At 33.2% G+C, this 276,936-nt stretch overlaps 38 protein-coding genes and 1 pseudogene across 55 annotated transcripts; 18 read left to right on the forward strand and 21 right to left on the reverse strand.

The window, feature by feature from the left end:
• The first annotated feature begins 276 nt into the window (after positions 1–276).
• LOC108569606 (serine protease easter-like) lies at positions 277–1,082 on the forward strand. The gene is made up of 2 exons (XM_017931222.1): positions 277–598; positions 653–1,082. Exons 1-2 carry the CDS (start codon positions 400–402, stop codon positions 961–963), a joined length of 510 nt encoding a protein of 169 aa, XP_017786711.1. The 5' UTR covers positions 277–399; the 3' UTR covers positions 964–1,082.
• Positions 1,083–1,936: 854 nt separating this feature from the next.
• LOC108569635 (4-coumarate--CoA ligase 1-like) lies at positions 1,937–5,966 on the reverse strand. The gene is made up of 6 exons (XM_017931265.1): positions 5,794–5,966; positions 4,311–4,518; positions 3,921–4,239; positions 2,923–3,237; positions 2,513–2,867; positions 1,937–2,454 (listed from the first exon to the last, which is right to left on the reverse strand). The coding sequence occupies exons 1-6, from the start codon at positions 5,902–5,904 to the stop codon at positions 2,167–2,169; spliced, it is 1,596 nt and encodes a 531-aa protein (XP_017786754.1). The 5' UTR covers positions 5,905–5,966; the 3' UTR covers positions 1,937–2,166.
• Positions 5,967–9,472: 3,506 nt separating this feature from the next.
• On the reverse strand, positions 9,473–13,854 carry LOC108569634 (luciferin 4-monooxygenase-like). 2 transcript variants are annotated; one of them, XM_017931262.1, is made up of 6 exons: positions 13,716–13,854; positions 13,440–13,647; positions 12,229–13,217; positions 10,917–11,082; positions 10,683–10,853; positions 9,473–9,646 (listed from the first exon to the last, which is right to left on the reverse strand). In XM_017931262.1, the coding sequence occupies exons 1-5, from the start codon at positions 13,836–13,838 to the stop codon at positions 10,690–10,692; spliced, it is 1,650 nt and encodes a 549-aa protein (XP_017786751.1). In that variant the 5' UTR covers positions 13,839–13,854; the 3' UTR covers positions 9,473–9,646; positions 10,683–10,689. The 2 variants fall into 2 exon arrangements, with proteins under 2 accessions (XP_017786751.1, XP_017786753.1); XM_017931264.1 differs by lacking the exon at positions 9,473–9,646 and adding an exon at positions 9,962–10,169.
• Positions 13,855–19,640: 5,786 nt separating this feature from the next.
• Positions 19,641–29,685, reverse strand: LOC108569597 (luciferin 4-monooxygenase-like). Its single transcript, XM_017931210.1, has 11 exons — positions 29,608–29,685; positions 29,341–29,548; positions 28,986–29,280; positions 28,143–28,927; positions 27,951–28,074; positions 26,916–27,042; positions 25,541–25,748; positions 25,196–25,478; positions 24,475–25,144; positions 20,276–20,435; positions 19,641–20,217 (listed from the first exon to the last, which is right to left on the reverse strand). Exons 1-11 carry the CDS (start codon positions 29,683–29,685, stop codon positions 20,102–20,104), a joined length of 3,054 nt encoding a protein of 1,017 aa, XP_017786699.1. The 3' UTR covers positions 19,641–20,101.
• A 6,161-nt stretch (positions 29,686–35,846) lies between these two features.
• LOC108569610 (balbiani ring protein 3-like) lies at positions 35,847–50,500 on the reverse strand. The gene is made up of 13 exons (XM_017931227.1): positions 49,743–50,500; positions 43,220–43,311; positions 41,383–41,529; positions 41,075–41,290; positions 40,729–40,914; positions 39,866–40,006; positions 39,620–39,808; positions 39,352–39,561; positions 38,833–39,291; positions 36,990–38,774; positions 36,707–36,933; positions 36,403–36,648; positions 35,847–36,341 (listed from the first exon to the last, which is right to left on the reverse strand). The coding sequence occupies exons 2-13, from the start codon at positions 43,296–43,298 to the stop codon at positions 36,201–36,203; spliced, it is 4,026 nt and encodes a 1,341-aa protein (XP_017786716.1). The 5' UTR covers positions 43,299–43,311; positions 49,743–50,500; the 3' UTR covers positions 35,847–36,200.
• A 1,237-nt stretch (positions 50,501–51,737) lies between these two features.
• Positions 51,738–53,277, reverse strand: LOC108569612 (N-acetyltransferase 6). The gene is made up of 2 exons (XM_017931230.1): positions 53,201–53,277; positions 51,738–52,453 (listed from the first exon to the last, which is right to left on the reverse strand). The coding sequence occupies exons 1-2, from the start codon at positions 53,211–53,213 to the stop codon at positions 51,810–51,812; spliced, it is 657 nt and encodes a 218-aa protein (XP_017786719.1). The 5' UTR covers positions 53,214–53,277; the 3' UTR covers positions 51,738–51,809.
• LOC108569611 (mediator of RNA polymerase II transcription subunit 6) lies at positions 53,216–54,502 on the forward strand. Of its 2 annotated transcripts, none has more exons than XM_017931229.1 (3): positions 53,216–53,289; positions 53,668–54,055; positions 54,111–54,502. In XM_017931229.1, the coding sequence occupies exons 2-3, from the start codon at positions 53,684–53,686 to the stop codon at positions 54,462–54,464; spliced, it is 726 nt and encodes a 241-aa protein (XP_017786718.1). In that variant the 5' UTR covers positions 53,216–53,289; positions 53,668–53,683; the 3' UTR covers positions 54,465–54,502. The 2 variants fall into 2 exon arrangements, with proteins under 2 accessions (XP_017786718.1, XP_017786717.1); XM_017931228.1 differs by lacking the exon at positions 53,216–53,289 and adding an exon at positions 53,507–53,590 and having other exon boundaries at positions 54,111–54,501.
• A 170-nt stretch (positions 54,503–54,672) lies between these two features.
• On the reverse strand, positions 54,673–55,836 carry LOC108569598 (annotated as a pseudogene).
• A 271-nt stretch (positions 55,837–56,107) lies between these two features.
• Positions 56,108–57,287, forward strand: LOC108569613 (zinc finger protein ZFP69). Its single transcript, XM_017931231.1, has 4 exons — positions 56,108–56,555; positions 56,606–56,776; positions 56,839–57,093; positions 57,163–57,287. Exons 1-4 carry the CDS (start codon positions 56,132–56,134, stop codon positions 57,270–57,272), a joined length of 960 nt encoding a protein of 319 aa, XP_017786720.1. The 5' UTR covers positions 56,108–56,131; the 3' UTR covers positions 57,273–57,287.
• Positions 57,288–57,486: 199 nt separating this feature from the next.
• Positions 57,487–59,226, reverse strand: LOC108569615 (tigger transposable element-derived protein 1-like). Its single transcript, XM_017931233.1, has 2 exons — positions 59,049–59,226; positions 57,487–58,997 (listed from the first exon to the last, which is right to left on the reverse strand). Exon 2 carries the CDS (start codon positions 58,972–58,974, stop codon positions 57,661–57,663), a length of 1,314 nt encoding a protein of 437 aa, XP_017786722.1. The 5' UTR covers positions 58,975–58,997; positions 59,049–59,226; the 3' UTR covers positions 57,487–57,660.
• Positions 59,227–59,587: 361 nt separating this feature from the next.
• LOC108569616 (protein LTV1 homolog) lies at positions 59,588–61,344 on the reverse strand. Its single transcript, XM_017931234.1, has 4 exons — positions 61,227–61,344; positions 60,961–61,098; positions 60,332–60,892; positions 59,588–60,273 (listed from the first exon to the last, which is right to left on the reverse strand). The coding sequence occupies exons 1-4, from the start codon at positions 61,227–61,229 to the stop codon at positions 59,617–59,619; spliced, it is 1,359 nt and encodes a 452-aa protein (XP_017786723.1). The 5' UTR covers positions 61,230–61,344; the 3' UTR covers positions 59,588–59,616.
• An 804-nt stretch (positions 61,345–62,148) lies between these two features.
• Positions 62,149–65,055, reverse strand: LOC108569617 (protein CASC3-like). Its single transcript, XM_017931235.1, has 7 exons — positions 64,793–65,055; positions 64,577–64,624; positions 64,227–64,516; positions 63,957–64,163; positions 63,698–63,895; positions 62,765–63,647; positions 62,149–62,693 (listed from the first exon to the last, which is right to left on the reverse strand). Exons 1-7 carry the CDS (start codon positions 64,871–64,873, stop codon positions 62,415–62,417), a joined length of 1,986 nt encoding a protein of 661 aa, XP_017786724.1. The 5' UTR covers positions 64,874–65,055; the 3' UTR covers positions 62,149–62,414.
• A 727-nt stretch (positions 65,056–65,782) lies between these two features.
• On the forward strand, positions 65,783–66,528 carry LOC108569609 (ADP-ribosylation factor-like protein 6). The gene is made up of 2 exons (XM_017931226.1): positions 65,783–65,960; positions 66,117–66,528. Exons 1-2 carry the CDS (start codon positions 65,783–65,785, stop codon positions 66,509–66,511), a joined length of 573 nt encoding a protein of 190 aa, XP_017786715.1. The 3' UTR covers positions 66,512–66,528.
• A 459-nt stretch (positions 66,529–66,987) lies between these two features.
• On the forward strand, positions 66,988–69,048 carry LOC108569629 (dolichyl pyrophosphate Man9GlcNAc2 alpha-1,3-glucosyltransferase). The gene has a single exon (XM_017931253.1). The coding sequence runs from the start codon at positions 67,138–67,140 to the stop codon at positions 68,773–68,775; it is 1,638 nt and encodes a 545-aa protein (XP_017786742.1). The 5' UTR covers positions 66,988–67,137; the 3' UTR covers positions 68,776–69,048.
• A 463-nt stretch (positions 69,049–69,511) lies between these two features.
• LOC108569630 (mevalonate kinase) lies at positions 69,512–71,297 on the forward strand. Its single transcript, XM_017931254.1, has 4 exons — positions 69,512–69,614; positions 69,677–69,855; positions 70,142–70,888; positions 71,004–71,297. The coding sequence occupies exons 1-4, from the start codon at positions 69,590–69,592 to the stop codon at positions 71,259–71,261; spliced, it is 1,209 nt and encodes a 402-aa protein (XP_017786743.1). The 5' UTR covers positions 69,512–69,589; the 3' UTR covers positions 71,262–71,297.
• Positions 71,298–71,392: 95 nt separating this feature from the next.
• LOC108569633 (cytosolic 10-formyltetrahydrofolate dehydrogenase) lies at positions 71,393–76,907 on the reverse strand. The gene is made up of 9 exons (XM_017931261.1): positions 76,790–76,907; positions 74,482–74,644; positions 73,637–74,410; positions 73,397–73,577; positions 72,725–73,339; positions 72,472–72,665; positions 72,222–72,415; positions 71,792–72,162; positions 71,393–71,729 (listed from the first exon to the last, which is right to left on the reverse strand). Exons 1-9 carry the CDS (start codon positions 76,799–76,801, stop codon positions 71,474–71,476), a joined length of 2,760 nt encoding a protein of 919 aa, XP_017786750.1. The 5' UTR covers positions 76,802–76,907; the 3' UTR covers positions 71,393–71,473.
• A 3,055-nt stretch (positions 76,908–79,962) lies between these two features.
• On the forward strand, positions 79,963–85,566 carry LOC108569631 (uncharacterized protein ZC262.2). 6 transcript variants are annotated; one of them, XM_017931259.1, is made up of 5 exons: positions 79,963–80,139; positions 80,366–80,461; positions 81,853–82,429; positions 82,493–82,789; positions 82,849–83,233. In XM_017931259.1, exons 1-5 carry the CDS (start codon positions 80,071–80,073, stop codon positions 83,049–83,051), a joined length of 1,242 nt encoding a protein of 413 aa, XP_017786748.1. In that variant the 5' UTR covers positions 79,963–80,070; the 3' UTR covers positions 83,052–83,233. The 6 variants fall into 6 exon arrangements, with proteins under 6 accessions (XP_017786748.1, XP_017786749.1, XP_017786744.1 ...); XM_017931260.1 differs by having other exon boundaries at positions 81,877–82,429; XM_017931255.1 differs by lacking the exons at positions 81,853–82,429; positions 82,493–82,789; positions 82,849–83,233 and adding an exon at positions 84,053–85,559.
• A 708-nt stretch (positions 85,567–86,274) lies between these two features.
• Positions 86,275–86,998, forward strand: LOC108569607 (ribonuclease UK114). Its single transcript, XM_017931223.1, has 3 exons — positions 86,275–86,413; positions 86,512–86,741; positions 86,795–86,998. The coding sequence occupies exons 1-3, from the start codon at positions 86,349–86,351 to the stop codon at positions 86,917–86,919; spliced, it is 420 nt and encodes a 139-aa protein (XP_017786712.1). The 5' UTR covers positions 86,275–86,348; the 3' UTR covers positions 86,920–86,998.
• A 531-nt stretch (positions 86,999–87,529) lies between these two features.
• LOC108569604 (rho GTPase-activating protein gacF-like) lies at positions 87,530–91,107 on the reverse strand. 3 transcript variants are annotated; one of them, XM_017931218.1, is made up of 3 exons: positions 90,856–91,107; positions 90,643–90,683; positions 87,530–90,071 (listed from the first exon to the last, which is right to left on the reverse strand). In XM_017931218.1, the coding sequence occupies exons 2-3, from the start codon at positions 90,673–90,675 to the stop codon at positions 89,628–89,630; spliced, it is 477 nt and encodes a 158-aa protein (XP_017786707.1). In that variant the 5' UTR covers positions 90,676–90,683; positions 90,856–91,107; the 3' UTR covers positions 87,530–89,627. The 3 variants fall into 3 exon arrangements, with proteins under 3 accessions (XP_017786707.1, XP_017786705.1, XP_017786706.1); XM_017931216.1 differs by having other exon boundaries at positions 90,807–91,107; XM_017931217.1 differs by having other exon boundaries at positions 90,643–91,107.
• A 2,423-nt stretch (positions 91,108–93,530) lies between these two features.
• Positions 93,531–99,842, reverse strand: LOC108569621 (dynein light chain 1, cytoplasmic). 3 transcript variants are annotated; one of them, XM_017931240.1, is made up of 4 exons: positions 99,718–99,842; positions 99,416–99,493; positions 94,076–94,208; positions 93,531–94,013 (listed from the first exon to the last, which is right to left on the reverse strand). In XM_017931240.1, the coding sequence occupies exons 2-4, from the start codon at positions 99,469–99,471 to the stop codon at positions 93,852–93,854; spliced, it is 351 nt and encodes a 116-aa protein (XP_017786729.1). In that variant the 5' UTR covers positions 99,472–99,493; positions 99,718–99,842; the 3' UTR covers positions 93,531–93,851. The 3 variants fall into 3 exon arrangements, with proteins under 3 accessions (XP_017786729.1, XP_017786731.1, XP_017786730.1); XM_017931242.1 differs by lacking the exon at positions 99,416–99,493 and having other exon boundaries at positions 99,718–99,841; XM_017931241.1 differs by lacking the exons at positions 99,416–99,493; positions 99,718–99,842 and adding an exon at positions 95,799–95,910.
• Positions 99,843–100,679: 837 nt separating this feature from the next.
• LOC108569618 (LIM domain kinase 1) lies at positions 100,680–106,116 on the reverse strand. 2 transcript variants are annotated; one of them, XM_017931236.1, is made up of 10 exons: positions 105,839–106,116; positions 105,246–105,466; positions 105,051–105,181; positions 104,820–104,984; positions 104,012–104,113; positions 103,746–103,878; positions 103,281–103,681; positions 102,732–103,218; positions 102,448–102,678; positions 100,680–102,389 (listed from the first exon to the last, which is right to left on the reverse strand). In XM_017931236.1, the coding sequence occupies exons 1-10, from the start codon at positions 105,858–105,860 to the stop codon at positions 100,905–100,907; spliced, it is 3,378 nt and encodes a 1,125-aa protein (XP_017786725.1). In that variant the 5' UTR covers positions 105,861–106,116; the 3' UTR covers positions 100,680–100,904. The 2 variants fall into 2 exon arrangements, with proteins under 2 accessions (XP_017786725.1, XP_017786726.1); XM_017931237.1 differs by lacking the exon at positions 104,012–104,113.
• A 347-nt stretch (positions 106,117–106,463) lies between these two features.
• LOC108569619 (ATP-citrate synthase) lies at positions 106,464–114,440 on the forward strand. 2 transcript variants are annotated; one of them, XM_017931238.1, is made up of 11 exons: positions 106,464–106,860; positions 109,883–110,105; positions 110,164–110,703; positions 110,766–110,945; positions 111,107–111,376; positions 111,432–111,631; positions 112,091–112,141; positions 112,294–112,504; positions 112,566–112,832; positions 112,883–114,095; positions 114,157–114,440. In XM_017931238.1, exons 2-11 carry the CDS (start codon positions 109,901–109,903, stop codon positions 114,323–114,325), a joined length of 3,306 nt encoding a protein of 1,101 aa, XP_017786727.1. In that variant the 5' UTR covers positions 106,464–106,860; positions 109,883–109,900; the 3' UTR covers positions 114,326–114,440. The 2 variants fall into 2 exon arrangements, with proteins under 2 accessions (XP_017786727.1, XP_017786728.1); XM_017931239.1 differs by lacking the exon at positions 112,091–112,141.
• Positions 114,441–114,912: 472 nt separating this feature from the next.
• On the reverse strand, positions 114,913–117,465 carry LOC108569603 (uncharacterized protein KIAA1841 homolog). The gene is made up of 6 exons (XM_017931214.1): positions 117,185–117,465; positions 116,988–117,134; positions 116,833–116,932; positions 115,467–116,778; positions 115,206–115,410; positions 114,913–115,139 (listed from the first exon to the last, which is right to left on the reverse strand). The coding sequence occupies exons 1-6, from the start codon at positions 117,444–117,446 to the stop codon at positions 115,024–115,026; spliced, it is 2,142 nt and encodes a 713-aa protein (XP_017786703.1). The 5' UTR covers positions 117,447–117,465; the 3' UTR covers positions 114,913–115,023.
• A 1,127-nt stretch (positions 117,466–118,592) lies between these two features.
• On the reverse strand, positions 118,593–126,713 carry LOC108569639 (putative metabolite transport protein HI_1104). The gene is made up of 8 exons (XM_017931270.1): positions 126,441–126,713; positions 121,190–121,431; positions 119,971–120,234; positions 119,751–119,913; positions 119,496–119,694; positions 119,166–119,444; positions 118,900–119,097; positions 118,593–118,845 (listed from the first exon to the last, which is right to left on the reverse strand). Exons 2-8 carry the CDS (start codon positions 121,420–121,422, stop codon positions 118,670–118,672), a joined length of 1,512 nt encoding a protein of 503 aa, XP_017786759.1. The 5' UTR covers positions 121,423–121,431; positions 126,441–126,713; the 3' UTR covers positions 118,593–118,669.
• Positions 126,714–138,863: 12,150 nt separating this feature from the next.
• LOC108569628 (UNC93-like protein) lies at positions 138,864–158,929 on the forward strand. Its single transcript, XM_017931252.1, has 6 exons — positions 138,864–139,156; positions 155,291–155,613; positions 155,855–157,042; positions 157,099–157,228; positions 157,285–157,422; positions 157,482–158,929. Exons 2-6 carry the CDS (start codon positions 155,392–155,394, stop codon positions 157,706–157,708), a joined length of 1,905 nt encoding a protein of 634 aa, XP_017786741.1. The 5' UTR covers positions 138,864–139,156; positions 155,291–155,391; the 3' UTR covers positions 157,709–158,929.
• A 180-nt stretch (positions 158,930–159,109) lies between these two features.
• On the reverse strand, positions 159,110–164,095 carry LOC108569627 (condensin complex subunit 1). The gene is made up of 17 exons (XM_017931251.1): positions 163,878–164,095; positions 163,687–163,821; positions 163,457–163,635; positions 163,260–163,402; positions 162,916–163,207; positions 162,759–162,860; positions 162,372–162,704; positions 162,144–162,312; positions 161,947–162,088; positions 161,553–161,890; positions 161,398–161,497; positions 160,832–161,333; positions 160,477–160,773; positions 160,054–160,421; positions 159,732–159,998; positions 159,411–159,678; positions 159,110–159,349 (listed from the first exon to the last, which is right to left on the reverse strand). The coding sequence occupies exons 1-17, from the start codon at positions 163,993–163,995 to the stop codon at positions 159,173–159,175; spliced, it is 3,930 nt and encodes a 1,309-aa protein (XP_017786740.1). The 5' UTR covers positions 163,996–164,095; the 3' UTR covers positions 159,110–159,172.
• Positions 164,096–164,314: 219 nt separating this feature from the next.
• Positions 164,315–165,591, forward strand: LOC108569608 (replication factor C subunit 2). Its single transcript, XM_017931225.1, has 3 exons — positions 164,315–164,493; positions 164,550–164,661; positions 164,724–165,591. The coding sequence occupies exons 1-3, from the start codon at positions 164,420–164,422 to the stop codon at positions 165,561–165,563; spliced, it is 1,026 nt and encodes a 341-aa protein (XP_017786714.1). The 5' UTR covers positions 164,315–164,419; the 3' UTR covers positions 165,564–165,591.
• A 3,299-nt stretch (positions 165,592–168,890) lies between these two features.
• LOC108569637 (serine/threonine-protein kinase BRSK2) lies at positions 168,891–192,085 on the forward strand. Its single transcript, XM_017931268.1, has 14 exons — positions 168,891–169,177; positions 169,561–169,857; positions 186,807–186,901; positions 186,966–187,051; positions 187,123–187,263; positions 187,983–188,133; positions 188,196–188,411; positions 188,471–188,670; positions 188,829–189,047; positions 189,110–189,243; positions 189,305–189,828; positions 189,888–190,074; positions 191,453–191,616; positions 191,696–192,085. Exons 2-14 carry the CDS (start codon positions 169,764–169,766, stop codon positions 191,903–191,905), a joined length of 2,421 nt encoding a protein of 806 aa, XP_017786757.1. The 5' UTR covers positions 168,891–169,177; positions 169,561–169,763; the 3' UTR covers positions 191,906–192,085.
• A 4,375-nt stretch (positions 192,086–196,460) lies between these two features.
• LOC108569599 (low-density lipoprotein receptor-related protein 1B-like) lies at positions 196,461–197,662 on the forward strand. The gene is made up of 5 exons (XM_017931211.1): positions 196,461–196,740; positions 196,803–196,945; positions 197,001–197,298; positions 197,358–197,477; positions 197,541–197,662. Exons 1-5 carry the CDS (start codon positions 196,461–196,463, stop codon positions 197,660–197,662), a joined length of 963 nt encoding a protein of 320 aa, XP_017786700.1.
• Positions 197,663–197,812: 150 nt separating this feature from the next.
• On the reverse strand, positions 197,813–201,994 carry LOC108569638 (codanin-1). Its single transcript, XM_017931269.1, has 9 exons — positions 201,791–201,994; positions 201,633–201,724; positions 200,297–201,572; positions 199,959–200,238; positions 198,805–199,896; positions 198,575–198,741; positions 198,363–198,522; positions 198,050–198,300; positions 197,813–197,994 (listed from the first exon to the last, which is right to left on the reverse strand). The coding sequence occupies exons 1-9, from the start codon at positions 201,875–201,877 to the stop codon at positions 197,860–197,862; spliced, it is 3,540 nt and encodes a 1,179-aa protein (XP_017786758.1). The 5' UTR covers positions 201,878–201,994; the 3' UTR covers positions 197,813–197,859.
• Positions 201,995–204,139: 2,145 nt separating this feature from the next.
• Positions 204,140–221,963, forward strand: LOC108569605 (putative fatty acyl-CoA reductase CG5065). Of its 3 annotated transcripts, none has more exons than XM_017931220.1 (9): positions 204,140–204,362; positions 213,917–214,138; positions 218,784–219,032; positions 219,268–219,413; positions 219,483–219,592; positions 220,731–220,932; positions 220,984–221,226; positions 221,292–221,549; positions 221,618–221,960. In XM_017931220.1, exons 2-9 carry the CDS (start codon positions 213,917–213,919, stop codon positions 221,709–221,711), a joined length of 1,524 nt encoding a protein of 507 aa, XP_017786709.1. In that variant the 5' UTR covers positions 204,140–204,362; the 3' UTR covers positions 221,712–221,960. The 3 variants fall into 3 exon arrangements, with proteins under 3 accessions (XP_017786709.1, XP_017786710.1, XP_017786708.1); XM_017931221.1 differs by lacking the exon at positions 204,140–204,362 and adding an exon at positions 208,323–208,406 and having other exon boundaries at positions 221,618–221,963; XM_017931219.1 differs by lacking the exon at positions 204,140–204,362 and adding an exon at positions 212,060–212,132 and having other exon boundaries at positions 221,618–221,962.
• A 2,551-nt stretch (positions 221,964–224,514) lies between these two features.
• On the forward strand, positions 224,515–233,644 carry LOC108569636 (facilitated trehalose transporter Tret1-2 homolog). 2 transcript variants are annotated; one of them, XM_017931266.1, is made up of 5 exons: positions 224,521–224,619; positions 230,936–231,162; positions 231,288–231,494; positions 231,556–231,691; positions 232,326–233,644. In XM_017931266.1, exons 3-5 carry the CDS (start codon positions 231,366–231,368, stop codon positions 233,549–233,551), a joined length of 1,491 nt encoding a protein of 496 aa, XP_017786755.1. In that variant the 5' UTR covers positions 224,521–224,619; positions 230,936–231,162; positions 231,288–231,365; the 3' UTR covers positions 233,552–233,644. The 2 variants fall into 2 exon arrangements, with proteins under 2 accessions (XP_017786756.1, XP_017786755.1); XM_017931267.1 differs by lacking the exon at positions 230,936–231,162 and having other exon boundaries at positions 224,515–224,619.
• A 1,768-nt stretch (positions 233,645–235,412) lies between these two features.
• Positions 235,413–237,181, reverse strand: LOC108569623 (facilitated trehalose transporter Tret1-like). 2 transcript variants are annotated; one of them, XM_017931245.1, is made up of 3 exons: positions 236,943–237,181; positions 236,681–236,816; positions 235,413–236,623 (listed from the first exon to the last, which is right to left on the reverse strand). In XM_017931245.1, the coding sequence occupies exons 1-3, from the start codon at positions 237,021–237,023 to the stop codon at positions 235,431–235,433; spliced, it is 1,410 nt and encodes a 469-aa protein (XP_017786734.1). In that variant the 5' UTR covers positions 237,024–237,181; the 3' UTR covers positions 235,413–235,430. The 2 variants fall into 2 exon arrangements, with proteins under 2 accessions (XP_017786734.1, XP_017786735.1); XM_017931246.1 differs by lacking the exon at positions 236,943–237,181 and having other exon boundaries at positions 235,413–236,637; positions 236,681–236,742.
• Positions 237,182–237,458: 277 nt separating this feature from the next.
• LOC108569625 (elongator complex protein 5) lies at positions 237,459–238,675 on the forward strand. Its single transcript, XM_017931248.1, has 5 exons — positions 237,459–237,643; positions 237,696–238,019; positions 238,073–238,248; positions 238,307–238,488; positions 238,544–238,675. Exons 1-5 carry the CDS (start codon positions 237,589–237,591, stop codon positions 238,644–238,646), a joined length of 840 nt encoding a protein of 279 aa, XP_017786737.1. The 5' UTR covers positions 237,459–237,588; the 3' UTR covers positions 238,647–238,675.
• Positions 238,676–238,808: 133 nt separating this feature from the next.
• LOC108569622 (vacuolar protein sorting-associated protein 41 homolog) lies at positions 238,809–243,333 on the forward strand. Its single transcript, XM_017931244.1, has 12 exons — positions 238,809–238,962; positions 239,254–239,382; positions 239,438–239,720; positions 239,780–239,978; positions 240,030–240,509; positions 240,568–240,877; positions 240,941–241,119; positions 241,180–241,366; positions 241,433–241,619; positions 241,684–242,106; positions 242,177–242,323; positions 243,252–243,333. The coding sequence occupies exons 1-11, from the start codon at positions 238,942–238,944 to the stop codon at positions 242,314–242,316; spliced, it is 2,538 nt and encodes an 845-aa protein (XP_017786733.1). The 5' UTR covers positions 238,809–238,941; the 3' UTR covers positions 242,317–242,323; positions 243,252–243,333.
• On the reverse strand, positions 242,329–243,653 carry LOC108569601 (ciliogenesis-associated TTC17-interacting protein-like). Its single transcript, XM_017931212.1, has 4 exons — positions 243,230–243,653; positions 242,906–243,158; positions 242,570–242,854; positions 242,329–242,508 (listed from the first exon to the last, which is right to left on the reverse strand). Exons 1-4 carry the CDS (start codon positions 243,628–243,630, stop codon positions 242,329–242,331), a joined length of 1,119 nt encoding a protein of 372 aa, XP_017786701.1. The 5' UTR covers positions 243,631–243,653.
• Positions 243,654–244,354: 701 nt separating this feature from the next.
• LOC108569626 (proteasome subunit beta type-3) lies at positions 244,355–245,420 on the reverse strand. Its single transcript, XM_017931249.1, has 3 exons — positions 245,277–245,420; positions 244,888–245,093; positions 244,355–244,834 (listed from the first exon to the last, which is right to left on the reverse strand). The coding sequence occupies exons 1-3, from the start codon at positions 245,277–245,279 to the stop codon at positions 244,426–244,428; spliced, it is 618 nt and encodes a 205-aa protein (XP_017786738.1). The 5' UTR covers positions 245,280–245,420; the 3' UTR covers positions 244,355–244,425.
• A 1,160-nt stretch (positions 245,421–246,580) lies between these two features.
• LOC108569624 (prostatic acid phosphatase-like) lies at positions 246,581–254,341 on the forward strand. The gene is made up of 3 exons (XM_017931247.1): positions 246,581–247,056; positions 250,446–250,544; positions 253,218–254,341. Exons 1-3 carry the CDS (start codon positions 246,979–246,981, stop codon positions 254,289–254,291), a joined length of 1,251 nt encoding a protein of 416 aa, XP_017786736.1. The 5' UTR covers positions 246,581–246,978; the 3' UTR covers positions 254,292–254,341.
• A 2,073-nt stretch (positions 254,342–256,414) lies between these two features.
• Positions 256,415–258,677, reverse strand: LOC108569602 (polypeptide N-acetylgalactosaminyltransferase 1-like). Its single transcript, XM_017931213.1, has 4 exons — positions 257,971–258,677; positions 257,749–257,912; positions 257,416–257,694; positions 256,415–257,360 (listed from the first exon to the last, which is right to left on the reverse strand). Exons 1-4 carry the CDS (start codon positions 258,318–258,320, stop codon positions 256,438–256,440), a joined length of 1,716 nt encoding a protein of 571 aa, XP_017786702.1. The 5' UTR covers positions 258,321–258,677; the 3' UTR covers positions 256,415–256,437.
• Between the last annotated feature and the right edge of the window lie 18,259 nt (positions 258,678–276,936).

Consider the following 276,936-nt stretch of genomic DNA (forward strand, 5'->3'; position numbering starts at 1 on the left):
TAGGACTAATTGAAGTATATACAAATATAACCACACCAAAAGTTATTGTATAAAGGCCGAGCATCATTTATATAAAAAAATAATAATGTATTAAAATTTATTTTAATCAATTCAAATACACTATAGTGAATTCGGACTGATCGAAGCCGCACTATGCGAGGTATTTCTACAATTGTTTAGCAGTATCTGCAACTGATAAGAGATTTCTCATTAGTTTGTTTGAATGTCATATTTGTTTTAATTAACGAATTTGTGAAGTAGTCATAGCTAAGGTATATTTGACGATGATTGTATGTTTTCAGGAGAGGCGTTAGATTGGGAGAACATGACTTTTCGACGGAGCAGGATTGCGAAACGTCTTTGGACGGAGACACGGTGTGCTCACCACCATACCAGGACATGGGAATCGAAAAGGTGATTCCGCATCCGCTGTACAATAGAACAGCTCTTCAAAACGACATAGGTCTGCTCAGACTGGCAAGAGCCGCGAAAACAGATCAGGACAACATCAAACCGATATGTCTGCCGTACACGAAGGAGACGCGCGAGGTGAAAGTGGACAAATACTTGGTTACAGGCTGGGGCCAAACGGAGAAGAGTAAGCAACACCATCAACTCTCGAGTACAGGTCATTGAGTTTTAACATTTCCAGAAACCAGATCGACCGCTCTGCTCAAAGTATTTGTAGACGCCATGAATTATGAGGAATGCCAGGAGGTGTACAAGAACCTTACGATAACACGAAGGCAGATCTGCGCTGGTGGCAAAGCATCTCGCGATTCTTGCACGGGCGACAGCGGCGGACCGATCCAGACTGCTGGGTCCCTCGACTTTGATGCCAAGTACATACAGTACGGTGTCGTCAGTTTTGGGCCGAAGAACTGCGGTCAGAGCGGACTGCCCGGCGTATACACCAGCGTCGCTCACTATCTGCACTGGATCCTGGATAACATAACTAGCTAAAGAAGGATTCCACACTCATTTAGCCATTGTCTCTTTCTCCGAATCTCGTGTGATTTTGAGATTTTGGATGAGTCAACGACAGAATCCACCAGCCAATTAAAACTTTAAACAAAAACGAACTCAAAGTAATTTATTATCTCTCGCGTATTAACATATTCTATAAATATTTCTTATACTTTGTTTTATATATTATTATTTTTTATATATATATATATAAATATATAAAACATGGACACAATCTCTTACTAACAATTTAAGACTGATAACAAAACTATGACGAAAACTATATTTTTTTACCACATGAAATTGCGTTTTATTTTATTCCCGCTTGATCCTCTCTTTATCAGACACGAGCATGGATTTAAAATTACGCAAATTACACATATTACAAATTATGATCACGTTCATTGGGTTGCATATATAAACATATATCATCTATAATTTGAACTGTATCGGATTTCGATTCGATTCCCAAAAAGGAATAGAATACAAAATACATCGTGATGAAACGCTCTCTGTAGCAAGTTTGGATTTTCGTCTGCTGCAAGGTATCAAAAATGTCATTACTAAAAATGTACTATTTTCACGTTTTATTTAACTGCAAGTTACACTCAAACCAATTACATAATTCAATAAAAATCCTAAACTGAAAACCATCTCCTTTCGATGGGCTTGCTCAAAATTCTTGATAATTAATCTACTACTTAACAAGTTGTAAACAGTTCACATTCTCGCAATATATTAATGAAAAGTAACTAATCGAAAAAAATAAAAACATAATTAAATATTCAAGGGTATTTAAGGACAGGAAATAATAATACTATGCAAATTGAACAACAATTAAATAATGATTAAGAAGTAAACATACAAGATAAATCAAACAAATTCATAGTACAAGATTATTATAGGATTTTGATGAAAGATTTTATGAAGAAACAATAATAGTTTTAACTGGAAGGAAATAAAAAGTAGATTTAAACGGAATATATCTATTAAACTTTATGTAACTAAGATAATATAATAAACGTATATTTTCCAGAAATAAATATGTGTTAAAAGTAATAAACAAACAGTTTGTATATAAGAAATAAAGATTAACATTTAACATTCATTAATTAGGTTTCCCTTGCTTGACCAAGACAATTTAAATAATTGTATAGAATAAATATCATTACTTCTTTTTTTTTTCCTATAATAATTACACTACATTTCGCTATCCCAGATCTTCTTCAGCAGTTTACGATCGATTTTTCCAAGATTATTCTTTGGGATTTCGTCAACGAACTTGATGCCGCCGCGCAGATGCTTATAGTAGATCAGATGATCCTCCACCAAATTATGGATATCTTTCTCCGAGCATTTCGATCCATTCTTCAGCACGATGTACGCGAAAGGCAGCTCCTCTGAACGCTCATCGGGCACTCCGATCACAGCGCATTCCTCCACGTCCGGATTCAGCATGATCACGCTCTGGATCTCGCTCGGCGAAACCTACAAACAAAAAATTCATTTACGTATCAACAAAAACAGAATCTTGACGAGCTCTCACCTGGTAAGCTTTGTATTTGATGATATCTTTGATCCTGTCGATGAGGAATATGTAACCGTCCTTGTTGTAGTAGGCCACGTCTCCTGTCTTGAACCAACCGTCCTCATCGATGGCATCGCGAGTCGCTGTTTCATTACCATAGTAACCAACGGAGATGCTGTCGCCGCGGAAGCAGAGCTCTCCCGTCTGATCACATCCCAACATGTTTCCAGTTTCGAAATCTCTGATAATCGCCTCGTTATTCTCGACCACCTTTCCAATGCTCTCAAGATATTGGCCGTTACCTGAATTGATAGCAATTGCACCAGACGATTCCGTCAAACCGTACATCTGTCTGAACTGGCAATGCGGAAAACTATAACGAAACATAAACTGTAAAAAAAATTGTATATTGCATCACAGCAACTTACCGATCCAAGAACTTTTGTATGTTATCGATGTGGATGCCTGCGGAGCCGCAGTGGATGTTCGTCAAAGTGGTCAGGTCGTAGTTATTGGCAAGTGAACTGCGAGACATGTAGTTCAACAGCTGCGGAACCACGAGCATTTTGTTGACCTTGTACTTCTGGATGGTGCTGAAGAATAGGTCCGGTTCGAACCTTTTGCTCAGGACCACGGTTCCACCGTAAATCAATGCCGACGACATCGGTAATGTGTGGATTACGTGGTTTATTGGTAAAGTATAAAACATTACGTCGGATCTCTTTATGTCCATATAATTGGGTCTGCATAAACAACATTTACATATATCAGAAACAAATTTTATAAAAAGTCATCTTAACGTCTCTATTTTTCAGAATTGTCTTGATTCAACCATGTGGGAGGAATTGGGAAAGATTTATCAATATTTGCTAAATTAGTTTTTTCTCAATGTTTTTTTTTTAAATATAATTTAATGTGCTTAATGGTTTATGAAAGCTTATTAAGACGACTCAAAACTTCACTTTATTTGTTCAACAATTGAAGAGTAAGTGAAGACTATTAATATTATTGGCAACAATTTTAATTCTTAAGGATTTGAAGGTGGAATTGAGTAAATAACAGGAGTTTCGACCTTTATAACATTGACTATAAATTCTGGAATGTAAAATGAAAACTCAATGATAATTTTAGACATACATTCGATTCTTTACTTCATTTGTCCAACAATTGAAGAGTAAGTGAAGTCTATTAATATTATTGGCAACAATTTTAATTCTAAATGATTTCAAGGTAGAATTAAGTCTGTAAATTCTGGAATGTAAAATCGAAGTTAACAATGATAATTTTAGACACACATGAAGAAAATCTATTCAGTTCTCTCAGAACTTCATTAAAAAAAATACATATTTCTAAAAGAAATAACCTGTTATTGTTATACTTATGATATTTACAAAATCCTAACTAAGTAAATGAAGAAATTAATTACCCCGTCTGGAAGAGGCTCATCCTAAGATTGGTGTGGGTCAATTGCACGGCTTTAGGTAACCCGGTGGTGCCGGAGGAGCACAGCATCAGGGCAATGTGAGTGTCCGGATCAACCGGCTCCACCACGAAATTATCAACATCTTCGTCGCCCAACGTCAGAATCCTTTCGCTATCCAAAACATTATCCGTCGATGAACCGAAAAGAACAATAGTGTCCAAGCACGGACATCTCGATTTGACCTGTTGCACTTTGACCAAAGCTTTCAGCGACGTGAAAACCAATTTGGTTTTCGTTTGTTGCAAATACCTTTCGATTTCATCTGGGAATTGTAAAAAAAAAGGAAGATTAATTCTACTACATATAAGTAATGAGCTGTGATCATAATATTACACGCCGTGAATTCGATATTCAGCAAGTTGACGGTGTATCCGTTGTACAAACAGGCCAGGTACGGAACGAAATAGTCTATTCTCGTTGCACTTATGATAGTCACAATATCGTGTTTCATCAAGCCCAGGCGTCGCAGAGCCGAAGACATCTTAACAGATTTCCACAAAATCTCATTGAACGTTATTGAATCACCAGTTTCCGCTTCAATCTGCAAAATTACCAAATTTATAATTTATATAAAACAATTGAAAAGTATAAATCTAAGTTTATAATTTTCAATTCTATAAAAATATAAATTGCAAAATAAACAACAATTAACTCAATATTGTCATTGGCAGCAATTATGGAAATAAATTGCTTGTTAAATAAGTACAAAACTATGTTGGATTTATTCGAGCTATTCAATTAGTAATTGCTAAAACGAATCAGTTACCTCAAGTATTACTCAAGTATCAATTAAATTGCTAATTATCTACCATGAAATATAACAAACTGTCGGTAATGTGATTTACACTTACAAAGTTCAAAGTAAATAAACGTGTTTTTGTATTACATTCATTTTCGTTAATTTATATTCTAATAAATTATAATATCGAAAAGTTCCTTACACTCTTTGATTGTTGTTTTCAACTTTATCTTAAAGCACTCTTGAATCTATAGGTAAACTTCCGCAGTACCCTTAAATAATGATGATGTTTTTATTTTAATATAATATATATATTGTGATAAATTTACTAATAATATAGAAAAAATCTCTCAGTGCTCTTTGAGCTGGATCAAAGTTCAAATAAATATATTTTTGTAATTATTTACATATTTTCTCACAGCTTAAGATTAGTATACTTAATCTTAATTAGCATACGTTTTATTTGAAATTTAAGCAATAAAATATTCCATTTAAGTGTATTAAAATCTAAGATTAATTGAAGTAATTGTAACTTGATATTTATTTGCTAATATGTTTATGAAACAACACATATTTTCGTTTTCTAACAATTCATTTACCAAAAACTTTATTAATGCTTAACTATGAATGTTTACAAATAATAAATATATTTTGATTAATTTTTATAAAAAAAAAATGAAAAACGGAAGAACAGATGTTATTTTTTCATTTTAATAAATAAGTTTTTAGACGTACTTGATTATTATTTAAAAATGATAATAAACGGATCAAATCACTAAACTTTATAGAGTTTTAACTATTAAAATGAAACACTAATAATAAATAAATAAATCGATTAATTAAAATTTACATGTGCTTAATTATAGAAATATCCACAAGCAATTGATTCTAATAAAAGTAATAATTTACAATTTACATAAGCTTTTTTTATTTTGAAAATAATTGTCACAATTCAATTTATCTTCATAAAATGAGTTTTGACATTTTTTAAATTAAGACAGAAATATTTACTGATTGAGAGTGTAAAAAAAATGATGTAAGACTAAGATTATTGTAATAAATGGAATTAATTCTTACGAAACAAGCTTTGTCCTCAAATGATTTAATGCGATCGAAGTAGATCTGTCCCACGGAGGTGCGAGGAAATCCGCTCACGTCTTCAGGTCCTTTCAGAATTTTCGTCTCCATTTCTTTTCTTTTTTTCTTCGGTTGTCTTTAGTCCGCTTTTCGCACTGCAGAAGTACGCAGCAATCGCGATCCGTCTCTTATATACTTGTTAAAATATGTTATTTACGGTAAAACAAAAACAATACTAATTGAATTACAATAATGAATTATTGGAATTAATCGTCGAAATGCAGTGACTCTCTTCGTTGCGCACATTCGATTTTACAATGTAATATTCTATGGAAGCGCGCTGAACACGAATAAGCAATTACTTTTGCAGGTATACAAAACGCAAAGTTAACAACAAAATCAAGCGTGCATCGTTAATGACTATTATCAAATTGTCGTCGGTTCACGAGGTTATCCGCGTTTGGATTAAAAATAAATGTGTGATATCGCTGCACGCATCCCCGGGGTTACGGACACTTTAATGATTAACTTGTCCACTAAAATTCCAACGCTATATATCCTTAAACTAATCTGGTTTAATTGAAAATTATCATAATGTTTTGTTTTGACCCACAGATATGACCATCCAAATATTAACACAAATATTTTCGTGCAGCTAGTCATTAAATTGGACTTGATGCAACATAAATAGAACATAGTCGATAAGACTTCAATTGTTTCATATCAGTGTTTCTCAATGCATGGGTCGTGACCAGGGCCGCATTAACTCTGGGACATGTATTGCACCACCTTCTGAACATGCCTAGTGCGGTATTATTATAATTTTCAACATGTAGGAAAGAGTAAATTACCCTTTAATTTAGTTGGTATATCAAGGGATAAATTTTGACAGATGACACTCATCAAATGTTTAATGGATCATGAAATGACAGCTGTCATCTAGCGTCAAAATTATTGGGTGAAGTAAACACTCTGAGCGTTTTATCCCATACATCGTGCTTCTTCGTGAGACCAGTCTTATGCAAATGGTTCCAAACGGTTTTCTGGCTAATCTTCAGTTCCTGGGTAATAAGTGCTCGCATGCCGGTCCGACTCGACGATTTTCATGATTTTATCCATATTTTCGACAATTGGCCTACCAGAAATATCTCATCTTCGACGTCCATATTACCAAAACGGAAGCGTTGGAAGCAACGCTTTGCTGTTGCATTCGATACTGTATTGGGTCAATAAACAACACAATTTTGTTTGGTCGCCTACTCCGCTTTTCGCCTTGGTTATGTCGCCTTTAAGTCGCAGTATAGAAACAATCGAGTTGCAGTTCACTGAAAACAAAAAATGTTACGATAAAAGACATTTGATAGATTGAATCTTTGCATTTCTATTTAAGATAAAGTGCAAATGTCGAGTAATGAACTCTCATTTCTTCACTATTTTTTTTAAATTTACATTTCTTGGAAATCATTTGAATAAGAGCCTTACTGAAGACCAATGAATACAACAAAAAAAAACAATTGATTAAATGACAACGTACATGGTATTAAGTGCACACGAAGTTATTTATAACATATATTCTTTTGAAACATTAAAACAACAAATATTCGATACGTCATTAACTGCTAGTTAATATACAATATTATTTAATTTTCACCTAATTAGTTTATTGTTTCTTATCATCTGCGACAATTATTTCTGAATACGTAGTTTGTTCCATTAGTACTAATTAATGGACATTTACTTGAAACTTAAATTTCGCAAATTACAACTGTAATTTTCATGTAATTGTTTTTATTTTTAGTTTTTCCAATATGCCAGACTGTCTGAAACCGGATTAATCTAGAACTTTATAATAAAATAAACAAAAAATGGATGGAAGAAATTTAACCTTTAAAAAATGTGACATATTATATAAATCGAAATGTTAATAACGACATAACGATTTTTAATTACATTTTATTTACTATCCGAATTGAAATGTTCGAAAAATATTCTGTAATATATAGAATATATAAACATATGGGCAGTGACACAAAATTGGGTTGAAACTTTTGATGGGTTGCGAAATGACAGATGTCACAATGTGTCAAAGCGAGGAACTAGTGATAAATTGAATTTAGTTATAAAGAATGTCCAACGTTGAACTGAACATGAATGAATTCTTATTTTGAATATTATTGTTCTAAATTTATAATTGTCACTAATATTTATTTGTTATTATTAAAACCCACTCAATACGCAATTAGGGCCAAATTATTGGGTTGCCCGGAAAGTTCGTGCCAATTCAAAATGATTAGATACCACTTTGATCTATATAGGGTGGCCCAATTGAACTGCAACCAACTTAAAACTGCTATATCTTTTGAACCGTTGGCATTGTTGTGTCCATATTTCGCTTAATGATAGCTGATTTTATTATTTACAAGACTACGGAAGCATTTTCATCTCAGTTTTTTTTGGAAAAAAGTTATCAGTGATGGAAGTCAAACGTAATAGTCTGATAGCCCAATATTTGAGCGGAATACCAATTGTTAGAGCCCTCGAACACCTTAATATGAATAAATCTTTCGTCTCTTGAAACATAACACGTTATAAATAACAAAGCTAGTAGTGTTACAAAATATTATTTTGGTGGTCGGGAAAAAACTACATCTGTGGTAGAAGTGGTTTGGAAACTTAAGGCTCGAATTTTATGAAATCCGCGACAAATTGAAGACAAATGGCTACTCAGCTGAACATGTCGAAAATAACCATGTAACTGAAAATCGAACTCAAAGTGAAGTCTTACAAGTTCCAAAAAGGACAAGATCTCATCGATGTTCAAAAGAAAACTAGGCTCGATAGAACGAAGAAGCTGTTGCGCTTGCACGAACGCAGCCAATTGCAAAATATCGTCCAGTCTGATGAGAAAAATTTCCCAATTGAGAAATTCGTAAACAAACAAAATAATCGAATTTACTTAGAAGAGAGGTCAATCGGAAATTTAGATATTCGAATGGCCACAAGAAGTCAATTATTACCGTTTGTGGTAGTTTTGGAGGCTGCGACGGTCGAAAGTCGCTCTCCGTTGGTGTTTTTGGACCGTGGCGTCAAGGTTAATGCGAATGTCTACTACGAAAAAAATTTAGAAGGTGGAAGGTGGAAGAGTAGATATTTCAAGAAGATTTTGCAACATCACACAAAGCACACGAAAACCAACAATGGCTGAGAAACAACGTTCCATTCTTCATTTCGACCGCACAATTGCCCCCACGGTGACCAGATGAAAATCCGCTTCACTTCTTGGTATGGGTCATTTTACAATCCAATGTCAGCTCTAAAAAATACCAGAGTGTTAATGTGTTCAATAAAGCTCTTCTTCGTGAATGGAGGAAGATTCCGCAGGTTCACATTCGTGCAGCGTGTGACTCGCTTGTCGACCAACTCAAAGCTATAGTTTGCGCTCAATTTTGCGCAATTTTGTTTTCCAACAGTTTTTGCTTTTGGTTCAATAAAATCCAATTTCAAATAAAACAAAATACAGCGTTCTGAGAAGTTGCAGTTCAATTGGGCCACCCTGTACAGCTTTCTTCATTTTTACTGTTAAATTATCAATATGTGGAAAGAAACGTATAATTTTTTCATATTTATTTGAAAAGAAAAACTAAATTAAAAATAGATTATATTTATTTGTTCTTAAAACTAATTTACAATAGAAATTTGCGATAACCCGAAAATGTTGATGGGGAGGAAATACTGATGTAATCTGTTCTAATGCAATTCGATTGTTAGTATCGATTTAATGCTGAAAATCTCTTGATTCCAAAGTCTTAACTAAATGGTAGTGAAAATACCGAATGACTAATAAATAATCCACCAAAGTCTCATATATTTCTCAATACGAAATGCAAAAAAACAAAGATGGATTTCGTATTGAGAAATATATGTTATGGAAAACAAAATACAGCGTTCTGAAAAGTTGCAGTTCAATTGGGCCACCCTGTACAGCTTTCTTCATTTTTTACGCAACAAAAACATTCCATCTTCCCAGAATTTATCAAGTTTTTTCTCAAAAAATGTTTTTTTTTACAAAGACACGAAAGGAAAATTGAAAGGTCTGTTAAACTGTTAAATTAATATGTGGAAAGAAACGTATAATTTTTTTCATATTTATTTGAAAGGAAAAACTACATTAAAAATATATTATATTTATTTGTTCTTAAAACTAATTTACAATAGAAATTTGCGATAACCCGAAAATGTTGATGTGGAGGAAATACTGATGTAATCTGTTCTACTGCAAGTCGATTGTTAGTATCGATTTAATGCTGAAAATCTCTTGATTCCAAAGTCTTAACTAAATGGTAGTGAAAATACCGAATGACTAATAAATAATCCACCAAAGTCTCAATACGAAATCCAAAAAACAAAGATGGATTTCGTATTGAGAAATATATGTTATGGAAAATAAAATACTGCGTTCTGAAAAGTTGCAGTTCAATTGGGCCACCCTGTACAGCTTTCTTCAATTTTACGCAACATAAACATTCCATCTTCCCAGAATGTATCAAATTTTTTGTCAGAAAATGTTTTTCTTTTTACAAAGACAGGAAAGGAAAATTGAAAGGTCTGTTTAATTGTTAAATTATCAATATGTGGAAAGAAACGTATAATTTTTTTATATTTATTTGAAAAAAAAACTAAATTAAAAATAGATTATATTTATTTGTTCTTAAAACTAATTTACAATAGAAATTTGCGATAACCCGAAAATGTTGATGGGGAGGAAATACTGATGTAATCTGTTCTAATGCAATTCGATTGTTAGTATCGATTTAATGCTGAAAATCTTTTGATTCCAAAGTCTTAACTAAATGGTAGTGAAAATACCGAATGACTAATAAATAATCCACCAAAGTCTCATATATTTCTCAATACGAAATCCATCTTTGTTTTTTGTATTTCGTTTGCTTCGTGCCACAAGTTTTTCAGCTTCTTCCTGTCGATCTTGCCCATAGCGTTCTTCGGAATCTCATCCACGAAGTTTATGCCGCCTTTCGGTAATTTGTACGGGCTCAGAAATTCTACAAAAAACAAAACAAATTTAGTTACAATTGTTTCTTAATGTTGAAATCAATTGTTATTACTGGAAGAGAAGTCGAACAGTTCTTTCTCAGTCATCTGACTTTTGGGCATCTTTACAGCGAAAGCGGAAATCATCTCGCCTGCCCTTTCGTCGGGAATACCGACGACGCCGGCCTCCCGCACTTCCGGATTTAACAGCAGCACCGTTTCCACCTCAGTCGGTGATACCTGAAACATAACAATTAATTAATTACACAACTGTGTTTGTATTTTGTAGTTTATGATGTATTCAACATTTATTTTGAGCGACTCTAAACATTTCTTTAATTATTTGCGAGCAAACATAATGCATAATTAATTATGACCTCGAACTTTTGACGATTAAACAAAACAAAAATATTGATTACCTTGAAATGTAATAAATCTTAATAATTTATAAATACGCACGTCCTGTACGCTATAAAAACGTAATTAATTATGAATTACGTTTTCGCCGAAAGTTAAGCTGATAACAACTCAGACTATGTTAGATCAACTGTAAATTGTTCGAAAATGTATTTATTAGATAACATTTTCCCACCCGAGACGCAGATAAATGTTTATCAATTCTATAAATAAACATTATTTTATATCCGTCTGTTTTTAATGTGCCTGTTTTTTTCTTGATTGATGGTCTCTGATGGCCATTGACAATGTTTTTTTCACAAAGATTTCATTCAATATTTAACTACAAGTGAGACATTAATGATTTTATTTGTATTTTTGTAGATTTATGTTTCAATATATTTGATGTTATCAATTATAAAGAAATAATTGAAATTTTCTAATCTTTTGGGTTGGTTTTATATGACAAAAGGTGACAGCTGTTATTTCGTTAATGAGTCAAGAAATGACAGATGTGATTTTTCGTCAATGCGTCAATAAAATTATGTTATACACAATTTCATCGCAGTAGAATTACAAACAAAAATATTCTGTCGCGCTGCAACAGATACTTTGAGAACTGCTGTATAGATCATAAGATCTTTGCATCTAGCAAAGTAACTACAAAATAATATCATTAAATCTGACAGTTTTAGTTATGGAGTATAGTTATAAATCATTTCAAAATATTTCATTTTTGTCCTTGTTGTCAGTTTAATCGAAAAATCTTTCGCTGACGTAATAGTAATAATAACATCATTTAAATATATATGATATTATGAAGACCACACCTAAATGTGGATCGAAATCTATGAATTTTAACGTTATTTAGAAAATGATTTTTATCAAAAATTTATTTAGCATTTTTTGTGAGAGTTATTCACTGTATTGCTTTATTGATATTGTTATGTATATAAAAACTATAAATAAATGTGTAAATATTGAACTGACCTGATATCCTTTGAATTTGATGATGTCTTTTATTCTGTCTACAACAAAGAAGTATCCTTCCTGGTTGTAGTAACCAACGTCGCCGGTGTGGAAGAATTCGTCGTCATCGATTGCTTCTTTCGTAGCTTGTTCGTTATTGGCGTAACCCCTGGTCATGTTGGTACCCTTGAAGCAGAGCTCTCCCACTTGATCGGGGCCTAAAAGCTGTCCATCCACCCCTAAGACTTTAGCATCAACGCCGACTGTGAGTTTTCCAACACTATCCAAGTAATTGCTAGAGGCTGGATTCATTGTTAAAGCACCTGCAGATTCGGTTAAGCCGTACATTGATCGAACCCTGCAGCCCACGATGTTCTTTTCGAAAATCGACAGAAGATCTTGCGTGATCGGCGCCGAACAAGTGTAAATCAACTTTAATGATTGAAGATTGTATTTAGGGACGAGCGGACTCTTCACCATGAAGAGGACGAGCGCTGGTACTATGATCATCTTATTGGCGCGATACTTCTCGATGTTGGAGAGGAATTGTTCGGGCTTGAATTTCGGCAGCACGACGAGTTTAGAACCGTATATGAAGCACGCAAAGAATGGAACGACGTGTACTATATGGAAGCAGGGCAAGGTGTAGACCATCGTGTCCGAATCGCAGGCGTCCAGATATCCCGGACCCGATTTGAAGATGGTGATCCTCAGGTTCTCGTGAGTAAGAAGCACACCTTTCGGTAGACCCGATGTTCCGGAAGAGTACATCAAAAGTCCGGTTTGAGTGTGCGGATCCACCGGTTCCGTTTCGAACTTCTCCGCATCCCCATCCACCAGCTTGTAGATCATCTCCAGCGTCATCACGTTATCCTCGATGCTTCCATCCAGCAGCATCAACTTCTTCATCGAATCCCAATCCTTCTGCAGATTCATTATTTTCGAGACGCTCATTTTCGAGCAGAAAATCATTTTCACGTCCGATTTCATCATGTATTTCTTCAGTTCATCTGTCCATAACAATAACAGAATTATAATTTAATTATATTTTTTTAATTTATTTTGTAAATCAGCGGTTCTCAACCTATGGCTCAAATGCCAACGTCAAATTTTAATTTTATATACAATTGGAAAATAGGTTGAGAAACGCTGTTGTATAAACTAAAGTATATTAATTATGAAAATGTCATTAAATGAAACCTAGAACTTGTGAAATTTCATGAAAAACTTACATTCAGTGGATTCTGGATTAAGAAGAGTGACGATAATGCCGTTGTAGTAGCACGCAATGAGCGGTATGAAGTAGTTAACGCTATTCTCGCTGACTATGGCGACGGTATCGTTCTTCTTCAACCCCATGAGCTTCAGTCCTGTAGCCAGTTTAACAGTCTTCTCGAGAACATCGCCGAAGCTCAGCTCCACTCCCGTCACTCCATCTACCTAAAAATTCCCAAAAAAAAATACGTATAAAAATAAGCCGAAAAAACAAACACAAAATCTACACTCACCAGACATGTCTTATGCTGATCGTGTTTTCGCAGCGAATCCAAGATGATCTTCCCCAGGGATGCGTGAGGTAGATGACCCGGATCCTTCGGTCCTTTAACAATCAAATTAACATTCGTTTCCATGACGCTCAAGAGCCTACTGGCATTACACTGGTATCGGTGACCCAGGAGCGCTCCAATTTATGGCTCATCCTCCCACCTACCTTCCAATATTTTCAAAACGAACATGTTAACGCTCTTTAACCCTTGATTTATGTGTAATCCAACGTTCGCCAATATTAATAGCACTCCAAAGTGTATTTCATTGTTATACGGTTGTTGAAAAAAACACCAAAAAAAAAAAAGTATAAATATTCAAAAATTTTCCACTTTTCACATTAATGTACAATTAATTAACTCAAAGTTATTAAGCGTTGATAACGATTGAGAAGAAAAACAAAATATTGACAAGAGAAAAGTCCTTAATTTGTTGAATGTTTTCGAACAGAAGAGAAGTTTAAAATATCTATGGAAAACTTTGCGTTGTTTTTTTATATGATAACAAATTTATTGGATATCATCTTAATTATACAGAAAATAAACTAATTGATATTCGTGCAATATTTTTTTACGGAAAGTTTTCAAATACAAAAACATTTTTTAGTATGAATTGTTACAATGGATTTGCACAATGTACAAACGCATCATATTAAATAAAAACAATTGCTTTACTTTAAGGTCAGTCAGCTTTCTATGCTAATCTGTATTAACATTAATGTACTAAATATTTCGTTTGTATTGTTTTGCATTTTGATTTATTTAATTATAGAATATAAAACCTAATTGGCAATTAAAAGCAGTACATCGCACAGTACGGTTTTGCTATAATCTGGTTATAAAAAATAATTTTACTGTCAATTTTGTTTTTGTATCGTTTCAATGATTTGCTCGATTAGTCCGGTTTCAAACAGTCCGATTATTTTTTCAAGAACGTAAATATATTTTATGGATAAGAAGAAAACAGCTGATAACAGCCAGAATATGAAAATATCGTTACTGCTTAATTACCGAATGTCCGGATCAACGTAATCTCTGTTCGAATTAAAAATAAAATAAATAAAATGTATAAGTTAATAAACAATGTTTTATTACGTCTATAACCGCAGAAAAAGGATAAGTTGTTAGTGGGCGGTATTACATCTTCATTTATTTGTTTTTATCCAATTAGATATGATCAATCAATAGACAAGGCCTTATTGATCCTTGGATCACGACGGACAACAAGAAAACAATTGCGACACATTAATTGTATGTCACTAATCGTATAATTATCATTAATAGAAAATCAAGAGTTCATTAACCCACATTTCAAAACACAATCATTAAATTTATTTATTACTAGAAAAATCTTAATTACTGTTTAAATTTCTCATAGTTTCTTTTTTTTTTCAATAAAATTGTTGTTTTGTAATAAATATATGGATCAGGAATAAAATAATACAAATAAAATTATACAGAAATACATTCATAATTTTGTAATGAAATCTCTGAATTATGGATTTTATTTACATATTTTGATTCGAACTAGTTTTGGACTAAAGCGATCGACCGAAGTATTTCTACCTGAAATTTCACAAAAATTTGTTATAAATTTAATTTTCATGCAAATCTTCTCTGATCTTTTCTGATTTTTTTTTTTCAATTAAATCAATCACATTTATTGCCAATAAATAAAAGATTTATCGATTATAAAGGGTGTTCCAAAATTAACGCAAGATTTGAATTAAATAGAAACACACAGTTTTTAGTCTTCAGGTTGTGATTTTTTTATTGAATCATAAAATGCATAGGATAGGGTTATTTATGGAATAACATATCGGGCAAATGACCTCCACAGCTTTGCTGACACATACGCACTCTTTTATCGAAATTTTCCATGACCATTTTGCATAAATGTGGCTGTATTTCGTTGATGCAGCGTTTAATTTCCTCTTGTAATGCACGGGTGGTTGTGGGCTTATTGATATAGACCTTTGACTTCAAATAACCTCATAAAAAGAAATCTAATGGTGTTAAATCACAAGATCTAGGGGGTCAATTCTGATCACCGAAACGAGAGAGTACACGACTAGGAAATGTCTCTTGCAGTAATTGAATTGTTTCACGAGCTGTATGGCATGTGGCACCATCTTATTGAAACCACATGTCGTCTATATCAATATCATCCAACTGGGGCAGACAGAAGTATGTTATCATGTTGCGATATCGAGCACCAGTAATAGTCACTATTTGACCAGACTCATTTTCAAAAAAGTATGGTCCAATGATGCCTTCAACCCAAAATCCGCACCAAGCAGTGACACGCTGTGGATTCATTTGTTTTTCGACAAACACATGTGGGTTCTCCGAACCCCAAATGCGGCAATTTTGGCCATTAACAAAGCCATCATGGTGAAAATGTGCTTCATCGCTTATGAGATTTTGCACGAAAAATCAGCATACACTTGTTGATACTCAATAATCCATTCATCGCCTCATTTTTACTAACCCGAACCTCTCAGCTACCAAATTGTTTATTTTTTGGGGTTGCAAACACTTTAATGCACAAAGGGCGCAGAAAATTCAAATTTTTCATTAATTTTGGGACACCCAATAAAACAAATGAAACAGAAATAAATATTTTTCAATAATTTTAGAAGTAAATGCCATTTTAATTTTGATTTTATTCAATTAAATAGTTATTCAGTCAATAAAAACAAATGTATCACTAATAAATAAATGGTGAAGTAAGTCTCTAAATGTTTTTGATATTAATTTTCTGCTAATAGCTCGAATTTATCGCTAATAAAATTATATAGAAATTTATTAATGTAATTAAAATATTATTATAAACAAGTCTTAAGTCTTCATTTTATATTGCATTAAATTGTTTTTCAGTTGATTTAACAACTTTTGTGTTAAATATATGGGAATATAAAATAACATTATTTTTTACATATTGTCGTTAGTTATGTCGTTGTGAAGTCCTAGTGGGGTTTTTAAGGAATGCTGGAGGTGAAGTTGGAGTTTTTATGATAATGAACACTTTATTATGAATTAACAAATTCTATGTCTAGATTCCAGTATGCTAGCTTTGTTACTAGGATTTTTTTGGGTCTAACTAGGACTCGGGAGGAGTCTCCTCTAAGCCTAAGACTAACTTGGACTAGCGACTAGCTAGGATTAACGTTGTATTACATAAACATCCTATTATATAGTAGGGAATTAACATAGTGGGAGTATAATATTTGGTAAGGGAAGATAGTACTTTTCCGAATAATGTATTTTAACGAGTGTACTTAACTTTCATTCATTAAGTGATTAGACGGGTGTACATATTAGTAGTCTTTATATGGTGATTAACAATAGTTGTTATACATTGATTAGTTGGAATCTTCCTAAGTGAAGTTTGTATTAATTCATTAGGAAGTACAGTGGAACCTCGCATAACGAGCATTTCGCTTAACGAGCAAAATTAATTTTTGTGATTTTCTCGACAAATCCTATACATTACATCATCGACCACTCGTATGAAAGCTGAATATCTTGCCTTTCCAACAAGCCTACATACATCTTAGTGCTGTCATCGAGTCGCCTGACTGTAGAAATTGTAAAAAAAAACACATACTTAACGTCTTATACGTAACAGAAAAGGACGATTTTCTCAATTTTTTCCAGTGTTTTTGGTGAATTTCTCGACAACCCCTAAAGATAATTACATCATTGGCAACTCGTATGAAAGCTGAATATATATACATCTTTGTAGTGTCATCGAGTAGTGTCATATGCTGAAGAACATTTTTTTCTCGTTTTTTATTCAGTTTTTCGTGATTTTCTCGACAAATCCTTAAGATAATTACATCATCGACCACTTGTATGAAAGCTGAATATCGTGCCTTTCCAACAAGATGAGAAGAGAAGTCCCGGACTGTGCGCCTTCTACATCATTTTTAAAACTTGTGTACACATATTATGTGTATTTTTGAATATGTTTCACTATACGAGCAAAAATCCGGAAATTTTAGAACGGATTAAACTCGATAAGCAAGGATCCATTGTACATGAATAATTAAGGGAATATATAGTATAACCAATAACGGTTATACATAACAATATTTTTATTTTTTAGACCAAGTTTAGACCAACTTAAGAATTTTTACACAAAATTGCTCATTTTATATAATTAGATTATTTTTTAATTATTAACATAAAATTATCAGTAATCGATACTTTTGCCAGTAAATCAAACATTTTCAATGTTTTCGATTCAATTCAATTGTTTTTTTTAGATTAATAACACAAATTTAACGGTAATAAATAAATAAATATAAGCTGCAACATATCTGTAACCGTTCTCTGTAATGCCGAAAGAGCTAAGGCTTACAGGGGCATGCACCTTTAAATAATTAACATTGTAATATGTCTCAATCTCTTCTCTTCTCTACCCATTTTCTTGTGTCTTAATACCATGTATGGTTCTCTGTATTATCTCGTGTGTATTATTCTCTGTGTTGGCTCACACTCATTATTCTGTAAGAAGCCTTTGTATCCTGTGTATCGAGCATCTCCAAATTATTATTATTCGATTAATAACACGAATTTTTAACTCATATTTCTCAAAATCTCTTATTTTTCATTATTTATCTGCTAACATATCGAATTTATCGATAATAAACAGAAATATATTCATACAAAAAAAAAATCTCGATAAAAAATCTAAAAATTTCTCTCATTTTAATTCGACAAACATATTTTGTCTGCCAATAACTCGAATTTATTGCTAATAAATAAATTTTAAAGAAATATATTAATAATATTAAAATTTATTTAATTTAATACAATTAAATCGCAATATATTTTTTATAAGTTTTTTATACCAAAAAATTGAATATTACAAGAATTTATCACCAATACAGGAATACATGAATACAAATAAAATTCAATTTTTTTTTTCGATCATTCTGCTAGAGTTACGAAACAGAAGTAATCATGTCGCAATATGTATATTGCGTTTCTTTATTTAAGTACTATTTGATTCGTTTTCAATAAATTTTAATTAACGAAATATGTCATGGTTAAATAATAATTCAAGTTTGTATTCACTATATCAAGTATTGCGCTTAAAACAACTATAAAACTATTGATATTTTCGACATCGACCCAAAAAATAAGAACTTGTTTTTCTCCTAAACTCAATCATTAATCACAATTCAGATGAAAATGATATTCTTGAAGTATGTGTAGGACATTTACGAAGTAGAATGGACATTTTAAGGTCATTAAGATTGTTTGTTTAAAAAAAAGAAATATGTTTTTTAGTTCAATTTTATTTAAAATTTAATAAAAATGGGACAAAACAGCCTCACTTTTTTATGATATTTCAATCAGAGCAGAGCAACCACGATTCAGATGAAAATGATATTCTTGAAGTATGTGTACGACATTTACGAAGTGGAATGGAAATTTTAAGGACAGTAAGATTGTTTGTTTACAAAAAAAAAAATATGTTTTTTAAGTTCAATTTTATTTAAAATTAAAAAAAATGGGACAAAACAGGCTTTATGACATTTCAATCAGAGTTTTCACACCATCAGTAACTGATTTTTAGAAACTGAATCTTATATACAGCAATACCTAGCATAGTTCGGCCTCGATCAGTGCTGATACACTGCCGGACTACAGTGACTACTTAAAAAGAAAAATAACAATTTCAAACGTACTATGTTGGATTTTCATTCATTAAGTTAGTATACAATAATTAGATTATAGTAGATATGTGACGTAAAATTATGTAAATGTTTGTTATGTGACCTTCAGATTTAAATTTCTATGAATTTATAATTATAAAAGTTATAATAAAAATAAAAATATAATTAACTATAATTATTAAGTTTAATTATTGCAATCAATTGCATAGACGCAAGCACGCAAAAAATCAAGTTTACGATAAGAAAAAAATAAAGTGATCGCAAAACAATTCCCAGTCGTTTGCAAAGGAAAAATATAATAGTTCTTTGTTTTTATTCTATTCAAATTTATTGGTTGATAGGATATGCGTGATGCCTTATTTATCATTGACATTTCCGGCATTAAAGATTTGACTGTTTTTTTTGGAGCATTCAGTGATGATCGAAATTTTGAGTACGGAAATTATCTAGATCAACTGTTTATGCACCGCGCGATTGTTTATACTTGGCATTGCGAGCCAATCGGTTTAACATAAATTTAAAAAAAGAATGTACCGAATCGCTTTGACACAAGGTGACAGCTACTGTCACCCATTAATTCAACCTAATATTTGATCACTGTCTATTGGTAGAGAACCACTGATTTAGATTATTAGTATCTAAAATGTGTGTAAAATTGGATTATTTTTTGAAGATGTCTCTCAGAACTTTTCGATCGATCTTTCCCAAAGCGTTTTTCTGGATTTCCTTCACAAAGCGCATCCCTCCATGCAGATGCTTGTAATTGCTCAAATGATCTGTGACGAAAAAAATATAAATAAACGTTGGATATACATTGGGTTATTACTAATTTGCCTGCGACGAAGTCAATCAAATCCTGCTCGTCGATGTCCTTGTTCTTCACGACAAACGCAGCAGGAAGTTCTCCGCTTCTTTCATCCGGTATCCCGACCACGGCCGCCTCTTTTACGCACTCGTGTAGCAGCAGGACAGACTCGATCTCAGACGGTGAAACCTGCGAGAAACGGAAAATCAACATAATAATACTACGTCAGATGAAATATTATTCAGACTACAGCTGATGTAAGTAAACCTAATTAGATTAAAACTCGTAAACATTGATAATTACACAAAAAACTTCAGGAAAACAGTAAATCAATTTTATAATTAACTCATATGAAAATTTGTGATTATTTTATCTCTTAAATCCTAATAAATTTGGTTGTGACAACAATTGCAAATAAAGCAAAGTGCAAAATGTTGTTTTTATTTAGACATATTTAGAATTATTTGTCTACTTTGTGTGGAAAACATGATTTAGTCAGTTGTATTATTTTAGAAAACACGTAAAACCATTCTCTAAATAACGTAATAATTATATGGGATTACAATTGTTATCTAATACTGAAACAAATATAAATTAGGTATATCTCAAAAGTCTTTCTACTAAAGAAATTAATATTAAACAAAGATTTTATTGTTATTATTAATATAGTGTACTAACGAACTAGAGACGTCCATAGCGTCTCTTAGTCTCATTATTATATAAACATATACATCAGCATAATGGAACCTCTACCGTGATCCCAGTTCGATTCACTTTAATAAAGGGTGTCCCAAAATTAACGCAAGATTTGAATTAAATAGAAAACACAGTTTTTAGTCTTCAAGTTGTGATTTTTTTATTGAATCATAAAATATATAGGATAGGGTTATTTATGGATTAACACATCGGGCAAATGGCCTCCACAGTTTTGCTGGCGCATACGCATTCTCTTATCGAAATTTTCCATGACCATTTTGCATAAATGTGGCTGTATTTCGTTGATGCAGCGTTTAATTTCCTCCTGTAATGCACGGGTGGTTGTGGACTTGTTGACATAGACCTTTGACTTCAAATATTCCCATAAAAAGAAATTTAATGGTGTTAAATCACAAGATCTAGGGGGCCAATTCTGATCACCGAAACCAAAAAGTACACGACTAGGAAATGTCTCTCGCAGTAATTGAATTGTTTCACGGCATGTATGGCATGTGGCATCATCTTGTTGAAACCACATGTCGTCTATATCAATATCATCCAACTGAGGCAGAAAGAAGTGTGTTATCATGTCGCGATATCGAGCAACAGTAACAATCACTGCTTGACCAGCCTCATTTTCAAAAAAGTACGGTCCAATGATGCCTTCAACCCAAAATCCGCACCAAACAGTGACACGCTGTGGATGCATTTGTTTTTCGACAATCACATGTGGGTTCTTCGGACCCCAAATGCGGCAATTTTAGCGATTAACAAAGCCATCAAGGTGAAAATATGCTTTATCGCTTAGGATGAAAAATCAGCTCAATAATTGATGCTCAATAATCCATTCAATGCCCCATTTTTACTAATCCTAACCTCTCAGCTTTCAAATTGTTTATTTTTTGGGGTTGCCACCACTTTATTCAAAAATGGAAGCAAATTCAAATTTTGGGACACCCTTTATAAACAAAGGAGGCCAAGCGTAAACATTACCATCGATACTCCTATACCTTTACTCCGAATTCAAGTCCTTATTATAAACACTTAATGATCATTACACGTACAATCGTAATCGATCATCTTGTTTATATAAACAAATGCATAGGATTTTGTCCCGGTCTTATAATAAACAAGCCCACCAAAGCCGATTCCCATGAGAACGCTTAATCATCAATATATACCAGTGGTTTCCAAACTTGATGTTACTACGCCTCCCTCAAAAGTATGTAATCATTTGGCGCCTCCCCACACCCCTCCATTTCATAAAAGGAACGCGTAATACAGCAATATGGATAAGAGCACAGGAATGTATCTATACTTGCTGGATTCCCCAAACATTCAGCTTCCATATGCATCTTTTGGATCCATTTTATTTATTATTTTTTTTGAGTAAATCAATGAAATGTGAAAACGCTGCTTTTTCGAACGTTCTAATTTCAAGTTTTCAACTTTGAACGCGTATTACAGCAATATGGATAAGAGCACAGGAATGTATCTATACTTTAGCAGATATTTGTAAAATTGCTTACTACTACTAATATTCGCGCCTCCCCTTAGACTAGTCCACGCCTCCCCAGGGAGGCGCGCCTCACAGTTTGGAAAACGCTGATATATACAAACCCTACTCCCTATCACAACTCCCACCTCGTATAATAAGAATTAACTTTGTAACTAGAATAAGTATTTAGAATTAGCCTCAGTAAAACATTTAAAGACTGATAAAGTCTCAGTAAAACCTTAATAAGATAAACATAGTCTTATAATAATCTTAATATGATGAGCATAGTCTCAGATAAATCTTAAATCAACCAAGTATCGAATAAAGTTATGTAAAACCAAACAAATTTCATTAAATTCCCAACTATTGAAACTCCACAACGACCAGATCAGACATTATTCCACTGTGTCTAGAATTCCATCCATGGAACACGTCAATTTAATGAATACAATATTAATTTAATTAATATACATGCAGGTTTTCCTAGTTTGCAAACCTCGAATGCAAATATCACGTTAACTTATTGTTAACATAAAATAAAACACATTTATTTTATACGTTTCCTTAATTTAAATGTAAATGACTATTGAATAATTGAATATATGTATAATATTACATAAAAATAATTACATTGACCCTTTTGACGTACAAAGACCGAAACGTGTAGAGTTTATTTCCGTTTGTTCGCTTTCTTACGCGTTAATAATCATTACTATTAACTTTTAAATAAAATTTAATAAATGTAAAACTTTTTTTTTTTCATTTATCAAATTAGTCAGAAGTTATTGAAGATTTGTATTGTAAAAAGCCATATTTTGGAAACCATAAAAATATTAGAGTGGAATTCTTATCCTCTTTGCACCCTCAAACAAGTACCAAAATGATTTTCTGGATAATAGTAAAAGATACAAATAGATTCGCTGCTTAGAAAATAGTCTTCAGCATTTCTTCAGTTTTTTACTAATAAATAAAATTAATAGTATGAAATTAATATAACATTTTAATTACTATGATAATTGCAATAATATTTTTTGTATTTTTGGAAAAAATTCTATACTCGATTGAGCGAAGGAAAAAACGAAGTCATTAGCTCACCAAGTAGAATAAAATAATAATTAAATTGCATTTAATTTATGCGCATTCAAAGAATGTCTTTAATAAGAAATTTTAAAATTAAATTATAAATTTTCTCGACTATTGTATAGTTGCACGAGCGTGCATATATTTACATCATTTTCCCGACGAGATTTTTTATATTGCTTGAAAAATAACGTTTAAAAGTTTCCCAGTTTGTTTTTCATGTTTCATGTTTCTCATTTTATTATTAAACATTTCAATGCAACCAGTTTCAAGTAAATTAGTTTTAAAGAGAGTCATCAATGAAAATGGAAATACTTTTTAGTGTTTCTTTTTTATTTTCTCTCTATTACGTAAGTGCATTAACATCTCGACTAATATTATCTCCAACAACAAAGTTCAAAAGACTTCACTAACAATAATGTTTGATGCAAAATTTGGCTAGAAATTTTACTAGAAGATAAAAAATAGCAGTTTTCGAAAATGAGTTTAAAAGTGGAATGGAATATTTAGTAATGAAGGCAAAAGTACAAAAAAAAATACATTATCTTAAAACTGTTCACTGTACGATCTCTTGTTACTAAATCTTGAAATCTCTTTCATATATTATATAATAATAAACAAAATTAATTGGAAAATGTATTTTTTTTTAAATTATTCTAAAGATCTTTAGTGTATATTTATTCCAATTTTAAAGTTCAGAATTATTGCATTATTTACTCCAGATTTTTTTATAATTTGCATTGTATATATTTTGGATACACTGTTTTTATTTAATTTATTTTTTTATTTTGTAGCTAATATATTCATAAAGGAGGTGAAAAAACGAAATGTTAAAACAAAATAATTATTTCCCAAGAACAAAACGAATGTGATTTAAACATGATTTAATTGTAAATGAAATAATCAATTACAACGTTAACTAAATGCATGATACGTTGATGTATTACAACTCACCTGATAAGATTTATATTTAATGATGTCCTTGATGCGATCCACTATGTAGAAGAATCGATCTTGGTCGTAGTAGCCAACATCGCCGGTATGCAGAAAACCATCAGCATCAAAATTCTGTAGATCAGCTGCTTCATTCAAATAGTACCCCTTCGTGATGGATTCACCCTTGAAGCAGAGCTCACCAATAGCTCCCGGACCCAAGATTTTCCCGGATCCCATATCCACGACTTTCGCCTGATTATTGGCCATCAATCTACCAACCGAAGCGGTTTTTCCATCGAGCATATCGTTGAAGAGGATTGCGACCGACGTCTCCGTCGCTCCATAAATCTGGTGGAACACGCAGTCAGGAAACTTGCGCATGAACAGATCCACAGTGTTCTTATGAATTGGGGCCGATCCGCAGAAGACGTGCTTCAGCGAGGACAGATCGTATTTCTCGGTAAGAGGGGATTTAATCACGAAGTTAACCAAAAGCGGCACGAAGATCATCTTGGTCGGTTTTGTACGTTCTATAGTTGAGAGGAAGACTTCCGGTTTCAGTTTGGAGAGCAGAAGGACTCTAGCGCCATGCACCACAGCCGCGCACAACGGAAACAGGAAGATGACATTGAAGCACGGCAGATTGAAAAGCATCACGTCCGATACATTGGCGTTGAAATAATTTGCTCTAAAACCAACATCTCGAAATTAATCTCAACAGAAAACTTAATAAATTTACCCAGTCTGCACGGCGCACATCCTCAAATTCCGGTGCGTCAATTGGACACCTTTCGGTGGCCCAGTAGTCCCCGAAGAGAAATATATAACAGCAGTTTGATTATCATCCAAATCCTCCGGCTCGTAACCAATTACATCACAATCCGTTCTACGCTCAATCATTTCCTTGATATCATCCATACTCTTGATCTCCGGTATTTCCAGCTTCTTCATCTTGCTAAGCACCGATGCGGTGGTGAAAACCACCTTCGGTTTTGTCAGCTCTATGTATTTTGATAATTCATCTGAAAACCCATCAATCAATTATGCATCAATCTTGAAAGTATTCAAATTTTTGTTTGTTTACATTCGGTGTAGTCTGGATTCAAAGCCACGAAAATAAATCCGTTGTAGAGGCATGCCAACAACGGGATGCAAAGTTCAAAACAGCTATCGCTTATCATCATCATAACATCGTCCTTTTTTAATCCGTAATCACGGAGGGCTTTACCGAATTTCACAGATTTCTCTAAAACTTGATTGCAGCGTAACTCATCTTCTGTTTCCAAATTCTCCTGCAAAACAACATTCTTACTTTACAAGCTCAATTAATTTGCAATAACAACTCATCCAAAATAATACAGATAAGTCAACTAAATGCAATAATAAACAACATTGAAATAACTTCCAATTACAGCAATAAATTGATTATGTTTATTTTTTTTGTTAATCGACTTTTTTTTTAAATATAAATAATATTGCTATAAATTATTATTTTATTAAAAACAAAAGTAATGTGACTTGTCTCAAGGCATACTTGAACTTATAAAATTTAAAATTGTACACTTACTATGCTTTGAATATCTTCGAAACTATTTGTTGGCAAAAAAAAAAGAAAATTCGATTTGCAATTTGGTCGACTTCTTTTGAATGACTTCTGTTAATGTTACAATCATATAGTTTTAGCATTTATCAGCTTTAGATTTCTTAAAAACCAAATTAAGTGTATTTTTGTGAGATTTATTTGTATAGTTTCAATTTTAACATAGAGAACAAAAACGTTCATTTTCGTCATATTTTGAAGTATTATTTCCGAAAAGGAAAGAACGCAACACAAGCGTGGTGAAGTTCTGAAAGAAAAAACAGTGCCGGAATTGGTTTGAAAAATTTCGTTCCGGAGATTTTTTTCACTCAAATACTACGATTTGACTTAGCATGATCGGATTACTATTTCTTCAGAGCCTTACAAAATTCCTTGAATGGTAAAACTTTCAATGATGATAACGCAGTTCATTTTCTTGCTGATAAAGACCAGAGGTTCAATGAGCGTGAGACAATGAAGTTGAAGGATTCACGGCAAAAGGTCATTGATTATCATGTTTCATTTGTATAAGAAAATCGGCAATTACTTCGTTCCAAACAAATAATTTAACTAAAGATTAAAAAAAACAATAAACAAATTTGCTGGCTTGGTAGTTCCATTTTTTTTACACTTTACATTTTAATAAGCTTTTCTCCACTCATAATTTATATTACTTCTGAAAAACAAGTTCTAATTTCATAAAACGCATCATTTACCATTATTTTATCAAGACATATAAAGTATATTACTTTCGGTTTTTTAATTAATTTTATTTTTGAACAGCCTTAAGAACAAATCGTATTATGTTATGTTTATTGTATATATGTTTTTAGATATTCGAGGTTTTACAAAAAAGAAAATAGTTCACAAATGCACTTACAAAACATATTTTATCTCCGAATCGTTTGAGTCTATCCAAAATGATTTTACCCATGGACACGTTTCTTGGTATCCCGCTAACGTCTTCAGGTCCCATCAAAATCTCCATTTTAATTCTCAGATTGCAGCATTAACTGTTTCGATGGAGCACTGAAATCTCTGTTTGTTAGGGAAAACTGAGATTAATGAATACACTTTATCAACTATTTACATTTCGTTAGGATCAGTGAGTAAACACGAACGGGGGCAGCATCATCATTCGGTTCTCTAAACTACTACATTAATATTCAAATTTTACTATAAACTTTGCACATTAAGGATAACAAATACAAAACAATGTGCATATATAATTTTTATTAATATTTTCAATTTCACAACAAATATTTTTATTAAAATGATTTATTTACAAAACACTTTTGATTTATTTAAAATTAAATATTCAATAACAGCTGATAACTGCATAATTACATAATTTATATTAGTTTTAAGCCGTAAAAGCCATATTTACACCTATGTCAATGATTATGACATTTTCGTATATATTTCATTCTTACTCTTCACTTACTTTTCTTATCCTCTTCTACCACTGTCTTTTACTGTGGTTTAGACACTCTTCTTCAACTACTTAGTTCTTCATAACGAAGCTTATAACTGTCGTCGATCGTAACAATTTTATCTAATTATTATAAAAAAAAACATTTAAAACATTCTATAATAATTGATTAATAGTGTATATGTTATTCATTATTATAATGAAATAAAACATGCTTGTGATGTATTTTGTAATAAAAGTTGAGTTGAAGTAAAAATATAACTTTATTGGAACGTATATAATAGATACGTGTATAATAATGATAATAACAATTTTAGATTATATTACATTAGTGTAGTATGTATATGATACAAATAGAATAGAAAAATATAATATATCTAGTGAACAATTATAAAACTAATCGTTTTCGCGTATGATTGTAGATGGCATGATAAGATAGTTGTTAATCTCAAGTGCAATAGTTTTGATGATACGATGCATTACTACATCTTGTGCCTCAATGCAATAGCCTTCATCTCGTTCCTGAGTACTTTACCCTTGGCATCTCGCCGAATCTTATCGATGAATTTGATGCCACCGCTCAGTCTTTTCGCCGCTGACACTTGACCTTAAACCAAAACGAAATTTAAGTTATATATTGTATTCCTTATTTTTTTTTTCATATTAATTATTTACCGTCAATGTACATCTCGACCTCAGCTTCGATCATATCCACCTCATCCTTCTTCACGATGAACGCGAGCGGACGTTCCCCGTCCGTGTTGCACGGCATTCCCACGACAACAGCATCGCGAATCTTCGGATGCCTGAGGAGGATGGATTCCAGTTCCATCGGAGCGATCAGCTGATCCCTGAAGCGGATCAGCTCCATCAGACGATCAACGATGGCCACGTTGCCTTCCTGATCGCAGTAGGCCAAATCCCCGGTCAACAACCAACCGTCCTTGCAGAAAACCTCTCTGGTAGAGTTCTCATTATCAAAGTATTCCCTCATGGTGCCTTCGCTCTTCACGCAGAGCTCGCCGATCTTGTTCGGTCCCAAGGTCTGTCCGGTCGCCGCATCTCTGATCTTCAGCGAAACACCTTGTCGCGGCTTTCCCGCCGCCGTCAGCACTTTCGTGCACTCAGTCAGATGGTAAAAATTGAGGATCTGTCCCACCCTGAACTTATTTTGAAGCGCAACGTGCATTTCCTTGGAAAGACCTCTGCCTGTGTTCACGATCACCTTCAGTGAACTCAAATCAAAGTTATCTCCGTTGGTATTGATCAGAGTCGTCACCATCTTCGGCGTGACAATCAACGAGTTGCATCTGTACTGAGAAATGGCCCTCAAGTAAGTTTCCGGCTCAAACGTTTTCTGGCAAAGAAGAGTTTTTCCGTTGAACAGCATTCCCAAGCTGCTCAGCAAACCCATAGAAGAGCTGTAGGCCATCGCGTCCACTGTGCTCAAATCGCTTTCGCTAAATTAAAAATGAAAAATTTAGATTCGCACATTTAAACAATTCCCTGTAAACTAACCAAGATTCCAGATGACTTAAGATGTTGGCGTGCGTGAGGATGGAAGCCTTGGCGGGACCGGTGGTTCCCGAAGAGAAAAGGTATGCTGCGATTTGCTCCTGTCCGTTGAAACTCCTAGGTTTGTAATTAGAAATATCCATTTCTGCTACCAATTGATCTACAGTTTCCAGAAGGATGATTTTCTTGACGAAGGGAATGCGCGTGGCTAAATGCAAAGTTAACAGTTTCGGGTAGAACTCTTTCGCGCAGAACACGATCGTCGGTCGCACCAATCTCAACGAATGCACCAATTCAACTGAAACGAAAAATGTAAATTAACACATTACTCGCATATTCAAAACATCAATTAACGTACTTTGCGAGTATTGGCTGTTGATTGGTGTGGCGATAAATCCTTCGAAGAGACAGGCCAGGATTGGATTGAAGTAATCCACCCTGTTGTCGCTGCAAACTGCTACAACTTGGTTGATTTGGCAACCGTTACCACGCAACCACATAGCCAATTTAGCTGATGATTGCAGAACATCCCCGCACGACACGGATTTATTCGATCCAACATCCACCTATAAAACAAATAATTATAATTACAAAACATATAACAAAAAAAAATAAATACACTTACCACCGCTGAATTATTTTGGTTTCGACGAAGACTGTGGTACATCTCCGTACCTACGGTGGCTGTGCGAGCGTCGACCATGATTCCTAATTACACCTGTCTACAATCTCCGTAGTTTAGTTTCTACCTAGTGAGTGAGAAGATGTCCCTATTTATATTGGACGGTTATCTCAATTGTTCGAAGTGATCGTGGAGATTTTAAATCACGGGCAGCGCAGGTTTCCTGTCGAGATAAACGATCTACGTTTGGCGCACGTAAATCTGTGTCCTGTACACCATGCCTAGGTGTGACAGGACGTTTTTTTTTGTCGATCGGATATGATGCTGCAGATAGGCGGATTTTTTATAATTTGTGAATGAAATTCTATAATTAGACGAAACGATTGTTGCTAAACACGAAAAAAATTATCAAAAGTACGCACGAGATAATTAATTTTTATTTCATTCATTAGAGATTACGTATTCGTTGACATACGAGTATTTCAATAGATTGCATTTCTTTTATTCCTGTATTTCAAGAAATTTCAAAATCGATTTCGCAATTTAAATTAGATAATGATTGTTGATTTCATTGCTTCATCTGCAATGATTAGATAAAAAAAACACATTTTCATCAACATCAAATTATTTTCTGCTTTTATTTTATTTAAATTTTGATTAATAAGTATACTAATAGGTACAAGAACCTATTAACTTTCTGTTTTATTACTATTGCATGAAAAGGTATTAGTTTGCTTTTCATAATTGTTGCAATAAAGATTATTAGTATTAAGTTTCCTAAAAAGATTTAGTTTGATAGCTCTTTGGTTCCATTTAGCCCTAAATTTAAAAACTATAATTATTTTATTTATTTACTGTAAAAAAAAATGTTTAAGTCGTAAGTACTACAGATGGGTCAGAATGACCCACCTGACATTTCTACATCCAAAAGAAAGATTTTTTTTGTCTAAGCAAGAGCGATAATAAAACTTCAACGTTTTATGACATATGCAAACCAATTTGTTCTACTTGATCAAAAATACATGTGCAGACTGTTTTGAACAATAAAATCAGTTTTAAATGATGATACATTCATTAAATAATAATAATTAAACGGTGTTTGTTGTATAAATTAATAATTTGGTCTATTTCTATTTAATATTTAATAGATGGGTCATTTTGATCCATGGTAGTACTTGTGTTTTATTTATTTATCAGTAGTAGTTACGAGTTAAAACCGCATTAATTGAGGTAAAATGTGTTTATAGTAAGAATCAATCATTTGTTCTATATTTTTTTAAATATTTAATAAACGGGTCACTTTGACTTATAGATTTTTTTTTAATTGTCCGTAATAGTTGCGTGTTAATTTGACTTATTATTAATTTTTCTTTCAAAATAATTGATTATTAAAGTGATTTTGTATTTGTTCCTAATTATGTACGTAATAATCGTTTGTCACGATAAAAATTATAATGTTTATATTTTAGTATTCAGTATTCAATTATACTGATTGCTATTTTAGCACTCATCTGTTTCGAGTGCAATTGAAACCGAAAAATAATATATTCGGCGTAAACAACGAAACAAACAAATTAGAATAATTATCGGGAAAACGATAGTCGATTGTTACACACTCGAGTGACTGTAAATAGTATATAGAGTTTATCTGTTATCTACCTCACATTGATTCTAATTATAATTATTACAATAATCATTATTTCCCTCCAATCGCAGCTGTTGAAACTTTGAAACGGAAATATGCTGGACAGATAACTTATCAGAGATCTACTTGAAAAACTTAAAACTTTTTAATTGTATCCACGATTCGATCGTATAAACATTTAGTTTAGCACAATTTATATTAAAAAAAAAAACATATTCATTTCGTTTTAATAAATGATAATTTTCATTATGTTTATTTTAAATGTCAGATTAAAGTCCGTTCCATTCTACATTTCATCTTTTCACATGTTCACTTTTTTGATATATCCAATGTCAACAATAAATTGGCATTACTTTTGTAATCGTATTCACATTATCGACTTACAAGCAACTTCCATTTTAATTAGCCAAACAAATGGAAATTTACGCAGTAGTCATGACAACCTGCAGTATTATTTAAACAAAACTTGTAATAAGAAAACATTCTGTATGTAAAAAACTAAATAAACATGCAATTAAAACTATTTGCTATAACATATTATTTCCTATTTTAGAAAAATAACACAAATTCATTAGTACCTAAATTGTTTCACTATCACAATGTGTCAATGCACTTTTTGATATTTTCAGTAGTTTAAAATTGATATGAATTTACTAGAACTCGGACATGCAATGTGCAAGAGCCGAAACGCGATTATATTATTATAGAATTATAATACATTTATACTATAATTAACGTGTGAACTATTTTTAATTTTTCTACTGCTTTATTATATTTATTGTATCTCTGGTAATTAGGTCTAGTTTTTGTGAAGTTAAGTTTTAATTCAAATTAAAACAAAATTTATACAAAAAATCAATTGTCAAATTATTTAGGTTAATAAAAAAACAGTAAAAAAACTGTCAAATATTGACGTCTTGTTTATTTTAGACGTCCATTATATTTAGAATTTTGTTTTTAACAACTAAATGTAAATGTGAAGTCTTAGAAACAAAATCTATAACTGAAAGAGAATACATATATTAAATTTGACAGTCTATTTTCATACAAAACATACAGTAAAGTACAACACTTGAAAAAATAATTCTAGAAAACTGTAAATAAGAAAACAGTGAAAAAAAGTGTTATATAAGCCAAATTATTTGTAATTAGGTCTAGTTATAATAGTTTTTTTTTCGTTTTTCTCATTAAGTATTTATTATATTTCTTAAAGATCTTTAACATCAATATTTTACTTCAAATTAAAACAAAATTTATAAAAAAAATCAATTGTCAAATTATTTAGGTTAATAAGAAAACAGTAAAAAAACTGTCAAATTTTGACGTTTTTTTAATTTAATAAAACAAAATCTATAACTGAAAGAGAATACAAATTACAAAATGAAAAACTCTACTTTTTAGATTTACTTGATAATTTTTCTTTGATTGATCCTTCTTTGATTTTCGGGGATTTTGTGAAGGGAAACAAGACCAGAAAACAAGTGAACAAAAGAAGAGTCAGAATTGTATGTTCTATTTGGAATACTGGACATGAATTTCTAGTTCTTGGTTATGTCATATAAAAGAGACTATTTCCTATTCGTTATTAATTATAACAAATACTTCTCCATAGAAACCTTAACCTCTATCTATGTATTTACCAACTTAAATTGTTTACAAGTACTTTGTAATTTATATGCAGTTGGTAGTAATATAGTTTGATGACATCGGTGACAGGGAAATAACAGTTTTAAAGATTTTGAACAACTTTTGACATATTTTTTTTATTATATATTATATTTTTCACTCTAGTCAAAAGCTTAGAAATTTTCTATCGTGGCCGAAAATATATATAAATTTAAGTAAACTACATAAAATGGATACTTGATGTTTGAAGATAAATAATTAGTAACTAATAGGTAACCAAAGTCATGTTTTTACCCTTTTATTTCACTTGATGATGTTTTTTTTTTTAATTTTTTTTAGCAAACCTAGGATTCTCTCACGACAGACTAGATTTTTTTATTAAAGTAACAAGTTTTAATAAGATACACATCCTTGTCCATTTAGTATATACATTTGAGAAATGCGGTAATTTTTTATTATTGTTAGTAAATTGTATTAATCCTTACTCGATTTTAATGTGATTTGGGATGAAAAAATAACTTTTTTATTATCAAAATTGTATTTTTATACAAGACAATAATATGGTGAATGCGCCGGGACCCAAAATATTCATACATAGTTCAACAAATAAGCTGAATTTTATCAAATCACTTCATTATGTGAGTCTATAATTTCGTCTTTATTTTCCCATAATCATTCACTGAAAAACCATCATCTGATGCATTCAATAAACTTCTTCTTCATCGTCATTTTTGAAACCCTTTGATTGATCCATATGGATAACTTGATTTCTAATTTCTTAGATGTTATTTTCTTATTCTAGTAGAACTTTGGCCACATTTTGCGCCACTTAAACGATTCTTCTTTTCAAGTTCTATCATTGTTTTCAAACAATTACAAACTTTGTTATATCTAAACTTCGTTATCAGAGGGATGACTGGTTCCAATTAAAATAACAGAAAAAAAAACTACATATTTAAATCGGAAATCTTTAAATAATCTCCTCAAGAATCATATGTATCAAAGCGTAAAATTATATATTAAAAGCATCGCGACGACAATTTTAAGGCGCTACGTACCAAGTTTTATTTAATTTTTCGGTCACGCTTTAGTCGTGCGGATTGAAACGCGCACTAGATGGGAATCGGGGAATATCGCGGTAATTGCGTCCATTCCTTTTGTGCTCCTCCGTATACCGCAAAGATTGGAGACGCTTAGTTCCGCCAAAAAAAAAACTAAAGTTAGTTTTAGAAGAAAAAACATGTAAGCTTCTACGTTATTTCGAGACGATGTCTAGGATTGTCGCATAATGAATCGAGCAACCAGCGAGATCACAATGCACATTAAAATTCTGTTGTTATTCGTAAGTTCTACTGTGCTGGGTGAATGGGTAGAAATTCCGCAGTTTTCCAATAAGAAATCATACATTGGTAAGAAGTTTATATTATTGGTGTAATTGTTTTTATGGGTTTATTTGTTGTGATAGTTACGCCGCACGATCCGTACATTTACGAGAAATCATCGTTTTTTTCGTCGACGACGCAAAGCAGTTATGAGACGATTGTGGAACCGACGTTCAGGGAAGTTAAGAAGTCTATAACGAAGTTGCCGGATTCCTTCTTGAAACTTACAACTGAAGTATCGGCTAGTAGTAAAACCACATTGAAGCCACCTGTTACCAAAAGCAACAAGAATTCGAATAAACCGAAAAAGAACAATGGTAACAAAAATAGGAGAAACGATAAGGTATCAAATACAACGAAAGTTAATCAGGTTTTCGTCAACGAGAAAAAGTACGATGAAGAGATCGAGTATGAAGAGGATGAGTATGTTGAAGAAGAGGAGTATTACGATGACGATGAATATTACGATGATACGGAGTATGTAGAAGAGGAAGATGATGATGAAACGGATGGGACTATCAAGGGTGGAGCTGGAACGCAAAAGGGTGACTCGTCTGGATATTCATACGCCGCGTTTATTCCGTACTTGCAGAAAATCCAAAGCACGCTCATGAGGACGTCGCACAAGAAAGTCAAGAACAAGGTGTCATTTCTGACGGAGATTAAGGATCGTCTCCTCTACGCCATCAGTAATATCTTCGCATTCCATTTAATCAAATTTTGTAAATTAATAACATTTCAGAGCAAAAAATCGCTAGTATTTGGGCACCGGCGAAACGGACGAGAACCAAACGAAGCAATCGCGGTGACCTCAAATACGATGATCACGATCTTCAATTCCCTTCCAACGAAGGAGCGTTACTCACCATAGGTTTTCTTACATTCGCTGTGTTCCTCATCAAGTGCATATTAGTAAGTACAAATTTTACAATTATATCTGTCACTGTCAACTTTCGACATTTGACATTGACAAATGTCACTAACCAAATAATTTATTTACTTTCAAAACAATTTACAGAAACTAATTTATGCAATCAAAGGCAAGAACAAAGGCCATCACTATCCTAAAGGAATGGTGGTGATGTCAATGCCGGGTATGGACAGAAGAAGGCGCCGCAACGGCAGATCGCTCGCTGATCAAATCGACATACTTAAATCCATTGACGAATTTAAAATCTAAATAGTTTTATTTGGTGTTGCATATAAAAAAAATAAATCAATTATTCAAAAAACCTATATTGATTTATTACTGTTTTCATACATTTGTATGTCATTGATTTTCTCGGAAACTCTAATAGATGTAGCCAATGTAGCTAGTATTTACATTATTGTAGTTTCATCCATTTGACTGAAATTTGCGTTCAAAATTGAAGTAATGAAAAATGAACGCTGTTTTCACATTTTCTCGAAAAATATTATTGATAGAATGGATTCAAAAGATGCTTGTGAAAGTTGGATGTATATACAATAAATTGCGTCTGGAGCTTCTTAAGAGCTAAAACACTGCTTGAAATATATGTACTAAAAAATAAAAACAATTTCGTTCTAAGCTTAATTTATTTGTTTTACAAAATTTTCGTATTTACAATTTTCTTACATAATATATATATTTATAAAAAAAATATATCGTAATCTTGCGTGAATGATTCGAGTTCGAACAATCAAACAAAAATAATCATTCCAATCTACCGTCCCGTTTACGCTTTCGAAGTTCCACCAATTGGATGAAGTAAAGAGACGGTAGAAACGATTACAATAAATTAAAGCGTTCGTTGCCAAAAGATTAAAAAGCATACATGGTTTGCGCGAAGGAAATACTATATTAATAAAGAAATGTCCGCTCGATCTTTACTCCTTTGGCACCGCCAGAAAATTTACAAAATTTCAAAAATTAAAAGATATGTTAGTTTTCATAAATATATGTTTATATATAGCTGCGTCACTTATGTCGCCTTCACTTCCTGTTTGGTGGCCGGGTCCGGAAGCTTATCGTGCGGCAACTCGATGTAGATAGGACGATTCAGCGATAGGAATCGCTGATTGTCCTCGACGATCTTTGCCGTCGCATTGTTCAAATTCGCCATCTATAAATTAACGTTGTCAATAAAATATCATTAAAGTGAAATATAGAAAGAAAAAACATACTTTGCGCTTGTATAAAATGACGAGTAACGTTAAAACAGATATAACGAAAGCGGAAGCAGCCGCGATCACAATGAGCGCCGTATGGTAATGAGCTACCAACGAGACTGGCGATTGAGAAACGATTTCGCGGTGCTCCAAAGCTACCACCCTCTCAGCCACCAGCGGTTGCTCAAGGTTTCCCAATCTGTGTGTAAACCGGGACCTTGTTATATCCGCCGTCATACCTGGCAAACTTTGTTGCATAACCTGTAACATCAAAAGCCATATGTTAATCTATGAAATGTCAATAATAGATGGAGCTTACCATTTGCTCTAATCTATAAGCGACATCAACCTTGTTGCTTCCGATCAAAGAGAATTTGATGTATAAAACATCAGGAGTCACTTCGTACTCTAAACCGTCATTGGTGACGGTACCTTTCATGTTCTTTGTGATTTTGCTGATTTGATTGATGACTGGCACTGCGGTTACTTCGTCGTACTCTCCGCGGAAACCCAATGTGATTTCCACGCTTTCAACCGGTGTCGGTACTGTTGAAAGATGTAATTAATATGATTGAAGATTGTATGAAAAGTATTATATTTACAGCACAGATGTTCGCCGTGTTTGAAGGTGTTTGTGTTTGGAAGTTGATTTCCGGCTTCGTCTACGCACCAGCAAACGTCCTGTTCGCATTGGGCCGGAAGAAACTTTCCTTCCCGGTCGCATTGCTTACCCAGAGCTTCGCATCGCGATTTCAACGGAAGCTCCCAGCTAATACCTACTTCAGCTTCGTCCTCTTCGTCGTCGTCGGTTGCCTGCAAGTTACCCAGCTGCATCAGCAGTTCTTCAAGAACCAGATCTGCATCGGATCCGAGATCGGAGCGGTCTCGCGCTCTGTTCCGGGCCTGTCGGAAGTTGCATTCCGGTTGCGCCCCACGGGTTAACGTGCCCTTGAGCGGCTCACCTTGAGGGTTCACGCACCAACATACACCCACGTGATCTAAACACTGAACGTTCTCCCAATTACCGGTTTCCGGATCACACTTCGGCAGGAAAGTGGGTTTGTGGTAACGCTCTGCGGATCTCTGGTTCTTCTCTCTTAACCTCTCGCATTGACTCAGCACAGGACAGACCTGCCCGCAAACCTCTTCAGAGTGGAAATTGTTATGGTTACCTTGGCAACCGGAATACATAAAGTTTTCGCATTTGTTTGTGCGCGGATTGAAGCGGTATCTTGTGAGGTTCTTAGATTCTTCGCCCGAACAATTTCCGGTCTCTAAGGCTTCGAAGCAAACATCTCGGGGTTTTGGACAGCACACGGCGTATTCGCCGATGGGACTCAATTGGCACTTATGACTGGAGGGGCAGCCATCCTGGTCGGGGCCGCAAGATATTTGGTTTAAAGGTTCACCGTTCTGGCAAGGATTTTCCTTTTTGGGCAAACACATAGGAACTGCTGGGCATGGCCACGACACGCACTCAACGTTTACCAATCTACACATCTCTCCATCCTCTCTGCAAGAAATTTTAGAACACGGATCGGCGCATCTGCACGTTCTGCAATTATGCTCGTCCATTTCAAAGCCGTGTTCACAGTCCTCCTTGCATTTGTAAGTTGGACACGTACTTGCTTCCTCCAGTTGTTCGCAACTCAAAGCTTCGTTCCTTGATTTGCGCGTCTTGGATACCTCGAAACCTCTGAAATCGACGCACCAACATTCTTTATGATCGCATTGCTTCGTCTCGTATTCCCCATCTTCTTTGCACTGCGGTAGGTAAACCCTACCTGCAGGTATACCAGATTCCCTGGCTTGATGCTCCAACACTTGTTTCTTATGTTGACAGCCGGTTAACAGCATCGGCTCTATGCATTGAGTACCGCATCCGTTCGAACAGCACCGCATGGTACCATTGCACGCCATGTCTGAGTTACATTCGAAATCGCAGGACGTCGAAGCTGCCACCAGGTACGGACATTGACCCATTTTCTTCGGCAAACACGCAGGTACAGGTGGGCAATAATGGTCCTTGCAGCTGACTTCCACCAGCTGGCACTGCTGATCTTCGTTGCAAGAGATGCCGTTGCATGGATCGCGGCACTGGCATGTCGGACATCCGGTCTCTTCGTCCAACACGAAACCGTAATCGCAACCTAAGCGGCAAGTCAGATCTAAGCAGTCGGAAGTCTCCCAGATTTCTGTGCAATTCTTTCCAGCGTTTCTTGTTTTCGGAATTTCTGTTCCGAAATGATCCACGCACCAGCAATCTCCGTCACATTGTTCCGCCACAAAATTACCTTCGGAATCGCACTTGGGCTGCGGCAGAGCCATAGCCATTCCATCCCTGGTACCTTCCATATTTTCAGAGAAACTATGCAAATAGTCACACACTAAATAAAAAAAAGTATTTAGATATATTGTTGTGATATAATATAATTGACTACATACTAGTCTGAGGCCTATTCTCTTCAGCTATTTGATCTAATTCTGGCTTGACTTCTTCCGATTCTTTTTGACAGCACACAGCTTGCGTTGATCCTGCTACCGCTGTGCATTCATGACTGGATGGACAAAGGGTGCCATCGTCGGAGCGAAGAGCGCATGCAATTGGAGCTCCGCTGAGGTCATCTGTTAAAGGTGTTCCGCTAATGCAGGGATTTGTATATACCTGCTTGGGTCTGCACACCGGAAGCGAAGGGCACAGGAAATCCATGCAACTTGAATCTTTCACATTCACGCACTCCTCGTCTTCTGGACAAGCGTATCCTTCGCACGGATCATCGCATTTGCAGGTATGGCAACCATCGTCATCCAGCTTAAAGCCATACTCGCAAATGGCAGCGCATTCCAAATGCTCGCACTTGTTTCGCTTACCAGCAATGCTACGACCCTGCGTTTGGATGCGAGCTAAATACAAATGAATTTAAATAAACTAAATGATACATGTAGACATCACAAACAACGTACCTTCGACTAAAGTGCAATTGACGTTTTCAGCTGCACCCATCGATCCTTTGAGTTTTTTACCCATCCGATCCACGCACCAACAGACTAAGCCATTTCTGCTGCACTGCCTCGTCTCGAAGTGTCCATCAGAACCGCATTGCGGCACATATCCTCTACCAGCTCGTTCACTTACAGCCAAAATTTCAGATAAAGCTCTCTGGTGTAAACACTCTGTAGAAGAAAATAAATGTTTGTATACAAACAATAATAAATGATATCTGTAACATACCAGTGACATTTGATGGATGTGTGCAGGATGATCCGCACTGAGCGGTTTCGCAACACTTTTGAACGGAGGGACATTCAAGATCGTGAGTGCACATGGAACCACATTCGTAGACCTGTTCAGTTTTGGCTGGGCAACTTCCGGTTTTCTGGATTTGCAGCGAAGCCGGACAGCAGACACCATAATCGTTTCCTAAATCATAATTACCTTATTACTTTATAATTTCTAAAATAGACAATAGAAATATACCTGGTTGTACTAAGCACTGATACATTGGTGGACAGTTGGGCTTAGTTGGATCGTTTCCGCAAAGGAAAGGACGCACCGTGTCGCTAATCCTAAGTGGATCTCCCACTGGACAGATGTTGTCCAAACTGCGTCCTCTCTTACCTGTGTGAATCAATTAAAAAATAACATGAAATTAAGCCATATTTCGAATCAAAAAAAGGTATTAAATACATAATTTTAAAATTATTAAATTAATTTTCGATAAATCAATTTATTATCGATATTATAAATAATCGGTCTTCTCAGAAGACACCATCATCATTAAAAAAAAGTTTCTAAAAACTTTCTAGTGTTTTGTCGAGTCGTGTGCTCACTGTCTGTCTCTCTCTGCCTCTTTCGCTCTCTCCTTTACAACGTGTCCGTTGCTCTTTCACGTTTCCAGCTCTTCCTCTAGCAACCATAACATTTAAATCTAATTACATAGATCGTCCTTAAACTCTCGAAGAAGCAGAGAAGTGAAAGTGCGCGCCGGCCGTAATTAGTCAAAATGCCAGGCGTCTTCCTTTCCAACCATCATCTGACATATGTGAAAGAAAGAAGCAAAAAAAAGTTCACGGCCTCTCATTGTTCTGCAGAAAATAGATCGCATCGCTGATATGCAGTAAACAAGACGTTGCATAACCCTCTGACCTGAATGCGCAGACAGAATTCTGCCTCTAGGGATTTACCAATAGGACATAATAATGACAAACTTCAAAAAAAAATATCTGAAAAATTTTGACTTTGAAGAGATAATTTCATATTTGACATTAATGTCATATTTGTCATACAGTCATTTTTTATATAATTATTAAAAAAAAATTAATATAATTTTCATTACTTACAGGTGGGAATTGGGGGACATGGTGGATCTTTACACGAGAGCTCCTCCAGTTGGCAGGCCAATGCGTCGGGACACTTGACATCTTCGCACGGATCGCGACACTTGCAAAGAGGACATCCGTCCTTGGCCAGAGCGAACCCATGCGGACAGAACATCCTGCAGGTGTGGGCGGCGCAAGGCTTGGGTGCTGCGAAACACCGGGAAATTACATTTCGATCAGAAGAGGAAACTCATGAAATGCCGACGCGAATCTGACATTTAAATGTCACGACCTATCCCGGAATTCATTTGTTTGCGATGCCTCGCAATAGTGAAAATGTCATCCGTGTCAAAGGGGTCATCCGTACCTGTGCAATTGACGAGGGCTGCGGCCGGCGCCCTCGTGCCTGGCATCTCGAAACCGGCCTCGTCGACGCACCAACAGCTGCTGACGATCTCGTTGCTGCATTGGATGGGTTCGAAGGCACCATCCCTCGCACATCTGGGTATCCTCACGTTCTTTTTACCATCGACTCCCAGGGACTTGGCTCTTCTCGCGGCCGCCGTCCTCAAAGTCTGACATCCTGCACAGCAAGGATACATTTTAATTAGGAGAAATCTAGGCTATCGATTTGTTTATTTAACATGTCCAACGCTTTCTCCTCAATTCGCGTACCTGTGAACAATTGTTTGGTGCAGACGTTGCCGCAGCTGCTGTTACAGCATGCGCTATCAGGATTACAGTCTTCGTCGTCTTCGCAGAATTGGGCGTTGTAAGGACATTCTGATATCTTCGGACACTTCGCTTCAGTCGTAGATTTCTCTAACAAACAAAAAAAATATAATAAATTTTAATTACTTTCAAGTCCAACGTTAAACGTCAAAAATAATTTAAACTTTGCAACATTGTCATATTTGATCATTTAGTTGAACATGTCAAAGCTTCAAAATCTTTATGTACTCATAACAGTAGACCTATTATATAATTATATGTCATATATTCAATAACATTACCTCAATCAAAAGACACACGCAATTTGTTACTACGAAATCGATTCTTTCATAACACTCTTATGACTCAAAATAAATTGATTTCAACACAGTTCCTAAAAGTGGTTTATTTCAATGCGTACACACGACACCTTGACAAAGCAAATTAAACCCGAAAATTGGCGAGTTCCATAACAGAATTGGTTACGCAACGAAAGTTTCCCGATCGGACTGTTATGTAAATTTTCTGGAGTGGAACGCGAGTCTGATTGCGCAACGTTTTTCCATTCATTTGATTTCTTTAAATTTGCGTTTTTGTACGCTCGAAGATTTCATCATGTCGATGGTTTCGAATCGTTCGTTTCAGATTGCTTCCCTCGAAACTAATTAAACGCTTCTTGAACAGAGCAAAATCTAGATCAAACGTCTCAGAATTACCACATTCCTGAATCTGGGAAAATATCGATTTCCGTATGTTGCCACTGTTGAAATATGTTGAAAAACCTCGCATAGTCAGGATTATATTATCCCCGGACTGTTTGAAACCGGACTAAATACATACAAAACTGTATAAAGAGAGAAAAACTCATCACCGGACTATGTGAGAAAAACTTTATTTAGTTCAACATTTTAAGTGCAAATAACAATAAATTATCGATTAATTAACGCCTAGTTCGTTATATATATATATTATTTTTTTCTATCTGATTTTGCTGCCTCGCTGACCCCGATTAGTACTTAATGTAGACCGAGCGGCTACGGAATCTCGGCTTTCTTGTCGCGTTCCACATACGCGATTTACTACTATACCTTTTTAAATGCATGATTCCCATTCATATTCCGACATCTGAATATGCCGGACGGAAACGGAAACGACGGTGCGATTCGCGCGTTAATATCTATATATATATATATATATATATATATAAATCAATCCCACTGCCGAGATGATCGTTCCGTGTACGACCCTGTGCTTATTAGCGAAGAACAGTACGTACGTGACCATAAAAACAAATCATTGGCGAGAAGTAAATAAATAAGCGAATGCGGTTTGCAATTCGCGACACATGACATAATTTCTAATTGGAAATTCCCGAGTGACATTGGAGACGCACACAAAGAGCGCGCGATTGCCGCACACGAAAACAAAAGAAATCGAAATGCCGTGGAAAAGGAAATCGAATAGCCGTGGAATGTCACCAGAAACACCCCAATTTTTACTGCCGTTATGCGTTCCGAGCGATAAATGGGACGACAAACGTTTCTATGTCAGAGTAGAAAATTAATTGTTCAGGAATAATCGAGAGAGCGGTATAATTTGCATTATAAATTATGGATGCTTGTTGAGAGAGTTTTAACGCATATCTGTCGATTTTTCTTATTTAAATGAACACATTTTTGTTCATTTTGTTTTTTTCCACTGTTATTCGAAGAAACTGAATATACGAAAACAACAATTTATTATATAATTATATTAATAATCTTATAAACTAATGAGTGAGATTTTCGTATAATCTGTTTACCTTTCTTGGCAGATGTTGCAGAAACTAGAAGGAACAGGAACGTTCCGAGAACCGCAACCGCGGACCAACGTACAATCATGCTTTTGGATCACCTGAAACAAAACAAAAACATAAAGTTGAATACAGCGACATCTTCTATGGAAATTAATAAGTCAATATTATGCTTTACTACAGTGAGAATTAAATTATTTTTCAATTTACTTAATTAATATAACTAAAAGATTAAGTGTGCTTTGGACAAAAATATATTTAAAACAATTAAACAAATAAACAAAATTGAGATTTTTTTTTTATGTAAAAACCATAATGGACAACCCAATTGTAAGTCGATTTCTCTATTTAAATTTGGTCCCAGCCAACATCTTTAATATACATTTCATGATTTTTCATGTTATCATATTCGTTTATTAATAATTTCAAATACAAGACTGTTATATGAAACGTCAATCCATTAATAATAGTAATCAATTATGTTTATAATCAAATCGATTAGTTTTATTGAAAACTTGCTATGACTAACGCTATAAGCACTAATAATATCGGATTAAGAACATGTAATAATGCAATATTTATTTATGATAAGATATAATTATACGATTAATTTATCTCAACAAAAAAAATTACTGTAAATGAACGTAGAATTAAATAACATTGAGATTCTTTAACATTTTAATAGAACAAAAACAATTATAAATTATTCAAATTGATTATTTATTATAATTTCATATTAGTTTCATAATATCTAATTAATAAAAATAACATTAGTTTATAGATATTTCAATGACAATGTTGATTTGTAATCAATGTAAGCAATGAACATAAAAAAAATACAATACATTGCAAAACAGTATGACAGTAATATAATTGTATAGGTGCATACTAAATATTTGTGCTTATTAATAATAGATGGCTTTGCTTTATTTCAATTGTATTGTTATTTTCACTTATGTCAAATTGACAATTAAGTGACACTCGTTATGTTTTAGATAAAGAAAATATGTGTTCCGTTTGCATAGAATAATATCAAATTGGGCTGTGACCATTTATTTACGATGAACCAGGTAAAAGAAATATTCAAAAATCGAATTCATTGATACAATATCTAATCTAATTATTTTGATTGTTATTTGAAGTAAATTTTCTAAATTTAAAACAAAATTCAAACCTGTCTTTGATAACGCCATAATACGGATGCATTCTATTATTTGCTATTTAAACGCAGTTGACACAAAATTAAATTTAAATTTAAAAATTCTTCTTTATTATGTACAGTTAAAATCTTAGTTAATAATGGTGGTTATTAAAGGTTTCATTTACATCAGGTAACTTTCTTGGCTGTATGCCTTACAAGTTTCAATGTTCATGTGTATTTGTGTGGTTAGTATGTGAATTGTGTATTATTTTCAAGTTGACACAAAGTTACGAGTATCAATGAATATAAATCTAATAACTTATTGTATTTGACAGTTATTTGAAGTATATTTTATAATAGAAAAACAAAAGTCAAGCCTGTCTTTTATAACGTCAAAAAATTCTATTATTTGTTATCAAGTCGCAATTGACACTAATATTGAAGAATAAAAATCACAAATCAATAAAACAAAAGTGTTTGATTATAATATACACCAGTGATTCTCAAACTTTTTGGTCCGCTTTTGATCATGAAAAGTTTCTGCGACCCACACTTTGAGAATCACCGATATACACTATACACTAATTGCATTAATTTTGTATTTTAATAAGGTTAAAACCAAATAAATCCTTTTTTTGAGTTCATCATACCAGCGTTTTTTAACCTCGCATGACCCTACATATTTGTTTGTAATTATACTACCAACCAATTGTTTATAATATAAAAAAATCGACACTTTGGCGCAAGGTGACAGCTGTCATTTGGGACACATAAATATCCTACAATTAACAATATTCGAAACGTTCTTCATTTTTGTTTTAATTGCAACTGTTGCTTGATATGTATTGTATTGTATTGAGCTTAGCAGATTATCAAAGCATTTACGTAATACACAGTTTGACGCTCCAGTTAGCGAGGAGCAACCGACAGATGATCCATTCTTGTCTCTCCATTCAAATGCGATTTTGCAAATAAAACAAAAAGAAAGAAATGGCAAACGGATGTTCTTTGAGTTCTCGCCGAATGCGCGTCTGCTGTGACGGACTCTGTCTTTTGTTTCCAGTTTGCGTAAGATCTGGGTTGCATAACTCGGATATTTCTTTCCCATTTCAGTCGATATAAAATCACAACTATTCTACAAGTACAATATAATTTTTTAAAAAATAGTGCAATAAGTGTGTGTGTGTTTGCAATAAACTACAGTTGGTCCGGAACAAAGTGTTCCGCGTTATAGGCAGTAGCATTCATGGAACGGTTTCATGAGCTCCGCTATTTTACCATTCTCTCTATCTCTCTCACTCTTTAACTTTGAAAATTGGGCCGACATATGATGATGATGATAATGATGATCATAGTGTGCCTTTCCTATCCATGTTTCCATTGCTCATCCACATTAAATCTATAAACGCACATAAAAATTTCGTGTAACGAGGCTCTTTTACACACTCCAATTATTAACAGAGTTCAATAACACCGAAATTCCGTCTTTTTTTTAGTCCGACCCATTTTGCATTTCAATGCCGCTTAATTACACCTATCTCTCTGTTTATATGCATGTCCGGCTTCCTAAAAATTACAATAACAAAAAAAGAACAACTGAAGCACTACGAAATCACACGCGAAACAATGAAACCGTTCCTCGTTTTACTGCAATTGAATTAAGATAGTAATGTAGTGTATACGAAATGTAGAGACGACAACGGGATCATTTCATTGACGCACCTTGCCCATATCCGCACTACATAACTCAAAAAAATATATAATAATAATATATTGTAAATATGAAGAAGAAAAAAAACGTCCAGGAAACCGAAAAGTAGTTGGCCATGAAAGAACAAACTATAAAAACGAAAGGATCCGTTGCTCCTTTTCGTTTCGTTTGTCAAATGTTAACACGTTCACATCACCTATCAGACATTAAAACTGATAATTGCATATTTCATAATTGCTGTTATAACTGAATGATGCATGTTTCATTACATAAATTGTTATTATCATCAGTAATAACATATATTTTTACTATTAAAGCAATAGAATAATTACTTTTAATTTTTCTCAAAAAAAAATATTAAAGACATTTTTAAGTTCAAATAATAAAATTTTATTGGCTCATTTGAAGTGAAAGGACTATCGGCCATAGTGTTTTCGCAATTTTAAATAAATATTATTAAATTTCGATAAATTCCAGTCAATAGACGTAAAAGTAAATATTGTTTTATATGTCAAATTGACAATGACAAATCAATTTAAGCATTACTTGTTTGTTTATTTATGTAATACAATGTTAAAAATCACAAATCTTCCAATTAAAACCAAATAAATCCTATTTGACCTCAACCTAATTGTTTAGAATACAAAAATTTTGACGCTTTGACAGCTGTCATTTCCGCAGCTGTGTACTACAAAAAATAATGTCACTAAGTTTAAAGAATTATTTTTTATTGGCTCATTTTGTGAAAAGGCTCACAAATCGTAGTATTTTTAGAGTTTCAAATAAATATTATTAAATTTCAATAAATTCGAATCAGCAGACATAAAACTAAATATTCTTTATATGTCAAACTGACAATGACAATTCAATTTGAACATCACTTGATTTTTTGATTTATGTAATACAGTGGAACCTCGCTTAACGAGTTTAATCCTTTCCAAAATTTCCGGATTTTTACTCGTATAGTAATTACACATAATATGTGTACACAAGTTTTAAAAATGATATAGCATGCGCACAATCCGGGACTTCTCACTCGTGATGCGAAACGTCGCTCGTTAAGAATTATGCGATTTTCTCGTTAAGCGAGGTTCCACTGTAATACGAATGTTTGTTTAATCATAATTGCTATCAGAAAACACGGAATATGTGGGCCAAATCCATGTGTACAGTACTTATTTGCATATTATTATCAGAAAAAAACTGCAAATAACGGCTGACTACAGTCGTTTTGTTAGAACAAATCGTTCACACGCTCCGACTCGGATTTCCTCCGCGCTAAATTAATTAATTAAGCAATTACTTTAATTCGGATCACATGTGCTGCCCCCGTTAATCATTAAAGAAAAACGTTTGTCTTTTATTTCACTTTCCGGCGCAAAGCCAACGATAACTTGAAAGGGTTAATGGCCACATTCCCCTCCTAAAAAAAACACTCAAATAACCAAACAAATGACTAATTCAACCTTTCCTCAAACAATTAACTTGTCTCAGATTACCAAAGCAAAGAGAAGCTTAGGAAACAGTATAGAAAATTATTTAGAAATTTTTATCCCTTTTCACTTGTTAATATAATTTCCAAAATTCTAGGTCATCTTTTATTATATTTTTTTTTTCGCTGTTATATGTATATATTTTATTTTTTTTTATTAGTTTCTATTCGTTCTTGATTCATGATTCCAAATATGCCTTTAATAAATAGAAAGCTGACACCGATTCTCTCAGTCAACTAAAATTAAAAGCAAACATCGAAACGTCAAAAATGACAATCATCAATAGTACCTGTCTCCAAACTAATGACATTTCATTTTAAAAAAAACTGTAATTTAAATCGTTGCTACAGAAAACGCTTGTGTTGTGTTTGCCAATTCGAAATCCGAGTTCAAAAACCTCGAGAGGAATGAATCCAATCGACGGTAAATAATGAAGAGAATGAACAACAGAAGTTGGTAATATGTCTACATTTTTATTAAGTATTTAAAAAGCAGGAAGTTCGAGACAGCGGAATGTGTTTTTTTTTTTTGCTTAGTAGCAACCTTTACGTCTTAAAAGCAAACCAGATTTTGACAGATTATTAATCGTATAACGTGTTTATTTTCTCTTTCTTTTTTGTTTCTCTTCATTTGTTTATAAGCAGTTAACTGCTTTTTATTTTCGCTCTTATTTTAACTACTAAATAAAGTAAAAGTTTATTTTTTTATAGAAATAAAAAAACGATTATACACTTTGTTTTCAATGTTTTTACTTTTCTTAATCGTCTGGATTTTCATCATGTTACCTAAGTAATTGGTGTTAAAGTGAAGACATAAACAAGAGATTCATACTTCTTTTAACTAAAGTAAAAGTTTAATTTTCTTATATCAAAAACAAAACGATTTTTCGCTTCATTTCCGATCATTAAATTCTCATAAAATAATGTTATTTTGTCCTACTTGTCTATTTTTTGACTAGTCTTGACTGAAAATTAAGTCATCAAATAATTGGTGTTAATAACAAGCTAGAAACAAGAGATTTGTTCTTATTTTTTACTATTAAATAAAGAAAAAGTATAATTTTCTTACTAAAAAACAACGATTATTTGCCTCATTACCAATCATTACATTCACATTTAGTGTTATTTTGGCCTACTGGTCCTATTTACAAACGTCTCGATTTTCTTCGTGTTTCCATTGAAGTAATTTGGTGTTAATTTCAAGCAAGAAACAAGAGATTCGTGACGCTCGAAAAGAATGCGACTTTCTTTTTCGTTCCTAGCCGCGACTTGCGCATGATGACACCAGATGACACCCGGACGATCATCATCGCAGCAATGAAAAACATCGCACGATTGCAATTGTTTCGCGCGATTTCAGTTGCTCCTTTGTTACGTGCAGATCATCTCACTCTTTCTCCCCCCTCGAAGACATATGCTAATGTCACATTCGCATCACGACCAGCTTAGAAATTTTAACGACTTGTTGCTCCTTTTTTTTGCTTCCCCGCTCGTCACATTAAGCACATTAATTTGATTTCATACTATGTTTGCTGTCAACTTTTACTTTGTTTTCTCTGTTTCTCACTACTCTTTTACGCAACGAAATGCTTAAATCCATTCAAAAATATGGCAAAGAGAATTAATTTATTTCGTGTTCCTGTTTTTTTTTCATTATAACTTGTCTTCTCATATTTCACTTTTGAGAAAGTTTTGTTTGATTTAAATAAAATGTAAAATTTATTATTTTTTTCTCTTGTAGTTTTTAATTACATTTATCACCTTTTTATATTAGAAAGTGGCTTTTTAAGTTTATATTTATTTAGTTTTAAGTTCACATATATTTGAGTTTGAAAACAATTGAAAATGAAATTAAACTAAAATTTTTAATTTCACCAAAAAATTGAACAAATTCGTTATCAAAATAAATATATTTTTAGATGATTAAAACAGATTAAATTACTTGAAACACTCGAAAATAGATTTCTCATTAATTTCTATATTTATATGCAATATCTAAATATAAATAATAATGAACACTTAATAGATATATTGTAACGAAATCGAATTGTCCGATTAAATTTTAAGTAAATGCAAAAATTATCAATTGAATCTAAACTAAACATAAAAAACTCAAATCTGATTTCAATTCTTTTTTCAAATTTATTTTAGTTTTTAAATAATAATAGATAATAAATAAAAATCTCACCTTATATAATTGGAACCAAGAAAGTAATGAAAAATTTAATCCAAATTAGAATTTTGTCTTGACACTTTTTATAGTTTTCACTGTACTGTGTATACTTTATGGTCACTTTGAATGCAGATAAAAATATAATAATATTGTTATTGTTAAAAGTTTTGTTAATGCGGCTTTACGCGCGCGTGTTTATTTTGAATCTTGTAACGTCGCTTGTAGTGTGTTGTTGTCTGTCTGACGCGGACTGAACCAAGTGCACAAGTTTTGAGCGGTCTTCTTCTTGTCCTCTGCACGCGTGGGGGATACTCTCCTCGATGTCGACTAGTTCAGACCGTTTCCATAACAACACATATACACAGCCTAACTAAGTATAAAGCACACTGACCGACTTTCACATCATCGAAGCATGTAGTAGTAGTAGTACTTGGATGGCACGGCATTCTTCATTACTCATTGCTCCACCTCTTCACCGTTCCGTCCATCTGCTCCTCCACCACAGAATTCTTTCGCTGCGACCTCTCCACCACTTACTCATGTTTCCATCCGTGATCCACGAAAACTCTGAACCTCCGACACCAAAAACAGAAGATGAAAAAAAAAAGAACTTGACGTCAATAAGAGAACCGGACTCTCTTTTCGGATCTCCCTGCATCCGGCCCGAAATCCCACTAAACCGTGTTGGTCTCCGCAATTAACATTAACATTATTTCATAACTGACCCCGTTTAATACGGTGCCAGACAATCACCCAATTTGTTTCAAACTATCATTGAAAATATGCAAATAGTTAATATTAAACAATTGTGGATGAAGATCTCTTCTAAAAATAGCAGAGAAAGTTCTCTTTTTTGTACGTTCTTTGCTAGGGCGTGTGGCATTTCTTTTTGCTCGTCCTTTGTTTGGTTTCTAATTAATTGGTGGGCGTTGGGTGAGCCCATCATATTTCACGAAGACAAAGACGAAGACGCTTCTAATGAAGAAAATTAATTAAAATCCGCTAGGCAGAACGCGAATCGCGTGGGCCGCCCCCGCCCGATTGTTTTACGTAACAATTGAACTATGGCGCACATCGCATTTTCAATGCACGATAAATTAAACCCAGAGATGCATTCTCGAGTTTCATCTAAAGAGAATGCGCATATCTTAATAACAAACTTTTTTTTTTCATATATTGTTTGTAATTTATTAAATAATGATTAAACGAGAATTATATCCAATGTTGTTGATATGTCAAATACTTAACTTTATATAAATGTTATTTATTCAATCAATTACCATGGAAACTGTTTGGAGTATTAGATTTTCACAGCTTGCTGGTGCATTGGCGTTGCGCAACGCTTTTGTAAATCATTATTCGATTATCCGTAAACCCAATAATAGAAACAAACGAAGAATGACGGATTCGATTATCGTCCTTGATTCGCTTTGCAACGCACTGAGGTGAGTGAAAGGGGGGCTTAGAGGGAAACCATTGCGAAGCTTTGTTCCGACTAATCTTCTTCGCTCACGGACCTGACCAAATTCTGTCCGCGTTTCGACACCAAAATTCCGATTACACTTACGTTTCATTGGCCAACTATCTAGTATTATATCATGTTGCATACAATTTTAAAATCTAAAACATTTAGGAAAATCCTTTAGTAACACTCAATTACGAAATATTAACAATTATTCTTATATGAATAATACGTTGGAAATCTTATATTATATTTCTAGAATAAATGTAAAAAAATACGAAGTGATGAGTGGTAAAGTGACTCTTTTGTGCTGTTGTCAGGCCTACTTTAAATACAATGACATATTTCCATCGAATCCGAAATGAAACCACCCTCGAGCCACGAAACAATCGGAAATTCAAATGCGACCGTAAATCTCTCGCACATATCGGGGCATTATGGCTCGTAAATCCTTCAATCACAGTTCCAGGTTACATTCCCTAACTGTAAAAGCAATGAACGTTACAATTATAAATTGACAATAACAATAGTAAATTATACTTCTGCTTTATTTATTATATTTGTTTTGTACAACGGTTTATAAATTAAATGCGCTCTTCTTTAAATATGAAACGATCTGACTAGAACATCTTCTTCATGAATGTTTTGGTGGGAGTTGCTGTTTTGTTTTGCGTCGGATGCATCGGGGGCGGCGGTGGAGGAGGCGCCAGCGGCATATTAAACAAATTCGATGATCTGCTGCAATTGTTGCAGCATACGCTGCTGGTGCTGGCTTCCAGAAGATCTGTCCTCGATGGAACGAAAGAAGCGGTGGAACTCTTCGACTTGATGGGCTCGTTGAAGGCTTCGAAGCCGCCGTAGATCGTGACCGGGGGACAGCGTTCGTACCCCAGTTTCTCGTAAAAGCCTTCCTGCCCTTTCGTTGACAGAAAGATACCCTTCAATTGAAGTACAGTTTTGCAGAAATCCTCCACGGCCAACATGAGAATCCTTCCTAGACCTTTTCCTCTCAGTTTATTGTCGATGACCACCACTTCGGCGTAACAAGCCTCTGAAATCCTGGGTAATTTCGTGAGCTTGCAGTGTCCGACAACCAGATTATTCTCCTGCACTAAGGCCAGAGAAGTGGGAAGATTATCGCAGGATGACTCCAGGGTCTTCAGGCGATACGTCTCGCTCCTTGGCCACTCCTCGTTGATCATATCGCAACATTGTGATATAAGCTCTGGGCGTTTATGGATCGGAACCAGTTCCAAACCATTAGCTTAAATCAAAACAAATAAATATATATTGTTGATCATCTACGTTTGTCAATTATCAATAACGAAAAATTTAGATAGAAACTAATTTTTGCAGGTCAAGATTACCAAAGATTTTGTATTGTATAGTTAAATTAAATTTAAATTGAAGGAATTATTTTGGTTGATAACTATAAGATACACAAGAACTAATAACGATATCTAAGTAATCTATATCTAATCAGTATTATTTTATACTTTGCCAATTACATAGACATTCTATAGAATGCCGGAAGTATAAATTTCAGACACCAAAATATAGACAATTTGTAAGTTTGGTTGCATAATAAAACTTTTAACTAATTTTAAAATCATATCGAAAGAAACTAATTAATTATATTAGCATGGCCTTCTGTGTCGTGAACATCCAATGAAAAGTTCCTAAATTTGAATTTCGGGAATTAAAAAAATCAAACAAATCATCACAGTGATTAACTCCTATTGTGGATAGAATGGCATTAATCATTAAAAATATGAAGATAAGAAATACTTTTTCACAACAGCAAAAGATTGTTGTAATCTATATTTATATAAATTATGTAAATGCTGGCTGATCATTAAATGTTCCTTATTGAACAACTTGCTATAAGTTATCACTTTTTAAAATATGTCAATGGATATTTCTCATCTTTATTTAAATGTTTAAAATGAACATTTCCAAAATAATAATGAAACACTATAAAAGTCCCACTCTGTACCACCCTCACTCTCACCTGTCAGATCCATGACGTTTGTGGTTATGTTGGATCAGTTGTGATTGTTTACGATTTGGTGTAGCAGTAACAAACGGTAGAGCGAGCAGGTGAGTCTCCACTTTCATTGAATAATTCCTAATTGAATTCCTTGTTATTCCGATGTTAAAGCCGTGTTAATCTCACATGTGCGACTGGCGACTCTTCATAACAGTTGCGCTGCCTTTCGAAAAGTAACCTCAACCTGTGTTTAATTGGCGTCGCTAAATATAAACACACCGAGAGTTCTGCAGAGATCTACGTGGGCGGCTGTGGAAACAAACCCAGTAGAGACAGAAACGAAAGAATGTGCTGTTAAATGAGTTGAACAGAAACAGATACAGAGAAACAATTGCTTGCAATGGATAAGAGGTGATTGAATTATTGCCCTTGTTTGTTGTTTTCATTTGTGAGCATTGGAGCATTGATTGAGTTATATTGTATTGCAGCTATCCAGATTTCAGTATGATGCCCAATAGAATTGGATTGGCCAATTTCGCGGACAACCCTTTGAGCTTGTCATGGCACGACTCAGCTTGGATTCCCGTTCTGAGTATGGACAATGTCATGGATTACTTTTCAGAAAGATCCAATCCATTTTTCGATAGAACGTGTAATAATGAAATTGTCAAGATGCAAAGGTTAAGTCCTGACCAGCTCAATAATATGACAGGGTTGGAGTATGTGCTGTTGCATGTGCAGGCGCCCATTCTATATGTGATCAGGAAGCAGCACAGGCATAGTCCTACTCAAGCTACACCAATTGCTGATTATTACATAATTGCTGGTACTATTTACCAAGCCCCAGATGTGGCCAGCGTTTTAAATTCCCGCATGGTAACAATCGGATTGTATATGTAAAAACGACAATATCTAAGTTGCAATGTTTTAGTTATCATGCGTGCATCATCTGCAAGCCTCCTTCGATGAGGCTTCTAGCTTTTCGCGATACCATCCCAGCAAAGGGTATTCCTGGGATTTCAAATCGCAGAGAGGCGCTGATAAGGCGAAACCGAAAGAAGAGAAGCCGAGGGAAGAGACGAGCTCTCTGTTCCAAAGGCAGAGAGTCGACATGCTACTGGGAGATCTGATTAAGAAGTTCCCGTTGCCCACGCAACCGCTTCCCAAGGCCCCACAGACCGTGCCCACGAAGAATGAACCGGAAAACGGTGCCTCTGATGATAAGACGGAAATCAAACAGGAAAAGATCAAGCCACCACCTGAGAAGAAACCAAGGCTGAACTGATTATTTAATTGGTAATATAATACGTTTATTAGGATTAGATTTGTATGTAATAATATAACAATATTTTATATATATATATTTATAATGTGTTTTTATTTTATGTAATATTTAATGTTTGATTGTCAATATAATCAATTACATTCCTTTATTCAATTAGAGTATTCGTATAGTTCAAAAATACTGTAAGATACATTAAAATGTAATAGAATTAAACCTCTACTGCCATAGCTATGCCCATGCCTCCTCCAATGCAAAGCGCGCAGACACCACGTTTCAGCCCCATGCGTTTCAGGCTATAAAGCAATGTTACAAGAACCCTAGTTCCTGAAGCGCCAATTGGATGGCCGAGCGCAATAGCGCCTCCATTAACGTTCACCTTCTTTGGATCCAAATCCAACTCTCTGACAATCGCAATAGATTGGGAGGCGAAAGCTTCGTTGATTTCGTACAAATCAACATCGTCCTTTGTCCAGTTGACTTTCTGCAGTAACTTCTTAATCGTGGGGATAGGAGCCACACCCATAATCATCGGGTCGCATCCCATTTCGGCGAAACCGACAATACGAGCAAGCGGTACCAAATTCTTCGATTGCACTTGAAGACCGTCAGCCAGCAATACAGCGGCCGCCCCATCGTTGATCCCCGAAGCGTTACCAGCCGTCACCGTACCATTCTTCGCAAATGCTGGCCTCAACTTAGTCAAGCTCTCGATAGTGGTATTCGGCCTCGGGTACTCATCCACTTTAATCAGATCATCTCCCACTTGAACACCAACAATTTCATCAACAAACATGCCCTGTTCCACAGCCTTTGCAGTTTTCTGTTGAGAGTTCAGAGCATACTGGTCCTGCTCTTCCCTTGTAATCTTATACTTTGTTGCAACTTCTTCAGCAGTGATACCCATATGCACTTGATGCATTGCATCAGTTAAACCATCCTGCAGCATGGAATCCTTCATACTGCAATCCCCTATCTTTACACCACCCCTTACATAGATGGTATGTTCAGCCTGAGTCATGCTCTCCATGCCAGCGCAGAGAACCACAGATGAATTTCCAGCTTTGATCGAGTTGTAACCCAATGTCACTGCCTTTAAGCCAGAGCCGCAGAGCATGTTCAAGGTTGTTGCTGGGACATCAATTGAAACCCCAACATTTATGGCCGCTTTCCGGGCAGGGTTTTGTCCCTTACCTGCTGTAAGTACATTACCAATGTATACCTCATTGATCTCTTCAATTGGAATTCCTGAATTTTTGATGGCGCCTTCAAGCGCAGGTTTGGATAGATCGAAGATGCTGATGTTTGCGAATTGGCCCTTGAAGCTGCCGATAGGAGTACGGCAAGCGGAAACGATGTAAACTGAATCGCTCATCTTGTTAGTCTTAGTTTACTAGAAAGTAACTCACAATAATTACAAAACTTTGTGTCAACTGGGACCGTTATGTCCAGTTAGAGGTACACGTTGAATACGTAATCTATGTCATCAAAGTTGAATGAACGCAACAGCTGATTGAGCTTAATCTAATTCTTGATACTGAAGAATCATAACATATCTATTAACAGTGGATTACTATGACATACACCCCAACTATAATCAATGAACTTGCACATGGCATGCAATCAATGACAGGGAAACTATTACCTGACCCTATTTGTAACCTATAAAAATGGAAAAAAGTGGTGAATTCAATGCACATTATTTAAATCCAAACCGATACGAGGACGTAAAAGTGAAAATAGAAATTGATGATAATCTTTACACAATTCAACCAGAATCCAATGCGAATCCACAAGATAATGTTGAACATGATCACCATGAAACGAAATCGCGAATTTCAGAGAACGTACAATTTGATTATTTAGAAAACCAGATGAAAATTGATATCCAGAGACAGGAGAACAAAAACTATAGAGTTGATATAAGCGAGCAGATAGAAATAAAACGGGAAAACCTAAAAGATGTTCATGATTATATGGAAACCAAATGTATTGAAGATAATTATGATCTGGTTGAGATTAAGATGGACTTTGAGGAACAAACTGTACAGCAAGATGTAGTACCAAAGTTTTTAATTAATAATATCGAGTCAGGTATTCAATATTCTATAGATAATTCTATTTTTTTGTAATGGTCATTTCAGTTGAGAAAATTTTCAAATGTGAACTCTGTGGCAAATCATTCAAGACTCGTGTGTACTTGAATAAGCACAAAAAATCCACACACACTGAATGCAGAAATTACAAATGTTCCATCTGCAGTAGGGCCTTCAAGAAAAGGAGCCACTTGAAAAGGCACAACAAGATACACACAAGTGGCTTTGCATACTATTTGATAATTTATCAAAAAAAAATTATAATTTTGAACATATTTTAGATGATAATCCATATGCTTGTGATCTTTGTGAGAAAAGCTTTGGGACCTACTCCTGCTTAGTTAGACATAAACTGTGCCATACAGAGCATAGAAACTACAAATGTACTATGTGCAATGAAGCTTACAAATCCATTGCTTATTTGAATGCTCATATTAAGAGAGTTCATACTGAATCTAGAAACTTTAAATGTGACATATGCGAAGCCACTTTTAAGACAAATTCTGATTTAAATAATCATGGGCGAGTACATACTGGTTAGTTCTTAATTTAAAATAATCAAATATATTTTATTTGATCTAATTGAATGAATATGTATGTTGCAGATGAGCGACCATTTCCATGCGTGTTATGCAATAAGGGTTTCAAACGACATTCGTCGTTAAGTAAACACTTTCGTACCAGATTGCACAAGAAACACTTAAAGACAGTATAGATTAATAATTCTGATAAATAGAATTACAAAAACAATTATTCTTTTAGAAAATTTCTTTAAGTTTGCTTACATTTATAACAAAATGTTGATTTATTATAATCGTTGAGATTTTATTTATAATATAGGTATTTTCTTTATAAAATATATGTTTATTTCAACCTGTACATAAATATATACATCGTATACCATAAAATGAAATGAAAAATAACAGGATGGCTGGCTTTCTATTATATTTATACAGATTTATTTTCAATATTAGTGACGTCAAAAACATATTCTCCAATTTCACACTAACATTAAGATAAACACTGTTAAATTTTATCACATTGAAGGCATTTTAATTGCTGAAAAAATACAATTATATTTTACATTAACAATAGTTAAGTCTTTATTCGCTTATCCACTCTTTAAGTAGATCCTCATTTAAATGTTGTATATTTACTTTCTCGGCGTATTTAAGAGTTGAATTTAAAATGTTTTCAAATTCTTCCTCATTCGTATCGTCATCAGCATTTTCTTGGACGACGTCTGGCCAGATATCGAACCAAGCGCCATTCAATAAGTTGCTCGGCACCTTCTGCCATGCATCTCTAATATACTTGATGGCAACCACTAGAGAGTAATTCTTAAAGTAGCCGCTCGCCGAAGTAGTCAATTTTGTTTTCCACATTTTGGACAGCTTTCTGTAGACGATATAGTAATAATAGGATTTGAAAGTGGTGCAAATTGATCTATTTATTGGTGAGCAGTATGATGTTGATCTTGAAGGAATAAAAATTACTTTCACATTATCATCAAAAGAGAAGTACTTGAGTGAAAAATGAGGATTTGTGTTGATCAAGAGCAAAATTTTCCTATCCAAATTGTTCTCCTCGTAATAGCTATACACGTTTGGCACGAAATGGTTCTTAAACCAATCCTCGAACATTTGAGGTGTAAACTTTTTGTGCCTACTGTTCTTCCATGGCACACCCAGTTCTGATATATCAACATCCTTGAATGTGGGTCTTTCGTGTGGATAGAGAAGCATTGGATTCAATTTGAAATCCCCTGAGGCATTTGCTGCAAGCAGCACTCTAAGGGTACACATATTTTTATTCAGTTCTTTAATCTTCACAAAATTCGTTCCAGCAAAATCTCTTTTCCAATACAGTTCAGTCTCATTGGCTGTGAACACCTGCTGTGGTAGGAATTTTCCATCTTTTACAACTTTCTTGAGCATATAAGGAAATGAAATTCCACTTTCATCAAGTTCTGGTGTCTTTTGGAAATTTGTAAACATTTTTATTTTGTATTTCCATAACCATCCGTTGCTGGCATTAAATTTTTGTCCATTGGTGATTCCTTCCTTCTCAAGCAGCTCATTGTAAATTGATATAGCTTTCTTCCTAATTATAACATGCGTTAATCTCTTGTTCTCATGCATCTGCCGCTCAACCCATTGATCTAATATTTCCTCCATATCATACAATACTTTGCTTTTATTGTGCCTATTGACCATGGTTTCAGTTAAAGGTATACCTGATTCTGCACATTTCTTTATCTTCTTTGCATCTCTGCTGCATATGCTGCTCACTGTTGATGGTGCAAGTTGCATGTCAACAGCAATGTCCCTCTGTCTCTGGCCCATTTCATGTCTCTTAATAATTTCTAATTTAACTTCCAAGTTAAGACTTTGTTTAAATTTCTTGTGTGGTAACATTTTTCTTAATAGTATATATAAATCTAGAATAAATTAATTAATACACCAATATACACTGTCTAAGCAATATATACCTTCATCAGGATTTCTCCAAACTTCTTTGAAAATATTTTCTTATAATCACGTTTTTTCACGTTTCAAAAGTGTTTATTTCCTTTCTAACCAGTACCGATGTCACTGAAACCAACCAACTACCAACTGAAACACTGAAATAATACCAAAAGCAAAGAATCAACCGCAAAGGTCACCCTGCAACGCAACGAAGTGCAGTTTTCTACATATTGGTGCAATTGAAAACCATTGAGATACACGTGTGTCACAGATGACACCAGTGTTACCAAAAGTTCAAAATAAAATTATATAATTCAAAAATAGTGACTTTCTAATTAATTTCTTAATTAATATATTTTGTTTGAACCAGAAACATTACAAATTAATTTTAAAAAGATCAATAACCACTTAATATATGTAACTTGTACATTTGAAATTTAATTTAATGGTATAAATACAGAATTAAAGTTTATGTTTCATTTGATGCAATTCTCATGGATACAAATTAATGATATGTTCAAATTAAATTTAAACAAAATTTATTTATACAATTTATATTAGCTTAATGATCTATAAATACATTGTTGTTATTTAAAGTATTCGATTGCCTTGTACATTATTTTTATTATTAATATTAATTTTAACTTGACGCTTCGCCTCTTCCTTGAATGCTTCCGTATTTACCTTTTTCTCTATTCTGCGTTCTCTTCTATAATCTTTCAACAGTTTTTTGCGTTCCTTTCGCTCCTCTGCGTTCTCACCTTTAGGTCTAATTGATAATGTGGATAATGTCGAGATAATCGATTGTGCCGCAACCGATGTCGGTCCTCTACTGTTGAAACCCTCATTCTCTTGATTCAATTTAGACAGAGCTTTCGCTGTTAACTTGTTCGAATCGAGTACATCGATGGGAATACCAGTTCTTGGATTAATTCTGATCTTCCTTGGTTCGGATATCAATTTCGGGTGATTGTATATGTTGGAGTAAGTACTCAGGATACTTTCGCAATCCCATTTCTCTTTAGGTGGCATAACGATATCAACAAGTTCCAGATCGTCATCGTCTTCTTTATCCAGCGCCTCCAACGTTCTAGTCAAGACTTTTTCCTTATCCAGTTGTTCCTTGCGGTTTAGATTCTGGAACTCATCCGCATATTGCAGAAGAATATCATCGTTTTCTGGTACATATCCTTCGATTTCGTCACAGTCCAAAGCGCCAATTTCGTTCTCATCGTAACCAGCAAACATCTAAAACAACCAACAGTTATAAACGACCGTTTCGACGGAATCCAATAAATACTAATACCTTTTCAAACTTATTATCGAGCAGTGTCAGTTGCTCATTGCGTCTCATCACCGAACTGGTCATAGAGTATTCGGTGAATCTGGACTTTGTTTCTTCATCTTTAAAAGTAAACTGCGGTCCATCCATCGAACCAACCTCATCCATCTCCTCATCCGAGAAATTCGAACTGACTTCACCATCCTCATCATCGTAATATTCGCTGCCCGAACCGTCCGCGTTTGCAAGATCCATAAAGTCATCCTCCAATTCGTTATCTGGATCATCAAAATCAAAATCCTCGTCCATGGCAGCTACAATGTCTGGATCCAAGTCCAATCTCAGACCAGACTCTGGGGCTGCCTTATTCAATAAGCCTACATCCTCTTCAACAGTGGAAGCAAATACAGAACTGGGAAGATTTAACTTGGAGGTCTCTGGAGCTTTCGGTTTTTGGTTTTCAGGCTTTTCAATTTCAACCCATTCTGCTGTGCGATCAACTGTACGCAAATGTTGCAGATAATTGTAATCATCATCAAAGAACACTCCAAATTTTTGTTGTTCTTCTTTTCTTTTTTCAGGTTGCTAAAACACATTTTTTTATTAATTTTAATAAAGAAAAAATCAGATAGAAAAACAATAAGTTAACTTACTTTTGCTTTTGATTGATCATTAACAGGTAACAGCACTCGTTGTGGAGCATTCTCATCTGCTGTCAAGGGATCCTGCTGACTTCTGTGCACTAAATGGAAGGACACTGAGTTTTTCTTGTCAATAAACTTCTTTTTAGGCTATAAAACATTAAGCAAAACAGTATTACACATACAGTAAACAAACCAGAATGATGATGATATCAATAACTATCTAGTGTTTTCATTCGTAATTTATATTAATTGCATAATGTAGAGAATACACTTACCATTTTGGCTGTTTGGCTTAATAATATCTAGAAAAGAAAACTATAAAATTGTATAAAAATATTAGCACATGTGTCTCAACACTTCTGACAGGTCATAGAACTGAAGTTTGCCACAATTTTTCCCAACAAATAGGAAGTGAAGTACTCAGTAAGGCAACATAAATAATTTTACTTATGTTGGCAGCAATTCTTCATTATTAATATAATACAGTAAGACCTCGTTTAACGTTGTTTTGACATTTTAGCAAAATTTACTAATGGAGAACCATTACAAAATACTATAACTATTATAACTATAAAGAAATTTAGCCAATTGATATATATGTTTTCAATAAATATCATATTTAATATACGGATGAAATCAACAAAAGAACACCTCACAATCATGTTACACATACCATATATATTGATACATTAAATGGTTTCTTAAAAAAGTAGACAATAGAATTTATTTATGTAATATTCATTGATAATAAATTGGTACATGCATATATGTAGATGTTTATATATTGACACATATATAAATAGAAACGTTTCTTACATCGAAGATTACAATTTATCGTTTGTTTCGTTATGGCTGTAAAACACAGAATATATTGGCTATATATTTTTATTTTTTCGAATAGTAAATCCTTTAATAATTGATTTTTTTTATATATATATATATATATTATATATAATAACAACGTATATAGTTATAAATATCAAATCTTTTGTTTGCTTTATTTTAAATAAAAAATAATAAAATAATTAGACCTTAATTAAATATTCATAAATGAGCATCCAATATCTTTTGATAGTTCAAAATTAATTAAAAATAAAATAATTCAAAGTATAAAGAAACATAAGCGAGTCCACACTACCACATATATATATATATATAAATAAATATATATATAAAAGGAAAAAGAAACAAGCCTCCTACAAAACTTTAAAAAAAAATTATAACATAGTTTCATAATAAATAAATTTGTTTAGTATTTAATACAATCTGCCTGCGTGTATTCTGGATTAACTATATTTTACTTTCTGGTTATTATTCTTCTTTTTTTTTTCGTGTTGCTATCAAAATTCATTCCTATGATTCTCATTCTTCTTTCTGATATATATTTTTATGTATATACCATTCCGTACGGCGATAGAGCAGTGTATTTATTAGAAGGAGTAGTAAACAACGAACTGCGTGTATCATTGTTCCACGGCCACTGCGGCGGCCGCACCGGCATCCTCGTAATTGCTGTTGCCCGCGGGCACCACTTCCACCTTTGATTCAACGTCAGACGCATTCGGCGTCACCGCCTCCTGAGTCGCACGCCCTCTGCCTCGAGGTTCCAGAGGAGGCGGGGGGACAATGGGGATGGCCGCCTTTGGACGCTTCTGAGGAGCAGCCCTTTGCGTCACTTGCTGATCCTGCGCGGAATAATAAGTGATTCCACCTGGAGGTTGGAATATCTCAGTTGGTTGACTCTAAAATACATATTAATATTTAAACGTAAATAATTTGATCGAAAACTTGCTCATAAATTTAGTTCACTCACCACTGGATTGAAGGGTTGCTGATATCCTTGATATGGTGCCTGGTGTGGCGCGAATTGGGGTTGACCCTGAACGTAGTTAATGATCTGTGGGGTTTGTTGCGGGATGAATGGAGGCGGGGCGGCTTGCAAGAACGGGGGCGGAGCTTGAGCAAAAGGAGCGCCGAATTGAGGAGGCAGAGGCGTGGTCGTGACGGGGACTTGCGGTGGAAGTGTCGGTAGGGGCGGCGGAGGAATTGCGGGCATCTGGGCGGGGTTCGGATGCAACGGGGCGGGCGGATGTTGCAGCAGTGGCTGCTGTTGCGACTGCTGACCACCCGGTTGCTGCTGGTTTTGACCGTACTCGGCGTTCCCATAATATCCATGTTGCTGATTGAATGTTGGCGGATTCGCCGACTCTGGCAACGATCTTTGTCGAATGGAGCTGTACCTCTTCGATCCGCCCTTCGGTTCTCCTTGCATACGTGGCGGAATGCTGCCTTGCCTGTTACCACCGTGTTGCTTATTGCCACCCTTGGCGTACACCTGCTCTTGCACACTCAGTTTTCCCATTTCCTTTTCGATCTCATGAGTCGAACGTTTGTTGCCATAGTTCTGGCTATGCGGGGCTTCCTTGTCCCGTCCCATATCCTTCTGAGTTCTCGGCGTAAATTGACGGGACTTAGTGAAACCCTTATAATCGGAATCCTTGATATCTCTATTCGGTTTGATAACTCTTCCAGTACCTATTCTATTGTGATTTTTATTATTTTGTCTATCGTTCTGTGATGGATGATGGTGATGTGGCGGATGTTGATGACTCGAGTTATTCTTAGGAGTAAATTCTCTAGTTTTCTGCACCATCGGCTGTTGCGGTGCTGAAGTGTTCTGCTCACTTATCGAGGTCCTGAAAATGAAAGAAATTAAACAACGATCGCATACATATTGAATACAAACCTCTCATTTTGACTCTCAGAAGATTGACGTCCGCTATTCGTGGTATTCTCTTCAGCGTTTGCGTTCTCCTCGTCCTTTTGGTTTAATTGAGGACTCGTTTTAGATTTTCTAGCGGGTTTCTTCGTGTTGACCGGTGTAGCCGGCTTGCTGTACGCATCTTCGTCTTCCCAGTTGCGAGTATACTTGTTAGGACCTCGTCTGCACGCAAGCACGAACGTCGATAATTATATAAATAGTAAGTTACAGCAATTAAAGTTACCCATAACGCCTCCTCCTTCTAGCTCTTGGAGGTCCCTCTTCATTCCTGATATCATAACCATAGATGGAAATTAATTCAGACCTGCTCTTAGGCATCTGCTCATTGTCATTAAATTTATCATGGTTCCACTTCTCCTTCTTCTCAGTCCACATCTTCTTTTTCCCATCCTTGTCTACTTTCTCTTCACTCTCAACAGCTTCAGCTTCACTGAAATCCAAAAACAATAATAATCACAAACTAATCATTTCATGCATACTAGTTATAACTTACATATCATCATCTGCTGTTCTGTCATCATGCTCATAGAAAGTTCCTCTCTTAGGGATATATTGTGGGTTCTTCTTGTCCTCATCATCATCAACCTTCTTGGTTGGGGCACTCTCCTGTCCATCACCCTCTTCTCTTTCCAATATAATACTGCCAGCATCACTTCCACTATGATCTGAATGTGTCAACAATGTGTCTTCTTCATGTTCAACATCACTATCTGCACTATCATATTCTGATTGGTTTGTTGATGACTTCTTAATAGTCTCAGCCTCCACCACTTCCACACATTCCTACAAATCAATTATACATAAATAAATATTATTTTTTTGTAAATTGTAGAATACTCTTACTTGCACTGGTTCCTCCTCGAGAGCACCCATATTGTCTGCAACCTTCAGCTGGAATAAAAATCGTAATTGTTCTCAATGTGAAAATGAACTTTTGACCTGATTTTTTTTTTTCGTCGAAATCTAGGTAACAAGTACATAATTGGAAAGGTGTCCAGTATTGTAGGACACCAAACGAAATAGCAATGATCGGGTTAGAAGACGGACTCCAGCACTTACCCCATCGTCCTGTTCTGCTGGCGTCTCCACGGTCTCGGCCTTTGGTGGTGGCTCCGTCACTTCTTGCGAATTTCCATCCATGTCTTCTCGTTATTAATGAAAATTGTCGGCCAAACAGGCAAGTCCACTCGCACTGCAATGGAATGTTAACGTACGTTCCACTCGATGCACTCTGGTTTATTAATGAATTAAAAAGAGACAGCGGCGATATACGTCTGTTAATTTTTTTGATACGCTGTCATTAATATTGAGGTTATGTTGCTTTCGGAGAGCACTGATCTTGGACGCGATGGTTGGCTGACTTTCGCGCGGAATTTTTAAATTCCACAGCTCCACATATGCTACTACGACTACTGATCTGCTATTATAGTTTCCCCCGAACACTACATGATATATTTCGCAATCTAAATTCAAACTCAAAAAAAATAATACAATCAAGATCATAATTACATGTTAAAATTCAACTTAAGTCTCAATATTATCACACTTCTTTTTGGCTGTAGATTATACATTTAATAAGGTGTATCTTATATAATAAACATAATAAAATAGTGTATACATATTTCTCTTCAATTTGTATTTAAGCTTAAGAAAATAAGTGTTCTTATTATCAATAAGTCTACATCATTAAAATCAAATCTGTGGTTTATTATTCACTTCTGCTAAAGAAATAATCATTGTTTGATATCGTTAATTGCTTTTACATTATCAATATTATATAAATTTTACTATTATTTAGTCTTTATGCAATTTGCTAATTTATACAATTTTATATTTAAATATACTTTTATTGACTATATAAATTACATACAAATTCATATGTAAAGTTTAACTATGTTGAAATAAGAAACCAATTTACATTTAATTATTCCTTTATTGCAAATTTTAAATGAAATTATCTATGGAATTGAATAGTTGATGGCAAATATCGATTATTCCGTAACTACACGAGTTACAGACAAGCACCGCAAAGCAATACAAACATGTGAAATGGGTCTATTCCAGAAGCTCGCTCTATTCCTGGGAATTAGGAAAAAGGAGGTAAATGTTCTGGTCATCGGATTGAATAATAGTGGCAAATCGACTGTGATTAACCATTTCAAAAATGATGAGGATAAGGCCTCGGATATCGTACCCACGGTCGGATTCAGCATCGAAAGATTTCAAAGTAAGTAATGATTTTACATTTAACATTTCCATTTGTCAATGCTTATTAATAGTGATGCTGTGCAGTATTATTTTTTCAGTAATTTCTTCAAAATACGCTTCATGTTTTACAATAAATTACAATAAGATGAATGCATTAATAATATATGTTTTTCAGATCAAAATTTGGCGTTTACTGCCTTCGATATGTCCGGTCATGGTAAATACCGTGATCTTTGGGAACACTACTACAAAGACTGCCACGGAATCATCTTCGTCGTGGACAGCAGCGACAGATTGCGCTTGGTCGTGGTGAAAGATGAACTGGACATTCTGCTGCAGCATCCCGACGTGTGCAATCGAAAAATTCCGGTGCTCTTTTTCGCCAACAAGATGGACTGCAAGGATGCGCTCAGCAGTGTCAAGATTGCCGCAGGATTGGGCATGGACAAGATCATGGACAAACCCTGGCACATATCTGCGAGCAACGCGTTGACCGGCGAAGGACTGAACGAGGGTGTAGAATGGCTCACACAGCAGATTAGGGAGTACATTGTTAACAACAAATTCTGATCATCATCTTATTAATATCACCCATGAGTAATAATAGTATTACAATTAAGTTTTTGCTTTTTAATATTTGAATAAAGTTTTTACACTGAAGCATTTCAATTATGTTTTTATTATTAAACTTAAAAGAACTCTGTATTTATTCTAACCGAAGTTAAGAAAATCTGATTTAAAGTCGACGTTCTACAGAAACTTAAATACAAATTCAAATGATGGTTTTCAGCGCCATCGTATGGAGTTTTAATTATTTGTTGATTATAGTTTTCATGTACAGGTGGTGCTTCAGTGCAGCTATTGATGCGAGTTATTCTAACCAGAACTAACAGTAAAATTCGAATTCGTACGTGGATTTGTTGAAGGGAAAGCGTGAATTTAATTGCAATAATGCCGTTTGATGAGGAAGCTGTGAAGCAGAAACTTTCGAAGGAATTGCAAGCAGTACACGTGGTAAGCTCTTGTGATACTTTATTATTACCCCGCCCACTTGACTGTCAAACAGTCCAAAAACAATCCTCGATAACCTAAGAATATTGACAACCTGATTTGACCCTAACAAACGCGTTATCTGCAACTGTTTGCGTGGTCGTTGTTGTGGAATATGTGAATCAGTGTGAGCGTCCACGACCAAGATGTATTCATCGGAGATCGCGTGGGCGAGTTTCGGCGTTCTCATTTCCATATTGCTGAAAGTATGCATCAGCCTGCATCCGTATTCTGGACATGGCAAGCCCCCGATGTTTGGAGATTACGAGGCGCAGAGGCACTGGATGGAGATCACCTACAACCTACCAACGAGCATGTGGTACCACAATTCCACTGTGAACAACCTGAACTACTGGGGTCTGGACTATCCACCATTGACAGCCTACCACAGTTTCATCTGTGGATACATTGCACACCTGATAAATCCAAAGTTTGTGGAGCTGGGAAGGTCCCACGGATATGAAAGTGAGGAGCACAAGCTTTTCATGAGATACACTGTACTTGCTGCTGATGTACTGATATACATACCTGCAATCATATTCTACTATATTGTGAGCCAAAAGATCTACAATCATCATTGCAGGAAGAAAACTAAGAATGCTGGCAACAGTTTTGCACTGAAAAGCGCCATAGTCGTTAGTTTAATTTACCCAGGATTAATTTTAATTGATCATGGCCATTTCCAATATAACTGTGTCTCCCTGGGATTCCTGATTTTCTCTATTGGATTCTTGTTCATGGAGAGAGAAGTGCTGTGCACAATTTTCTTCTGCATGGCATTGAATTACAAGCAGATGGAATTGTACCACGCCTTTCCATTTTTCTTATATTTATTAAGCGTTTGCATTCCAAAACCTGGAGAGTCGCCGATCATTGGATTCTTGAATGTCGGTAAACTTGGGATCACCGTGATTGCAACATTCGGCATACTCTGGTTCCCATTCATCTTTGAAACTCGTCATTTCCTGCAAGTCCTGCACAGGTTGTTTCCTGTCTATCGCGGAGTCTTCGAGGATAAAGTAGCAAACTTTTGGTGCACGTTGAACGTCTTCAACAAGCTGAAGGATTACTGCTCGAATAAAATGCTGCGATACTGCACGTTCGCCACTTTGACTGCGATCCTGCCTTCGAGCACGGATCTGTTTTTGAGGCCGAATATCAAGAAGTTCGTGCCGGCCATAATCAACTCGTCGCTCTCGTTCTTCCTCTTCAGCTATCAGGTGCACGAGAAGAGCATACTGCTGACCGCTATACCGGTGCTGTTGTATTTACCGCAGAAGCCCATACCATGCTTCTGGTTCCTGTTCATAAGCAATTTCAGCATGTTTCCGTTGTATGTCAAGGATGGCTTGACCGTCGCGTACGTTGCGCTCACAGTTTTCTACACGGTGGCTTTCCTGTTCTGCCACGAACGTTGGGGCATCGACCTGAAGTCGGATAACACTTTCTACATGTTCTATAAGGAGGTCATGCATGTGATGACCGGGGCGCAAAGCAACAAGCGTAGCTACGGCGATATTCTCGGCATCACATACAGGCACTTTCTGGAGAACCGGAAGCTTCTCAAAAAATTGGCGCTCTACGTGCTACTCGCCATTTCCCTGCTCGGCTCCGTCATCCTCACGTGCATTTCTTTAACATTCCAACCGCCGAAAAGGTACCCGGATCTCTTCACCGTGGCCATCTGCATATACTCGTGCGCGCACTTTATCGGCTTCTTAATTTACTTCCACGTGGTGCAGTTAGGTATACCTCAGAGTTTCTGCAAAATTAAGCAGCACTAGTCAATTAGTTTAGAAGTATTGTACAGAGAGTTGTATATTTATTTTATTGGACATTAGAGATTGTGATATTAGCACGGTGAAGTGCAATCAAAGCGTTTCTCAGTCATGTTCAAATATCTTTTATTATTGTGTATGTAATAAATTTGATTCCCCCAAGAAAAAAAGTGATATTTCTTAATTTATACATGTATAACATTATTCCTTTCCGATTTGCATGCTTTCTGTATGTAGATTAATATATTTAACAATTGTATTGTGTAGATTATTTGGCAGTTAGTTGAAACATATCATCGTTTCCTATTCGTAAATGTGATTGGAATAAATTGTGAAATGTCTATTTTGTCGTATTATTATTACATTATCCCAAACCATGATTTAACCTGTGTTCTCTTTAATTGTACTACTTAATACATGCACGTAGAGTTCAAAGGTTCAAACTAATTTTAACCCGTTTCTTTTTTATTGTAAATAACTCTGTTCGCTCTCGCTTCGCAATCTTTGTACAGTATTTAAAGGTGCGTCTTTTATTTCGTTTAAGGTAACGCTGGCAGAAACCAGCGGTTGCAGTGATAAATACACGTGCATCGTAGTGTCCGATATATTCAAAGGAAAAGGTCCACTCGAAAGACACAGGTATAACCTATTTAAGAACCAATTGATAAATCTAAGTATGCTATAAACGCATTGTCTTCATTTATTTAGATTGGTCAATGGTGTGCTGAAAGAGGAAATCAAAGACCTGCACGCCTTTTCCCAGAAAACGTTCACCACGGAACAGTGGGAGAAACAAAAGAAGAACTACGAGTAATTCAAAATGCCGCAAAAATTTAACCACACAGGTAATTCTCGTTAAAAAAATATATTAAATAGCATTATTTCAACTTTGTTATTCTTGTTGTAGTCAAAGTTTCAGCACCTGGGAAGGTAATCTTGCATGGGGAACATTCCGTAGTTTATGGAAAGTTGGCTATCGCTGCCAGTCTGGGCCTTAGGACAACACTGAATCTTAACGAAACCAAGACGGATAATTTGCATTTGCACTTTGATAATTTAAAGCTGAAGCTTCATATTCCAATTAAGGTATGTAATTTATTAATTTTAAAATCTGTTCTATACTCGTATAAATTTGAGAAGTGTTCGTTAAAAAATCAGTGTTTATTATTTGGGTTGTAAAAAAGATCAACAAAATATTGAATCTTTCATAATTTGTGTCAATAAAAGTAGTGTTTGATATCATAAATCTTTTATAATTACACACATATATTTTATGACTCAAGTTGTTGACATTTGTTGTTTAAGTAGTTTCTACTAAGTTTTGATTGGTTAAAAGTAAATATTTAATTAATGTATTTAAATATAATTTCAGAAAATTAAAGCATTATTTGATGTAGAAGGAATACCTTTGGTATCCAGTTACAACTTTTCGAAACCAGAGTGCATCAATCAAGATGTATTACTGGAAAAGATAAATCTGCTATTGAAAGAACTTTTACCCCAAGAAGAGTCCAATGTTAAACTGGCAGTGTCAACGTTTCTCTTCCTTGTATGTGGAATGTTGATACCATCAAAAGTGAGTCTGCAGTCGATGGAAGTATCAATAAATTCCGATCTGCATCTTAACTCTGGTATGGGAAGTTCCGCTTCCTTCGGTGTCACGATTGTTGGTTCTCTCATGCAATACCTTAAACTTAAACTGAAAACTGCCAAAGAGCAATCAGACTCGTACGATTTTCTAAGATGCTGCGAAACTGGGACTTTCAGTGATGATGAGCTGCGATGTATTTCTATGTGGGCTTTTCACGCGGAGAAGATAATACACGGCAATCCATCGGGAATCGATAACTCGACGTGCACCTACGGATCAGTGGTAGAATTCCGTAAAGGCGAGGAGCCGAAGCCGCTGAGATTAGGAAAACAGCTCAAAGCTATGCTCATCGATACCAAAGTCCCGAAGAACACCAAAGCTTTGGTTCAGAAAGTGCTGGACACAAAACTGCGGTTCCCAACGATAATCGAAAATACTCTTGATTCTATGGAAGTTATATCCAACTTAGCAGTGAAGACTCTGAAGGCGATGGACGGGAAGAACGACAAACAATTTCATATTCTTGGGGTAATTATTTTGTAATAATATGTTGTATCCAACTTGATATAACTACTACTTAGTTGCTAACTATATTCCAAGATATATTTCTTCAGAAAATTAATTACTAATTACTGTATTTCAGGAATTGGCTGATATGAATCAAAACATGCTGAGGATATTGGGAGTGTCGCATGATAGTATCGATGAGATTTGCATGGTGTTAAGTAACTTCGGTTTACATGGAAAGTTGACGGGCGCTGGCGGTGGCGGTTTTGTGCTCGCAATTGTTCCGTACTCCATAGAAGCCGCGGTTATTCAAAAAGTACAAGATTTGTTGCAGGCCAAAAACTACGACTCTTGGATACTCGACTTAGGTGGTCCAGGTGTTATGATTCATTAGACTTGTGTTTGGTTAAATAAAATAAATTAATAAAAATAACCAATTCTTATAATTACAACAAACTTAAAATAATTACTTATTAAGTAATAAGGTAAGAGTAGTTGATATATTAATTAGATGATAGTGTAAAATTGAAAATAAGTAGTTTTATTAAGTAATCAGTTTTGTTGTATATGTATAAATAATTAAAATTAATATTTGAAGCTAATTCGTTAATATTCTATGGTAACGCATTTAGTCTTCAGATATTCATTCAGAGCCTCTTGGCCCAAGTCTTTGCCAAATCCGGATTGTTTGAAGCCTCCGAACGGAGCGGCGACGTCGGTTTTGTTGTACGTGTTTACGAAGACTGTGCCAGCTTCGATTTTCTCAGCGAAGCGCATAGCCTTGCTCAGGTCTTTGGTGAAAACGCCAGAAGCTAAGCCATATTCTGAGGCGTTGGCCCTCTTGATCACTCCATCAAAATCACTAATATAAGAAGGAAATATTAATTGTCGTCAAGAAATCAGTTTTCGTGTATATATTCTTACCCATTTTGGAATTTGCTGATGCACATGATAGGTCCGAAAGATTCCTCGATGGCGATGTACATGTGATCCTCGACGTTGCTGAAGACTGTGGGTTCGAAGAAGTATCCAGGCCTCTGCATCCTGCGACCACCCAACTCCAGCTTCGCCCCATCCTCAACACCCTTCTGCACGAATTCCAGAAGCTTCTGCAGATGGGCGAGATGGTTCTGAGGACCGTGACTCACGGACCTGTCCAGCGGGTCGCCGATCTTCATCTTTTTCGTTTCTTTGACGACGCGTTTGACGTACTTATCGTAGATGGAAGCCTCCACGAAAATGCGGCCAGCTGCGATACAATTTTCACCTTTATTGAAGAACACGCTTTGCATTCCCTGAAAGAAAAATTACAATGTAAATGTGATATAACGTAAAAAAGATATTTTAATTTTACCAATCGCACGGCCTTGTCGAAATCGCAATCGCTGAATATAACCAAAGGTGACTTGCCACCCAACTCCAGTGAAACTTTCTTCAAGTTGGAGGTGGCGCAAGAGTTCATGATGACTTTTCCGATTTCCGTGCTTCCAGTGAATCCAAGTTTCCTGACATCCGGATGATTGGAAATTGCGTTTCCAGTCAAAGATCCTTCAATCAATTATATATTGTAGTAAATATATTTATATAATTAAATTTATATTTACCGGTTCCGGGGACAACGTTGATGACACCTGGAGGAATTCCGGCGAGCGCCGCTAATTCAGCGAATTTCAGTGCGGTCAAAGGACTCACTTGGGCGGGCTTGATTACAACAGTGTTTCCTGCTGCCAAGCAGGCAGCCATTTTCCAGGAAAGCATCATCAAGGGATAATTCCATGGGGTGATCAAACCGCATACACTAAAATCGGAAGTTATTAGTAAATATTTGAAAGAGCACGTCGCAATCGAGTTTCCTACCCAATTGGTTCTTTCTTCGTAATTGTTAAGTTCTTGTTTGGTCTAGCATCGGAGATTGGAACTGTAGTTCCTTGTATCTTGTCGCACCATCCTGCGTAGTACCGCCACGTCTCGATGGACATGCCGACGTGAGTTTTCAGCGCCAAAGTGTAGACCGCTCCGGAATCAATAGATTCTAGCGTGGCCAACTCCTCCTTGTGTTCCTGCATCAAATCGGCGAGTCTGTAAAGGAGATTTCCGCGCTCCCTTGCACTGATTTTGCTCCATTCCCCGTCCTCGAATGCCCTCTTGGCAGCAGCAACGGCTTTGTTAACATCGTTCTTCGATCCAAACTGCACTTGGCAGATGACTTCTTCGTTGGCGGGATTCACGGTTGGGATCGACTTTCCACCCTCGGCATCAACGAATTCACCGTCGATGAACAATTGGCATGGGAACTTCAGATGACGTTTGTTGACTTCAAGTTCTATCGGTCTGTAAACGATCTGCTTGACCTCGTTAGCGCCCCTGTGTTTCAACACGACTGCAGAGCAGAACTCCATGAATTCCGGTGACATGAAAACAGTTTCGTTTTCCAAATCTATCTTTACGCAGTCTTTAACTTCCTCCACCAGTCTGAAACGCATCGCATTAATATCTAAGCAAATTTCAATTCGTTAATATTTAACTAACCTGACGACATCCATGGAACCGGCGCCGCACGCGAAGAAATCAGTTTCATCTTCGACTTCCAAATTGAGGATTGCGTTCCAGATTGTCCGGATATTCTCGACGAACACTAATTCTTCTGCAGTGTAGTCGATTTTTATTTGATCTGAAGGTTTGTTCATATCCGCAGCCAATTTTACTTTTTCTATAAAATAATTTTGATTTAATAATATGTGCATAGAATTATTGACTTGTCTTTCTTACTGTTAATTTTTATGCGCTTTACGTTGACCATGGATCCGTCGCTTCCTGTTAGAATGAGTCCTCCTTCATGGACCAAACCGTTTGGAGCATTTTCAATTTTGATTTCTTCGCCGTTCGGTTTGGCTTCTGTCCACATGGAGGAACCGAACAAAAGGATTTCTTGGTAATCTTCTCTTTCGGGTAAAAGCACCTTGCAACTCGCCCCTGGTACAGAATCCATTCCTCTGATAAAATTGTGCAGCTCTCTCCCGGTTTTCGTCCAGTCAATCTGTTGAAGATGCGGCTTGTTCAACATCGCTTCGTAAGTCGCGAATTCTTCGTTTTGCGTTATCCTCGGAGCGGTGCCATCTGCTACCATATCTACGGCTTTCGCAACGGCTTCAACGCCAACCGGATACAAGAATCTATTATAGATGGTATCCACGGTGTCATCCTCTTCGAGTGTGCACTTTTCTTGAAGGAGAATTGGGCCGGTATCAAGACCATCGTCGGCCCAGAAGAGTGAGAGACCGGCCTCGCGGTCGCCGGAGATGAGTGTCCAATTGATGGAACTCGCACCTCTGTGTCTCGGAAGAATGGACGGATGGTAGCAGATGCTGTGATAAGTGGGATGGTTGATTACTTCCATTGGGATGAATTGCGAGCAATAAGGGAGGACGTTAAGATCAGCTTTGACGGACATGTACATGTCAAGGATTTCCGGAAGCGGTTTTCCGGCCTTCCTCCATGACTTTATCTTGAAGACAGGGACATCGTTTTCTTTTGCAATTTTAGCTGAAAAAAAAAACAGAAATAAATTAAACTTTTACTATAGTTCAATCGATTTAAAATTGTATAATTATTACCTAATGGATCTTCTCTGTTTCCTTTATCCAAAACGGTGAATACACCGACGATGGTGTGTCCACGATCCTGGATGGTTTCAAAAACGTCGGCGGCAAATTGACTTTGACCAATCAAAGCAACCTTTAATGACTTTTCCGCCTCCATCTCGCAATGCTGCTGTTGCTAGAAACAAGTTAGAAAATTAAGCATCATTATACAGATATTTACTACTATAATATTGATACCAATATTGATTTCGCTTATTTAAATATTATATCTATGTTGGAAAACACTTACAATAATAGTAATTGCAAAAGAAACGACTAAAATACACTATGAGATGTAAAAGTTATTAAAACTCCTATCTCGAGACTGTTCACCAGCAAACTAAATTCTGGACCTGAAGGGCAATAAATCAAGAAGGGAGAGTCATAAAAAAAAGCTTTTTTATTGAAGTCCTACCAGAAATTGAATATTAACGTTGGCAGTAGTTTTAAATGCAGACATTTAAAAAATAAACAATAATTCGAAACTATTTAAATTCTATATACTAAAGAAAAGTAAGCAAGTTTTAACGGTTTCAACTGTTTGATTTTGGTTATATTTGTTGTTTCTCTATTGGTAACATTTACTACTTCTTAGTACTACAGGTAAAAATACCAAATAGAAGCGATTTCGCTAATCTGGACTTTATTTCGGATAATAGTTCACCAATTTCCTTGACAACTTAATAGAGTTGCCATGTAAATTGTCTATTATTTGCACATGCAATTGATTTGATGCACGTTGTTACGTTTGATTTCTATTTCCAGCATCATTTTGTGTTCAAATCTTTCTTGCATGGAAATGACCATTGACCCGTTATTAATATTATATCATTCCGCCGAAGCGTGTTTGGAAAGTTTATCAGTGTTTGGAAAAAGAAAATAACAACACTCGGTAATCTCGTAATTATAAATATAAACACGAATTTATTGATCGATTCAAATACACAAACAAACAAACATAATAAAAATTTTAATCATCTTTATACATAATTGTTTGTATTTAACACGTTGTTAATTCATTCATTATAAATCAATTTTTATTCCTTGAGAAAGTTAATCATATAGTTTGTTGTTGGTTCGTGTGTAAGCAATTATTGCGAAACTGCATTTATGGTAAAAACAATTATGGTAAAAAATAAGAATTGCAGTTATAGGCATTTCATGCGAACGCTATTTAGGACATGCCAAGTGCACATGAATGCGCATTGTGCGAGAGTGTAAATTCTCGTAGTATAGAAACTTGCAATTACAAAGAACGTTCCTTTCATTCTTAGATTCTAAATAAAGTAAACTTAACGTAGTCATTAGAAAATGCTTTGCATTTCATTAATTGCAATTACGAATATACGTATTTTTACAATTATTAAAATTCAATTTTTATATTAAAATATAAAAGAGCACAAACGAAGTAAATTGTAAGAAAATTGTGGTGTATAAATTTCTTTAAGAAATACTTATATTTTTTTCAAACTTTTAATGAATAAATTTTGTTTTCAAAACGTAAATTTCAAGGTCTGATGTCAAGTGGACGTCAAAAAGAAGAAAAAAGTATACTTGTAAAAGAAACTAATTGTAAGTGGAGGCTAGTTAATAACCTTATGTAACAACGTTATTGATGCATTTTTTTAAAACTATTATTTGAAAACATTTCCTTTCTAATGCCAATTATAATTCACACAGCAAGTTTAATAATATGTTACATAATTGTTGAATACTTTAATCATTACAATTACAAAAAAACGTCTGAACTTTTCATATTCATTTCATTGCATTAATAATTTCAGATAAAAAAATATATTGATTTTAGCTATATCTAAATTAATTTATGTTGTTTCGAGAATTATTCAAATGATAAATAATTTGCAAAAAATTATTGACTCTAATTTTGTCCAAAATTAGTAATTATTCGGGCTAAAAGTATCTTTATTAGGATTTGTTTCCAAACGATTATAAAAAGTGTAAAATTTAGGAAGAAAAACTTTGGTTTTTGGCTGAAATATGGGACAAAATTTGGAAATAAAAGTTTCTAAATAGGAAAGTTAACAAATTATAAAAATTCTAATATAGTTATTGCAAATAAAGCTCATAGCCTTATTTTCCATATACCAATAATCAAATCAAAGCAAAATTTTTTTAGTCATTTTACTGTAAAATAATTCATATCTTCTTCACTATACTTCAAATTAGTAATAATTGTAACATAATAATTAAATGTAATTTCTAATATTGTAATAATATTGATTTGAGTTCAATAATGGAAGATATCGAAGAATCGACTTACATTCTGTCCCATCCTAAGTAAGTGAGTGACTTTGCCTTGTAGAGTTCGTCTTAAGTATGTGTTAAACCGTGCACCATGAGATCGTAAAATTGAATTGACAAAATGCGCCTGCAACGTATTTATATTCACTCAGCTTTTATAACATTTGACTTTTCCCATTCTTTTAATCGCGCCGCGATTAAACGAATCCGAGATGCATGTGTGTATGTTATACAGTGTGAGCCAAGAGATAGCGACGACGTCTTCGAAAGCTTCTTCGCTGAAAAATCGCAGCACCGCAAGACATTCGAGTCGTCCGAAGACTTTTACCGCGATGCAAGTTTTTCTTAGAGCGTTTCCTCTCCATCCATGGAAACGTGTTCTGGCCGCAATTCGTTTACCTTTTTCGTTCAATTTTCCCCATTCGCAAGTTTTAATTGAACGGAACGAATGTATAATTGATTTGTAATTATCCACTGTGTACCGCAGCTACTACATATCTCGCGACCACTGACTTTAAGGTCAGTGGTATAATTTCTTGAACTGGAAATAACTGGATATCAGGAGTCCAATTATACACATTATTATTTTTTTTTGTTTTTGTATGATTATTATTATTATGCGGACCGATAACCCTCGGTGTTTTTGTTTACACAACCATGGGCGACGACCGGTGACTTTTTGTTTGTAGACCTTAGCGAATCCTCGACTACTCCAATCCATCAATTTTACCTTTCCGCATAAGGCATGCATCAAAATTAAAAAAAAAAAACAAGAAGAATTCTTCAATTTTTCAAAGAGATTCTGCAAATTTCCAATAATTAACAACATCAGTTCATTAACATAATTCCATTTTTTTGTGTAAGCTTCTGCGTCAATGATTATCAAGAAATAAACAGGAAAACATCTTTCATCATCCGTCCATTCCTATCTTACTTAGGGATTAGTTTCTCTCTTTATCTGATACAAGAGTAAAGTTACTCAAAATAATTACATTTGCAGCGCATAAAGAGATTTGTTTGCGTTTTTTTTTCTATTAAACTAGTGTACTGTTACATGATTTATTATTATCTAACATTTCATGGTTTTTAATAACGTAAACAACTGATATTCGTATTGTATTTAGAGCATTTCGTTTTTTTATACTGTAAATCAGCGTTTCTCGACCTATGGATTGCGTTACATTGACAGCTGTCCACAAAGTCAAAGCGAGGAACAAGTGAAAAACTGTTAGCAACCAAATATTATGACACCTGTCATCTTGTGTCAAAGTGAGGAATTGGTGAAATGCTCCCAATTGCTGTACAACTACAAAGAAATATGGTTGAAAAACGCTGCTGTAAACATTATTGTACTAGTGAAACTTGTTGCATATTAAGTCGTGCAAGGAAAGACATCCCGTTTGTGTTTCAAGCATAGAATTATGATACGTTTCGAGTAAACAAGATTATGAGGTTGCGCGATGAATGCAATAATTATTGTGTTTAAATTTAGATCGTTCTTTCTTCAGGATTTACGCTTGATGTATTCGAGTTCAACATATAATATAATATGAAATTACAGTACAGTTAGATGCGTATTTGGATATCTTGTACTATATTTACGTTCTTAAAGAACGTGCAATCAAAATTGGTTTCTTTATATATACAGTGCGCTTAACGAGTTTAATCCGTGTCAAAATTTCCGGATTTTTACTCGTGTAGTGAAAAATATTCAAAGATACACATAATATGTGTACAAGTTTTAAAAATGATGTAACAGGCGCGCAATCTGGGACTTCTCTTCTCTTCATCACGAGTCATTTTTCTTACAATTTATTTTGCTCGTTAAACGAAATGCTCGTTATGCGAGGTGCTCGTTAAGCGAGGTTCCACTGTATATATAAAGAAACCAATTTTGATTATTTTATTTACTAATTGAAACCTGTAATTTGATTAATTATCTAAACGTTATGGTGGAAGTACATAGCAACGGATATGGAAATAAAATGTGTTTTTGTTTATAAGTTGCATGCGAAGTCAATGGAATATGATGAAAGGTGTTGCGCAACGAAATGTTATCGTTGCAAAAAAAAAATCATTACAAAATAATAGGTTCTCTTCTCGTGATTTTTATGTTTGGTTCGTCGCGTGTTTCGAGCCTTATCCAATATCATCAGGTCATTTCGTTCACTTTCACGTGAATGTCACATACCCATACACACACAATGCAAACCACCCGAAGTGTCTTTCGAAAAACATCATTGATAACAGGAATCGAGTCGCTTGCGAAATTTCCCAAATTAAATATACAGAAAAACAAATGTATGTTGCTTGATTAGACAACATGTTTTTGATTGATTAGACATTTTAGTGATTTCCTTATATACTATACTGTGGTATCATCTATTTGGCTGAAATATGCATTTAAAAATAACGTAATGATACCTGATTCTAATTCGACTTCAAAATATAAGAAATGAAAAATTAACGCTGGTGTCTTTATATTTCAGTAATTTTATCAGAAACTATAATAAATATAAAGGATCCAAAAGATGCATATGAAAGTTGGATATTTCTGGAATGCAACGTGTATTCATATATTGCTGTAGTTTCAATCACATGTTTATAATTTGCAAATGAATTAATGAAAAATTAACGCTCGTGTGTCTCGTGTGTAATTTTCTCATAAATTTTAATAAATATAATAGATCCAAACCAAGCAAATGAAAGTGGAATATTTGAGGAATTGAACGCGTGTTATTTCTGTGGTTTCATCCATTTGCAAATGATGTTAAGTAAAATTAACGCTGGAAAAAATTTTAGTGATTTTCTCAGAAACTGTAACAGAAAGAATGGATCCAAAATATTTATATGAAAGTTGGATATTTGTGGAATGCAACGTGTATTCAAATATTGCTGTGGTTTTATCTATTTGTCTGTAATTTGCGTTCAAAAATTAAGTAATCAAAAATTAACGCTCAAAAAAGTTGAATTTGCGAATATGCTGCCACCTCTTGTTCAGTGTATTAAGTTCATAAAAAATACTCAAAATTTACGTACCAGATAATATTTATATTATAAATATTAAAAACTTTATTTAAAGTTTTATATTGTGTAAAGATATTATTTGTAAATATTTAAAACTTAAAAATATATTGGTTTATTTGAACTACTGCATAATATGATCTGCCACCATAGAGGTCGCTCGTTCATCATTATTTACAGTCTCGCTGGAAGTGTCAAATTCATTGCACCCTTTTTTTTTGTTAATGCTGTTATTTAAATAATAGAAAGATCGTGAATACGTAGCGAAAGGAGATCATGGATAAGTTGGCGAATTACGGAAGCGACGACGATTGCGAAGAGGAATCACCGAAAACCAACAATTCCGTAAGTTCATCAAACATCTTCTATTTCCTCCTCTCAACGCATCCACATTATATAATGGCGACTCGCTCCATATAATAGAATCAACAAACACTATTTATTTACACCCACATGTCAACTTATGATACAAATCGCGACAACAAAATAATTTCATGTTTATTGGTATTCCAAACACTTATTAATGCAAATGTTTGATGAATGCTATAGTATGATCATCGTAACTTGACAGGAAAATGAAGATAGAAATGTGGCTGCAGCATCCACCTCGATTGCACCAAAGACTGTGGACACGAACTATGATAATGTTGGAATGGAATTGAGTGAGGTATATTATCCCTTTTATCTCTCTTGCTTCTTAACTAGTTTATCTTTAGTCTTATTTTATGTTTTATATTTATTTTTTATTATTATTATTATTTATGGGAGACTTGTAGGTTTTCTTGTTATTTCATATATTTTTTGGTATGATTGTGGGGTTTCATAATATTTGATTGATTTACATCTTGTGACATTACTAGTGGTTTCATTAAGTACAAAAACATTTTGATGCTGGTGATAATTTTATGTGTGTGTTTGTGAATTGGGTAATTCTTCATACTTCATAATGATTACAGCAAATTTGCTTGTCACTACTTCAGCCAATGTCTTGTGTCTAGTACAAAGCATTACCAACATCGAAGGATCCTTTTGGAAGATGCCTAAAGTAAAGTACTTTTAAAGTAAGTCATTACATTTAATTTTCAATTTAAAAAAAAAACAAGTACTTTCCCATCTTATTTAACAAAGAAATAAAGAAAAAACACGTTTGTTTGTCACACTCTTAAAGGATACTTAATATTATTTGGAAATGTATAGGCATATATTGAAAATAACTGCAACATTACTATTTCTGTGAAACCTTTTCTATCATGTCAATTTAATTATTATGAAACCTGTTCAGTTACCTAAAAATGTATGTGCATATATAACTATTTATGGTTGGTTTTATTATTATTTATATTTATACATAATTTTCTTGTGTTTACCAACATTTTCGATTTTAATTTTTAAATCAGGTTAAGGTAATAAACACACACACATGTATAAACAATCATATTACTTTATTATTCATTTTTTTAATTAAAATTCTCGTTTTATTCGTATGATATTAACTCTATCTGTTAATATATGATAAAGAAATAATGAGGTGGTCTCACACACACGTCGTTTCATCCACGATGTTTTGGAGGTGCTTTTGGGATCACATCTGGTGAGTATTTGCACACACGAGGGAAACAGAGTTTTTAAACAATTGCAATTCACGATAAAAAGAACAAATGGATTATTTGAAAACTATTATATATATTAAAGAAAACAGTCTCAAAATTTTCCACTACTTTTAATTTCTATTTTATTTATTTTCAATTATGATTTTTGGGATCAAGATTTGACTGGTCAGTAACACAGACTTTATATGTAACAGTGGGTAAATACTGAATTGGTTATTATTTTATTTAATCTAGAGTAATTTTTAGTACTATAGAGGATAAGTAATTAACACATTTGTTCATGTTAAATTTTATATTTTTTTTTATCGTAGAATTCGCATATTATGAAATACCGAATTCTTCGATGTATATTTATTATTATTTTCATATATATATATTAAATTATTAATAATAACTAATACCTTTCGAATGTTAAATAGAAAATATCTGATGTGTATTTTGCATATAGGTAAGAGGCAACCTTTTTCTGCAGGAATCGGACGGATCTATGCGTAGTCGGCATCGCTCAAAGTCCTCAGAGAGACGTACCTCCAGAGATGCAGAAAGGGAGAGGAGGTTCAGGACGAGCCCGAAATACAGTCGGAGCACAAGAGAAACAGATCGTGGCGATGACGATCAGAGGAGGAGAAGAGACAGAGAAGATCGCAGGGATCGTGACGATCGTAGAGATAGGGAAGATCGCAGGGAACGTGAGGAGAGACGCGATAGAGATGATGATCGTCGTGACAGGGACAGGGAGGACGATCGACGTGACAGGGAAAGGGATGATGATCGTCGTGACAGGGACAAGGATGACGAAAGGAAGAATAGAGGTAAAGACAGAGAGGACGAACGGCGAGATACCAAGTATCGCAGGGATAAATACCGGGATGACAGGAGGTGGAGGAGATCCAACAGCCGCGAGAAGTACAGGAATAAATCGCCAACATCGAAACGATCACGTCGAAGCTCGAGCAGGGAAAAGAAGTATCCTGCTGCAAAGAGATTTGATAAAGCCGCCAAATTGGCGAGTCTCGAGAAAATGGGTCAGTTACTCGACTGCGTCGCTAATTGAAACACGGAGTATTAACTATTCACTAAAATTTTAGGCATCGATTTGAAAGTACCGGAAGAGGTGGTGGAAAAGATTGTGCCGCAACAACAACCTGCAACTGAACCCCATGTAATGTCTGAAAGTAAATTTTTCATCCCAGGAGTGACCGGACGGCTTCGCGAACAAATGGAGAAGAGGAAGCAATTGTGGCAGAAGAAACCAGCTGAGCCTGAAAGAAAATCATCACCAAATCCTGCTACATCTACAACCTTCAATAGTATTGCATCGTCGGGTTCGGGCTCAAAGACTGGCAAAGTTTGGGAGACAACGATTTTCGCCCAAGATCAAGATGGTAATTGCTTTATTAAGTCTAGTCTAGCGGATAATTGCACGTATCAATATATATTTTAGGGAAGCAAGCGAGCAAATTTAAACGTTTAATGGGAATTAGAGAGCCGGCTGGAGGAAACGGCAGCAATGGTGCGAAGCCAACAGACATGGTCAAGAAGCAGGAAGAGCTCTTCCATACCATGGAGCAGCAGTACGAAGTAGCCAGAACTGCGACGCACACGATGCGTGGTGTCGGATTGGGCTTCGGCAGTTATCAAAGATAATGAAAATAATTTAGTTTACGTAATATATTTATTTCAAATAATTTTAAACGCTTTCGACATTTGGCGACGCAATTGATATTCTCTATTCACAGAACCATAGATATTCGATTTCTGTGTATATCCAAAAATAATGGATACATTTACTGTAAATAAAATTTGTTTATGAGCAAATATGATCGTTCACTTCTTTCCGTCGTATTGATGAATACGCGAAATCCATCCCCCCTTTGAATTATACATGTTGTCAAAAAAGTTGAAAGTTTGACATTATTGATCAGCAGCGCCCTCGGTATACACAAAATGCAGTTGTTTTACAATCATCGATTGTTTTGGATAATAAATCGCAGCAACAACAAACACGGTTTGCTATAAATTTGTAATCTACGTTAGACAAAATGCCGAAGGAGTGCTCTCTGAAATCGCTCGCATGGTGGATAAAGGATTTTCCCGACTTCCAAATGGACGGCGACATCATATTCTGTGTTCCCTGCAAGAAGGCGGTGAGTCCCTGGCAACGGTTACACACGGTTTAATTTCTTAAGTTTTATGGCAGTCTCTATCTAACTGACGGCATTGTTTCATTCATTATCTGGATTTTGCTATTTCTCTATTATACAGGGCGGAAATCGAAAAAAAAAAAATATTTGCTTGTTTTTTTTTAATACTTTTATTTGCCTTTGTAGAATAGCATTCGTACGATTCATTCGGTTTATCAATGTAATTGTGTATTGTTACTTGATTGTACTTTTGTTATTACAATTCCCGCTAGTGAAGCGAGATAACTCGATACTATTCCTTCAAATTATTTATGTAACTACCACGCCACTGTTTACGATCAATACATATGTTAGTGGTTGTATCCAGAGGGCGCTTCTGAATTTATTTGAAATTTTCACATTTTATTATTATAGCTTGATGCTTATTTATTGTTGATAACATAAAAAAAGTGAGTAGTGTACAATGGCCTGCGAGATTATATGTAATTTTCAATATTGTTGCAGATTCCATGCAAAACAAAGAATCAAGTGATCTCGCACATTAATAACCACAAGAAGAATGAAAAACCCAAAGCAAAATTGAAAGCGAAGGAGGATCCACCGTTGTCGCCTACAACTTCCGCTACCAACGATTCGTTCAAGTACGATTTATGTAAATCGCTTCTAACCAGCAACATCCCCTTGCAGAATCTCGACAATTCCTCTTTCAAGCAATTCCTCGAAAAGTACTGCAAGAAATGCATACCTGAAGAGAGCATCATGCGGAAGGTGTATTTAGAGGATATCTATAGTAATGTCATGACCGAGATTAAGGAATCCGTTGGAACTAACTATTTCTACGTGATCATCGACGAAACCGCGGACAAGGCTGGGCGTTACATAGGGAGCATAAGCTTGGGCATCCTGAAGACTGACTGCAAGGGAAAGCAATACCTGATCACCATCAAGGAACTAAGCCAGTCGGACTACCTAACAGTTTCCAACTTCATAAGCACAACTCTGAGTAACTTCTTCCTACCCGAGAAGGTCCCGGCGGATAAGGTTCTACTGCTGGTATCCAACTCGAGCCGCCACATGGTGAAGGCCGGCCAGTATTTGAAGACAATGTACAAAAATCTCATCCACGTCACATGCATGCTGAACGGTCTGAATCAGGTGGCGGAGGAAATCAGCGAGCAAGTGCCGGCCCTGACTCGTTTCATTACGAACTTTGAAAACATATTTTACGAATCTCCCCTGAGGCTGGAGACGTTCAAAGAAAAGTTACCGCATTTATCGCAGCCGCCGCAAGTGGTAAAATGCAGATGGGATACTTGGATGGAGGCCGCTTTGTTTCACGCCAAGTACCATCAGGAGGTCACGGAAATAATTCACGAGTTCTCGGAAACTACTTCGTTAATCTCCGAGTGCAGACGTTTGCTGGAAAGGCCTCAGTTGAGAGAACAGACGACTTTCGTCGAAACCAATTACAAGTTCGTTCCGAAAGTAATGTCTATGCTGCAGGCGGGTATCGTTCCGCTCGAGTCTTCCATTAAATATCTGAAGATATTTGAGGAGTACGTGCGAAGAGTGAGAGGTGGCAAAGGGAGCATCATCATCGAGAAATTGGACGAGGTTTTTATCAACAACGTGGGTTTCCAGTCCTTAATTGCTATCAACGACATAAACAACGGTGAGACCAACCAAATATTCAATCTAGACTCGGAACTGGCCATGTACTTCAAGTACGCTCCAGTTACTTGCATGGATTTGAAGAGGCATTCGCAGGTCTACAACTCGCACATATCCAATCCAACCGGCTTCACCAATGAGAACTTTGATAAGGAGACCATCGTTAGATACTACTACAGTTCGAAATAGTAGGAACAAATACTCTACACTAAATGTTTATTGTAACATATGTACAAAACTGATATTAATCGTGCATATAGAATAGTCGCATCATACGAATTTAAGTACTGGATTTAAGACCTAAGATTGTTGTAAACTTCATATATTTAAAACGAATGTAAAACTAAATGTCTATTTTATACTTGTTTATGTAAATTATAATAAAATATATTTACTAGTTTCAATCAAACATGATTAAACAATTCATAATTTTATTTTTTAATATCTTTACCTTATATCCTTGACGAGCAATTAACACGTACAATAGCGAACAATTATATCCTATTTTGTGTTGCTTTTACGTCGCAAAAAATTAAATATTGTTGCGATCCAAAGTGGCCAAGTCCGTCACTGTCTTTGAATAGCATATATTTCAAGCGCCATCTAATGACCAAAAATATTAATAAAAAGTTTGAAAATTGTTTATCAATTAATAAATGTAATATTTCGCCTGATAGGATTAATAATACTTGAATTTGCTACAATTACAACAGGCTAACGTTAATAAAAATATTCAAATTTTATAATTTGCAAAGATTTTCTTTAACTTAGTTCTATACTAAAGTGTAGAATTGTTATTTCGTTTTATTTATATTAAAGATATCGTGTATTTTGCTAGAATATTCTTATATATTACAATTTACAAAATGTATTGTTTTTTTTTTTGATAAATTAGCTGTAGTGGTCAATTTAGTTGTCAAATATCTTATGCAATTTGGCGGTCGATCGCGTTTAATCATTTTGGGAAATGTAGTACACAATATTTGTTTAGGGGAGATAGCGCGAGTTCAAGGCTTTCGATTGAATCGCGTCTCGGATGAACTTTGTTACATAATATTCTATTGCGCTCCGAATTTCTACCAGCTTGCAGGACGTTTCGTTCGATCAGTTTCAATTCGCCATCCCGAAGATGTCTAAGGTAATCAGGAAGATCATCAGCACCGCCAAAGCCCCGAAACCGGTGGCGCCCTACAAGTAATGCACTGAATAATAATAACTCGATAGATATAATTTACTCGACATTTTCATTAACAAAAAGAAAAACAATGAAACAATAACAAAACTTGTTTCAGCCAAGCGGTTGTCGTGGACAGGATGGTCTACGTGTCCGGTGTATTGGGAATGGACAAAGATACCAACAAACTGGTCAAGGGAGGCGCCGCCGAAGAGGCTAAGCAAGGTTTGAAGAACTTGGGACACATCTTGGAGGCTGCAGGTTCATCCTACGCCAACGTCGTGAAGAGCACCATCTTCTTGAACGACATCAACGACTTCCCAGCCGTCAACGACGTCTACAAAGAATGTAAGTTCCAAATCGTTCGAAAGATTCGTTCGCTGATCTTCAGTTTTTTGCAGTCTTCACCAAGGATTTCCCAGCCAGGTCGACCTATCAAGTAGGAAAATTGCCGTTGGGCGCCACCGTCGAAATCGAGGTCATCGCTTGCACCGGAGAAGTTGAAACTGTCACGCCAAAATTGTAAAAAAATAGGCAACAAGGAATAATAGTCAATGTATATAATTATGGAATAATATAAAGATTTAGACGGTTGTTTGTAAATACTTTTTATTTAATTTCATTCAACATGTTAACATTATTACAAATATTTCAAATCCATTACAATAAGGTGCCCTAGTTATACAAGATATGTGCTACAAAAAAAAATATCGCACGTTTCCCATCATTATCCTGTCAAATTAGTCATTCCCTTAATGAGTAACTTTATTAATTCCTTGATATATAATTCTTGATATATATATAATTTATCTATAAATATATAGTGTAATATGTATAATTATCATATATATTGTGCTAAAAAGTTATTGTTTCCATTATTATTAGTTCAGATAGATATTCATATTTAAGATAGTTGAGCAAAAGTGTGTCACTATGAAAACCGTCGTAAAACGTACAAAACAAAAAAGAGAATATAAATCAAAATATCGTGTGTTCAACAAAAAAAAAACATAAGAAATTAAAAGATATTGAACATTCTCAAATAATAGTGGTTCAATTGTTTTAATCACATGCACAATGTGAGTAATAATTTAACTAACAGTGAATATCTTTTCGATTTCAATCGTGGTTGCAATCTATATAAAAAATAATAATAATAAATAAGTGAAAAATAGTGTATAAATTGGAATTAAAAACGAATCTAAACTCATTTGATAATACTGAGCTGTATGATTTTTAAAATTTTAAAATACGCGTACTTTTTTCTTCCTTAGTTTGTTTGTAAATTTACTTAGCTTAAAAATATTGTCGAAAAATTTCTCGCCCCTCTCTCATCATCACAAGTCCCTCTTCTATATGATAATTGTAAAATAAATCTTGAAATAACGTTGATATCAATTTTAGCAAGTAGTCCCATTTGCGAGTTGAAGTGCACTAAACGAAGACGTTGTCAGCTTCCGGAAGAAGAAATTTCATTTTTGTCTAACACATTTTACGTACTCGCTTCCATAACATATCTATATACACAAAATTATTTCCATCAAAAAATTCAGGTACAAATATCTAATACTCTCCTTCTCCTTATTCTTTTTTCTATCTTTTTTCATATATTATTCCAACAATTTAATTTCGTTTATTAAAAATATACACATCTGTCCTTCAGTTCGCGATCAAAAGAATTCCCATTGTTGTCCTACAAACGCATTTCCTTTATACAAAATATCAAATATAATTCAACCCTATCACTCTTTTGATATAACATTACTTAATAATGTCATTAGTCTTTTCATTTCGACACATTTTCACTTTAATTTCAATGTTTTTAAGTGTGTTAAATTAATCTTGGAAATTTAGCATCAATTCCATTATTTTCAAATTGTTTATATTCGTGAGAAAAAGTTGCTTATACAACTAAAGATTAAATAAAATCAATGATACATTATTTTTGAAGTCAGGACTTCAATTAGTTCACACTTATTCTCGAAGCGTAAGCTCAATTCCTCTTTAGTGTCTTCAAATTCCTTAAAGTAATTATCAGTCTTAAAGAAGAGTATTCAATGGAAATGCGTCGATGTTGTCCAACAATGGGAATATTTGATGAATTTAAAAAAAATAGTCTGTCCCGATATTTTCCATCACTTATTTTCTGCTCTCAGAATACAAAAATTATAAAATAATCATCAATGATAAATAAACCAGATAAATAAATTGTACATCCTTAAATGCTAAATATATTGCACTAATCGGCTTAGTCTCGTGTACAAATTGACTTTGATTCTAAGAACATGCAGAAAACGAGCCGATGGAGAGGTCATCACGATCGTGCCTTTATTATCATCGCCGTCCGGTCTCTCGCAAGTCCAAATATTCTTTAAGTTGATATACGAGTGTAGTAAGACTTAATATAGAAGTCGTAGTAGTTGATTAATAGGTTTCCGTTACCATTGAGGTGTGTTTAACACGTTAATTTAGTAGTCGCATGCATGCAATTGCTCTATTAATATCAATATTAGTCTTAGGTGCCTAAGAGTCTAAGAAATGCGTGACAAAGATATATATATGCATTCAAGTACTTGCACTAATCATCTCTTTTAAATATATTTATAATTTTTATATATATTTATATTGTGATCAACAATCAACATAGACGAAACGAGACGAAAACAATGGAAGAAATGATAAAAACAATAAACACCAATCACAGTGACAAATTCGAACATAGAGAAGAAAAACAAAAAAGGAAAAGGAAGCCTTCATTCCGCATGCATAAAACATTTAAATATCGTAACATTACATAAAAACAAATAAATAAAATTGTTAATTTTCTTTGGATTGATTCCACTTTGGTTCCCAATTTAGTTTCTCGTATTTGAAACAAACTCTCCTCTCCGATTCAATTAGAAAAAATATATGTTGACAATGGCGTAGAGCGCCGCGCATTTCGCAAAAATACAAACAAAAACAAAAACGGTTTACAAAAATCAAATGAAACAAGTCTTCGTACACACTTGATCGTTAAATAAAAATATGTAACTAACGAAAAAGTAACGAAACGAACGCTAAAATCGCAGTTGTCTTGTTTTTTGTTTTGCTTTGCAAAAAAGAACGACTGTCGTAAGTTATGTTTGATCTAAGCGCACTAATAATGAAAAAGAAATAGAATTCGACAACGAAGGCTCGATCCTTAGAGGTTTCAGTTGCCGTTGACTATTGGTAAAGCTTACTGGCACTTATCTAGTAGTCATCGTCATCATCATCTTCCCCGTCGCCGTCATCGTACTGACTCTCCAGCTCCACGTTCGAACTCGCATTGTACTTGTGGTGATGTTGTTGTTGTTGATGATGATGGTGGTGGTGGTGTTGCACGTCCATCAGCAGGTTGGGCACCTCCGTCGTTTGCCGCTTCTGCGTGGCGTTCGTCGTGATCAGCGTTTTCAGGGTATTGAATTTGCTCTGCATCATCCGGATTTGCACCTGCAGCGAGCTGCTCACCTGCTTTTGCAGATCCTGCACGTCGGACAACTCTTTCCGCAGATTCTGGTAGTTGTTCTTCACCTCGTTAACCGACTTCAACAGCGAGAACACCTCTATTTGGTTGCCCTCTTCTGCGAATATCTCCGACTCTATGTTTCCCACCTGCAAAGCTAAATTGTCCAATTTCTCGCCAGCCTTCTCCATCTAAAACAAAAATAACGCAATTATTCAAATTCATCGTTCGATCATCATCAATCAAATAAAGGATAAAGTATATTTACATCATTAACAATTAAAAATATTATATATTTTAAGACTTTTAAAACTCTTTTCATTTCATAACTTTATAAGTTAATACTACTTCTTTTTCATATTATTATTGACTTAGTTACCTAGCAACATAGTTAATTGTTTTATAAATTGTTGTTATTGAACTTCATATGTATTTTTATTAAAAACTCAAAAATTTAGTAAACATACATTTTATATACTTTGACAAAGAAATTACGATTGTTTTCCAGAATATTTAAATGAAATACGTCGTTTCAAAATCAATTAATTGTGTTGGTATTATAATATTTTAATGTCTTTTTCATTGTTTTTTTTTAAGAAATAAATCGATTTAGGGTGTTGGTTTAATAATCATATAACTTCAAAACAATTGAAGTGTGCAAAACAAAAATCATGTCCATTTTGAATTATTCAAATAACCAAAAAAATAATAATCAAATTAATGATGATACTTATCAAGGAAATGCAATTTTTTCAACAGTACCTGTTTTTCCAAATTTTCCACGGTCTCTTCCATTGTCGTCGCTGCGGGAACGCAAGAAAATTATTAAAAAAAAATTATTGCAAAAAAAAAAAACGGAAATCGATTGAGTTTGCACTTCCGGCGAGGAAGCGGATGGGCGGGGATAATTTCAGGAAGTTCGATACCTTTTTTTTCACCGGTATCCTTTATTAGATGTATAAATAAAGCACTCACTCGAATAAACAAAAAAAATCTATAACGGCGGCATCTGTCAGGAAAAGCGTACGTTTTAGGTTGGCATTCGTTGGCGGCAGCATCGATTGATTAGGAAAACGTCGGAGGCGGTGGTCGTCGCGACGCCCCCATGAATATTCCGGTGCGTAATCACCGGCGCTTCCGTGATCCCAATACGATTGAGTTGCACACGTATTTCCGCATTAATTCCTCCGTTCAACTGTTTAGATACGTGACTATACTTTCATAATGTTTTGTTTTAGTACATTAATTTTCAAACAAATAAATGAAACTTCATCAAATGCAAGAAATATTTTCAATATTAACTTAGAGCGGATATTGTAGTAAGCTATGTTACTTCACGGTGACAATCGCAAGCCCTACAACGGAAATCCCGAGTGTATCGAAATTCCGGCTGGCTCAAAATCCTGACTATATCGAAATCCCGACAGTGTCTTTTATTATTATAAATTTCTACAATAACATTTTTATGGTAGTCGAGATTTTGATATAGTCGGGATTATGGTTGTCGAGATCCTGATACAGTCGGGATTTCGGTCTTTCGGTTGTCGGGCTTGCGATATAGACCCGTTACTTCAATAGTGAAACAATTTTCTCATTTTCAAATCCTCACAGAATTAATTATAATAAAAAGAACATTAGTGGTAATGGAAAGGATATTAAAATATTCTCCTTTCAGGCAATAAAAGTTATCCTGCTATAAAACTTGAATTTTTTGCTACTACTTGCAGTAGAATTTCATTGAAATCTAGCAATCTTTACCCTGTCGTCAATAGCAACAGGACATCAAAGTTGATTTAAATTAACTCACGGAATATGGGTTGCCTAACGATAATACAATATTGATTATACAAACTCCTTCGATAGGAAACAACAAATATATTAATCATCAATACAGTTTTAAAAAAAACACTCGAGACTAATAGCTCTATCGTGATTGGTTAATATGCAAAGAGCAAAACGTTCGTGTATTTACGACGAACACGAAGTATACCGATCAAAACTTTTTTGAAGTAAGAAATAGATGTTTGTCCTTGGCAAATTTCGAATTGATTCGCTCCAAAAGGTACAGCTTCGATTAGCTAATAATAAACTGTTTAGTATACACTAAACAGAAACCAGGAGAGAGAGAGAAATTACTCAACTACAAGTTAATCTTATGAAATTCCACAAGATTTGGATGGATTGTGTGAGGATGGAGAAGATGCATTCAAATAAAATGTATCTGAAATGATTAACTATATATTTTATAAACATTAATATAGGAAAAAAAATAGTTTAGGATCTCTGCGGCTTCCTTCAGCGACATTCCAAAAAAAAATGAAAAACAATGAGTGTGTGTAAGTGTTGTATCCCAATCACGATTCCTTGTTAGGATGAAAATAACATCAATTTATTTTAATTAAATACTCGCATTAAAGACAACCTTATGGTATATCAAGAAATACATTTAAATACATTACGCAATGCACGTATAGAATATATAAAGATGTAATTAAGACAAGGTGAATTCCTATAATCTGCCACGTAAACAACAAATACAAACTTAGGACGTGAAAATTTGAAAAAAAAAGAGACAAAAATAAGTAAAAAAACGAAGAAACAAAAAAAGAGAGTACATCAAACTGGTGAACAAAGAAACAAAAACGAAACTTTAAAACAAAAAAATATCAAATATCGAACACTATGTAGAAACGTTTTACAAAATATATCCTATTATGTATATATATTGTGCTGTTTGTTATAAAGATAATTGATATTTTCCACATTTGTCACTATCAAATTAAATCCTTTCAAGTGCGCTATTTAAATAATAATAATATACACAAAATATATTTATATATATATATATATGTAAAGAAACACATTGCTACGATTTTTTTGGCAGTATTTCAGAACATTTATAGTATAATATATAATTTAAAAAGAAAAACAATAATTGAAAGAATTTAATTGAAAGGAGAAGAAACAAACATTTGTTAACGTCAATTTATAATATATATATATATAAAGAGAAAGGCAGTAGACATGCATCAAGTACTTATTCTTTCATATTTGTAAAAGTCGGGACTGCACACCAAGTGTATGAAAGTGTGTATATATATAATATATATATATATGTTATGGAACAGAAAGAATAATATTCTAAGAGAGCATTTAGTATATACTACATATACATAATATTAGGGTTTCGTCCATTGCTGGTGAATGAAGATGGGAGGCGGTTCGAGGGTTTGTCACATAAAAATATATATATGTATATAGAAGATAACATTAATACATTTAATTTGAGAGTTTCCATTTTTTTTTCTTCTTCATCAATTTCCAAATAAGAGAGAGGCTTCGAGAGACCTAGACCACCGCTACACATTTACCACCCAGTTTCATTTGGAGTGTATACAGATCTTTTACATAACTATGGAATATATTTATTAAACGAAAACAATAATAATTAATATACAGCCAGAATTGAAAAATTATAATTTTGATTTGCCATGTCCAAAATAAAAGAAGTCAATTTCTTTTCGATTATTATCCTGTTTTTCTTTTACGTGTACACATATGTGTATATCTATATATACGGAGCTATAGATACTTTATATAATAAATGATGATCTGAGAGAGAGAGAAAGAGAAAAAAAAAATAATAATAATAAACTGTAAAGCCCAAAAAATATCTGCATTTATATCAAACTCATATATTTTAAAATAAAAATATTATCTTTAGTAGTAGTAATAGTAGTAGTATCGAGCAAAATATTACAGATTAGAGAAGATTTGTTTTCTTGTTTTGTTTTAAGTATCTGCCTTAGTATTAGTGAAAAATTATATCTTTTCAAAAAAATTTCAAATCGAAAATTAAATTATAAAAAAAAAGTTTATGTACGGAATAAGTGTGTGTGTATTTTTTTGTTTAAGTGAATTTTTAATGTGTAGGTTTCATATATTTATAGTCATTTTTGCCCCCGATCTCTTTAGCCGCTCTTAAAAAGCAAAATTGCCACCTGTCCCAAATAGAAGTAGATAAAGTGGCGGGTCTCGTGTGTAACATATGAACCGAAGTTCCTGCCAACGATGCAATGCCACGTCGGGTTGTACTTTTTGTCAAATTCCTTCTTGATATATGCAGCTATATCCTGAAACAATAAACGAAACATTACAGACGGACCGTCGTTTCGGGTAAACTCAAACTAATTACCTTCTCTATGTTGTACTTCTCGATAGCTTGAGTCGCGCAATCGACAGCATCCTGTTGCATGTCTTCGCTCATATCGGCATTCTTGATAACGGCCTTGCGGTCAGACATCTTGGCTGTGTTTTTTGTTGCAGACCTGCAAAATTAAAGGTGAAATATTAGTCGCATCCAATAACTAGTTCATTAACTATTTTTTTAGTAACGAATTCAATACTTGGATATGATCTTCCGATAAGCGGAAAAGTCTTTGATTCGAACGGTCGCCCGAGCAATCAGTTCAGCCATCTAATGATCAAAACCAAACTGGGCAAAAGATTATTATGCATAGCTATGAGCCCAGAAGACCCCCACCAAACCCATCAAAAGAAGCTTTATCAATATACGTTATAAACACACACGCACATATCCAAAAACTGTCATGCAGACTGATAGTTCTGAAGCTCATTGCATTGATTCCTAATTAAACAACGTCGAAATCACGAAGCCTTTACGGCATTGCATATAACACACGAGGCCCACATTTCAGCACGTAATTGCGACTATCTCGTGCATACGGCAAGACCATAAACAAAATACCCCCATTTTTATATAAACCAACTGTTACCAGTAGTTACATACAATCAGATCAATAAATGAATAGTACTTCTTTCTTTCCATTCAACTAAAACTTCTATTATAATAAGACAATAATTGCCTTTTAACAATCAATTAAACCTAAGTATAAAGTGCAACACTTTAATTGAAGGTAATGAACACAATTATTACATTATACATACTTAATTCATGTTTTAACAAAATCATTTATTAAAATAAAAATAAGATTTTAATGTTAGATTATTTCTCATACCATACATAAAACTGTTATCAGTTCTAAAACAATCTCATTATCTTGCAGATATTTTATAATGTCTACAAAAGTTTTCTCACCTAAATATGTATCATCAAATTTTAAACATTTTCTATTAATAATCATTATATAATACTTTCATACAACAATAATATTGCATTTCATTGAAAATATTTGTAAACTTTTAAAAATCAAAGAAATGTCTTTCCTGTCAATTTCAAATTTAAATAAATTTTCTTAAATGTAAACAAAACTAATTTTTCTAAGCTAAACGAGGGTGAAGCAGCAAGTTTATTCTTGTTTCATATGGTAATAACTTAATAATTGCTTGCTGTTAGTATACCAGACTGCTTTTGATTAATAAGGAAAAAATGACATCTGCATAATCAATATTGATTTACTTGAAAATTACATGTGGAAAATATTTGACGATGCACACAAGAAGGTTCAAGCAGTTGAGGGAATGAAAAATTTCGAAAGACAATCATATCACTGATTTACAGATCTCAGTGTTTTATGTCGGAAAACAAAATGTGTATGTGATTGGTCTTGGGAACAAGGACAGTAGGTGTTTTACGGAACACTGAATTATTTAATCAATATTAGAATATGAATGATGTACTTGGTGAACTATTATGCAGCAGTGCACTAATTTTTTGGTGCATTGTTACATGAATGTCTGCAAATGTCTGTGCAAATATCGAAAATATAAAAAAAAAACAAAAAAAGGGTCCTGCTGTATTTCATATATTGAAATAGAAGGCCCTGTGCGTCCAGGAGAAGGTTCCCATTTTTTGGTTATGCGAGAATGTTTTGCAATGAGATTCCGGGGTGCTCTTGCATAAATGCGGTTAAATGGAAATGATTTTTCTTACTTACGTGTAATTTACAGTTTAAAAAAAGGTCCTTCAAAAAGGAGGGCGGATAGTTGAAGTTTCCAAAAAAACAAACCGATTTTTCACTACTAACTTTGACTTGTTACTGCTCGATGTTCAACTATTTGTCCTGTTCCTGCCTTACCGGATTTTAATCAAACGCCAAACCGAGTAGCCGCACTCCTATTGGTCGCTCGCCCAGAGGTTTCCGACAGAGGTTTCTGACAACAACAACGTCACGCGCGCTGTTCAAAATGCAAATACATTTAAATGATCACAAGAATATGATGAATTTGATCGCCAATTATGATTTATTGATGAGAACTGGATTTTCGTTAATATTTTAATGCGTTTTCGGGAAAACAGTTATTTGAAATGCGATTTGCCGGTCTGTGATTGGCTGCGCTTTCCATCCAGCTGCTTCCAGAAAAGGACGCTAACAGTGGCGTCACACATACTGGGTTCCAGATTTACGGCATTGCGGCGAATTGTTTTTGGTCCTGTTCTTTCTAAACTCTAAACTCTTTTTTTATTCTCTCTCTTTATCTCTCTCTCCCTTTCTGCCCGAAAACCCTGCCAGAATTGTAGAAAATTATCTTGCAGTCGTCTTGCAGATCGACCCACAGGTAAAATTTTAAAAATTCAAATCATATATCATCGAAATTTACATGCGACATTCCGTTCATCATTTCCTATCTTTATCATCACGTACAATGGTTATTTGCAAACTCCCCTTTATATGGACTTCATTCATTCATTCATTATTTAATCAATTCCAGAATTTATTAAATTGCATTTGTTTTTTTTCACAGACATAATTCAGATAACGCATAACACACTTTGATCGCAATATGAATAATCATTAAATCATGACTATTAATGACTATAAATAATTGACAATTATATTGATTTATTAAAAATTAAACATTTTTTTTGCAGACAGCTGATAAAAATTAATAGAAAGCTAATTAAATTTGTAAGGTTTTCTTCCAAATTGACCATCGACCATTTAACTTTCAACATATACATTTTTTTTTATAAAACGCATTACGTTTTATTTTGATTACGAGGTTATTTTTCCTCTAAATTATCTACCAAGTTTCATTGCATTAATCACAAAAGTAATATGTAAATAGACGAATTTTACTACTGTTTGTATTACATTTTGTTTTCGGTTACGTGCATACATAATTACATATTTCAGAAATTTATTAACATTGCCACAATTCTAAATTTAAACTCGTTTCCTTTGTAGATTTGCTTATTAATTTATTGATTACATTTTAATAATATTTAGGATACAGCAACATATAAATTTAGGGTTTTGAACGGAGAGCGAACACAGTCTCAACGCTCAGTTAACGTACATAATGCATACACAAATATCCGCAAGCTAAACGAATGTACGTTAAACGGCCTTTGAATTTCCATTTACGATTTTTTTGGTACACTCTATTCTCACGAACGTACATTGTTTTCATGTTTCTTTTGAAATTGTACTTTTTTTAATATATTTATATGTATGTTTATTGAATTATCTACAATTTTATTTACCCTTTAACTACTCGCGCCATGAAATTTATATGTACTACTCGCGCGGTGTATTTTATACACCACATGTATTATGACAAAAAGAAACTTTTCCATGTTAACTAATGCTTTTTTTTATTAGATTCATAACTATTTGTAATACATAATATAATAATTTCTGAATAATTTCTAATTTATGTTACATAAACACTGCAGAGTAAGAACAAACGTGCACAAAATAACTTATTTGTACCAGCATTTAGTAAACACTATGGGCATAGGTTACGTTAAGTGTCATAGATGGGAGAAAGATAATATAGATGTGGTAGCATCTTGCATATTTTATCTAGCATATTTTATAATATTGTTTTACATTTAACACCGGCGCGAGTAGTTAAAGGTTAAGTATTGTTATTTGTAATAACTAAAATTTATTGTAAGGAAAAAACGTCTCAAATTTGCTTTAATCATATAATTACACAATATGAATGCTATTATTTGTCGGGGTCGTTAATTGTCATGTACGTATCATCGGACAAGAGTTGTACGTTAAGTGAACGCTAACTGTATTTGAAGTATTAACAAAAGCTAAAGCCTACGCATACTACTACTACTTCCACTATTAGCAATAACTGTAATGGCATTGAATCTATTTACAATTTATAAATTGCATGTGTTAATGATTGAAACTCATTATTTATATACTCTTCATGTACGTGAAATGAACAAAACGATTAAATGTATGTCTATTAATATTAGAATCACTCGCAGTAGTTTTTCTTCTTCATAAATACAAATTAAAAAATTCCATTTGTAATATGAAGAGAATTTTATGATGTTAATTCATTATTTTTTTTTAAAGCCTCTTTCATTCCATTTACGTACCGTACCACCTACAGACCGCAGCCTACACATGTTATATTGATCGTATCCACAAAATTGAAAATAGCAGATTGCGCGAATTAATTTTCACAAATGCGTGGAAATACAATGAAATTTCATATATTGGGTGAAATTCAAATATTTTCTTTTAAATTCCTTCTATATTTTCGTAATTCGAGAATATTGTTGTTTATTTGAATTAAAATGTTGTAATTTAATTAATACAATATAACAATTAAATATAGAATCAAGCTTTAGGTTAATGTAAATGTAATATAACATAATTATTTTGTGGTAAGGGGATTCAAGGTGAAAGTGGGTGGTATGATGCAACAGAATTTCTGTGCCAGGCGCCATAGATGGAACTGGATGGAACCTTGAATGATTTTTCCGATTTTTGTTTCCATTGAGAAACGCGTGCGGATTCCAATGCGGGGAGTATTAAATCAATTAAAACTTTGTTTGTTTTTAATTAAATTATTTAAAAAAAAAATAACAATAACTTAAGTATTGAGTAAACACTTGGAACGTAAATTGAATCTATATGAAAATATTGAGTTTTTCTATGAATTATACTATGAAATCCAACAATTGAGTTACAGTTTTACACTGATGTTTGTATGTAATTCGTTCAATACTTTTGGTTAGTTTTGGGGTGATCTTTTATTAAGAGATTCAAATTTCGAGGACTCCTGCGACGTTGAAGACTATTTATAGTTGGCTTAAAAGTAAAATACGTAAGCGAAGGGCGCCTATCAATAATAGTATAAGGGCTTTCCGTTAGAATCAATAACGTATATACATAATAAACATTGTTTACATTCAGTAAGATAGAGCACTTTAGTAAGTATGGGAATGGTAAGTATATTGGATATGTTAATTGAACTTGGCACAGTGTCAGTGGTCTTTGAAGCATTTGTAGTTATGCGTCTTGGTATAGTTCCAACAATGCTGGACGTTCTCTCAATATTTATTCTACTGCAGAGGTCTAGTTCAACCGATGACTGATTAAGATCTGGACATTAATATTAAACTAATCCAAATACGCAATAGTAATAATAATAAGAAATATATTTTAATGCTACAAACAGTTTGATGTTTCATATAAAAGAATTGATTTGAAGACTGGATTTGCTTATACATGCAATGCTAGAAGTCGGTCTATCACGGTTCATGCGATATAGTAATAACATAAAATGTTTACTGTACCAATTGATTTTTAAATGTATGTTCTCAGAAAAGGTTGCTTTTATAGTATTGGTCATCCGCAAATATCTTTCGTAGGAGCTAAAAGCATAAAAATAAACACAATTTTGGATTTACACCCATTTACATTTTGTTCATCGAGTCGCATGCATGCAGGTGTTATCGTGTGTATCAATATTCATAAGTCCGCGTGCATTTGTCTGTGAAAATTGATATTTTTTTTTCTTTATTTGTATGCGAATACTTTGTGGTTCTTGTGGATGAGAGTGAGCATGCTGCGAATGCTACTTGCGAGATGGGATTACCTTGTCTGAAGATGTATCTAAGTGAAACGAACTAATAACGATTTAATCTGTTGGCCCCGTTCACGAAAACATGAGGGATGTATGTTATTTTCTTCAACCCTGTGCTCGACGACGCTCGAAGCACACGCTCGAAAAATCAATAATTGTTTCTTTAGCGACATCTACTGAATAATTACAGACCGTTTCAGGACAATGGAGAGCGCGGATGTAGGAAACATTCGGGATCGGCTGGAGGCGGAGGAGACTGGCAGCGCCGAGGTCGAGTTCTACGCGAGCACCTTGAAGCAGCTGGAGGACATGAACACGGATATAATGCAGATGCACATGGCCTCCCTCAAGCAGAGGATGACCTTGCTCCACGTGAAGATGAATCAGGTGGCTATGCTGGAACAGCTGAACTTCCTCGCGCAGAAAGTAGAGGATACTCTGAAATCCATAGATAACGTTGATTGATTTATCAAGCACAAGTTTTGTTAATAATAATAATAACCTATGTATTTATTTTTAATACTTAATAATTACTCCTGTTTGTTTTTCTTTTGTATATATATAAAATGAGAGAAAAAAAAAGCCAAATACAATATTCTTCCTTACACACTAAAATATCACAGAAATATTAGTAATTAAGTAAATCATATTTTTTTTTATATGTTCCTGTACGTATGTAAATATATAAAAACACATAAAGGGAAATTTGTATATATGCTAAAAACATCTTTGTACGAATTCAGCGAAATGAGAGAATCACATAGTAATAGTAAATTAGTAAATATTAACAATAAACTATTTAAAAAAATATACTTAATTACGGAATTTCTTATTATTTTTTTTTTACTACGCGAATCGGCGCTTCTCCACGTCGCTTCCATAAACAACAATAAATTGCAAACAACAAAGCGGCGTTAAACTTTAACAGCTGAGAAACACTCGACTTCACTTCAAATGTACTCATTTATATATATATCAAACAATTCTATTTAACTTAAAAATATACAGAGAAAAAAAAAACAATAATCATTTAATTGTGTCATTACTAACATAGTTGGAATATTTGCGTCCTGCACTTTTCTGTTCACGAATATTGTATTTACTTATGAAAAATAATTCATTCAATTATAATTTTTTTCCAATTTTAGAGCCCAATATAATACTAATTTCCAATCGTGTTGGAATGTAACAATACGCGTTTACAAAACGGTAAACTCGCTTGTATCCGAAGAGCTTTCCGCTTCTGGAATGGTTCTGTCCGACTTGGAAGCTCCCTTCAACGAGCCCCTACCGTACTTGTTCCTGTGGTCGAAATCGAACTTTCCGACCTCCTTCCTGTTGAACGTGTCCACGATGTTCCTCACCAACGACTGCTTCGGTCGATCGTCCATGCAGTACTGTTTCCTCTCGGGAATTGGTGTGAAGGCCCTCCGCTTCTCGCCTGCAATATACAGATTCTTCGGGGACTTCTTCAATCCGAACTCTTTAGAACTTTCAGTCTGTTTCTTTATGGCACCGCTGCTGAAAATCGAAGCTATACGATCGCTCAAAGGTTTCGAGATTTCCTTCTGTTCGCCGACGGCTTTCTTATCCGTCTCGCCGGCAGCCGTCGTCTCAATCTTGTTGGCGTCGTTCTGCTTGAATATATTCCTGCTGATGCTGAAGGGATTAGCAGGAGCTTTGGATTCGCTCTCTGGTAAAGTCGAGGACACGACGTCAGGGATTTTCAGGTAATTTTCTCGCGGATAAATCCTGGCTCCGTTCCGTTTCATGGTAATACTCTGTAGGCTGAGATTGGAAACTTTCGTTTCTTTCCCTGGTTTCGTTACCTCCAAAGTGCTCCGCTTACCGATAGATCTAATTTTATCTTTAACGCACGAATCCTCCACCAGTTTCTTCTCATTTTCCGACTTGATCAAACGATTTCTGGTAAAATTTTTAGGCACTCGACGCGATGGCACTCTCAGATTATCTTTCAGATTGTTCTCGATCGGCTCATTCTTTATAACGCCTAAATCTTTTATGCTGAGCTTCTTTTCTTTGCCCACGAAAGCGCTGTCATTGCGCAAAAAGTCGATGTTCTCGTAGTTTGGAAATTCCTTGCGTTTTTTCTCGTTGTAGAAATCCTCGCAGCTTTTAGTGCTGAATTCATCGTCGCAAAGGCAAATCTCCGATATCTTCAGGCTACAGTTTTCGCAGCTCTTACTCAGCTTACCTACGGAAACACAGATCTTCGGCTTGGATTTCTTCAGTGTTTCGGCGAGGGGCTTTATGTTATCGGAACTGCGACTCTTGGCAATATTTGGATCGAAAATTTTGTGCGTGATCAGTTTTCCTTCGGTGATCGGTTCGAGCGCGGGACTCCGGTGACCAGAAGGAATGCCTTCAGGAGTTGTGCTTCCGCTGGAGCTGGGACTCAATCCGCTGAAATGCTGTATGTCGAACTGCAAGTCCGAGGGCAACGGTTTCCCCACCAAAAGATGCATCGAAAGAGATTCCAGCCACACTTCGGTCACTTCAAATGGTGGCCTTTTATCTGGATTGAGATCTGTGCAAAGGCAAGCGATGCTGAAAAAAGTTTCCGGACAATTATTGCAGAACTTTTCTCTGAAGGCGTTCTGGTTCAATCCGAAATCGTTTGATCTCGGCATGAAATCGGGGTCAGCTTGAATGCGGCCGATGATCTGAAATTAATTGCATATAATTATTATTGTAGAAAGTATAGAAATTCCACTGAAATACCTCGCATAAAACAATTCCAAAGCTGAAGATGTCCACTTTCTCATCGTATTTGTTGCCCTTCATCATCTCCGGCGCCATCCAATACGGATTTCCTACAACTGTGTAGCGTTTCTTGCGCTCCTGTCGCTTGGGTCCCGTCCCGCATGAACCTTTCGGCGAACGTCGTACACTGTTGGTGGCTTGCGAAACGATCCTTGCCAATCCGAAATCCGCTACTATCACAGTCTTATCCTGAAACAAATCAGGTTTATATCCATTCCAAAGATGTTGATAGTTGGAAATACCTCTCTAACCAAGCAGTTGTGAGAATTCAGATCTCTGTGTATAATATTCATGGAATGCAAATAGGCCATACCAGCGGCAATGTCTTTAGCGAAGGATACTCGTTGTCTCCAAGGCAACTGTTGCGTAGAATCGTGCAATAGCTCGGTGAGAGTACCACCAGCTATGTACTCTGTGACCAAATGCAGCCTTCTCTCCTTGTAAAGAACACCTATGAACCGCAGCACATTGTTGTGGTGCAAGTTCCTGAGCACCGCCACTTCCTTGAGAAAATTCTTCTGCGCCTCCTCGTCCACTCTGTAGAGCTCCTTGAGCACCATCACTTCAGCAGTATCCTTGGTGGTCACCTTGAAGACTTGCCCGAAGAAACCCTGTCCAAGAAGCTCGCCCTTCACGAGGTCAGAAGCCCGGAACACTCGTTGTTGCGGTCTTGGTTCCAAGAAAGAATAAGCTCTCGACAGCTCCGTGAGTCTTTTCGTATTTGGCACTCTGTTCAACAAATACTTTTATATTTCTGTACGGCAAAACTACATGAATGCGATGGAACTTACTCATCTAAAAGGCGGCTCATCGAGGAGCTTCGTTCTTTATCCAAAAAAGGTTTGCTCTCTAAATTGTTCTTCCTTTTCAACTGCCTGGAACGGGTTCCACTCATGTAGCCCTCATCCCGTCGTTTGAACAACCTTTCAGCCTTTTCCGTCTTGTTTATTTTATTTAAAGAATTATTGCTAATCGTCACTACACTTGGAACAACTTCCTCGATCTTCTTCTGAGCATCGCTGAGTAATATGGAATCCGTTGAGGCAGTTTTCTCGAAGACACTCGGACTCTTCACGGTCGGAATGTTTGTATCACTGGAAGTGGTCGTCAGTGGGGTCGAGTTTATGCTGAGCGCGGAGAATTGGGGTTTCCTGCTGCGCGAAATCGCTTCTGGGTCATGCTCTATTGTCAACTAAAATTACACCAAAATGCAATTTAATATGCTGCAAGCTATTTTCCTATCGTCAAACACATACCTGAATCACAGTCTCTGAATATCTCAAGAGATTCTCAACACTCTCCAATGGTGTATCGTTCACAGGCGTACCATTTATTTCTAATATCCTATCTCCGATGTGCAACGACATCAGATCATTATTAACGTCCAACCTAATTGAATTTGTAGCTAATATTAACATTGTTATTGCATCAAAAGTATTTGAAAAAAATCTTGTCTTGTCGATAAATAAATATTTAATAGATAATAAGTATGATAGGTAATTAAATTTGGGAAAGCACATACCTATAAGATTTATAAGGTGTTAGATAGCAGCAGAAATTGCAAGCCGATGTTAGAAAAGTTAACGCCAGACCGATGAATTTCCCGTGGAGTCGCCACATCAGTCTTAAAAGTTATCCCAGCGAAGAAGAAGAAAAAATGGCAAGAAAGAAAAAAAAAATACATCACGATGTACGTTAGTTCTTAAGCTTGGTATATAGTAAAATATTGATTTTACATTCTAAAGTGTGGAAAAGAGTGAACGTTAAAATGACAAACAAAATTGAATGCATATATAAATAGTTATAAATATGATTTTTGTGTAAAAGAAACGTTATTTGCATTATTAGTGGGTTGTTTACGTTACTTTTATTGATTCCACTTGGTTAATAGACGGCGTCATCATAAATAATTAATATAAAACTACTGTAGCGATAGCAACTGTAAACTAACATCAAGACTACGTTTTACAAAACGTTTCCAATCTCACGAAATAATCATTTTATGTTTATTTATGATAAATACAACAAAAATCGTTTATTTATCACCAAATATGAAAAGAAAAAAGAAGATTGTATATGTACAATATATACAATACAGAAATGTACATTCATATGAAACAATGGAAGCTCATTATCAAACAATAAATCGTAACAGAAAATGAGTTATGATGATTAGAAAAGAAGCAGTTGCATTTTGAGTTGTTTTTAATTTGTTAAATGATAATTATTATTAATAAAATTAATAAAGAAATGTGTAAAGAATTTTTTAATATTCTAGTTCTGTTCCATACTTTAGGATGTTGTATTAATTTTGTATTGATAAAACTTACTGGGAAATGGTGAGATGATGAGCGGTGCCAATAGGATCGGCGGACAACTTGATTCCTTTTTGGCCGCTGGGCACCTCAACGAGCCTAATGGAATGCGGTTTCGTGATAAAAGGACATTTAGTGGTGCGCTGAAGAGGTTGCATCTGCTTTTTGTAGCATTGCCCGCTGGAAAGATGGAAATTAGGTATTCTCGATGCGTGGCCAGAAGAAGAAGCGAGACGATGATATTACCAATAAAGCTTGGAACGTTCAACCAGGGCATAGGAATCGCCGTCCCCGATGAAGATGCCGCAGAGGCCGCAGCAGAAGCATTCTGGATGGAACTTGTGTTCTCCAGCTACCATCACAGGACCAGTTATGATCTGATCAACAATAAAGAATAAATTGCGCGTTCCATCGCGTTATAAAGTTATGTTATTATCGTACTTCATTGCATTGCTGGCAAGACTCCCCGTATCTGGACCAGTAGTCGTTCTTACAGAACAAGAGGCCATCCTTCTCAAAGTACCAGTTGGACAGGGAGGCATCGCACGCTGTGCACCGGAAACAGTCCATGTGCCATTCCTGTCCCAGGGCGGAAACGAACTCGTCATCGAAGACGACGTTCATACAACCCGCGCACACAGACTCCGTTGGCTCGGGCTCATCTGCAAAACATCAACAAACAAACAACATAACAAAACTATTTGCTGGAATCGAATAGGATATCGGCGTTTTCTCGGAAACAAGTAATTTTCGCACCGAGGAACTCGATGCCGGAGACGGAATCCCTCTAAATAGAAGCGTAACTGTGTTATCGGCCAAATGAGTACCATACTTTCGCCCCGGAGGAAAGCTCTCCTTGACTGTGTTTGCATGCATTGTGTGTGTATATGCCTGTGGTGCGCCCACGCGACTCCGCTCAATTATCGATGATTATAGTGACAATGCATGTCAATGCACCGGATACGCAGAGACGATACAGTTCACCCGAAACTGTAAGATTCGATAAGGAGAATGCAACGGATAAAGGGTCTTACCATTCTCTAGAGACTCTTCCATCCTGCTTCATTCCTGCACAAGATTTGCTACTGACATCGCAGTGCGCCGCGCGCCAGTGACAGGCAGCAGGTTTCTCGCAGAAGACGCGCTCACAACACACAAGAACTACCTTTTCCAAGGCTGGCTTCTGTTTATCCTGTCTTATTTGTTTGTACATGTAAACAACCTTTACACCGCTTCTAATTCACGACTTTGCCATTTCACATAAACAGCCAACTAATTGAAATTTGAAGAATCCGCCAACAATCAAAATAATTCCATTACGATCAGCTAAAAATTAAAGCGATTTGTTCAATTACATTGCATGTTACATGTACTCAGTTTTTACCTTTTGCTAAGCTCCTAGCAACACCTATCCTTACCTATAAACGATAACAATGATTAATAAAAATAATATAACATATGTTGATATTATTAAAACTTTCTTTTTGACGCATTCAACTCAACAAAGCAGTGTTAATTACTCATCTTTAAGATGATATAATCGTTTAATTGCGTAAGCACATGAAAAATTTAAATGTGTTTTTGTAAATAAAACTATAAATGAGATAACTTTTACCAGTTAGGCAACTCAATTCGCAGAGTCTTAGCAGTGTTTGACAGGTCCGACGCCACTGGGTTGGAAAGCCGGTCTATTTCTATACCATTTTGTACCACGCGACACCAGCTCAGGCAACGGTGAGGGGATAATTCTGCTCTGGATTTCATAAACCCCGAACACGTCAAGAATTGCTGACAGAAGCGTATCCGACATCGGGCAATTGTCACGTTAGCAATAAGGTGTCCGCAGGTGACAGCCAGTAAATCTTTCTCTGGTCCTGTGGTGTATACACACGCAAACATACATACGCACATACATCGACATACACACACGACACATATAATATATGTTTGCAGTGGATATAATCGAGTGGACTGGTACAGATTCTCAAAAGGATATAGAGAAGCTTGTGTTCGTTTCGTTTTGGAGTTTTATTTTTTTTAACTCGCCTAAAACTAGGTAAGTACTCTTGTCCCACTGACGTCAAGTGCATTGCACCTCGTCCCATTGTGCAGGCAATTGTTACTAATTATCTTACAACAAGACAAGAATCGCAACCGTCGTAAATGTAATACAAACAACATAAGTTTCAGTATTGAATCAATCTTTCCTATTTACTTTTAAGTACAATCACAAAGAAAATATGTTTTGCACGAGTTGTTTATTTATGCAGTCCATATATTATTTTATGACATTGTTCCCATAGAAATGCGCTACATTACCGATCTCATTTATTTGCTGATCAAGTTATAAACTGCAATAAAAAAAAACTTAAAGTAGGTTATGAGTAATAAATGTTAATCGCTACTTATTAAGATAATTGTATTTTTTTTTCTTCATATAATTAAACACCGAAATGCACTATAGTAAATTAATTTCCGTTGTTTTTTTTCAAACTAGAAAGGAGTAAATTTTAAAGTGAATATTAAGTTGCTACTTGACGTTTGTGACATTAAAAAAATACTGCATTCCTGTAAAATCAATAAATTTTTTTAGTTAGTTATGAATTTTGACTAAAATTATTATTACGATTCAATCATGACAGTAAATGAACAATTGACTTATTGAATGACAGAAGCCGTTCAATAATTTCTATAATTATGCAACATTGTTTTGTTGATGTTTTTTCTTGAGCAACTCATATTTGAGACTAAACAACCATTCACGTTTCATCTACGTAATAGCGTATTATCTATTAATAAATAACTGATAGGACGCATATCTGTAAAGTGCACAATATTATAATTTGTAATACACACTTACGTTTTTGTTTCTAATACGATATTGTTTTTGTTTTTAATTACAATTATTGCCTACTTTGTTTTTGAGGTCTATTAAATGTAACAATTTCAAATACGTTTTTTTTATAAGATTGATGTATTTCCACTAAATGTTCGGGTAATTCACAATAGGATTTACCTGGATTTTAGGAATTACGCCTAAATCACCTGCACAAAACAGTGAATTTTAGGATTGATTTAAAAATCACGAGAAGAAACAGTTATAATAAACAGAACTTGCAATTTGCGTTACCCAATTATGACTTAATTTGCGTTTTCTTCAAAGCAATTATCTTGATTTTCTCGGTGATTGTTAATTTCCTTAATTGTTTTGTTTACGTGACGTTGATCACATTGCACCTGACAAGAAAAAGGTTAAACATTAACCCAGTAGTAAATTATCTACTTTTCTAATATTGGAATAGATTACGATAAAACTGCAGTTTATGTAATATTTGTACTAAATCAAGTACGTTTATGAGCAGGATGCGAATCGGGTCTGTTCGATCTTGAATATTTTTAAGTTGCTTGTGTAACTATAAATCCTATTATTAGAACAGGAAATTTTTAAATTCCGTGAATCCTTCATGGAAATCTAACAAAGCAGCTGTTTCTTTTCAAAAGGTACGGAGAAGAAAGATATTTGACTATGCCCATGGTATTCAATGGAAATTTTAATAACAAAAGCACTTTTTTTTTTCAAAGGTCAAACATAACATACATAGTAATATATTTTTTTTATTTTTATAATTCCTTATCTCAATACTATTTTGTAATGAAATCCAAGGCTGGATTTTCAAAGTCAATGGCGATGTGGGACCGCGAAAGTTGAAGTGCAGAGAGTAGAAAGTAACCGTTGTAGATATATATATATTTTGTCTGAAAGAATCGAAAAAGAAAAGCGAGAAGAAATTTCGTTTATGTGCACCGATTTCTAATTGTCTTCTTCAATGTAATGCTTTGCTTGTCTTTTGGAATATTTATTTTTAACTTATTAATTGACTTAGACTCTGTACTTGGTGTAATTAAGATGTTTGTCGGGGGAAGGAGAGACAGAGAGAAAGAAAGGATCATACGATCAAGGTGTGATTGGCAGGTAGCAAACGCGAGAGTTCTCTTCGGATGCTTTCTCTGTTCGTTCAAGCAAACCAGGTAGATTTTTTTTGTTGCACGCAATCTCGATTCCAGTTCAGATACACTTTGTTGATAATATTTTCTTTACTGCTTCTGAAATTATGTGTGTGTACATACGAAAACCTACGACAGTTTCGTCTTTTGAATCATCATAATTGTTCCGCTTTCTACCGGATGCAATAAACCTTAAATTCAAGAAGTTGTTTGTATTCCGTTATTATTTACTTTGTTTTTACGAAATTCTGTTAGCCAATATTTTATAGAAATCTCAACTGCAGTTATATTTCAGGAAATTGTAATATTTATTGAATAATCAATTTGTAGATATAATCTTAATCTGAATATCAATATTGATAAAATATTATAAATTATACAAAGATTTGATATTATCATTTTTTTTAAATGTTTGTATAGAATGCAATATTACTTAAAATATTTGATTTTTAAATTTAATATGTCTCGTAATTTAATACTGTTTGTATTGTAGTTTTTTTAATGCTGAAGATATTTAATTGTAAGATAATGGAACTATCTTGTTGGAAAATTAGCGTAATAAATATGTAAAGTTTGAGATGAGTGTAATTAACGTGTAATTGGTATAGTTAATTTTTAATTGGTCTGATTAGTTTCTATTAATACATTTTCATTTTGCAAAATGATTTGTTCTTAGCAATTATTTTATTCTCCATCTTTTTTTGTGATGTTTTGCATCAGGAAAACAATGCTTGCTGGGGTAATTAAAGTTCACTTTCTAATTGATTGGACAATGGGTCATGGCTATGCATTCCTCCAGTTGCGACTGGAAAGTCGTGGGTTCCCTTTTACGTTTACCTTGTTAGCTAAATGTGACATATATTGACAATATTAATGAGACAGCTTTGTTACACAATTATTGTGACAATGTGGAATAGGCAAATAGTTTGACCTGTTGATGACATCGCATGGCATATTTGAATTGAACGGTTCTTTTTTACACAATATATGCGCGTTCGGTGCAACCACTTTTGTCTGTCGTTTGCGATGCGGTGTTTCGGACTAAAGTGAACAGTGAATCTCTTTTATTTCAGCCAAGTAACGATTAAAGGATGTCGGCGAAGGCAATCCGCGAGGCTACCGGAAAGGACCTCATCAATAGGCTGCTTGGAAATGGCACGGCCGCCGCTCAGTGTCGTTTTGCCTCTGTGAATCCGGAAACGAAATTTTCTCACCTGATTGCCGAGAATCCCTGGTTGGAGACGAGCAAGTTGGTCGTGAAACCGGATCAACTGATCAAACGCAGAGGCAAATTAGGTATGATTATAGCTGATCTGTCGGTGCCGGTGTTATTCTAACGTTGTCCATAATTTAGGGTTGATCGCTGTGAACAAAGACATTGGCGAGGTGGAGCAATGGATTGCGGAACGTATGAACAAGGACCAGAAAATCGGTGCTGCTACAGGCAAATTGCGTAACTTCATCATCGAACCGTTCGTTGCGCATACGGCCGAGGAAGAGGTTTACGTCTGCATCTACTCGCATCGGCACGCGGATACCATTCTTTTTCATCACGAGGGTGGTGTAGACATTGGCGATGTTGATGCGAAAGCCCTTAAGTTCGATGTTCTTGTTGGCACGGAATGCACAGAGGAGCAAGTCACCGAGAAACTGCTCGGTTGTGTCAGTGACGAAGCTAAAAAAGCAATGATCGCGAAGTTCGTCGTAACGCTTTACAAAATGTACGTGGACATGTACTTTACTTACTTGGAAATCAATCCTCTGGTCGTTACCGCTGACAAAATTTACGTGCTTGATCTGGCCGCCAAACTGGACGCGACCGCCGATTTTCTCTGCAAACCCCATTGGGGTGAGATCGATTACCCACCACCATTTGGACGAGATGCATACCCAGGTATGTACATAAATCACATAACACTACCATTTTTTGGAATGTCATCTATTTCCCTATTGCAGAGGAAGCATACATCGCTGATTTGGACTCGAAATCTGGAGCTAGTCTTAAGTTGACTATTTTAAACAAATCAGGACGTGTTTGGACTATGGTCGCAGGTGGTGGCGCTTCCGTCATTTACAGCGATACCATTTGCGATCTAGGAGCATCTGGAGAATTGGCTAATTATGGAGAATATTCCGGTAGGTACAACTGTTATTATATGACTTTGCAATATCAATTTAATGTTTACGATTTTATTTTGAGTATGTATATTATGTGTTACAACAAATGTTATTATGATTACAAAGGGCTGTATTTCCGCCGAATATAAGACTATTTTTAAATAATATATGAATTTCAGGTGCGCCATCCGAACAGCAGACCTACGAGTACGCCAAAACGATTTTATCATTGATGACTCAGGAGAAACGTCCCGACGGAAAAGTACTGATTACTGGAGGTGGTATTGCCAATTTCACGAATGTGGCTGCAACCTTCCGCGGAATTATAACCGCCCTCAGAGAGTTCCAGCAGCGTCTGATCGACCACAAGATCTCCATCTTCGTGAGACGCGCTGGCCCCAATTATCAAGAGGGTTTGAGACGTATGCGCGAAGTTGGACAGACGTTAGGTAATCTGATTGTTTACCTACAATTTCCATTTCCATTCAATAACGTGTTTCGTAGGTATTCCTTTATACGTTTTTGGACCGGAAACGCACATGACCGCCATTTGTGGTATGGCTTTGGGGAAGAGGTCTATTCCATCAGAGAATTGCGTGAGCAGTGAAACTACCACGGCCAATTTTCTGTTGCCCAATGGAGAATCTACTTCAAGCGCCAATATGGCCGGAGATTGCCAGGAATCTTGTTTAATGCAGCAAGGAGTATGCTTTTTTTATTTTTTTTTAAATCAATCATTTCATTACACAAAGTTCCATTTTGTCTCCTTATAAAAGAAAGTCATGGTAATGGTGTTGTTGTGTTTGTCTAAATTGTGTGTGCAATATTAGGTGATTTGGTTCTTTAACAATTTTTCTGTGAGAATTTATAGTTATATCAACTATGAAAGAGACTCAGAAATTTTAAATTGACGCTCCGTCTATTATTATACTACTTTATTATTTTAACTTAACATAAATTGCTAATAATTAACAATAGCTTGCGCAATTACCTTATGATGGGTAACTCATTCGGTCAGCAATCTCTTAACAATTAACTTTCACTAACAATATACACATTTACAAACTTCCCTACCACACTCCCTCTAACAAGTGGCCATTAGAATTAAAATACTTGCTATTATTTTTTTTTTATTGTAAACACGAGCAAATGAATTGTTTAAGGACCAGAGACCAAACCCCATAGAAATATCCCTGCCAGATGTTGTGTCCAAGGTAAAAATACTAGTTACATTTAAAAAAAAATCTATTTATCTAGAATTTCATTTTCAAGGTATACTTTGTTCTTGTCGAATGTCGTACATGTTTTGTTGTGTTGTTCTTTGACGTAATCTTCTTGTTTTCTGTATTTACGTTTTTGTTCGTAGGTTGATGGCGTCGAGAAGGATGAGAAACCAATGTTTTCCATTAAGACAAAGGCCATCGTCTGGGGTATGCAGAACAGGGCCGTCCAGAGTATGCTCGATTTCGATTTCGTCTGCCGCAGGGCCGATCCCAGCGTAGTAGCAGTAATTTACCCATTCACGGGTGACCACAAGCAGAAATTCTATTGGGGCCACAAAGAGATTTTGATTCCTGGTACTTTTTAATTGTTTCAATTTTGGTTGCAGTTTGGTATAATGTTCTTTATCGCTTGCAGTTTATAAGAAAATGAACGACGCCATGACCAAGCACCCGGATGCCGATGTTTTAGTGAACTTCGCTTCGTTGCGATCAGCTTATCAAAGCACGGTAGAAACTCTGGAATATCCACAAATTAGGACGATCGCGATCATAGCTGAAGGTATTCCCGAAAATTTTACTAGGAAAATGATCAAGTTGGCCAACGAGAAGAACGTGAACATTATTGGTCCAGCGACTGTGGGCGGTGTGAAGCCAGGCTGCTTCAAAATTGGGAACACTGGCGGTATGTTAAACAAATAAAATATGTATTTGTTTACTATAATATAATTGTAGGTATGATGGACAACATCTTGCACTCTAAGCTCTACAGGCCTGGAAGTGTGGCTTACGTGTCACGCTCTGGAGGTATGTCCAACGAATTGAACAATATTGTATCCAAGGCGACGGATGGTGTTTACGAAGGAGTGGCCATTGGTGGAGACAGGTATCCGGGAACCACGTTCATGGATCACATTATGCGTTATCAAAATGACGAAAAGATCAAGATGATTATATTGTTGGGAGAGGTGGGTGGTGTCGAAGAATACGAGGTTTGCGAGGCCATCAAGAATAAAACAATTACGAAACCGCTGGTGGCCTGGTGCATTGGTACTTGCGCCGGAATGTTTACGTCCGAAGTTCAATTTGGTCATGCCGGCTCTTGCGCCAATACCAATAAGGAGACAGCGACAGCGAAGAACGAAGCCCTGAAGCAGTCGGGCGCTTACGTGCCAGAGTCGTTCGACTCTTTGGGTGATATCATTCAGAATGTCTATCAAAGTTTGGTGAACAAGGGGATAATAGTTCCTGCTCCGGAAGTGCCGCCGCCAACCGTGCCCATGGATTATAGCTGGGCCAGGGAGTTGGGATTGATCAGGAAACCGGCTAGTTTCATGACGTCCATCTGCGACGAGCGCGGCCAGGAGCTTCTGTACGCCGGCATGCCTATCTCAGATGTGCTCAACAAGAACGTAGGACTCGGAGGAGTCATCTCCTTGCTCTGGTTCCAACGTTGCTTACCTTCGTATGTATGCAAGTTCTTTGAGATGTGTCTGATGGTTACGGCCGACCACGGACCTGCCGTATCCGGTGCCCACAACACCATAGTATGCGCTCGTGCCGGTAAAGATTTGGTATCCAGTGTCGTGTCTGGTCTTCTTACCATCGGTGATCGCTTCGGAGGCGCATTGGATGGAGCCGCTCGGCAATTCAGCGAGGCCTACGATTCCGGTCTGCATCCTGCCGAATTCGTCAACCAAATGCGCAACAAAGGTCAATTGATCATGGGCATCGGTCATCGCGTCAAATCCATCAACAATCCAGATCAACGTGTAAAGATTGTGAAAGAGTTCGTTATGGAGTTCTTCCCTGCTACGCCTCTTCTGCATTACGCCCTGGAGGTGGAAAAAATTACGACAAGCAAGAAACCCAATCTCATCCTTAACGTTGACGGTGTCATTGCTTGCGCTTTCGTTGACATGTTGAATAACTGCGGCAGCTTTACAAGGTGAGAAAATTTTATTATTGAATAGCGTTTTGCAATTTAATTATTTTTGAAATATTTCCAGAGAGGAAGCCCAAGAGTATATTAGCATTGGTGCCATTAATTCGCTTTTCGTTTTGGGACGCTCCGTCGGTTTCATTGGACACTACATGGATCAAAAGAGATTGAAGCAGGGATTGTACCGTCATCCTTGGGACGACATTAGTTACGTGATGCCCGAGCTCAATAACTGATGATATTTTACTGGCTATATTTTTTAAACCATTCCCTCTTAAATGTTACGATTTTTTGTACTAAGATCACGGATTTCATACGGCGAGTGCATTTAAAAGTGTTACAGAAAAAAAATATAAATTATATAAATATTCAGACAGCTAATTTATTGTATTTTAATTTTAAATTAGGAAACTTTTACTATTGTTTGTTTGTTTGTTTTTATTTTCTTTTAATTATTTCTTCATTTATTATTATTATTTTATTTCTTGAGCTTCGAGTAATTGCGAGGAAAATATACGGATGTAAATTGTTCTTATAATAAGTTGTAGAAATAATCCACAAATATATAAATATATTAGATATCAATTTATTTTATTTCATCTAATTGTCACAAAGCTGCGAAAGTAGTTAACAGTGTATGCGAAAATATTCGTATCGTGTATTTTCGTATAGAATAAAGCAATTTCCTAAATATGTTTTTTTTAATACACCATCTAATAATTAAATATTGGAATATAATTCTAAATTATTATATTGTTAATGATTACATAAATGATTTATCATGAAACTTAAAGTAGAAATTATTCTATTTGAAGTTTGGTTATTTATAGATATTATATTAAATGAAGGTGCATTTGAGTCTACAAAGCTGGAGTGCGATTGTGCTCTAGAAACAATACATACGGCACGCGAAATTTTATGGTAAGACAATGTTTCAAAGTACTTTGCTGCTTTTCATTTTGACCTTTCCAGTGTAGATGTTCTTGTTCTTGCTGTTGGAAACGGCATTCTTCTCGCGCCAGTCCGCCTCCAACCGCACCCAGATTCCACCTACAAGGAAAGTTTTGTTTTTCGTTAACTCCTTATTCTAGTATGGGTAGGTCACTAAGTAAATACCGGCGTGATTGTATTGTCTGGTGTATAACTTGTTGCAATGCTTGATCGGGGAATCCGATGAGATTGTGCGCTCGTTGAGCAGATTGGTCATCTTCTTGAAAGCGGTTTCCTCGTTGCTTCTCTGCAAATCCTGATTGGAGCGCGCCGATAAACTCATCTGCCACAGTTTCCCGTTCATTTTCTTTTTATTCCGCTTTTTAGTTACCTAGAGCAAAAATCACGCGCAGTTGATTTTACATTCTGCAAACTTCAAACTACCACCTTCTTCTTTTTGGTCGAGGCATACGACGATTCGCTGTGGCGGCTCGACGAGGAGGTGAAAGTGCTGTCGCTGTCATCCGTTTCCGAATGGGTCGAGTATTCGTCGTCGTCACTTTCGCCGTGGTTCTCGCAAATGGATCCGAGAAGGCCCAGCTTCTGACGGGGCGGTACGATTTCGAGACCGTCCCACCAAAGCACCTCCTTGCTGTCCAATTTCCCATCGTCCGGTTCGTTGGTATCTCTTGCCACCAATCTTGTCAGCCTATCAGGAAAGACCAAACGAGGAGCTTCCTCGCATATTAGAGCACGATAATTGTCCAACAATCCTGCAATGGATGCATCCTTAATATCCTTGGTGCAAATCGTGTGATCCCTGCAGTGACAGCCGGTCCTGTCATCCAACAACTGAAACCTGTAGGTTCTTTCGCCACAACAAGGATACCTTCCAACTGGCAAAGGGGGTTTTTGCGTGTCCATGGTGAAGAACTGCGGATGGTCGGGGTGATATCTGCACCAGCCCTCTTGTCTTACCGGAAAATACTTCTTACAAGAGAGACAGTAGAGGAAATGGGCGCAGCCCCACAACCGCCAATATACTTTCCGCCAAGTTTTTAAACTTTTATAAAGGCTTACAATAAAATCATTTATATTCCATTGGGGATCGCGTTCGTGTCTACTGGTTATGGAACCGTCGTACTCCAAGCGCATGTAACTAGGGATGCATGGGATCTCCGGTGAGTAAGGCGGAGAAACCAGTTGCTGGCAATGTTTGCATTTGTAAATATAAGCCAACGAACAGTAGTGACCACGCACAGACTCCGTCTCAACCTCGCAAAGTGATTGAATCAATTTACAGAAGAGACGCGATTGTATTTTGTCTTTGCGATCCTTGATATTCTCCACCTCTATATTAGTGTACATAGCGGCCAGTCTAGTCAATATCGAGTCGTTCAGGCACGATAGGTTCGTGCCCGTTTTCAGTATCTCATTCATATTTCGATGGCAGTAGAACAAGCATTCTTCGAGCAGCGATTCCATTTGCAGAAACGACGCAGATACCAAGATGGGAATGGCTGCGCTGGCTTCCAACTGGGGTTTATCTCCGTCCGTCGTCTTTGATTTTGTCATCCACGTCATCAGCCAGTCGAAGATTGCTATATCGCAATGCACCGAAATGTCCATGTCGTCGAGCTTCTGATCTTTGGTAACGTCAGCGAAATAACCCATCTGCTCCACGAGCAATTTCTGATTACAGATGAAATCTTTCTTCGTACCCTTCAATTCATCGTACACGTGTATCTCCACCTCTGATCTAAAATAACATCATCTTAACATTTAGTTTCATTCCTTTACGTAGAATAATTACAATGTCTTTGTTATTTTATTTACTAATGCAGCGGAGCTCGACTTCCTTCGACTTAACGCGCTCTCGCTGCTGGACTGTTGTACGTTAAAACTTGATTTCTCTAAAAACAACCTCAGCTTGTATTCTATTAATCTATTTATATCAAAGAAGTTTACCTTTAACTGGTTGCCTCTTTGAAATACTACTGGAACTACCTGATGGGACAATGTATGGTAAAACTGAATCCAGCAAACCTTCCTGTAAGATTTCATTCAATTTCATCTCAAGTGGCTCTTCCAGATGCGTATTACTTTTGGCCATCTCTAAAATCCTCGAATTAATTAAATTAATCTTAATTTAATATTCATCTTACCAGGATTCGCGTCTTGCTGATGTTCAGCAGTTACGTCTTTCTTCGGTTTGGTGTTTGCGAACTTGCTGTTCTTCAATTTCAACCAATCGACCACGTCGGTCATTCCTTCCTGAATGAGTATGCCTTCCAAGTTGTCGTTTACCTGGTACGCCGTCTTCAGGAAGTCCAGAAACTCCTTGACCGTAATCTCGGAGTTTTCCTTGCTCTTCGGTTTATCAACGTTGACTGTAATGGTGGTCTTTTCGACATCGCAAAGCTCCATCCTCGCCACTGGGCAGGCTCCAAACGTTTATTGATTAAACTTCTCTCGCATTAATTTATTGATGAAAATCAGAATACAAACATAGCGCATACTAGAAAATTTCTGACGTCTCGTCAAAAATGAGATGCGAAACGTGCCAAAATTGATAAATTGATGAGATTAACTTCAAAATTTAGAAAATTCAAATGTTTCATACAAAATTTATATTGTGTATATATGTTTGCCTATATATTTAGTCTGTTTAGCTAAAACTTTCAATTACAAAAGATCCTGAATTTTAATTGATAGAGTGCATTTACTAACATTTATTTATATAGTCTCGATCATATTTACTGACATGATTTGAATAATTAATTTAAATTTATTTATATTATTATTATTATGTACATTGCTTTTCTATTGTAAACGAATTATATATTTTTTTTAACGAAATATATATAAATTATAGTGAAACTATATTCAAGTGTTTTTATTTATAGTAGGGTTACTTAGATATTCTAAAGCAGCTGTCATCTTATAGGAACTATTTAAAAACTTAGATTGTTGTATAACTACAGACAAATACGTAATAGGCTGAAAAACGCTGTTCTAAAAAAAAACATAAAGAATTGTATATAATAAATATATGTTGAGATTTGCTTAATTTATTATCCTTTTGCTCAGTTTATCTACAGAAAATGAAAAATATTGTAGCGTTTATTTTTTTTTGTAATTTGTTCACAATTTAATAATTTGCCTCTCTTCATTTGTTTCAAAACCTAAAATTGACGTTTTCACGAAAGATGACAGCTGTCATTTCGCGACACATTCAAAATTTAACACAATCTACAAGTTGAGAAACTATTGCAGGATGTTATATATTGGAAATGAGTTAAAAAATGATATTTTATCCTTTGCATAAAATAAAATAATAATTATTGTACATATTTTATTTTATTCAATACAATATTACATTCGATTGGGAATGCGTTACATAATTACATAAGTAACAAAAACTTAATTCAAATATTATATACAAAGACAGTACACAGAGAGAGACAGAGAGAAAGAGTAAACCGAAAAGTAAATAACAGAGGAAAAATTTAAATCTTATAAAGATCGAGCGTACCGTTTAATCAAATTAAATCTTTGGGGCAGTCCGAAAGATTTTCACTTTACTGAATCGTTTCTCAAAATAATGCGAAAAAAATAATAAATAAATTAGAACATATAAATGTGGATAATCAAAGTTTGCTATTCTCTGTGCCTATCCTCGGTATGTGCACGCCGTTGGTTATGGTCGGAAGAGCGGTTTCATCGACAGTAGTGCAGATGTTATTGTCGTGACCGAAGTCTTTCGGATTGTCCGCCTGCTTGGGTCCGTCCATCAAGAAGACCGTCAGCAGGAACATGATGGAACCTGCAAGATTATTGTTAGATTTTTGTTGGTGGTAGAAGTTATTGGTGAGCTCACTGATTCCGTAGAAACCTGCGTAAAAGATGTAGATGCTCTCCCTGTAACCGATAGCCTTGGACACGGGTTCAACGAGGATGGGAAGATTTCCTCCGATGTTGTTCATGACGAAGAGGAAGATACCTACTGTTGTCGATCTAACTTGCAGAGGCACGATTTCTACTAAGATGGCGAAGAGAATTCCGAACCACATTTCAGCTATGGAAAATATTACAATTACAATTCAAGTGTGCCTTGAGACAAAATCTAATCTATTGGTTAATTACCGAAGAAGTAGGAAATTCCCAAGGTTATCATGGCCCACACGGGAGAAAAGTAGACGCTGCCGAAAGCACCGGGAGTGGAGATCAGTTGACTCACGGCTAACACGATCACCCTGGATCTGACTCCCATCTTTGCTACAAACTTATCAGACACGATACCACCAGCCACGACACCGATACTTCCGATACCGATGGTCACGGCGAACAACCACCATCCAAGATCGTAATCCGGGAAGTACTGCTGGTAATACAGATCGCAGTTGTACGCAAAGCACATACCACCTGCAAATACATACTGTTAATACATTTCATCTAAAGATTTAATAGACTTACCGCAATGTCTTATGGAAGCAGCCAAACATAACATGATGATCCTAGGCTCCAAGATCACGGACCAAATAGAAGCCTTCTTGCCGTTACCTGTGGTCTCCTCACCGATGGATTGCCTCGCCGGTTCTTTCAATGTTAATCCCGTCAAAATCGCGATAACCAAAGCGATAACCCCGGCTCCATAATAAGTGATTCTCCATCCCTACACAAAAACAAAATGTTATAGAACCCGCACATAAACCAAACACTAGATCTAACCATATCCCAGATGTTCAAAGTCGGAATGTATCTTCCCACAGGAAAGGCGATTCCGTAGCCGCCGTAGATTCCCCAATTGAAAATGGACATAACCAAAGCACGCTTCTCTTCAGGGAAGATGTCCGAAAGGATACCGGTCGCCAAAGGATTGCAGCCGGATTCGCTACAAAAAATTAATGAATATTAAATTTAATTTAATTAAAATTTCTTTATTCATTACCCAGCAGCCATGATCATCCTCAATATAACCAAATGCCAGTACTCCTGTACCGATCCGGTGACGATCATCGCGATGGAAAAAACTACGGTGCAGATCGTCAACATCTTCACCCTGTTGTACTTGTCGGCGAGGAATCCCATGATGACACCGACAACCGTGAAAACTGCAATGAAACTTGGGCCGGCTAAGATCTGGTAATCCAATCCGAGCCCGTTGTAGTTCCACTCGCAGTATCCCGTCCCATTGATGTTGTACGACAAACATCTAAATCACATTCATTTACAAATCTTTCAAAATCAACGAAAAAATATTAATATTATTATTACAAATTTATTAATATATTTCTATTGTGCGCAAACGAAACCATTGCATTGCGAGTAAAAGCGAATTGTAACAATGCAGTTTAAATACCACGGGCCGCCGGGAATCTGGTTCTTTTGTAATCCGCGTCCTTCTCGGACCACATATTATGTGATAAATTGTGCTCGCCGTAACAACAAACAAACAAACAAAAAAAAAAAAAATAGTATTTGGATCAAGGAAATGCAGTTACAAATGTATCCGGCAAATAGAAACAAGCGCAATTTCATTTAACATCAATTAAATGTCAACACAAATAAGTAGGCTGCTTTGTAATAATAAAAAAAGAAAAAGTTGTTTACTTTAAACGTCAAAATCGGTGTCATCTATTAAGCGGCTTGTTTGTTGCGTTTTAAAAAATGTAAATAACTTAAATTATTGGTGAGTATTATTCATTAATCTTTTAAACTAAATACTTATTTATTATATCCGTGTGTTATTAGTAATAATTCATTTTTGTATGTTATTGGTAATAATTGGTTGCTAAACATGTTTTATTTTTGAATATTGATTTCAATAACATTCAAAATATTATTGTCGTTTTTAATTCAATTCTGAATCGTGTCCATTCCAGATTCAATAAATTATATTGATTTATTGATTATTGATTTAAGGTTTTTATCAATGTAACTACTTCATATTCAATTTTTGTATGAATCATGAAAAGATATAGTTTAAATTACAATAGTGCGGTTTTGGTCAGATAGGTTTGAAATAAAATGTGGTTTAAAGTCCTTGATTAGTCCGTTTTAGATTATTGTGCGAGTTATTTCTGTACTAGTATAATATATTTATTAATGAATAGACTAAATAGAAAGTTTTTTTTTTAAATGAAAACTAGAATTTAGATTTTACTTACGTGTCAGAATTATTGGCACTTCCACATTGGACGGGTAGTTGATTTAGGTGGTACTCTGTAGTGTTCAATTGGCAAGTGATATCTCCGTAATGCAAATCGATGGCAATCCTCTTTGAAGTCACGCCAATCAAATAATGTCCTAATTCACCCAAAACGTAGCCAATTGATACCACAAACAATACGTACGGCTGATACAAGAAGGACAGCTTCTCCAGAAACGCAGGTGCAACCATTTTGAAGCTCTGTAACATATGACAAATAAAAAGCATTATTATTTGACGTTAGTTGGTTGTGAAATTGATAGATTGTGATCAAAACGTCAAGCTTTGAATAAGAAGACAAAATAGAAACATTATGATATGACGTTTGTTGACGGTACTTTTGTTAAATTTTGTTACATTTTGGATCACTTGACAAAAATTGAAATTACTATATGACATTTGTTAGCAATAGAATTGATAGATTCACATTTTGAAGCATCGAATCACATGACAAAAACAAGCATTATTGTATGACATTTATTGACAATTATGACAAATTGGATATTGAAAACAATATAATACAAAATAAAACAAAAGTAGTTATACATTTTGTATAAGCATAATTATTTCGTTAAAAAAATCGTTCGTAATATTAATTATTAATATATTATTATTATTAAATTACTTTTATGTATTCTCGATATTACGTAATTTAATATATAAATTAAAATAAATATTGCAAGGGAAAACGTAATTAGAACGCTTTGTTGTAAAATATATAACATGTTGTCTTTTGTAATTTAAAAGCAATGCATCAAGTGGCTTCTTTTAGAACGCGAAATTACTTTTGCTCCGCTTCAGCGGTAAACATCTCCCGGCGCATGCACAATTTTCATTTTCATCCAATTTACTTTCAATAAAGAATAACTTGCAGTAAAACCTTTCATGATTTATCAAGTATGATGTAACAAAATTATATATTTTAAAGTTACTATTATAATTCACAAACCCAAAATATGATAAGTATTTAATGATATTAATAAAGTCACTTTTTTTGATTTCAAGTCAGAATTTTGTTACTGTAATTGTAAATTAGGAATACAATAATTATTAGGTACTAATAACTAATTGTAGTTAATACATCTGACACACATTTAAATCTTATATTTTGTTTAGTTTAAACTTTTTGCTGCGTGATCCAACATATGTGTTTCTAGTTGTGCTGCGTTACAATTATTTATATTGTTAACGTATAGAATCAAAAAAAGAAAAGTACTAATTCCTCGTTTTGACACAAGGTGACATCTGTCATTTAAGTGTGTCACTTTGCGACCCATTAAAAACATAATGAGACCCATGATTGAGAAACGCTGGTCTATTGTATAACCTAAATCTGTCATGAGCAAACTTTTTTAGAAGTAATTTTTTTTCGCAAAAAAAAGATGGTATATGAATGCCGGATAGAACATCTAGACAGGCCGTCGTAGTTTGCCCATCACTGGCCTAGATCATAAAGATACAAATTTCAGTTTTATATCATTAAAAAAGGCACAATTAGTTTAAATAATTCGTATGTAAATGATATATTTATTTAGTAATAGTCATAATGTCATATCTATTTATACCTATAAATTTATTACAATCTCTTAACAATGATATGATATCACGAATAATTGAAAAATAATTATTAACCAATTGTTCAGAGTAAATTATTTCCACGAAATATGAACAATTACAGTTTGAGAGACGCAAAAAGCGATGTTGCCATTGTTCTTAGATCATATTTGCGATCGTGCCGAACATGCAAAATCACCATAAATGTACATGAATATTAATAATAATTATCATTAATATAATGAATATAATTTTACAAAAAAAAAATAAAAATATTTTCGCAACGCAGTTCCCCTTTAATAATGCTGCCTGCTCATATGATAATTATACTTTCTCTCGAAGAATATAAAATAGCGACGAGTGACCTTCCATTCTAAGCAAGATCATGGGGGCAGACGAAGGTAATATTTAGAGTTGCGAACCGTGAATACCACGAGATGAATGACCAAAGAATGTTATTTTTGGTGATGCATTTCTTGCACGGAATTCTACTACCTGGAAAGTTGAGAGACGTTCAAATAAAAAATAGGGAACCCGAGACTTTGATTAACAGAAGAAGAACAAAAAAGAAAACAGTAGAAGCGGTTATCCAACTACATTAGCAAATTAATTAGCAACTTCTTCAGAAACAAGAGAAGTATTTGGATCGAATTACTTTTATTTATATATACCGAAGACATTTTTTTTGTTTCGTAAGTTATTCAAGTGTTTTTCTCACTCTCTCTCTAGATCGGTTGCGTTATGTTAATTAAATTTTTGTGTATTTCTTATATTGTTTTCGATCACGGGATTTATTTTGCATTAACGTGGTTAAAGAAATGAGAAGAAACAAGTGGGCAGTGTAATTTTTATGACATCAGCAACTTCCGTCAGCTGCTAACGTCTGCAAAGAATGTTAGATTACAAATACAAATTAATTACAGCAAACGTTTCCGCACTGTTTGAAACCGGACTAATCGAGGACTTTAAAGCCGCTTAATAATATACCGCACAAAAAGAGACTTTATTGTATACGGGAACAAAAGAAAAAGATCAATACGTACTGGTCGAAACCGGATTATGATGTATTTTATTTCGAGGACATAATGAATAATTATTTATTGAAAAATGGAAAACCGTCAACTTGTCTATTTTTTTTTAAATTGATATTCACTAGAATGTTGTCCGGAAAGTATGGAAATGTGTTATTAATTTTCAATGTTAATTGTTGATTTATTGTTTCGCGCATATTTAAATAAATGAAAGGAAATTATACGTGCTGATGCCTAATGAGAACAATAATTAAACTGTAATTAGCTGCACACAAGTAAATTATATACGAACACACGCATTGTTATAAATTCATTATCAAGAGAATCTGCGTCGAATTGCATTCGATTAACATTTGATTGAGGATGATGTAAATATGGATGAGAATAATAACACTAAGATTTAAAAAGAAAAAAAAGGTCAGCTCTTTATTATTTGCTCAGACATTCTTGAACTTGAACTTAGTTTTTTGTTTTTTTTTTGTTGGGGAAACGATTTTGCTGTAATGCTTAGTTGACCTTCGAATCATCAATGACAGACACTTATTAATATAATTTAATGTATTTTACCATAAAGTTTGCTTAATTAATTCTCAATAGATTATTATTTTAAATAGAAATTATCTGAACAATTATACAAAATATGGAAAAATATTGTATCCCCTTAGACTGTTTGAAACCGAACTAATCGAGACTTTTAAAACCGCATACAAATAAAGAAACTTAACTTTAGGTATACAAAAAATGTATACTAAATACTCAATTAAATTTAATTGTTTTGAAATTTTCAAACCGGGCTATGCGAGTTATTACAGTGTAACAAATTAGTAAATTCTGCAGCCCTTATGGACTAGGTTATAACACTATGATTTTGTAAAGTATCAAATAATTTAATATCTCCTAATGTAAAAGTAAATGACCTTTCTTTAATAATGAAAATCACTTTCAATGTTTCGGTCAACGATTCATTAAATCCGAACAAAGTCAAGGTTTGTAAAATTAATTGTAATTTATGAATGACAAATTCTCAATGACAACAAATTTCAATTTATTGTAATCAATATCATTACTAGTATTTCCAAAACGAATAAATTAAAGAAGTTTAAAATTACATAGTAAATGAAAAAAAAATATATTAAATAGAACACGACAACTTTATGTAATGTTATGTAAAAAGAGTATCGACAATTAAAAACGATTATTGCCGATTGCGCAAGAAGCGAAGCATCCTTGGATCACTAATCTTTGGAGCGACAATTAAACATATAAAAATAACAATAATGATCATAGAAGAAGCTTGGAGCGACAATAACGTTGGAACGAAAATTTAAACACGTTTCTGCATAAAAGAAGAAAAATATAATAATAAATAAACGGTAAAATTTCAATCCGGAAATTTTCACCCTGAGGGTATTTCCACGAAATTTGCTGAATACACGCCGAGATGAATCCATTTACATTTCGCATCACACGCTCAAATAAATCTTTCCGAACACACACACACACATGTACGTGTATGCTCACCTCTTGCATCATTACTGAATATTCATGCATTCGCAAATTCAATTTATAGTCGACAATCTTATTGGTGAAACGAGAACTGCATTATTATTATTCAACGTATACGATTTGAATCTGTTTATCCGTCCAAATGCAACTTAAACTTTTGAATTAATCAATTGTGAATTTAGCAAATAGAAATTATTTCAGTTACAGCAATATTTTGAACGCAATCAAAAATTTAGTTTCTGCAAAAATAAGAGACATGTCTCTTTGTTTTGATCTTTGATTCAAATAGTGCGTAACCGCACTATGCAAGGTGTTCTTGTATTTGTACTTGATTTATTTCTATATACTTATATTACGGCAGATTGTAAATACAAATATACTGATGTGATTTAACAAACTAATAGGCCAATTCGATTATTTTTCTATTATATTAACAATTTGCAATTTAACAGATGGTCGTGTAGTTTTACAGCGATTATTATTTAATGATTGTTTAAAAAATAGGTATGATTTTATTGATGAAAAGAAATATTTTTAAATTTACTTCTTAATTGATTATATAAAAAAATAATGTAATTTATTTTTAAATTATTGTTAATAATTAAGAAAAATAATCAATATTGAGTTTTTTTTAAATTATAATTTAATGTAAATTATGAATTAATGTTTTGGAGATGAAAATTTAAATTAATTGTAAAATTTCTTTCCTTTCGTCAGGTTTTCACAAAATCAATGAATGTAATCAAATGAATTAAAATTTTCTCAATAATATCCGGTGAATGTAAATTCCGGATATTGACTTTGTATAATATTAATTATATTTGCTATAATGTTTTAAATAATTTAAAAAAAATGTCAAAAATATGGAAATTATTGGAATATAATTACTTTTCTTCGTCTTGGTATATAATCAAAGAATTGACAGTTTAGGGTAGTAAATTTTAAATTATTTGTATTTTTTTTATTTCGTTTTGAATTTGTATAAAATTGATTATATTTGGTGTAATTATTTAAATAATTTTAAAATGTTTCCATAATATGGAAATAATTGACTTTAGAAATTGAAAATTAAAAAAAAACTTCAATAATATAGAATAAGGTAAAAAAATGATTACTTGCCTTCCGTTTGGTATTTCTAAACTGGAAAGTTAAAAAATATCCAAAAAGATGATTATCCAAACAAAAATTATTATAAAAATTACAAAAATTATATCGCCGAACGTACACACAGTAAGCACTTTTTTCAAACTGATAATTTCTGTTAACTTTCTGGTTAAATTTCTGGTATTAAATTGATATGCTCATAGTTGATGGTATATTCGGAGTACCAAACCTAAACCGCAACCCGGTCCATACTGAAGATCATGGCGTGGTCCACCGCAAGATATAGTCCTCGTGGTGGCGGGACCAAAGGTGGTAGTAGGTAGTAGTAGTAGTAGCAAGGTGCAGTGGAGGAAAACAAAACGGAGCAGCTCGAGGAGCCCAAGGACGCGGCTGCTACGGAATGGGTATATACCCATGACCGTTCGCGTACCAGAGAGATATCCTGTCTGCGTCTATCATATTGTAGTGGTTTAGTACTTCTTGGAGGCCACGGGAACATGTCGACGAACGTCGACATCATCATCATGAACATATATTAATAATAATCACGTTTTGTATCTTTGCACCAACGTCGGAAGACCTCGAGGAATTTTAGCTCATTAAACACGAAATTACTCGAGTCAAGAAAACTTTTAATGAAAAACCGAAATATATCAAATCAAAGAAATATTTCATTTTCAACAGAAATATTTATCATAGAATATAAAAGTCTATAATTTTGCAAAGAACATACATACTATTTTTGTAACAACTTTCTTTTGGTTCTTGGGATTAAAATATACGTTAATTCATTATATAAATGCCTAATTACAACGTCCTAAATAACCAAATATCTTAACCGGTGTATCTCAAACTATGGTTCACGTTAAATATTTAATAAGTCGAAAAATGACAGATGTCACCTTTCTGTCAAAAGTGACAGCTGACAAAGCGTAAAAAAAGGTTGTATCCGCAGTACAATCACAAATAAGAAATGTTGTGTGAATAAAAGGTTGAGAAATACTGATCTAAATTAGTATAGTTTAACTTAATATATAAACTTAGGTTTATAGTGGATATCTTTACGGTTAGTCTCTCTGTTGGTACGTTTGTCTCCTGTTAATCATTTTCGGTATTGTCTAATTATGATCGATTTTTTTATTTATGTACTAGATAAAAGATATTTAATGAAGAATACAGACGTTACATATTACAAATAATATTAAATTTGTTTATAATTACAAAACAAATATTTCTTATTTAATTGAAGAAAATGATCGAAATTTTATAATTATTTACTTGGTGAAAATATTATCGACGTTCTTCAAAATTGTAATGTGGTTTTCTTTTATTTATTTACTATTTTTTTTTTCTTTGATGACCTCCATCTCGTAACATTTATGAAGCACATGACTCAGAGTTAATAAATAACGATTTCTTCACAATTTATGTTTAGTGTCGTTAATTGCTTCTATTTAATTAAACGAAACGAATAATAACAGAAACAATATTCATTGATGTTATTGATTCAAGTGAAACATTTTCAATTAGCTTTTTATACTTTTTATACTTTTTGTTTATTCTGTTAAATCCAATCCATTTTTTTAGAAATAAAAAATAGTTTTTTGAGTCTAATTTAGAGCAGTTTCTAGTACTTCTTTACTTCTGACAATATTCACGTTATAGTTTAGTTATCATAAAGTATTTGATATTTCTTTATGAAATTTATTAGTCTATTTTGTTTTCTTTTTTATTCACTACTGTTCTATAATGTAAATGATCGGGCAATTGACAAGATTTAATTGGAGATCGCCCATTGGCGATTATTCTTTACTTATTGGTTATTTGTTGATCCAGTGCCTTGTATCGCTTCAGTCGCTGTGTTATTAGGCTATTTTTCAGAAGATTGACAGCTACTACGTTTGGATGTCTGTCTAGTCTATTTTGGTATCAGCTACTGTTTTTCATAATTGTTTCCATTTGAAGGTTCTCATGAATTCTCCTGTTCGTAATATACCATGGAACACCAATGATCTTTCTTAGACTTGAATCTTTGTATGGTCGCAATATTAGATATGCTGCTGTCTACCCACAGCTGTATTCCGTATATCCAGATTAGTATATTAAGTATAAAATAATAGTAGCTACTAGATTTTCTCATTTCTATCTTCATAATATCATTGCAATGTTAATAAGGATGTGTAATTTTGATTGTTAATTGATCGACATTACCCGCGGTGCTTATTAGTGGCTGCTTACTTGCAATTAAAAATGAATCAGTTGGCGTGGTAAAATTTTAATCCATTAAGTAGTTAAATTGCGCACGTGCCACCGTAACTATTCCATGTTCTTTCCACGCATTATGTAACTTTATGAATAGTTCGTATTAATCTTTAAATGTCAGATGCATAATTCCATTGAAAAAATAATAATATGCCAAGATCTTAACGATCACCATCAGTTTACGAATAAAATGATGAAATTAAATCATTTTATATCGAGAATTACAAATTTTCATTTTATTTTATTTACTTTCTATGAGTGTTTCAATAAACGTTATTAATAAATAAAATCATAAAATATAAATTGGAAACAAATCCAGTCCAAGAGCTATATACTCAACTCGTTAGCAGATTTATTACTTAATTGAAAGTGACAGTCCAATAGTGACAGTCTAAAAATGACAGTCTAATAGTGACAATCTAACAATGACAGTCTAATAGTGACAATCTAACAATGACAGTCTAATAGTGACAATCTAACAATGGCAGTCTAATAGTGACAATTTAACAATGACGGTGTAATAGTGACAATCTAACAATGACAGTCTAATAGTGACAATCTAACAATGATAGTCTAATAGTGACAATTTAACAATGATGGTGTAATAGTGACAATCTAACAATGACAGTCTAATAGTGACAATATAACAATGCGGTGGCAATCGCAAGCCCAACAACCGAAATCCAGTCTATTGAAATCCCTACGTTCGAAATCCCGACTGTATCGAAATCCCGACGTTCGAAATCCCGACTAAGTCAAAATCCCTTCTATCATAATCCCGACTATATCGAAATCCCAACAGTGTTTTTTATTATTATAAATTTCTACAATAACAATTTTATGGTAGTCGGGATTTCGATATTGTCGAGATTTTGATTGTCGGGATTATGGTAGTCGGGATTTTGACATAGTCGGGATTTCAAGCGTCGGGACTTTAATACAGTCGGGATTTTGAACGTCGGGATTTCGATACAGTCGGGATTTCAAACGGGATTTCAATAGACGGTCTTTCGGTTGTCGGGCTTGCGATATAGACCCCTAACAATGACAGTCTAATAGTGACAATCTAACAATGACAGCCTAATAGTGACAATGTAACAATGACATTCTGATAGTGACAATCTAACAATGACAGTCTAATAGTGACAATCTAACAATGACAGCCTAATAGTGACATTTTAACAATGACAGTCTAAAAGTGACAATCTAACAATGACAGTCTAATAGTAACAATTTAATAATGACAGTTTAACAGTGATAGTATAGCAATGAGAGGTTAGAAGTGACAGTCTTTCAGGTACAGTCTTATTTTTGTTTACTTTTTACAACGTTTCAATGATTACTAAATATATGTAAAGAAATTCATAGTTTTAGTCAAAATTAAAGGTAATATAGATTTGCAACATTACATCCCAAAAAATATATACCGGTAATATACCGGACTGTTTGAAACCGGCCTAATACGTGAAAATACGTGCAAAAATAAATCCTTACAAAAAGAGACTTGAATTTTCTAGAATTTATTTTGATTTTGCTCAATTTAAAATCTAGTTTGTTTTGAAATTTTCAATCCGGATTATAGTGAATTCGAACTAATCGAAACCATTCTATGCGAGGTGTTGCTGTATATATTAAAAATAATAATTAATTATACTCTAAAGTTTTCTGGTTTAAAAAATTGCATGCAAATAATTGAAATTGATGCATGTTCTTGATGATTTATTATGACGCAACTCGACGTTAATCCTTTTAAAGCTTTAATTGGCGTAAAATGCTAAAAATACTTTTAATTCCGCAATTATTTGTTTTCCACGAGTATGTTTTCATTGAAAAAATAAAAAAATTAATAATAATGTAAAACACGGCAGCGAAATTTTGATGAATACTTGTATTTATTTATGCGGTAGGTCAAGTCGTGTAACACAAAACACACAAAACAGAAACACTGACGTTTATTATATCTTACTTTGCAGGTAAAACTTCTCCGCTTGTTTCATCTTTTCGTTTTCGCCGTGCAGACAAAGGTCAGCAGCAATGGGCGTTCGCCGATTGTTCAGTTTACATCACGTTTATTATTAAAATACCGCAAAATCTCGAATATAATACGCACAATTTATAGTCAGTTTAGCACGAGAAATATAAAACGAAGGTGCGAAAAATATTGAATAGATTAGGAATGTGACGGTATAAATGACTATGGATTTGACTCTATAGATAAACTTCCAGATACAGGTGATAGTGACTAAGAGTCATTAATATTTGTATTTTTTATTAAAAGTATAAGTTTTGTTAACATAACAGATATTTTAAAATATCTACAATAAAAATGGAATTTTCAATAATGAACTGCGAAGACCAAGTTTTATTGATGAACATGATTTCATTAGATTTTAATTGATGTCACTAGTATTGAGTGATTATGTCAATTTGACAGTGACGTCACTTCTACAGTGACAGTCAATGACAGTCCAACAGTGACAGTTTGTTGTATACTAGTGAGTGTGGTATTCAGCAAAACAGCAGCATTTCCATGTTTCTCTCACGCAAATGAGATAGAACGTATTCATATCCGAATACAGATTGTATCACGTCTCAAAGATCTGGCGGCAGTGATGAGACCGCCGATTGAATCCTGAAGGGCTTGACCTACATGCACCGAAATTGACAACGGGATTGAAAATACCCTTTGCCCCGATAAGCCTTCGCACGCAACGGCACTAATTGAATTTCAAAGCACGACCACAAACAACAACTACAAAAAACAAACAAAAATACAAGATCAAGCAGATACACTCACGCAAATTATTTAAAAGAAAAAAATAAATAATAAGAAATCCCGTGTCAATTCATCTTCCTTGCAGACAGGCAAAAAAACGAAGCTTCCTTCGAAACATTTAGTGATTAAAATATAACCTTCGAAAACTTTCTTCCATTAACTATTGCGAAAGCCTTCTTTGATCATCAATTAATTAAGTGGAAAACTCTTCCCCCGTTTCCTTCCCAGCGGAGATTTATTGCCTCTCCTGCTCTTCTTATTACCAGCTGCGCGGAAAATCCCAATACAACATAAACGGATCAAAGCTCTTCATCATGCGCTCTTCATTGCTTACTCTAATATTAGACATCGGGGACATGTGTACAAGATATATGAATTGATTAAATTTCCGATTTCTTTAAAAAGCAACATATCAAATTTCACTCTCAATCAATTAATTAAATTGCGTGAGAATCTGGCGACGCATTTTCTTTTCCAGCTGTGATTTATTACTCTTAAGACTATTACGAACAGATTCGCAACTGTTAAGTTTAATTACATCTCCAAAATATTTTCACTTGTACAGTGTGACAGTAACACTCCGAATATGATAGTCTGGAAATGTCAGTCTGACAGTGACAGTTTAAGTGTGACAATTTGACAGTGACAGTTTGTTGAACAGCATTCAAATATACAAAAGGATTTTTTTTGTATGGGAACGCTGTACTTTCCAGGATTTTTCAGTCGTTAAATAAAAGAATTTCAATAACAAATTGTGTGCGTTTCGCATTCTCCTTCGATCATTTACATTGCATTCCGGCAACATTTCTGAATAATTCTCTTGCCGTTCGCTCGTTTATATATTATTTCAATAATGCTTATTACTTGCTCAACGTGTATTAAGCAATAACAAATAGGAATGCAGATACGTTGGTTAGAATATCTTTCGGAGAAATTTGAACAATTATCGAAACTATTATCCAATTTTATTGCATCGCGGTTGTAATTGTTGTTCGGTTACATAGGTGCTAGGAAAATCCGGTTTATTTATATTTGGTAATAGATAAAATAACAACAATTATTTTTTTTTAATATTTGTAAGATATTGAATTAGTAAAGGATATTTAAATTTAATTTGAGAAGAAACAAAAATTTGAATATATACATTTATACTTCGATTGACGAGTTTTGATCATTATTTTCCTGATGCAACCAATGGGTCAAGGAGTAATAGTAACATTTTAAAAGATGACTTCAAAAATGTATTAAATGCTGAAGATGAAGAGTTTTCAGTAGAAAATTTCTAACGAAAAACATGTTTCCAAAGAAAGATTTCAAAAACTGCTTGAAACACATTGAAAACGTAAAAAAAATCAATGCAAATAATGTTGACTTAAGCAGAAGTGTTATTGTCAAACGATCAGTATTGTTTACAATAAATACGTCTAGACAACTGACAAATACAGTTTTTTTTAATTTTATTATAGCTTTTCTTATTATAATGTGACAGTCAACAAATGTCAGTCTGACAGTTTAATAGTGACAGTTCAACAGTAACAGTCTATTGTATAGCATTTCAGGATTTTTCAGTCAATAAATAAAAATAATTAAAATGTGATGTTACTTTTGTTTATTCAATAAATATATAAAATCTAAGATTCATTTAACGAAGTAATTTCTTGAAACGCACCTTATTCGTTAATCGAGGTATGACTGTAAACTTATTGAATATGAAATTACATCTTAGGTATTGAACAAATAAATGAAGTTAAATATGAATTGTTAAACTAAACTTTTACGCTGATAATTGTATAATCTGCGTATAACCTAACCTAAATCATAAATAAAGTTAATTCAAGTATCTTTTTTTTTTCAATTTTCATTCGCCTTTGTCAGAATAAAACTATCCTTCTGCATTAATGCGCTAAACGATAATTCTTGCGAATCGCTGCACATTGAAGAGAATTAACGTATTTTTTTCCGCGGAAGCGGAACACGAATTGACACAAAAAAGTAATAGTTTGCTATGGATCAATTTTCAAAGTAGTACGTTTATAAATAAATACACGCATTTAGAATTATAATAAATCCTCGCAATTGGTTTTCGCACTTTTTGAAATTGGATAAAATGAGTATTTTAGAATAAAATTTAGTTTGTTTCAAACTACAATGAATTCCAACTGATGAAAGCCACATTAAGATAGGTATGTTCATAATAGCTGAACACCCTTGGAAAAATAAAGAGGTTTTCCTTAAGTACTTTTAATTGAAGAATAACAACCGTGGAATGTTAATGGGAAACACTTAAGTATGAATAAAATCGAACAAAAAAACGAGTAGTTGCTTATTCAAATCAGTAAACTGTACTAGTAAATATGACAATTTATGTAAACTAAAATGCTAATTTTATATTGAATAAAGTAATTTTGCATTTTTCCAAATAATAACAGTTATGCATAAACAGATGTAAAATGAATACGTACAGTAATGCGGATAATCGATTCCGCCAATATCCCACACTGTTTGAAACCGAACTAAAAGAGGTATTTAAAACCGCACATAAAGAGATTTTATAGTATAAATAAGTATTCAGATTTTTCAAATTTAGTTTGTTTTGAATTTTTCAAACCGTGAATCCGCATTATGTGACGTATTGATTACTTTATTAATAAAATGAAACGTAACAAAGATAAATAAACCATTTTTTTCAATAATCATAGATGTAACTAAATAAGTTAGATCTCATAGCAGGTGATGCAAGAAAAAATGGTAATATTAAATATTGGTTATTTCACTTCGAGTGTCAAGTAACTAGTAATCAACAATGAGTAATCATGAATTATATAGGATACATCGGATATGTAACGAGATCTCTTGAATTAAACGTTCGTTCAAGGATTTCGTTGTCTTCGAAACTACGAAAAAAAAAACAACAACTTACGTATTAAATACGTTTCCTGTTTTTGTTGCAAATAAACATAATCGAAATAAACACTCCTTCGACTAAAGCTTATAATATAATTATGCAACTCAACTCATATTTTATTACTTATAATTAGTTATTAAGATCAATTTACTGACATTATTTAAATTAAGTAACATTATTTAAATTTTATAAGCGTTTCACAACTACGATTTTAATGCTGTTTTTTTTTATTCTTTTTCTACGCTTGCCTTGTTACAAGAACAACAATGAACCAAAACGAAAATCGCAATAAAGTTAAACGCAAGGATCTGTCACATTGAAGCGATCTCAATGTCGCAAGGAGGCACGCGATTTTTCATTAGTTTGCACGGCAATTGCCGTGTTTAGTTCTACAATTTTCTGGTCACCAAGTCGCGCAGCAATGATTGCAGAAATGTGCGTGATCGGGACTCGGGCCAACTACGTTTGCGTAACGTCTTAATCACGCAAGATGTGCAGATCTATGTGTGCTTCTTTTTTTTTCTTTTCTTTTTTTACGAATCGAATCTACATAAATGCAAGGTCTCTCGCTTTGGCTAATTTTTCTGCACTTACCTATCCATTTTTTTTATTTCTTTCATCCATGGACATTGGTTTTGTGCCGTAACGATTTCTTCCACTGTGCAAATCCATTTAATTATCGAAGACAGGAAAAGCAAATAGAATCTACCTACTACATAGTAAATATGTGCTTTTAAAAGCATAAAAAGTGCAAACTTTAGAGCATCGTGTCGAGTACATAATATTTCCTACGATTTTTGTTGTCTTTCTTAATTAATTGTTACAACGATTTCTTCAACTTCGCAAATCCAGTTAGATTTTTATAATTACCGAAAGTGGCAAGATCAAATATAAGCAACCTACAATTATTTACTATCTGTTTTTAATGAAAAGAAAACAAAGTTTAGAACATGTTCAATATTTTGTATTATTTACTGTTTAATAGTTTTTTTTACCATTTACATAACATTTTCTAGTTTTTTTTTAATTTTCTTAATTATTTACTAACACGATTTCACTAAGCAAATCCAATTAGATCTACTACTATTTACTACGTGTTTATAATGAACATAATGCAAACTTTAGAACACGTTACATATTTTGTTCTCTGTACTTTTAAAGAGTTTTTTTTACTAATTACATAACATTTCTCAGTTATTTTTTTATTTTCATTATTATTTGTTGTGACGATTTCTTTCACTATCCAAATCCAGTTAGATTTTTTTAATTATCAAATAGTGGGAAGATCAAATACATACTCAATCTACTACTATTTCCTAAGTATTTATAAGGAGATTAATGTAAACTTTAGAACATATTACATATGTTATTCTCTTCACTTTATACAGTTTTTTTTACTGATTACATAACATTTCCCAGTTTTTTTTTAGATTTTCAAATTATTTGCTGCAACGATTTCTTCTTTCACTATTCAAATCCAGTTAGATTTTTTAATTACCAAAAGTGGGAAGATAAAATACATGCAACCTACTACTATTTAATACGTGTTTATAACCATAAAAATAGTAAACTTTAGAACACGTTTCATGTTTTATTTTCTACATATATATATTTTTTTAATAGTTTTAATACTGGTTGCGTGATATTTCCTAGATTTCTTTTATGACATTCTTAATTAATTGCGTGCATATGATAATTATCTTAAACAGATTTTTGTAATCTCAAGGTCATCAAGTTTTTGTACAATTTTACAATCGAAAATAATTTAGTTTTTGTGGTTTTCTTACTGAGTTTGTATAAATATTTCAAAAGCTATTTAATTCACTAAATTGAACTGAACTTAGTTGTGGAAACAATTTTGAATGGTGTACAAGAGTTCTTTCAATGAAATAAAACGCCCTAATTTTCGTGGACATTTTTCTATTGGTTTAGATTTGGAAACAAAAATGTACGAGTCACCTTGCGTCAAAACTGGTGAAATACTCTTAGCATTCATCAAATATGTTATTGAGAAACACTGATTTTCAGAATACGCAATTTATTGAACATACATTAAAATGTTCTTGTACCTTTACCAAATAATCAGATTTATGTTTTACGACAGAGTTAGAATCAAACAAAATATGCTTGTAAAATAAAACTTCATGGATTGTAAACTTTACTGTGTTCATAAAAATAAGGCAATCGTTTTTTGATAATAGTAGTAAACGTATATGTCAAAATTCATCCTTCAGATCTGTGTAAAAGTGTAGAATTAAGATTAATCTCTACACGTTACATTTTCTTTTGTAAACCGCAAAAAATCGAGTAGCATACGAAATGTCATTTGGTGTTTCTCTTTTAATATATATTTTTGTTATTACTTGTAGTATTGTTTATAAATGCGAAAAGTTTGACCGAAAAGTATTACTCAGTGAGTCAGCTTCTTTTAACTACATAAACTTACAGTTTAGTTCTGGTATATATAATCAAACGTAGATTGTTATAGGTTATAAAAAAACAACATGGCTGTTTCTCGTTAAATACTGTCAATTAGAAACAATTTCTATATATGTAAAGTGTTTCATTGCCTAGGTTACAACAAACGCTCGATAACGATGAAATTAAACTAACAGAAAGAGTTGTATCCACTTCAATTTCTTTAACTAAATAATATTCTAGATTTTGTTTCATAAAACTCATTTATTTCAATTATATTTATTTAATTAAACATATTATAAAAATGTTATTTCAAATAAATACATATTGTTATGTAACAGATATAATGCCAATATAACATTTAACGCCTTAGATTTTTTTAATTCAAAAGCGAAACATCCTTTTCAGAGGTTAACAATAACACTTCTTCCAAAATGAGGATCATTTAAGCAACTTTTAAAATCTTTAGTTATTAACATTTTTTTTGGCAGGAGCTTTTTTAATTTAATTTTTCAAATTGACTGAAAAACCATAATCTTCTGCATTCAATACATTTCCATCATCCTCTTCATCGTCCATTAATTGAGCCATTTGAATTTCCAAATTCTTAGCGACATCTTTCTAAGAACTAATAATGTTATAATGTTTACCAGCGTTTCTAATAGACTTGATCTAAAAAGTTTTCAAATGTCATTTCTTCTTTCTACATCAATTAAATTGTGAAGTTGTTATGTCGTATATGTTCGTCATGGTCTCTTATGACGAATATATTTGCATCATGAATAGTAAAATACCCTAGCGACAAAAGTACGTGGCCACTAGGGAAACATCAAACCGCTTATGTGGTTAACTCTTTGAGGAGCGGTAGTACACGCAATGCACCACCTTTTGAACATGCCTGGTATTGTTACAATTTTCTAGAAAATGTCCACGAAAGAGGAATTATCCTTTTATTTCGTTGGTATGTCAAAGGATGAATCTTGATACCATGCTATTTTGATTGATTCAATTGACGTAGTTGTCTAGAAATTTGTTGGATCTAGAAATTTAGCCTCTCAAAGAGTTAAGCTGAAGATAAAAAGCTTCAAATGATGTTATTACTCCATGAACCATCGGTTGTATTGATTATCAATTGAAATTGCGGACTTTGTTATAGCGAGGCTTCGTTATTAAAGGTATGACATACGAATACAATATAAGTTATGCGTCTAAGCAATGATTTTCATAGTTTTTCCATACTTTCTGACAAATTAGTTTTAACACTTATAGCTAAATGTTTTACTCGTTTACGAACAATTTTTTCATATAACTTCAGAACTTAATCTCACAATTATTATCTATTTTTTGTACAATTTTACAGATTTAAAACTTTAATAGTTATTATTTTTACAGTGTAATTAATTGAAAATTCTAAAGTAAACTTTAGTCGCCTTAAATAAACGTTAGTGGAATAATTATCTAGAAATATCGATAATTAAATATGAAATTACAAAAAAAAAATAGTTTAAACTTTCAAGAAAGCTACAATCCAAAGAAAATTTGCAGAAAATCTAATAGAAAGTCAAGTGCTTTTAAAAAGTTTAATATTCTGAATATAAATCTAGTAAAGTAATATTACATTTTTTTACATAAAACAACAAATGTTAAGTTAATATGATAATTCTGATATGTATACTTTCTCTATTGGAAAAGTAATGGAAAATTTAAAGAAATTTATCCTTAAATTGTCTCATTTCGTTGATTAGTATCAACTTTAATGTTTATTACACTTTTGCATGTACTGCACAGAATTAAGTAAGTTGATTCGACTGATGAGGAAATAAGAGATCTCTATGATCGCAGGTAGACGATCTTCATCTGTTTTAGTTATGTTATCTGTTGTCTTGTATGTTATTTTTGCGTCGATTAAATTCACGGGGTGGCGTCGCGTGGCCTCCCGAGCGTCTATCGATTGGCGTCGCAGCCGTCTCCGACTACGTAACCACCTCCACCACCGCCGCCGCCGGTGTAAAACCCTAGTTTCCAACCCTGCGCGCGCCTCCCCTGACCATGAACTATTTCAGCGGGGATTTTTTTTCAGGGTTGAGAATGAGAATGTGCGAGTCGTCCCCAGCGATCGGGCGCGAGGATAATGTGTTTAGGTGCGAACCGCCACCGCCGCCACCACTCGAACGCGACGATGACAACAACATCCTTCCGCAATAATCGCCTCCATCTCGGGCAGAAACAGATCGCGTGAGATCAAATGGTGCAAGAAACGGACAAACGCGGTGAAATTCCCAGATCCCTTCTTCTTCTCCTCCTCCTAGGTCCATGTGACTGAAGTCCACGGAAATCTTCGAGAAGACAACAAATGGAAACCGCTCCGAGGTAAATACCACCCAAACATCGATTTTATACAACTTTTATTTTCTGCTGCTTCCCATTTAACACTCCACATAATTTATATGTCATCGCGTAATATCGCAATATCCAGTTAAAGTTATAAAACTACAATTATTATCGACCACAATTGATTGATTGATTGATTTTTAAACCGATCTTGGCATTTCATTTGCAGCTTGTACAGACGCTCTTTGTTATTCTATTACGCTCGTTATTAGAATAATTGAGAGAACGTAAAAACTAATTGCAAATAACTCGATTTACGATTCGGTTTTCTTTTTTCAATTCTGCATTTGCTGTCAAGATAAACTGAAATTAATCGCACATACCTGACGATGAATAATTTATATTTTTTTTTATGTAAAACATTTTTTTTTCTCCTCTCTTCTTAAAACGCAATTACGTTTTCTCGTGGGTGAAACGAGGACGTCAATTTCATATAAACATGCACGTCTGCTCCGACGTACAAAAAATCAATGTGGGCTCTGCAACAGCTGATTTCCCTTCATCACCATCGAATCTAATTAATCACCTCGATTTGTGCATTTCCACGTACAAATTCACTGAATGCCAACAAACTATTAACATCAAATTTCTGATTTATGTGATTAAATTGTTTCGTGAATTCATCCATATTGAAGTAATTTGTAAACGTAATAATTCACTTGTACAATTATAAAAACAAAAACGTAAATGTTGATATTATTTGATAAAAAAAAAACATAGAGAAAACGTGTTACCAACACGATATGCTCCGAACTGATGAAATTCATGATTTATGTGATTATAATGTTTCTTGAATTCATCTATATTGATATAATTTGTAAACGTAATAAATTACTAGTACAAATATAAATACAAGAAACGTCAAATGAATTAAATTTTCAAAATTACCAAATATTTAGAAATATGAATATGTTGGTATTATGTGATTAAAACATAGAGGAAACATGTTACCAACACAATATCCTCCGAATTTAATTTAACTCATTTTTTCATAAAAATTCAATAAATTGTAACAACATTGAATCAAATTCATGATTTATGTGATTATTATGCTTCTTGAATTTATCCATATTGATGTAATTAGTAAATGTAATAAATCACTAGTGCAATTATAAAATCAAGAAACGTGAAATGTATTTATTTTTCAAAATTACCAAATATCTAGGAATAAATAAAATGTTGGTACTATGTGATTAAAACATAGAGAAAAACGGGTAACCAACACAATATCCTCCGAATTTAATTTAACGCATTTATTTTTTTATAAAAATTCAATAAGTTGTAACAACCTTGAATCAAATTCATTATTTATGAGATTATAAAGTTTCTTGAATTCATCCATATTGATGTAATTAGTAAATGTAATAAATCACTGGTGCAATTATAAAATCAAGATACGTGAAAAGTATTTATTTATAAAAAATTACCAAATATCTAGGAATACAAAAAATGTTGGTATTATGTTTAAAATATAGAGGAAAATGTGTTACCAACACGATATCCTCCCAATTTAATTTAATACATTTCTTTAGACAAATTCACTAAATTTTAACAACCTTGAATCAAATTCATGATTTATGTGATTACAATGTTTATTTCATCCATATTGATGTAATTTGTAAACGTAATAAATCACTAGTGCAAATATAAAAAGAAGAAACGTGAAATGAATTTAATTTTCAAAATTACCAAATACATAGAAATATGAATATGTTGGTATTATGTGATTAAAACATAGAGGAAACATGTTACCAACACAATATCCTCCGTATTTAATTTAACACATTAATTTTTATACAAATTCAAGAAATTGTAACAACTTCGAATCAAATTCATGATTTATGTGATTATAAAGTTTCTTGAATTCATCCATATTCATATAATTTGTAAATGTAATAAATCACTAGTGCAATTATAAAATCAAGAAACGTGAAATGTATTTATTTGTCAAAATTACCAAACATCTAGAAATAAAAAAATGTTGGTACTATGTGAATAAAACATAGAGAAAATGGATTATCAACACAATATCCTTCCAATTTAATTCAACGCATTTCTTTAGACAAATTCACTAAATTCTATCAACCTTGAATCAAATTTATGATTTATGTGATTATAAAGTTTCTTGAATTCATCCATATTGATGTAATTAGTAAATGTAATAAATCACTTGTTCAATTATAAAAACAAGAAACATGAAATGTATTAATTTTAAAAATTACCAAATAACTAGGAATAAAAAAGGTTGGTATTATGTGATTAAAACATAGAGAAAAACGTGTTACTAGCACGATATCCACCGAATTTAATTCAACGCATTTCTTTTGACAAATTCACTAAATTCTATCAACCTTGAATCAAATTTATGATTTATGTGATTATAAAGTTTCTTGAATTCATCCATATTGATGTAATTTGTAAATGTAATAAATCACTTGTTAAATTATAAAAACAAGAAACGTGAAATGTATTTATTTTTTAAAATTACCGAATATCTATACAAAAAATTGGTATTATGTGATTAAAACATAGAGGAAACATGTTACCAACACAATATCCTCCGAATTTAATTTAACGCATTTTTTTTATACAAATTCAATAAGTTGTAACAACCTTGAATCAAATTCATGATTTTTGTGATTATAAAGTTTCTTGAATTCATCCATATTTATGTAATTTGTAATCACTTGATCAATTATAAAAACAAGAAACGTGAAATGTATTTATTTGTCAAAATTAACATCTAGAAACAAAAAAATGTTGGTACTATGTGATTAAAACATAGAGAAAACGGGTTATCAACACAATATCCTTCCAATTTAATTTAACGCATTTCTATATACAAATTCACTAAATTCTAACAACCTTAAATCAAATTCATGATTTATGTGAATATAAAGTTTCTTAAATTCATCCATATTGATGCAATTTGTAAACGTAATAAATCACTAGTGATTTACCAAATATCTAGAAATTAAAAAAATGTTGGTATAATGTGATCAAAACATAGAGAAAACGTGTTACCAAAACAATATCGTTCCAATTTAATTTAACTCATTTCTTTATACAAATTCACTAAATTGGTGTTGGTGTTTTTGGTATTTATTATGTAATATCAAAGAAAATTATAAAAAAAAGTATTATCCAAGGAGCTATAAATGTTAAAAAAATCATGAAGTAAAATGTGTTTCCAACACGCAATGCTCATGTCTGTGGTTAATCATGAAAGTTATAATTACGGAATTTACCGTGAATAAATTACAAAACAATAATTTATAACACAAATAATTACTTTTAATTAAATGTTGTTGATGCACAGTAAAAGTGACTCAATTTATTCATTTAAAAAAAATAAAACCATATTATTATTATTAAATTTATTTCGTTTCTTATGGCTTCACATTAATCTAAATTTTATTAAACTTTTTACAGTTTTAGTAGTTCTTAAGACTATAAAAGAGAACAAATAAATGAAGATCTATTACATTAATAATCTCCAAAAATGTATTAATAAATGTATATTGTAAAAATTTAGTTAATACGTAGGTTTTTCCCAATGAAATGTCAAGTGAAAAATATGTCTTCTTTTTAATTGGTGTATTCAGATTAACTCCAAACAACAAATAGTTGACTTTTTTAATAAAATTGAATACGGTTATTCAATTTCATTGACTGGAGAAATATGCAATAAAACTAGATTCGTCACGTTTACTTATGTAATAGCATTAGAATATGCACGTATCCATGGTTACTCAAAATAATAAACAACTCTAAGTTAACGTACGCAGTAACTTTTCGACTTACGAACATTCAATAGTTTGGTTTGAAACCCGCACTGTGCGAAGTAATATTACAAAAATAAACCGCACACAGAGAATTGAACCGGACTAAAGTGAATCCATACATTCAAGTGTCTTTTTGTGCGGATTATTTAAAGTATTCGATTAGTCCGGTTTCAAACAGTGAGTTTGTTTAAGTTCACAAAAATGACAATCAAAATGCATTTCAAATCATTTCTAAAACAAATTAGTGAACGAAATTTATTTAATAATTTACAAATTAATTAAATATTCATATCTAATTAATTATGAATAAACAAACATAACTCTAGAACATTTAATTGTGAGATAAAGTAGAACAAAACCAACACCAATTAAAGCTTAATAATCTAGGAGCGCAAACAAACTCATGAATACCCAGTGCATATTCATTATTTAAAGTATGCTTTGTTTTAGTATAAATATGAACTATATTTACTAATTTATTAATTATAGTAATTTATAACAATTTTATCAACTACCAATGAATGTTTATAGTTTAATCGTAATAAGTTATTTCATGTAAAAAGTAGTTACATTTTTAACTTAACCTGTATGATTCATAGAAGTTCACAAAGAAATTTGTATTAAACTAAATTGAAACAGTCGAAAGCAGCGTTTCTCAACATTATTGCAAGCGCGATTCAACATATTTATTTGTAATTGTATTGCGACCTAATTGTTTATAACATAATTGTTTTTTGACGCAGAGTGACAGCTGTCATTTCGTCTCACAGTTTGAGAACCGCAAATCTAAAACGTTCCGTTTAAAGATGAACTATTAAATTAATTTGTTAATTATAGTAATTTATAACAATTTTATCTACTACTAATGAATGCTCATAGTTTAATCATAATAAATTATTTCATGTACAAACTAGTTACATTTTAACTTAACCTGTATGATTCATAGAAGATCACAAAGAAATTTGTATTAAACTAAATTGAAACAGGTTAAAGCAGTGTTTCTCTACATTTTTCTAATTGTATTGCTACCTAATTCTTTATAACATATTTTTTTCAGTATGACTGCTGTCATTTCGTCTTATAGTTTGAGAACTGCTGATCTAAAACGATTCGTTTAAAGATGAACTGTTAAATTAATTTGTTAATTATAGTAATTTATAACAACTTTATCTACTAGTAATGAATGTTCATGGTTTATTCATAATAAGTTATTTCATATAGAAATTAGTTACATTTTTAACTTAACCTGTATGATTCATAGAAGATCACAAATAAATTTGTATTAAACTAAATTGAAACAGTTTAAAGCATCGTTTCCCAACATTATTGCAAGCACGATCCAACATATTTGTTTCTAATTGTACTGCGACCTAATTGTTTACAACATAATTTTTTGACGCAGGGTGACAGCTGTCATTTTGTCTCTTAATTTGAGAACCGCTAATCTAAAACGATTCGTTTAAAGATGAACTATTAAATTAATTTGTTAATTATAGTAATTTATAATAAAATTTTCTACTACCAATGAATGTTCATAGTTTAATCGTAATAAATTATTTCATGTACAAAGTAGTTACATTTTAACTTAACCTGTATGATGATTCATAGAAGATCACAAAGAAATTTGTATTAAACTAAATTGAAACAATCTAGAGCAGTGTTTCACAACATTTTTGCAAGCGCGATCCAACATATTTGTTTGTAATTGTACTGCGACCTAATTGTTTACAACATAATTTTTTGACGCAGGGTGACAGCTGTCATTTTGTCTCTTAATTTGAGAACCGCTAATCTAAAACGATTCGTTTAAAGATGAACTATTAAATTAATTTGTTAATTATAGTAATTTATAATAAAATTTTCTACTACCAATGAATGTTCATAGTTTAATCATTATAAGTTATTTCATGTAGAAAGTAGTTACATTTTGAACTTAACCTGTATCATTCATAAAAGTTCACAAAAAAATGTGTATTAAACTAAATTGAAACAGGTTAAAGCAGTGTTTCTCAACATTTTTGTAATTGTATTGCTACCTAATTCTTTATAACATATTTTTTTCAGAGTGACAGCTGTCATTTCGTCTTATAGTTTGAGAACCGCTAATCTAAAACGATTAGTTTAAAGATGAACTATTAAATCAATTTGTTAATTATAGTAATTTATAACAATTTTATCTACTACCAATGAATGCTCATAGTTTAATCGTAATAAATTATTTCATGTACAAAGTAGTTACATTTTAACTTAACCTGTATGATGATTCATAGAAGATCACAAAGAAATTTGTATTAAACTAAATTGAAACAATCTAGAGCAGCGTTTCTCAACATTTTTGCAAGCGCGATCCAACATATTTGTTTGTAATTGTACTGCGACCTAATTGTTTACAACATAATTGTTTTTTGACGCAGAGTGAGAGCTGTCAGTTCGTCTCACAGTTTGAGAACCGCTGATCTAAACCGTTTCGTTTAAAGATGAACTATTAAGTTAATTTTTTAATTATAGTAATGTATCACTCTATTATCAAATATCTATTAATTCTCATAGTTTAATTCCAATAGTAGATACACTTTTAACTTTAACTTAAATATTTTCACAAATGATTCATTAATTATTAAACTGAATTGAAACAGTCTAAAGCAGCATTTCTTGTTGCTATGCGACTTTAAATATAATAGTACTGCGACCAAATTGTATATAATAAAAAAATGACGGTTTGGTGCAATGTGACAGCTGTCATTTCACATTACCCACAGGTTAAGAACCTCAGCTCTAAAGTATTTGTTTCACTTATATATTAATTATTTAATCAATTTGTTAATTATACTTTGTAATTATAGAATTTTTAACATGACTTTAAAATATTTGCACAAATATTTCAACAATGAAATATTTCTTCATATATTAACTATATAACAATTTGCACATATTATAGATTGTTGTTCTGTGTACTTCCCACCGTGAATCATCATTGTCACTGACATTGATAATCTTATGAGCAAAGTGAAAGAGAGAAATAGCCGAGAGACTTTGGAAACATGTGATTGACCTACGAAACCGAGAATGCGAAAATACCCGCTCATTAAAGAATTAACAATACGTTTAAAACAAAACAAACAAATATTTAATGATGATATCAAAAATTTAATAATAAATTCTACCACGGTTTAAATACCGATCAAATAACCTCATTAAAGTTGTTTTTTTTTTTGCAACCTCTTCACGGTCAAAAAAATAATTCAGAGTCTTCGTGTTACGGTTTTGCCCGCGATTCAACATATTGTATGTAAATACAAGAATTAGTGCCTTCTGCATTTCACAAGCAGAAGGAAAGTAAGAAGTATGGTAATACGATTAGAATTGCGTTAACAATAACAACAAATAAATTAATAAATAAATATGAATTCAACCTTCGCAGTTCGTTTCCTGCTTCTATGCTTACCAAAAATGTATACAAAAACAAAAATTAAAATAAATGGAACAAAAATACGTTTATTTATTGATCGGTTTTTTAGTAAATTGATTTGTTTCTTTTTTGTTTCAACAAAATATGTTAAGTATTTTCGTAGTAGATTCTTTAGATCGAAGCCAATGCGAAGTGATGCAAAAAAAACAACATGTGATTAATTCAATTGGAGAGGAAATTTTTCTAAACTCAGGTTTTGTTTCGAGAATGCGTCGTTACAGAGTGCGGTTTTTATATAATTAATCTAAAGAAAAAGAAAAGTAAAAAATGATTATATTAAACAAAATAAATAAAGAAGTGAAATAAGATTGGTAGGGATTTCCGAATCTTCTGGAATTTGCTACCACTACCAAGAATCGAACCGGAGGCAAACCGCATACATATGTATATTTCTTCGGTGTAATTTTACATCGTTCTTTTCGACGGCGATAAAATTACTGTCTTAAATTACTTCTGCAGTTTATGTTTGCTCTTGTCGTTTCACGTACGCGTTTTCCTAAAGGGGAAATCCCCGAGTTTCAGCCCAAAGGTCACGATGATCCAGTTTGGATTTTATTTTGTGGGGTTCTAAAGGCCTACTTTGATCAATACACGCAATGATCTTAACATCTTTGCACTTAACATGAAAACAAATCTTTGTGCAATTAAAATAATCAACATTATTGATGAATGTTTTAATTTACCAATTATAGTACAATTCATTCAACATTTACTTCAGAATTTGAAAACACCTCTAATAGTACGGGTTTTGTCAACTGTTTGAAACCGGACTAAACGAGAAACTAGGTAAAATAGAAATGAATCGAGCAAAAAGAGACTAGATTGTATGAAGGAAAAAAAAAACAACAAAAACTTATGTATTAAAAAAAGTGTTGTTTGTTCAGACATTTGAAAACCGGACTGATTGAAGCCGCACTGTGCGTGGTTGTACTTTTTAATTAATTATTAACAGTTCTTCGCTCAATTATTTCTCATTGAAAATAATTAATAGACTATTGAAAGAGTTGATGAAAAATCAATATTCCCAATTAATTTACAGTCGTAAATTACTTCGTCAAGCGAAACTTCGCTTTTAATTATTTAATGAATATAATTATTTGTTATTCGCGCAAATTGATATTATGTTTATTTTGTTCGCTCACCCAACAAATTCAAATTTGTAACTTAACATTTATCTTCGATTGGCAAACATTGAGTATCTTTTATTAGTTCGATATACAAAGATAAATCGAATGTAATCCCTTAAGAGATTAGGAACAACCCGACAACCTGTTCGTAGACGCTCACTCACGTGCGTTCAGAAATACAAGAGGAAAATCATCAATCCTGGATTCAGCGCGCGCCCCAGTTGCAATCAAACATGGAAAGTAGTCGAGCGACGGAAAAGGAATCGATAACCGCTCCTCATTTTCTCTGTGTGCTCAAAAGAAAGGAGAAAAGAAAAACCGTAAGATGTTCACGAAAAGAAAACTCGACGATAAAATAAATTCAATATAAACAGAGAACCGAAAATATTTACAAAAAAAAAATATATATATATACTACCAGAACCGGTGCAGACAGACGTTTGCTGAATGTTACGCTGAAGATATAATAATGAAAGAAAAAAATTCAAAATAAAAGGTCAACAACGGCGAAACCACTTTTATTGATTGCAATTATAAAATCAAATATTTATATGACTGAAAGCTCGACGCATCATTTTTTTGATGTTGTTGCGCAAATTCAATCAATTGAAAGCTTTGATAGTTCTTGTTAATATTAAAATTGATTGAAAGGGATGCCTTAAAATATGGCAAAATGTACCAGTAGATTTTGAAAATGACGATGAAGATCATGTTAGAAATGTATTGAATGCAGATTTTCTATGGACGTTTTAGAAAACTTTTTTTTGCAACGAAGATTAAGAAAATTATGATGAAATTAATGAACATCTTGTTGAAAAAATGTTAACAACCTAAAATTTAAAAACGTGCTTAAGTAACTTTGAAAAAGTGTGATTTGATTAATGTTACTTCTGATAATGAAATTAGCTGTTTCAATCAATTTAAAGAATGTGGATATGCCAAATTGATTGAAAAGAGATGACTCAAAATGTGGTAAAATTTGTACCAGAAGAATAAAATAGATTTTGAAAATGTCGATGAAGATGATATTAGAAATGTATTGAATGCAGAAGATGATTGTTATTAAGACGACTTAGAAAACTTTTGCAGCGAAGATTAAGATGAAATTAATGAAGTTCCTGATGAAAAAAGGTTAACACCGGCGATTTTACGCAGAAACTATCTAATATTATTTGAATGCAGAAGATGATGGTTTTTCACTGGACGATTTAGAAAACTTTGTTTTGCAGCAAAGATTAAGAAAATTTAGATGAAATTAATAAAATTCTTGATGAAAAAATGTTAACTATCGAAAATAACTTTGAAAACTTATAATTTGATTAATGTTACCTCTGATAATGAAGTTTAAATATAACGTAGTACGTAATTTCAAGCAAATGATAACATTGATAGTTCTTGTTAATAAGTCAAATTTATTGAAAGGAGATGACTCAAAATGCGATAAAAGTTCTACTAAAAGAATAAAGTAGATTTTGTAAATGTCGATAAAGATGATATTAGAAATGAATTGAATGCAGAATATAATTGTTATTAAGACACCGGCAATTTTACGCAGAAACTATCTAATATTATTGGAATGCAGAAGATGATGGTTTTTGACTGGACGATTTAGAAAACTTTATTTTGCAGCGAAGATAAAGAAAATTGAGATGAAATTGATGAAGTTCTTGCCGAAACAATGTTAACAATCGAAGATTTAAAAAGTTGAGTAATAACTTTGAAAACATATGATTTTATTAATGTTGCCTTTGATAACGAAACTTCGATTTGAAGCAAGTGAAAACATTGATAGTTCTTGTGAATATGTCAAATTGATTGAAAGGATATGTCTCAAAAGGTGGTAAAATTTGTACCAGAGGAATAAAGTAGATTTTAAAACTGCCGATGAAACTTTATTTTGCAACGAAGGTAAAGAAAATTTAGATGAAATTAAAAGTTCCTGCCGAAAAAACGTTAACAACCGATGAACATTACTTTGAAAACGTATCGTTTGATTAATGTTACCTCTGATAGCGAAGCTCCGATATAACAAAGTCCGAAATTTCAAACAATTGATAACATTGATAGTTCTTATGAATATGTCAAATTGATTGAAAGGAGACGGCTCAAAATATGGCAAAATTTGTATCAGAAGAATAAAATAGAGTTTGAAACTGTCGATGAAGACGATGTTAAAAATGTCTTGAATACAAAAGATAGTTTTTCAGTAGACGTTGTTGAAAACATTCTTTTGAAGCGAAGATAAAGAAAATGAAATCAACGTAGTTCCCGTTGAAAAATGTTATTTTTTCTCAGAAACTATGCAATATCACCGGATATTATTTCGAAATTGAATATGAAAGGTTTCGTTTTTTTGTTCTTGTTTCCAGTTGAATTCATAGAGGAATCATGAATAGGATGAGGCAGAAATAAAATGGTACGATGTATCACCAAAAACTTTTTATTTCCCAAATGTAGATATAAAAAAAAGTTCTTTTTCTTTGTAAGTTTTATAAAATTATATCATCGAAATGGTCAATACATATTTGGAAACATTATTATACCTTTTCTTTATTTCTGCTACACCCTGTATAATACGCACTAACCTTTTATCTTTCCATGTGATAAGAAGACCCATTGTTCTTATCACGTGGAAAAAGTCATTTCCTCTCTCTGAATATTCTTTGAATTTGCAAAAAAATGGCAAACACGACTTAACTCGTGACCAATCAACAGTGTGTCAACAACGAAATATTAATAAAATGCGATTAAATAACTGTGCAAACGTTTAATTTGTTTAGTGTTAAATTGAACGTAAGTTGACAGTTTATTTATTAAAAATTTAATATTTGAAAAGAAAAATGCATGTTCTCTAAGAAGTAACAAAGTAATTTCGTGGAACGCATTCAATTCGTCAATCGAGGTATGACTGTATTAAAAAAGAAATAATGATTTACTTCTTTTCATTAAATATAAAAATTGAAAAAAAAATACAGATATATTTATTTAAGTATTAGTTTAACTTCATTAAATACTAATTTTGTCTGTGGTTACTAGTAATTATTGTTTGTTTTCACTAATTTTCAATTCGAATGTTGTTTGCTTTGTTAATTAATAAACAGCTGTGAGTTAACAATTGAATATAAATAAAAAAAACATATTAATCATCATATTAATTAATTATGAAATAACTAATCAATGAATCGCTGCTACTAATTACGTTGTTATTGAGAAAAGAGAGAAGGTCAAATTATAAAATATATGTACATTTCAAACGCCGCAAAAAAAGATTATTTACTTATTGAATACTCAAACAATGGTGCTATGAAAATTACTGCGTTAAACAAATTAATTGTAAGATAGATTCGGTTTCCTTGTGAAGATAATTGAAAACAATACCTGTAAATAGATAAATGTATTATTAGTCGTAACTTCCCTTATATTTTTCATTTTTTATTATCGTCAAAAGTCGTTAAATTTGGTCATTTCGAGGACCATATTTAGGTTTATGGAAGCACTGATACTAAAAATGTTATTGTATTAATAAAACATGAACTAATTATTGTTGTAAATATATGTACTTTATCAATAGATTATTCTCTGCTTGAATCTCCGTTAAAATTGTAAAAAAAGGTCGGAAAAAACTTATTTTTTTATGATTATAACTATGTAACTTCTTCAATAAATCACACAAAAAAAGATGGAATTTCTGCTTCTCCTTCGAACGCGCAATAAATGGCTACGTCTTACCTCACAAGTACCATCTATGGGTCAAAATGACCCGATTATTAAAAGTAAAAAAAAGAAATTATTAATTTTTTACAACAGACATAGATTAATTCTTATTATTCCATGCATTTAACATCATTTAAAACTGTGAAATTTTTTTCATTAAGTTATTATTTCGTACAATTTAAATATGCAATTTTATATCAGGAGATTAGTATCATTTAATTATAATTTATACGAATGGAATTATTGATAGCCATGTTGATTTATAATTGAAAGTCGTGATATACTAATAATAAATAAGTAAGTTACTATTCGAAGGCGAAGAAATATGTAACTATATTTCTAAGAAACGAAAGTATTTTAACGATAAATATTACAAAATGAATGATTGAAAATCTACATTTTCAATACAAATTTCTTTATCTTATTATTAATTAATAGTTATTGGCACATTTAGGACCAAAAGGCTATCAGTATTTATCTTATTCCCCTTTGTTTATATTAAACTGATGTATATGTTTATATAATAATGCGACTAAGAGACGCCGTAGATGTCTCTAGTTTGTTAATACACTAGATTAATAATAACAATTATAATAATAATGGTTGGACACAACAACTTGTTCTGTTCTTTTAAAGAGAAATAGAGCTTTTTTTTTTATGTATAACAACCTCACTCAATAAGTTCGTAGGATGACAAATACATGGTGCCTCCTCTATTGAAAGAAAGATTTTTGGATTTTTAAGAAGTACCAACCTTCAGACGACGCCTATCAAAATTTCATGGTAATCTGACGTTTAGTTCACAAGTTACAGCGATTTTAGTGACGCTACTTTTGGAATTTTCAAAACAATGGAAAAATCTGAATTTTATGTGTTGATAAAACATTACTTTTTGATGTGAAAAAAAACAGTTCTGCGTCGAGACAAATGGTAGACAAGTGGTTTGCTGACGAAGTCGTACAGACACGCAAATTCGGTAATTGTTGCAGAAAACATAAAAAAAAGTCCACAAAATGATTTTGGCCGATCGTAAATTGATGTTGCGTGAGATAGTTGACACTATGAAGATATCATTTTACATGAACATTTGATCATGAGAAAGCTTTATTCGAAATGGGTACCTCGCTCAAGCTTAAAGTGGTCCAAAAACAACGAGTTGATGATTCCAAGCGCTTTTTTGGAGCTGTTCAAGCAAAATAAAAAGGATTTTTTCATGCGGTATCTAACAATGGATGGAACCTGGATCCACCACTACACTCAACAATCAAATCGGTCGTTAGCTGAGTAGACAGCAAAGGATGAAAGCCGTATTTTGAGCCCAAAGATAAATCGTTCTACAAGAAAGGTATCGAAATGTTAGAGAAGCTTTGGTCATGTTCATGAATAAAGTCGAATATTGCCCAAAAGTTGTTGTTTTATTGGTCATCTTATTGAGTAAGATGCTATAAAGAATTATGACGAATAGTACTCCTCAAATATTCCGGACTATTTGAGTTCGGGCTAATTGAAGAACTAAATAAAATTGAAAAAAAACGCACAAATTGATAATAAAAGAAAAAACATTCCTGGTAGAAATACTTTGGTCAGTAGACTTTTGGTGGTAATATGATTAATGAAGTGAAAAAAAGTGAAATTAGATTATTGTTTTTCATTTGTATAAATTTCGAAGTAATATTTGTTTGTAAGGTATAATATTTATATAGATAAATTATTAGTTTATGAGGAGTTGTTATTGAAAGTAAATTAAGTCGTTAGATTGAATATTATAAAGGATTTTGGTGTTAAAAGTGTTTTATATTTTAAGCCTGTTTGAATTCTAGACCTTTTACCTGTTACCTGTCTTCGATAAATATATATATATATATAAAAGTCTTTACAACCTATGTCAAGGACAGCGGTCTTTGTCCTTGTACCAAATTTCAGGGTTAAACATTGTGCGGTTTCCTTTTTCTTGTTCTCTTATTTGCTTTTGTCAAAGCGAAAAGCGTTTCGGCTCGAAGCGAACTGGATCAAAATGGAGAACGTTTTTCGATCAGTTTTCGGGCCGATCGAAAGTACACGTATTGAGGTTAAAGGTGTCGTTAATATTGTTGGCATGTAAGGTGAGGTGGGTGGACACCTCGATCCGGAATTAACCTTCCCGCGAGATCCGTTTGTCTCTTACTTTTATCCGTTTCCTCTTTGTATTTTATTTTTTTTCTTGAACTCTCCGGCGTACTCCTATTGTAAATCTCCGGGCAGTCCAAGGTAGCTCTGCTCTAATTCCTTCCAAAGCCTCAACAAAACCACTTCCTTTTCCTTCTTTTCTTTGTTCTGTTTTTTTTTTCTCTTCATATCTCCGACGTTTACTTTCTCGCGAAAAGCAACAAACAGGCGGCTCGGGAGATTCAACAATTGCAGAAGCAATCCGGATTGGATAAACCGGAGCGGAGGTTCGTCATTCATTAAACAATTAACAGACTGTAATTGTTGTTGGGAGACACGCCCGATGTGACTGCTTCTGCAAGGTCGCACACTTAGTCGGCGATTTAATTATACAACCTAAACGTGGTGATTTTTCTTGTAATTATTATTGAAATCGATTTTATTTCCTATCGTATTCCGAACGCGTGCAACTTTCGTTGCGTAAGGGGGACGAATGGGACGAACTTCCAGGCAACTCCTGATCAGCTATGCGACACGAGGACTGCGAAATGCGGATCTAGTATTCACGTGCAGACTTAATCAACATTTTTGTGATTTTATTAGAAACTGAAATCGATAGAATTGATTTAAAAGTTGGATATTTGGGAAATGTAACGAGCAATTAAACATTGCTGTAAAAAATGAAGAAAGTGTTTCACATTTTATTCATTTTCTAGGAAACCATAGATAGAATCGATCCAAAAGATGCTTATGAAATCTGCTGTAGTTTACTTTGGCTGTAAAATTTGAAAAAATAAAAAATTGACCCTCTAAAAAGCAGTGATTTTCTCTAAGATGAAACCAAAAGATGGCATTGATATTATATCACCTATAATATCTATATACTAAGTAAGTGAATATTGATTGAATGCCCGAAGGTGTGATCGGCCTCCAAGCTAGACACATGTGAGAAAACATATGGAAATTGCTGAAGTTATTCTCTTATTCATAAGAAGATAATTAAATGGAGGTTACCGTATTTGTGGATGAATTATATGGAATCTAAGAGTGTTGCGCAAGTTTCCCTGTATTTAAATGTAATCAAATATAGCGTGGGTCGTTTCTCGCGCTGCGTAATAAATATCAATAATTCAACGCGTTCAAATGGACTCTAAAAGCTTTTAAGGATACGCAAGAAGAAAAACCTATGGTCCTATACTCGCGAGACTCGATACATTATGCAGAGGAAATGAATTGAAGTCCGACAACATTTCATTGCCAAATATCTTTCCACGCGCACAGACGACCGAAATTCCTCCACGCTCCTGATATTATTATTATTTCCATCTAGTAGTTATTAAGCCGGACGGACACCTCCAATTTAAATCTGCAGTGTTCGACGGAGCGAAAGAAACAAAACAAAACAACGCTGGTAATTGTTTCTTGAAGCGCGAACCGCTTCCGGAAAAAAAAATGGTTCAATGCCAGTCGTTCAATTGTCGCACGTTACCAGTGGTGATCAGGTGTAAACAAACCGACGGGCGAGTAAAAGTTGTTTACAGCGAATCGATTTGCATTTTCTCGAATTCCCTGTTTAATTAATTATTTACTCGTGGCGACCACGAAATTGAGTTAACGAAAGTCAATGTCAACGGTCGGATTGAATGGACCGGATTGTACATTGATAGTTTGTAAATAATCTTTGTGATGGAGTAAATGATCCGTCGAGCGCTTGCATTGATAATCTCGCCATCAATCATACCGTTATTGCATAATATTGCTCGTCTTTTGTAGGGAGGAAATGGATGACGTAAATTTATCAAACGATAATACTTTCTTTCATCGCCCGTTCAACTGATGTTATATTAATATTGCTTCCTTCTGTTTGTTCCAGATGCGCAGTTGATCGGTTCGGGGAGATTTCAGGCAGATCCTCTGCGATGATGTGATATTTAGAAAGAAAGAAAGCAGCAAACAGACAAAAGAAACAATTAGATGTTATCGAAGATGGGCAGTCTGCCTAATTTACACGAGCTGGGAAAGGCGGAGGCGGCTATAGATCACGTTAAGATTGGGCCGGCCGTGAGCAATCCGCATCAGCACAGCACTCTCACGCAGGACGAGAGGAATAAAATCCTGCACAGGCACAGCACCCACTGCAAAGCGAAATACAAAGAGAGGACCTCGAAGATTATCTATGACGACTTTATGCTTGAGGTTTTGATTGATTTCTTTGATTTAGATTTATTCATGAAATTTTACATTCTCTTCAAACAATCTGGAATTCGAAACTTAATTTATAATCTAATCAGTACTATTTGGCTACCAACTAAGCCGTCATATTAATACTTAGCTTCATGATAGTATGATTGTATCAAAATCGGGTCTATTTTAACGGATTTTGGCAATCAACTTTGTTAATGCACCATATTTATTTGTTGTGATTCTGTTGTTACAGCAAATGGCAACATATTCGCCAATCTGCAATAGATCAACGCGTAATTTAACGCACACCATAAGACGAAGAGATTCCATGAACAGTTCGATTGGGGCGAACAGCGTGAGGAGATTGATCGGCGTGGTGAGGAACACCAACAGCCGTCTGGGTCCTGTCTACAGTCGCAAAGTGCTCATCCGCAACGTGATCTTGATCTGCGTGAGCCACGTACTGATCACGGCGACCTTCCTGCCTTTCCTCGCGCTCCAGGGTAGCGTTTCGGTATGGACGCAGCCGATTCCGAACTCGGCCATACCGGTAACCATCAACCTGGGTTCTATTCTGCTGACCATCATGCACGTCGCAGCTGCTGTCTCCAGCATCTTAGCCCCATCGCTCATCCAAAAATGGACCACGAACGTCATCTTCGTGGTGGCTTATTCGATGTTGAGCCTATTCCACGCAGCGCACTTCCATCCTCTCCCCTACATCATCATTCCCGTCTACCTGTTGTACGGCCTCTGCCTGGGTCCTCTGTCCGTCGCCAGGGTCAGCTTTCTAATGACAATCTCAACCAAGTTGAACTACATGTACGGGGAGGAAGACGAGGAGACGAAGATCATACGGAGGACGTGCATCATTAGAAGAGTGGCGCGCGGTTTTCAGGCCGCTCACGATTTCGGATTGATATTCGGTTCAATCCTTACCGCCGCCCTCATCACAATCACCATCAATTTGAATACGCAAACCATGCAGCTGCAAATAGCGACTAATACGACGTCTAACAGCACCGATTGTTCGGACCAGTCCACTTGCGATGCGAATACCACCTCCATGAACTTCTACGAGTACAACTCTTTCCTGGATGACATCTTCGACGTGGATGAGATGGGGGATCGGCTGTGCGGAGCGCAGGCTTGTCCGTCTAGTTATCAGCTACGCGGAGAGTTTAAAGTACTGCCCGAAGTCACCACCGTCGCCTTGGTTGGTCTCTACGTGGGCATCTGCCTGGTGTCCATAGTCATCGTCGTGTTCTTTGTGGATAAGATTAAGTTGTACGTGTATCAGGACCCTCTAGAGAGGAGTCCCGGGTTTGCAGCCTTCCGTGGAGTCAAAGAATCCTTCAAGGATTCAAGACTGCAGATGGCCGCGCCTCTGGCCTTCTTCATAGGACTGGAACAAGCTTTCATGTACGCCGATTTCAGCAAGGTACTTAACCATTTATATACGCTATTACCTATTACACTATAATATTTGTTTCTTAGTCATACGTGGTGTGCACATTGGGAATTCATCGACTGAACCTGGTTTTCCTGTGCATGGGACTGCTTCAATCCATAGCCGCGTGCACGCTGAGTATGCTCCTCAGAAGCATCCGCCGATATTATGTTATAGGTACGAAGAAACGCAATTCCTAAAGACTTGACTAAAAGTAATACTCAATTTTTCAGCCGTCGGATTTACTTTTCACGCTTGCCTGATGATGGTGCAAATGCTATGGAAACCAATCGGCGACGATCCCGCCTTGTTCTACGTCATTTCCGCTGCCTGGGGCGTCTGCAACGCCGTTTGGGAGATGATGAACTTCAGTTAGCGTTTTAATTGCATCTTATCACTAAAATCTGAAATTATTTTTTACTATTTGCAGCTCTGCTGACTGGTCTGTTTCCCGATAACTGGGAGCCCGCCTTCGCCAACAGTTTCTTCTTCAGATTCCTCGGTCTCGGTATAGCCTTCGGCAGTCACGGATTGATCTGCAATTGGTTGAAGCTGTACTTCCTCGGAAGCGCGATGCTGGTGGCCGTCGTACCGTTCGCCTGGCTGGAAATGCGTCTGGAGAATATGCGACGCGTGAAGAACGTCAGCCGTTTATGACCGGCCCTCAGAGTTTGGTGATACGCCCTTCTTCATCTTCCGTGGAAAAGAAAACTGCCCAACTAAATTGGAATTGCATATTACATCTTCCGTTTGCGGAAAACGAAAAAAAAAATATTAACTGACTACAGACAACAAAACGAAATATTTAACGCCCACCTATTTCTATTCAAAGAACAAATTTGAAACGCCGAAGTTTTTGCAAGTAAAACATATCAACGTTATCTACATTATGTAATATGCAATTATTGTATGTAACTATTTGGATAGGCGAGTTTCATCGCAGTCTCGTGCATTCACCTCCTGTTGCGACGATGGAACCGGCAGCAATTTCGCTCAAAAACCGAACGATTTCGTGATACGAAATACATTTTTAACACTCATCATGATATTGGTTAGTCGCAATAATTGTCTATTGAAGATGCTCAATTTTTTTTCTAAAACCAAAGAGCAAATAACTAGTTGATTGTTGAATTATTATTAGTTAGAAGTTAAGCAACTTTTCTTTTATAATATTTCGTGGAACGCTTGCATCTCTCGATGATTATAATTAGGCAAAAAAAAGATATAACTGCTCATTTTCGTTGAACCTCCCGTCATTCAGTACAATATAAGAGACCATTGCTGAATAATAAAAAAAAAAATGTTGTGATTTTATATGAAAAAGAAAAAAGAAGAGATGTAGTCTGTAGACCACATATTGCCTTATGGATTGGTGAAGAGATGCAAGTTGATGACGAAAGAAAGCAATCGTAAATGTTTAATAATCGACCTTTTATTTTCGTTATATATTGTTTTGATCAATTGGTGAACTTTTAAATGTTTAGAAGGTAATAAGTACTCACGAGAGAATAATCTGCGTGCCAAAGAAAACAAAAAGCATATATTTGTTGATACCTGTACATAAAAAAAAACAGTTGCTCTGATCTTTAATGTCGTTTCAAAACGCTGGTGTTTCTATAACGCCCCGGCAATTTTATGATATACGAATCAAACGGTTTTCTACAAAGAAACGACATTAATCTGCTTCATCAACTTTAAATTAAATGAGAGAGGACATTCCTTCGTTATCTTTGTCAATTGTGTATATGTAAATAAGTATTATGGTATAAAAAGCGCAACTCAGAGAACATACATTATTATTATTATAATATATATACAAGAAAATATGAGAGAAAAAGAAAACAAACAACTATTAGCTAGACTGTGATTTTGTAAATAAAATTTTATGAAAATGAAGAGTTACAGAGTATGTTTTAATGAGTAATTAAAGAAATGCTGAAGCTATTACAACAACACAAAAAGGAAACATACGTTTTTAATCGATGTTTCAGTTCGCAATGTAGTTTGGTATTGTTTTGGAATATGGACATGAGAAATATATTTTTCAGTTGCTGTAAATTGAGATTGTAAAAAAATATTTATTTGTTATGGTAAGCATGTAACATATATGGTTCATATAAATCAGTCGGAAGAATCAGAGTCGGATTCCACTTTGGACCGTTTCTTCACTTGTTTCTTCTTGGCCAGCGACTTATTTTTGGATTTTCTAGTAACTTTCTTTGGAACATCCGGCATTTTGGCTCCTTCAGTCAACTCGAACATTCCCTTTATTTTACCCTCCAGCTCCGTCACGCGATCCTGCGTTAAATGTATTATAAACAATTTAACCCCAAAAGAAAGGAAGTTTAGAATGAAATACCTTGATTTCCTGTTTGACGACTCCCTTTGTGCAGTTTGCCAATATCTGCTTCAAATAAAGGTACACATCGTTGACGAGCACGAAATTCTTATACAATTCGAAATTCTCGGAGAGTTTCTTCAGACTTCTCTCGTTGTAATTAATTAAGGTGAGACAGAACGTGATGTTCTTCGCCACGTTTTCATCCTCGGATAAACGGTATTTGGCGCAGAACCTATCGACCAAGCTTTCCATTTGCTTGTTATTATCGATCAATCCAAACAGGAACCTGCACAATTCGTTAATTAAATTTCGTTGAGGTAATCTAAACCGGTAACTCACTTTAGAATCGTTTTTAGCTGTTCTTCATCTTTGACCTTGTCGCAGAGGTGCGTGAAGATATCGGGAAGTACGGTGTATAAATTGTTGGCTTTATGCGAGAGTTGCACGAAGAAGTTGGAGGCCATCTGCCGCATATCATCTTCCTCATCAACAATACTTATAGCCATTTCAGATATGTGTCCTTGGGCTCTGATCATATCTCTCAATATAAGATTCGATAAAATAAAGAACGCCGATTTCCGGATTTCAACACTCTTATCTTCTAATCTGTAATATATCAATTAAATTAAATACGTATTAAGAGTTGAAGCTCAGAGTTTACCTTAAAAATAATCGCGGTGTGTAGGGTTCAACAATATTTGGATATTTTTCTAGTAAATCGGAACAGTGCACCAGAATGCTGATTTTCACGTCTTCGAATGAGGTTTTCTCAAGTATTGTGAAGATCAGCTGTATGTGCTTGGAACAGAAATCGCTGGAAACAAGCATCAGCCTGAGAAGTGCAGATATCGCAGAACATTGAACATGTTCCTCATTGAAAGTATTAGGATTTTCACATTGATATACAATGTGACGGGACAATTTTCCTAAAGTACTGGAACTCGAGACTGTACGATTCTCTAGTAAATCAGATATATAGTCGGCATCCGCATCACAAGCTTGCGCTCCCTCCAAAATACTATCATCAGTCTAAAATCACATTCATTATAGACTAAACTGTTAAATTTTATATTAATTAACTAACTGCAGTTGCATCTGTACTGCACGACGACTGACTGGCCGAGAGTGAAACGTTGTTCCGCTTTCTCAAAGATTTATTATTATTCTTCTTCTTGTCGCGGCGGATAAATTGACGTCGTTTAAGCTCCTTGTAAATATCTTCATCCATAAAATTTAAAAACCTGATAGCTATTTCTCCAACAAGCACATTCATTCTAATAAGCAGAAATGCCTCCAAAGAAGACTCCTCAGTAGCATCGCCTATCTTGACCAAAGCGGTTTTTAAAATATCCTCAATAACGACCAACGGAGTTGAGCACAACTGCAATACCAAACGCACAATTATATTTTCGCATCTGAGATTATTAATATAAACTTACTCGGAATATTAACTCAACCGCAGCTGAAAGAAATCCATTGAAGAATTTAACTCTCTTATCGAAATTAGTGACGACCATGTCCCTTAGGGACTTCCACATCTCATCGTTTGCGTATATTCTATTTGGTGGATTCGGATCAGATATGTTGCGAACATCCATAGAGGAAACGCATAACATGTGGCACGCGTGTGTGGCTAATAGTATATCGTCTTGGCCACGCTCGCCGAAACCTATCGTACCAACCAATTTGATATTCCTGGTAACAATGGTTTTGCGACCTTTCGCTGCCATAGTCAATATGGTCAGGGCGGCTCGCGATTTATCTTTGCAAACATCTTGTTTCTTCAAGGTCACGTACTGCCACAGCATGTCTATAACAGAATTATCCAGTGTCCCTTTCTCCACCCACTCTGCTATAATTGAATTCAGATCCTGCAGATTATCCATCGAAATCGTTCGCAATAAATCGATCAATCGCTCCACGATTGTCGTCGTGTGATCTCTAACAAAAAAAAAACAATAGCAACATAAAACAAACTAAAGTTCAACTTTCATATTCAACTCACTCCATGTTTTCAGCGCTGGTAGTGAGGTAGATAGTTTTCATTGCGTTTAAAATAATATCTTTTCTGTCATGATCGCATGATCGGATTGCCTTTAGAATTTCTAAAATAAACCTATCAAGTATTAAATATAATTATAACATAAATTTTCTCCAAACCTAAGACTCCTATTAGAGCGTTGTCGAGTTTAAAGTTGTAAGCAGCAATGAAAAAGTTCACTGCTTCCGTCATATCGCTTATGTTGACTGAATACAAAAGATCGATCATCGGTTTCATAGCTTGATCCAAGAGCTCCAGAAACGAAACCGAGGTTTGCAAGAAATCAACTGTCGTGGAGAGCGCCTCCAAACGTTCCAAGTGTTCTTCAGTCGGTACAGCGTTTTTATTCTGCGTATTACTGTTTATGACTTCATTAATGTGATCTGGTATTTTCAGGAACATACTCTTCAGCAGCATCAAATAGAAACCAGCAACATCATCATTAGACATATTCTCCCTATACGTATAATATTAAAGAATCAAGATAGAACATAATTGTAATATATAACTTACTTGATATTCTGAAAGTTATCGGAATTCGCAGCAACCTTTTCGAAAATCTTAAATGCGTCTTCGTATTTACCTTCCATAATATAAAAACGGACTATAGAAGAATCAACATTTTCATCGATTTCCATAGATTTTTCATTGGAAGCTGCAATTAAATCAAATATTACATGGATCAATTAATAGCTACACAAATCACTAACATTTATTAATGTTGGATTCGACGACTGCTTTAATTTCGTTTTCCTTCTCGAGCCACTCCTGCTCCAGTTCCGTCAATTTGTTCAGTTTTAGATCATCCAATTCTGATTTCAATTTGTCCAGAAGTCCTTTCTTCTCCGCCAATTCCTCGCGCAATTTTCCTAATTCCAACTAAACACAAGCAACGTTAGCGTAAATTGGATTTTGTTAATTCTGTGTAATAACAATACTTTGGCTCCGAATAAGTTGTATTCCAGGAAGGTGGTGACGCAATTTGCTGCGACCTTCCTCACGTTCGCCGCTTTATCCCTCAAATGGAAGATCGCCTTCTCCAGGATAACATTTTGCATCTTAACGGGAACAGCGTTCTCCTTCTGAAGACGACACCAATGTTGGAAAACTTTAGATCGTACGCTTGCTGCAACATCAGCTATATGTTCCTCAAGAATCTCTAAAAGCTCATCCCTTGATTCCTTCTCCTCCTCGTTCAGATCGTTACGGGTAAGTGCTGCGAGGATCACCTCTACCATGACACTAAGCACCGAATTTCGTAAATGATACGACTGGAATTATATAATAGTTAAAAGTATTACCCAAACAAATATATTACAACTTACATCGTGAGCCAAATACTTATTCAAATACATCACTTCTGGTATCATCAAATCTGGCATTTGCACAGCCATTTGTGTAAGCACCATAGAACAAAACCTAGTGCCCTAAAAAAGAGATGAATTAGTTAAGCCAAAAATAAACACATATGAATCATTATACCTGAGAATCAGCAAACTTTTCATCCACCTGCCATTCTGTAATTTCCCTAACCAAATCCCTAATCAACATTTTGCAATTGTGGTTTTGAATAAGGTGTTGGACTCCCTCTGATATGCAGATTGTTAGATGTTCATAAGTCTTGACTAATTGGACAAGACGAATTACGAACGCCATGCCATGTCCTTCATGGACAACCAAGTACCCAAGGAAATTAAATATCTCTTGCCGTGTCTCCTTTTCTCCTTTAATTGTGGGAGCTTCCAGAAAACCATAACAAACATCTGTCAGCAACCTGTGAAAAGCATTGATCAAACATGATCCAATAAGTAATAAATAAACATTACTTGATAAAAGTGTCATCTACGCTGGGGGAGTTAAAAAAGAATCTCAGATCTTGTTGAATCAATTGATGCAACACTATGACCACAGACTTTCTTTCAATACTGTGCATGAATGCATCAGGATTCTTCTTTTTCTTTCCTTTGCTCTAAATTATAACAACAATTAACACAAACATCATTAATCAAATTGGTTTCCTCACCTTTCGATTAACAGATTGTACGAAATTCATTTCATTTTTATGATCAATCACTTGCACAATACTTGTATACAAGTACATCAACATTTTGATTATTGTATTGTACTTCATTTTCATCTCCTCATTCACACTATCTTTATCCTCTAGCAAAAATATCAATGATTTGATCAAATCCTGGGTGGCTAAAAACAATCATCAATAGTATACATATTAACACATAATAATATAATTACCTTTATGCAAATGCTCGTAGGCTGTAAACAGCATTTCCATTGGCAGTTGATCAGCTTGATGCAAAATCGAGAAATAAATATCGAAATTATCAGATATATATGTTGGGCCCTCATCTTTATAACAACCCTTCGCAACTGAAGTAAAATTTTGTTAGAATATTTGCACACAATTGATAAAGAAGAGAGTTTACCATTCAATGTTGTTGTAATTTCTCGTGGATTTATTATAGTTTTAACAAAATACTGGTCATCACTCTCTGATAACAACTCATTACGATTTTGAGGAATAACGAAATTTATATGGGACATGGTAACACTTAATAGTTAACAAGGCACAAGAACAAAACGAATGGAGGGGAAAAAAACGTTAACAAGTGTAAGTCAGTGCTGCAAGGGAGATTCAAACAGATTCAAACCACAAACGAATAGGTTTTGTTTATTATAACATACCAACATAAGAAAATAATTAAAGAAGATATTGATTTTGTTAATTTATCATTGAAATACTTTAGTTTTATTAATATGATATGTTTATAGATGATGAAATAATAATTATGTTGTCTTTTATAATTGAATTTGAAATGATTTTCAAATAACTATAAAGTTGAATTCACAATAGGCAACATGATGGTATAAAAATATTTGCCGTTGTTTCCCGCGTAATCCGGTCAAAAAAACTGTCATTAAATACAGCCTACATTTTGGTTTTTAATAACATTAACAGCTATTAATAATGGATATGGATGTGGATGAACCAAGTTCTTCTAATGTAGACACTATTAAAGACAAACTGTCTACTTTACCATGGTAAATATAATGACATAACCTTATATTAAAAGAAAGTTATTAATAATTTAATTTAGGATTGAGAAGTACAGACCTCAGAAGTTTGAAGAAATTGTTGGAAATGAGGATACTATTACTCGATTGTCTATATTCGCACAACAAGGAAATGTTCCCAATATCATTATTGCTGTAAGTTTTTTTTTTTCAATTGTATGGTTTGTCTTTTCAATAATGTATTTGATCATTTTTAGGGCCCACCTGGTGTTGGTAAAACTACAACCATCCTTTGTCTCTCGAAAATTCTCTTGGGCCCTGCTTTCAAGGATGCTGTGCTGGAATTGAATGCTTCTAATGACAGAGGAATAGACACTGTCCGGAATAAAGTTAAAATGTTTGCTCAGCAGAAAGTGACTTTACCACCTGGGAAACATAAGATTATTATATTGGATGAGGTGGACAGTATGACGGAGGGTGCTCAGCAGGCGCTCCGTAGAACAATGGAAATTTACAGTAACACCACACGTTTTGCTTTAGCCTGTAATTATTCCGAGAAAGTTATCGAAGCAATTCAATCGCGTTGCGCCATTCTCAGATATTCTCGATTGAGCGACGCGCAGATCTTAGCGAGAACTCTTCAGATATGCGAAAAGGAGAACGTGTCTTATGTCGAAGACGGTCTCGAAGCTATCGTGTTCACCGCTCAGGGAGACATGAGGCAAGCGCTGAATAACTTGCAGTCCACGCACAACGGTTTTGGGCTGGTGAATTCTACGAACGTTTTCAAAGTTTGCGATGAACCGCATCCGAAGTTGATTAAGGATATGCTGAACAGTTGCGTTCAAGGTGATATTAAGACTGCTTTTAAGACGATTTCGCATCTGTGGGATTTGGGGTATGCCGGTGAGGATATTATAAAGAACATTTTCAAAGTCTGCAAGAACATCGAACTGGATGAACCGCTCAAGTTGGCTTTTATCAAGGAAATTGGAATTACGCATCAGAGAATCGTCGATGGTTTGACGACGTTACTACAGATGGCCGGTTTACTTGCTAGATTGTGTTCCGCCGCTAAACAGCTGAAGAATAAATAGCATTATCATTTTTACCTTTAAAAAACTACTTGTTTATTATTAATATATTTTTTTTACAAAAACTAATATCAACAATTTTATTATTACATTTATTTACCTGATCCTTTTAATAATTAAAAACTAAGTAACGAGAATACATTGTCGTTTTATGCAGTGATGTGTACGTTCGTGTGATCATCGAGTACGTTGTGCGAACTAAGTGACATGTGTGTACCAAAAAATAAAGGGTCTACATCACAAGCCAAAGGCCGTCTATTGAAATACCGACGTTCGAAATCCCGGCTACCATAAAAATGTTATTGTAGAAATTTATAATTATAAAAGACACTGTCTGGATTTCGATACAGTCGGGATTTTGACAGTCGGGATAACGAACGTCGGGATTTCGAATATCGGGATTTCGGTTGTCGGTCTTGCGATTGCCACTGAAAAATAAATGTATGCTTTTATATGACAAATTAACTATCCGAGTAAGTTTGCTTAACGTACAGCAAAATTAGCAAATATAACTTGATTGTATACACGGTTATTTCCATCTACAAGTTCGGGAAATTATCTGATACAGCCATATCACAATTCAACACATAAGACAATTCTGCTCTGTAAATTCATACCATCAATACTAAAAAAATCTTCAGTTTACGAACAATATAGTACATAGAGTAATGCACTAATTGCATAAATTATTTAATACTTGACCCGTTTAACAAGGGACTGCGAACTCTTAGTCCAAGTAGCGTGTTGCGGGTAGACGTTTTAATATATTATTTACACGTACTAATACAATATTACTTTGTTGAGCACGAACAAACAAATAGTCAAACCTTTTGTACGGTGTACGTTACAATGGAATACTAAATTGGCTGATAACAATAATAATGAATTCCGTAATGCACTGTTAATGGCGAAGTAAACTGAGGAAACGAAGCGGTTATCATATTGAATTTGCATCGATTCGAAATAAGTGCACTATATAGTTTATAAGATGGAGAAGTGCTTGTAAGAGTACTTGAATTGCCGGAAGCGAGGATGTATTATTAGGAGCGTCGCGAAAACGTAGGAAACTAAATTATTAAACTCGTTACAAAAGCTGCGCCACCTTCAATATTTAATAAAGCAAATATTGCGCAACCTTCTTCAGAGCACTTAACGAAGGTAAATGAAACTGTGATTACGATATAAGCAATTAATATTTTATGCAATTTTATTTGACAAAAATCGAAAAATAAGTAAATTATGCAGCAGCGTTTCTCAACATATTCTTTTTTCGTAGTTGTACTGCGACCCAATTCTTTATTACATACATTTTTGACATAAGGTGACAGCTGTCATTTTTAATATTAACGGGACCTTTAGGTTAAGAAACACTACTATATATCATTTCCGGTGACAATCGCAAACACGACAACCAAAATCCCGTCTATCGAACGATTTCGAAATCCCGACGTTCGAAATCCCGAGTGTATCGAAATCCCGATGTTCGAAATCTCTATATCGACAATCAAAATCCCGACTTTATCGAAATCCCGACAATCTAAAACTTAATAAGATTATTAATTGTTGTTATTTATTTTTAATAACATAAACTAATTTTATTATAGAATATTTCTTATTCTAAACTTTTATAATGAATAAGTCAACGAAAAAAAATACAATAATAACTAATATTATTTATTGTTATTAAGAATAAATAACAACAATTAATAATCGGGCAAAAGAGCCATCGACCTAAGTCTTAAAAGTATTTTTTCAGTATCCATCGTACCTATTAAAATATAGTAGAATAATATAAAAATGTTATTGTAGAAATTATAATAATAAAAGACACTGTCGGGATTTCGATTGTCGGGATTATGGTAGTTAGGATTTAGATATATTCGGGATTTCGATACTGTCGGGATTTTGATTGTCGGGATTATGGTAGTCGGGATTTCGATACACTCGGGATTTCGAACGTCGGGCTTTCAATAGACGGTCTTTCGGTTGTCGGGCTTGCGATATAGACCAATCATTTTATATTTGTTTATAATAATATAATGAATTATAAAAACAATACTAATATGTACAATATTGGACACAAATTATAAATACAATGTTCTCTTGGGACTTTTCTACAACTTTGTAATTCAAAATTCAATTTGTTTTCTTGAGGATAATAATAATACTAATGTTTATTACATCAGTAGTACAAAAAAAACATACAGAAATAAAAAGAACAAAATAAATATATATAATTTCAAAAAAAAGTCAACTGATACAAAGGGCTATTGACCTTAGGTCTTTCTGCTCTTGAAGATAATATTATATCAAACTTTTTTTGATTTACCCTTATTTCCATAATTTTTCTAAAATGTTATTACAAATAATTTAGTTAAATATTTTATAATTTGATACAAAGATTATGATTTTTTTCAAAACATATTTATAAAAATATTTAAAAAAATATATATATAAACAATTATATATTTCATTATATTTACCACAATGAAATAATTAATTTTGAAACTACATAAATGCAACAATAATCGCATGAACAATATGAACGTAATCATTGGAAATTGTTGGCATGAATAGAATTATTCGAGTTGAATGAATTTCGATCCATTCATTCGGTTCCCATTAAAATAATGCGGCGCAAATGTAGCAAACATCTCAAATACTTAATAAAATTACAATTTGCCTCGGTTTCTAGTCCGTAATCTAACCACATTACTTCTTGCAATGAATCGAGGTTGAGCAAAATTATATTGAATAATATAAATTTTAGAAATTTTACGCTTCAATCTAGTATACAAATACTTGTAATGTAAATCAGCGCTTCTCAACCTTTTTGACACGCGGCCCAACATATTTATTTGTATTTATAATTTAATTTGCTTTGACACATGATGACAGCTGTCATTTTGTAAAAATTGACTTGACTCAAACTTGGGCCACGAACCATATGTGAAGAAACGCTGATGTAGCATGTTTTTTTTTATTATTTTGAAACGGTCTAAAATAAAGGTCATAATATTAAAATACTTGATACAATTAGACTCGATTTCCTGGCTTTTAAGTAACCGTTAATTAAGTATAAATTGATTATCTTCGAGGTAAATCTGATTAAATTGGAAATTGCTGGTATAAATAAGCTATTCATTTTTACTATTTAATATTATGTATGTACAGAGTGTGATCATTTTGCGCTACCGAATCTGGAAGGTGTGCGTAAGAGTTAAGAGAGAGAGGGAGATGAAAGGATGGGGTTTGGAGGGTTGGATTTCTGGGGGATTTTCGTTTTGCGTCGCTGGTGCCCACAGTGATATTGATTTTTACCACCCTTAATAACACTCACACTCGCTCACGTACGTGCACACACGTATACACGCGCGCATGTAGACATGCAGAGACCTCTCACCGTAAGGGTGACATCAGGACTATTATTGCGGGTGCAAATAAATATGATATAATCATAGTAAAATTCTTGCTGGTGCTGAAGAACTTTGTGCTCGCCGATATTGCAACAGTGCGGATTAGTAAAAGAAAGAAAAAGAAACAAAGAAGGAGAGAGAATAGGGTGGATAAGTGGGACTTGGAGATCCGGGCTAATCACAATGCAGTAAACACGAACGGTGCGTACAACAGAACAGGAAAAATAACGAGATTGAGAAAGAAAGGAGAAATTAGGAAATATTTCGATATAAAATTACGCGAATTTCAATTGATTCAAATAACTTTAACTTTTGCTTCAATTCTTGATTCATCTGACGCGAACTGGACGTAAGATGACTGTGATCAATTTCTGATGCAGCGTACGAACGGCTGCACTTTTATTATTAAATAATTGATGCATTTATTTGTTGTGACCGAATCGATTTCTTCGCGTTTCGCCGGCACCGCTTGTTACCTTAGTTTGTCTTTTTCAATTCACGTCACGCAGCAAATGTAGTATTCAATTTGTTTAAGCTAAAGAAAAACGCAAGTATGTGTGAAAACAAACGGTATTCTTTTGCAGGATTCGTCGAGAGAAGCAGAAGCAGCGTCCACCTGAAGGTTTCCTAAGGAATCCTCCAACTAGGGTCAACACAGGGCGGCGGGAGCGAGCGCGAATCGGAGAAGATGTACGCGTTTTTAATAAATAGTGTGCAGCGGAATTTAAACGAGAAGGTGAAAAGTTTTTGACATGTGAGTGGATTCCTCTGAGAGTTCGCCGCAGACATGCAGAACAAAGACGGCACGAACTCCTCATCCGAGGTCCACCAATATGTTGGTCCTTACCGACTGGAAAAGACCCTCGGCAAGGGACAAACAGGTACACATTTCTAAAAAAAAACCACATCTCTTTCACAGCACTTTTTTTTTCACGTTTTTTTTTTGTTTGTTTTATTATTTACTCATCTCAGTCCTCTCCCCATCACTCCACTCCCTCGCTAACCTTTCATTTTCGGTCCAGGATTACGTCCTAACATAGATCTTGAAGAGCTTGTTTTCTTTGCTTTCCACTCTATCCACATTCTCCCAGACTTCAAATCCTTTTTTTTTTAATTCTTTTAGCAAATAAAAACATATTTTTTTATTATTATTTTATTTATTTTGATTTCATTCCAAACTATTCGATTCGCACACCTTTTTCTATTTATTTAGTTTTTTAAAATGACGTTATTATACTTAGTTTGTTCTGCCCAAAAACTAGTTTTTTTTCTTAATCACTACAAAAATATTTAATGACCACGTAAGATTGACTCTCCGGTAATTTTAATTTGGTATCGATCTGTGAACTTTGGGGACGAAAGAAGACGACGATACGTTAAAAATAGGGAAAGATAAATAGCGTCTGGCGGCGACCTTATATTTTCCCAAGATCGTTTCTCAATTCAATAATGTAGAGGAATCGAACATGTTCGATAATCTGACGAAACAACCAATGCAATTATTTTACACTACGTCCATATAGATTATAAGAAAAATACAACATTTATAAAGCTTTAAGTTTTAGTTATTTTTCTCATAAAGAAATTTAAAAATAAATCTATCGAAAATGTTCAATGATTCATTAATAAAAATGATGCACTTATAAATGAAACATTGAAAAAGAATACAAATTAATTAGTAAACATAAATATAAGAAAAAAAAGTTACATTTTTAATGCAAACTAATTAGCTTTATGTATATTTTATAGCTATGAAAAAGTATAAAAATATACATGAACAAGTAGAAAAAACAAACGAAAATGCTGCTGACGTCATTATTGGCTAACAAATAATTACAATTAGATTTTGTTTTCAATAATGAATGAAAGATACGATTGATATCAAATAAAAATTAAAATCAATATACACTTTGAATAGTGTATCTTGTATATTGCAATAAAAGTAAAAATATTTACAGAAATACAGTCATAGTTCCGGCTTCTATCAGTCCGGATTTGATGTGCAAAATAAGATTAAATTCAATATATTTTTAATGATTTTGTAATACTTTTTCCAAGTATTGTAATTATTATTTGTTTGGTAAACAAAATGTAAATGTATAATCTTCGTCCGGGGGATTTTCATTGATAATTGATTAACGATTCGAGTTAAATGGACTCAAATAAAACCAATAAAAGTGGATTAGTTCTGGGTGTTTGAATTTCGGTGATTATAATTAAACAAAGCTCGTCGGAGCAATAAGCTCGAGGTATTAAGAATCATTTATGGGAGAGGACTAAAATGTGGTAATTAGTGAACAGGAAATTGCTGATTACATTATACCCAGATCCTTGTTTTATAAAGAAAATATTTAGTTCATATTTTCTACTAATTACTCATAAAAGTCGTAGATATTTGGTGTAGATTACTTATTGAAAAATTGAGTCATCAAAATTTCCGATTTCATCAATATTCTACAGTTTCAAACCTGTCGATTATAAATGAATAGCATAAAAAGTCACTTGAGTATATAAACACAAAATTTATGTATAAAAAATATTTCTTTTTCTGTGTTTTAAATTTTCTAAATCGGTTGTAAATTCGCACTGTTCGAGGTGTTGCTGCAACAATCATTGAATTCAGTCTTCTCACATTTATTTTTGAATAGCAGAAGAAAATTGACTATTTTAATTGACGCGGATCATTTTTTTTTATATAAATAACTAAAGAAACATTTATATATTAATAAGTGAAGGAAATGTTTAATTAGTTTCATATATTTTTTATGAAAGTCGTATGTATTCAAATATGCGAATACGAGAAACTAAAATTAATTAAAATTTGATAAAATTGTAGTAAGCATGATGATGAATTCCTTCATCTTTCATTTAAAAAAAATATCAAAAGAAAAACTAGATAAGCATTTATAATTTGAAGAGATCTCTGGATCAATACGTATGCTTACTCGTGTTAGTAATTTAAACGGGCATAAAGACATTAACCTTTTGAGTCATGGTCAAATTCCGAGTTACGATCGTTTGGGAATTTTTTTTAATGAAAGCCGTATACGGATCCCAGTTGGTTTAGAAAACAAAACGACAAAAAAAACAATGAACGACACGACCTCGTGTTATCTGTTTTACTGTACCAATGTTTACCTGTTTCACCAGTTTACTGCCGGTGTCAGTAGACTTCCGCTCTGTTTGCATCCGCCCATGGAAAAATAAACACGCTTTGGGACAATTTTATGCCCGCATGATCAAGAATTATTTCTGCCATCATACGCACATCCCTTTCTTCGAAATGAGTTTTTCATCAATTGTGTAATACTTTTTTTTGTCTTAATCCACTATTCTTGGAATTCTCAATATTACCACTATTATTATTGAGAATTTGCAGTTATTTGTAAACAATGTTTGGAGAAATATGACTGTATATTGACTTATATTGCGATATACCATAATTTTACTGGCGTTACGTAAGGTGACAGCTGTCATTTTGCTATACATTCCATTATTGTATTCTATCTCTTTCTCTTTTTAGAGATCAAGTAGAGTAAATGACAGTTTCAAAAAATATTATCATCTCTTTTCTAATGAAATCATCTTTCTGTAAATTAGTACTATTTTAATATAAAAATTTCTAATGAAAACTAAAAATATCTTTACAACGGTTATGTTTCATGATTCAAATATTTTGTCGTAAGGTGACAGTTGTCATTTGACAGATATCAATTCCAATATAGGATTTACACGTTTATTAGTTGAAACTACCTCTTTTTAGAGATCAAGTAAAGTAAATAACAGTTTCAAAAAATATTATCATCTTTTTTTTCTAATTAAACCATCTTTCGGTAAATTAGTTCCATTTCAATATAAAAACTTCTAATCAAAAATATATTTACATCGGTTATGTTTCATGATTCAAATATTTTGACGTAAGGTGACAGCTGTCATTTCGTTATCAATTCCAATATTGGATTTTCACGTTTCTTAGTTGAAACTATCTCTTTTTAGAGATCAAGTAGAGTAAATGACAGTTTCAAAAATATGTTCATCTTTTGTGTAATGAAAGCATCTTTCAGTAAATTAATTCTATTTCAATATAAAAACTTCTAATCAAAATCAAAAATATATTTACATGATTCAAATATTTTGACGTAAGGTGACAGATGTCATTTCACTATCAATTCCAATATTGGATTTACACGTTTCTTAGTCTTCTTAAATCTTCTAATCAATATTGAAAACTGCTTAAAATATTAATTACATTACTTTTTTTTGAAAATATTTATAAGAATTAATTTAGTGTAGTGTCATAGATCGTGTCTTCTTTGCCTAAAATTACCAACCCAAATACTGCCGGATCGAACCTGACCGGAGCCAATACAAAAATGAATAACGTGTCACGACAAAACGATAAAACTGGAAACCGAACAATTCGTTAAACGATAGCATCAATAAAAAATAAATCATTTATATCTATTCATCATCGTTTCTGTATAATTATAACTTTGTTTTACAACAGTTTTGCTATACTTTTATTAAAAAATAATAAATTACAGCTATTATTTAAAGAAAATTGATATTATCGAGAAATTCAATCTTTCACATAAATTTATAAACATAATATAGAAAATTATTATAATAAGTTTTTTATTAAAGAATGATTTTATTTAACTTTATTTTAAATGATAATATAGTTTTCTTAACAACTTAATTAATTTTCAAACTTATTTTTTTATTAAGAAATCAATGAAAGTTACAGAGGAAACAAAAATGATAATTATTTTACGTTTTTGCATATGCATATTAATTAAGACGGTTTCGTGCTATTTAAAACCGTGTTATTCGATACACACGTATGTACTTAACTGTACAAGATTTTGCCTAATGGCGAAAATATTTTCTATTAAAATTAGAGAATAATCATCATACCATGTTAAACAAGGGCTGTAGCAATCTTTTATTTGATGATTATATGAAACACAAGTGTTGTATTATTCAAAAGTTGCCTATACACATCATACATTTTGCATATACCTGGCTCCTCCACCAATATTGTTAACTCTTCATTCTTATTTCATTTACATTGAATTTTATAATTTCAAATAAATATGTATATAACTTTATAGCATATTTAGTTTAAATTTATCAGAGGAAAGCTGTTTTATATGAATAGTATAATATTTTGGTGGAGGAGCCAGGTACAAAGAGAACTTATTATGTAAAACCATAATCTGTATTCAACAATTTCTTATTCATAATTATGCATTTCGTTGCTATTTATGAAATGCACATATTATATATGAATTACGTATGCAGTTAGTTGGATTTAGACAATCTAAACTATTTTCGTGTGCAAAATATTTCTATTTTTCTTTATAATTTAACTCTTTTATAAGCAAATTTGTAGAGAAAATTAATTTTGCTTGGATAGAATATAAGGAAAGTTCACGTTTTAAATGAAAATTTTGATGCAAATAAAGATAATTGAGTTATATGAATTAGTTGGAAATATTAAATTAGTGATTTGGGTGATTATCATTTAAAAATATAAAAAAAACTATAAATTAAATAAATTGTAAATATTAATAATGTTTGTTTTTTCCAATTTGAATTTGAAATATCTCGCATAGTGCAGCTTCGATCAGTCCGGATTCACTATAGTTCTACAAATAAGCGGTTATTCTCTTAATAGTCAAGTCTCTTGATTATGCACACTATAAGAGGTTTTGTAAATATTATAAATATATATTAAATAAGAATGAACAATTTTGGTGGAGGAGCCTGGCACAAGTTACATGTGTGATTATGTGATGGTTGTAACTATGACTACTGAGTCAAAATAATAACAATTACAAATAAGATTGTGTAGGAGATATATCGATGAACTTTTGATGGAATATAATTTGAAAGGTTATTGGATGATTTGTACGGCTTTATGCGTTTTCAATTCGGATCCGTTTGCACTATTGACGCGACGGACTGCTTCGATTCATTCGAAAATTATTGTTTCCGCATAAGTGGACGCAAACAAACACATATTATATTAGATATATATATATATATGAAAGAGAAGAGGGCGGCTGTGTTGCGTGAAGAATGGGAGCAAGCGAGATGAGAGGATGGGGTTCATATTATATATATATAGAGAGAGAGAGAGAGAGAAATATATGGAGTGTGTATAAACGGGGGAGGCGGATTTAATCAATTAGGATATGTGCGAGCGGAGGCAACCCACTTCGGCAACTGGGTCAAAACCACTATTCTTATTTTCGGGGTTGGTACCGTTACTTCTGCAACAACGAGTCAACCGCTGCAACTACAAATACTGCACGTTATTAGCAGGTATTGTCGTGAGGTTGCGCGGTTTGGAGTAGCGAGAAATTGGATGCACAGTTGCGTTGAGGGATATATGACAGTGACTTTGGTTGTAGATGGGGGCCAAAGATAAAACCAATTCCGAACAGCAATCGAAAGCGGGAGTGTTTTGGATTCTCTCCTCTCCTCGTGCAGCAGAGATAAATTGAAACGTTGCATCGACATGTATGGCCTGGGGGAGGTGGACGGCGAAGCCAAAATGCAAACTGTCTCTTTCTCTCTATCTATCTCTGTAGCATATAACACTATCGCTCTTTGAATCTGCTACAACCATTGTCGTTCTCTCCCTCTCACCGACTGATCCCTCTTGACAATGGCTCTTGGCTGGAATGTCACGGCCTGAACGATCCGGATGTGTCGTCAAACATGTTCAACGCCACCGCAATGCTAATCTACTGACATATAATATGAAACCGCTCGTCGACCAAAAATCCGCAAACTGTACATTCCATTCTGAACACGCTTCAACTGTACATATTAATTTCTAATTTCGACGAATTCACCGCTCACATCATAATACATCATAATTCCATTGCGGCGCGGATATAGATGATGAAATGTTCGCTCTCTGACGAACAGCCGCAGCCAACTGAAAGTTATATTGTTTCAATTTCAACATAACTTTGAAAATAATCCGCATGCCACACCTGATTCATTTATCTTTCAAACGAGAATATTTCGCACGATTATTAAATTTCATTTAATTGAAATGAATTCCATTTGTTACTATGTCCTTTATTAATGTACGAATTTACAATTTTTGTACACATGTATCTTCTCTTTTTACTCAAAATACAAAAGAACGTACATTTTGCTTTTGAACATCTATTTCAATCTGTTTTATTGATGAAATGTACGTTCTGACGAACAGTTAACTCATTTAAGTTTGAAACGCGAATACGTATTTCTAATTCTTTTAGTACATATGCATCTCCTCTTTTTACTCATAATTCAAAAGAACGTACATTTTGCTGTTGAACATCCATGGCAATCTGTTTTAGTGACGAAATGTATGTTCTAACGAACGTTTAAAACGCAAATACGTATTTATGATTTTTTAGTACATATGTATCTCCTCTTTTTACTCACAATTCAAAAGAACGTACATTTTACAGTTGAACGTCAATTGTAATACGATTAACTGACGAAATGTACGCTTTAACGAACAGCTATAGTCAACTGAAAGTGGTATTATCCCAATTTCAACACAATTTTGAAAATAATTCGCATGTCATTAATAACATCAGCACATGCTTCATCTATCTTTCAAACGTGAATATTTTGCAGGATTATTAAATTTCATTTAATTGAAATGAAATCCATCTGTTACTATGTCCTTTATTAATGTACGAATTTACAATTTTTGTACACATGTATCTACTCTTTTTACTCAAAATACAAAAGAACGTACACTTTGCTTTTGAACATCCATTGCAATCTGTTTTACTGAGGAAATGTACGTTCTGACAAACAGCTAACTCATTTATCTTTGAAACGCGAATACGTATTTCTAATTCTTTTAGTACATAAGTATCTCCTCTTTTTACTTACAATTTAAAAAAAGGAACATTTTTCTATTGAACATCTACTGCAATCTGTTTAACTGATGAAATGTACGTTCTGACGAACAGCTAACTCATTTATCTTTGAAACGCGAATACGTATTTCTAATTCTTTTAGTACATAAGTATCTCCTATTTTTACTCACAATTCAAAAAAACGTACATTTTGCTGTTGAACATCCATTGCAATCTGTTTAACTAATGAAATGTACGTTTTGACGAACAGTTAACTCATTTAAGTTTGAAACTCGAATACGTATTTCTAATTCTTTTAGTACATAAGTATCTCCTCTTTTTACTCACAATTCAAAAGAACGTACATTTTACAATTGTAATACGATTAACTAACGAAATGTACGCTTTAACAAACAGCAATAGTCAACTGAAAGTGGTATTATCCCAATTTCAACACAATTTTAAAAATAACTCGCATGCCATTAATCACATCAGCACATGATTCATCTATCTTTCAAACGCGAATATTTTGCAGGATTATTAATTTACATTTAATTGAAAAGAAGACCATTTGCGAATTCTACACAAAATGCGAATATTTCGCACGATTATTAAATTTCGCATAATTGAAATAAAGTGTATTTTTTTTATATGCATACTCTACGTTATTTGAAATAGAATTTCCATATAAATTCATACACTTACGATGTTTGTCTACATATGTACCTCCACATTATACACAAAAGAAACGTAGACTTTACTCCCAAACATCGGCACCATATCCTAGAAATTCACGCACTCAGCATTTCAAACGGATTACATGTTTCTATATTATAATTTATTTCCTTATAGAAAAACATAGTAACATAGTGAGAGATTTTCACTTTTAACACTAATTTCGCTCAATTTACAAACTGTTACACAATGTTTTTTTATTTACAAATTTTTATTTGCCCAAGAAATCTCGACAATTCTCATAATTTAGAGAAATTGATATCACAATTCAATTTACAAACGTTTACAAAATATTCTTATTTCTCACGAAATCTTCTAAATTTTCATACAATTTATATAAAAAAAAACTGTTACAATTATTATATAGCAATGAAATTCCACTTTTGAAAACGTAATTAATTTTTGCAAAAGCGACTGTTGAAATAACATTTCAACATCCAAAGTTGTATTAGACAATATATTTCTCTTCTTTGTAACAATATTTTAGGCAATTTTGTGTAGATGTACGCTTTCTTCTAGACATATAACATCATTATGTATCTTTTAATTATTTCAAATAAAAGTCCATTAACATTGTATTCATCAGCATCAAACTAACAAATAATTCAGTTAATATTTCTTTTGCAAATTTCATTTTTTAACACCAGTATTTATTTAGAAATAACGTTGTTAAAATCAAGTAAATTATTGTAATATTATAGAAAGAAAAAGATGTTTTTTTTTAAATTAATTCCAAACTTATTTTTATTGTTAAATTGAAGACAAAATTGGATAAAGACAAATATTTCACAGGTAGAAAGATTAAAGTGAGGAAATATTTAATGTTTAAATTAATATTTAGATTTATAGCTATTTAATATACAGGATACATATTAAAATAGGCAGAACATCTCAGTTGCCGCTGTTGTAGGATGAACATAGTATATGACTATTGATTATAAAGGTCAACGGACATAGCCACCACACTCCACAGTCTGTGAGAATCTCAATGTAATACGTTTATCTACTAAAATATTAAACGTTAAGCCAATATTGAATAATAATAGTAAAATAGACAGAATGACTTAGATCGATAACCGGCATAAAGCACAATTTGCGACCAATACTAATTTGCAAATTTAAAAAAAAGTAGAATATTAGTAATAATACAAGCACTGGAAATGTGTAGATTTTGTTATTGATATCATTTCAGAAAAATTGATCATATTATCATAGTTTTAGGGAATGCAATCATAAAAGTGTGTTCAATTTTGGGAAGGAAATATTAAAATGGTCGAATGGTCCCGAGAGTCCAATACGTGTGTGCAAGCAATATAAGAATCAAGTGTGCGTCGGATAAGATCAAAGTGGTGTCGTGGGAATACGGAAACTGGCCTGCATCAAATTACCCAATTTGTTGTTGTTCGAATTTACGAAACGCTTTTGCATCTTCATTCATTCATTGAGAGTAAAATTGAAATTGATTCAATATTGACAATTATTACTGTATTTAATGAAAATATGTACAGCGTAATGCGGCTAATCTGTTCTGATGTTTAAAACCGGACTAGTAGAGGAACTAATTACTTAGTAAAAAATAAACAGCACTAAAAGAGACTTCACTGTATACAAGAAGAAAACTATCATTTATATATGTTACGGTAAAAGAACATAATCGGTAAATGTAAGTTCAACTTACATTTACCCACCATTTCCGGGAAATGTATACACTTACCCAATCATGTCGGTAAATGTTCATAAAGGTAAATATAATATTTAATTTATGTCACGCCAAAATTAACACATAACCTAGCTTGATTTACAACAACTGTATCTCGCTTGATGTAAACATTTACCGGTAAAAGTAGATATGTGACGCTGCTGTCAGATTTATACTTGCATTTACCTACAAGAACGGTAAAGGTATATATTTACCGATTGTGTACTTTTACCGTGACATATATAAATAAATAATTGTGTTTCCATTTTCAAATCGTACTATAATTAATACGCACTAATCGAAGCCGCACTTGTTATGCTATGTATTTTTGTCCATATGTATGCAAGAATTGTGTTTATTCGAGGAAATATACAACATAATTTATAAATTGCAATAATGAAACAGTATTTATTGTATTGGAAACGCGTTTCTAGAGGAATTTTTAGTCATGTGAACTCTTCAGTATAAATTTGTGTGTGACAACATAACTAGCGGTTAGTATTAGTGGTTTATGCTTCGATTGGCAATTTAGCAAACGAAGAGACATCAAGCACAGACGGTAATCTTAATTCAAGTAAAACCACACCATCAGATATGCAAATCGCTGTTTGAGTATAGCGTAGATAACCTAGATGTTAGTCTATATTTAGAAAGCATATTTTGTGTTAACTTTAGGTATAAAAGCAACTTCATATCATAAATGTAAAAATATGAGACAATTTAATTTTCAAATACATTTCAATTATTTCAACAAGAATATTGTAATGCTACATAACTAAAGATTACTTATAAGTTTGTATACATTAGAAATGTTAAAACATAAAGAAAACAAATATAATTAATGAAATCATAAACAGTATAACAAAAACTCAATCTACTTTTTTTTACTATAAACTAAACTTTAATTAAGCAAATATTATTTTTGCTCTTTATACATAAATATTATATAGAACAAATCCATGTTTGTGTGGTTAATGTTTTAAAGTCCTCGATTAGTCCGGTTTCATACAATTCGTGCTATTGGCGGTACCGATTGCCCGGACTATGCTAGGTATACAGCAGTATAACACAATTTTACTGAACAAAGAATATGAAATTAAAATATAAATAAAAAATAAACTTTACAATATTTGTATAAATTTGAAATGTTGAAGCACAGAGAAAACAAATTAATTTCATGTATACATACAAACAAACAAACAAACTAAACAAACAAAAAGATTGCTACTTTCTTTGCAAATATAGCGGAATATTGCAGATTGTCAGAAACGTTTCTGCTTCTCTTTTTTTTTTCTGTCTCAAAGCCTTCCGCAAATCCAATTACAACAAAAGTCTATTAAGCTTTAGCAAGAAAATAAAGTTTTCCTCCTAGATGAGGGCCCCACGAGTCCAATTGTATGTGGAGAGAAAAAAACTTTAGAGTGTAGCGGTCGTAATGATTTTACACAATTCCAATTCAGAGTCATTTCTTACTAAATCTGTGTTTTTTCTATATATCATTAGCTGTGAGTGTTTTCTAATATGATTATTTCATTCTTTCATTAAAATTTATACATGCTTAATATATTAGTCTTTACAGTAATGCCTCGCATAGTGCGGCTTCGATTAGTCTTGTTTCAATATTTCAAAACAAACTGAATTTCAATTGAGCAAAATAAATTCTAAGAAAGTTTTTCGCTATTAATTCCTCAATTAGTCTGACTTCAAACAGTCCGGAATGTACAACCCGTACTTTGCGAGGTATTGCAATATGTAATTTCTTATATAATTTTTTATTTCTTAAAGATCAGTTATTGCGGAATTTAAAGTCTATAGTGAATCGATAAAATACTTCGGACGTTTTCATGCTCAATTTTGTGAGAAATGAAAAAAAACCGATATTACATTTTGTAGACACATATTTTTGTCAATGAATCATAATCAAATTAAAGTAAATTGAATGTGCTTATAATATATTATGATTGATCGATTTAATTACTATGTGCACAGGCTTTTACATATAAAATAATTGTCTATATATTCTGTTAAAAGCAGATTATAATTATGACGCTATTCAAATTGCAAACATTAAATGGATGGATTCAATTTTCATTTCATTGAATCAAACGCATTAAAACATTGATATAATTTATAGAAAAAAAAAATGATTAAAAAAAAATCATTGGTGATGCTTTGTTCTTCATAGATAAATAATATTGTTATCAATAACATAATTGTGAACAATATAGACAATTCTTCAGATTTCCTTTTTTTCTGCAGATAATTGTCTTTATAACAATTCAAACTGTTTTTGCATACCTTTTGTACTGTAGAACTTCATAGTCTTTATAATAATTAAGATTGGTTTTCGATAACTTTTTTTTTGTAGATTTTTCAAGTCTTTATAATTATTCAAATTGTTTTGGTATATCTCTTTTCTTATGTAGACAATTGTGTTTATTGCCTTTTTCTGCAGATAATTGTCTTTATAACAATTCGGACTGTTTGTGTATACCCTTTTTATTATTTAGAACTTCATAGTCTTCATAATAATTAAGATTGGTTTTCGACAACTTCTTTTCTTTTGTAGATTTTCCAAGTCTTTATAATTATTCAGATTTTTTCTGTATATCTCTTTTCTTCTGTAGACAATTGTGTTTATTAACTTTTTCTGCAGATAATTGTCTTTATAACAATTCGGACTGTTTTTGTATACCTTTTTTCTGTAGAACTTCATAGTCTTCATAATAATTAAGATTGGTTTTCAATAATTTTTTATTTTTAAATTTTCCAAGTCTTTATAATTATTCAGATTGTTTTTGTATATATCTTTTCTTCTGTAGACAATTGTGTTTATTACGTTTTTCTGCAAATAATTGTCTTTACAACAATTCGGACTCTTTTTGCATACCTTTTGTTCTGTAGAACTTCATAGTCTTCATAATAATTAAGATTGTTTTTTTTTTAATTTTCCAAGTTTTTACAATTATTCAGATTGTTTCTGTATATCTCTTTTCTTCTATAGACAATTGTATTTATTATCTTGTTCTGCAGATAATTGTCTTCATAATTATCCTTTTTACTTCGCTTGAATAGCTCCAAACAACGCTCTGAATCATCAACTCGTTGTTGTTTTTGGTCTACTTTTAGCTTGAACGCGGTAACCATTTCGAACAAAGCCTTCTTATGATCAAATGTTCATGCAAAATGGTGAATATACTGTCTACTGATATCTTCAGGGTGTCAAGTATCTCAGGCAACATCAATTTACGATTGGCCAAAACCATTTTGTAGACTACTTTTATGTTTTCAACAATTGCCGAATTCGAACGCTCTCACCAGCATTTGTGTCTGTACGACCTCGTTTAAAATCAGCAAACCACTTCTCTACTATTTATCTCGACGGACAAGAGTCCCCATAACACTTATCAAAACATTGCTTTGCTTCAACGGTATTTTTTCAAGTCAAAAAGCAATGTTTTATCAACACACGAAATTCAGATTTTTCCATTGTTCTGAAAATTACAAAGGTAGCGTCACTAAAACCATTGTAACTTGTGAACTAAAAGTCAGATTGCCATGAAATTTTGACAGGTGTCGTCTGAAGGTTGGTACTTCCTAAAATTGATAGATTGTCGAAGGCTCCATCTATATGTCATCCTACGAACTTATTGAGTGAGGTTTTAATTGCCTATATAATCATTCATTTCTAGATATTTTCAGTAGATAATTAGTTGAAATATAAAAAAAATATTTGTAAATAAAGGGTAGAAAACAAAAAAAAAATAAATATGTATTGCCAATAAAATAAATGCAGTTATTGCGGAAGACCGAACTGTTTATCAAATCACGATGTTCACGTTTGCGGCGCAGGAAATTGCATAAGACAGACATAGATTGAACAACCTGCTTCAGGTTAAGCTTTTACCGCTAGAAATCAAATTACAGGTTCGAAATTGCTTTACGGAAACTAAACGTAACCTTATATAAACTAAGTAATATAATATAATCACAACAAGTTTAATTTATAATCAAAATTATACTGTTTATTTTTAAATTTAAATTAATCAATCGATTTGATGTAATGAATTGTATGGCACAGCAGTGTATATTAATTTGAACTGTAAAGCGACTAATGTAATTGATTGCCCAACAATGACCATAAAGAACCGTATAGAAATACAATGCTTGTAAGTGGCTTTTCATTATGAAGTGCGAGCGTTAAAATCCAAAATTAATGGTTCGCGTTTCCATCCGAAAGGCCGTCCATCATATAGACTTTGTTTTTGTCCTTTCCCAAAAAAAAATGTATAAATCGACTCTGTATATAAATATAGAGTTGCATATAGCTCAATTACGTGCAAATGCCTTTCGAAGTGCATCAAATATTGATTGCAAAAACATTAAAATAAAATATTGTAAATTAATACAATTCTACCTCGTTTTGTCCGGATTCACTATATATAATCATCAAAACAAACTAAATTTTAATTAAACAAAATAAATTCTAAAAACAATTTTGTTCATACTAAATGATCGTGTTTTTGTTACTCTTCCTTTGTGTTTTTTAAATCCTCGATTAGTCCGGTTTCAATCAGTCCGAAATAAGTGAGGTATATATACATAAAGAAAAATAAACTTTTCTTTTTTATTCAATACAAAAAAATCATTAATCCTCGAGAAGTTTAAATGCGAGCAGATCATTAGTGCCGCTTGTTTCTTCCAGTTTCTGATTTATTTGATCTGATGAATGCGGATCTTCAGTCTGAATATCACATCTAACTTATTCTCCCCCTTCCGCATTCGTACTACAGTGAATCAATGAACCGAGGAAATATCACATTCCTTTCTTCTCTCCCCACGCGCATTACATTACTTTACTTATTACAAAACCACATGAATTATAATCCATGACAATGCAATTCGTTCAAGTTCGTATATCGAGTAATTGATGTTTACTACTTCTCTCTATTGAATATCTAGAATAGTGATTTTATATGTATAAGGCAAAATTGTTTAATTGAAGCAATACCTCGCTTAGTGCGGCTTCGATCAGTACGGATTTACTATAATCCGGTTTCAAAATTTCAAAACAAATAATTTTTAACAAATTGCTAAAAGTCTCTTTTTGGTGCGGTTTTTTCTTTTCTTTGTATTTAATGTCTCGATTAGTCCAGTTTCAAAGAGTGCGACATATTGTCGTAATTATAACACTAAATAATATTGTCATAATTTAAGTGTAACTCGAATGTTTATATCTGTAGGTTCAAGTGTGCCATGACATTAATAAAAAAAATAGTAAAAATACTACTTTAACCCGAAAGTACTGCGGATAGGTCAAAGTGATCCATTTGTTTTCATTCGCATTCCATTGTAAATTAATTGTGGATCTTCTAGATTTTCTAGTGCTTATTTTATTGCAGAATGTATTTCGGGTCAAAGTGACCCGTCTATAACAAATACTTTCTCGATATATCATGAATATTAGCTATGTTTGTTGTAAAAAAATAATAATTTGTTCTATTTTTAATAACAGGGTCATTTTGACCCATACTTGGTACTTGTGATTTATTTATTTGTCCGTAGTAGTTACAGGTTAAAAGAACGGACAAAACTTTTAAAAATCTCGTAGTGAGTTTGGTAAAAAAACCATCTAATAAAGATAAATACTTACTCTAATTGAAATCTATTCCAAGGTTAATCTTGTTAATTACTTACGTTCATTTTAACTCGCCCGATTGGCTTCCCCTGATTCACTTTCAGTTTCGCAATCTGCAAAATAAATAACAAATATATATATATGTAGTTTCGTAACAGAATTGTATTTTGAAATGTAGCTACTGTACGTGTATGGAAATTGATCGAAAACTGTGATTAAATAATACAGTGTTTATCGGCGGGTAAAATCAATCTTTCGTAATCTTTGAAACAGTGTTTCGTGTTTCAAAACCAAAGCACGAAAGAAAAATTTAAATATAAATTATAACAGTGACATCTATTGTTTATTACACAACTAAAGAAACTTCATCTGCATAAATATATTTGACATTCTTTCAGTTTGACAGATCCAAAAAAAAAATGACATTTATACCAATTTTTATTTAGTCAATTTTGACAATAAACTATTTCTAAATATAATCGTTCAATTCAAAGCACAAAAGAAACAAAAATAATGACACTTATTGTTTATTATCCAACTATCAAATTTACTCTGCATAAATTTGTTGACATATGTCATTTTTTTGACAATCAAGAAAACCTTTTCCTGAGATCAATTGTTTATTATCCAACTATCAAATCCCACTGCATACATTTTTTTATATTTGACATTTATGAATATGTTTTAATAAAGCGAACCCAAACTTCTGTTCATTGATCTTCAATAGTCAAATAATAGAATATCTTGCATCAAACTCTTGAATTAATTACAATAGTTAATTGCAGTCCCTTAGGAGGTTCCTTGTAACCAAATGCTAATGTTTACAAATGGTTCAAGTTATTATTTGCTATTGTACTTCAATCTCCCCAGGCGCTGCAAATCCCCAGTGCCAATATTTAATCACCAACAGCTTAATGAATCGACTTCTCGTTGAGAAGATGTAACGCCGTAAAAGATAAATAAAACCTGTTAATTATCTAATGCCGTTCGTGAAAAGTTAACACGTCTGGCTTAACAAGTAATCCAAACATTAGCTGCAACAACAACAATAAAAAAAACAAGTTTATTGTTTGGATGTAACGATCGGAAGCTTTCAGACAAGTTTAATTCATCTTGTGAACCTGGTACGAATGAGGAAAAGTAATGCTCTCTTTCGCTAGGCGATAAAAATGATCTTAAATAAAATGTTAAAACTTTCATCTTCACGTATTAAATAGTCTGTGGTCAGACGTAAATAATAAACGAGATATAAGTGATTTAATGATTAGTTCAAACTGCTATGAACTTAATTCAATTCAGTGTAGAACTAATTTCAAACGAAATTAAATAATGTCTGCTCTTAATTAAACATAAACTTAAGTGTTTTGTCAAAATCTATAGTCAAAACAGTTTATAAATGTATTATAAATATATAAAATAAGCTAGATATCAAAATTCTGATTAGGATATTCTATTACTTATATCATTATGAATAACATTACAAAATTTTATCAAAATCGCTTGACAGGTTAATAAGATATGATGTTTTTTCTCTTAAAATAATCTTTTTATTTACCTGGCGCATCCACAATTTATGCAATTATGTAATTTATGTAATTATAATACAATTAGGTGTAAAAATTGAATGAATTTATTTTAAAATATATTAAATATTCATTAAATAAATGTATATATTATAATAATTGTATTATGTTTATATAAATAATTTAAAAGGAAATTATAACTTATAAAATGGACATTGACAATAGCGATTGACAGCTGTCAAAAATGTCGATGAATGTAGTAAGTAGGAAACTTGATGTGTATCATTTAATGAAATATCCGTACGCGATTTGGTTAATCGATGGAAATGTAATGATTTTCTATTTTTTTTTGTAGGATTGGTGAAACTCGGGGTGCATTGCGTTACCGGCAAAAAGGTAGCAATAAAGATAATCAACAGGGAGAAACTGAGCGAAAGCGTTTTGATGAAGGTAACACAAAAATAATCGTTTCGAAGATCTCTAAATTAATGCTCTACTATCGTTGTTGCAATAGGTGGAACGGGAAATAGCAATTATGAAATTGATCGACCATCCGCACGTCCTGGGGCTCTCGGACGTATACGAGAACAAGAAATACCTGTAAGTTCCTTAACTCCAATTTAGATTAGACTGCATGTGCACTACATACTACGTCGCTTATCTATTTGCAGCTATCTCGTTTTGGAGCACGTGTCCGGCGGGGAGCTGTTCGATTACCTAGTGAAGAAAGGAAGACTGACACCAAAAGAAGCCCGAAGATTTTTTAGACAAATAATATCCGCCTTGGATTTCTGCCATAGCCATTCCATTTGGTAATTATTGAACTTATTTCATATTTCATCGTTTCGCTTCGTCATTTCTGTTGAACAAACTTCTGTTGGATGTAGTTAAAGATATCATTTTTTTTTTCTTCTTGGAACGATGAAAATGCGATTACTATCACCATTTAGAGCGCTCGTTCAAGTTCACGTTAATGATGATATTTGCGGACGTCCGAAATAACGTGTTTGTAACTGATTACGGCACCATTAGTGTCCACTTTCGGTTTAGACGTTGACATTCAAGGACTCCAAACATATATGAGAGATGATGTAACTAATGTTTACCTAAGAGGAAAAATAATAGAAGATATACTTATTTAAGCAAACATTGCAGAATATTATTCTACTTATAAACTATATGAACTTGTTTACACACGTATTTAAAAAAATTAAATTAAAAAATAAATGTTTAAAATACGTTTTTGCATACTTTTCAATTTACACGGTTTTACATTACAATTTCGATTTACACGTTTTTCTCAGGAACCTTACCGTGTAAATCGGGGGTTTGTTTGAAATAAATATTGTAAGATGTTGATAGTATCTTAAGTATTAAAAATTTAAATGAATTAATTTAATTAAATTTATTGATGTAATGTAAATTTTGTTGGATGTGGGAAGTATGTTATCTTTGTATATAATTTATGCTATAATTAGTTTTGTATATGATATAATAAGATGTATATGTTAATTAAAATTTGCATTTGTAGCCATAGAGATTTGAAACCGGAGAATCTGCTGCTAGACGAAAAGAACAACATCAAGATTGCGGACTTCGGGATGGCTTCGCTGCAGCCTCAGGGTTCGATGTTGGAAACGAGCTGCGGATCCCCTCACTATGCCTGTCCAGAAGTTATCCGAGTAAATATTTGCATTGCGCGGAGCGTGGAAAGAGTGCTAATACGTGTGGGTTTTCATTTCAGGGCGAGAAGTACGACGGAAGGAGGGCGGACGTCTGGTCGTGCGGCGTAATCCTTTACGCACTTCTTGTAGGCGCCCTACCATTCGACGACGACAACCTCAGACAACTGTTGGAGAAGGTGAAGCGCGGAGTATTCCACATCCCGCACTTCGTTCCGCCCGACTGCCAGAGTCTCCTTCGCGGAATGATCGAAGTTAATCCGGAGAAGCGGCTCACTGTACGTTGAAATAATGCAATTGAATTGATTATTATCTATAATTATTATTTATTTTGCAGTTGTCGGAAATTAATAAGCACGCGTGGGTTACGGCTGGTGGAAAGGGTGAATTGGAATTGGAGCTGCCAATGATGGAGGTGGTCCAAACCCATGTGCTGCCATCAATTGAGTCCGTGGATCCCGATGTGCTGCAGGCCATCTGCAGCCTGGGATGTTTCAAGGAACGGGAGAAGCTCATACAACACCTCCTAAGCCCTAAGTACGCTCATTACCATTACGTATTATCAACGTTAGATGAGAAATCGTAATCCTCAATCTGAAGCATTGATGGCTGACGTAATCCCTTACCTTTTCACCGCACGGTTTCCTTTTGAGCGGCAGTAATGAGTGCTACTATTTCGTTTATTTTTTTTTCAGCCACAATACGGAGAAGGTCATCTACTTTTTATTGCTGGAGAGGAAGCGAAGAAGACCAGCTTACGAAGATGAGGACTCGATGTTGAGGATTAGGGTGACGGAAGCGGCGGATCCGCCGAGGAAACGCATCGACACGTGTCGCGTGAACGGGCAAAATACTCTGCAGTTCGGCCAAATCAGCGAGGGATCTCCGCTGACACCTAGGAGATCGCATTACAAGTAATGAGGATATGAGTACTGATGCTTCTTTTCTCTGATATTTAACAATTTCCTTGTTCTAGAAGACACCACGCCAGAAGAAGTCCATCGACAGGCAGCACCCATAGTAGTTTAAGCATCCATTCCCCGACGAGATCATCCTCGGGGGCTTCGAGCCCGGTCCATTTCAACAGCACATCGTCAACGAATTCTCATAGTAAGTGACCTTGCAGGTTAAGCTCCAAGAGTTTTGGTTAATTTACTCACTGAACCAATAGGAATCTCGTCGCCCGTGAATCAGAGATCTTCATCGCATCATACCGGCGGTGGTCATCGGACATCGACGCACGTCACCTCCAACACCCACGTCACCGTGACGCCACCGCCGCCTTCGACTCCCACCCACCATCGGGCCAACAGCAGCGGCGGCAACAGCGGTCCATATCTACTCTCCGCCCTTACATCACCAGAGAACGACACCACCAATCTGGTCACCGGTCCGACGATCCTTACCCCGATGACCCCTCCCGGTTCGCCGCACTCCAGCAACACCGGCCACCATTGGCGCTCCCGCCTCACGACAATCAAGAACAGTTTCCTTGGTTCGCCCCGTTTCCATCGGCGAAAACTGCAGACCTCCTCCGAGGAGGTTCACCTCACCCCGGAATCCTCGCCCGAACTCACTAAGAAGTCCTGGTTCGGCAGTCTGATGACCACCGAAAAGGACGAAACCTTCACGATACTGGTGAAGGGAAAACCACTTGCCACAGTCAAAGCAGATTTAATCCACGCTTTCCTTTCGGTAATTAGTTGCATTTTAATGCAAACAATCTCATTCATTACCTTACATTCAACTTCCAGATAGCAGAGTTGAGCCATTCCGTCTCGAGTCCGATGAGTTTTCGCGTGGAATACAAGCGCGGAACTACCGGTCCCGCCATGTTCCAAAGGCACGTGCGCTTCCAAGTGGATATCTCCACAATTACCAAGCAAACCGGAGACAATGCCAAGGAATTCCTATTCGCAATCACGTTCACGTTGCTGTCAGGTAAGAACTTAGTTTGCATGCTGATAAAACTTTTTCGAGCTAATCTTATTCGTAATACACCAAAAAATTTATAGTATTAAACAACAACACCAAAAAAAAAACGAACCTAATTGTCGTGATATTTTCTTTTCCGTCATCCCGGAGCGACTCGAAGTTTTAATTAGAACGTTAAATTAATTCAGGCGCGAACTCGAATATATAACCGACATCGGTTAGCTCGCTAAGCTAAAGGGAAACTTCATAATTCGTTTAGTTTGCGTTGCATGGCAAAAATCGAATTATCGTTCCGACATCAAGCATGTCAAAACAAACAAAAAAAATAGTGCTGCAATTAACTCTGACGGATTACAAACTTTGGATTTGAGGTTTTCGTCACTCAAATTGGATGACAGTTTAAAATAATTAATATATTATAATAATATCATTATAACATTAATTATTTTTCTACTATAAATTATCTTTTGCATTCACTATTATTGATAATTGAGAAACATTTTTTTGTAAAATTCAAAATTGAAATCAAAACAATGTTGAAATCTAATATACATTTGATGTTTATACATAATATTATAAACATATTTTACTAATTTAGAAAATTTAAAACTTACCACAAAATAAGACCATACGAGAAGATCGTTAGGTGATGATTCTAGCAGAAATCTTTAATAGACAGCTTATTTGTTTCTCTGTCATTTTTTTCCAAAGCCTGCACGATAATTGTTCACAAGAGTTTACTTTGTATAAAATATTAAAATTCAATATTTTCAATAATAATTTATTAATAACATATTAACATATTTGATGACCCTTATATCGCATTGTTAAGAGATAACGCTGATTTATAAGATAACAAATACAGATTATACTTGTAGAGTATTTAATTTAAACATAACAATTAAGTAGAACTTCTTTAGTGCATTGCTTTTGCCTTTATCATCAAATTCTGGAATTACTTTAGCAGCTAGTAAGATATTTAATTGGTACAATAAGAGGTTAAAGTTAAAAAAATAGAGGATTATAATTTCTGCTATAAAATAAAAAGATTTCAGGAGCTTAATTTTATGAAAACGTAACATAAAACTGAAAAAGTTATTTGATTCTTTATCCACAAAAATTAAATTTTTCAAACAAGTTATAAATTAATTTAATCATTGATTTACTAACTACTTTATCATTCAATAATTAATCTATAATAATAAAAAAATGTTTTATGTTTTCCAAATTTGAAAATGATTTTTTTCTCTCATTTCTTGAAAATTTCGGGCTTTACGTTGCAGGACAAGTTTGGGAAACCCTGCTTTAATAGATTTATTTATTTTTTTTCAAGCTGCTGAATTGATGATTTAGATTTAGTTGTATTTAGGTGTGTTTGTTGCAGGTAACATCCGAAGGTTCCGAAGGGTGTGCGAGCACATCCAAGCTCAAGTGTGTACGCGCAGACCGCCGCCTAGTCCGAGGGCCCAAAGGAAGTTCACGACGGAAATCAGCGAGAGCTCCAGCTGCGGCTCCGACTCCAGCGAGCTGTACCTGAACAGCCGACAGGTAGACGACCGGCAGCTCCAGGTACGACGCCCTTCGAGGATGCGCTAAAGGGGGCTCCCTTCCCTGTTCTCTGTTGCAGCTGGAGGGCAGCGACCTGGAGAGCGAGTGCTCGATCTTCGACGTGAGAACGGCGGCACGGGAGGCAGGCAGAAGGGCCTCCACCAACAACAACACCGAGACCATTGAGCAGCTTCCGTCCACCCCAAAAGCTGTGCGCTCCAGCTCAGAGAACACCGATTCCTGCGAGAAGACCTGCATCACCACAATGTCCGGCAGCTCGATCGCATAATCACAAACAATCATAAGATGTACAACATAAGACGATGATACGTTCTGCGATTTTGATGATCGTTGCTGTATCATCAAATTTGTGCTCTCTTTTTTTATACAAAAAGGAATCGTTTCGAGCTGGCGCGCAACAAATTCATTGCAATTGTAACGAACGGCGCCCGTGCCAATTACCTTTTTGGGAAGAGCGTAAAATGTGTTCCTCACTTACCGAAAAACGCAAGAAAACAAAAGATTCTTTTCTCGAAGACGAAAAGAAAAAAACGAAAAAAAAAAAAAAATTGGACGACGATGATGGAGTTAGTTAAATGTAATATTTTTAGGGCAATGGAAACTAAACGTAAATGCAAATATTAAGAAGAAAAAAAAAAGTAACGTTAAGAATCACAGGAGACGCGCGAAATAAAAATATCTTGCTTTACTTTGTAAATAATAATCTATACATAATAATATATGATACAAATATATATATAAATATAAATCTATAAATATAATTTTAAGGATATAGTGCAATTTACCGTTTACTTAACACATTTAACTTCAAAGTGAACGACAGAAAGAGAAAAAAAAAAGTAAAACTAAGACATTTATTGATTAACTAATTGAATATTGATGGCTTTTGTGATTTAAAAATTGACATAAATTGAAATGCGACGCAAGTGTGTGTTTGTTGGTGTGTGTGTTTTCCTTTCGATCTCTAGCTATCTCTCTTTCTCTATCCCTTCTAAAAAACAAAAACAAGAAAATGTATGTAAAAGAAAACAAATTTAAAACAAAACAAACAAACTTTCCACTATGATTTCTCGCAAAGAATCTGTACGAGACTAAAATTAAGGAAATTAATAATTGCCGGCCATATACTAATGTAACAAGAAATAATTGAAATAAAAAAAGAACACTGAAACAAAGACAACAATATTGATAGTTCGTGTGTAAGGATCGCGTATAGGTTGTAATATATGTTTAAGAAAGAATTATTTATTTACAATTTAATTATTTTCTTTTTCTTCTTTTGCATCAACTTTTTGCATGGATTTATTATTATTACTATTACAATTACTTTCGTTCCGGTACCATTGTTTCCGGGTACATTTACTAACTCGTTGTTACTTTTAATACTATTTTCGTTGTTCAAATATATATATTATTATAAATGATAACTATTAAAGGCAAACCTGATCAAACGATGCTTAAACTTTACAAACGGATCACGAAACGAACAAGAGAAAATCTTTGCATGGATCGAACATAATTGATTTAACTTAGTTTTTGTTCACAGAAATACACATATATTCTTTGAAATAAAGGGCCTATCAATTATAGTTTGAAATGTATTTCAAGACGATTAGTTTAATAATTATTGAAATTCTTCTAGTTTTGTTGCTTCATCATGAAAATAATTTTAAAATGTTGTATCATAAATTTGCATTTACTTGATTGTAATTTATTATATAACTGAACATATGAGTAATCATCAATTATGAAAGTAATAAAAAAATCAACTTTATTGTATCAATAAAGACGTATTTGTTATTTACAATTGAAACGTTAATCGTTTCGGTGAATCCATCAAAGGTTTTTTTTTGTGTGTCGCAGTGATCGAACGTGTAATTATTTCTATTTTTATTGGTTTTGTTGTTCAACTTACGAAGAAGAAAGGTGTGTGTGTGTGTATTCCTTCCTTCGATGAGAGACGTAAAAAAACACGAAATTTTTCCGTTTTCTCTTTTATATAAACATCATCTCATAATAATAATAATATTAATTGAATAGTTATTAAACAAACATTTTTGTATACATAATAAACACATTATTAATTATTTAACTGTTACTCGTTTCTTTACATACACACAATAATTCCCGAAAATTGCGTATCACAAAAATGAAACGGTCTGAGCGAAATCTTTAATGTAAATTGTATAACACGCGCATAGTTTTTTATTGAGTTAAAGCTTCGTTTTCTTATTTGATTTTTTTTTTGCTGAAAATATAGTATGAAATCGTTCATATGTTATCGTTGTTGTTGTTGTTGTGTGTGTGCAATATTAAGGCAAGTTGTAATTTCACTAACTGACGACACGATGTGTTCTCTTTTATTTGTAAATAAGTTTAATCGAAGTGTAATTAATTAGTTAAAACAATTAAAGGTAAGAATGCAAACTTATGTTTGGTTGTTATTTTTCAGCTCGATTGTACTGTTGTTCGTGTTTGAGTTATTTATTAGTTGTTGCACTTTGTAAATCGTGGAAGATTTTTGGCTTTGCTTTCATCGATTCTTTTTCTTTCTTCCTTTTATATACAATTATATAGATATATACAAATTATTATTATTATTACTACTACGTGTATCTTTGTAAGTTGCTTGTATATATAATATTGTGATAAAGTATTAATAAATATGGAAACACCGATTTACACAACATAAATCTGCATTTATTTCTAATAAACTTTGAAAATTTATTCATATTTTATACATTCCATCATTTTCGTCATACTTTCATTAACTTAGCTACGATCTTGACATATTTTCGAACAAGTCAAAGATTTTGTTTAAGTTTTTGAAATTTAATTATGTTTGAATACTTTACGGAAAATTTATATTTTTAGCACCAAATATTAAAAGTTGAAAGCTTGCTTAATATTAATGTTTATTTTTTATTGAAATCCATCGAGTCGTTTCAAAGTTAGAAGTTTTTATTTGAAACTATGAAATAATAATTTGTATCTTCTACACAAGTGATTCCCAAAGTGAGTGCTGCTGCATTGATCCAGGGGGACGGTAGAAACATTGATACATACAGTGGAACCTCGCTTAACGAGTTTAATCCTTTCCAAAATTTCCGGATTTCTACTCCAAACATATCCAAAAATACACGTAATATGTGTACACAAGTTTTAAAAATGATGTAGCAAGCGCACAATCCGGGACTTCTCTTCTCATCAATTGTACGAAATGCTCGTTAAGCGAGGTTCCACTGTATATCTTTCTGTTTAATTGCTATTGAAATTTAAAAAATCTGGTGAGCGCTAAGTAATATTTTTTCTGGAAAGGGGGCAGTAGGCTAAATAAGTTTGGGAACCACTGTTCTAAACTTCTGATTTCGATCAAATTTTATACATTTTCTATGAATAAATCTAGTAATTAAATATATTAATCAAAATTTTGATAACACTCTTGATTCAGAAGATAATTTTGAAAAATTACCGAATTTCAACCACTAATAACTTTTTTGAGAGTGATTAAAAATGATGATTCTTTACGTGAAATTATTGTGGGCATAAGTGTACTTATTATGATTTTTTTCTTTTTTTTTATTGTTTTAGTCCTTCTGAACTATATGCTTGTGAAATGATGAAAAAAAAGAACGTTATGAGGAAAAATAAAGCGTTGTTTCTTCTTCATAAAACAATTCGTATGATATAAAGTTTAGATCATACGAATGAAAATCTTTAACCGTTTAGAATTCTTCATCAAATACTTCATCAAATTTTGTACGGTTATTAAGAATAAATCAAGTAATTGAATAGTTTAAGCAGAATTTTGATATTACTCTTGGTTTAAAAGATAATTTTGAAAATTACCGAAATTCAACACCTGATATCGTTTGTTGTGGTTATTTTCAACTGTTTTTCTTTATGCGAAGTTACGAAGAAAGTGCTCTTAATATGAATCTTTCGATATCCATTGAGTTGTTCCTATAATTATAAAACTGCATTTGAAACGATGAAATATAAACGCTTTGGGCAATAATAAAGGCGTTTGTAAAAGAACAATATATCTTGGCTCAAGTTCTGCATTATTACTTATACTAATCCAAATAATGAAATAGCGTAGTAATTATTTTCAATTGTTTCGATTGTTTCTATTTGGTTTCCTCCAAAGTTATGATATTTTTAAGCAATGAATTTTGGGTATTTTGTTTCTTAATATTTCCTTTTTTCGATGATATTTTGATGAATTTCGATGAAATTTTATACGATTACATAGAAATGTCTATAAAATATAATGGTGTAATCAAAAATGTTGTTATTACCACTGCTTATTTTTAAGTAAATACAAAATGCGTATATGTAATTTTAAATTTGGTTGTTTGATCAATTTAATTCAAGTTATTGATGTAACATGTACACTCTCAATTATTAAAATCCGGTTATTAACTTTTACTCGTCTACTTACACGTATAATTACTTGTACAAGTAGTTGTAAGTGAAAGAATATGTGCGAATTCTCGAGAAATTAGTTACAAATTTAAAAATGCAGTAATTTGTGTCTGCTGCAAAAAAATGAAGAAGCTCAGGCAGGTTCCAGTTGACTTATTCAAATGCTAAATAGCACCTGCTCGGCAGAAGGTCAGTATTGTTAACATTTCGTGCTCTGGTAGGTGGAACGAGAGGGTTGGCGAAATGCCGAGGGGACAGAGAGGGCGACAGGTGTCAGCTGTCGTCGCCGGCGCCTTCTTCGCACCCTCCTGGAACCGTCTGTGTTTGTATCCAAGTGCCCGACCGGCCGGCGTCGCGTGCCGCTTAACCTACCCTAAGAGCAGAGAGACACCGCGATGATACCGAACACATCCAACGTAGAGCTGACCAAGGTCCACTACTACGAGAGCTTCCGTCGTTGCAGGAACTTGGAACTCGCCACCATCTCCCGCGAGGTCTTCGACAATCAAACCAACTCCATCATCAAACGCAGCATCTTCGGACACCGGTGGGTACTCCAAATCAACGAAGTAGACGCAACCAAAGATTCGAAATGGAAGAGGTACTGCCTGTACGTGTTCGTCTTCATCTGCGTCCTTCTTGCCATCGTATTCGGTGTTTACATCACAATCACAGGTACGAAAAGAAAGAGAAACTGCACAACAAAAAATCCCTTCAACAACTATTTGCATCCACAGAATTCCTGCAAAGGGAAAGACCGAAAATAACGAAGATCTTGAAAATACCAGTGGCCGAAGAAGAGATGAGCGTAGAAGATATTTTAAAGACTTTGAAACGTGAGCCACAAACGACCAAGAAAGAAAACATAATAGAGAAAAGAGTTCGTAATTTATACATTTTGCACTTAATTATAATTAATTTTCTTAAAATTTCAGGCGATTTGTAATTGCGAGGAGAACGAGATCTGCATGAAAGTGCACGAAGCTCAACCACCGCTCTGTCTGAAGATCGCCGATTTCAACGATCCCAGTGGATGCGGTGGACTGTGCATGGTCAATACGCAATTCTGCAAGATTCTGGATAGACACTACCTCGTCTACGAGTGCACCAACAACACGAATACATTGATCTGCAGAGATGGACACTTCAGTTGCGGAGACCTTTGCGTGTCCGAAACCAAACGGTGCGACGGTTTCTTTCATTGCAAAGACAACAGCGACGAATTGAATTGCGGTAACTACAGAAACTTTTCGACTCACATTATTCATATTTCGACTTACGACGATTTCTAGATTGCAATTTACAAACGCACTTTCACTGCGGCAATAACACTTCGTGCATACCCAAGGGGAATAAGTGCGACCGAAAAGTGGATTGCTGGGACGGTTTCGACGAATTCCACTGTCCGAACGGTAAAAGCTCTCAAATTAGTTTCTCTCACTTTGCTTACTTTAACTTACTCATTGTTCTAGCAGAATGCTCGGAAGATGAGGTTCCCTGTCTTCGCAGCGACCAGTGCATATTGAAAACGAAAATCTGCGACGGAAGCCAAGACTGCGAAGATGGATCGGACGAACCGCAAGGGTGTCTTTCATAATGTATAACGAAAGAAAGAAAAAACGAATAAATGCAAATATTTTCAATATTATATATAATTCTTTAAACATATAATAAAAATATGTTGTTCTATATCACAATGAAAAAAAAAATTAATTAAAAATGAGATAATAAAACTTAAAAATGGGTATTTTACATAAAACGACTCAGTCTTAAAAAAAAATAATAATAAAACGTTTAAAAAGATTCCAGATCAGAGCAGAAATCTGAGACGAAGTTCAGGAGGTACGTGAATTTGGCATTGCATTCGGGCAATTTTGAGCATTCGGCAGCGATGTCTCGCACGGAGCTTGACAAACATTTCAGCGAAACCTGAAAGAAAGACTTAGATAACTAAAAGAAATTAATGTATTGAATGTATCCTTACATCGTTCCAGTTCTGCTTGTAGATTGCCAAGTACTGCGTCTCGAAATCACTGCTACAAAGTAGTTTGGTCTTCAGTAAAGTAACGATAAAGGAGACTAGTTTTTCCCAACTCTTGGTCCTTCCTCCTAACATAGACACATTCCTTGGGCAGATTAAGTTCTTGAAGAGATCTTCATTGCTGTTTTTAGATTTCCAAAAGTCGATGTACAATTGCATAACGGTGTTCGTACAGAGATCCGGTAATTTTGCAACTAAATAATAATACATAATATTATTAATTATTAGATTTAAATGGAATATATCGAATACTTACTTAAAATAATGAAGAAATCTAGCAGCATCTTATTTATCATAGAAACTATGGAAATATTCACGTCTTCACGCTGATCCAAACATTGGTTGCATTGATCAATCATGAGAGTGACATCTTCTGTATTAACAGGTGAACCTTCCAAGACATCGATGCACAAATTCTGCAAATAATTAGTTAATTAAAGATATTAAAGAAATTATAAAAAAACTTACTCTTAGTATTTCGACAATTTTAACGGCACTCGGAACCTCCTCGTTATGCACCAAATTATTCCCAGCTGATAACAATTCGCTGCACTTATTTCGATGGCACTCTTCCAGCGCTCCTTCTCTTTTCACGAATTTAGTCAAATACGCGTCGAAATCTTTGCTGAAAACACCTGAAAAAAATAATAAAAATTAAGAATCTTAATAAATAAGTAAAGTAATTGCTTGAAAATTACCAGCATTCAAATGAGCTATTACCCACTGCTGCACTCGATTACGGCACATCCTAATGGCGATTGAAGAACTCACGCTTTTGGTTTGCTTCAATTCCTCGTCGGCCAACAACAGACACACGCTATTCTTTACTTTAGCCTCGATTTGCTTATTGATTTCTTCGTTGCAAGTGAACAACAGATCCTTCAACTTGCTCTGTAGCAATACGTCGCATTTGACTTTTGTCTCGGCCAAAAACTCTTTCGACTCAAATTGTCCATTCTCAGGTCTCGTATTGATTAGCAACTCCTTTAACTCTTCCATCGCGATCTCCTTGTACTTGGGAATTATTACATTGCAGACAGTCTTAACGCAAGCAGAGGCGACGCGCTCGCTAACAAACTCCACTGTTTTCCTCATCGACACCGGCTGCGTGTTCAAGAATGCCTCTTCCAATTGTAATTTAATCTTCTTCTGGCTAACTTGCGCCGGCGATTCCATGGCCGTCACTGGCGTTATATGTTTCACAGTTATTGTTGATTTGCCAGTGCTTGTGTTCTGCAATAATCGTTTAAATTCGCACAAATACGGACAGCAAATGTACAGGGCATCATTGCAAACTACATCGGTTGAATCCAATCCAGCTTGAACTTTCTGTAAAAGGTTTTTCTCGTTTCGCGTACACCAAACGTAGTAGAACTCGCTGGGAAAGTGATTCAGTTCGAACAACCATCCGAGGCAAAGACGGACGAGAAGACCGCTAGGGTTGCTTGGATCCGCGTTATAGAAGATCTCAAATAGCGTATCGAAAAGTTTAACGAAATAGTTGAGACGCAAAGTGGCAGCGGGCAGCATAGATATGTACTTCGTAATCCAAGGAATAGTCAAAATCAGATTTCCGCTGCTTACGGAATCCGCAAGGATCTGTTCCAAATGGAAATGCGGCCGGTACCAATTCCTCATTTCGATATCCGTGCTGATAACTTTATCCTCCTTCGCACCGCTTGCTGTAGAATAAGGCAAGGTTTCGAGGAAACCAAGAAATTTCGCCAATGTTCGTAGAGAGCGCAAGCAAGATACGTAAGAGGTTTTAATTTCCAAATCAACCTGAGATTCTAAAAATCGTAATATTTAGATATCAAACATAACCAGTAATATATATAAATATGAATAATACCTGTTTCTTGTAATCCGTTGCAAGGAAAGTTGCTGTTGGATAATGTAATTACTTCATTCGTCATGGTGTCCTTAAGATGAATATTAAAATTGTGCAAGGAAGCGGTCAATATGAAATCCCTGTAAAACTCTTCGCAATCGAGAAACGCTGGAGGTGAATTAATACCGTTAATTGGTGAAGCTTTCTTCACTAAACGGTTCGTCAATCTATTCAACTTTTCGCTATCGATGTTCGGAATAGTCGACAAAAAAGATAATTGATCTTCGGGTATATTTTCTATCTGCAATGGAAATATGCTTAAATTCCTAATAAATAATAGTAGTTTTGTAAATACTAACGTTGATTTTGCTACAAGCTCCGATTAACTGCGACTTGAAGAGTCTAGAGAAATGCCTGAAATTTGCCTCATCCGAGTGTAAACTGAATAGACTCTTAATTTTTCCACCAAGAGCCATCCCGAAGTTCCAACCTTCAGACAGATGATGCGTTTCCCAGATCCTCAACAACTCGTAAAACAAGTCCCGCTGCTTCCTGAACGCGTGAAAAGAGACTTCGGATGGAAAATTCTGCCTGTTATCCGTCTCAGTTATAAAACACACATTCTGAGTAGCCTCCGCCAATGGTAAACTAATTTCAATCTTGCCCTCGTTGATATCCACTAAAGCCTTGTTCATTTCCGGTGAAATACATTTAAGCCTATCATTATTTATAAGCAGTTTAACAGTCTGCTTGTCCAGCATACCCAGGATATTCACCTGTCGCTCCAATACTTTAATTGCAAAGTAAATTGTATTATGTATGCAACTAAACAAATCATTGTAAGAAACGTAATCGCAATCGCCGTCACGCAACTGCGGTATTTCAGACTCAAATTGTTTGTTTAAAATTAGGGAGAGCACGAAATACAATTCGCTTGTCAAGTTTAAAACTAGATTGTTGTTCAGGCAATAAACGTACATCTCGACTAGCACGTCCAATTGCTTTCGGCAGGTGGCGAGATTTAAATCAGGCAAAACCTCCTTTTTAGCTATTTTCTTCGTCAGGATCACCTTCGGTTCATCAATGACGATCTTCATTCTTTCCACAGCCAGCACACTCCTCTGGTCTTCAGCGTTTTCCGCCGCAATCTCTGGAAACGACTCTTCGGAGAAATTGAAGCTGTTCTCGGTTTTGCCGAAAGAATTGTTGAATTTCAAATTGGTCGGGTTTATTCTGCGATGCCGCCTTCCCTCCTGCGGCTCCGTATTCTCATTTTTCGAACCCTTCTTCTTAGAACTGCTACCGCGTTTCGTTATGAAATCACCCAAGCACAGACTTCTATCTGTTAACGTTATTTTCTTTTGACTCTTTGGAGTAATATTGCAGTTAAGCCGCATATAAATGGGAGACACTGGACTCATACAGGTATTCTCGTTAGTAAATGTACTGTCATTCAAGAGACTCTTGTTTCTGTTTCTTGGTGTGCTACACTTCGGAGATAAATCATTTCTATCATCATGCTGCTCACTGAAGAGAGCAGACCTTCTCTTTGGCTTTTGACTTTCCGGTGTCTCTAATTTCCTTATGGCTTTAGGTGTGTAAATCTTTTTTGGAGTTTCTACTGCATTATTAATACTAAAATACAAAGAAAATTACTATTTATAGTCATTAATTAACAAATATATCTCTACTCACTTTTGAGCATTTTCATGTATCGTATTGAGGAAAAAAGATATGAATTCCCCAATTGAGCAATCAAAGTCGGGGCAATTGGAAGTCTCATCTTTCTACAAATGAATGTATATATAGGTTATGTAAAATCACTGGAGAGAAAATAAACTATTTTTACTTACCTCAAGTAAATTATTCTTAAGCCAGCTGAACAACAGCTGCAGGTCTGTTTCACCGTTTATCACGTTATTTAACAATACTTTTGCCATCGTCGTAAGTCATGGAACGTCCTACTTTTCGTCCGTGCTTTAAATGTTTTAATGTTTAAACTATTTTTTTTCTTTTATTTTGGTTACCAGCTGTTATTGGTGACAACCAGTGACAACTGGTGACAACACGCATAACCAAGAACCGAAAAGCGCGCTTCGATATTACCAACGCGCAAGAACTAAAAAAAGAGATTGGTACAATTTTCAAATATTTAAACTCAATAGTTTGTTTAACAGTGACTGTGTTATATCCACAAAAAAGTCACATTAAAACTCTAAATTACAACTAGCTATCTATAAAATTGGTGTTAATTGTCTTAAGCGTCTATAAAATGGTGTTAATTGCATGATAATTAACATTTAATGTCTTTAGACAATCCATGTACTAAATAATCAATGCTCTTGATTTCAATTTGTCTTGCACCTTAACAAGTATTTAATAAAATCCACTTAATTATTAGAAATGACAATTGCGTATAAACTTTGATTCAATCTGATTTCTACTATTTATTTATGAAACAAGGCCCTTTTACATTGGAGAAACAGTTTGCAAAATACGATTTAAGGATTTGATTTTGTTAAATTTGTCAATACAAATATTATTGCAATGTAAATATTGTTGCATAATTCTTATTTATTTTTTTATTTCTCTTATGTTAACATGTTCAATATTTGTTCTTCATTTTTCATCCTAGGCCTGCTTTCTATTAAAAAAAATTCTTGCATCGCAAATGTTATTGCACAATTATAAAAAAATAAAACATTTTTAATTTGTTCAATTTGTCCATTAATATTTGTGCAATTTTTTTTCTAAGTCTGCTTTTCAATTCATTAAATACTTAAATAAAGAATACATTGCAAATATTGTTGCATAATTTATAACAAAAAAATATTTTTCAAAAACTTTCAGACCATGTCTCTTGTTATTTGTCCAACATAACGTGCAAATGTTGTTCTTCAATTTTTCTTTCTAGGAATGATACTGAAGAAAACAAATGAATCATATCCTTTGAGGAGGATATGTGTTACATGCTCGTTGCATTGAATAAATATTACAATTATTTATTTACGTTGCTTAAATAGTGAAGGTCCAGACAAATATTTGCCATCGACGTATTGATTTTCGTTTCCATTTGTTTTTTTATTCGGACGTCAAAGCTATCATGATATAATGTTGCAATTATATGAAAGGAAGTTGTTTAATTGCGTATTTGTAATTAGATAAATTAAAATAAAAATTCTCAATAAACAATGTAAAGAAATAGCAATTCCTCGTATAGTAATAGATTTTGTTGAATATTTTGGACTGTTTGAAACTGGACTAATCGAGTAACTAAATGCATACAAAAATAAACCGCACAAAAACAGATTTGACAGTATAAAGAAAAAAAAACGATCATTTTTGTATAATTTTTGTTTTTCTCAATTAATCAAGGACAATTTCGCTCTCTGAAAAAAAAAAATCCGAGCGATTGAAGTTCCGCCACTGATCCGGACTGATAGAAACCGCACTATGCGAGGTACTTCTGTTATATAAACACTCGACTGACGCTTTAATGAAGAAGAAAAAAAATTTTGTGAAACAGATTAGAAATATGCATTTTTCAGTGTGTAAATTGCAATGTCAAACGGTTAAATACACAAGAAATGATGGATTTTAAAGGTTAATGCGTTTGTTTATTTTTTCAATTTTTAATGTTAACATTTCTATTTCTATCGTTGCTTTTTGGATATACTGTTAAGTGTTTCAATGTTATTCATTCATTAATGATATTTGCAGTCTTAAAATTCAATGAATTGAATTTATTGGTTTGGTCAAGAAGTTTTGGCAAAAAAAAAACAATTGAGGATGTAACAAAATCGGACGAGTATATTAATTTTTATATGTTAAGTAATTCATCTGATATTTATTCAAGCAATTGTAATGCGATTGCTAATGATGTTTGCAAATTACGAGGAGGAAAATTGGGATGAGAATACGATGGAAATGGCCCTGATTTCCAACAGCAACAAAAAAAAAATAAAGAAATAAAAAAACACAATGGTTAAATCTGAAAATTTTTCTTTTCGCCTCGGAATCGGCTTCCAGGCGACACGCTCAAGAATGCGTGATTGCGTAGACGAATCATTTTGACGCGTCTTCGGTACGCGACCGGCGTTCCCAATGAAGCTTTCCGGCCCCACCAACAACCGCGACCCACCGCTCCACCACGTCTTCCCTTCCAAGCACCTCTTCTTCTAATGCCACTGCTGCCTTTTTTCTTCCACCCACACAGGTGATTCGATTGTATAAAAGTTTACCACTGCGGAGCAATTTCGATTCGTGCTCATATCGCTGTTACTAGTTGTGTCAAATTGTCGTTTACGTGTGATGCAGATTCTTACGTTTATGTGAGACAACGAAGAATATTCAAATTCAACATCTTCTTCCACTCAAAAACATTCCTTTCGCATTCTGTTTTATTTGGGATTTTCTTAATATTCGGTAAGTTTTTCTAACATTTACATACATTTAAATAATATCAACAATTTACAATTAAAAAAAAACCTTAATTTACTTTATGTCTTTACTAAAAACAGATTTCTATAATTGATGTAATAATCATAAATAAAACAATTTAAAAATACAGTGGAACCTCGCTTAACGAGTTTAATCTGTTCCAAAATTTCCGGATTTTTACTTGTATAGTGAAATACACATAATATAATACATAATAATATAATACTTCTCTTCTCAACGTCCCTCGTTATGCGAAACGTCGCTCGTTAAGCGAGTCATTTTTCTTACAATTCTCAGTTTTGCCGAAAGAATTGTTGAATTTCAAATTGGTCGGATTTATTCTACTTAATGTCTTTACTAAATACAGATTTCTATAATTGATGTTATAATCATAAATAAAACAATTTAAAAATACAGTGGAACCTCGCTTAACGAGTTTAATCTGTTCCAAAATTTCCGGATTTTTACTCGTATAGTGAAATACACATAATATAATACATAATAATATAATACTTCTCTTCTCAACGTCACTCGTTATGCGAAACGTCGCTCGTTAAACGAGTCATTTTTCTTACAATTCATTTTCCTTGTTAAGCGAAATGCTCGTTATGCGAGGTGCTCATTAAGCGAGGTTCCACTGTATAGGTAAATTAGAAAAAAAAACTTTGGTTCTAAATGGGATAATACAAATTGTAATATAAATAATAAAAAAAAAGTTATTTTTTTAAAATTTTGATGTTATAAAAATGCAATTAAATTAAATTTAGTTAAGAAAATATAGATTTATATCAGTAATTAAAGCATTGTTAAATACAATAAATAACAATTTTAATAACTATTTTGTTATATAGAAAAGGACCTTCGAAAATTCGTGTATCCGCAAAATAAAAGATATTTATATAACATAGGTGTAAATAAAATGCATACCCGAAACTAATGTAAAAACATATTGACTCTAACGAAAAAAAAAAGAAAAAGTTAAGTAGTCTTAAAACAATAAACAATTTCGCATACATCTTTGATTTTTCTGTACAAAAAAAAAACGATTGTTTTTGTTTTTAAAAACTGATGCAATTTATTTGTTATTCATCATAACCAGTTTATACATGTAATTTTAACATAATTATAATTTTTCAATGATTGATTTTAAATTATACCATAGGTACGTATAATTATGCAATTTTGTCGCATGATCTAAGTGCAGTTTCTTGTTTTGATACCAAGTGACAGCTGTCATTTTACTAACCAGAACGGGATGCGTAGGTTGAGTAAAGTTGAGTGAAGTGAGTGGAGGTTTAAAAGAAGAAGAAGAAGGTTGAGAAACGCTGTTATATAATATGTAACCTATATAATAAATATGTATATTTACAATTAGAATAAGTTTACTAATTGAAAAGGTTGTTGAATATTTTTAATAAGATTTAAAAAATATGCAGTTTCATACTTGAAATTATAATTTCATTAAATTTAAAAGCTTACTGAATAGTAATGCAATACATTAATAAAAATGTGACCTGCTAACCTAAATTGTTGTAGGTATAAAGGTATTGTCACAACGTATTATTTACTAACTGCTAGCAAATACAATTTTATTCTTTAGTTATAATTAAATTGATTTGCATTCGATTTATGAATATTGCATTGCAGTAAGTGTTCAAATGCAGATTTCCTTTTTGGAATCGTATCATCGCTGTGTTTATTGCGCAACGGATATCAGCATATGCAACTAATTTGCTCCGAAGGAATATTAATTTGAGCGAAATAAAAAAAAAAAGCGGAGCACATGTAGACACAGCGTATTGCGATTCCGCACAAAAATCTATTGCGCAACGAAACGATCGCATAATAACAATCGATGTGTGTTGACATTCGTGTGCTCATTGCCTCTGACATACATATTTCCGTCGGCAATGTGTCAACAAAAAATTGACGTTTCAATTGTATTGTAAAAATAGGGTTAAATTATTGTCGTCAGTTTGACGTTTCAATTGTATTTATTTACATGTAATTTGTAAAATAGAGTGATATTTCCAGAAGAAATCAATATTTTTTGGTCGCCACGGTTAAAAAAAAGAAGTTGTTTTAATTGGTCAAATTTAGAAAAAAAATATATATTTCTGATCGTGAGTGTGTCAACAGTTTTGATGTTTGTGTATTTACTTGTAATTTGTAAAATAGGGTGAAATTTATATGAATGGGGTGAAATAAATATGAATTTTCAAATGTATTTATTTGTAATTTATAAAGTAGGGTGAAATTTATATAAAATATGCATTTTCTGGTTGGAATAAATTTGACGTTTGGATATTTATTTGTAATTTGATAAATTAGAGAAAAAATACATTTTCTGGTTGCTGTCATGAAGTTTGAGTTTTTAATTGCATTTGCAATTGGTTAAATAGAGTTATTTTTTTAGAAATGTATCAAATACTTTGAAGAAATATCTTTCAATTCTGTACTAGTCACATTTTCCTTTCATGTCAAATAAATAAGGGCGAATGGTTAAGTCGCCCTAACCACGATTCCGTGGGTGCCGGTTCAAATCCTGGTCAAGCCAAGCCCTTTGTGAGCCCTCTCGGCGCTTACATATGGACCTTCAGCCACGTCGATGGACAATGATAGTGTTAAGGATAGCAGCAGATTCACAGTCAAAGGAAATAGTGGAATCGCCAACCAAATAACAGAATATAATGGTAAAAACTTCCATTGGGAAGTTTACCAAAAAAACAAATGTCATTATATTTAATTAATATATGCATGAACAAGATTGTAAATTAAATATACTATGACATAATAAAAAAAATTCAAATAAATTGTATTGTCAATTTACATCACTTAAAACGCGATAAAGTAATTAAAATACAAAAAAAATAGATTCGCATTAACAATTGATATTTCCAATTTAATTACATTGAAGTAATTAGAATACAATATTATTTACTTATAAAAACATGCAAAATTAATTTAAAATATTCTTAAAAATTTCAACGTTTTATAAAATAATTTATAACAAAACATTTTAAGTAGTTTTTTTTAGAAATTATTTTCATATTAATTAAAAAGTTCTTTTCTTGCATCAGTCTATATTTTTTTCTAAGTTTCGGTTAAGTTTTGTGTTGTTTTTCATGAAATCTGGATATACGAAGACACGAGTTTCTTAAAATTCCATTGTTTACTTGCTTGGGCTTCTAGTTCACTTTTGAACATTCATAATAATCGATTTTATTAACGGTATAATCATTTAACAGTTCCGTTCGGACTTGAAAAGTAGGCTGTTGTATGGAATGTCATATCAAATATTTTCGGAAATTTCGAACTCTAGATTTTTGACAGTTTTTTTTTCATGTTTCTTATATACGTAGCACATTATAAAAATTGGATTTGAATCTAAATAAATCTAGTTGTTTCATTAGTAAGAATTTCAAAGAATGATAATATAAAAGGGCCAAAACATTCTCCAAAATGAAATATACAAAAAAATATTTACAGATCCGAATATGATAATTTTAAATTTGATCAATAACTACAAACAACTACAGTGGAAAGTTACACATTCATAAATCTCATTAATCTTATGTATAATTTCATTATGTGATTTACTTATGTATCTCATTTATTCAATTTTTTTAGCATATTTAGGAATTTCATTATGGGCCGTTTGTGGCCCGCGGTCCATAGTTTGATGATCTACACAAAACGGTCTATACTTTCGTAGATTATAAGTACAGACTTTAGCAGATAGCTTTTTTAATTGAAAACAACAACAAAATTGTAATTATTATATTGAAATTGTATAACTTTAACAAATTATACTTATATCGCAAAAAAAAGATATTTTTATGCGTGGGCGTGTATCGTCATTGTATAATCAGTAAGCTGCGAGTAATATGAATATTGTTGCGCGTGTAATTCGTTAATTCGTTTGCGCCTCTAATAAGGTGTGTTTACCAGAACCGTTTGTTTACGTCTTGTGCTCTTGGATTTTGCAACACTTGTTTTCGTGCAACCGAAGCAATCAATTTCAACAAGGTAATCACTTGAATATTTTTTTTTCCAAATTTATTCATCAATTTAATAGCTTCAGTTTCGGAATATTTGGATTATTATACTATGATTTAAACAAAGAATTTACAAATTCTTTAATTTTTGTAAGATGATGGATTTTAAGTTCCATTTAATCAATTAAGAACTCTTTTTTTATATAAATTCATTAAACTAAAAAAAAAATCTTTATTTTATCACCACACCTTTTCACAAAAGAGGTTAACAGTTGTACACGCAATTATTTTTTCCGGTAAAACGTCACAAAGTTTTGACTCTATGTAATTACTTATTAATACTTGAAATTTTAATAATAAATACGATTTGTTGTATATGAATTTGTTCATATAAATGTTATATAAATTTGCTCATAGTAAATACGTTTTTTTTTTTACTTGTCACCAATGTAAATGACGTTGCTGTCATTTATCAAACAAATCAGTGGCAAAAAATCCATATTCATATATTTAATTGATAGTAATTAAAGTTTATTGCAAATTTATATTGGCAATAAATTTGATGTATTTTACACATTTATGTAAATTTACTCAGATTCAATTGTTTTTTTTATTGGTTTATAAATAATTAATAATTTTTATTTGTTTGAAAAATAATTGACTTTACTGTCATCTGTCTTAAAAAATTATATATGCATTATAATTATTTTAAGATTTAAACACATACAAAAAATACCGGTGGCAATCGCAAGCCCGACAACCGAAACACCGTCAATCAAATTCCCGACGTTCGAAATCCCGACAACCATAATCCCGACTGTATCGAAATTCCGACAACCATAATCCCGACTGTATCAAAATCCCGACTATATTAAAATCCCAACAACCATAAAGTCGGGATTAGCGTAGTGACTTTTAAATTGTTATTAATAATAAATAATAACAATTATTAATCTAATTGTATTTGAGATTATTTCATAATGTTAAGGTTTATTATGAATAATTCAACAAAATCAAATAAATTAATAATAATTTATTGTTATTAATAATAAAAGTGTAGCACAATGTGACTACGCTCCGGAATAATTTAAAAATGTTATTGTAGAAATTTTCAATGCAGTGTGGATTATGGTTGTCGGGATTTTAATATAGTCGGGATTTCGGTTGTCGGGCTTGCGATATAGACCCAAAAAATACACATTTCTAAAAAGTCGCTAACCTCAAATTAACTTTGTCTGTGTTTCAATAATTAATAATCGTTATTTGACTTAAAAAAAAGTGACGTTTCTGTCATCTATCAAAAATAATACATCTACAATCGAAATTAAATATGTGCCATAAATATTGCAAAAAAATAAAATAATTGTTATTAAAATGTAATGCAAAAAATACGAAATACGAAAAAGTCACTAACTTTACATTGATTAATAATTTGTTTCCCAAAAAGAAAGTGACGTCTCTGTCATCTGTCAAAAATAATACATATATAATCGAAATTGAATAAGTGCCATAAATATTTCAAAAAATTAAATAATCCTTAATAATAATAATAATTTATTGGCCAAACATTAATACATAAGAAGAAGCAAAAAAAAAATACAATTTATACATAAATAAATTTTAACATATAATAAAAAAAAAATATATTAATAGGCTGGCCAAAGGGAGAAAAGTCACTAAAATATAATCGAAATTAAATATGTGTAATAAACATACAAAAAAATAATAAATTGTCCTTATTAAAATGTAATACAAAAATTCACAAAATACTCATTTCTGTAAAGACGCTAACTTTATATTGACTTTGTCTGTGTTTGAATAATTCATAATCGTTATTTGTCTCCAAAAAAAATCACGTCGCTGTCATCTGTCAAAAATAAACAAAAATATTATTATAAATTATAACTATTGAAAATAATCAAAATTAAAATTTATTGCGATTAAATATTAAATCTTTTTTATTTTTTGTATCAATAATAAATGATTGTTGTTTGTCTCGAAAAGAAATGAAATTTCTGTTATGTGTCAGAAAAATAAACCAGAACAATAATTCAGTAATATGTATTTAAATTTTCGGCATTATTATTGAGAGAAATTACAACGTGAGTAAAAAAAACATTCGATTAATTATGTGAATAAAAACAAATTGAGACATAAAATATCATAATTAAATTACTAATAACATAATTAAATTAAAGTATTTTTCAAAGAAACAATAAATTGCAATGTTTTTGATGATAGCACGTATTCATAGGATAGGTTTGTCACTGAAAAAACTGACGTTGCTGTCATCTGTCAATAAAAAACAAGAACATTATTGGTGTGAGAATTATAATTAATAAAAACGTGTACTTAGAAAACATTCAATTAATTAAGTGAATAACAAATAACAAATTAAGACATTTATTTTTTTGAATATAAAATACCATAATTAAAATACGTATAATAATTTATTGCATACACAATTTACTGAGGTCAATCAATAATAATAATTTAAAAAAAAAAACAACAATAATAGCAATGTTTTCGATGCTACTATTCATTATAGGTCATTGAAAAAGCTGTCGTTGCTGTCATCTGTCAAAAAAAAATTGACTAAGGTCAATCAAAAATAATAATTGAAAAACAAACAACAATAAAAATGTTATTGTTGCTAGCACGTATTCATAAAGGTAGGACATGTTTGATTGTGTGGTGAAATGGGTCAAACTTGAAAATTTAGTAAATAATTTTGATCATAAAAATAGAAATACTTATATAGGTTACATGATTGTAACAAAAATAATAAATTTAAAAAAATATTTATTGATTTTATACTAATAAAATAAATAAATTCATCTTTTTGTATGCAAGTACTTGATCAAATTTCATAAAATAATAAATTTACTAATTAATTAATTAACACTCAATTAATTGCGTACAGCTGGAAACAATGAATAACAAATTCAATAGAAAATCTGAGAAAAACCTGTGGGGAAACATCTGTCAATAATATTCCATTAATTAAGGCATGACCCACCCACCCAATAATAGTTTTGAAACCACTGATTTTGACTCAGTATAACCTTAAATATCTTACGTCAATTACAAAGCTTAAACGCCAATAATTTTCTTATATTCTGACATAATTTATGAATAATATATTGCGAAACACATTTCTCATATAAACTGTTTAAAAATTATTCAAAAAGGTATAAGAAAAGTTTAAGTTTGTAATTGACGTAAGATATTTGACTTTTCTTTCAGTCCATAGGCGTCCACGAATTTTTTTCTAGCATCAGGCAAACCGATTTGCGCCGTCATTAACGTGTTAAATGTTTAATTACGAATTAAATACAAATTTTATTAAACAATATTCACTTACATCGTATAATAAAATACTTGCATTTCAGTCGACGATCATGTAAAACGTAATATATTTATAAACACATTTAGAATAAATACAGTAGATATTTTTATGAGTATCTAAACTGAGTTTTAAATTTAAACAAATGTCAGTTTGGAAATTGTTATCCGACGGTTAAACCATTTTCGGACGAGCGCGTGCATTAGAATCCTCCCCCCCCCCGCCGCTCGTCCGCAAACCGCACGATCGATTCCGTATTCAAATCGCATTGGCAGTTTTACGAAAAAAGAACGCTCATTGATTCACGCGAAGGACTTTCGCAATGCTAATTGTTACATAAACGTATAAAGAGTGTATGTGTATATGATGTATGTGTGTTTGACGAGCGTTAAAAGTCCGGCTTGGAAAACGGTTGGTCAATTTTGCTGAAAGTGCACACTGCGCGCCTTCTCGATTATTACGACAGTTTTTGTTTGGTGTGTTATAAATAGTCGCTGTATTTCGGTCATACAATATAATTTATGAACGTTTACAACCATCATAACACTGTTTTCTTTTTCAGTTACTGCAAGTAAACAATTACAATTATTACTATGATTTCGCATTAAACACACAACTTCTTGATGTTCTGTCAAAACGAAACCTCTTTTTTAATTACACTTTTATAACAATGTTTTCTTTAAGACGTATTTGAAATGATAAAGAAATGAATTGAATTTTCAATTTAATATAAGTAATACAATTGTATGCAATATTTTTGATTAAAATCTCTAGAGTATTTCGATGTTAGAGTTACTTTTATTCATACATGTTTCTTCCAAATCAGTATTTTTTTACTAAATACATGCCAATATATTTTACATAATCCTCTTGACGTTAAATTTTGTGAAATAGATAATAAATTATATAGAAATTCTATATTTTAAGACATAAAAAAATATTTACTTTTATATTTTTTTTTCCTTAAATATCTTTAATACATAGTTTTGTTATGAGGTTGCGGTATACAATGAATATGAAATTAATCAAAACATTTATAAACTACTTTGCAAGTTAAACGTTCTTTTAACCACATGTTATATAACTTATTATTAATTATAAGATAATATTTTATGATAAACAAAACCAAATTATTGCATACATATCATGATAGTGGTGACAACGGGTACCTCGGTTACTTGATAATAAATACCACTACCAAAAAAAGAATTTACTTGTCCTCTGCCAACGTTAATGAAATAAATGGTAGTGACAGTTATTAACATTCATAATATATATAAAAAAATATATGTGAATACATGCATTCTTTGAAGTTTTATAAAACAATGTAAATAACTTGAATACAAGTTTAAGAAACTCTATTAATTAATATATGATGTTTTTCTAAAGTATAAGAAGAATAATGAATAAGCTAATTCTAAAAACTTAAATGTTTACGAAATTGTACTTATTAATACAGTTAAAGTCGGGGGTTACGAACTAGTTCCATTCCAAAGGGTTGTTCGTAAGTTGATTTTGTTGGTAAGTCGGGGCAATTTTATAAATTTAAAAATATACTTATCTTACCACACTTTATCATGGTTTTTACTTTTATATATGTTAAATTACGTATTACTGACTGCATAAATTTCAATAAATAGATTAAAATAAACATAATACTTACTTACAAATACTTTTCAATGTAGACATCACAATTACCTTGCAACAAGTTTTAGAATTCTGTTCGTAAGTCGGGAATTCGTAAGACGGACGATGAGATGGTTTGTATTCACTTTTCTGTGAAACAACTCTACTAGTTAAAATGTTAATTTTTCTTACAACAATTCTATATTAAATACAAATTAAATTCAATCTAAAACCTAATTAGAAAATAAATCAAATATAGGAATTTCTTGAAAAAGTTTAATTTATTGTACTTCATAATTATGTAATTGAAAAATTGATTTTATTTTACAATTATAATTATATAATTTACTAAATTTTCACTAAGCTGGCGGTTCTTAACTGTTCTTTTTTGGTAATATAATTTCATATTTCATTTAAACCAATTTCCTTTATACTTAGAAAATAGAAAATGTACTGATTGATATGATGATATTTGTATGCAAGCAGAATTAGAAAATTTATTTAATGAAACTTTGCAGATTGATTTATTGTATTGTGTAACTAATGTTGTTTTTGTGTTGTTGTTACAGATGATGGAGCAGGTGAATAATGAAGTGTACGAAAGTCTTTCGACGTTGCAAAAGTTCTACGAAGGGAAGAATATATTTCTGACTGGAGGTACAGGATTCTTGGGCAAAGTGTTGACCGAGAAGCTGCTGAGAAGCACCGGCGTATCCACTATTTACATGTTGGTCAGAGAGAAGAAAGGAAAAGGTGTTCATGCCAGGATCGATGAACTCTTAGACGAAATCGTAAGTTCCATTTCCATTTCATTAATTTATGACATTTTATTACATACAAATACACAATAACTGTTCATAATTTTTTACATTTGAATAAATTTAAGTCTTAATTTCATAAATTATTATTAAATTCTTTCATAAAAAATCAATATTTAATTAAAAACGAGTAATTTTGGTTAGACTTTGTTTAATTTATTAGCATTGAGTCAAAAACCAGGGGATTTTTGTTTGTTGAAAAGAGATCGTCATCAAAATACTTACAAAATGTAAAGAAACTGCATCTGACATTGACATTATATTTAAAAATAAATCAAGTAAGTAAACATATCCGTGAGGCTATGGTCGCCTGTATCACTAAAATCTGATACGAAATGTCATTGGTTCGATTCCCAAAAACCAACAAAAATTGTGGTGGCTGTTAAACCCGAAAGGTGTAGAAAGAGATTTATGTCAATAAATAAATTGATATTATTAATTGATATTATTACAAAAAAGTAAATACATTTTTTTTTTAAATTATTGTTGAACTAAATATATTAATTAATTTAGATTTTCCATTTAGTATTTTTATAGAAATTTCGCTTTTAATTATGATTCTATTAAATTTATAATGAAATATTGATTCAACCTTGAATCTGAAACAGTTCTAAAAATGGTACATTTATAATTTTGGTCACAATTGCTTACTAATTTATAACATACATGTAAATATGGTGATCGTTTTGGAGATGTCTTCTGTCAACCAGATATGTCAACGCAATTTAAATACAAATTGCCTTGTTTTTTTTTATACTTTCAAATTTGGTTGCACATAATCATTTTTATCATGCATGCGATGTTCTCTTTGTTTCGTTTTGTTTTTATGAAACGCTATGATAATTTCAAGTTGCCAAATTCAATCTTAATATCCCCCGACTTATGAACTAGTTTGGTTCAAAAGGATTGTTCGTAAGTTGAATTTGTTCGTAAGTCGGGGGAATTTTAAAAATTTCAAAATATACTTATCTTAGCACACTTTATCATGGTTTTGACTTTTATATATGTTAAATTCCGTATTACAGACTGCATAAATTTGAAAAATTAAAATACTTTTCAATGTAGACATCACAATTATTTAATAAAAAAAACGACAAAATAAACAAATGCAACAAAACATCTTCCAAAAATATTATATTTTATTAAAGAAGTTATCAATTTTTGTTTAGACAGTTAATGTTTTTATCACTGTATATCTCCTTGTAACAAGTTAGAGCTTATAGATTTTTGTTCGTAAGTCTGGGAGTTCGTAAGTCGGAGCATACTTGTATAGATAAATAGGAAATCACAAGATTGTTATGCTTTCAAATTTGAATAAAAATCTAGATGTCACTGCGAATTTAAAAATAAAAAAGGTTTTATTTTCTATTATTTTAGTTCTACTTTCAAGAGAAACATTGAATTTGAAAAATACTTTGAATTTAAACAACGTTATTAAAAAATCTATCAAATATCTTTAGCAATAAATTTCACTTTGAATTATAACAAAATTTATGAAAGTTATGACGTTTTAAGTTGTCAAATTTTTTAGATGTCATGAATTTAGGTTAATAATCAATTCCAACAAGAAAAAAAAATGTTTATGAGAAAAAATATCATTATCAAAAAGTTTAATTATCTAACATTAAGTATTTTCTGACATATATTTAAGAGTTAATATTGATTAAAAAATGAATAGAATAAACAAATAATTACAGTTGACTTCAGTCATCTTTGATCAGTAAACAAAAGTATATTGTTTAATTATAAACCATTTGCATATGCATGTGCAAACCGGAAATGCGTCACCATGTCAATATATAGTCGATGCAAATGTTTCGAAAAAATTTAGGCGGCAAATAAAGAAAATATAAACAGAGGGGGAAAATTGCGTCGCGTTCATGTAATGTTTTCGTGTATTTCCACATCATCGGCTTCGAAATCTCGCGGCGCGTTTCGATTCTTCCGAAGGAGGAAAGTTGCGTCTTCGTCGGCCAATTGGCATGTGCAGCACGTTTGGTCGAGTCGAGTCGATTTGAGCGAGCGAGCGCACTTTGTATTTAAATACGTTTAACAGTGGTATGACATTGTTGGTCAATATGTCCATAAATGCGGACGGCCGCGTACATATTTAATGTACCGTTCGAATTTACACGAATTTCGGCCAATAAATGACACGAAGAAATCGGCCACTTCCTTCAACAGGAAGGAAGGCGCACAACGTAACGTGATTTACGAGTGAAGAAACGACGGGGGAAAAATTCCAATTGTGGATTTAATGGAACCGTGAATATTAATATTCCATTAACTTTGTTCAAACAAAAACATAAAGAAACAAAATAGGCAATTGGTATATTTGGGTACACAGGATGTGTAACTCAAATTGCTTGTAATTAGGTCTAGTTTTTTTTAGTTTAAATTACGTTTTCTTAAGGAAATTCATCAAAAACAATTTATTGTAAATTAATACAAAAATTATAAAAAAAATCAACTAACAAATTATTTATTGATGTAAAAATTACTGGTAATAAGGTCTAGTTTTTGTGAAGTTAAGTATACTTCTGAAAGAAACTCATCTAAATTATAATTAAAACAAAATTTACAAATAAATTCTAAATTATTTAGTTTATTTTATATATAACTTGGTAATCAAGAAAACAGTGAAAATAGTATTTAATAATAATAATAGATTTTTTTTCATGTTACATATTTACTATATTTCTTAAAGATCTTTCATAACAACGTTTTACTTCAAATTAAAACAAAAAATTATAAAAAAAAAAATCAATTGTCAAATTATTTAGGTTAATAAGAAAACAATAAAAAAACTGTCAAATGTTGACGTCTTGTTTATTTTAAACGTCCATTTGTATTTACTATTTTGTTTTTAACAACTAAATGTAAATGTGAAGTCTTAGAAACAAAATCTATAACTGAAAACATTCAGTAAAGTACAACAATTGAAAAGATAATTCTAGAAATCTGTAAATAAGAAAAAAGTGAAAAAAAAGTGTTATATAAGCCAAATTGTCTGGTTATAATAGTATTTTTATTTTGTTTTTCTTGTTAAATTTATTAAAAAAATCAATTGTCGAATTATTTAGGTTAACAGTAAAAAAAACTGTCAAATGTTGACGTCTTTTTTTATTTTATAAAACAAAATCTATAACTGAAAGAGAATACAAATATCAAATTTGACAGTCTATTTTTATACAAAACATTCAGTAATTAAATGTTCGTTTGAAAGCAATAACTAAAGTGAAAACTAACATATTTTTAGCAAATATTTAGTAAAGCTGAAATCTTAGAAAGGAAATTGTAGAAAACTGTATTTTTAAATATTCATATAAAATATTACATAACTAAAGACAACACCAAAATTATACTTGATAATCTATTTTTAACAAACATTCAGTAAAGTTGAAAACTCTACTTTTTAGATTCATTATTATATGTTTGTATGAAAGTGATAAAGAGAAAACCAATATTACACTTGATAATATATTTTTAAAGAATATTAAGTAAAGTTATAATCATAGAAATAAAATTGTAGAAAACTGTAATTTTGTGATTAATTAATTATATTAGAAGTGAAAACAAAGAAAGAAACTTGAAAATGTCTATTTTTAAAGAAGATTGAGTAAATTTAAAACAAATATTCAATAAAGTAGAAATCTTACAAACTAAATTGTAGAAACTGTACATTTTAGATTAATTATTATGAATGTTTATGTGCAAACTTAAAGGAAAAAACATATTACTATTAAATTATTGAATCATTTCAAGTTATTATGCAATTAACTGCCTCATTAAAACAACATAATTCTTTATAGCTTCATGACTATAATACAGTTAATTATCAAGAAGTGTTAAAAATTCGAAATAATTACTTTTCAATTAAAAAAAAACGATGTTTTTATTTTTATATGTACTTGAGTATTTTAATGAACTTTTTGTTAATAAATTGATAACATATGAAATATATATGAAAGGGAAAACCATTACACTTGATAATATATTTTTAAAGAATATTAAGTAAAGTTATAATCATAGAAATAAAATTCTAGAAAACTGTAATTTTGTGATTAATTAATTATATTAGAAGTGAAAACAAAGAAAGAAACTTGAAAATGTGTATTTTTAAATAAGATTGAGTAAATTTAAAACAAATATTCAATAAAGTTGAAATCTTACAAACTAAATTGTAGAAACTGTACATTTTGGATTAATTATTATAAATGTTTATGTGCAAACTTAAAGGAAAAAACATATTACTATTAAATTATTGTGTCATTTCAAGTTATTATGCAATTAACTGCCTCATTAAAACAACATAATTCTTTATAGCTTCATAACTATAATATAGTTAATTATCAAGAAGCGTTAAACATTCGAAATAATTAATTTTCAATTAAAAAAAACGATGTTTTTATTTTTATATGAACTTGAGTATTTTAATGAAATTTTTGTTAATAAACTTATTACATTAAGTGTCTTCTTTTTAAATTATAGAATTATGATAGGAAATTATTGATTTAATAGATAAAATGAAATAACTTTCATAAAATTAATTAAATATACATAAATTCTAGAAGATAAATTACATTACATTACATTTCTTTCTGTTTCTTTCTTTCAGATATTTGACAAAGTTAAACTGTCAAATCAAAAGTATAAGCATAAAGTCATAGGTATTAGCGGCGACTGTTCATTGGCCGGACTTGGTATAAGTCTGAACGACAGGAATATGTTGGAAAGAAACGTGGACATCGTCTTCCACGCTGCCGCCACAGTTCGCTTCGACGAAGACCTGGACTTGGCTTATGCGATCAACGTGAACGGTACGAAACATGTGATAAATTTGTGCAGGAATATGGAAAACCTCAAGGTACAAATAATTACAAATACTAAGAACAAATAGATTTGCGTTTAATTTGTGCAAATTGCTGTCGTCACGCACCTCAAATGAGTATGATTCTTCGGTCTTTGCATAATAATAGAACGCAAATTTATTAATTGTTTGTGAAGGCGACAATCGTAAATAAAGATGTAATAGTTTTGTTTGCGGTTTCGCGCTTTTATTACGCTGGATGTTTAATGATATTTTGAAATTTTACCTTAAGGCCTTCGTGCATGTTTCCACTGCGTATGCAAATTGTCATCTGGCGGAGATTGAGGAGAAATTCTACGAATATCCGGTGAATTATGAGGATGTTGAGGCGATGCTGGATAAGATGAGCAAGGAGGAGATCAAGGAGAGCACGTCAAAGTTAGTGCGAAAGCGATTGATGATATTTGGAGACGCGCACAAATAACACCTACTATATTTTCTGTTAAGAATTTTAGGAAATTGGCCAAACACGTACGCCTTCACGAAAGCCCTGGCCGAAGCCATGATCCAGGACAAAACCAACGGTATGCCCATCGGCGTCTTCAGGCCAGCGATCGGTGAGTGTTTCAGAGCAGTGCTTCTTAATCTTTCAATAGTCGTGGCCACCTTAAAATCCTAAAATATGTACGTAAAATTTTAAAATATTTTCGCAGCCTACTATATAATACGATGTGCCAAATTAATGAGACTTTTGTTTTTGAATACACTTCACTCTTGTTTGTTTCTTTTTGTAGCAAACTTAAATCCTTTGTCAATTCAAGCAAGGTCTAGTTATCGTGGGATGGTGATAAATTTGTATTATAAGGATAATCCACAATTTTCTGCTATCAAGTTCATCAATTGGAAAATATTTTTCAAATTTTTTCAATTACTTTTTGGATATTCTATATCATATCCAAAAAGTAATTAAATAATTTGTATGCTCTTTATCAAATTTACAATTATCTGTAATCATTTGAGAACAATTTGGAAAAAAATCGATTTTATTCTTCGAATCCATTTACGAAGTTTCACTTTCATCACCTCTATTTTATCCAGTTTTCTATATGTTTTGTTGATTTCCTTGCATACTTAAATTTAGTTGATTTTTTTTATTATTTTGAAATATTTGATGGCAATGCAATGAACAAGAAATGCTTTGTCAAGAATTGAATTTATATTTGCTATAGTGTAGAAATTGTTAACCAAGACTTATAAAAAATATTTTGATTTGTAAAGATATAAAAAAACTTAAAAATCTAATATGTAAAATCTTCTAAGAAATGATACCACATCTACATTATCTTTCCCCAATCAAAGACACTTAACGTAACCTATGCCCTAAGTGTTTACTAAACGCTGGTACAGCATTGTGTTGACTACGACACAAAGTAGTTGTTTTCTGGAGGTTCGTTCTTAGATTGTTATCTGTGTATAAGAAACAGAATCATATCCACTTTTTTTTGGACAAACGATGGCACAGGCTCAGAAATATTTCGTGCTTTCATGAGCTACAATAGATTTCTATAAAAAAACATTACTTAACATGAAAACTTTTTTTCTTGTTGTAATACAATCATTTATGCACTCCGTCTGGCAGTAATACATGTGGTGTATAAAATACACCGCGCGAGTAGTACATAGAAATGTCAGTGCGCGAGTAGTTAAAGTTTTTATGTAATCGTGCAAAAATTATTTAATTAATTTGATTTATAGTTGTCTCGACGTACAAAGAACCTTTCCCTTCATGGATCGACAACCTTTACGGACCTACAGGTGCTTGTGCGGCTGTAGCTTCTGGTCTCCTGAAGAGCATGCAGTGCAAGGACAGCGGTATAGCAAACGTGGTACCTGTTGATACCTGCGTCGCAGCTCTACTAGCTTCCGCTTGGGACGTATCCTGTCAAACTAAGGAGAGGTGAGATCTACAGATTGCGTTGGTTTCAATAATTACATATTTATGGTTTAGAATCAAAGAGAACATTCCCATTTACAATTACGTTTCGACAACGGAAAACCCGATAACTTGGTTGGAGTACAACACGTTCAACACGTTCTACGGACACGATTATCCTTTCTTGAAGTCCATCTGGTGCATTAGCTTCAGCACGACGATCAGCGAACACGTGAACGTTGCCAACAGGATCGTTTACCACTTCATCCCTGCCTGCTTCTTGGATGCACTACTTCTAATCAGTGGGCAACGACCAAAGTACGTTCAACTTCTTCGTAAACTCCCTATGAAAATGTAATTGTAAAACTGATTTTTTTTTTCAGATTCATAAAAATGTACCAGAAGGTACACAAGTACACGGCCGTCATCGAGTACTTCTGCACGCGAGATTGGACGTTCACCAACGACAACGTGCAGCAGCTTCACGAGAAAATGGATTCGAAGGATAAACGGATCTTTCCGATGAGCATGAGGGACGTCCATTGGCGAGACTACTTCAAAACATACGTGCTCGGTATTCGACAGTACGTGATGAAGGAGTCCGAAGAATCGTTACCCGAAAGCAGAACCAGAATGTACAGGTAAATTAAACTCGTTTATTTTGATCTAATTCAATTAAAATAAATCTAAAAACAAATAACAATTTCAGATTGGAGCTCCTCAATAAGACGATAAAATTCGTGATTTACTACATCATTGCCAGTGTCGCGTGGAGCTTAATAGCTAGTGTATTTTCGAGATAAACCGAGCATCCAATGAGCAAGCTTTGCTTAGGAACAAATTGACACTATGTAGTAGATAGAAGGAATATTAAGATTTAGGTGTGTAGGTTGCGTTGCGTTGGAAACGCGGTGTTGTTGATTTTATTTTACAATGTACCAAATATTATTATTTTTGATTACTCCTTTTTTTTTATTATAGATATATAAATATATTTTGTATTTTATATTTTATATGTACACCAGTACCGAAATTCGATAAAGCTCTGTTTATTTTTGTATTTGAATAGATATAGATATGTATTCTTCACGTGTTTATTGTTGATATTGTTATTTGAAGACGGAATTACTTTTGTCGTCTGTTGTCTTAACTATGTATTACATTTGTTTGTTGTATAATAAATATATTTCTTCTTTTTTGTTATTGAAAATTTATAGATTTAATGTTGACTTCATTTAAAGATTTAACTGAATCTGATGAAAACTATCATTCATATTAGATAGATTATTGTTTTCTGTTTAATATACATATTTTATGAATTGATTAACATGAGTCGTTATCAAGTAATTAAATAAAACATGCAGACATGAAAAAAACATGAAATATATCATCAATACTTATTATTATATAACAATAATTACATCAAAAGATGCGCAAGAAGATCATTTCTTGTGTAATCATATATTATAAAATGGTTAACAGTTTTAAAGAATAATATTGAACTTAGAAACTGTTATTATTGTCTAGAACTTTGAAAGTTTGTTGTAAGAAAATAGGAAATAGTATAAGTTTAACAGTAAGCTTATATAAATGGTCATAATTTTTTCTGTAATTCGCGTATTGAATTATTTAATTAACATGCGTTATTATCGAGTAATTGAATGAAACATACAGACATGAAGAAAATAAAGTTATATCTATTGAAAATAATTAGACAAAATTACTTCTCAAATTTGAAAGCTGGAAGCTTGCTTAACTAGCAAAATGAATTGTAAACAAAATAACTCGCTTAACGAGCGACGTTTCGCATAACGAGTGACGATAAGAAAAGAAGTCCTGGATTGCGCGCCTGCTACATCATTTTTAAAACTTGAATTTGTACACATTTTATGTGTATTTTTGAATATTTTTAACTATACGAGTAAAAATCCGGAAATTTTGGAACGCATTAAACTCGTTAAGCGTGGTTCCACTGTATATTAAATACTACTAGTATATCAGTAAGCTTATTTGAATGTTATCTTTAGTATGAAAATTCAATGATTGATTATAATTAGCATGCATCATTATCGACCACTTGAAGAAAATATAAAGAGAGAGAGAATTAAGAAATTCTATATCTCTGTATTGATTAATATTAAGTATTAGATGCGAAACAGAAAAGTGAATATAAAAAAAGATTTACAATTTTCGAATAATATAACTTCAAAAACTAGTATTTTCGATCAATTTTACAATAATTTGAAAAAATTACTTATCACATTTGAAAATTAAATAGAGAAGTTATAATTTGTGCTGTAACTAACATATTCAATAATCTAATGAAAGATTTCACAATTAAATAAAATGAAAAGAAATAAAAAAAAATAGTACTTAAGCATATTAGAAGATTAATTTGGATGAAATTATATTATATATACAGTGGAACCTCGCTTAACGAACATAATTGGTTCCAAAATTTCCGTATTTTTACACAATTTTCCCCATATAAACTAATGTAATATTTATCTATATTACATTCGTTTCATTTTGCGAGCCTTTTTCTTACAATTTCATTTCTTACAATTTCATTTCTTACAATTTACAATTCCTCGTTAAGCGAGGTTCCACTGTATATAGAAAATGTTATTAATTTATTTTCAACGCAAAAAAATATGAGAAAATGTTCAATTTTGAAATAATAATTTATAAAGAAAAAATGATCGTTTCATGTCAGACCAGTGGAAATTACTGCAATAAAGATATATTTAAATTTTAACAATTTTTTCTTCAAAGAAATATAAAATGGAAATCAATTATTATACTACAAATTAGAAGTTTTCCTTGTTTAATTTGATATAATAATGAAAATGTATGTCTGAAAAAGTAATCAATGTTTTATTTATAGTTAACTATAGACTTAAATGACAATTTCCAAAAAAACAGAGTTTCTTTACACAATATAAAAAAATCTTTATGTAAAGCATATTTCAATCAAAAGCGTCAATGGATTTCTACTCTTTTTTTTAATATTTTCTTAGACGCTTATATCATAATATATGAAATAAAATTACATATATCCCACGACTTACGTACTCCTGGACTTACGAACAAAATTCCAAAAGCTCTAACATGTTACAAGGAGATATATAGTGATAAAAAAACATTAACTGTCCAAACAAAAATTAATAATTTCTTAAATAAAATATAATATTTTTGGAAACGATCTGTTGCATTCGTTTCTTTTGTCGTTTTTTATTAAATAATTGTGATGTCTACATTGAAAAGTATTTGTAAGTAAAAACTATGATAAAGTGTGATAAGAAAAGTATATTTTAAAATTTTTAAAATTCCACCGACTTACGAATAAATTCGACTTACGAACAACCCTTTGGAACAGAACTAGTTCGTAAGTCGGGGGATACTTGTATTTCTAAAAATTTCACAAATCAAGATATCTGTGCTATATGGTTTTGTGTATTTGTTTACATCTACATTATTTACATGCATTTCACAGAAACTTTATTAATATATAAAAAAAATCACGTAAAAAGCGCGAGATCATCTTGATATCAACTCACTTTCAATATTCATTTATACAAATCATTCGCACCACAGCGACGTACTTGATGCGAGTACAGCTGCATGCATACACCACCGCTTCGTTATTTAGATGGAATACATCAGACTATGCGCCAGCACGCTCCTCCATCCATCCCGACCACCATTTAGGTAAGTCTTTCCCAAGACTTTCGTTACTTAACTCATTCATTCACCAGCGCACATTCACACACACACACAAAACATATATAATCAGTTATCAAACATGCATGCTTTCCATTCGTTTAATATGCTAAACACTAATAATACGCAAAAAAAAAGTAGTAATCCAGTTCAAATACGTGATGGCACTGCACTCGAAAGAACACATTACAAAATTGAAATATTCAATAATATACGAATTGCACAAAGAATTTCCGTAAAAACAAGCAGTAATTCTGTAAACAAGCAAATCTGTAAACAAGTAGTAATTCGCGAAACAAACATGCAGCTCGAATTCGATTAAAAACAACAATATTGCATTTATAACCAATTACAAATTATTTTTAATTAATTTATAATTGTTATTAATTGTTTCATGATATCGTAATGTTACTAGTCCAAGGTGATCATGATTTTGTAATTATTGGTTCACTTTTGTTTTGTTTATAGTACTCGACATATCCAAAACTGACAATTATATAAATAGTATTTTTATTGAAATAATGCAATGATTCAGTTTCTTTGTTGTTCGTTTCATCTGTTGGTAATATATGAATTGATCACATGTGAGTATTAATTGGTTTCAACTCGATGTTGCACAACACTTATTATTTACACGACGCAACAGAAGTGCAATAACAACAGAGTAATCACGTATATTGGAACGGAATGCATGAATTGCAACCGTTGATATTTCAATAAATAACATATCGTTTCAATAATATCTGTTTGATCTACTTGATCTAAAAGTAATAATATAGAAATGCCTCGAATAGTGCGGGTAATCGGTTCTGCACTATATAAAAACCGCACAAATTGAAGAATACAAAACAAATAGAGATTGTATGATCATTTATGTATGAAAAATGAAACCGCACTATGCGAGGTATTGTTGTAAAATTAATTAATTTATGTTATCCTAACGTTAGATTTATATAAATGTTGATATCCTACATATCTCAATCAATTATTCATGTTAATTTGTTAATAATGAAGATTTAGAAAATAACTTGAAGTCTGAAGTCTAAAGTCTGAATTCTATTCCAATTTACGTTGAACGAAAATATTTGCTGTTAATTCATTTTTTTTATTAATTAATAAAAGTATTAATACCACAAGATTTACCAAACCGATTTTAAATATTGATTATTAATGTGTGCAAGTGCATAAAAAATTATCGTATATGTGAAGTGGGGTTGCTGGATCTTCACTTCATTAATTATTATTATAGTGTCCTTTTTTAACTTACTTTACCACATTCATAAGGCTAGATTTCGATGTCAGATGATAGATTGCTTTAAAAATAATAATAAAAAAAATACTAAATCTAAAAAGTCTATCGACTGACGTCTTATTTCTTGAAAAAATCAATTATTTTCAACTAAAATTTAAATTTAACCAATTCTTGTATCTTTTTGGCGATAATACGCCACCATAACTTACCATAATTGAATAATTGAAGTTATAAACTGTTTAAAAATTATTCAAAAATGTAAAAGAAAAGTTTAAGTTTGTAATTGACGTAAGATATTTGACTTTTCACCCTTTTCATATCATAATTGAATAGTTGAGGTTAGGTGACATAATTGAAAAGTCAAAAAGCCGGACTGTCAAAAATGCAAACACAAAACTTTTCAATAAGTACCAAATTAAGCATAAAGAAAACTAAAAATTTAACACTTTGATCCAATTAAGACGATAAGGACGTCGCAAATCGGTTTGCCTGCTGCGAGAAAATTTTTCATGGACGCCCATGGATTGGGTGAAAAGTCAAGAACCTTACGTCAATTTCAAACTTTATTTTGTAAAGTATTCATCAATTATGTCACAATACCAATTATTATTTTATATTGCTTCAAGAATTATTAAAATATGTATAAGAAATGTATTGGCGCTTAAGCTTTGTAATTGACGTAAGATATTTAAGGTTATACTCAGTCAAACTCAGTGGCGTGCATAGCGACAAAACTATTGTTCATATTTTATGACCCACCATGCCGTCGTCAACGTCTTAAAAAAGAAACGCACAACGCATTAATAACATTTTAATTCTTTAATAATTTTTATATAAGTTTCTATAGACGTAAAATCTATAAATTAATTGTGAATTTTGTTGAAGAATTGCCAACGTTGTTTTTATGACACGTGTGATCTAGGGGAAAAACAAAACTTAACGAACTGTCAAATGAAATTTTCAATATTTATTTTTTGCATTAACAAAGAAATGTGATAATTAATTAATAAACAAATCAATTTTACATAAAATTATGTACATTATTTTGCACATAATATTTGCCAAGCACCTAATTTGTAACGTGAATCAAAAAAACTAATAATAATATATCTATTAACAAAAAAAAATTGACAAAATCGCGACATATCAACAAAGTTGTTATGATTAATTTTATTAGCATGTATCACAAAATGAGACGTATAAGGTATGTTCGAAATATTTCTTTGTATTTGTTGAAACAATACGTTTTTTTTATAAGCGTCAATATTTAATCATAAATGTGCATGATGTTAGTGCAAGTACAATTAATTTTTGAACAAATATCGCTATTTATAACGACGAATGAAAGCTGTTGTACTCCTTTAACCTTAGAAAATGTTTACGTTCAGTTAGATTTTGCAAGGATATTGCAGTACAAAGGGTACTTGTAACTTTCTATAAACAAAACACCACAGCTGTTTCATAATGTACATTTTGTTGTTTTCACATAAGCGTTCAATAATACAATTGTTAATAGATTAGTTCAATTATTATTTCATGCATTTATTTATTTAGTATAAATAAATATTTACAGATTATCACGAAATGTATTATTATTATAAAGTTATTAAAAAAAATCTGTCAGTTTTATTTCTTACATTTTGTTTCTGTGTTCACTATTTGAGATAAGCCTTCAATGATGCATTCAAGAATGATAGTAGACATAAAGACTTGCAGATTTACAAAAAAAATAGTTAGTATAAAATGTACTTGGAATTCTATAAAAAAAAACAATGTTAATCTGTCACATTCACTCTTACTGTTCAATCAAGTATATTTTGTTACTGACTATTTGTCATAAGCCTTCTATGATTATGATGACACATTTCATTAAATATATTTAATAGGTTAAAATGTATCAATTATTACAGTTTTTTTACACAATAGCAAAAAAAATCATATTTTATAAACCGGCTGTTGTAAATCATTTTACATAATTCGATAATCAGTAATGATTTTAACTGATAAATAGAAACTACCTTCGCCGAAATTCCTTTTCAATAGATAAATAAATCTATATTTGATTAGATTAAGGAAACCATCTCAATCGTTTCCATTATTTATAAAAAAAAAACTACATCCATACATCAACTAGCTATAAAAATAAATAGATTAATAAATTGAAAACAATACGAATTACAATAAGCACTTAGAAAGTAGATAATTACAGTATGAAATAAAGTTTTTTTTAAATATTCACATAAATATTGTTATCCAATATATTGAGATTTCAATATCCTTTAATAAATAATATTAAAGTGAGTTAACTTCAAATCATGTTGTTTTCTTTTATTCAAAGCATGAACTTTGGATCAAATATGTATTTTTCTTGGTTTGATTTCTCCATTTTCATTCGTTGTTGACAGTAAACATCTGAATTGTTCGTTTAGTTCTCTGTATGAAGCTGACAATTTTATTGCCATGCTTCTGTTATTTAAGCAACTCGATCATTTTTTGGATACGTAATAATATTTTTATTTAAATAGAATGAAATGTCAACATTGTTTTCATGACACGTGTGATCTGGGGGAAAAACAAAACTTAACTTCAAAACAACTTTTTTTTTATATATTTCAAGTATAGACGATGACTTAAGTGCAATAAGCACATAAGTAAAATCGTATAGAATATTTAAAAATCTGTACTCGAATACAGGTATCCCCCGACCTATGAACTAGATCCGTTCCAAAGTGTAAGTCGAAAGTAAGTAAGTCGTAAGTCAAATTTATTTGTAAGTCGGGAGAATTTAAAAAAAAACTTTATCTTTGTTTTTACTTTTACGTTAAATTACGTATTACTGACAGCATAAAATTAAATAAAATAGATTAATAAGCAAAATACTTACTTACAAATACTTTTCAATGTATACATCACAATTATTTAATAAAAAACGACAAATAAAACAAATGCAACAAAACAGATAGTACATCTTCCAAAAATATTATATTTTATTAAAGAAATTATCAATTTTAGTGTGCTTTTAGAATTTTGTTCTTAAGTCCTAGAGTTCGTAAGTCGGGAGTTTGTAAGTCGGGGGAAACATGTATATATAAATACTGATATTGAGCAAAAAGAAAAATTAAGATCATATTTTGATCTAAAACAAAGATTTTAAACTCATGAGATTCATAGAAAGTGAAATTTAAAAAAGAAAACTTTCGGAAATCTTAAAAACAAATATAGATGACGTATGTAAGAAAACTTATGTAAATTTAATACTTAATTCTGTGTACATTTAAATATGAATATTGAACAAAAAAAATAAGTAAAAATAAATTTAATTTAAGCACACAACAAACTGATAAGTAAACAGAACTAAACTATTAGCAAGGAAATCGGCGTAAGACAGATTCTTGCGAAACGGTGAATGTTTATGTGTGTAATTGACGTAACCTTAGCGATATCCATTTGATAAGTAAGTGACCGACTCATGTTGCTCTACCACTGTCTGCAATATATATGAAATTTGCAATAACATTACAAACGAAATGAAATTTATTATTTTAAACTATTAATTTTAATACTTATCTACAGACTTTTAAGAATATTTGTGTATAAAATGTGCATGGTTTGTGTTCACTATTTGACCTAAGCCTTCGATGAATATAATGATATATTTTTTTAATATAAACAAAGATGAATGAATCCATTGAAACTATTAATTTCAATATCAATTAGTTATATACTTTGAAAATTGCAAGAATGCGTTTGTATAAAATGTATTTGCTATACTATAAAACAAAATGTTAAACTGTCACAATTTCAACAAAATTAACTGTCAGTTTCACTATTACTATTTTGTTTCTTACATTTTGTTTTAGTGTTCTGTATTTGACGTAAGCCTTCGATGATTACGATGATATTTTTTTATGAATTTCTCAATAATCCAAATCCAATTAATTGGTAATATGGGATTTCCACAGCTCATTTCAAGTATATTAATTTTCATATTAATTTACTATTTTTGTACTCACAATTTTGTACTTAATATTTCTTTTACACTAATTTTACTTACTTTTTCATAGCACGCTTTAAATATACATGCAAAAACAAAGAGCGTTTCTCAACCCTCTTGTCACGCTACGCAAAGTATATGTTTATAGATGTACACCGACCCAATTGCTAAGAATATTCCAAAACTACTACGTCTTAATATAAGGTGACAGCTGTCAATTTAACATTTAAGAAACGATTGACACAGCAGAAGTTTAATTTTTTAAATATATACATCATTTACAGTTTAAATATTAATTTTAATATCATTTTTCTTTATATTCGCAATTTTAAAGTAGTTTTCCTTCAGCTTCTACTTATTATTAAGAAATATTCAGTAGAAATTTAACAATTGATTTTTTGCAGCTCGTAGGAAATACAGCGAAAACTCGCTTAACGAGCAAAATGAATTGTAAGAAAACTGACTCGCTTAACGAGCGACGATGAGAAGAGAAGTCCCGAATTGAGTGCCTGCTACATCATTTTTAGAACTTGTGTACACACATTATGTGTATTTTTGAATATGTTTCACTATACGAGTAAAAATTAAACTCGTTAAGCGAGGTTCCACTGTATTTCAATCTCGTATTATTTCAATCTTATTTATTTGAAAATTCGAACTAAGCCTTTTAATCTTAATTTAAAGTAATCTAACTTTTTCCACATTTTTGGTTTAATGCTTTAATTAATAATTATCGATAATATGTAGCTAAATACCCTAAGAAATACCCTAAAATTGCAATAATTATACTCATACTCCTACACTATATTAATATTTAGATTATTCCAAAACTTATATACATTTTTCGGTTTGTTAAAAATTATGCAAATATTGTTATTGTTATAATTTATTTATTTATTTACAAATTTGTATTGTCGCCAATAAGTTATTGTGTATTTGGTGTTTGTGAGAAAACTGCTTTCTGGCGTTATCGTACGAAATGCAAGGTAATGCCATATAATTGTGATTAGTATGAAACGATTGAATCGCAATCGGAATAAAAATAAATAATATCGCAGCGTCACTACCGAATGATGAGTGGTGCTCAATATTTGGTTTATACCAGATCAGATCGAGCGAATCCGAATCCGCGGAGACATTCGTTCGTAATTACATCAGTTCATCGTCACATGTGATCCTGTTTTGTTCTGTTCCGCTCTGATCATCATCAACAATCGCTTGCTACATACAAGAACTATAGTTCGTGCAAATATTAACAGTGCAAATATTCAACATATCTGGCCAGGTGATTATAATCCTTATTAAAGCAAATTAGTGAAATTGCGAAATTATCATTTTTTTTTTGTATTTCAAATTTTAAGAAAATGTGTGAGAGGTCAAGGTTTTCAATATGACTTGATTAATTTTCAGAGGAACCATGGTCAAGTGAGGATCAATTCTAGAATCTGTGATAATTATTGAAGGAGGATAACAAAAAAATTGTTAATTATGTTGAACGACAAGAAAATTCAAATTGTTCCATCGAATCCCTCCTTGAACGTCGATAAGAGCAAGGAGGCTTTCGGCAGTCTCCTCGATGATATTCAAGAGACAACCTTTAAACCACTCTACAGACAGGTGAGTTTGCGATGAAAAATTTAACAGATTTCTTGAATGTTTCATTAAATTTACTTTCTAGACTATAGGTTCTTTGGGTCCGATACTGCTGACGATATGCGGTGGCATGGTTTCCGGTTACTCCGCAATTCTACTTCCGCAATTGGAGTATAAGGATAGTCCTATTAAAGCTACCAAAAATGAGGAATCTTGGATTGGTGTGTATAAATTAGTTATAAAATTATTACAAATATAGGAAAACTTTATTGTTCAATTATCGCTAAAACAGCGACTTTTGTACTAGTCTTAACAATTTCTCGCTTTGACACAAAGTGACATGTGTCATTAAAAAAATAATGCAAACCTTAGATTCACTTTCATGTGATAATTAAGTTTGTCTTGATATCTTCTGTTTAGATGTAGTACACATTCAAGTTCTTGCTTTATTTTTATATATATTAAATTTATAGCCATCAAAGTAATTCTGAGATACCTCAAGGTTTTCTTGCATGATGCATCGAATGTCAACAACAACCTGTTTTTTTTATTGTTTTCTCCGTGTTAAAAGATGTATGTAGTAGTAAGTTTCTTATGAAATACTGATTTAATGGAAGAAACAATAAGCATTGCTATTAATTAGTTTGAAAAATCTATAATTAAAATTAGTTTGCTTTAAGAATTATTAAATTTAAGTCGCAAAATGACAGCTGTCACCATATTATTAAATACTTATTTTTTTTTATATTTAATTCAAAGTTCTAAGGTTAAATCAAAACATACAGTTAATATTTATTGGTCTTATTATAAGATAACGGCTTAAGTATTGTTCATTTTATTAATTTAAAATTTTAGCATCATTGGCTCCTTTACCAATGGCAGCCGGATGCATCTTCGGGGGTTGGATGATGGACAGATTTGGTCGAAAGAAATCGAACATACTCGGAACGATATTCCTGACGATTGGCTGGGTCTTCATCTACCAAGCAACTTCGGTGGAATACATAATGGTGGGTCGTCTCATCACCGGCTTCTTCATCGGCACAACTGGTCCATCCTCGACAATTTACATAGGCGAGATCTGCGAACCCAGATATCGCGGTATATTCCTAGCAACTATAGCTCTCGGCGTCGCCTTGGGCCTCTTCATAGCGCACATCCTGGGCACATTCCTCGCCTGGCAAGTGACCGCTCTGATAATGGCAGCCTGCCCAATCGCAGCGTTCATCTTCATCATCATCTCACCAGAATCGCACATCTGGTACGCCAATCGAAACGACTACAAACGCGCCATGGAAGCTTTCTTCTGGTTGCGCGGCAACAATGAGGCGTCCCGCCACGAGCTCTCCATCATCTTCGAATCCAGAACGAAGGATACGAAGAAGCGATCCTGGAAGGAGCTGCTCGCAGAGTGCTCGAAACCGCAATTCTACAAACCTTTAATGATCCTCTCCGTGTTTTTCACCACGGTCCAGTTCGCCGGTCAAAACGCAGTCGTCTTCTACTCCGTGACTATCATGCAGAAGACGGTGACCACCTTGGACAAGTACGCTGCAATGTTGATTGTCGATTTTATCAGAGTGTGCATCTCGATATGCGCCTGTGTACTCACCAAGAAGTTCAAAGTGCGTCCGCTGACCATCGTAAGCGGCATCGGCACCTTCACCTCCCTCTTCGGACTGGCGCTCTTCGTCTATTTATCCGAACTTTACCCAGAGAACAAGACATTCTCAGTTATGCCTTTGGTGATGCTGATCTCATACATAGTCTGCATCAGCACTGGAATAGTACCACTACCATGGGCGTTGTGCGGAGAACTGTTCGCTCAAGCCACCAAGGGAATCGGAGGTGGCATAAGTACAACCATCAACTTCCTCACCTTCTTCGCTGTGGTGAAGACTAGCCCGGATATGTTCGACACTTTAGGCACGGCCGGTACTTTCGGCACTTACGGCGTCTTTGCCTTCACCGGCACAGTCATCCTATACTTCGTGCTACCAGAAACTAAGAACAAAACCCTCAAAGAGATCGAGGCACACTTCACCAAAGTGAAGAAACCCATTCTCAATAAACCTACGTAAATATCGATTCAAGCGCAACCTGTGAACACAAATAATATACAACTGTATATATATATTTTTTTTTGTATATTTATTTATATTGTAATATAATAAACACCAAATATTTAACATTATTATTTTATTTCCCAATTTCAAAATTATATTAAACATCTCAACTTATTAATCGTAACACAAGATTGGATCGCATTAAACTTTTAACGAGTCTTGAAATGACAGCTGTCACCTTGTGTCAAAGCGTAGAACTTGTGAAATACTCTTAGGAATTAGACTAAAAGGTTGAGACACGCTGGTCTAGATATTTTTACAAGCGTCCTGTATATATTGTACAAAACTTACGCAAATATTTAGATTATTGTTATATAATATATAAAAACTGGAAGAAGTCGGTCATGATTAATTTTTTTACAAAAATTTTATGTTATCTATATCTATTATAAAATAAACTACTAAATAAATCATAAAATGTTTTTTTAACTAACTGGAATATATTTATTAGGATAATATTTAAAAATTAATTTAATTATAATAAATTTGTATATTAAACTTTTGGAGATGTCCGATTACATGGATTGGAGAGGAATGTTCGTAGAATAGAAACAATTACTTCCACATTGGCGGTATTAACAAGTATGTTTATTTCGTCGAAGTTTCGTCTCGCGCGGATGGAATTTGGACACCGTGGATATTCTTATATTTCTGTCGTTGCGGAGTCTGAAGAGGGTTTTAGTAGTAAGTGTGAGTTTTTAAACTAGCTTCCAGCTACTAACTCGTAGCTTGGGTTGCCCTTCCAAGACTCACTCTCAGATTAACTTTATATTATATAAACATCCTAACTAACTTTTCCTAATAATTAAGTCATTAGGCAGATGTACATATTAGAGGTCATTATTGATTGGAACTTTGAGTTTGTGCACAACCTGTTGACTAACAATAGTGATTAGTTATGGGATCTTCCTAAGTGGTGTTTGTTCTAAGTCTTAATGACTTACATACATAAACATGTATACAATAATAAGAGCTAACATAATATAAACAATAACGATTATTCATAACAGAAGAATACAAATAAAAAATTAAAAAAATTGTATTCGGAGGTTCGAGTTTATATATCCACATATTTTGTTGATCCCGCAATCATCATCACTTTAGCACAGAGTCACGTTTTCAGAGATTTGTCCATATCGGTGTCCGTACTTCACGTTGAACATCTCCTTGACTTTGCGCTTCCAGACGTCGCTGTTCCTCTGGATGTCCCTGGTGTTATCAGCCACCTGAACGACTGGTTGCCCGTAGTTCGGGGGATTGGCCTAGGATCGAGAGCATCGGAGCGATGTCAATCATATCTTTGACGACGTCGTCGGGGATGTTGCCTACCCATTTGGAGAGGGCCTTCAGGTTGACAGGTTTGATAACCAGTAAATTATTTAGTAAACAAACAGAAAACAATAACAATTATTTTTTACCTGTCGTATAAATGCAAATGAACAAACAAATCGATAAAATATAAAAAGAAACAATACAATCGCTAATTGTACTAAGATAATGAATAATAGTGCAAACGATTCAATAGTACAATAATATATTTATACGAACTCTACAAAAATAAACTTGAAATTATTATTTCTTTGTATCAAAAAGGAGCTATTAATAAAAGATGAAACATAATTATAAAACATTTATTCAATTTTAGTTAAATTCGCTAATTTTTAAGTGTACATTAAGTATGGACATATTGTTTCTTAATGTCTTAGTTTTCTGTTTCCATTTTCTAGTTTTTGTCGCAAAAGCAACAGCACATAAATAAAAAAAAAAACTAAATAATTATTATACTAAAGAAAAATTATTTAAATTTAGTAGAATTGGCTAGGAAATATTTACATCAAGTATTTGAATTGAAATATTTCTCGATGTCGTTGAGCGTCCTACCCTTCGTCTCTGGTAAAACGAAAAACGCTATGGTTGTACCAATCAGTGAAAAACTTCCATAGGTGGCAAACGTCCAAATACTACCCAAATGTTCGAACATATCGAGACTCGTCTTTACCACGACGAAGAACGACAAGAAATTGACGCAAGCTCCGACAGCTCCACCGATGCCCTTTGTTTCCGCCGGAAATAGCTCTCCGCAGAGTGCCCATGGCAACGAAGTCAATCCGAAGCTAACGAATACGATGTACATCAACAATGCGAACAACGGCAAAGAAACGATGACAATATTTTCGGGATAAATGTTAGCCGCATGTATGCAAATCGATAAAATGAAGAGAGACAGTGCGCTTCCGAATCCCGAAATCATAATTAGTGGTCTCACTTTGTACTTTTGTATAAACCCACTGGCAATCAGCGAGATAATCACCCTGATCACATCTACAATTAACATCGCGGCGTATTTATCTAAAGACTTTACGGTTTCCTGCATTATGCTGACCGAGTAAAATATAACAGCGTTGTTACCGGAGAACTGAACGGTCATGAAGAGCAAGTTCAAGATCATCAGCGGTTTATAGAATGTTGGTTTTAGATAATCCTTGTAGGAGTCTCTAAAACTTCTCTTGATGCATTTGCTTTGCGTGTCGAGGATCGCTTCAAGTTCTTCTTCCGATTGTGAACCGCGGAACCAATGGAACGCCTTTTTGGCATTAACGATATCATTTTTATTCAAGTACCAGACGTGCGATTCGGGTATGAAGGGCATCAGTATTATGCAAATTATGGGACAAATGGTAACCAGAAGTGAAGTGGTGTTCCACGACCAGAAAGTGCCGAATAAATGTGGAAGAAATAAACCAAATGCGATGCCAGATCCGAAGCAGGAAAGAAACAATCCTCTGTATTTAGGCGAGGTCACCTCGGCCATGTAGCAAGAAGCCACCGGACTGGTACCGCCAATGCAGAAGCCAGTAATGGCGCGTCCAATGAGAAGGTAAACCACCGAAGTCGAAAAATAGATGATGATCCAGCCTAGGATGAGCACAACCGAGTTCAAAATTAGGCTGATCTTCCTGCCAAATCTGTCCATTTCCCAGCCAACCAGCGAGCATCCGAGCGCCATTGGCAAAGGCGCCATGCTCGCTAAAAATACACACCTTCAAAAAAATGTATATTGAAACAAACGTATCTAAAATATACCGATCCAAGATTGCTCATTTTTGTTGATTTGTATGGGACTCGTGGGGCTGTCCAATTGAGGAAGAAGTATCGCCGAATATCCGCACACGATTCCGTTAGAGATGATGATCAGGATCGGTCCAATGGATGCTAAGAGCTGCGAAATGGTAGACGATTAAACGGGAATTCGATTGTGCAATCAGCATAATCTAATCGAGCGTGCGAAATATCAATGTTGCGTGCGTAGAGGTCACAGCCTTTACACACGAGGTCCGATACTCACTTGCCGGAAAAATGGATTGAATTCCTCTGGCTTCTCTTCCAGAAAGCTTTCCATATGACCACCATTCCTCTTCGCACTCATCACTTTTCATCAATATTATAAATATAATACACAAAAATATAAACAGTGATCAGTAACTAATCAGTGCGTACGATACAAAACCGATCCACTCATAAACTTACGCTTATAGTAAAAGAACTATCAGCGTTTATTCAATGAGTGCGATTGATCCATATCAATACACAACAATGAATTTAATAGCAATTATATAACAATTACAAAAATCAATTAATTAGATTTATTAAACATATTCTACAGATAATTTGAAAATTATTTGATTCATGTTAGGCCCCAAAAGTAAATTTGATTTAAACATAGCACACTATGCAACTACAAATACTTGAATCATGTCATAAGTAAACAGTAAATTTATAAGCCTTTTTTTAATAACTTCATTTTTTTTTTAATTAATTTATTTAAACAACTTAATCTACATCAATAAACTAAAATAAATATTTAATTTTTGATAATTCTTATATCAATAACAAAATTCCCCCCCGCACTATCAAAATAATAACAAGTAATTGAAGAAACATATGTAAAACCTAACCACAATTTTGCCATAACAAAATTGAAATACTTTGAAATGTTGCCCACTTATTTGAAGAATAAACCTCCCCCTAAATGTGTTCTCATACAAGGTATGTAATTAATACAATAATGAAATACATGTAAACATTCCCTTCTTCCTAGATTCTGTTAAAGTGAAAGGAAATAATTTCCTGAAACACATAATAAACAATCACAAGAAATTCAATGGAGTAGTGAAGCAGCTTTACTTAGAATTTGAATATAACCGTAGCTTGAATGATGATGGCTTATTGAAGAATGTGGAGAAACATGATTTTATACAGGAATGTGAAAATCAAAGAACAGCAGATGATCAAATTAAAGAAATCTTGTCATTAATAAATCAAGAGAGCTGTATTGTGATAATAGATTCTATGGCTCACATGATCATCAATTTTGGTAAAGACAAAACTTACAGTCTGGTCCATAAACTTAAACAGAGCAACAGTAAGAAAGTGTTAATAATTGAGTAAATCATTTTTTAAACATTTAAATTGCAGAGGTTGTTCAAGTAGTCAGCATATTGCACATGGATATGTTCAATGAGAATGATGGTATCTTCAAATACTTCAATCATCTGTCAACATTGTCCATGAAACTCTCACCAATGTTCATGTCTGAATGGCCTAGGGTTAACTACACTTATAAAAAAGTTGCTGGGAAAATCATAGAAGAAGTAAGTGATGGGATTATTTAACAAAGAAAAAAAAATATTTATGTAGATTTTTTTTTAGAATGAACAATTCAGTTTTGTGAATGGTGAATTGGTGACAAAGGCTATTGAGAAATTAGATCCCAAAACGTTGGTGCAAACAGCGCCTGCTGTAATTCCTGAAGCATTAACTACATTCAAGATTAGTTTAAATGAGAGTGATAAGAAGTTGAGAGACAACTTTACCCTGCCTTATCTACCAAAGTATATGGTGTATCAAGAAATTTATTATTGCTTATAAATTATTGTTTTTTTTTAGGGACGAAACTGTGAAACAAGAAGGTGGAGGCTTGATCCATTATGAATTTGATGATATTGATGACTGGGATGAGGAAGATCCTGATGATGATCTGGACATTTAATTGTAATAAAAATATATAATTATAATTTATAAATATCCTATTAATATACTTATTTGTCTTGCAAATAAAAATTGTGAATCATTAAATTGTCATTGCAAGACTTGGGTAGGCATTTCTTCTAGCATACGGAATGTTTCCTAATGTTTGTAGCTTACTTCATGTTAGAGAGTAGACAATAACACTTGCACTTGCCTGTCATAAATGTGATATCTATTGTCAGTGTCGTTTATTGTTGATAATTGGAAGGAATAATAATGATTTTTTCATGATACCTTACAAATATTAAGAGTGCACAATGTCAGAGCCAAGCTTCACTGTAAGTAATTAATTAAAATCTTCAAAGAATTATCCGTTTTTGTATTCAAGGTTATATAGTATATGTCTACTTAAAAATTATTGAATTTATTTGTATTGTAAGATGATATTCTACGTGTTTGTTTCAATATGATAAATATCGTTGTTGATTGTGGCATTAACACAATATCTATATTTGGTTGAAAATATTATTAATTTGACCCTTGAAAGAAGATAATGAATAGCTATCTTGTTGTTGTGCTGTCTATTTAAAATCATATACACTTTGATCATTTTGCTGAACATGTTTCAGGATTGTGCCAGTGATACAGAGAGCATTGAAGAGGAGATTGAACCAAAGCTGAAGTATGTTAGGCTAATAAATGATTTGAAAAATATCTTGTCCAAAGATGCAGCTAGTTGTATAGCAGTTCACACCAAAGTATGATATTGAAATTGCAATTAGATAATGTTAATTATTAATAATTGTTTTATAGTTTATATGTTTGGGGTCGCATTGGGGCGCAGTGCATGTGCTGGACCATGATGGGAATTTAATCAAGAATGTTCAGTTGAAGCCACATGCAGTGGCAGTGAATCAAATATCAATTGATGTTAAAGGGGATTACATAGCTACCTGCTCCGATGATGGCAAAGTCTTTGTGCAGGGCCTCTATTCCAAAGACAACAACCACAATTTGAATATAGGTAGACTGATGAAAACCGTGGCTTTAGACCCAAATTACTTTAAACCTTCATCTGGCCGTCGGTTCATAACAGGTAATAAATACATTCACGTCTTTAGTTTCTCATTGTAATTGATTGGTTATTGATTTGAGGCGATGATAAGCTTACGCTTTACGAGAAGACTTTCTTGAGTCGTTTGCGATCCACCGTTCTGTGCGAGAGCGAAGGATTCGTGAGGAGCCTTTGCTGGGGAGAGAATTTCATCGCTTGGTCAAGCGATATAGGCGTTAGAGTGTATGATATCAATGCTAGATGTTCTCTGGGTTTGATTAAATGGGAAGAACATCCTGGGTATGATTAGTAGTTTTATAGATTTGCAAATGTATAATCGATGTATTGTAGAATTTCTTTGGAGAATTTTCGTTGTAACCTGAGATGGGCAGACAGTCGGACCCTGCTCATCGGATGGGTGGATACTGTTAGAGTTTGCGTCATCCGCAAGCGAAGCACAATGGAATTGGCTAACAGCGATTTACCAGAATACTTGGTAGATCCAGTATCCACCTTCCAGACAGAGTTTTATATAAGCGGTATAGCTCCGTTGGACCATCAGTTAGTCTTGTTGGGCTTCCCCAAGGAACTCGACGAAGACAATAAATCGTTGAGACCTCAGCTGTACATAGTAGAATATCGTGATAATGACTACACCGATGTGTGCACAGATTACCTGTCTCTGCGTGGTTATAAAGAGTACACGGTTAACGACTACAACCTGGACGTGCTAATAGAAGAGAATAGATTCTTCATTGTGGCTCCCAAAGATATAGTTATAGCAAGTCCTTACGATTTAGATGATAGAATCCACTGGCTTATCCAACATAGGTGAGTTCAGTATGTAAAATACTGATGATATTTAATACAATTAATTTAATTTATTCAGTAAATACGAAGAAGCGTTGACAGCTATAACGAACGCAAACACCAGGGAAAATAAAAAGTATACCATCGAAAACGTCGGCATAGCGTACTTAGATTACTTGTTAAGTAGGAAGCTCTATGATACCGCCGGTAAGCTTTGCTTCAAGATTTTTGGAAAGAACAAAGGGATGTGGGAGGAGGAAATATTCAAATTCGCAACCGTTCATCAACTCCGGTCAGTCAGTCCCTACATTCCACAAAGTCTCGATTGCAAACTAGACAAGCATATATACGAAATGGTTTTGTATGAATACTTGAAGATGGATTCACATGTAAATGAAAAATATAAAACATTTTTTCATAAGGAAAATCAATATATTTTTTTTTATTTTCAGGGATTCCTTAAATTAGTCAAAGAATGGAATCATCAATTATATAATACTAGTGCAATGATTAACGCTGTTTTGGAGCATCTATTGATATGTGAAATCGATAAAAACTTATATCTGGAAGCGTTGGCTTGTCTCTACAGCTACGAAAGACAATACGATAAAAGTTTATCCATGTATCTTACGTAAGTAAAAAGATATACAACAATTACTATATTACGATTTAATTATTTGTTTATTTTTAGCTTAGAGAATAAGGACGTATTTAACTTGATCCAAAAACATAATCTGTACAATATCGTGGATAACATGATCGTCGAGTTAATGAATTTGGATCAGGGCAAAGCGATCGCTTTATTCCTAGAGAAAAACAGAATTCCGAGCGAAGTTGTCGTCGCGAAATTGGCCGACCATGCGATGCTTTTATACAAAGTGAGTAATAATAGTTCAAACAATAGTTTGTATAAAAAAAAAATGATTAATGCGTCTCATTTTCAGTATTTAGATGAATTCGATAAAACGGATTCGAAGAACCAATACCACGGGCAGTTAGTGAAACTGTATTCCATCTTCGATAGAGACAAGCTGTTACCTCTTTTAAAACGCTCCAAGCATTATCCCATACAGGAAGCTCTAGATATATGCGTGAAAGCGAAATACTATCCCGAAATGGTGTTCTTATTAGGTTAATAATATTCTCTACGATTTTTTTGATGTATTGTTCTAAACGTGTACTTAATCGTTTTCAGCTAGAATCGGCGATACGAAGGAGGCGTTAGAGTTGATAATCAATGAACTGAAAGACATGCAGTACGCTATTACGTTCTGCCAGCAGCAGAATGATCCGGATTTGTGGAACGATTTGATCAACCATTCACTTGACAAGCCAGAATTCATTACATTCCTGCTGCAAAGTCTAGGCACCTACATGGATCCGACGGTGCTCATAAAGAAAATACAACCAAATAAAGAGATTCCCGGACTGAAGAACTCTTTAGTGAAAATGCTCTGCACGTATAACTTGCAGGTGTCATTTCAAGAAGGTTGCAAAAAAATTCTCGTCTCCGACTACTTCAATCTGCACAACAAACTGGTCAGAACTCAGCAGCGAGGCGTGAACGTGTCCGATCAAATGTTTTGCGGCGCATGTCATAGGAAGATTTTACAAACCGGTACATTCAATTTATAACAATTATTTTTAGTTCGACTTAAACATGTATATTGGGATGATTTTAATTGCAGACCATTCGAGACGTGATAGCATAATAGTCTTCAATTGCAAGCACTCCTTCCATGAGCGATGTCTTCCGGACGATTTGGAAGTTACGAATTGCGGCATATGCCACGAAACACCCACCAACTATCACATTTTCAGCGATTAAGCTACACGTAAGTTATCTTATGTAATCGTTGCGCGGCAGATTCGCCTCGTCGAATATTCCGAAGTAGTTCAGCGTGAATTCGAGTATGTTGTTTGGTCTGAGCATCAGAATCTCGTTCACGTAATCAGATATGATCTCCTGCAATTCCGGATGATCGATCATGTACGATTTATTTTTCATCAAGCAGATATTCTGAAAGGAGAGAGACAAATAAAATACGTTTTTGTTTTGTCGATGCTTTAGCGAATATTACTTGTTGATCCAAGTACGCGGATAGCATCTGCATATCTTCTAACCAATAATCTTTAAGCAAAAGTTCTTGATTGCCGGGCGGTTTTTCGTTGGTCAATCTCGCGTGCGGATTCACGTGCATCACGTAATCGCAATCTTCCCATTCCTGTTTAATTAATTGACCTTGCAGGGTAAGTACGGATACGCAGACGTGTTCCAAGCCGCACTCTTCGATGATAGTCCGTTTCACTCTATAAACATCCAAGCGACAATCATTGACCATCGCGCTTTCTGCTCCGAAACAATCCTAAAAGGAATCAATTATTTAGATTATAATTAATATTACATTGGTATATACATAGATGTTTCTACATAAATCGCCGTTAATATACGCGCATGCTAATTCGAAGCGACCAAAGTATTTGGTGAATGCTAAATACCGCAACAGGATTATGTTGGCCCCTTCTGAAATGTAATTCTTAGCTTTGCGCAGGCTGTACAGTTTCCTTTCGTCCAATGTTTCCATGCTACTCGTATGCTTCACATAATACCATTTCTTCTTCAACCCCATATATAAGGATTTCTCGTTATAATTAACATCATTTACGAATCTGCAAACATAAATATGTGTTAACTTTTTTTTGCTGTTCTTAATAATAATAATTAAACGGTCGTGACTGACTCCCTTCTCAATTCTTCTACAGTGTGCATGTTCCGATCCACCCAGGAAGTAATGTTGGAACCGGCGTTGACGCCGTCCACATCGAATTGAGATGCAACGTGGACAAGCAGCTTGTTGTACGTGATGCCATCAGCGATACCACCGTTGGCGCCGCCCGTTTCGTCCTCCTCTGAGAGACGGGGTCTCTCCAACATGCTACCACCGACCATATGGTCGGCCTCACCATCCGCGTCGAGTATTCGCATCAGTTTCAATTCGAAGTCCTCCATCCTCCTCTCCAACGGTTGCTCCCCTCTGACCATTTCAACGTTAACGCAAATACCTCCTACGGCAGTGGGCGCACCGTTCTGCTCTAATCTGCTAATGATCAAATTCTCGCGAAACGTCAACGCCTCATACATTGCATCATCTACAATTTATTATCATATAATATATATGTAACCATTTATTTATTAGGCTTTTCCAACAACAAAAATAATGAGAAAACAAGCTCGCTCAAATATTTTGATCGCTTACGATATTTTAGGTAGCTATTTATTCTAGCAATTAATGGAAGCGTGTTGATGACTGTGTTTTTTAATATTACTACAGATACAATATATTTTTATCAATCATTTATCTTTATCTTCTTCAAACTACCTAAGTAACCAACCAACCTACCCATTTCATAATCGAGGATTGTCCTCAGCAGATTCATCAAGTCGTATTGATTGTGGGATCTGCATTTCTCGTGGTAAGTCGCCTTCAGATCGATGTTGTGCTCCATCTTCTCAACTATCTCTTCCAAAATCACACGAGACTCGTACACACGGCATTCCCATTTGAAGTCCTCGGTATTTTCCAAAGCCTTCGTCACAAGCTCTTCGGTGATCTCGTAAATCACCGGTTCTATATCCATTTCCTCCATTTTCCCCACGATTAATTTAAACTTCTCCAAAATAATTATCTATATATTTTGTTGTATATTTATATAAAAAAAAAGACTTCTTTCAAATGCGATCTATTATTTCGATCAGTCAAAATCTGTTGCTTAGAAATAATTTTATAAATAAAAAAGAACGACTTTATTATGAAATATCTATTTATTCTTGTGACAACGGGTGGACAAAATAAATATAATTAAAGTTTTTTTTTTTACTTTAAAGACCTTATAATTTATAATTAGCAATATAAAAAAAAATACATATGAAAGCACCTTAATCCATACGGGTTTTCAGCTCCCTCACTGTGACCTTATCCTTCTCGATGATATAAACAGTTGCACCCCAACCGGAAATTGCGTCCCTGTCGAAGGCGTTAATCAGAGCCTGCGAGATGGTCTCGAAGAGCTCGTCGGGCTTGAGCTTCGGAACCCAAAGCGCTTCGCACATACCGTAAAGCTGCGCCGAGGCTGTGCCCCCGACGACAAAGTCCTCGGGCTCGTTCGGACAACCGATCAGATCCATGTTGCACACGTAAGGCTCAAAAGTTTTCGGCTCCAATCCAGCGATAATGGGCTCCACAAAGAATGGACCAAAGCGCTTCTCGTAAAGCATATTTGAGACCATCGAACTGAAGACTTTGGGGCTCATTTTGCGATTCTCTTTCAACTCGTAAAGATTTTTCCTAAGAACAACAACATTGATTAAATCAGTTTACAATAGATTTGTTAATAATACCTGAATCTCAATTTCTCCATAACTGTCTGGGTGTCAGTCGCAAGTCCAGGCAGACCAACAAACAGATGTGGGCCCATATCAAAAACTTTCTTAAAGTCCAGGGAAATTGTTTGGGCTTGGATGCCGAATCTCTTGTCTGTAGCAATAGCCACACATTGGTCCCCCTTCATCGCCACCATGGCTCCACCATTGTACGATAAAATAGACTGAAAACAAAACGTTCATATTAGAAGATTATTGTTGCTACACGATAAATCAATTATTGGATTCATTAGGCTCAAACACAATAAATACCGCTTTGTCATGAACATAACCTATAACGAAATAGTCTTTTTGCAAAAATTATAGCTTAATATAAAATCGCTATACACTTCTTGCATAAATCTTACCATTGCTTAAGTTTGTTTCGTACTGCTAGAACTATATTGTATTTTTCCAATAGGTCTTAAGAGCCGTGTTCAACAAAAAATACAACTCATACACAAACTTGACACAAACTTTCAAGATCTGACAGTTGGGTAGATGGTAAAGCAGATACCTTCGATTAGTATAGTATAGGCAGCCCAAAATACATCTTTTGCTTTATTTTCTTAATATTAATTAATTTATGAACACAATCAATTAGAATTTCTCAATTAATATTAATTAATACTACCTTAAACATGAATTAGATTCAATAACACTGCTTCTCCAAATCAATCCTATCAATATTCTCACCATGTAATTTACTTTTAAATTCTTAATTTACTTATTCAAATCGTGTAATAAATATTTTATTATAATTACATTGTTCACTTCTACCTTTATCCAAATATAGTAATTTCCTTTCCAAGAATTTCTTTATGAATGTACAAATTCGTAAAGATAAACAATGTGCTTTATAATTAATTTTACTATTTTCTTAATATTAACTTCATACATACTTTTAACTGTATACTAGATAATAAATTTTAAATAAATATGCTTAGTTCATATATATTCTTCAGCTAAATTAACTTTATTTTATTTATAGAATTGTCTAATTTCTTCACGATATTTAATTGTAACTATTAAATAATTATAATTAATAAATTTATATGAATTAAATACATGTTTTGTTTGTATTCATGATACAAATTTAGGTATATTTTGCATAATGATTAAGTTTTTTATTAATAAAAAAGAGATTTATATCGATTTTATTTATTGATATAAATCTCTCCGGCCCTATTTCTACCCCTTTCGGGTTTAACAGTCACCACAATTTTTTGTTGATTTTTCGGAATTGAACCAACGACCTTTCGTATCAGATTTTCGTGATACAGGCGACCATAGCCACAATGAATTAAGTTCAAGGTGGAAATCCTTATATTACTTAATGAAATTGTAGAAAGTAAATAATTAATTCAAGAAAGTTTTTACTGATAAACAAGAAGCGCATTATTTCAACATGAACTTTGATGCTGTTAGATACAAATATATTTGTGATGTAAATTATGTAAGTTATTTTTTCGAGTATGCTATGTAATGTCAATGTCTTTGAAAACATAAAAAAAAGTAGTAATTGAAACTGAAAGTGATCAAGTATTTTTGGTTGTGAGATGCGCACGTTTTGGATACACTGGATGAGAGTGATCCTGCGCGTAACGAGTGTACTTCCTTCGTGGGGGTAACAAATTTCGCCGCCGCTTTCTCCCACCAAGTGGCGAGCGGCTCGGCCGACTTGGATTCGCACCATAAAACCATGGTTTGGTGATAAACTGCATACAGTATGCGTGTGTGAGTGCGACGGTAGATATAGTTCAAGGATACGTAAACATAAACATATGTTCAGGTTGAAGGCGTGAGAACCGGTGCGAACGCAAGGGGGCGGATTTACTAAAATTTCTGTTTCGACCCATTCCGAGTCTGGAATGTGCGATGTATTATTCTCCTGTTCCCTCGCCGCTGTCCTAGCGCACACCACTCTCACTTTCCATCATCACTCAGGTACAAACAAGTAGTTTCGTTCACCTTTGATTTCTTCCTGACCAAAACAAAGGTGGAAGAGAGAAAAAAAACGTAAACAAAAAGAAGATTCTCTACTTCTTGGTGAAATAGAAAGAAACGACAATGAATCCACTCCATCTGGCGATTCTTCTGCTTGCGCCCCTCTTCGCAGCCAGCGATGAATTGGATGCTGTTATAGTGGTGAGTTACAGTTTAGGTTCAATTAGGCAGTTTCCTGTCATGATTGAATTTTGCAATCTTGGATCCGTCGCTGACCACTAAAATTTGCAAATAGATAGAAGTCATTGTACCTGTTTTTGTTTTGTTCGCGGTTTACGCGATATATATGAACGTTCTTATGAAAGAATGTAAATTAAATGTTGACCTTCACAAATATATAAAGTATTGTGTGTAATTTGGAATTAACATTTAAATACGTTACTAAACAAGAATTTGTTAAATATTCTTTTTAAAACTAATTAATTGATTCAATTGATTGTAAAGATAGGCAATGATTTTAATTATTAATAACATTTTACAGAACTGTGTTAGAAGAATGAATGAAGAAGTTATCTATAGACATATGTTTACTGATAGTGTTTAAAGTTGTCACAGCCCTTAAAATAATCATATATTCCTAAAAGATTTAGTTTTCTTAAATTTGCTAAAATATCTGATGAATTAATGTTATGAAAATATAGTTAAGTCTAAATACTTCTACACTGACATTGAATTCTTAATAATATCATTAATTATTGATTAACTGTATATTAGTTTAAATATTGAGTAAAAGATTCATTATATAAAGAATTGAAATAATAATTTGTAGTTTGTTATAATGTTCAAGTCAATATTCGATTTCTATAAAAACAAAATGTTTTTCTTTACTACGAAGTTAAATTACATGCACATATTAACAACAAAAAATGTTCACTATGCTGACTACGCAAGAATGCAACCATAATTAGCTCGACATAACTAAATATGTTTTTGTTTTGTTTCCAATTCTATAGATAAAATCGAATTATCATATCCACCAGAGATTCACCTTCCTTCATTCTTTTCATTCTTTGTTATAGCTTAATCTTTGTTTTCTGTACGCTATAAAGTATTCATAATTTGGACATTTTATAATCGGTTTATTTTGTAGTCCTAAGTCCATTTTCCAATGTTTTCTTGTTGTCTGTTGTATCAAGTTTATAAGTTAATGTTAGCTATCATAAACAATAATTTGCTGTTAAGTATATGATCACTTTGAAGACATACATTTTCACATTTAGTTCAACAATGATAAATATTATTTTGAAATTGGTCCACTTCATTATTGATAATGTCCGAAAGTTGATTTTGATTCTACATTGAATGAAACTAGAGGATTTCGTTAAATAATGCTAATGGAGAAACAATAAATTTAACAATTAATTTTAGCTGTTATAAACTTTTATATTGTGTTAATACTATATTAAAATGCTAACTATTTTTTAAAAATTCGTTTAAGTCATTTCTAATTGTTTCAGTAAATTTAGTAGAAAAAAAAAGAAGTAATACGTGTTAGGTGATTAATATACAAAAGCTAATAAAAGTGACAATTAGTTAAAAATGTATATATTATATTTGATAGACAAATGAAGTAACCATTTCGGGCTTATCGTTAAAGTGTTTACTTGAAGTCGGTTTTTATCATATTTACGTTTTTCCCCAAAGACATAATTGTGCATTTACTTATCTATTTCCATTGTGGAAAGCAATTTGGTACGTTGGTAACGTAAATAGTTCAATTTGAAAGGAACTACCGATGATAACATGGCTTATTTTCTGCTTTTATCAAATTTTTGGCAGCGAGTTTAATTCAATATTTGAGGATTGCCGCCGGGTCGTGTTTGCTTGGAGTTTGATAGCCAACATTTGCCTTTCTACGCTTTATCAATAAACAAGCAAATTTCATTTATTCCGATATATTTAATATGTTGTTGATGACTTTTCATCCTTTTTGTTCCACATAATTGCGTATAAATAAGATCATCTTATCTTATCTCAAATAATAATAATATTAATACACGTATTCTATGTGTCTTTTATACCGCTTCGGCATTGTCTAACGGCGGAAATCGAGATAGAAATTGGCAAAATAATATTTTGTTTGAAATGCAATACGAAGTGCATTTTCCACAGATACTGTGATTTCCGTTCGATGCAACCTTGAAAGCAGGTTGCTATGATGAAATAATTTTCGATTCTCTACTGTTTCAATCATATTTTGATAAATTCAATTTATATTTATGCAAACTTTGTTAATATGTGTTTAGATATGTAACTCTTTTTTTAATTACATTTATTTTATGACGTTCCGCCTCGTATAATCACTTATTGCTTGCACACAATTGCGGAATTTACTAAAAATTGAGTAATTTATTAGAACATATACTAGATACTAAAAGATCTGCGTTTCTCAACCTTTTTAATTCTTTTGTTATAGTTCTAACAATTGGGTGAGTACTAACAGTTATTCACTTTGATACATGGTGACACATTAAACATAGGTAGAGAAACGCTGCTTTAGTGACAAAAGATTGAATGCCGAGACCGGAAATTCTATTTGAAATATCACTTTTGTGTCTATGTTCTTTGTTTATGTATACAATAGAAATGTAAGTGAAGAAAAATTTATTGTGTACATAAAATTGGATATACAAAGGGCTTTTGTCCCAATAAATATTGAATTTGGAATTAATCGTTGTTTGATAGTTTTATTTGATAAAAATTTAATTCATTTTGTTTCAATTTAAACACGTTTGTTCGTATAAGAATTCAACTCTTAATCATAGATAATCTTAAGCGAACTGTATTCAATACCAGTTACGAAAATGTATTGATTGTTTTTTCCATTACTTTTAGTTTGTTTTTAACGGAATTGCATTCAAAGTTTGTACAATTTATTTATTTTTTTTGGAACCGCAGCACATCTGCTCACCGTGCAACAAAAGAGTTTTCATTTGTACACGCTTTTCATCCGGGGACCATTCAACTCTGAACGAGTTCTACTCCGCAAAATCCTAAATCCCAAAACCCTTTCCTTCTTTCAGCAGCTGACAGCCAGCTTGACATAAATTGCAATCGTGGTTTTTGTCTCAACGCTTTTCATTTATCACGCTTGTCTGCCCCGCATCCTCGATTCTAGTTATTTTTTAAATTTATAATAGTGGTCTCTGCAAAAGGGGTTCCCAAACTTTATTTTTCGACCGTTGACCCCTTTGTAAATGTTATCATTATTGCCTCTATATTTCTGCCACCTAGTGCAATAGATTTTTTTGATTCGTATTCGTATCCGATCTTTGTAATACTCCGATAAAACTATCATTAAGTTATAAAAATTGACTGACACTTTCAATCTGACAGATGCCATTTATTTGGTAAACTTAAAAGGTACTATTCTTAAAGAGTATGTCACCAGGTCACGGTTTGGCACAATGTGACTAAATTTCACCGACATATTGAGAAACGCTGATGTAGATATCATCTTTTATCATATTTTTTTTGTCCACTTTGAATATTTGATAACAAAAATTTAACTGTTTCTCTCGTTTTTTTAGCTGTACAGACATGGAGACCGAACACCAGTGGATCCGTACCCCACAGATCCATACAGAAATACATCGTATTGGCCGGTTGGGTTTGGACAATTGACAAACGTAAGTTTTTTGTTTCTCCAAAATGTTCTTATTTTTATTATTGATAATACTTTAATTAATATAAAAAAAACTTGAAATTAACGAAAAGATTTATAAAATAGGCAAAATTAGTTTGATTTTTTTATTAATTTTTGTAGATGATTCTGTGAAATTTGTTTGTTGCTTGGTAGTTGGCTTCGTACGTTTAATTATTGTTATTTTTAGCGGAGAAATAACTGCATGGACGATTGAATATTATTTGAAAATAATTAAAAGTAAGCAAATAAACGATAAAACTACTGGAAATTTGAATTGCGTCGTTAGTGGTTTTCCTTTTTGCTAAAGCGATAGATATATACGTGCTATTCCTATTTATTAGTTCTTTTGAATTAAATCAAATGTGTAGTTCTTGAAAAATGACTTTTTGGGTTGTAAAATATTTATTTTTTTTATAGTCGTAAAATGAAGTCTGACGGAATACAGATTATTTTACCCCGTAACTCAATTTAGTAACAAGCGATTGCTTCTCTTATCGATATCTAGCAGCTGCTGCTCGGTGGTTTCCACTCCAATCGATCTCTTGTAGAACCTTCAGATCGACTTTAATCAGTTCAAGGTTTCCAGTTAACTTACCGACTGTGGTTGTGATGAAACATTTCGGTTCAACCGTTTCAATACTATTCACGACATTTTCAGTGTCAACCTGTATTTTTAAAGCAAGAACGATCATTTCTATTTCTTCTACAATGTAATTAATTTATTTAAATTTTTCACCAAGTTATGAATTATTAATGAAAGAAAAAAATATAAAATATTTTGTTTTTATATCTTAATGCTATACAATTCATGTTTCAAATATTTCTTATTAAACTTTTATGTTGCAAAGTTATGTAAATCAAAAAAAAAAGTTTATTAACTTTTGTGTCTTAATCACATTTCCTATGCAAGTTAAGCAATGTCGTCTGCTTTATAACAAAGAAAATTCAAGGTTTTTGTTTTTTGACTTATCAATCATATTTTCGTAGTTTATATGAATACATCAATTTTTGACTTGAATGAAGTTCACAATAAGTTTGTTGCATCTTGTATGAGCATTTCTGTCATTTTGCGACCCCTTTAACATTTAAACATGAGAAAGCTCACTGCTTAAATAAATTACCATTTCTTTAGTAATGATTAATTATGTAATGTTTTCAAACATTATTAATTTAAGTGTAGAAGTTTAAGGATAATGGATGATGAAGAAGAAATGGATGTATTAAAACATAATGGTGTTAAAAATGAATGTTTTATATTTCTTTTTCAATGAAAATTGGAAAAGTGTAGTATTTCAAACGGTAAAATGCATTGGAAATTAGACGAGGATATGATTCATTGAACTTCCCTAAAATATACATAAATCATACAACCAAATTTGTTACCAGTTTCGTATCGACATTGAATAATAATGGCATAGAATAACGTAATTAATTATTTATAATGTGTAATCAATATTTCAATCGATTTTTAAGCAAAATATCGAATGCAACGTAGAATAATAGCTCGCACAGTGTGTGTTCAATCAGTCCAGATCCACTGTACTGTACAGTCTTATTTTTTTGTGTGGTTTATTTTTATGGATGTACAGTGAAACCTCGTTTAACGAGCGAAATAAATTGTAAGAAAAATGGAACGCATATTACATTAGTTTATATGGGGAAATTGTTTCACTATATGAGTAAAAATCTGGAAATTTTGGAACGAGCATAATTCGTTAAGCGAGGTTCCACATTATTTAGTTTCTCGATTATTTTGGTTTGAAATGTTAGGAGAACCTATTACCAGAACAATGCGAGGTATTGCTGTACATATCATTTAAAAATATCTCTCTCTCTCAGGATAACCCGCGACGAAGGTGTATTTTTATCGGATTTGTCCGTTTCAAAAACTGTATTTTTATTACCTCGGCTCACGTTTCGTGCATTGCGCGAACTCTAAAAATAGCACGCAATCTATGATGTTATCACTTTATTCAAGTGGAATATATATATATAAATATTCTTCGTGGATAAACAAGCTTTTGTTATGATTGATTTTTTATCGGCAAATTTGTTGACGATTACATAATACATAATTACATAATAGTTAACTGCTTCGTTTATCTCAGCGATTCATGGACTTCTTCGTTGCGCGTGACGCTTCTCTTTAAACGAGAATAACAGAATATCAAAGTGTGAGAGTTACGTTAATTTGATTCAGGTTTACTCATGTATTTTTTTTTTTACAATTTCGTATATTTTCTGCAAATCTGATTTAATTTTGTTAATTGTGTTTTATGATTTAGCTTTATTTTTACTTGTTATTGTTTGATTTTCATTCGATGCTAATATTGCAGTTTGTGCTATTATTAGTGCTTTTCGTCATTGGAATTTCCGTAATTCATGAACCATGGAGCGAGGAATTACGACATCCTAAAAATGAATTATTTGCACTTTGTGCTGTTAGTCAAGTAGTTATAACATTTGATAATATTGATAAATTGTATTGTCTAAATATTAAGTGCGAAGGTTTCAATTTAACTTTTGAGTCACGTTCAAAGATATAGATTAAGTGTAATTTAGATAACTGAATGAGAAGTGGAGGGTGTTCTTTCTCTAAATAATTAATTAATCATCACCCGTTGTATAACAAGTATTAATTGTTGTTTTGTTTTAGATTGGGAAGCAGCAGCACTTTGAACTTGGCAAATGGCTGAGGAATCGATACGGAGACTTCTTGCCGGACAAGTACTCCGAGGAAGACATCTACGTGCGATCTACAGACGTGGACCGCACTCTGATGTCGGCGTATTCTAATCTGGCCGGACTCTATGAGCCGCGCGGAGGACAGATTTGGAATGCTAATATCGATTGGCAGCCGATCCCCGTCCACACGAAGCCCGAGAAGGAGGACCCGGTGCTTGCAATGAAGAAGCACTGCCCCAGGTACAACCAGCTTATGTCCCAGCTGTTTCTCAGCAAGGAATTCCAGAACATCGCCAACAAATACAAAGAGTTGTACGAGTACCTCACGCAGATGACGGGAAAGACGGTCAACGATATAGCTCAGACCGAGTACATTTTCAATACTCTGTTCATCGAAGAGCTGTACAACTACACCCTACCTGAATGGACGAATAAGGTGTATCCGACGGGCATGCAAGAACTCGCACAACTGAGCTTCGCCGTGCCCTGTTACACGAGGGAACTGACTAGATTGAAGACAGGTCTTCTCATCAATGAGTTCATCGAGCACATGCACGAGGCCATATCCGAAAACGCAGATAATGAGAAGAAAAGAAAAAAAGTTTGGATGTACTCCGCCCATGACACGACCGTCGCCAACGTGTTGAGCGCCTTGCGACTGTTCGAACATCACTGTCCGCCATACGCCAGCACCGTCATCTTAGAGCTGAAGCACAATGAAAACGGCCTCCGCTACGTGAACGTTCTGTACAAGAACTCGACGGAGGCAAGGCAGATGCGGTTACCAGAATGCGAAGAGAATTGTCCCCTCAACAATTTCGTCGCTCTTCTCCGCGATGTGACCATAACACCTGACGAGTGGGAGGAGGATTGCGAGCTGGATAGGATCGACCCAGCCACCATGTCCATGATGAAGCAGATGATCGTCATCGGCAGCACGTCCATAGCTCTTTTACTCACGTTCTGTATTCTCATATACATCCTCTGCGGCACAACAAAGAAATCGCAGCAAACCTATTTCAGATTACCTGACAGCGAAATATAACTATCAAATCAAATATTTAGAGATGCAAGAAGAAAATATTTAAAAGTTTAATAATATTTGTTGTTAAGAATATATATAAAAATATATGTATACATATGTACGATTATATTTAAATAACCAGATGTAATTATCATATTTTTATATAAATGTTAATAGATTTGTACGAAGCGAGTTGGCCTGTCGGTGTTTAAACAAAAAAAAATCAATGTAATTCTAAATGAAAGTGTGAGAATCATCCGAAACCAATTGGATTTTATTTGGTTTTTGGATGAAGTATATATAAATTTATATATGTGTGTGTCCTATTCCTCCATAGAATGAATTTAAGTTTAGTTTACTTTTGTTGTATTCTAGTTCTCGAGCTCCCTTCCTCATAAATTGCTCAATTTATTATTACTATATTAGTTTATTTAAATTAAGTACGACCATACACTATGTTTAATACGTAATTTGTTATTATTTAATTAAACAATTAAAAAAAAATCGACCAATATGATAAATAGTTTTCATTTATATACCACTACATCTACAAGAAATTACTATTGTTATGTTAATTAATAAGCGGCTATTATTTAACGTTCAAATTATCTAAATAATTACATTTCGTATAATGAAAAGACCAGAAGATCATAAAATAAACGTTAGTTTTATGATCTTGTGATAAAAGTCCCGACTTTATGATTATTGTGTATAATCCGATAACAATAGATTTAATAGATCTAACGTTTAGATTATTTAATACAGTGGAACCTCGCATAACGAGCATTTCGCTTAACGAGCAAAATGAATTCTACATCATTTTTAAAACTTGTGTACAAATATTATGTGTATTTTTGAATTTATTAACCATCTTCGATTTTCTTTGTCATCTTCATTTAAAGCGGACTATACTTTGCAAATATAATTTGTGTTTGCTGTAAATGCAAAACACAAATGTATTGTGTCCAACCATTTTTATAATATATAAACACACTATGTACGCTTTTTTAAATAAACAAATATTAAAAGTATAAAGAGACTTCCACCAAGTTACCGAATTGATACAAGTAATATAAACAATTATAAACTCACTTCACCGAGTGAATTGGAAAACAGTTCTTAGTGTTAATGGTCATTCTAGTTGGATCTTAGTGTTGTTTGTGATCACAAAATTTCTAAACTTGTATTCAGAGATGTTATTTGTGATTTTTTTGTGCAAAGTTTTATAACACTTGCATATCTCCGAATAAAAAGCCAAAGAATAAAAAGAACCATAGATATGTAAAGCAAAATCATTAAAAATCGAGACCAAATTATACTTTTTTTTTCGGCAAGGAAACGTGATTCACTATACGAGTAAAAATCCGGAAATTTTACTTTTATATTAAAACGAAAAGTTAAATCTATTAAATTTGACGGTTTTGTATACAAAATTTGTTTCTGCTTTTTGCTTGAAAGCTACTCCATATGATTAAATACATAATTATCAGCATTATAAGGAAAATAAAGAAGGTAAGTAAATAAAATTAAAAACTTAAAGTTAAGTATACATTTTCAAGGTAAGAAATGAATTACTGTTTCTTATTTACCAAATGCATTATTCTGGATATGTTCTATACTTAGCTGTCTGTAATTATTCGATTCGACCGTCATCCAACTCTCTTATTTAAAACTTTCACAAAGCGAGAACTCTTTTCCTTCTAATTCAAATATTTTATTCCTTAGCTGTTACACAAAATTCTATTGCAATACAATAACTAGAATTAAAATGATCGTATAAAATATTTAAAACTTAATCGAAATTAATTGAATAATATCTATTTTAATAGGAAATTAATTTGGAATTGGTTGTTGGCTTTATACATACATATTTGTATTATTATATTCATATTTGAAATGAACTATAGAATTAGGAATGGATGAACATTAGAAGCATTTAAAAAACGAAGAGTACCTTTCTACGTTCCACTCTAAAGTAAAAGGTCGCCTTTCTATCTTTACTTCGCAATATTAAAATTTCTATATGAAACAAAACTGAATGTATTATGTGCTAAGGTATGAAAGGTAATGAAATATTTAAGACACTGGAGAAAAATATATTTGTATATTTGAAACACAATAATAAAATAGAAAAAATAGCAATATAAATATTATAACATGTGTAAAATCAAACAATCCCTGTGTTGTTGAAATTGGTAAACGTCCACTTCTGATGCGGCGAATTCTTACAGGAATCCACGACCAGCCCGCTGGACTCTCGCACTCCTTCCGAACTGAGACACTTCTTGAAGGACGGACTGTAAATGCGACCTTCCTTAGGGAAGTAAACCCAGAACTGCTCGCGACTGTGGCTGTGACACTCCGTGAGTTGGACAACGTTCGTAGAAAAAGCCTCCGCACAGAACGCTTCTTTCCTCAGCTCCCCTTTGGAACTTATAGAGAAGTATTGAGACATGGCTACATAAGGATGGCACTGGTAGATCCCCAAAGGACCCACCTTATCGTCGGCAAGTTGAAGATCATCCAAACACATATCGTATTTGTTCTTCACCTGCCCGTACGCAATAACGTTCTCGTCCGGAATGAACTTCTCCGGATAAATATTCTCCAAGTACCACCTGAAGCTCTTGCATCTGAGCTTCTGTCGCAGTTGCTTCCTGTGGGTGAGATCGCCGATGATCGGATTGTTCTCCAAAGAAGGCTGATGCATGAAGAACAACCGCTTGTACTCGTCCATCCAAACATGGGCCAGGCGAGCCGTGTTTATGCCGTGCGTGTCCTTGTTGTCCGGGAAAGAGTACGGGTGAAAGTCGCGGAAGATGTGCCCGACGCGAGAGCACGGCACCGTTTCCAAACGGCCGCCGCACTGCCATATCCTGAAAGACATTTCCAAGTTTTCACCGCCCCAGCCGTCCATCTGCTCATCGTAAGATCCGACCTCCCAGAAGTACTTTCTATCGATGGCGAACAATCCACCGGCCATCGTCGGAGATTTCACCGGACCCAAAGTGTGTTTGTCCTCTTCGTCCTGTATGTCGATCCACGTGAAGTGGCCGGCCCAGGTGAAACCGCCAACCTGATATGTTTCACCTACACGCAAACAAAAATTAATCACTTAATTTCAATGCAAACATCAACACATTACCATTTGTTGCGTAAGCCATATTATGGGCTTCGATAACATCTATTATTGGCACGAGAACTGCAGTCCTGTCCTCCTCGATGCGAGCCAAAAGGGGCTCCGCCCATTGTTCTGTTGCCTCGCAGTGAGCGTCCAAAAATATGAGCACATCTCCACTGGCCACCCTAGCCCCATGCAGTCTCGCCCTAATCAAACCCATCCTATGTTTTAATGTTAGCAATTTTATATCATAATTCTTCAGTCTTGTCTTTATGTAATGATCCAATAACTCCTTTAAACCCTCTGAAAAAAAAATCAAAATCCAATTCGAAATCTAAATACAAACAACTATTATACCTTCTGTGCTGGCATCATCAACTAAAATAATTTCTTGTAGCAGATGTGGAGGAGTCCTCAATATAACACTCCACACTGTCCTCAATATCACACTGTAAATCTCATTGTAAAAGATAATCACAACACTGGCTTTCAATTTAGGTCTGTAAGTAAAATTTTTGCACCTGCAAAAATTCAAATTATATTAATTGAAAAAACACTAATAATTTTAGATTAGTTTACTTCTTGTTCCTGGGATCCCTGAGTGTTCTATTCAGTGGCATCCTATCACTGAGCACAGTGTTCAATGCCACCTTCTTCAGGGCCTCTTCCCCTTTAACCCTATCTGGACCCTCCAAATAAGCAGCATCACCATTGTTACCCAAATTCTCTACAATTCCAGCTTCATACTGCTTAACCTTTTCCTCCAAACCAATTGCCTCTGGTGTATCAAACACGAATGCCTCACTTTTGACCACATCCTCAACAGCACTGCTCCATTCCTTCAAATAAAGTATAGCTATTATGAACACTATCACAATTATTATGGATTTAAAGTTGATTCTTCTCAGGCGACATTTGAAATGCATCATTTGATGATGATGTGTTTTGCGGGAATGTGAGACCAGTTGATTTAGACGCACACACTTATATCGATTTCGTATACGATACGCGCATTTTTAATTTGATTTTGGTGTTTAGCAGTTAATTATGAATTATTCATAGCTGATATGTGACATGCTGGCAGAGCGGAGTTTCTTAAGTAAACACGTTAGGAGTGTTAAACCGGAAATGCGAGATCAGTGGGGAGACATCGCTGCAAAAGTAAATGTGCAAAAGGAATACAACAAATTTAGGAAAACTACTTTCGAGGTTATTGTGTTTGTAGGTTAAGAAAATTTTTAAACGTCAGATGAATGCTATTTTCTTTTTCAAAATCCAATACGTGGGCGGCAGTGAGACCTCTACCATCAGAACCTGTATTCTTCAACCTCATCAATCTCACTGTAGATGGCCATACTAACATAGAATTATGTGAAGTGCAAATTACGATTACTAGCACATTTTGTAACTCTCTTACTCACTAAAAATTCGATAGAGAAACATGCAGTTTTTAATTATGGACAAACCAATTGGATTGCATACAATGGCCATGAAATAATTAATTGTTAATTATAATTAGTACTAATTATATAAAAAAAAGACATGATGCATTTCAATCTAATTAATATATGTACACAAATTATTGTATCTGAAATATAAATTAATGCATTTAGTATACAGTGGTTTAGTAGTTAAGTGGATTTTAGTCTATTAGCTTTTTATTAATGCATATGTGATGTTGCACGGAAAAGCCAATTAATATAATTGGAAATGTCATACATGAAGGTGTCATGATCGAAAATAATTTATTGTTAATACATGTAAAAGATATAATTTTTCCAATAACGCAATTATCCTTGAAAATTCTAGTAAACAATTAAATTTATTAAACATAAGTGAAAATCAATTCAGTAAATATTGGTTCTTATTTTTTTTGCCTTCTTAGTTTCTTGCTTCACGACTAAATTGATCGTTTCCAGAGAAATATTTGAATATTTATGCATCTTGGGGGAGAAACGCGGCAGTTCGAATGCGATTGATTGATTCAAGTATTAATTATTATGCAATGTTGACTTACGTTAGTCTGGATGAGAATAATGCAGATTATATTCAATACACGTGAATTTCTTTAACTTTTCGTTCACGAAACAATTCGGTAACCGTCTAAATGACATTTACATTGTAACTATAGAAACAAAATAAGAAATTACATAAATGTGACATAAACATACCAATATTATTAATTAATATTAAATAAAAGTTGGACAGTTCAGTTCATTAGGAAAATATTGATCTATTGATTAAAAATAATAATTAATTATATTAATTCCTTCATGTTTATGTGAAATAAACAAAATGTAACCTAGTTTAAAATTTGATTATTTGCTCTAATTTTATAACGAATCCTGACTTTTAAAAGTATATGAGAATCTGGAAAACATATAAATAATTGATTTATTCAAGATTAAAATAATGTAATTACGTAATCTACTGTTATTTACGGTTGTTGCTCATGAGTAAGTTATGATGGACAATTATAAATTTTATGTTTATTTTTATTACTATATAGAAATTTCTAAACTTACATTACAAGAAGTTGCCTAGGAGATATTAAATTCCCATAACTATTACTCTTAATATCAGGTAATAATTACTCGGATATAACAGGAAGAAACCTATTGAACGGATTATCATGATGGTAAACTGAAAGTTAACTGAATCGATTCTAATCATAGCTGATAAACTTGTATAATCGTATCCAAACGTAATTTGGATTATTGCAATGGAAATGTTATAAGTTGTCCAAAATGGTTACATTTTTCATGTCACTTTCAATGTCAAATATGTCATATTTATTGTCATTGAAATATAGATTTCCATGAAATTGTTTCTACTTAAATTTTGTATAGTAAAATACATTAAAACCTCGATTAACTATAATTAACGTAATTTTCTTGGAAACTGCGAAACTTCGTTCTCAGAGGTTAATAAATAGTATACTTAATATTAAAACATATTAAATGTCATTAAAGAATACTACAAGTATTATGAACATTACATTACATTATGTAATGCAAATACATGTAAAACCAAGTAAACATAAGTTTCATATTTCTCCAAATAGTAAAGATCACTTGAATTCAATTGAGAAAATGCTTCAATTGAAATCTAGCACACTTTCTCTAATAATATAAAAAAATGATAGGTAAGTGTTCAATTTTTGTGTATCGTCTCATTTTCATGTTTAGTGTAATTTAAAAATACCGTAAATTATATTTTTTCATTGCAATCGTGACTCACCGTTAATTAACTGTACATATTTGAATACAAAACAGACGTTTCCGTTTTCATGAACATATTACGATTTCGTGTTTCGATTAATACATTTATACCGGCATGAATATTTGAAACAAACGCACAGCAAAAAAAACAAAGGAAGATACGAAACAAAACAAAAAAGCAACAAAACTACATAATACGCGATAAAAGCACCTGCTTAATTGAAGTACGCGCTACATGTAAATTAAATATTTTATAAATTCGTACGTAATTTATAGCGCTTGTTTGTTTTCATTGTTACACTGTTATTTTTTTTTGTAATCATTGTTTATTAATTCAACGTTTAACGTGAACTTTTAGTAAATACAATAATTTTATCATGTAGATGTAATTGTTCATTTATTAGTAGGTTTGTATTGTTTATAGATGTATAAAGTTGTATTGATGGTCTGTAATCAGTGTGGAACATACAAGCATGAATAGATCATGTTGTTCAGGTAGTGGTGATCAACCGGATTGCTTTATCTTGGTGTGCAATGTGTAATATACATTGCGATAACTAATAGAAGTTCGCAAAGAAAGCCACATCATGAGCTTTCTAAATAATTATCAGCAGTGAATACTTTTATGATAAATTCCAAAGTTGAGAACAGCGTTTCTCAACCTACGGATTGCGTTAAATTTTTAATGGACAGCGAAATGACAGCTGTCATCCTCAGTCAAAACGTCACAAATTATAGGTTAACAATTGGGTCGCGTACAATTACAAACAAATATGTGGGGGTTGAGTGGTAAAAAGGTTAAGAAACGCTGGTTTAGTAACAAGTTTAATTAACTTAACTGATTTATAACGAATGATATAACTTGCTGAAGTCCGCAAAGAAACTGTCAAAATGATTAATATATTATAATGATAGCTGTCATACAAAATTAAATACGCATTTTTGTCTACTAAAAATCAGTTTAAAGACCGTAATATGAAAAAATAACATATGAATATAAAAATTGTGGTTTAAAAATCACTTTTATCAGTTTTGAAACATCGACTAGGTATTAATAATTCCGTATCAAGGAAAGCGTACAGGGTAAATTTCAAGTGAAGAATTTTCCCTACACAAGCTTTAAACGATGTACCAAAAGACTTCTAAATGAGATTATTTCTGGAGTGTTTTGTATACTTTTTATAAAGTGGACCTTGTCAATGATTTTGAGTCAAAATACCATTAGATCTACCCACCCAAAGTCTGTAAGTTTCATGCAAAATAATTATTATGTAGATTGGAAACTAATATTAACTTTTTTATAATATTTTACATTTTTAACTTTTGTATTCGTATGTCACGCTGGAAATGACATTAGAAATTAATGAATAAAACGATTAAGTTAACAAAAACCATCAGTTGCTGCTTGGTCAAGTTTTTCAGTCGATTGTTTTTATATGAAAAAACAAAACAGAAAAAGTATGTTGCATGCAGATTGAACAGTACAATGTACAACCATTTCTAGATTATTTTAATTCATTAATTCAAGTTGCATAGGAACAAGTAACTAGTTGTTAATTACTTGTGATTGTTATGTTATTGTTGCTTTATGAAGTATTATTTCGTAATTTGTAGTGTTCCAGTAGTTTTCTTTTGGATTTTATAATAACCTCTGAAATTTTGTTGTAATCTATAATGTTGTAATCAAAATTAGTTTCGTTTTGTTCCGTCCTAATATATTTTTCACTTATTTTATGTTGGCCATGAGTGTCACTATTTGAAAACAAATTCACTTATGTAGATCACTTTTGTATTGCGCCTATATTTCGTAAAACAATGATATACAGATATTTTAAAGCAAGTGGTCCATTCTGGGACACCTTCATCGATATAGTTAATTAGATTTATTTTAGACAGTTTTTTTTCTAATTATCAACAATAATTTCATATTTTAGGAAAATGGTTATTCTACGGATAATAACGCAGAACATCAAGGATTTTTGCTGCATTTTTTATTGTTGTTTTGTTGCATACAGCAAAAAAAAAATCTTTTCGCTTCGTTGTTAAATCGATAGGCGCTATTTAAAGCCGACCGGTGGAATGCAAACCAAGCCGGAGACGCAAATCAATTGGAAGGGAAAAGGGGGAAAAGAGATCCTGGGAATTTTCCGAAATTGCACAGCGGAGAGGCAAAAGCGTTCGCGTCGTCGGTTTCATTTTTGGTTTCTGTTCATATTTCTTTTTTTCTTTTTCGTCGTAAAACAAAAGGGGTAAAAGGTCAAACGTTCAGGATCGGAGTTTAGCTTTTGTTATCGATTGCAGACTAAAACAAGCACCCCCCGCGAAACCAACGTCTAAAGATTTTTATCCTCTCTCACTCTCTCTCTCCTTCTTCATTTATTTCTTTCTCTTTTCAACCAACGTTCTTATTCTATGTTTCCTTGTTTTATTTTATATTTTTATATTCTTATATTTCTTTTTTTTTTGTTGTTGTTGTGTGTGTCCCCTTCGCCACCCCTTCGCATTTTCTTTAAGTGTTTTGCATTTGCGTTCTGCAACAAGCGATTTTATCGCGCACACATGGACAGTCGGTCTCCTTCGTTTATTGCGAGCTGGCGATGATGAAATGCAGGGCCGTCGAAGGAGTTGGGTTGGTTGAGAAGGGGGATGAGGGTTTATATCAGATGTCAATATAAATACCATTTATTCATCCCCCTAGCGGCGTGATAATAATAAACGTGATTATTATTATGATGGCAGCAATAATAATCAATTGACCTTTTCCGCTGCGCAAATGTCAAAAACGCTTTGTCATTTATGCGAAATGTCAAATAATTTTATTACGGGCGTAGGGACTTTCAGCCCCCTTTTTGGCGAGTTATGAAGGGTGAGGGAATGAATGTAGAGGTGGTTTTTGCAGCGGGGCGATGATCATTTCATTAGAACGTTAAGCGCGCGTTGAAATGCGGGCGCCCCTTTTGCACAGACTGTCGGCGGCGTCGTCGGCTTCAGCGACGGTGGCGTCTACCCTTCGGGCGGCGGCCGCCCTCTTCCGAACACCCTCCGCGTCGCCACTCTCTTGAATACAAGATGACCATCAAATATTCAAATCGCACACACTTTTGGAACAATTTAATATGGAAATAATTCATTTCTTCCATTCGCCTCTCTCTCTCTAACGCTCTTTGTCATATTTTAATTTCGCATTGGGGGACAGGAAAAGAGTATTAACCGTTTTTTAAAATAAGAGCCCCCCCTCCGTATTTCTATGTTCAAACCTAATCCCATTACACCAGTTCATAGCCAACCATTCAGTTTTATTACAGAAATAGATCATGGTAGTGTTTATTATGCACGCATTATTATTTACTACTCCCTCTGTCCGAAAATATGCGAAAAAAGTCAAATAAAACTAAAAAAAAATCATTTTATTATAACTAAATACAAATAATTTTAGTGTAATTAAAATTTAGTTAAAGTGAGATTTAGCCATGTTAAACGTTTCTCCTAAACATACAGTGAAACCTCACATAACAAGCATAATTCGTTCCAGAAGTTCCGGTTTTTTTTATTTCTACAGTGAAAATTTTCTGAAAAACGTATACATAGACCTAATGACATCGATAAAAATTCATATAGGTTAACAAACCTGCATTATTATTGTATTTGTTTGATAAATGTATACATTTACCGATTATGTGCTTTTACCGTAACATACACATTGGGTGAAATAACAAGTTCTGAGCCTTTTTTCTCGTTAATTCGACGATGAAATCAAAAAAGTTAGATTTAGATCAAATATGCGCCGTTTTGTTCAATAACTTTTGTCCATTTTGAAAGCAATTTCATATTTTTTTCTCGTTAATTCGACGATGAAATTAAAAAAGTTAGAATTTTCGGATTTAGATCAAATATGCGCCGTTTTGTTAAATAACTTTTGTCCATTTTGAAAGGAATTTCATAATTTTGAGATTAAAGAAATCCTCGTCTCTATTGGTAAAAAAACTTGCCCAGTTCATTTTTACAAGCCTCTCTTGAGATCATGAAGAAAATTTTGAAAATGCATGAAAAGGTGATAATCGCTTGGAGTCAGTTCTCGGCTATACCTCCCATCCAAGCTCTCGAAGCTTCTGGCGCGTCTTTAAAGATGTGTACGGTTTGGCGATGTCTTGATGGAACACAACACAGGAAGGCCAATTCTGGGCGCTTGAGCACCTGCTTCAATCTGGTCAGTTGTTGACAGTATAGTTCCGAATTGAGTGATTGGCCCGATGGGAGCAGCTCATAGTGGAGGATTCCCTTCCAATCCCACCAAACACATCGGTCGTTAATCCGGGCTTGGCGATTATTTTGGCCGGCTCACCGCGGTTGAACCACGATCTTTTTCACTTGTTGTTCTTGTATGTGACACATTTTTCATCGCCAGTCACCATTCGCTTCAAAAATGGATCAATTTCTTTACGTTTCAGCAAAGAATCGTAGACATGAATTCGCTCCAAAAGGTAATTTTGCATCAATTCGTGTGGCACCATGTATCGAGCTTGTTCTTGAGACCAGCCTTATGCAAATGGTTCCAAAATGTTTTCTGGCTAATCATCAGTTCTTGGAAAATGGAATAAGTGCTCGCATGCCGCTCCGATTTGACGATTTCCATGATTTTATCAACACTTTCGACGATTGGCCTACCAGAGCATGTCTCACCATCGACGTCCATATTACCAGAACGAAGCATTGGAATCAACGTTTTGCTGTTGCATTCGATACTGTATTGGGAACATGAACAACACAATAAACTGAAATAAGTAAATTTAACTCGTGGCCCAAACACGTTGTTTCTCCTTCCCACAAGACAATGCCACGTGAAAATTAACTCGTGCATTACGCAAATTTCTATATTTATTTAGTGCGCATAAATATCCACGTGACAGTGTAGCACGTGTATTAGTCTGAATGTTCTGTACAGATACAGCGTATCAAACTTCCCCAGTTTGTTCGTGACACATTTAAATGCATAGCAAGTTATTTCAGTAAATAATTATTGGACAAATAACGTCAATTGCAATGGTTTACAAGTTTTTTTTTAATCCTCTTTGTCATATTTATATTAATTAATACGTGCGTCAATTTGAATTGAAATACACGTGACTTGAGTACATTCAAATTTATTTATTTTCGGTTTCAAATTAAACTTATAATATATTATTACAGTGAAACCTCACTTAACGAGCATAATAAATTGAAAGAAAATTTTCTCGCATTATCGTATATTACATTAGTTTATATGGGGAAAATTGTTTCACAAAATTTCACGAAATTTTGAAACGAATTATGCTTTCCACGCTATATTAATAACAATTAATAAATAGATAAAATATTTAAATAAAATGTTGGCTAATAATGTAAAATTTTAACTATTCAGAACGAATTCTGATATTTATTTAAAATCTACTTAATAAAAAGCTTTGATTTTTAAAGACCTCGATTAGCCCGGTTTGAAACAATGGAAACCGAGTGCCCTCACTAAGCGAGGTATTCCTGTATATGTGAAAGAGCAATGACATATTTTGTTGAAAGTTAACCTTTTTCCATTTCTTTTATGATTATATTGTTCATTTATTAATCAATACTATTAATCAATACCCGGCGCATCCACCAATTCGATTTTTGAAGAAATATTTTTCTCATTATTTATAGAAAAAAACAACGTTACAGTACTTTAGTTGTTAATACTTTGATCTTCAAATAACAATAAATAAATTGTATAAGAAAATTTATTGCCTTTTTCAGTAACTGAAATTATTTACTTTTTTTTATTGTAACTTACTAAAGAAAAGACGTTTGGTTTACATTTGAATATATTGTTAATTGTTGATAAATACAATTAATTTAAAAAAAAATCAATAAATGTAAACTTTTCCCTCTGCGAATTCTTCGGTCATTAATTCTTTTCTCATAATATGTTTGTTTTGTCAATGAATAAATTTAAAGTTAAGATATATCAAAAGTCAAGAATTTCTTTAATATTAAACAATTTTAAGCTTTATTTGAATATCAAAAAATGAATTTACAATATTTCTTTGTAATTGCTCTGAATTTCTTAAATAATGAAACAGATTTGTTTATCTTGATTTATTTTTTTAATCTGAGTAAATTTTATTCATTCTTTTCAATCCATGGCCTGCTTTTACTTTAAATATTTTACAACACCTAAGGTTCTCCATATTATGTTTTATATCAAAATATATATTTGTTTTTCATAAAAAAACAAAAAACAAAATAATAATAAGTGAAGTAATGATCTTTAGATTGGATTTATATTAACGTAAATCATTGATAGTGAAAATACAATAAAAATCGAAAAGAATCTTTCGCAGCGGATAAACAAGTGATTCAGTCCAGAAATTTCTTCAACTTCAGTTTGCAGTTCTAAATAACATGTCTTTTTTTTATACTTTTCTTAGTCTACTACAAAACCTCGACCGTGCTTTATGACTAATGATATCAAATAAGTGGTTTTCTGGCTATCAGCACTTTCCTATGTAACTGAAAACTTTGCGCATAAATGACGCCGGATTAGGATATTAATGATCGTACAAAAAAAAGAGAAGTAAAGAGGAAGCAGAAAGTAGCCGTTCGGTCGGGGGAGGACGTGTATTGTAATATGTGGGGCAGTGTAATGGAAGTTTGCGTGTTCGCCGATTCCGAGTCCTCCTCGGGGGTGCCGTTTCCATTAGGTAATGTAGGAAACATGCTGGTCCTCCTCCTTCTTCTCCTATATGCCTACGACATCCACATGCACAACACACTGTTAAGCCGCTGATTAAATTCCCCGGAGCCAATTTCCAATCGATACGCACCGATAATAACCGTAAAGTTTAAACTTATTGCTTTTCCTCCATGCACAAAAAAAATAGAATAAAGTTGCGAAAAATAGCGTTGACCGTCGTCTACTCGACTCGCCGTGAGATAACAGCGGCTTATTGTTTTTCAACGCCAACTTTACGAAAAAAATGGAAATAAAAACAATCGTGCGGGAAAAGAAAAACAATTGAAATTGTTGAAAAAGTGACGCGATAAAAAAACATAACGACCGTTCCATAGTTTTGAACTTTATATGTATCAATATGTACAGGAATACTTCACATAGTGCGGTTTCATCCATATTATGGACAGTTTGAAACCGCACTAAACGAAAAATTAAATATATACAAAAATATACCAAACAAAATGAGATTTGATTGAAAAAAGGAACGATACAAAAATGTATATACACAAAATTTAGTATACTCATTTTTTAGAATCATTTTATGATATTCCCAATTAAATTTAGTTTGTTTTCAAATCGTACTATAGTGAATCTGGACAGATCAAAACCGCATTGTTCGAGGTATTGCTATATAGGTATATACATAAAATAATTTAGTGTACTAATTTCTTAGATTTTTGTTTTGTTTTGATCAATTAAAATGTAGTTTGTTTGTTAACTTTCAAACAAGACTATAGTCTGATCGAAGCCGTACTGTGCGAGGTATTGCTGTATATGTATTATGAATGTGTTTATTATTTTTTTTGTATGTTAGGTTTCTGCAGTAAATAGGGATGCGGCGACGGGGGTCCCTCTATTAGCTAATGGAACTCTCTGTGGGACATTTCAGGACACGCAAGTGAGCCGCTCCCAAAACCCGTAGACGACTTTCAAATGAAACTCGTAAAATAATTATATTATAACTACATTGTTAAATGTGAAATGGTTTGGTCGACCAATGAGAGTGGAATTCGCAGAACGAAGAAAATAAAAAAAAACAGAAACGCATATGAAATGTGTAGTCTTGTATTATTGAAAATATTAATCATGAAGAATGTAACAATCTATATTAAAATGACAGCTGTCACCTTTGACGCAAAATGACAGTTGTCAAAAATTTCTCAATCATACAAAATGTAACAATTTATATCAAAGGTGACAGCTGTCAAACCTTTGACGCAAGATGACAGTTGTCAATTTTTTTTAATTTATAAACAATTTGGTACAACTACAAATAAATATGTTGTTCTATAATGTAGTTCAGACATCTATTATTTAAATATATTAAAAACCTATCTAAATATTTTAAAGAAAATCCTATCCATATTGTTCCAATTTATACCATTCGACATATTCAGCTTTCCTATGAGTAGTCGATGATGTAATTTTCTTTAGGGGTTGTCGAGAAATTCTCGAAAAACTGTAAAAAATTAAAAAAAGAACTTTGTTTTTCTGTTTTTTCAATCATAGCAGGCAGCAACACGAAGATGCCAGTAGGCTCGTTGGAAAGGTGAGACATTCAGCTTTTAATTGAGTTATGATGTAATTATCGTAAGGTGTTGTCGAGAAATTCACGAAAATCTGAAAAAAAATCGGAAAGACCCCATGTAAATATGTTCAATTTACTAAAAACCCATGTAAATATTTTCAATTTATTAAAATGTGACATCTATTGAACACATTTTCAATCATGAAATATCCGGCAACCTATATCTATTTTACAGTATGAAATTATAAACGTGAGTTGATATGTTTTAAAACTTTTTTAAAATTTGAACGCTTCGTATTCTATTTGTTTCGTACAAATTGGTATTATTTTAAAAAATATACTGAAATACTTTTATTCGTAAACACTTTAATTATAAAACCTTTAATAAGGAGGATTTTATATTCAAATTTATAAAAAAAACTAAGAATCTTCAAAAAAAAACTGTTGTTAATACGTTTACTTACAAATTTATTTTAAAAATGTTCTATAACAGCGTTTCTCAATCTACGAGTCGTAGATCCAATATTGAAATGACAGCTTCGAATGACACATGTTCAATGTAAATAAATAGAAAAGTAGAAAATTCGATTACATTTTTTTAAAGTATTTAAAAAGATTTACATTTATTTTCAATTATTGTAATTTTATTTAAAGAATGGACAAAAAAATAAACAAAGATGTTTTGTTTTTAGAACGTTCACATTGGTGGTTTTCAATAAAACTTTAAGGCAAATGTATATTTTTTTCTGTATGTTTATCCAATAAGATCTAGTATTCCATAATGCAATAGAAAATAAAAGGTTTTTTTTGCACGTCTTCTATTTTTCGTGCAAAGGCTGACGTATTACGAGAATGGTTGGTATACATTTATTGAATAATGCATTTACTTGGTTATTTATTGTTATAAATTTTTATTAGAGTATCTTCCACGACATTCCAAGGAGTCCATATCTTCAGAAAGTATTGAATATTTACATTTGTTTGGAGCTTCCAAATAAATAATGTTAATATTAAAAAAAAATCTAAAATAAATATTAATTACTAATTAAGAATTGATTAATATTAGATACAAAATCAGAAGATTGTTGAAAACAAGATTGTTGGTTACGAAAAAACCTCTTCTGATAAGTAACGATGAGTCAGGTGCAGGTGCATTTCGTATATTTGTTGTTGCAATTGTTTACGAAAACGTCCGAACTTTGACTCGATGAATCTCGACTCATTCGAACGTTAAATCAATTCTTATATGTACACGAAAATGACTGTGTTTCGTATATTTGTTATTTCGCATTTAAGTACGTTAAACTAATCCTTATAAAGTTATTAAAACGCGCCCCACTTCTACAACGCGATGAGTCAGCTGCATTTGCGAACGATAAATTTTCTTACAAAAAAATAAGTCAGAAATATTTGTAAACATTTTAATCATTTATTTGATTAGTAAATACAGTAAAATATCTAACAATTGTTAAAATCGAATGGAAAATTAGTGAATGGGTCTGGTAAATGTATATTTAAATTCTTGGTTCAAGTAAAAAACAAAACTTAAGTTTTATACTCAAAATAGCCACATTTTAAAATGTAAATATACAAAATTCATTAAAATATCTAAATATTTGAAGAACAGTAGGAAAATTGGTTGATGCGCCAAGTTTACAATCTCAAAAAAATGCATTTTAAAATATATTGAAAAAAAAACACACATTTCTTGACAATATAAACAAAAACTGTTAATGAAATTATTACTGTTCTTAATTTGATGCTAATTATTTTTTGTAATAATGATATGAACAAAAAATGACATAAAATTAATTCAAGAAATATTTTATGTGTTTTAATACAGAAATGTGGTAAAAAATCTTAAGATTTTGGAGATGATCGATATATTTATTTGGGTAGATCATGGTTAGTTACATAGGATACAAAGGGTTCTTACAGTATAACGAGTCAGGCTTACTGGTGACGTCATATAAGAGGGCTGGAGTGAGCACTACAAGATTATAATCAAAAATTTAAAAATATTGTTTGTAAACGTGCGTAAAAAAATAGAAAAAAAAATCAATTACGAATTAATATATGTAGTTTTAGTTGCTGTTACTTCTCTCCTATGTTATTTGGAATAAAATATCTTTATGTTATCGTCTAGACCTGTCTATCTCAAAGTGTGGGCCGCGACCCCCTCAGCGGTGTCGCGTAAAATATTTGGGGGGATCGCAAAAAATTAATGATAGGTCAACTCTAGTTGTTTTTCTACACATAGCCATTCTTCGGGGATCGCAGAAACTTTTTATGTCCAAAAGGAGATCGCGTACCAAAATTTTTGAGAATCACCGGTCTACAGAGATGGAAATTTCTACACAATGTTTTTTTGCTGCATTCCTTTCCATTGATTCAATATATTTAAATTTACATGCATGTTGATTGCATAACTTACATAATGTTATCGAAAGAAACATTTTTTTGCTCTAAATATATTGATTTGACGTTAGAAAAACGAACCTCGAATTGTTCGAAAACCGAAACCATTTTCGCTTATAAGAATTAATGTAACATTGATGTTTTTGAAGCTTTATCAAAGTAATTCAAGCATACAATCATATAGATTAACAATTAAACAATATAAAATCATAATATTTTTTATATTTGTTTACACTAATAGCCGAATGGTTAAGTTGCCCTAGCCACGATTTAGTGGGCACCGGTTCGAATCCTGGTCAAGCCAGGCCCTTTGTGAGCCCTCTCAGTGCTTGCATCAATAAGGCCATCATCACTGATGGACAGTAAAATGAATGAGGTTCAGCATATGTCGATGGACAATGACAGTGTTAAGGATAGCAGATTCACAGTGAACCGAAATAGTGGAATCATACAGCATCAATATACAACTGAAGTTAACATACAAGACGACAGACAATCTAAAATTAAAAATCATCATAATGGTAAACTATCCACCGGGAAAGATTACCTACCTAATGTCAACCGCGATCTTAAATTTTCTCAAGGTTCACATTGATGAACAGATTGTGAATAAAATTATAAGACATAAAAAAACTATATTTGTTTACAAAAATTAAATTCGGTGATGGTATAATTGTCTTGTAGACAAGAGAAACTCAACTATTATCTAAAAATTTTACAACACATTTTTTTTTTTATTATTTATATCAATTTAGAAGAAATTATCTCGAAAATCCGGTTAGCGGATATTACGAATTCGGAACTAGTTTTGAATTCGGAATGAAATCTCATAAAGGATTAATTAAAACGGTGGATTAAAGACAGAGAGAGTTGCAACTCGTTAGAGGAGGCGACGGTTTTGCGCGACACACTTCAAATGACAAATGGCAATTTGTAGGCAATCTGCGTCGCGGAACACCTGCAAGAGTGTTTGCCGAAAACGTATCTCGAAGGCGTCGAGTTGGGATGGATGGAAGCGAAGAGGTCATCAACAAGTTGCGTACGAATGCAGTTGGAATAACAAGATGGAAAAAAAAGGGTTGAAGAGATGAGTATGTGTTTGTTTGCGTGAATTATTACTTTGTATGATTGTTTGTTATTGTAAGATAATTGTGTCGGAATCGGGGAACTTCATCTACATCATTATTTCTTCCCCTGCCTTTTCATACTCCTCAACTATTTTCCTCTTCTTTTGGTTTGATTTTCTCCCCATCTCTCTCTTACTATTATTATTTCCGTTTTCTCCTTCTTTTTTTTCGTTATTCTCTTTTTTATTTTCGTTTCCTGATTGATGCAATATGACGTTGAGGGGTGGCGTCGGAGGCGGCTGCGGCGGCGACGGCAGTCTGCCTATAACAGAGAAATGAAGAGGAGAGGAAGGACAGGAGAGGAGGAGGCCACACGATAAAGGACGAGGGAGAGGAGGAGAGTTTTGCGCACATCACACTGTTGATTCAATCATTAGGCTCTGTTTGCTGAATTAATGGCGTCGCGGCGCCGTCCGCGGCCGCCAGGAGACGTCTCTGGCGCCACCCCATATACATACACAGTCTCACACAAACACACACAAGCACAGATATTCTCCATTTCTGCGTGTATTTGCGTTTTCTGTGCAGCAGCAGCATGTAGTGAGAGGGGACAACGATAGAGATGTAGATCTGCGGAGAGACAGTCTATACACATCTACACACACAGACACACATAAACTGACAAACTCATACATAAATATATGTGTGTATGTGTTGGTATATTGTGGATGGACGCATCCACTAAATGTGGGCCACAAACATGGCGTGCACGCGATTACGTAATCCTTCCCGATGCATACGCTTACGTATATATGCCCGGCTCCTCCGCCTCCTCGATGAATTTACCATAAAACATGAAACACGTGGAAGAAGGGCGCAACAGAACGTTTTCCCTCTCTCTAATTGAATTGAAACTCTTACGATAAATTTGATTAAATTACTCCGAGAGGATTATCCATAGAAAACAAAACGAACGCTAAAGATAAAGAATACAAACAACTAAGTATGCCGTGATGAGTGTACGGTACGTTACGTATTTATTAATTAATGGAATTACATTTTTATCTTTTTTATTTTGTTAAATTTCAATCTTTTACACAAATAACGTAACGTGCGTGTGCACAAGTAACTTGACAAGTGTAACTTTGATATTTATATACACTTGTAAATTAAATACATAAATTATAAATTATATACTTCTATTATATTGGGTTGGCAAGAAAATACTTTCGATTTTCACAAATAGATAACGTCGTATTAAGACCTTCAAATTTTATGATTTTTTGATTCAAACGACAAAAGATTTGAAAGATGTCACTTTTAGCTTTATTTATAAGTCAATTTTGCGTAATTTTATTAGCAGCTTTATGGTCAATTTAAACAAGAGTGCAAAAACTAACATTTTCGATAAATTTTACTTTTCTATTTCCGTAAATGCAAGAAAGCTGCTGTGAGCTTCAGCAAGCAACATGTGAAGTTTATGATATTGATTGTTCGACTCAATTTTTTGATGACTAAATCTAAGAATAAATCTAATTTAATAGGAATAGGATCATCATAGAATTCTGCAGAGAGGTTAAATGTATAATACATAACGACTGAAAATCACTTAAACGTGTTGAACTTGTTAAGAATCTCTATATTCGCATCAATTAAGAGATTCACTTAAAACAACGAATCAATATTTGCAATATTCATCTCAAACGCAATGAAATTGTCACTTTTTTTTAAACAAATCATCATTAGTAATGAAAAATGGATCGTCTACAATAACATCAATATAAAACGATCATTATCCAAGCGTGATGAACCAGCACAAACTACATCAAAAAAGATCATGCTATCAATTTGGTGTGATTACAAATCCTCACATATCTTTGGTGACTCGTGGAAAAATATTGGAGCTAGGTTGGGAAGTAACATTGAATCTCCAATATAGCCTTGACCTAATTGACCATCAGATATATTTAGAAGTGTACTAAGAATGGTAAAGCTTCACTAATTATGATGACCTAAAATCGCTGCATCGCTTCAGTTTTTTGCTGAAATCATGAAGTTGCCAGAAAGCCATCTTTCCAAAAGGTAATCCAACAAAATGGAAAATATATAATTGATTAAAATTCATTCGTTCTGTACGTTAAAAGAGTTTTATTTCACACTAAAAACCGACCCAATAATATGAATTCTTGAATATTATTTCAAATAATGTTTCGCTATTGTGTGTCTGAGACATGACGAATCACAGTTGCTTTGAACGTTCAAACAATCTTTATTGGGCCACCAAAAAAAGTGAATTTGAAACAGTAGATAAGAGAGTAATAAAACATTTAGTTGCTGTTACAAATCATATCGCCAATTGTTCGTAAGTTCGGGAGTTCGTAAGTCGAGGGATACCTGTATATCTAATGTTCACCCTTCGCGGACGGAGAATTTTCAAGTTCGTATTGTCAAAAACGAAACAGCTGTGTATTATAATTATGTAGCGTATTTTAACGTAACATTAGTGGCGCCTCTACAGAACTAACATCAAAGTTTTATAAAAAAAAAAAACGAAAATTCATAATCTCAACTATTGCGGAAAATACGTATAAAGAACATCTAAATTATTTTTTTCATAAATATGCCAATAGTGCCAAAAGTATACTAGAAAAGAAGGTTGCACTAAAACTTATTATAATTTAATTAAAAAGAATATCATGTTATTAAGATGTTAATGATATAGAAAGTTAAAGTTTCGATAAAAATAAAATAAAATAAATTTTAACGATTTTCCTTCTGAACGTCTTTATAATTAAATTTAAACTCTGAGTATAAATTGATTAAATTGCTCTCGAGGATTATCCATAATTTAACTAGTTTGACATTAAAGTAAGACACGTTTGCACTACGAACAAATTAAGTTTTTATTAAGAAGAGTTAGTTAAATAAATTAGAAGATCGGTTTTGTTTTATGTGTTTTCTTTATCTTAATAGATGCTGAGTATTGCTTTTCTTATGTGCAATAAATTATGTTTTTGTATTGTGCTGGATGGAGCACAGTGATAGTAGTTGCCTGTTGTAGTTTGGGAGACGGTCATCAGTTATTCAGCACTAAATATCGCCGAATTATCCCAAACAGACACCCCGAGGCCACCAGGGAACACACTCCACAGGTCCCTGCGACAAATCTTCTTTGTAAAACACAAAATTACTGCGAACTCGAAAAAAAGAAAGAGAAGTGAATCGATAAAACATGTCGTCAAATGCAGAGAAACCGACGTATTCGTTTATTCTTCATTCCAAATATCTATTTTACTTCTTTCAACACATTCAGTTATTCACATTGTAATCAATAGTTTATAAATGTAACAATTTTAAATTTAATATACTAAACATTTTTTATAAAAGTTTACAGAATCTAATTAATTAGATTAGTAATACATTTTAATTATTAAATATACAATTAACAAAATAGTTTTACATGATTCAAAATCAAATCTTTTAAAATGTATCACGTAGTATGTGTGGGTTGAGTATATAACTCTGTGACAATTTAACATGTGACCTCCATCAAATATTCATAGGTTTGCAGGGGCCTTAAATAAACAAATCTTATAAATATTTATAATACTGTATGATATGAATGGCATTGTACGTGAACTTAAAAAAAACAATTCAAATAAAACAATTCAGATTTTATTGATTTTCTCAGAAAATATAATAGATAGAATGTATCTAAAAGATGCTTATGATAATTGGATATTTGGGGAAAGCAACGCAAATTTAAATTTATCCATTTGACTGTAATTCGGATTCAAAAATGATGCAATGAAAAATGTACGTTTGAGAAAGTAGTGTCTTCACATTTTAGTGATTTCAACCATTTGGTTCTAGATAGAATGGAATCGAAAAATGCATATGAAAGTGGAATACTTGAGGAATATAACGTGTATTCAAACATTGGCGTGATTTCATCAATTCTGACTGTAATTCGGATTAAAAAATGATGCAATGAAAAATGTACGTTCGAGAAAGTAGTGTCTTCACATTTTAGTTATTTCATCCATTTGGTTATAGATAGAAGGGATCCGAAAAATGCATATGAAAGTTGAATACTTGAGGAATGCAACGTGTATTCAAACATTGGCGTGAATTCATCCATTTGCCTCTAATTCGGATTAAAAAATGATGAAAAATGAAAAATTTATGCTCGAGAAAGTAGTGTCTTCACATCTTAGTGATTTTATCCATTTAGTAGATATAATAGATCCGAAAAATGCATATTAGTTGAATATTTGAGGAATGCATCGTGTATTCAAACATTGGCGTGAATTCATCCATTTGACTGTAATTCGGATTCAAAAATGATGTAATGAAAAATGCACGATCGAGAAAGCAGTGTCTTCACATTTTAGTGATTTCATCCATTTGGTTATAGATTGAATGGATCCGAAAAATGCATATGAAAGTTGAATACTTGAGAGTAATGATACGTGAATTCAAACATTGATGTGATTTCATCCATTTGATTGTAATTCGGATTTAAAAATGATGCAATGAAAAATGTACGTTCGAGAAAGTAGTGTC

The sequence above is a fragment of the Nicrophorus vespilloides genome, unplaced genomic scaffold (assembly GCF_001412225.1).
Source record: "Nicrophorus vespilloides isolate i.1.1-1 unplaced genomic scaffold, Nicve_v1.0, whole genome shotgun sequence".
Taxonomy (NCBI): domain Eukaryota; kingdom Metazoa; phylum Arthropoda; class Insecta; order Coleoptera; family Silphidae; genus Nicrophorus; species Nicrophorus vespilloides.

Coding starts and splice junctions, on each gene's coding strand:
- LOC108569606 (XM_017931222.1), top strand. CDS start 400: ATGGGAATCGAAAAGGTGATTCCGCATCCGCTGTACAATAGAACAGCT. Junction 599..652: donor CTGGGGCCAAACGGAGAAGA/GTAAGCAACACC, acceptor TAACATTTCCAG/AAACCAGATCGACCGCTCTG.
- LOC108569635 (XM_017931265.1), bottom strand. CDS start 5,904: ATGGAGACGAAAATTCTGAAAGGACCTGAAGACGTGAGCGGATTTCCT. Junction 4,519..5,793: donor TTGAGGACAAAGCTTGTTTC/GTAAGAATTAAT, acceptor GTAATTTTGCAG/ATTGAAGCGGAAACTGGTGA. Junction 3,238..3,920: donor ATGAGCCTCTTCCAGACGGG/GTAATTAATTTC, acceptor TTGTTTATGCAG/ACCCAATTATATGGACATAA.
- LOC108569634 (XM_017931262.1), bottom strand. CDS start 13,838: ATGGAAACGAATGTTAATTTGATTGTTAAAGGACCGAAGGATCCGGGT. Junction 13,648..13,715: donor ATCAGCATAAGACATGTCTG/GTGAGTGTAGAT, acceptor GGGAATTTTTAG/GTAGATGGAGTGACGGGAGT. Junction 13,218..13,439: donor TAATCCAGAATCCACTGAAT/GTAAGTTTTTCA, acceptor TGTTATGGACAG/ATGAACTGAAGAAATACATG.
- LOC108569597 (XM_017931210.1), bottom strand. CDS start 29,685: ATGGTCGACGCTCGCACAGCCACCGTAGGTACGGAGATGTACCACAGT. Junction 28,075..28,142: donor GGTCGAGATGTACATTGACG/GTAAATAATTAA, acceptor TTTTGGTTTAAG/GTCAAGTGTCAGCGGCGAAA. Junction 27,043..27,950: donor GCATTGAGGCACAAGATGTA/GTAATGCATCGT, acceptor AAACAGTTAATG/CTGCAATCTGAGAATTAAAA.
- LOC108569610 (XM_017931227.1), bottom strand. CDS start 43,298: ATGATTGTACGTTGGTCCGCGGTTGCGGTTCTCGGAACGTTCCTGTTC. Junction 40,915..41,074: donor AGCCCTCGTCAATTGCACAG/GTACGGATGACC, acceptor GGTGTTTCGCAG/CACCCAAGCCTTGCGCCGCC. Junction 38,775..38,832: donor AGAGAATAGGCCTCAGACTA/GTATGTAGTCAA, acceptor TTTTTTATTTAG/TGTGTGACTATTTGCATAGT.
- LOC108569611 (XM_017931228.1), top strand. Junction 54,056..54,110: donor GCGTTTTAAATTCCCGCATG/GTAACAATCGGA, acceptor GCAATGTTTTAG/TTATCATGCGTGCATCATCT.
- LOC108569613 (XM_017931231.1), top strand. CDS start 56,132: ATGGAAAAAAGTGGTGAATTCAATGCACATTATTTAAATCCAAACCGA. Junction 56,556..56,605: donor AATTAATAATATCGAGTCAG/GTATTCAATATT, acceptor TGGTCATTTCAG/TTGAGAAAATTTTCAAATGT. Junction 56,777..56,838: donor GCACAACAAGATACACACAA/GTGGCTTTGCAT, acceptor AACATATTTTAG/ATGATAATCCATATGCTTGT.
- LOC108569615 (XM_017931233.1), bottom strand. CDS start 58,974: ATGTTACCACACAAGAAATTTAAACAAAGTCTTAACTTGGAAGTTAAA.
- LOC108569616 (XM_017931234.1), bottom strand. Junction 60,893..60,960: donor ATGATCAATCAAAAGCAAAA/GTAAGTTAACTT, acceptor AATGTGTTTTAG/CAACCTGAAAAAAGAAAAGA. Junction 60,274..60,331: donor TCGATAATAAGTTTGAAAAG/GTATTAGTATTT, acceptor TGGTTGTTTTAG/ATGTTTGCTGGTTACGATGA.
- LOC108569617 (XM_017931235.1), bottom strand. CDS start 64,873: ATGGATGGAAATTCGCAAGAAGTGACGGAGCCACCACCAAAGGCCGAG. Junction 64,625..64,792: donor CAGCAGAACAGGACGATGGG/GTAAGTGCTGGA, acceptor TTTTTATTCCAG/CTGAAGGTTGCAGACAATAT. Junction 63,896..63,956: donor AGAAGGAGGAGGCGTTATGG/GTAACTTTAATT, acceptor GCTTGCGTGCAG/ACGAGGTCCTAACAAGTATA.
- LOC108569609 (XM_017931226.1), top strand. CDS start 65,783: ATGGGTCTATTCCAGAAGCTCGCTCTATTCCTGGGAATTAGGAAAAAG. Junction 65,961..66,116: donor CAGCATCGAAAGATTTCAAA/GTAAGTAATGAT, acceptor TATGTTTTTCAG/ATCAAAATTTGGCGTTTACT.
- LOC108569629 (XM_017931253.1), top strand. CDS start 67,138: ATGTATTCATCGGAGATCGCGTGGGCGAGTTTCGGCGTTCTCATTTCC.
- LOC108569630 (XM_017931254.1), top strand. CDS start 69,590: ATGCCGCAAAAATTTAACCACACAG. Junction 69,856..70,141: donor AGCTTCATATTCCAATTAAG/GTATGTAATTTA, acceptor ATATAATTTCAG/AAAATTAAAGCATTATTTGA. Junction 70,889..71,003: donor AACAATTTCATATTCTTGGG/GTAATTATTTTG, acceptor ACTGTATTTCAG/GAATTGGCTGATATGAATCA.
- LOC108569633 (XM_017931261.1), bottom strand. Junction 73,340..73,396: donor GGTTCCATGGATGTCGTCAG/GTTAGTTAAATA, acceptor GATGCGTTTCAG/ACTGGTGGAGGAAGTTAAAG. Junction 72,666..72,724: donor ACGAAGAAAGAACCAATTGG/GTAGGAAACTCG, acceptor TTCCGATTTTAG/TGTATGCGGTTTGATCACCC.
- LOC108569631 (XM_017931255.1), top strand. CDS start 80,071: ATGGATAAGTTGGCGAATTACGGAAGCGACGACGATTGCGAAGAGGAA. Junction 80,140..80,365: donor CACCGAAAACCAACAATTCC/GTAAGTTCATCA, acceptor GTAACTTGACAG/GAAAATGAAGATAGAAATGT. Junction 80,462..84,052: donor TTGGAATGGAATTGAGTGAG/GTATATTATCCC, acceptor ATATTGTTGCAG/ATTCCATGCAAAACAAAGAA.
- LOC108569607 (XM_017931223.1), top strand. CDS start 86,349: ATGTCTAAGGTAATCAGGAAGATCATCAGCACCGCCAAAGCCCCGAAA. Junction 86,414..86,511: donor AAACCGGTGGCGCCCTACAA/GTAATGCACTGA, acceptor AACTTGTTTCAG/CCAAGCGGTTGTCGTGGACA. Junction 86,742..86,794: donor CAACGACGTCTACAAAGAAT/GTAAGTTCCAAA, acceptor AGTTTTTTGCAG/TCTTCACCAAGGATTTCCCA.
- LOC108569604 (XM_017931218.1), bottom strand. CDS start 90,675: ATGGAAGAGACCGTGGAAAATTTGGAAAAACAG. Junction 90,072..90,642: donor TGGAAAATTTGGAAAAACAG/GTACTGTTGAAA, acceptor TTTTTGTTTTAG/ATGGAGAAGGCTGGCGAGAA.
- LOC108569621 (XM_017931240.1), bottom strand. CDS start 99,471: ATGACCAATACTATAAAAGCAACCTTTTCTGAGAACATACATTTAAAA. Junction 94,209..99,415: donor ATACATTTAAAAATCAATTG/GTACAGTAAACA, acceptor TTAATTTTGCAG/GTCTGCAACAAAAAACACAG. Junction 94,014..94,075: donor AGAAGTACAACATAGAGAAG/GTAATTAGTTTG, acceptor TTATTGTTTCAG/GATATAGCTGCATATATCAA.
- LOC108569618 (XM_017931236.1), bottom strand. CDS start 105,860: ATGGAAGAGTCTCTAGAGAATG. Junction 104,114..104,819: donor CATCATCTCACCATTTCCCA/GTAAGTTTTATC, acceptor ATAACTTTTAAG/ACTGATGTGGCGACTCCACG. Junction 102,679..102,731: donor ACAACTGCTTGGTTAGAGAG/GTATTTCCAACT, acceptor GATTTGTTTCAG/GATAAGACTGTGATAGTAGC.
- LOC108569619 (XM_017931238.1), top strand. CDS start 109,901: ATGTCGGCGAAGGCAATCCGCGAGGCTACCGGAAAGGACCTCATCAAT. Junction 111,632..112,090: donor CTTGTTTAATGCAGCAAGGA/GTATGCTTTTTT, acceptor GAATTGTTTAAG/GACCAGAGACCAAACCCCAT. Junction 112,505..112,565: donor CAAAGAGATTTTGATTCCTG/GTACTTTTTAAT, acceptor TATCGCTTGCAG/TTTATAAGAAAATGAACGAC.
- LOC108569603 (XM_017931214.1), bottom strand. CDS start 117,446: ATGGAGCTTTGCGATGTCGAAAAGACCACCATTACAGTCAACGTTGAT. Junction 115,411..115,466: donor CCTCGACCAAAAAGAAGAAG/GTGGTAGTTTGA, acceptor TTTTTGCTCTAG/GTAACTAAAAAGCGGAATAA. Junction 115,140..115,205: donor CAGACAATACAATCACGCCG/GTATTTACTTAG, acceptor CTTTCCTTGTAG/GTGGAATCTGGGTGCGGTTG.
- LOC108569639 (XM_017931270.1), bottom strand. CDS start 121,422: ATGGTTGCACCTGCGTTTCTGGAGAAGCTGTCCTTCTTGTATCAGCCG. Junction 120,235..121,189: donor AGTGCCAATAATTCTGACAC/GTAAGTAAAATC, acceptor AATGTGATTTAG/ATGTTTGTCGTACAACATCA. Junction 118,846..118,899: donor CGCAGGTTTCTACGGAATCA/GTGAGCTCACCA, acceptor ATAATCTTGCAG/GTTCCATCATGTTCCTGCTG.
- LOC108569628 (XM_017931252.1), top strand. CDS start 155,392: ATGTTATCGAAGATGGGCAGTCTGCCTAATTTACACGAGCTGGGAAAG. Junction 155,614..155,854: donor ATGACGACTTTATGCTTGAG/GTTTTGATTGAT, acceptor CTGTTGTTACAG/CAAATGGCAACATATTCGCC. Junction 157,423..157,481: donor TTGGGAGATGATGAACTTCA/GTTAGCGTTTTA, acceptor TACTATTTGCAG/CTCTGCTGACTGGTCTGTTT.
- LOC108569627 (XM_017931251.1), bottom strand. CDS start 163,995: ATGTCCCATATAAATTTCGTTATTCCTCAAAATCGTAATGAGTTGTTA. Junction 161,498..161,552: donor CGCTCTAATAGGAGTCTTAG/GTTTGGAGAAAA, acceptor GGTTTATTTTAG/AAATTCTAAAGGCAATCCGA. Junction 160,774..160,831: donor CGGTTGAGTTAATATTCCGA/GTAAGTTTATAT, acceptor TTGGTATTGCAG/TTGTGCTCAACTCCGTTGGT.
- LOC108569608 (XM_017931225.1), top strand. CDS start 164,420: ATGGATATGGATGTGGATGAACCAAGTTCTTCTAATGTAGACACTATT. Junction 164,494..164,549: donor AAACTGTCTACTTTACCATG/GTAAATATAATG, acceptor AATTTAATTTAG/GATTGAGAAGTACAGACCTC. Junction 164,662..164,723: donor TTCCCAATATCATTATTGCT/GTAAGTTTTTTT, acceptor GATCATTTTTAG/GGCCCACCTGGTGTTGGTAA.
- LOC108569637 (XM_017931268.1), top strand. CDS start 169,764: ATGCAGAACAAAGACGGCACGAACTCCTCATCCGAGGTCCACCAATAT. Junction 189,829..189,887: donor TAATCCACGCTTTCCTTTCG/GTAATTAGTTGC, acceptor TTCAACTTCCAG/ATAGCAGAGTTGAGCCATTC. Junction 190,075..191,452: donor CACGTTCACGTTGCTGTCAG/GTAAGAACTTAG, acceptor TGTTTGTTGCAG/GTAACATCCGAAGGTTCCGA.
- LOC108569599 (XM_017931211.1), top strand. CDS start 196,461: ATGATACCGAACACATCCAACGTAGAGCTGACCAAGGTCCACTACTAC. Junction 196,946..197,000: donor AAAACATAATAGAGAAAAGA/GTTCGTAATTTA, acceptor TTAAAATTTCAG/GCGATTTGTAATTGCGAGGA. Junction 197,478..197,540: donor CGAATTCCACTGTCCGAACG/GTAAAAGCTCTC, acceptor TTGTTCTAGCAG/AATGCTCGGAAGATGAGGTT.
- LOC108569638 (XM_017931269.1), bottom strand. CDS start 201,877: ATGGCAAAAGTATTGTTAAATAACGTGATAAACGGTGAAACAGACCTG. Junction 201,725..201,790: donor TTAAGAATAATTTACTTGAG/GTAAGTAAAAAT, acceptor ATTCATTTGTAG/AAAGATGAGACTTCCAATTG. Junction 197,995..198,049: donor ACAAGCAGAACTGGAACGAT/GTAAGGATACAT, acceptor TCTTTCTTTCAG/GTTTCGCTGAAATGTTTGTC.
- LOC108569605 (XM_017931219.1), top strand. CDS start 212,085: ATGATGTATGTGTGTTTGACGAGCGTTAAAAGTCCGGCTTGGAAAACG. Junction 212,133..213,916: donor AAAGTCCGGCTTGGAAAACG/GTTGGTCAATTT, acceptor TTGTTGTTACAG/ATGATGGAGCAGGTGAATAA. Junction 219,414..219,482: donor ATCAAGGAGAGCACGTCAAA/GTTAGTGCGAAA, acceptor TTTTCTGTTAAG/AATTTTAGGAAATTGGCCAA.
- LOC108569636 (XM_017931267.1), top strand. CDS start 231,366: ATGTTGAACGACAAGAAAATTCAAATTGTTCCATCGAATCCCTCCTTG. Junction 231,495..231,555: donor TTAAACCACTCTACAGACAG/GTGAGTTTGCGA, acceptor TTTACTTTCTAG/ACTATAGGTTCTTTGGGTCC. Junction 231,692..232,325: donor AAATGAGGAATCTTGGATTG/GTGTGTATAAAT, acceptor TTAAAATTTTAG/CATCATTGGCTCCTTTACCA.
- LOC108569623 (XM_017931245.1), bottom strand. CDS start 237,023: ATGAGTGCGAAGAGGAATGGTGGTCATATGGAAAGCTTTCTGGAAGAG. Junction 236,817..236,942: donor TCAATCCATTTTTCCGGCAA/GTGAGTATCGGA, acceptor ACCATTTCGCAG/CTCTTAGCATCCATTGGACC. Junction 236,624..236,680: donor AAATGAGCAATCTTGGATCG/GTATATTTTAGA, acceptor GTGTATTTTTAG/CGAGCATGGCGCCTTTGCCA.
- LOC108569625 (XM_017931248.1), top strand. CDS start 237,589: ATGTTGCCCACTTATTTGAAGAATAAACCTCCCCCTAAATGTGTTCTC. Junction 238,020..238,072: donor TAAACTTAAACAGAGCAACA/GTAAGAAAGTGT, acceptor TTTAAATTGCAG/AGGTTGTTCAAGTAGTCAGC. Junction 238,489..238,543: donor ACCCTGCCTTATCTACCAAA/GTATATGGTGTA, acceptor GTTTTTTTTTAG/GGACGAAACTGTGAAACAAG.
- LOC108569622 (XM_017931244.1), top strand. CDS start 238,942: ATGTCAGAGCCAAGCTTCACT. Junction 238,963..239,253: donor TGTCAGAGCCAAGCTTCACT/GTAAGTAATTAA, acceptor AACATGTTTCAG/GATTGTGCCAGTGATACAGA. Junction 241,620..241,683: donor CGAAATGGTGTTCTTATTAG/GTTAATAATATT, acceptor AATCGTTTTCAG/CTAGAATCGGCGATACGAAG.
- LOC108569601 (XM_017931212.1), bottom strand. CDS start 243,630: ATGTATGAGGCGTTGACGTTTCGCGAGAATTTGATCATTAGCAGATTA. Junction 243,159..243,229: donor GTAGAAGAATTGAGAAGGGA/GTCAGTCACGAC, acceptor TTATGTTTGCAG/ATTCGTAAATGATGTTAATT. Junction 242,509..242,569: donor CCGCGTACTTGGATCAACAA/GTAATATTCGCT, acceptor CTCTCCTTTCAG/AATATCTGCTTGATGAAAAA.
- LOC108569626 (XM_017931249.1), bottom strand. Junction 244,835..244,887: donor ATGGAGAAATTGAGATTCAG/GTATTATTAACA, acceptor TGTTGTTCTTAG/GAAAAATCTTTACGAGTTGA.
- LOC108569624 (XM_017931247.1), top strand. CDS start 246,979: ATGAATCCACTCCATCTGGCGATTCTTCTGCTTGCGCCCCTCTTCGCA. Junction 247,057..250,445: donor AATTGGATGCTGTTATAGTG/GTGAGTTACAGT, acceptor TCGTTTTTTTAG/CTGTACAGACATGGAGACCG. Junction 250,545..253,217: donor GGTTTGGACAATTGACAAAC/GTAAGTTTTTTG, acceptor GTTTTGTTTTAG/ATTGGGAAGCAGCAGCACTT.
- LOC108569602 (XM_017931213.1), bottom strand. CDS start 258,320: ATGATGCATTTCAAATGTCGCCTGAGAAGAATCAACTTTAAATCCATA. Junction 257,913..257,970: donor AGGGATCCCAGGAACAAGAA/GTAAACTAATCT, acceptor GAATTTTTGCAG/GTGCAAAAATTTTACTTACA. Junction 257,361..257,415: donor TATGGCTTACGCAACAAATG/GTAATGTGTTGA, acceptor GTTTGCGTGTAG/GTGAAACATATCAGGTTGGC.